Here is a 264,179-nt window from a genome sequence, read left to right on the forward strand (position 1 = left end):
ACAAGAAGCACTGATTTCAGACAGTAGGAAGGCAGTGCTTTTGCGGAAAGTCAAGTTGCCAGTGTAGACAGCTGGCAAGTTTTTCCGGAAAAGCAGATGATTTTCCAGAAAAACTGGCCAGTCTAGACACAGCCATAGACTGCAGGCTTCTTTCAGAAGAAGCTTTTCCAGAAAAGATCTTCCAAAAAAATCTTCTTCCGAAAGAGAGCGTCCACACTGCCAAAGCACATCAAAAAAGCAATCTGCTTTTTCGACAGATAGCGTCCACACTCAATGGATGCTATCTCGCATGCAAGCTGTGATTACTATAGACAGAGTGGCCACCAGGGCACCTGTGTTTTTTCCTCTTTCCTCTTCTTTCGAACGAATGCCCTCTTTCCCGTCCACACATGCCTTTTTCCGAAAGAGATCTTTCGGAAAAGGGCTTCTTCCTCGTAGAAAGGTTTATCAATGTCGAAAAAACCCCTCAGTTCTTTCGATTTTGTTTGAAAGAATGAGATTGCAGTGTGGGCGTAGGTGAAGTTTTTCAGAAAAATGGTTGTTTTTCTGAAAAAACTCTAGTGTAGACATAGCCTGGCAGGGATTGACAATCTCTGGATGAAACTCTCTCTGTGCCATTGTGTAGTGGATGTATATAAACATTTTGCATTTCTCTCTAATACAATGGAACCTGATGATGCAATTGTTGAAAACTCAAAAGTTTCCCTTGACTTCAGAGGCAATTTCGTGGGTGCTCATGGTAACTTAGTCATTGACAGCTAACTTGGTGCATAGATAAGCCTTTCATTTCTTGTTGTCTTATGCAAATCAGAGAGATGCTTCAACAAGCCTTTCACTAAGATAATTTTGGAGGCAAGTTTTCTGAGAATTTTGCATGGAGGACCTGATGTTATCTTTAGTAACTAGACAGAATCTGCATAAAATTAAGTATAGCACATCTCTGGAACAAGGAGCATCCATTTATTCAGAACAGTAGAAGTTTGAAACCAAAGGGATAGCTCTAAAATCAATGAAGCTGTAATGTCATCCATTTAGTCATTATCTTATCCTGGCAGAACATTATTGGACATGTATAGAAGACTGAAGATTTTGGTTACAGTCAGTTTTAGTCAGATCCATCTCCTTGACACCTTTCTTGATTCTGAACCCTGTGGCTGAAAAAAAGAGAAGTGTTGTTTAGAAATGTATTTTATGCTGGGTATTGGGACACTCATTTGTTCCATTATTTAACATACAGTCTTACAGACTCATTCTGAAAGCTCATCAGATCTTAAAAGTTGAGCCTGGTTAGCAGTGTTCCCTTTAGCATTTTCCAGCCTTGAGCAGGTTGAAATTTCTTATGTGCAATATTGAGGTTGTGTGTGCACCACCAGTACAAACAAAAAACCTAGTTGTAAACAGAGGTGAAAGTAAGCGGGTGCACCTGAGTGCACAGCTCTTCAAGAGCTGGCTGAGCTGCAGCAAAAGCCAATAGGGAGCTTTTTAAAGAGCTGGCAGGGCCCCAGGTCACAAAAGAACAGTAGCTGTAAGCAATTTTAAGTTACTTTCATGCTGGGTATATTTTAAATATATATACATTAATTTATAGATATGGAAGAGGAAAAATATTAAACAAGGGATAATTAAGAAGGCGCAATGCTTAAGATGTTGGGTACATGTATTATCATACTGTCGAACTCAAGCTAGTAAACACCAAAATGGGGCATTCTGAAAACAGCTATAAATAAATCTAGGGGATGGCAATTAAGTATAAAAATATACACCAAATAGCCACAACACACAAAAAAATCTGTTTAAATAATTCTCTTCTTTCTTACCTTAAGTCATTAACATCTATGTAAACTTTGTTTGAAATGTAATCATGCAAATGTCATGAGCTAAGCTTTTTGCTTCAGTATTCATTCACTAATGCCTGAATCCTTATCTATTAAAACAGCCAAAATGCTTTACAATAGAAAAAACACCAATATAAGTGAAGTCAGATCCTGCATTAAGTTCTGCTAATGCAGACTCCCTCAGCCCTCCTTATTTCTCTGCTCTGGAACTGTCTCTCTCCAAACAAACTAAATTTTAGCCCAGGTTTTCTAACAACTCAACATGACCAAACTTACACTATTTATCTTTCACGCCTGATAGCAGGTGAAAAATATTTTGGTTTAGAACTGCAGAGGGTTCACTTTTGCATTTGTTCTATAAGTCTAACAGTGAAAAACAGCAGGGTGTTACATTACCCCTACCCCCCAAACCATGGCATATTTTTCCTGTCATATTTCAGATCTTGTAATTATGTCACTGTTATGGCATATGTACACTCGTCCTGTGGGGGGCAGGTATCAAGGGGTGTGAACACCGCCACTTTGGCTGCCTATTGGCCTGAGTCAGTAATGTAGCCCTTTGTCCACAGGGCAGAATGGCCCAATGGCCAGAGTCAGTAACCACAGCCCTCAGGTGCAGGGCAGCACAGCCTAATGGCTAGAGTCTAAGGGGCTTGAGGTAGCAGCCCTGGTAGGAGGGCCAAGGCCCACCCTACTCCATCAGGCCCTTACCCAGGGCCCTGTCAGTGGGCGAGTGATCCACCACTCAGCAGGGAATCTCCCTACAACGTGGTGAGCTCACTTGGGTTGGAGATACCACTCACACACCCTCCTTGGGTCACTTCCTCTCAGATCCAGCATTGGGGTGATCTAGTTCCACAGGTTTCCGGGTTGTCTGGTTCCACAGCACCAGTCTCCCCCTGAGGTTCCACTGACTCAACATGTTCTCCCTGGTCTCCGGCTCCTGTCATCTAGGTCTCTGGGTAGGTTACCTCTGGTGCTCCTGCAGCAGGTCCTTCCTCTCCAGCAGCCAGCCCGGACTGTGCAGAACTGCTCCCTTTGATACTGCTCCAGCACTTGGAGCATGCTCAGTCTTGGTAGAGGGGTAGGACCTCCTCTGCCCACAGCATTTTAAGCTAGAGTAAGCTCCCTCTGAGAGTAACGAGACAATGGAGTTTCCCCAGCATCCCATCTCCCATGTAGCCACCTGCCGCAGCCTGCCAGCGTAACCCACCTGAAATGTTGGCACCTTGGAGAGAGCCCCCCTATGTCTTTGCCTGCACTGGAAACTGTGGGCTGCTATACTGAGAGAGAGCACAGATGGGGGTCAGGACTTCGCAAACAAACTCCCCTCCTCACTAATGGCAGCACTCACTCACCCCTTATTCCCCCCACCTCCCCCAGGAAATCTGCTCCCCAGCCCAGCCCAGCCCAGCCCAGGGCAGGAGGTGAGAGCTGGGTTTCTCACAACAGGCAGCAGCAGTAATCAGAATAGTCTCTCTCCTCTAGCTTCCCATTGCTACAGCCTAGCTGGGAGACAGGAAGCCCCAAACTTTCCTCCCCCCCTGCCTCCCAGCCACTCCCTCCCTCGTTCCTCGTGCCCCGTCCCTATTGGCTGGGCTTAAATTCATGTGGCTTAAGTGATCTTTTTTCCCCAGTCATACTGTTATGCAAACAATGCTATGTAAATGTTCAGGAGTGACTAAAATGAATGTGCAAATGATAGCACAAAACTTAGAATACAGTCCTGTGCGGGGGTGGGGGTAGAGGGGGCGTCTATGTCCCAATCAATGTATTTTGCATGTGCAAAGGGAAAGCTGCCTTTCGGAATGTAAACAAAGCACACCTTTTTCCAAATGTTTTAACTGACAGAATCAATCTTTGTAAGTTTAAAGTAAAGACAAAGACTTCAAAGATGCAATAATTGCAGTAATTACTTATAGTATTTCTAAAAGTCAGAGAAACTATTCAGGAGGATGGGAGTTTTTCCTTTTTGAATGAGCTGATTAGGATGAGGTTATATTAAACTAAGCAAACCCACATGGAAGTGATGAATTCCAGAGAGTTTACCAAACATTTGAGTATTTAATTGTTTAGGGGGGTTACTGCATGTAGTAGATTTACACACAGATTGCAGTGCGTAAGGTTCTCAGCTTAACGTAACTGCCACCCCTGCACTTTTCAACAGCAAGTTCACATGTCAATACAGGTTGAAATGCTCTTAACTAGGACTCTCTGGTCCGGCAACCTCTGTGGTCTGGGTGGACCATGGATGTTCCAGGACCAGAGAGTCTCAGGGAAGAGCTAGCGCCTGGGAGCCCTGCAGGCTGACAGGGCAGTGGGAGCCCCATGTGCAGTAGCAGGGCTGCCCAGTAGAGCAGTGGGAGGCTGGTGCGCAAAGGCAGCGGAGCTGCCAGGCACAGCTGCTGGAGCCTGGTGCCTGCAGAGGTGAGGGGGCTTCCCAGCAGGGCAGCGGGGGCCACTGACGGGGGGAGGCAGCCGGGAGGCCAGCAGTGGGGCCAGGGCTAGAGGGGGCTGGTGGCAGGAGGGTCGGAAATGACTTCCCTGGTCCAGCAAAATCCTTCATCTGGGACTGGTCAGGTCTCGAGGGTGCTGGACCAGGAAGATCCAATTAAATAAAGGTTGCATCTTTAATATGTGTGTGAGCGAGCACATATACATGCACTTGCTTACAGCAATATCTTCTTGCTTCATAAATATTAAAGGCCAAATTCTCTTCAGTTACACTGATGTAAACCTGGAATAATGTCAGTGAGGTGGCATAAGAACCTACATTGAACAGAATGCACTCTTATTCACTACTATTGCACATGATTTATACTGATAGAACTGAGATCAGACTCTGGCCTAAATAATTAAATTTGCATGAATAGAAAAGAAAAGCAGCATGTGGAAGATATAAATGGAAATATCTATGTTATTGGCTCTCACATAATAAACTGGCAGTTCTCACTGAGGTAACTGTATTTTATTTGCAAAGTACACTCGGGAATTTTTTAAAGGTAATTACACATTTTCCTCCATTTCCCCAGATTTCCAGAGAACAGTACAAATAGCAACAGAAACAAGGAGAACCAGGTTTCAATACTCTCTACAATCATGATTTTTTAAAGGCTCAAGAGCTACAAGCTTATTTGAGCCAGTGTCAAAAGAAAGAGGAATACATTTCAGCAAAGGAAGAAGCAGGCAGTCAAAATTAGTTGTATAAGAATAACCAACAAAAGACAGCACTGAGAACAACTAGATAAATAATTGTGAATGATTAGATATGTATTCTTAGAGGCAGTGTATTAAAATGCTGCTGACTCAGAAAAAGAACCATAGCTAGGGAGAATTTTCTGAACCCTTGCCATTTTAAAAGGCTCATTTTCCAGTATGAAAGTCTATCTGTAGCTTTTCCTGAATAGAAAACATCACACCTACTGTTCTTCAGATATGCCACAGAGACTGGCTTATCTTCAAGAAAATATAGTCTACCACTTGCATGGTGCAAAAAGCAATGTGAGGCTGCAATATGATGCAGTATTTCTCCCCACCCAGCTGTCAGATTCAGAGACAGAGATCAGCTGACTCATAAAGGCTACTGGAAAAACAGGTCATTTATCTAGTAAGAAATTTACAGAGGGAAAAGGAGGGTTCTTGCAAATGAGATCTATAGCTGGGGCCAAAAACTCAAACTACTGTACATTTTAAATCTCTTTCTCTCTCCATGATCCCTTGTCAAATTGTGCAAGCCAGTGTAACTATTCTGCTGCTAATCATGTTCCTACCACAAATGGGGGGACAGACAGCTCACCTTTTAAATGCCTTGCTTGCCTTTTTAGGCTCCCTTTTTGCCTGGCCACGAGGAGAGGAGCATTAGAGGACACATCTCTCCTTTCACCCTAGACCAGTGTGAGAATGGACTTGTAAGGCAGGTAAAGGCAATACAATCAGGTGATCATGAATCAAGTGCTAGGACAGTATCTCAAAGGGTCCGACCCTTTTCAGGCAATGGGAGTATTGCCAGGGCTTGAAAGGACACAATGGAAGAAAGAAGGATTAACACTGCCATAGAACAATCCCCATATTATCTTGGCCTTGGAGGCTCTGGATATGTCTACACTACAATGTTATTTCAAACTATCTAATTTTGAAATAGTTATTTCAAAATAATGCATCTACACACAAAATACATTTTGAAATAGCTTTTTGCTAGTTTGAAATAGCACATCCACACTGATTGGACACTGAATCACATTTAAGGCCAGCTGGAACTGGTTCCTGCAGGGCCTCAGGTCAGAAGTGACCTTGTGGCTAGGGCGGCCAGCAGGGCACCCTGGGAAGTGCTGGAGGCCCCCTATTTCGAGATAAGAGTCTACACAATGCTTATTTCGAAATAGTAATTTTGAAATTGGTGCTATTCCTTGTGGAATGAGGTTTACCAATTTCGAAATAAGCCCTCTGCTATTTTGAATTAATTTCGACATAGTAGTTGGCTTGTGTAGACGCTTGGAAAGTTATTTCAAAATAACTTTGCTGTGTAGACATACCCTCTGGGATCTACTACAAGCCATTAGCCCACTAGATAATTTGTTGTTAACTGAGACTTTAAGTAGATCATGAGTTAAAAAGGTAAGCCATGTAGGCTGTCATTGCACTAATGAATCTGGGATGGTGTCGTAGTATGATCCGTGCATTACAGATTAATTAGCAAATGCATTTAACATTGCTATTTCCATTTCTCTATATAACACTGAATTGGAAAAAAGCCAAAAGGAATGTGAATGGGGCAGTCTAAAGTCAAAGGGGCAAAATACATTATAATTTAAGCAACTGAGTCCAAATTCACCTCAGTGCTAAAGATTTTAGAGAGAACAGCTGGATAGCAACAGCACCCTAGCTTTTTACCGTTAAACCTGAATTAAAATCCCAGAGCAAGTTGCAGCCTACACTCCATATGCCAACATCATGGAAACACTGCAATTAAAGAGTGGCACGTTCTCCTGAGAAAGAGACGAAGATTGAAAGACCAGGGGGTGTTGTAGGTTATTTCTGAAGTGCATTGTCCTGCATGGAAAGCACCATGAAAGACTTCCTGCTTGCACTCTGCCTGGGCACATTCTTTGATAACCTAAAGTCCTGATCTAGCCTTAAGCAAATATCATTGTAATATCAGGTCCTAATCATCAGGAGCCATAAATCTTTACAAATATAAACAAAGAGATATTTTGTGGGTTTTTATTTTAAAAATCTTCAAGTATTTTTCCCTTTAAAAAGAATTAAAATCATGTCAGCACAAATTCATGACCCTATAATAATAAGCTAGTGTATGCCTGATTTGAAGGAGGAAATTCTGCAGGGAGTGGGGGTTCTAAATGTTTCATGTATTTGTAACTTCTAAAAATATGGAAGTTGTAAAAGCACTAGCTGTTTGTGTGCAAATACAGGCAGTCCCCGACTTACGTCGGATCCGCACTTGCGAACGGGGCTTTCTCGCCCCGGAGGCCGGGGTGAGAAAGCCCCGTTCGTAAGCTGCTCCGGTGCCCCTGGTCTGCTGGAGACCGTCTCCAGCAGACCAGGGGCACCGGGCGGGTTCCCGCGCTTCTGAGGCTTTGCCAGAGCAAAGCCTCAGAGGCGCGGGGAACCGCCGCTGCTGCCGCTTCAGTCTGGGTGCCTGTGGTCTGCTGGGGACGGTCCCCAGCAGACCACAGGCACCGGGACTGAAGCCGCAGCCGCGGCGGGGTCCCTCGCCTCTGAGGCTTTGCCAGAGCAAAGCCTCAGAGGCGCGGCACCCCGCTGCCGCTGCGGCTCTGCTCCCCGTGTCCCTGGTCTGCTGGGAGGGGGGGGGGGCGCAGCTAGTGTGCTCCCCCCCCAGCAGACCAGGCTTTTGTTTTGGACTCTGGGGCAGAGCAGCTGGGGCGCTGCCGATTGGTCCTGCAGCGCCCGCTCTGGGCACTACTGGACCAACCCGGCAGCACCCCAGCTGCTCTGCCCCAGGTCCTGATTCAGCCACTGCTGGTCAGTTTCAGCAGCGGCTGAATCAGGACGCCTGGGGCAGAGCAGATGGGGTGCTGCTGGGTTGGTCCAGTAGCACCGAGGAGCGGCGCTACTGGAGCAACCCAGCAGCACCCCAGCTGCTCTGCCCCAGGCATCCCCAAGTCAGCTTCAGCTGAAACTGACCAGCGCTGACTACAGGAAGCCCCAGCCAGAGTTGCTCTGCCCCAGGCTTCCTGGAATCAGCTGCTGATCAGTTTCAGCAGCAGCTGACTTGGGGACGCCTGGGGTTCTTAAGTTGATTCTGTATGTAAGTCAGAACTGGCGGTCAGTTTCAGCAGTGTCTGAATCTGGACGCCAGTTCCAACTTACATACAGATTCAACTTAAGAACAAACCTACAGTCCCTATCTTGTACGTAACCCGGGGACTGCCTGTACAGTTGTTTAGCCAGGTTTTTTGAATCTCTGCTCTGATTCTCAAATCACATCACAGCTATGCAAATCAGGAATAAATACAGTGAAGTCAGTGATTACATTGGTATAATATATATTTAGGTGAAAGGTGAGTTAAATGCCATGTTATTCACTACTGAAGTAGTAAAAGCCTCTGTATTGGTAAAAATATTTTTGGGGCTTTTTTTTAAAATTATGCTTAGATACTCAATAAACCAGACAGCCTCTGAATTAGAATTTAGATACTTTATAAAATACAAACTGAGGGTATGTCTACACACAATTTTTATTTTGGGAGAAGGATGCAAATAGAAGATGCTCATCTGGTATGTACCCATGTCTACATGCGGCCGAATTTCAAAATAAACCCCTATTTTGAAAGACCCCTTATTCCTCCTACAATGAGATTTAAAGGGGTCTTTTGAAATAAGGGTTTATTTTGAAATTCGGCCACGTGTAGACGTGGGTAAATACCGGAAGAGCGTCTTCTGAAAACCCCCCCGGAGGAAGTAAGCAAATGCGCAGTGCTATTTGCATCCTTCTCCCAAAATAAAAATTGTGTGTAGCCTGAGAGTCCAAGTCCTTTTTTGTTTTTTGTCTTATACAAAGATTCCCTTGCCTTCAATGAGACTACATGTTTCAGGACAGTCATAAGAATTACAATTTAAAAATAAGATATTTCCTGAATTAGCTCACTTTCAAACACTGTGAAATGGAAAAAAACCCTTCAAAGTATTTTGTGACTTTTTGTCATTGTTTTATCCATCTCTGATTGTGCCAGAAATGAAGAATGTGGCTCACAGCAGAAACATTTTTCACTATAGTGAACTGTAATGTCAAATTAAAATGTTTTAGATTTGGTTCCAGGCGAGCCCCAAAAAATCAGCGATCATTGAGAAAGAACTTTCATGGTCCTTTGTGCTACTCCTTGTCATTGGAGCTTTCACTGAATCAAGTTACTGGTGAGGTAACATAAAATAGTTTTTCTTACGTTCAGGGAAAGGATGATGTTTTAGTATCACAGTGACAGTGTAAACACATGATCTTCATTTGCTTACAGTCCTATGCAATTGCCATAGCTGAAGTAATTCTGGGTTATATTTACCTGTAATTCATCACATTGCTTCCATTGACAGCATGTGAAAACAAAGTTAAAGGCTCCTAAATTCCAGATAACTGTCCTGATATGTCTGCCCTTCTGTATAAATATATTTGAGGATATTCTTTAGCATAATGCCTCCTATGACATTAACCAAGTTCATCAATGCAGTACATACAATTTCAAACCTTGTAGTTCTATAAACTATACCTACTTACGCCCACTGGATACATATAATACGGATGTAGTGGAAACATCCCCCACCCCAATCACTAGGTTCAAAAAGTTCTTATTTCTGTGACATTGTTTCATAGAATATGAAGGTTGGCAGACTTCAAAGTCTTCTCCTGGTTTTTAGATGAAAAATTCATTGTGAGATTGAAGGAAGAAGATTAAGAACCACAAGCATTGTTTGATAATTCAAGGATGCCAAACCCTTCCAAAAGGCCACAGGAAACAGACCATATTGTAGCCAATAAACAGCTGAGTTCACGGATATTCAGATGGGACTGGTGAATTCTCCAGAGGAATAGCAGTACATTCTCTCATATCAGTATCCCAGTCACTGGGTGGGAGCATGGTATCATTAGGCTCACATGGACAGCAGCTGACTCCTCCCATCCGACTGCTTGGCAGATACTGGAGGGAAGCACGGAAGTTTAACAACAGCACAATTAGACGATAAAGTTGTAACATCACAATTAAGATATTCTTAGCTGTGAAAAACACCAGCATCTGATTGATTACTTTAAAATAGCTCATCAGTATCAAGCGTAAAACAAGGAAAGGGCCATCTTGTATGAAAAGGCTGATTCCAATGTTCCACAGGTCTGCGCTGTATCGGCAAAGCAGTAAAGTCGGGACTCTCTTAGATGACACAGACAGTTTGCAGCCAATATGTTGCACTGTAAATAAAAGGCATTGTGTTAACCTAGCCCTCTGATGTCTAGACGTAAAAGGCTAAATGGGCAACTCAGATGCAGAGTGGATTAATAGCGCACTTAACTAAACAAAGTATGCCAGGGCTTAACTCTTAAGAACGTGCTTACAATTTTGCTGAATAGAGCCTGAAAATAGGCAGTATCATTCTGTCTTTGTCCACATCATAGATCCACCATAAAAATTTGGTATGACCACAACCCTCCTTTTAGAGTGGCACATAGCTCACACAGGAAATGTCGCAGGTCAAGATTGGGGTTACTAGAAGGAAAATATGTACAGAGCTTATAAACAGTAATGACTTTATTCACTGCTATCTATTTATTGTTTATGGGTGCTAAGTCACATGGGAATATTCAGACTTGTATGCTAAGTCTCCTTTAACCAGATGAAAACATCCCCCTAGGTAACTTAAAATGCTTGCAGTGATATTGCACTTGCATAGAGTGGTCTGTGTTTTTGACAGAATACATTGTTAGCAGTCTATAGATCTGCAGCTCTTCATGTGACACATCTTAAAAGCTCCTCCATCCATTTGTAGCATCTAGAGGTTACAATGAAACATTAAAAGATGGAAATATTCCCTCAACATTAATATTTTTAAAAGTCTAATGTCCTTTCTGAGACAATGTCTCAAGACAAATTCCCAGAAGAAACAACTAATGAAGTCATATCATGAATTTTATATAAAAACCTTTGAAAATAATTCCCTCTTGACCTGTTCGTACACCCTAGCTGCAGCTGAACTGTAAACTCTCTGGAAAGAGGGGTCAGAATAAATGCAACTGATATAGGGAGATGTTGGTTACACCTCTTTGCCCCAGCAAAGCCCCCTCTGTGAGAGGATAAAAACACTCCAAGGCAGGACTTGTGATGTTTTTTGCTTCCTGCTTTCCTTGTCCACACCGAGAATAAGCAACTTAATATCCTTATGGTCTCCAGAGCAGCTCTATGACCAGCCACTGAGTGGGGGAAAAGAGTGATCATACTTTTTTCTCAGCAAACAGCACCTGCTTTATGGGCTGTGCTGGTCTCATGCTGAGGAAAGGACGCTGCGTCTCAGATGCTTGTTGCCCTGGTCTAGCCCAGTGGGAGCCAGCCTAGGGCCAGGAATGTCTCTAACCCCAGGGTTTATAGTTAAAAATGACACAAGCCCAGCAGGTGCCCCTGCTTGACACATCCATAGTAATTCAAGTTTCCTGCAAATGAGCAGTGTATGCTAAAGAGATTGCAGTTCAGCTTGAGATAAGTCTTCCTTCAAAAGAGAGCATGTTGATTTTCCTATTCTGATGCTGAGCTTCCTTGAAATAATTCAGCATTGTTTCTGGGATTTGACTTGCTGTCCCAAAGCCCTCGGGATTGTCTTGGATGGTGAGATTTATTTTTGTTCACATAGCACTGTCAGTGTGCCCAAGCCTGAGACACGCTCATCTCATTCCTTTCCTCATCTACTTGCTGATACTGACCTGCAAGATCGAGTGGAAACTGCAACATACTCCAGGTCCATACACCAAGAATCGCATACACAAGAATGTGGTTATGCCTAAAAACAAACAAAAGTGAGTGAGTAATGAAATGAGTCCCAGAGTATGGAGAACACTACTACTTTTAAAAGGAGTTGGAGATCAGCATCACAGCTAGTGGGCACATGTGTCATTCCAACAGAATTATCGGATACTTGGGCCAGCTCCTTGTGGGAATCCCTACAGCTGGTTTACATTTCCCTCCTGCATGAGCTAGGTGATTTAGACCAAACCTCAGAGTTAATATTCAAGAGTTATCAGAGTATGGGAATGACTTCTGAGGTTCAACAAGGAAAAGATGCCCTACCCTTGTGGTGATTTCATATCTTCATTGAGCTTGAACCATCTTTGTTATGTAGGGAGACCCTTCCCTGCTGTTAAATATGTTCTGTTACAGATACAGTTTGGTTGAATAATGAAATTGACATTTTCCGGGGGGAAAGTATCACATTCAGTTTCCCATTATTTGTAGGGGGTCACATTCTTTATGATAATTCAGATAACTAAATAGCTCTGAAAACATTTCTAAATCACTCTGGTGATTATTCATCTGAAAAATTCACATTGGAAGTACATTGCTTCCTATTCCCTTGATTTAAAACTTTGTCATCCATGCAGGGAGCAGAAACAATATCAGGTAACTGAACATGCAACGTCGATAATGTATAGCCACAGCAAACTGTTTGCAAACAATTCAGTCTAAAAAGCACCTGACTTACAAGAAAATCAAGAGTAGCTTGTGAACAAATCACTAACCAAAGGAGAGGATCTGTTTGTAATACATAGTTGTACTAGCTCTAATTGTATGTATTGCAAACTCGGTGTGTTAGTTCCTCCATTTTCTTGGTTCTATGAATCCTTTCCTTGTGGTGGATGTAACATGTCCATCATGAATAACTTCCTCTGAAGCTGATGGGAGCTACTTTGACCTTCAGGGAGGGACAGAAGAGGACAGAAAGTCCTATACAGGAGCCATCTCTGATATTTCTGAATGATACAGTTGCAACAGTTCCAAATCCACACACAATTCAAAACATGAAATGGAACAAGACGTTCAGTATAACCTGTGATACAAATGATGTATTTCAGCAAATATTACTTACCTTACATTTTCTACTTCCAAGGTCTCACTAGTGAATTCAAGTATGTCCGCTGCAGTTCCCACGAACATAAGCAGCAGCTGTGACAACTGATCACGAGTGATTTCACCACCAATGGGAAGAAGCCATCTCCCTATTATTAATAGCAGCAGAAAAGTCTGATGGAGTCCCAGTGTCCATATGGTCTCACACACTGTCGAGAGCTGGGAGACAAAAACTCTAGCCTATTGCAAAGACCAGAACAACAACAAAAACAATGTAACTATAGAAAAATGAGATGTTCTAGTTATAATAACTATCTCCACTAAATGCACCTTCAGTTTCTGATCATACTAGTTCTGTCTTGAAGCAGAATTAAAGTCAAATGTTTCATGTTGCTGGTTTGGCAACGTGGATTTATCTATTGATTTCTCTCCTTTTCTCCCTTTCTCTCATTGATCACTTACAGTTGAGCAAATGTAACAGTTAGCTCCAAAATTATTGAACTGAATTTTGTCATTCTTGAGGAGGAAAGAAATTCCCTCAGACTTAGACCAATCCTGGCAACAATATTTAGAGCACATATACCATCTACACTAATGGCTTTTTATAAATGATTATTTGAATCCCACCATTTTGCAACAATATCCTGTGGGAGAGATTCACTATATAGACCCAAATAGTTCTGTCTTATCTCTGTGCTCCTACTTCTTATCAAGTCTATACACTGGTACCCCACCGACTCAATTATATGATGATCTGCTCCCTCATTTTTGTGCGTGCTCTCTTTCAATTGATTGAAGTCTTCTCTGTTGCTGATATTCTTCCATATTTGTTCAGCTTCATTACTGCAATACTACAATAAACAAGAACATACATTGAGAAAACACTGTGGGGCTGGAGGAGAATTCTTGGATTTTCACCCAGCAACTTCATCCTAAACAGACAAACCCTTCCTCCTCTTCCTACATGTTACCCTCCCATTTCCCATTCCTGTTGCCGTAGCTGTACTTGCAGTACACTCTGGCAGCAAACTGCAATGTGGCACTTGCTCCCCTGGTTTCAACTAGTCCACAATAGGTGTCACTCCTGAAGCCCAGCCTTCAGTGATGGTGTGCAGCGAACTCCAAGCTAACCAGCTCTGTGGGTCTACCTATTCATGTAATTAAAATGCTGTGTCATGCTAGCATTTGCAGTGCACTGAGTTTTACTTCTGCAGTTTGTCTGACTTGCTGGATCGGAAAATAGAATATGAGTGTAGGACCCAGCTATTGCAAGAGAGTTCTGGTAGAACAGTACCTACAACCACTGTGACCCCTCCTCCTCCTCCCCCCCGTACCATTGCATACCATAAGACATTTTCATTTTTATGCATCAGAAATCTCCAATATTATTTAGAAAAGGAAGAGGTTTCAGTGCAGCTGCCATTTTACCTTCAGGGTGATGAGTTCTGTGGCTCTATGATTATCAGCAGTGCCATCTCACTAGTTCATTTACTTCATAATTCACCGAAGTTTTCAGGAAGTAGCTAGGAAGTCACTCAGGGTACGTCTAGACTACAGGCTTTTGTCGACAGAAGTTTTGTCGACAGATACTGTCGACAAAGCTTCCGTAGACAAAGAGCGTCTAGACTACATTCAGTTCTGTCGACAAAGCAAGGTGCTTTGTCGACATGGCAGTGTAGACACAAAGGACAGTTTAGATGCAATAACGCCTTCTGTAGACAGAACTCTGTTGACTAAAGGCGTTATTCCTCATAAAATGAGGTTTACCAGCGTCGACAAAACTGCTGAGTTCTGTCGACGTTATGTCAACAGAACTCAGCGGTAGTGTAGACGCAGGTTTAGTTTTGTCGACAAAAGTCCACTTTTGTCGACAAAACCCTGTAGTCTAGACACACCCTAAGGGTATGTCTACAGTACCCTCCTAGTTCGAACTAGGAGGGTAATGTAGGCATACCGCACTTGCAAATGAAGCCCGGGATTTGAATTTCCCGGGCTTCATTTGCATAAGCGGGGAGCCGCCATTTTTAAAACCCCGCTGGTTCGAACCCCGTGCAGCGCGGCTACACGGGACACGAACTAGGTAGTTCGAACTAGGCTTCCTAGTTCGAACTACCGTTACTCCTCCATTTCATGAGGAGTAATGGTAGTTTGAATTAGGAAGCCTAGTTCGAACTACCTAGTTCGTGCCCCGTGTAGCTGCGCTGCACGGGGTTCGAACCAGCGGGGTTTTAAAAATGGCGGCTCCCCGCTTATGCAAATGAAGCCCGGGAAATTCAAATCCCGGGCTTCATTTGCAAGTGCAGTATGCCTACATTACCCCACTCGTTTGAACTAGGAGGGTAGTGTAGACATACCCTAAGTTACTAGGCAGTTTCATAAAACAGAGTACTGTCTATTCTATATTTCTGTATTTGGTATGTAGTGTTGAATTTTCCAGCAATTGTCATTATGTTTTAGTAGGGTCAAATATGTCTGATATAGGATTTGCATATATGTAGTAGGTTTGAATGCCTAAGGTTCAGTTCTGCATATTAGCTCCACTTTATACCTGGAGTAATCAATGCCTGTTCCTTCAGATTTTTACCTGAATAAGTCAGAAGAAGTTGGCCCCATTTTCTGTAGTTTCATTTTGCAATACATCATTGAAATGCCACAAATATGACAATTTACAACCTAGTTTGATACATCATATGGCCATCTTCCATGCAAGGGTTCAAAACCCAGTATTATCTTGGATAGCTGATATCTAGATGTCTGAAATGGGTAAAAAAAAACCCTTTTTTACTGAATTGGGGTTTTTTATTTACCCAAAGTCCATTGAGTATGTAGAAAATTATCTGTTCACGGATGGTGAAATTCTCCCTTTGTTTGGGGGGCTAACATAGCATTCTCCAGTTTGAAGATTTAAGGGGAAGATAGCTCTATTGCTAGGGTGAATTTAATTCTAGAAATGAACTCAACATCAATGGTACCAATGATATGATAGGGAAACATTTGTAACTTTTTGGTTTTACTTCATAAATGCAGAATGTCTGCAGCTCTCTGTAATATACCAATAATGGCTCCAAAAATATCCACTCAAATTCCTTTTGATTAAAAGGTAAACCAGACTAAAGGTTGACAACTGTGTTCAATGTGAAGACAGGTGGCAAGGAGTCCTGTGGCATCTTATAGACTAACCGAAGTGTTGGAGATACCTGACGAAGTGGGTCTTTGCCCACGAAAGCTTATGCTCCAACACTTCAGTTAGTCTATAAGGTGCCACAGGACTCCTCGTCGCTTTTGCAGATTCAGACTAACACGGCTACCCCTCTGATACTGAAGACATGTGTGACCTATGCATATAAGGGGAGCTATTTTTAAGGTCCCTTTTCTTATCTGGGGACCTGTCTGTGTGTCGCATGTAGGACCAGCTTGTGTAGCAGGGCGAAAACATGTGTGCCACCATCCGGGAAGTGATGGCACACCTGGGTCCTGTTCCCACTCCCGCTCTCCCTGCCCCTGTTCCTCCCACTTCTGCTTGGCCCACCCCGGCTCCCCCTGCCACCCCACTGCAGCCCCCCCTTGTGCCCACCTCTCTGTTGTCCCATGCCCCACCCTACCCCAAATTCGTTAAGGTCCCCGGACCCAAGATGGCACTTCCACCTGCACCATGCACCACTCCCAGCCCTGAGCCCCTCTCCTCTTTCCCCCACCCAGGTTCTCAGCCCCCCTCTGCCCCAGTTTCTTTTATTATAAAAAACAAAATACAAAGCTTTTGCTAAAACCAAAACATTAATTTAATTTATTTATTTATTAGTTGCACAAGAAAGGGGGAAAGAGGGGTCGTGGTGGGAAATGTGTATGAGGGGCAAGGCACAAGCCCCCATTGAGGAGGCCCTGGGGAGCGTCTCTGGGCTCCTTCAGAGAACCTCTCCCTCAGGGCCTCCCAGGCGCACACTGCCAACTGATGGGCCTGGCAGATGGCAGCTGTCCGAAGGCCCTTCCCTCGCAGCCAGTCTTGGCTCCCCACCCTAAGAGGAAGGCTTCCCCTTTGCGCTCCACAATGCTGTGGAGAACACAACATGCCATGACCACTTTGAGGATGTTGTGATCACCCACATCAAGGCGAGTCAGGAGGCACCTGAACCTGGCTTTGAGGCACCTGAAGGCACATTCAACCTGCATGCAGGCCCAGTTTAGGTGCATGTTGAATTGTTCCCTGGTGGACCTTTGGTCTGACCCAGTACGGCCGTTCTTATGTTCTTATGTTCTCGAGGTCCCTTCCAGTCCTATTATTCTATGATTCTATGATTGAGTAGATGTGGAGTACGTGGGAGCGCTCTGTGATCCTGATTCAAAGATTTAATCATGTGCTTAAAGTTAAGCATATAGTTAAGTCTTTCTCTTTTCAGCAAAGAATTTAAACACATGCTAATTTGGCTTGTTCAACTGGGATATCAAGCTTTAAAAAGAAAACAGGAATGTCTGACAGCTGTGTTTTTACAAATTATAATTTGTCACTTTTCAACCTAATTAATTAACTGATTTTACTGACTGTAATTCTTTATTTAATACAATTCAATCTTACTTTATACTATAATCCTGTTAAAAACTACATCTCAAAATGCTTTACAATACCAGGCACTCACTCTCAGTTACCCCCCAGATCTTCCTGGGTGTCACTGAGGAGTCCATCCTTGAAATGTAAAGGTGTCGTAACCCTTGTGAATAACAAGAGATATGTCTACACGACAAAGTTAATTCGAACTAACAGCCGTTAGTTCGAATTAACTTTCATAGGTGCTACACATACAAACCGCTAGTTTGAACTTAAATCGAACTAATGGAGCGCTTAATTCGAACTAAGTAAACCTCATTCTACGAGGATTAATGCCTAGTTCGAATTAATTAGTTTGAATTAAGGGCTGTGTAGCCACTTAATTCGAACTAGTGGGAGGCTAGCTCCTCCCAGCTTGCCCTGGTGGCCACTCTGGGCACAACCAGGGAAACTCTTCTGCCCTCTTCCCGGCCCCGGAGCCCTTAAAGGGTCACGGCCTGGCTACGGTGCTTGTGCCAGGTGCAAGCTTGCCAGCACCCAGCCAGCAGACCTTGCACCTGGCACGGCATGAGCCAGCCACCTGCTGCCACCCAGCCCTCCGCCTCTTCCCCTCCTCCTTCTTCCTCTGGCTTCCCCCTTCCCGCTCCATCCTCCCAAGTTTCCCCCTCCCCTCTCCCAACCTTTCTCTTCCCCTCTCCCACCTCCTTTTCCCAGTCTCCCCAGAGGTTAATCCCCCCCCTCAAGTTTTGTTCAATAGAGTTTCTATTTTTGAACACACGTGTCCTTTATTTTTTGCATCAGGAAGGGGGGCTAGGGAGGGGTAAGTGGAAGGAGGTGAGGGAGGAATGGGGTACGAGCCCCTGATGGGGAGAACTGGGGTGGCTCTGCGGGCTCCTCGGGGTGGAAGCTCTCCTGCAGGGCCTCCTGGATCCTGACAGCCCCCCGATTGACACCCCCCCCCCCGGATGGCAGCCTGTGGCAAGTGCAGCCAGGCTGATGGCCGAGTGCTGTGATGTGCCGAGTGTGGGCACTACAAGACAGGATTGCTTTGCTGTCCCTCATCGAGGTAAACAAGCAAGCGGGGAACCCTGAGAACTGTCTGTCCGGGGTGGGGGTCGGGTCCCTTTAAGCACAGCCCTTGGCTAGCCTGAGGCAGCAGCCCCACACACTAAGTCCTAACCTGATGCCCTGCCGGCACTTGTTCCGGCCAGCCTTAACTTTGGTTCAGGGTCCACTCAATGTGGACATGCTAGTTCGAATTAGCAAAACACTAATTCAAATTAGTTTTTAGGTCTAGATGCACTAGTTCGAATTAGCTTAGTTTGAATTAACTAATTCGAATTAAGTTAGTTCGAATTAGTGCTGTAGTGTAGACATACTCAAGAGGACCTAGTCTTAGCAGAGCACCTTTAATCTACAGCCACACAATGTTTCACAAAAAGGAGTAAGTATAAGCATACTTCTTAAAAAGATAAACTGAGGCTTGCCCAAAATCACAGGAAATCAACAGTAGAACTAGAACTAGAATCCAAATGTTGCCAAAAGATGTTGCTAGAATTGGAGCGCCATTGATAGAGTCACCAGTGAATGGAATGAAGAATGGCAATAAGACCTAGCAGAATAATCACAAATGAAAGAATCCGTTTTCAGATATCTCCTTCAAGTATATAAGAAATACCTGAGTTTCAGGATCAGTTTCTAGTAGCCATAAGGATGGTACGGTGCTAATCAGATAAAAAAATATTGCTGGAGAAAACCTGTGAAGAAAAAGAAAAGATAGCTCAGTTTACAACACTGTATGAGCACCACATGTATTCTACAGTTTTCTGAGGGGAACATTCAGAATGTTACTTTCCATTGGAACTGCATTTAACAAGTGTTTTGTCAGTTCTGCCATATGGAATATAAAGGAGAGGGGTAACTGCAACTAACACTTTCACAGCTGCCATTCTCACTGAATTCCTAATGCAATCAATCTATGCAAGTTTGGGTTTACTAGTAAACTTCTCAAAGACCATCTATTTAGCTTTGTTTAAAAACCTTTTTCAAAAACAAAACGTATTTTGCCTGCTCAGTTCTGTGTGGAAGAGGATATATAAAAATATCCTGCGGAAGGCCCTGTTTCTGAACTCACAGTCCTGTAAGTCAGGAGCCGCCCCACAGCTACACAGATGTAAAAGTCATTTAAGATCAGAATCCATGTGTAAATACAAGGGTTGAAGCATCCTGAACCAAAACAAATGTTTCCTCCCCCAGGGATCCTTCAACATGAACTGAAACTGTTTATAGAGATACTAGCCCAATATGCACGTCATTAATACTGGAAGCTTTATAACCTTGTCTGTTGTGGATCTTTCTGCTTTATCTTTCACGTAGGCCGTGTCCAGACTCAGGGGTTCTTTCGAAAAAAGTAGCCTTTTTTCGAAAGAACTTCCCCTGCGTCCAGACTCAAGCCGCGTTCTTTCGAAAGTAAATCGAAAGAATGCGGCTTTTCTTTCGACGGCTGTACACCTAATTTTACGAGGAAGAACACCTTTTTCGAGGGAGATCCGTCGAAAGAACGTGAGTGTGGACGGGGGGAGCCCTTGCTTTCGAAAGAATTGGCCTCCAGGAAGAAGCCCTGGTGGACAATCTGGGCCATGGGTTGCACGTCTGTGGTTCCTGGCTGCAGCCATTCCTTAAAGGGACAGGCACCCTCACAGACACTTGTTGCAGACAAGGAGCCAGAGCACACGGCTACTTTGCTGCAGCATGTCCCAGCCCCAAGACCGTCCTGGCCCTTCCACCGAGCCTTCTGGGGACCCAGCCAAGGGCTCCAAGCGCCGGGCACCATCCTGGTCTGGCGCAGAGATAAAGAGCCTGTTGGAGCTGTGGGGAGAGGAGGAGGCCTTACAGGCCCTCAAAAGCCGGCGGCGAAACGCTGACATTTATGGCCGCATGGCTGAAGCCCTGGCCCAGAAGGGCCACTAACCCCACACCCAGGACCAGGTGCGCTCCAAGGTCAAAGAGCTGCGCCAGGGGTACATTAAGGCCAGGGAGGAGAGCTCCCGTTCTGGGGCAGCCCCCCAGTACTGCCCCTACTATCCCGAGCTGGACCAGATCCTGGGTGGCAGTGCAGAAGCACGCACACCACGGAGGTTCGTGCAGTCCGGACTGGCAGACCCGGTGGTGGACGCTCCAGAGCGGGAGCTACAGCAGTCTGGAGATGGGGACATGGGCCCAGAGGAGGAGGACAGCGAGGAGACGGCGACCCTCACCCTGGAGCCAGTCACCCAGACCTCTGAGGCCTCCCAGGCATCATCTGGCGCAGGAGAGGAAGCAGCAGGTGAGTACAGTGAGGTTGTGTCACACCCGGGAGGGGGAGGTAGGTGGGTGCACAGTGGGGGTGATGCACAAGGGAAACCTGTCATGCTCAGGCTGATGCCCAGATCACACACACACACACACACACACACACACACACACAGTGTGACCTTCAGAATGTCTGATTCCCCTGTCTCAGGGAGAGGGCATGGCCTTTTGGACAGCTGTTGCACACATGACTGATTGTGATAGAAATGTAGCCGTGTTACTCTGATCTGAGGAAGTGGGTCTGGCCCAGGAAAGCTCATCCCCTAATAAACCATCCTGTTAGTATTGTAAGTGCTACAGAGTCCAGTTTATAGGACTGATTGTGTCTTCTTCTTTTCCTCCACAGCCGGACCAGCCGTGGAAGAGGGCCGCAGCACCCCAGCCCCACCTCCATCTCCACCTCGGAGACATGGGAGCCGCAGACACAGGCGTGTCTATGCGCACATCCTGAGGCAGCACATTGAGGCCGTGCAGGAGCTGAACTCCATCCTCAGAGAGAGGGCGGAGGCAGAGGATCGCTGGCGTGACCGGCTCATGGACGAGCTGGTCCTGCAGCGCACGGTCCTGTGCGCCACTCTGAGGGAGGTCAGCGGCTTGCCTGCTCCTGTGCCTGGTCCTGCTCCTCCAGCACCCCATGACCCCACCCCACCAAACCCCCCTTCCACAACAGCATCCCTTTCCCCCCTTGGACCTCCCTCTCCCCCAGCCCCCACAGTTCCCCAGCCCCTCTCTCCCCCTGGATCTCCTCTCCCCCAGGCTTCCACGTCCCAAGAGCACCCCAGCCAGCCAACCGACAGGTGCACCACCCGATCCCGCAGCCGTGGAGCACCCCAAACACGAGGCCCAGGCAGGAGAGGGAAATCTGGCAAGCCCCGTGCAACCTGATCCCCTTCCCCCCTCCAAGTTTCCAGTCCCCTTCCCCCCTCCAAGTTTCCAGTCCCCTTCCCCCCTCCAGGTTTCAAGCACCCCCATCACCCCAGTTAAACAAAGGGTTCAACAAAATGTTTCTTTATTGTAAATAGTTTTGTCAACAACAAAAATGAAAATTTTTTTTGTTATGTTTGCAACATTTATACTATTGTTTGATAATATGTACAAAAAGTAAACAGATCATTTTATTTTGAAACACACCCTGGTGTAACTGATGTGTCCAAACAGGGTCAGGAGATGGGTTGTGGAGGGAAGCTTCTATTGGGCCAGAGCCCAGTCCCCAGGCAGAAGCCCCTCAGTACACTCAGTCTCAGTGGCCTCCACTGGAGAATTGCTCCCGGAGGGCCTCCCGGATGCCAACAACAGACCGGTGAGCCTGGCGGATGGCAGCTGTCCGGGGCTGGGCAAAGAGCCTCTCCTGGCCATCAGCAGCTCTACCCCACCCTGGTAGGAAGGCCTCCCCTTTCCTCTCCATGAGGTTATGGAGGACGCAACACGCGGCCACCACCTCAGGGATGTTGCTCTCCCCCATGTCGAGGTGTGTGAGCAAGCACCGGAATCTGCCTTTTAAACGGCCAAACACACATTCCACCTGGTTGCGAGCCCGGTTAAGGTGAGCATTAAACTGCTCCTTGCTCGCATCCAGGTGGCCGGTGTAGGGCTTCATCAGCCACGGCATCAGGGGATAGGCGGCATCACCCACTATGCACACCGGCATGTGCACATCCCCAACCGCAAACTGGCGATGGGGGAAAAATGTTCCTGCCTGAAGCCTCCGGTAGAGGTACGAGTTTCTGAAGATGCGGGCATTGTGTGCCCGCCCTGACCACCCAACACAAATGTCCGAAAACTGGCCACGATGGTCGACCAGGGCCTGGAGGACCATAGAAAAGTAGCCCTTTCTGTTGATGAATTGGGCTGCTCGATGGGGCGGTGCACGGATTGGAATGTGTGTCCCATTGAGCGCTCCTCCGCAATTCGGGAAGCCGAGGGCAGCAAAGCCGGCCATGACGCTGTCCAGATCTGGTAGACAGATGAGCCTGTTGAGCAGCTCCGAATTGATGGCCCTCACCACCTGCAGAACGAGACAGACAACAAAATGTTAGAAGGGGTGCCTTATCTCTTAGGAGGAGAACCCACCGCCCACCTTCCCTCTCAAACAGCCCGGGAATCCCCTCCTCAGAACCCCCCCCCCCACACACAATTCAGGGTGAGTGGAGGAGCTCCCTCCCACTCCCACTCCACTTGGCCCTTCCTGACAGTCTCCCTTCCCCCCACCCCAAACTGTGACTGTCCCCAGACAATGACTTACCTCCATCAAGACTGCCCCGACAGTAGATCTCCCCACGCCAAATTGGTGTCCCACGGAGCGGTAGCTGTCGGGGGTTGCCAGCTTCCAGAGGGCAATGGCGACCCTCTTTTCCAGGGGGATGGCGGGCCGCAGGTGGGTGTCTTGCCGTTGCAGAGCAGGGGCGAGCCAGGTACACAGCTCCTGGAAAGTGGTCTTTCTCATCCGGAAGTTCCGTAGCCAGTCTTGGTCATCCCAGATCTCCATCACGAGCCGGTCCCACCAGTCAGAGCTGGTGTCAAACCTCCAAGCACGCCTGTCCACAAAAAAGTTTGGAGGCAAGGGCAGTGCGGCTGCTTGACGGAGGAGCCCCTCGTACCTCTGGTCTGGGAGCAGCTCGGGAAGTAGCCTCATGACAGTGTCATGAAGATGCAGCAACAGCTGCAGTATGGTGGTGTGGGGCCATCGCCTGCCCAGGGGCAGCTCTGGCTCCATGCCAAAAAAAAAGGGTCTGAAAGCAGAAAAACCTCAAAAGAAAAAAGCTGCTGGGGTGTCCCAGGAAGCTGAGCACTCCAAACCAGCACTGCAATGCCTTGCTTACTTCCTCGAGGGACAGCAAAGGCAGCTGCAGGAGCAGAGCAACGGGTGTTCAGGGGCGTCCCTTTAACCACGCGTCTCTGCAAAGGGCAGGCAGGCAGCACCCGGAAGGAAATGCTGCCCCCATGCCCTGGCAGAAGCAGTTCCAGGTGGCTTTCAATTTCGAAAGAGCGTCCAGCAGTCTGGACGCTCTTTTTCGAAAAAGCGGATCGATCTTTCGATCCGCGCATTGTAGTCTAGACGCGCTCTTTCGAAAGAGGCTCTAAAAGCCCCTCCCCCAGCCTTGCGGGAGGGACAACTGGACCCGTGGTTCAATTAATTACTTGGGACAAATAATGACAAAAGGGACAAGGAGTGTGGGCTAAAGGTTTATAACTAGGGAACTGGGTGGGGACACCGAGCAGAGAACCCCGGACAGCGCCCACTGCTCCTCAAAGCTGTCGATGGAGCCAGTGGACGCCGCCCAGAGGAACTCTGCCCGGATTCGTGACATAAGGGAGGAACGGAAATAGGCCACACAGTCGCAGAGAATCCCCTCGTCCAACATCTTACTCCTGGTATTATAGATGGCGACCTTTGCTAGAGCCAGGAGTAGGTTGACGAGGAGGTCTTGCGACTTTGTGGGACCACGGATAGGGTGTGCATAAATGAAAAGGTGGGGGGAAAAGTGCTTGGCCCGCCCACTCTCCTGTGTCTTCAAATAGGTGAACTGTTGCTTCTGGCAGTGGAGAGAGAACCGGTGCTGCTAACTGAGCCAAAGACTGGTAAAAAGACTCAGGAGACACCGGTTTTGGGTGAGGTGGAAGGACATGAGAGACTATGTAAAAAGGGGATTAATAAATTGACCAGGACCCGCCTGGTCACAAATGTGAATAGAAAGGTACCAGTGGGTTTTTTCTTATACCATTTTCAGAATAAAGCTAATTCCATCAACCCCAGGGAAAAAACAATCCTACAATGGCCAGTGGTTACACTAGATTAGCTGATTGTTGCTAGTTTATGGTGCAATTATGTTAGCACCAGCTGTTTCTGGGATAGATTCTTTTTATATTCTTAAAAATGTATATACATAAGCAAATATTCTTTTACTCATCTAATTTTTATGCTTCTGTGAAATACAATGAAGGAAAATACCCAGTAAAATGGAATTTATTCACTTATGTAACCCCCCTTTCTTCCCTCCCCCCCGGGTTACTGGGGAGCAGGTCACACTCACAGGTGTGCCTGGGTGCCTGATGTTTTAATCCAAAAGAGATCCCGAGTGCCCCAGTGGTGATGGTGTTTAGTTGGGGAAAGCCCTATCCACCCCCTTGCTGCAGTCCCTTGCTGGCAATGAATGTAAAATGGCGGTGCCTCCACCTGGCTGGCCTTGTACACACTCGCTGGTGTGCCTTGAGAGCCTCCAGGAATATACTCATTCCAGCTATAATAGGGTATGTCTACACTACAAAGTTAAATCGAACTAACAGACGTTAGTTCGAATTAACTTTGATAGGCGCTACACTAGCGCTCTGCTAGTTCGAACTTAATTCGAACTAGCGGAGCGCTTAGTTCGAACTAGGTAAACCTCATTGTACGAGGACTAAGCCTAGTTCGAACTTACTAGTTCGAATTAAGGGGTGTGTAGCCCCTTAACTCGAACTAGTGGGAGGCTAGCCCTCCCCAGCTTTCCCTGGTGGCCACTCTGGCCAACACCAGGGAAACTCGTCTGCCCCCCTCCCAGCCCCGGACCCCTTAAAGGGGCACAGGCTGGCTACGGTGCCCGTGCCAGGTGCAAGCCTGCCAGCACCCAGCCAGCAGACCCTGCACCTGGCACGGATCGAGCCACCCACCCAATGACCCCCAGCCCTCCCCCTCTTCCTGGGACCAGGCTGGCGGCTCCCGGGAGCTTGCCCAGGACCGCAAAAGGCGGGCACCCGCCTGGTCCAGTGCAGACATCATGGACCTCATCCACAACCTCCGCACTAGGCACAGGAAAGTGGCTGTCTAGGGCAGGAGAGCTGCCAGCCTGGCCACCCAGGAGCAGGTTTGCATGAAAATCAAGGTGGTCCACTGAGACCCCCGACCCTGAGCCCTGAGCTTAGAATGGCCGTACTGGCTCAGACCAAAGGTCCATCTAGCCCAGTAGCCTGTCTGCCGACAGCGGGACCCTGGAGGGGATGGACCAAAGACAGTGACCAAGCCATTTGTCTCGTGCCATCCCTCTCCAGCCTTCCACAAACTTTGGGCAGGGACACCACTCCTACTCCCTGGCTAATACCACTCCATGGACCCAACCTCCATGACTTGATCTCACTTCTCTTTAAACTGTTCTAGTTGTAGCCTTCACAGCCTCCTGCAGCAAGGAGTTCCACAGGTTGACTATTTGCTTTGTGAAGAAGAACTTTCTGTTATTAGTTTGAAGCCTGCTACCCATTCCTTTCCTTTGGTGTCCTCTAGCCCTTCTATTATGGGAACTGATGAAGAACTTTTCTGTATGCACCCTCTCTACCCCACTCATGCTTTTATAGACCTCTATCATATCCCCCCTCAGTCTCCTCTTTTGTAAGCTGAAAAGTCCCAGTCTCTTTAACCTCTCTTCATATGGGACCTGTTCCAAACCCCTGATCATTTTAGTTGCCCTCCCCTCTCCCACCCTCTCTCCTCCCCTCTCCCACCTCCTTTTCCCAGTCTCCCCCAGTTTTGTTCAATAAAGAGAGATTCTATTTTTGAACACAATTGTCCTTTATTTTGTACATCAGGAAGAGGGGCTAGGGAGGGGTAAGTGGAAGGAGATGAGGGAGGAATGGGGTACGAGCCCCCGATGGGGAGGACTGGGCTGGCTCTGTGGGCTTCTGGGGGTGGAAGCTCTCCTGCAGTCCCCCAATTGCCCCCTCTCCGCAGATGGCAGCCTGCGGCAAGTGCAGCCGGTCTGATGGCTGAGTGCTGAGATGTGCCCACTGTGGGTACTCTGGGCAATCCAAGCCAGGACTGCTTTCCAAGCGGGGCACCCCTGAGAACTGTCTGTCCGGGCTGGGGGTCGGGTCCCTTTAAGCACAGCCCTCGGCTAGCCTGAGACAGCAGCTCCACGCTCTAAGTCCTCATCTGATGCCCTGCCGGCACTGCTTCCGGCCATCCTTAACCCCGGTTCAGGGTCCACTCTGTGTGGACATGCTAGTTTGAATTAGCAAAACGCTAATTAGAACTAGTTTTTTAGTCTAGATGCGTTAGTTCGAATTAGCTTAGTTCGGATTAACTAATTCGAACTAAGTTAGTTCGAATTAGCGCTGTAGTGTAAACATACCCATATGGATCCAAAACAACAACTACAAATCATATACATCTAATGGAATACTTTAAAATAAACAATCTTTACTTAAATAAACAGGGATTAACAGAATTAGAAATGAATAGCATTAACAAAACACATATCAATAATTGAAGCTTATACAGCTACCATTTGTACTAATTGTGACCGCACCCCAGAGCGTGCACACCCCTAGACTCACAGTCCCAGACTCTTGTTTGCCTTGGCGTGCTGATGTTGCAGCTGTAGTGGAGATTTGGTCCAGGCTAGACAGCAGCTCTGTCCCAGGCAGCACTTTCCAACAAGGCCCAAAACTTACTGCCTCATGCTGTGCCTATTGGAAGCAGCCTGCTAAAACCCAGTTCCAACAGGCATCTAGAAGCTGCATCCAACAGCCCCTGAACTGGATCAATGTCCTTGGCAGCAGCCTGGCTCTCCCTTTGGTTCCAAACTCTAAGCAGAGTGCCAGACTGCTAGGCCTCTTCTTCATGCACATGGAAAGAGAGCACTCCGCTCTCACACCAGAGTCCTTCCTTCCTGTTTTTCCCACAGGTTCATGGGAATTGTAGTCTGGATTGTAGCACACTGGGTCTTTTCAGAATAAAACAGAAGCCCCTTTAGTAAGGGGGCTACACTTAGGAAGTATCAGAAAACAATCATTATGACTCTGAGCTTTTCTTTAAAGACATAAATGATTATAGCCACCAGATCTTTTGGTATGTCCTTTCTCATGGCTGTATTAATTAAACTCATTGACATCCCTGGCCATACATATTTAACAGATCAGGCATGTCTATCAAACGTTATTGGACAAGAATGCCAAGGGTTCTTTTTTCATGAATGCACTTTGTCTATTATTCAAAGTGTGTTAATCTCCAAAGGCAGCCAAATAGCTAATATCCGTTTGGCCTCTGTCTATTTTGCTAGGTATAGAATTAGTGTGTTAAATTTTTTCAATAACAATCACTTCCCATATATTATGGACCATCCCACTATGGTTGGAGTATTTTTCTTTATTTTTCAGTTATTCATTTCCTTTTTTGTGATAATTTATTCTAGGAAATATCACCAAAGGATCATTTGGTAATAAAAGGGTACATCTAGACTACATCCCTTTTTCAGTAAAGGGATGTAATTTAGGCACATCGATATTGCAAATGAAGCTGGGATTTAAATATCTTGCGCTTCATATGCATAATGGCGCCTGCCGCTTTTTTTCGAAATGGGGCTTTTTCGAAAAAAATCCCTGTCAGTTTAGATGGGAATCTTTCGAAAATAAAACCCTTTTTCGAAAGATCCTGTACACCTCATTTTTATTTTCAAAATATGCCCGTCTAAACTGCTGTTTTGGGGATTTTTTCAAAAAAGCCCCATTTTGAAAAAAAGTGGCAGCCACCATTATGCAAATCAGATCTCTTGGCATGTCCTTTCTCAAGGCTGTATTAATTAAATTAATTTGCATAATGAATTTAATTTGCATAATGGAAAATATAAATCCCAACTTCATTTGCAATATCAATGTGACTAATTTACATCCCTTTACCGAAAAAGGAATGTAGTCTAGAGATAGCCAAAGTTACAGCAATCTGTGATCTATGATTATGGACTGCATCCCAATACTCTCTAATGATTGAACATTCCACCATATTTCATAAGAGTTCCTCTTTCACCAAACATTTCTTCAACATTTATCCCCATTTAATATCTCTATTTTGTAACCTGACTGGTGTCAGGAAGCACTGAAACAGTTTCTTAAAGACTGAAACTGCTGGTCCTCTTTTCTAAATCAAACCCTATTTCTCCGGCGTCACTTGGCTTTTCTAGATCCTTTTAGCAGTGTGCCATAGATGGACCAGGTTTCTGTTAGGAAAGAGGTCTGCAAAGATTGATTTAAGTGTTATATAGAGTTTCCTAATTGATCAAACACTGACACTTCTCTTCATGGAGCAGTCTATATAAAAGATTTTTTTTCTAGAAAGTTGAGAAAAATGCTTGCTATAAATTTTTCCAACTGAAAACTCACACCCCAAAAATATTTGGGTACGAGTGGGCAACATTTTAAAAGATATCTGGGAATTCAAATCTCAGAAGAGATCCTGAGGATCCCCTTTTTGAGATCCATGACTTGAGCAAATTAAGAGGTCTGGAGTGGGGAGAGGGGAGGAAGGAATGTCATGTCTTTGTGGGAAAAAGTAGCCATGATCAAAATGAACATTTTGCCAAGGCTTCCTTTCTTGTTTCAAAGTTTTCCCATGCTCATCCCTGATACAACCCTACTGAGAAGACAGACGAGGATGTTAGAATGTGTGTAGAATTTTAAAAAGACTGAGTGCGGATACCTTGCGTATACTCATTGAATATGGTGGACTAGTTGTTACAAATACTCTACAATAGCTGATTTAAAAAATATATGCTGAATTTAGTGCTTTGTGGAACGGTGTAAATGGCTAACAGCCCTGGAGATCAATGTCTCTTTTCTCTTCACTGACCATGTAGGGCATGAAGACGATATATGCAAGCTTTATCCAGGAACCTCCCTACTATGCCTTCACATTGATCTGGTGGGCTGCCCTCTAGCAGTGAGAATAGCTTGGAAATGGCAGCGATGGTATCCGGTTTTGTCAGGTGGGATTTTAATAGCAAACTTGTAAAAATCCATCTCAAGCATTACAAAAATGTTCTTAACCTTCTTGCAGAATCATTAATCTATTAAAGTAGCAGTTCAACTTCCTGTAAATATATTTCAGACTAAGATGTTGGACAACAATTTCAAAAGTGCCTTAGTGATATAGGAGTTTATCCCATTTGGAAGGCACAAACTGAACTTACAGGGAAAAACATCAGTCGGGTTTAGGTTTTGAGCTCAATTAAGTGAACCTACACATTTTACTCATTATCCATAAGTGTGTAAACACCTTATCAGGTCTGATTTTACTCCCAGTCAAGGCAGAGTGCAGAATTGGCCTAGTTAATTTTAAAACATTTCTGCAGGATTGCTCTATCTCCTGAGTAAATTTGTTTTCCCCAAGACTTTTCACACACTTCTGTTGAATGCAAACTGAATTGCACAGCTAACGTTATTCTTTGAATTTTCTGAAAACAGACATGTGAAATTTCCTTTCCATGCATAGCTTCTGGTGTTGACAAAAATGGGATGTTCCTATACTGTTTCTACATAATGAATGTGTATTTTGATATCTGTAATCACTAAACACTGCATTATTTAAAAACTGAAAGACCTGGTAGTGCTATGAGGGTTATTTGAGTTTAGACTGAAAAGTTAGTGGCTTGCCTTACAATAACACCTTGTACTTTTATAGCATGTTTCACACAATGGTGTCAGTGTTTATTATTATAAAATAGCTTTCATTTTTTACCTGTGGATTTACCCTTCAGTGATATGTGCCTTGAGAGTCTACAAAAAGAAGATCCATAATATTGGCAGATACAAAACTCTTGTATCTGCTTACAGAGAGCAGCTGATTTGGCTCTCTGTTTAGTTAATGAATCACATGGGATATGGACAGAAGCAAAGTCATCCCATTTGGGTACTTTTTAGATATGTGTAAAACCTTGCGCTAGGGCAAACTGCTATTTATTTTGTCTCTTATCCACACTTACGTATTGAGAAATATTTTCAGTGTAGTAGCTCCCATATTTAACGTCAGACTTTTCCAAAATTAAAATAGTGAGCCAGATCCACATCTTATCATGCAAGTGGCTTATGCACATCTATATCTGTGGACTAGAAAACTTACCTGATGTTGCCCAGGTTCAGCCTGGGGCAGGGACAGGGCTGCGCACCTTCGCCACTGGCTTCTTCCTAGTGCCAGCCAGGGGGAGACATGCACCCCAGCCACTGGCTTCTTCCCAGTGCCAGCCAGGGGGCACATTCACCCTAGCTGTCAGCTTTTCCCTGGGGCCATCCTTGGGGGAGGAGAAGGTCTGGCCTGGGGGAAGTGGGTAGCACACCTTGGCTACCAGTTTTGCCTCTGGGACAGCCTGGGGGTAGAGGGGCCACACAGGCTGCTCACCAGTGCTCCCCTCGGGCCAGCCCAGGGAAGGGGGGACACACTGGGTGCTCTCTGGGGCAGGCCGGGGTATTGGCTGTTGCCAGCCATGGTTTCCTGCTGAAGCACTTGCTGCCCCATGGTCATTCCACAGTATAACTCCCTTGTACCAGACCCCTCCCTTTCAGTTTTACATGAAACAGTCTCATTCCAGGCACATCCCATTGTCCTGCCACAACCAAACTCTGACCTTGCTATAAGTTAGGAGAAGACGAAGCTGCATCCCAAATTTGGTGGTCCTAGCTCTTACCATTTAGGAGGAGTTCTTGAACAAACAGACTCACAGATGGACAGGCAGACATACATTTCTAAAATATTGTCACATCAGGGTGACCATTGTTGCTGCCAGAACTGATTAGCAGGAGGAAGTCCTGGTACTGTGGCACAGAGCAGCCTGCTTTTTCCAGGATTTCTGCCCCTTGCCCAGCTGCTACCTGACAAGCTGTTACTCAAAAAGAGCACAGATTTCCTGTCTGTACAGACTGTAGCAAAACCTGAAAGGGGTTATTATGTAGCTTTTCTTCCTAGTGATTTCAGCACTGTAGATCCATCAGCAGTAGAACAAAAATGCCTTGCATGAAACTCTGAGTTTTTAATGTGTTTCCTGACAAAAATTTGATTTCCAAATAGCCTGATGCAAAACTACCCATTTTAAAAGTTCTTGTTCAGAACTGTTCTGCCCCACAAAATCTCACCTGTAAACCCATTGCAGTAGTTGATGAAAAATCCTCCAAATCCCAACAAAGACAGTCAGAGCAGCTTATATGGCAGAGCTAAAGTGAGCCTCAGCTCTGAGATAAAATAAAACCTAGCTACATCGAGACAAGAAGTGTCTATGAGAAGTGCCAAAAGACACCCGAAGGAGCCAAAGGGATATGCTCACCATTTGTAGCCTTTGCCTTGCTTAAACTTGAGGGTGAGACCAGCTTCCAGGCACAGGAGGAGGTTGAGCAATGCTAGCAGCCAGTACTTGGGTTCCTTCTTCACTTCAGTCACCCTCCAGACCCCGACCAGAGAGTGTAAAACAAAGAGCAGCCGTGTAACCAAGGCATTGATCAGCACTAGCAGCTCCATTCTGAGCTGGTCCCTCACCCCGGCGCAGTCCCTTTTAGAGACGATGGGAAGTTTCCCTGGGAATAACTGATGTGTCTATGCAAAACGAGCAGACAGATCTTTCCTCTTGTTCCATCTCGACAAAGGGGCCCACTAAAACAAAAAAACTGCATCGCCCCTCCCCCAGACTTCCTGAGAACTCTTAAAAAAAAACCAAAACCAGGCTTTTAAACTATAGTGGTGGCCAATGCAGGACTCTGCACAGCACCGGCTGATCTCATGGGCTTACAGACACATAAAGGATTCCTTCCCCTCCCCTTCATATCCTCCACCTCCACAGTGGTTAGAAAAGTTAGAGATTTGCATCTGATGAGGTTTTTTTCATCCCTTTGCTTTTATCCTTTTTCTCCGTTTGCTGCTGCTGTTTCATTTATATCAAAGGACAAAAGATGTTGGAAATATTACTAAATGAATCAGCTTCTGCAGTTGGAATTGTAAAATCCCTCTTTCCTGATAAATACTGCTTTAGCAAAATAATTTCAGCTGTCATGGTCTGACAAAGTAATGAAAGGAAGAATATATATAACTCAGGCTAAAATCTGGGCTGACTCTCTAGCCTTACCTCATGCCATTAGGGAGAAATAGAAAAATACACAAAAATCCGAATGTTGTGCCAGTAAAGTCTTTGCTTTTGCATATTCCTTGAACTTCCATAGAAATAGTATGTAAAGTGACTTCACTGTGCATCCTAAAATTTCTTGGTTATAGAAAATGGATTTATTTACACTTCATAACATACAAAAAAAATTCCAAATGAAAGCTAAATGTTAGACTGAAACGTTATTGTGTTGTTCCAGTGATATCAACTGAGACACATGGGTGTAAAAGGGCAGCATTAAAGCTGAGACTCGGGTACATTGTGGTTTATTTGGGCTCCTTAATGATTTGACTCTTTAGCTTATATGATGATTTTACATATCCTGTGCTCCTCTAGATGTTAGCAAACATTTTTGCAACAATTTGTGATGTTTACCAGAGCAGTAGTGTGTGTTAATTCAGATCACCAGATTATTTCAGTGTAAAAAAGCAAAGCATGAACTGATACCCCTTCCCCCACATACACCCCCGCCAAAAAACAAAGCAAAGCACACCATTTCCATAAGGATCACAAGGAGACAACATATATTGTTGAATAAATAACATGCCTTGATAACATATTCACTAGTTCATTGAAATGATCCTTGAATCTGTAACTCTGAAGGATACTTTTTTCTCTTAAATTTTACTGTGGCAGCAAAAAAGTCTTTTTGGGGGCTCTCCAGATGATTTGGCTTTGAGAGGTGGAATGCAATGTGATTAGAAACAGCTTTACAGTTTACAAAAGCTACGTGAAGTCTCTTAAATGTTGTTTTAGTTAGTTGTATAGCGTGTGCCCATCCCAGTCCCTAGGTGCCCTTAAAAAAATGTCTGATAGAAAGAATAAATATCTAATATTGGAGGAGGGAAGGGGTGGAAAGACCAGTAATACTAAAATTCTCATTCCTAAACCAAAACAAAGAAGCCACTTCCTCCACTTAAACCACTCACTCAGGAAATGCCTGAGTAAATGGATGGGCTTTGCAATTTGACTTTGAGGTCAACAAAAACTAGTCAGAGAGGAAATTAATTTCAAACAAAAGCCCACAGATAGTGCCAGCCAATAGTATCCTCTCCCACTTCGAATCTAGAAGGGATCAGTTCATGTTCTCAAGTGGATTTCTACAAGAAAAGACCCAACCTCCAGAGTAGCCAAGAGTGAAATTGTGCAAGGACACTGTATGCATGTCCAAGCTGGTAGTATGTGCATGAAATCATTAGCAGGTATTGGTCCTGAAGGAATGATTTAACTGGATTCTGCAAATCCAATGAGGCAGATAGCATGTTACCTCATGTAGATATGGAGGCAGGAAAGGAACTATCATGCAAGCTGAACTGTCGAAATAGGAACTCTGGAAACAGCCAGACCTCAGGAGAAGGTTTTCAGTTTAACCATTGCCAATTTCTTCCTTTGGCTCTCCATAGTGTATGGACTTTGCTTTAGAGTGAGCAGGAAGAGAAGCCTGTTTACAATGGGATTCTAATTTTTAGATGATTTTTCCCCTTTATCAGACAGATTTCAACTCTAGATTGATTTCAGCAGCTTGAATCGAAACCAAAAGTTGAATTCCATGCTTGCGTGCCTGGTCACCAAGATGAGACCATGCAGCCAACCAAAGGTCATGTTATTCAGTGTCTGTAGTAATATTAATAGTTTTGTCCTTCAAGTTTTGCTCAACTGAATAGCTAAGTAGGTAGATCTCAGATAAATGCTTTTTGTTAGCTGCAGTGCACTTTTGTTTTTACAAGGTAAGAATATCACCAGTAATATTGGTTCTCCTCTGTGGCTACGTCTACACTGGCCCCTTTTCCGGAAGGGGCATGTAAATTTCACTAGTCGTCATAGGGAAATCCGCGGGGGATTTAAATATCCCCCGCGGCATTTAAATAAAAATGTCCGCCGCTTTTTTCCGGCTTTTAAAAAAGCCGGAAAAGAGCGTCTAGACTGGCCCCGATCCTCCGGAAAAAGTGCCCTTTTCCGGAGGCTCTTATTCCTACTTCAAAAATACTTTGAAGTAGGAATAAGAGCCTCCGGAAAAGGGCACTTTTTCCGGAGGATCGGGGCCAGTCTAGACGCTCTTTTCCGGCTTTTTTAAAAGCCGGAAAAAAGCGGCGGACATTTTTATTTAAATGCCGCGGGGGATATTTAAATCCCCCGCGGATTTCCCTACGACGACTGCTGAAATTTACATGCCCCTTCCGGAAAAGGGGCCAGTGTAGACGTAGCCACCGTGTTTTCCAAAAGCTCATTGATATTAGCACTTCATGTCTCACTGCACAGAAATGTCCTAAAAGAATATTATTTAAGGCAATACTTCACTAGAGTTTTGGCATTATCCCTAGGGTGCACCTACACTGCACCATTATTTCGAGATAACAAAATAGTGTTATTTTGAAATAACAATGCGAGTGTGTATACAGCCATTATGTTATTTCAAAATAATTTCAAAATAACAGATGACACATTCCGAAATCTGTAAACCTCATTCTAAAAGGAATAATGCCTATTCCGAAATAGGTGTTTTGAAATAAGGGGTGTGTAGATGCTCCACTGCTGCTATTTTGAAGTAGCCCCTCACCATGGTCATTCTAAATTATTCCTCCCCGGTGCCTCCTGGGGCTCTATAGCATGTTTACATTAGGGAAGCCTGCCTCTGACTAATTTTGAGGTTTCCCTGCAGTGTAGATGTGCTATTTCGAAATAAGCTATTTTGGAATAACTATTCCAGGATAGCTTATTTTGAAATAAACTTGCAGTGTAGCTGTACCCCATTCATGCTAAGGGATTTTGATCAACTGCTACCCCAAAATCTCTTCCACACAACAGTAACACACACTTCTCCACCATGGCATAATCTCTCTCTCAACCAGTACTTTCAGATGGATAGATAATATAAATTGGTCTTTCCCCTTTTTAGACACCTTTTTACCAAGGAACCCCTTCAATATTTTCATAATGAGGTAAATGGCGGACAACTTCTTATCTGGCCCCATATTGCCTAGTAAATTTGGGGATTGTGTAAATATCAGCAACTGACACTTGTTATACCATAGCATAGACCATTATAAAAATATATTGATCTTTCTGATCTAGAATAAAGAGTGCTGGAGAAACCGATGGGCTTCCAGAAATTCTAATGACCCTCCTGCTACATCATTGAATTAATTGCTGTTTATGATATATACTAGCATATTAAGCGAGTCAGGAAAATGGCTAAAGGAGTAGGGAAAAAATTAGCTCTCAACTACAGAGCCAATGTGATTCCAGAAGCATTAAAATCCCTGCAGATTTACTGAAGACTCTGCCCTGGATTAGAATTTGATATAAAATAACTTAGCTGAAGTCATACGATTTCTATGCCATTTGTAACTGAGTTAATAGCATATGTTCCTAGAGGATTATACTCAATGAGTAAGGAAATTAGGGTTTGTTTGAATTTAATTTAGTTATATAAAGCTGCTACAATAATTTACAGCTTTGATATTTAATATTTAATAACCCAGATCTTAAAGGAATCCTAGATATAACAGTGTCATTATACATTCAACTATTATCCTCATAAGTCATTTATATTTGCTACTTGATACGAATGTTTATCAACCAAATGGGCTCAACAGGAGCTTTCTGATACAACCAATGCAGTTTGACAGACTAGTGTGGGGGGTGAGAGCTTTCCATGCCTGTTACCCATAATTCACTTGAGAAGATTTCTTCAGTCTCAGCTGCAATAAACAGTTACCGCAATGAGGCACTTCTTATATATTGTTTTCCTTCCTTTAATTTTTCAGCAAGTAGTGGTTTCCTTCACCAGCATTAGAAATTCATTTTCTTATAGACCTTCCTCTCTCGTTTTTTTCTCTCCAATTCATCATCCTTACCTATTCATCTTCCTTCCACTCACCTCCCTCTATTTTTGCCTTCACCTTTCCTGTATCTCTTCTCCCCAACTTCTCTCCCCTATCTATGTCTTTTGCTTCTATAATAGAATCATAGAATCATAGAACTGGAAGAGACCTCAGAAGGTCATCAAGTCCAGCCCCCTGCTCTAGGCAGGACCAATTCCATCTAAATCAACCCAGCCAGGGCTTTGTCAAGCCGAGACTTAAACACCTCTAGGGATGGAGACTCTACTACTTCCCTAGGTAACCCATTCCAGTGCTTCACCACCCTCGTAGTGAAATAGTTTTTCCTAATAGCCAACCTGGACCTCTACCACCACAACTTGAGACCATTGCTCCTTGTTCTGCCATCTGTCACTACTGAGAACAGCCTCTCTCCATCCTCTTTGGAACCTCCCTTCAGGAAGTTGAAGGCTGCTATCAAATCCTCCCTCACTCTTCGCTTCTGCAGACTAAACAGACCCAAGTCCCTCAGCTTCTCCTCATAAGTCATATGCTCCAGCCCCCTAATCATTTTGGTTGCCCTCCGCTGGACTCTCTCCAATGCGTCCACATCCTTTTTGTAGTGGGGGGCCCAGAACTGGACACAATACTCCAGATGTGGCCTCACCAAAGCCGAATAAAGGGGAATGATGACATCGCTGGATCTGTTGGCAATGCTCCTCTTAATGTAACCTAATATGCCATTAGCCTTCTTGGCTACAAGGGCACACTGTTGACTCATATCCAGCTTCTCATCCACTGTAACCCCCAGATCCTTTTCTGCAGAACTACTACTTAACCAGTTGGTCCCCAGCTTGTAACTATGCTTGGGATTCTTCCGTCCCAAGTGCAGGACTCTACACTTGTCCTTGTTGAACCTCATCAGATTTCTTGTGGCCCAATCCTCCAATTTGTCTAAGTCATTCTGTACCCTATCTCTTCCCTTAAGCGTATCTACCTCTCCCCCCAGCTTAGTGTCATCCGCAAACTTGCTGAGGGTGCAATCCATCCCCTCATCCAGATCATTAATAAAGATATTGAACAAAACCGATCCTAGAACAGAACCTTAGGGGCACTCCGCTAGAAACCGACCGCCATCCTGACATCAAACCGTTGATCACTACCCGCTGGGCCCGGCCTTCTAGCCATCTTTCTATCCATCTTACCGTCCATTTATCCAATCCACATTCCCTTAACTTGCTGGCAAGAATATTGTGGGAGACCATATCAAAAGCCTTGCTAAAGTCAAGGTATATAACATCCACTGACTTCCCCATGTCTACCGAGCCAGTTATCTCATCATAGAAGCTAGTCAGATTGGTCAGGCATGACTTGCCCTTTGTGAATCCATGCTGACTATTCCTAATCACTTTCCTCTCATCCAAGTGCCTCAATATGGATGCCTTAAGGATCCCTTCCATGATTTTTCCAGGAACCGAGGTAAGACTGACTGGCCTATAGTTCCCTGGATCATCCTTCTTCCCTTTTTTGAAGATGGGCACTACATTTGCCTTTTTCCAGTCATCCGGGATTTCTCCCGATCTCCACGACTTTTCAAAGATAATAGCCAAAGGCTCCACAATGACATTTGCCAACTCCCTCAGTACCCTCGGATGCACTAAGTCCGGACCCATGGATTTATGTACATTTAGCTTTTCTAAATAGTTCCTAACCTGTTCTTTACCCAGCACAGGCTGTCCATCTTCATCCCATCTTGTGTCACTTGGCGCAGAAGTCCAGGAGCCAACCTTGTCCGTGAATACAGAGGCAAAGAAAGCATTGAGTACTTCAGCTTTCCCCACATCATCTGTCACTAGGTTACCTCCTTCATCCATTAGGGGCCGCACACCCTCTCTGATCACCTTCTTCTTGTTAACATGCCTGTAGAAACCTTTCTTGTTATCCTTCACATCCTTAGCCAGTCACAATTCCATTTGCGCTTTCACCTTCCTGATAACCCCCCGGCATTCTCGAGCTATACCTTTAAACTCCTCCCTGGTCATTTGTCCAAGTTTCCACTCTTTGTAAGCTTCCTTTTTGTGCTTAAGTTCACCAAGGATTTTCCCTGTAAGCCAGTTCGGTCTCCTACCATGTTTGCCTCTCTTGCTACACGTCGGGATGGTTTCTTTCTGTGCCTTCAAGAAGGCTTCTTTAAAATACTGCCAGCTGTCCTGGACTCATTTCCCCTTCATGTTAACATCCCAGGGGATTCTGCCCATCAGATCTCGGAGGGAGTCAAAATCTGCTTTTTTGAAGTCCAAGGTGTGTATTTTACTACTCTCTTTTCTTCCTTTGGTCAGGATCCTGAAATCTACCATCTCATGATCACTGCTTCCCAGGTTGTCAACCACCTCCACTTCCCCTATTAGTTCCTCCCTGTTTGTGAGCAGAAGGTCAAGCTGTGCACGGCCCCTGGTCGGATCCTTCAGCACTTGTGTCAAGAAGTTATCCCCAACATTCTCCAAAAACTTCCTGGATTGCCTGTGTACTGCCGTATAGGTTTCCCAGCAGATGTCAGGGCGATTAAAGTCCCCCACGAGAACCAGAGCCTGTGATCTGGAAGCTTCGCTCAGTTGTCCGAAAAAAGCCTCATCTACCTCATCCACCTGATTCAGTGGCCTATAGCAAACACCAACCACAACATCAATGCTGTTGTTTGCTCCTTTAAACTTAACCCATAGACTCTCAACAGGTTTTTCTCCCTCTTTATACTGGAGTTCAGAGCAATCGTAGTGCTCTCTTACATATAGTGCAACTCCTCCTCCTTTTCTCCCCTGCCTGTTGTTCCTGAACAGTCTATACCCTTCCATGACAGCGCTCCAGTCATGCGAGTCATCCCACGAAGTCTCTGTTACCCCAATTAAATCATATTTCTTAGTCTGGGCCAGGGCCTCCAGTTCTTCCTGTTTGTTGCCCAGGCTTCTTGCATTAGTGTACAAACACTTCAGGTAACCAGTTGATCGTCCTATGTTTCACTTCCTCTTTTGCTGTCAACACCATGCCTTTTTCTTCCTCCTGTCTGTAACTATCCCCTGAAGTTTCTAGAGCTGTTCTCAAAATGGTGGGAGACTTTAGGAAGTCATTATCTTTCAATGGTAAGAGCTTCTCAGAATTCAGACTGAGGTGAAAGGAGTGGGGTTATCCTGGCCTTGCCTCTAATACATTTTGTAATACATTGTTTGCAGCTTCAGAGGACAAAACTGCTTATCAGAGCATTTTCACTCTATCATAGTGTCCATGGGTCTGGTGCCAGCTGCAGGCACACAGAGACATCCTCAGGTGTCACTAATAGCTCCATAAGCTTCAGAGTCTATGCAGGCAGCCCTCAAACATTGCATGAAAAGAAACATTTAAGATAATGTAGGGTGCTTCTACACTGCACCATTATTTGGAGACAACAATACGAGTGTCTACACACTTATTCCATCATTTCAAAATAACAGACAACTTATTCTGAAATCTGTAAATCTCACTCTATGAGGAATAATGCCTATTCTGAAATAGCTATTTCAAAATAAGGCATGTGTAGACACTCCACTGCTGCTATTTGGAAATAGCCCCTCACCACGCCCATTCTAAATTCTTCCTCCCCAGTGCCTCCTGGGGCTCTAAATCAAGATAGCTCATCCACATTAGGGAAGCCTACCTCAAACTACTTTTGAGGCTTCCCTGCAGTTTAAACGTGCAATTAGGAAATAAGCTATTTTGGAATAACTACCCTGGAATAGCTTGTTTTCATAAAGTCATAGAACACTAGAACTACAAGGGACCGTGAGAGGTCACCAAGTCCAGCCCTCTGACCTCATGGGATATGCAATAACCCATGAGCACAGCTCCCTCTCCAGGGAAGCCCTTCACTATTGTGCTCATTATGAGAAGCTGGACAGGATCCTGGGTGGTGCCCCGTCTCCATGGCTACGTCTACATTGGCCCCTTTTCTGAAAGGGGCATGCTAATTTCACAGGTCGTAATAGGGAAATCCGCGGGGGACTTAAATATCCCCCGCGGCATTTAAATAAAAATGTCCGCCGCTTTTTTCCGGCTTTTAGAAAAGTCCTTTTCCGGAGATCTCTTATTCCTACTTTGAGTTTTTTCGACATTATGTTGACATAACTCAAAGGCAGTGTGGACACAGGTATAGTTTTGTCGACAAAAGTCCACTTTTGTCGACAAAACCCTGTAGTCTAGACACCCCCCCAGTGTTGCCACATGCAGGTGTACGGGGGGAAGGCCTACTCCAGGCCCCTCTCAGATACCTGGGAACCCACTGTGGCTGGACACTTCCCAGGGATGCTTGGCCATGGTGGGGGGGAGGCAGGATGTTGCCCTGGGCACCTCAGGGCCCCGTGAGGCTGGGCTTGCTGTCAGAACAATGGTGTCCCCAGTTCCAAGGACAGGTACTCACTGCTCACAGGCAGAGACAGTGTGTGCATGCATGACTGACCACTTCTCCCTCTTGTCCTCCACAGCCGGACCAGCCGGCCCTGACGGTCGAGCGACACCTGCCCCACCACCCAGCCAGGTCCATGGAATCCACAGGCACTGGTGCATCTACCATAACCTCGTGTCAGCACATTAGGATCCTCCAAGAACTTAAAGACACCATAGCCAAGAGGATGCGGACAGAATCTGTGTGGCATGACCTCTTGCTGGAGGAGCTTGTCCAGCAGCACACAACAATCTGTGCCACAATGAGGGAGGTTGTGGCCTTCCCAGGTCCTGTCACTGTTGCTGTTCCTCCTGCCCCCCAGCTCCCTCTTCCCCTCCATTGCCCCCTTCCCTCCTGCTCCCCCTCACCCTCTGTCCTCCCTCATTCCCTGCCATCCCTACTGTCCCAGGCCCCACCCAATCCCTATTCTGTCAAGGTTCCCAGACCCGAGGCAGCAAGACCTTGTGGTCAAGGCAACGCCCTCAGCCCTAAGCCTTCCTCCTCTCTCCCCCTACAGGTTTACAGCCCCCCTCCCCACTCCAGATTTAGAGCCCCCCCTCCACCCTAGTAAAATAAACATTTGTAAATTTAAGACAACACTGTTTGAAAACAATACTGTCCTTTTGTTATTGCTTGTCATTCAATACAGTTTGCTTGTTATTTCATACACAGTTTATATTTCAAAGAAAACCTGGTGTCTTTGTTTACTGTCCAGAAATTGGGGCAAGGATGGGTTGTGGGGGGGGGGGGAGAGGAATATATTGGGGTGCCAGGTCCAAGCCCCTATTGGGGAGGCCCTGAGAAGAGACATTGGGCTCCTTCTGCGAATCTCTCCCTCAGGGCTTCCCAGATGCGCATTCCAGCCTGGTGGGCCTGGCGGATGGCAGCTGTCTGGGGCTGCTCGAACTGCCTCCCCTTGCCAACAGCCCATGTATCCCACCTTGGAAGGCCTCCCTTTTCCTCTCCACCATGTTGTGGAGTACGCAACACGTGGCCACCACCTCGGAGATGTTGCGTTCCCCCATGTCGAGGCAAGTGAGCAAGCACCTAAACCTCCCCTTCAGATGCCTGAAGGTGCATTCAGTCTGTAAGCGAGCCCAGTTCAGGTGTGCATTAAATTGTTCCCTGTTCACATCCAGGTGGCTAGTGTAGGGCTTCATGAGCCATGGCATCAGAGGGTAGGCCACATAGGCCACTATGCACATTGGCATCTGCACGTCCCCAAATGCAAAGTTCCGCTGTAGGAAGAATATTCCAGCCTGCAGCCTGCTGTACAGGTAGGAGTTCCTGAAGATGCGGGCATCATGTGCTCGGCCCACCTACCCAACATAAATGTCCGTAAACTGTCTCCGGTGGTCACCCAGAGCCTGCAGCACCATTGAGAAGTAGCCCTTTCTGTTAATGTCCTGGGCTGCTCGATGGGGGCAGCATGTGGACTGGGATGTGAATCCCATCGAGCACTCCTCCACAGTTCAGGAATCTTAGCCCAACAAATCTGGCCACCATGGTGTCCAGGTCCCCGAGGCAGACAGTCCTATGCAGCAGCTCCGAATTGATGGCCATCACCACCTGCAGAAAGAGACAAATAGAAACACACAAAACAGGTGCTCCCTCTCCTTCCTCTCCTCACCCCTCAGGTGGCCAGCCCCCACTCTCTCTGCCCTTTCCCTCACAGTTCCCCTTTTCCAGCTCCCCCACCCTGCAGGGATTGTCCCCCAAGAGTGACTTACATCCATCAAGACGGCCCTGATAATAGACCTCCCCATGCCAAACTGGTGTCCCACCAAGTGGTAGCTGTCAGGGGTGGCCAGCTTCCACAGGGCAATAGCGACCCACTTCTCCAGGGGGATGGCAGGCCACAAGTGGGTGTCCTGGCATTGGAGGGCAGGGGGGAGCCAGGCACATAGCTCCTGGAATCTGGCCTTCCACATACAGACGTTTCGGAGCCAATGCTGGTCATCCCACCATTCCAGGATGAACCGGTCCCACCAGTCAGAAATGATGTCCAGCTTCCAAAATTGCCTATCCAAGAAGAAGTTCAGTGGGAAGGACATTGGTCCTGCACCCTGGGCAAGGGGCTCAAGGCTGGGTTCTGTGTCCAGATGGAGCAGGAGCATCATGACAGTGTCATGAAGATGCAGCAGAATTTGCAGCATGACAGTGTGGGGTCATTGTCTGGCCAGGGGCATCTCCGGCTCCATGGCAAAAAAAGATTAAAAACCAGAAAAACCAACACAAAACCAAACTCCTGTGGTGTCCAAGAAAGCTGGGCAACCAGAGCATGCACTGCAGAAGCTTTGCTGTCCCTCTGAGAGGTAGGCAAGCCAGCAGCAGAAGCAGAGAAATGGCTGTCTGGGGATGGAGAGGGTCCCTTTAAGCACACATCTCTGCAAGGCTCATGCAGCAACACCCGGAAGTAAATGCTGCCCCCATGCCCTGCCAGAAGTGGTTCCAGGTGCCTTTTTTTCGACAGAGCATCCAGGCAGTCTGGATGCTCTCTTTCGAAAAAGTAGATTGCTTTTTTGGTCCACTTTATGTAGTTTGGATGCTCTCTTACAAAAGAAGCTTTTTTGAAAGATTCTTTCAAAAAAGCTTCTTTCAAAAGAAGCATGTAGTCTAGACGTACCCTAAGAGTAGTGATCTCTTTCACTCTCAGACCTTGATTGTTTCTAGAATGATGTTGTTCTAGTACAGAGCCCTGACAGGTTTCATGAGGACACTCCAGCAAATGGAAGCGGAGTCAGTAATGGTTGGCCTCTATGTTTCATGGTGAAAGACTAAGGAGCAAAATCTAGGATCAGGTCCACCCACAAGTCCAATCTCTTTAAATGATGAAACTATCAATAGCAGCTTTTTCCTATTTGGGTTCTGGGTAGTCAGCCGACGGTCAGGGCAGTGTGTGCGTGTGTGTTACACCCAAGTCTTCAACTGCTGAGACACAAAGTCTCGTTGCAGTGGGCAGTCTAGGAGGCTGGAGGGCACCCCAAAAAATAGTTTAACGTCTGTGACTCACTCCTGAACTCTCTGTCTCCTTCTTTCGGCAGTCCTACAACCACTGACAGAGAAGTTAAACTATGGCTACAAAAACATATTATTTAATCACAGAATCATAGACTACTAGGACAGGAAGGGATCTCAAAAGGTCATCAATTCTAGTCCCCTGCCCTTATGACAGGACCAAATACTGTCTAGACCATCCCTGATAGACATTTATCTAACCTACTCTTCAATATCTTCAGAGATGGGGATTCCACAACCTCCCTGGGCAATTTATTCCAGTGTTTGACCACACTGACAGTTAGGAGCCTGTAACTAAATAAACGGCCTTGGTACAGCTCAGTCAGGGGAAATGGCAAGCAGGGAGGGAGCTCGGGTCAGAGCTCCTGAGCAATCCTGGTCTTTGCAACTGCCTTCAGAGCAGCAACTCCGGCAGCAGCTGCCACAGCGGCAGCCCCAGAGACCACCCCGACCAGAGGGGAAGGGGCGGCCCCAAGGGTTGGGTACGCCGAGCCACACTGAGGACTGCACCGCGTCCCTGAGGTGTTAGGAAGCGGCCCAGGGTGGAGGGTTATCCTTCCAGGGAGCTCAACGTGTTTCAGGCAGAGTCCCTGCTGAGTTGGCAGTGCAGTCTCTCATTGCAGGAGGAGTAACAGTAGTTTGAATTAGGAGCTTTAATTCAAACTACCTAGTCCGTGCTGCGTGTAGCCTCGGGCAGGTAGTTCAAACTACGGGGCATTTAAAAATGGCGGCGCCCGGGAACATGCAAATAAAGCCTGGGATATTTAAATCCTGGGCTTCATTTGCAAGTTCGAATGCCTACATTAGCCACCCTAGTTGGAACTAGGGTGGCAGTGTAGACATGCTCTTAGTGAGTAAGCTCATAGGGGCTGTATTTACCCTGAGAGAGGGAACTGATCTTTGTGACAAGGGCCATATTTGCTCCGATATAGGAAGTGGAATTGTGAGACTAATCCCACGGGGACGGTGTGCTCCATTACAGAGGGGCTTACCCTGTGACAGTGCAGCAACTATTCTGATTCAAAGGTTAGCTCTCCTAATATATCAGACATTGGGTTCAACCCAGGTTTCATACTGATAATTAGTCAAGAAAAGTTTGTAAACTAAGTATTAAGATACTCATTTACACTAAGACCCATTGCCGGAGCTTTTGAAAGAAGCCTTAGTCACAAGAGCCTTAAGGAGTATAATTCTCTTTCAATATTGATTAATATTTGCCATTAATGTTACATGTACACACTGGTGTCTGCCCATGGCTGTGCCCAGTACACAGCAGATTAGGGCAGTTGGGATTACTATGCCATCCATAACCAAAAGACAGTTCTAGAGTATCCTCTAGGTTATTCTAAACCTTTGCTCCCAACAAACTGTGTTTCTGTCTGGGCTTTCTAAGCTCAGTGATGCTCTTTCTCTGAGTTATGGCCAGTGTGCATCTGTACACCAGGGATTATAGGAAGGAAAGGTTATAGCAGCTTCCTAGATTGGATCTCTGCCGGGGTGGACAAAATACAGCCCATAGGCCAGATCCAGCCTTCCAAGCCACTGGATCCAGCCTACAGGAGTCTCCATCAGGCTCCCCACCTACCCCACCACTGTTCTGGCTCAGAGCAGCTCTCTGAATGCTGCAAGACCAGGGTGAGGAGAGGAGAGGTTCTGCACGCTGCCCCTGCCTCAGAAACATTTTGCAGCTGCCATGTAGCCATGCAGCCAAAATGTAGCTGTGTGCCATGTAATGTGCCTCAGTGTACCTTGCAGCCATCCTTTCTGACTTGCAAAAGGGAGCAGCCTAATGCTGTTGGTAAAGATGCACTAAGCAGGCTGTTTGTGATTTTTATTAATGTTAAAGCAGGAATAGACCACAAGGGTTTGTTTGTCACTATTGCCATTCTTTTACTGTTAGGTTTGTGGATTTTTTTATTAATTTAAGAGGGTAAAAATGTTTTTCTACTAGATCTATTTTTACAGAAGCAACTGTGTAATTTTTGTTTGTGAGTACAAAATGAGGAATGTGTGTTAGAAGATAAGTGTGAAGGCCATCACCGAACCAGATGTTCTAGGGAGGAGCTGAGGACAGACATAAAGGCTCCAGGAAACTGCTGTCTACTTCTACTGAGATGTGGATGAAGTGCAGATTGATGACTCGAAAAGATAAGGCAGGCACCTATCATTACAGAGAAGACAGCTGTGATAAGAAAAGAACACTTTAAGAAAACAAGCACTCATCAAATGGCAATTGATTACAGCATGATGATGTGAAATTTACTAATCCCAATGAAGGAATATTGCTATAAAAAGGGGGCTGCTCTGCCACAGTTTCTGGGTCCCATCCTGCCAAGACTGGAGCATTGATCTGGACTGATAAAGCCCTGCTTCTCCCTATTCATGATTATCCTGGCTGGCCACCAGAGAGATCTGGGCTGTAGACTGGTAACTATAACATCAATTGGTCGGGCAGTGCAAGTCTATGTAAGCATATGCTAGCTGCTTTACTAATGCATTCTTAATAGTTTCAGGGGGTAGCCATGTTAGTCTGCAACTGGAAAACCTTAAAAAATAACAAATAGTCTTACAGCACCGTAGAGACTAACAAAAAATGTTGATGATATCATGAGCTTTTGTGGGCATAACCCACTTCTTCATAAGAATGGAGTTTAAGGGGTTCAGTTTTCAAATAAATAACACAGAGGGGATGGGGGAAAGAGGAGGAAAAAGAAGGAAAAACTGGGAAATAAATTGTCAACTAGAGTTCCTATCCTAAATGAAGTTGATAAAGGTTTAGAGAACATGACCTATGAAGCCAGGCTTAATGAACTGGGCTTGTTTAGTTTGGAAAAAAGAAGATTAAGGGGGGACATGATAGCGGTTTTCAAATATCTAAAAGGGTGTCACAAGGAGGAAGGAGAAAATTTGTTCCTCTTGGTTTCTGAGGACAGGACAAGGAGTAATGGGCTTAAAGTGCAGCAGGGGAGGTTTAGATTGGACATTAGGAAAAAATTCCTAACTGTCAGGGTGGTCAAATATTGGAATAAATTGCCAAGGGAGGTGGTGGAATCTCCCTCTCTGGAGATATTTAAGAACAGGTTAGATAGACATCTGTCAGGGATGGTGTAGACGGAGCTTGGTCCTGCCTTGAGGGCGGGGGGCTGGACTCGATGACCTCTCGAGGTCCCTTTCAGTCCTATTATTCTATGATTCTATGATAAGAATACTTTATACCCACTCTAAGTACCCATTGTTTGGTTTTTATGTCATTAGGATGTGGAATGCAGCAGTCCATCCAGTCAATGTCTTTGGTTAGACTTCTGTTGTAGGAATCAAATTAAGTTCTGTAGCTTCCCTGTTGAGCCAGCTTTTGAAATTGGTTTGAAATAATACGGTGACTTTGAGATCCATTAATGAGTGGTCAGGCAAGTTAAAGTTAAAGGTGTTGCCTTTTCAGATATCTGATTTGTGTCCATTAATTCTTTCTCGTAGAGACTGTCCAGTTTGGCCAATATGCATGGTAGAGGGGTATTGCTGGCATTTGATGGCATAGATCACATTAGTGGATGTGCAGTTGTATGAGCCTCTGATGTGCTGGTTTATTTGATTAGGTCCTGTGATGATATTGCCTGTATAGATGTGTGGGCAGAGTTGGTATTGGGGTTGATTGCAGGGGTGAGTTCCTGGATGGATATGATGGAGGCGTGCTGTGTGGTTATTGGACAGAAATTGTTTGAGGTTAGGGGGTTGTCTGTAGGTGAGGATTGGTCTGTCCCCAAAAGCTTGTGAGAGTGAGGGGTAGGTTCCCCCCCCCCCCCCCATTATCCTATTTTCCAGGATAGGTTGTAGATTGTTGATAATGCATTGGAAGGGTTTAAGCTGGGGGCTTTAGGTGATGACAAGTGGTGTCCTGTTGTTTTCTTTGTAGGGCCTATCTTGAAGTAGCTGATGTCTGGGGTACTCATTTGGCTCTTTCAATCTGTTTTTTCACTTCTCCAGCTGGGTATTTCAGTTTTAAGAATGCTTAATATAAATCCTGTAGGTGTTTGTCTCTGTCTGTGGGATTGGAGCAAATTCAGTTTTATCTTAGGGCCTGGCTGTAGACATTTGATTGGGAAATGTATCTTGGATGGAAGCTAGAGGCATGAAGGTTAAGCGTAGGGGTCAGTAGGTTTCCAGTATAAGGTGGTGGAAATGTGTCCATCATGTAATTGTACTGTAGTGCCAAGGAAGTGAATCTCTCGCATGGACTGATCCAGACTGAGGTTGATGGGTGGAAGTTGAGGAAACATTGTTCAAGGTCAGCCATAAAGACGTTGGCATATTGTGGGGCCATGCAGGTGTCCATGACTATGCTGCTGACTTGAAGATACAAATTGTCTCCGAATAGGAAGTAGTTGTGGGTCACAGAGTTCTGTAACTAGGCGTGCAGTGGCATCACCTACAAATATTCTTCAGAGTGTGACTTGAAAATGCCACTGTATGTTTCAATGGTCTTTAAACTTCTTGAAATAGGATGTCAAGGATATGTAATTCTGAAGAAAGAGTCACATTAAGGAAAAGCTGGTAAGAAAGGCACTAATTATCCCAATGAATTGGCTACTAATGCTTATGGAATTTGCTCAGTCTGATAAACATTTGAATTAGACAATAAATTCTTATTTGGAAAAGAAAACCTCCAACACCTGAGCAAAAAATGTTATTCCGAATTTGTATAATTACTTGCTGACTTTTGTATTTATAATAGAAATGCCAGTCTCAACACTATGGGTATGTCTACACAGCAAAGTTATTTCGAAATAACAGCCCTTATTTCAAAATAACTTTCCTAGAGTTTACATAGCAAACTGCTATTTCGAAATAAATTCGAAATAAATTCTAAATAGTGGAGCACTTATTTCAAATTTGGTAAACCTCATTCTGTGAGGAATAACACTAAATTCGAAATAGCTATTGTGAAATAAGTGCTGTGTCGACACTTATTTAAAAGTAGGGGGCCTCCAGCCTTCCCAGGGTGCCTTGGTGGCCACTCCAGCCTCAACGAAGAACATTTCTCTCCCTCCTGCCTTCCCTGGAGTCCTTAAAGGGGTAGACTCTGGCCACAGTGCCTGTGCCAACTCCAAACCTGCCAGCCCAGAGCCACCAGTCACTGCCCCTGACCCTGTGGCCCGAAAACATGAGCCTGCAAGCCACTAGCAGCCAGCCCTCCACCGCTTCCCAGGAGCAGCCTGCCAGCTCCCAGGACCCTGCCAGGGCCTGGAGAAGGCGGGCACCTTCCTCCGGGGCGGAGCTCATGGACCTTATTCAGGTTTGGGGGGGATGCCCCCAACGTCTATGATCTCCGCACTAGATGGAGGAACACGGCCGTCTATGGCAGAATAGGAATAAGAGATCCTCCGGAAAAGGGCTTTATTCCGGAGGATCGCGCCAGTCTGGACGCTCTTTTCCGGCTTTTCCCCAAGCCGGGAAAGAAGCGGCGGCCATGTGTGACAGCGGGTTGGGGGTCCCCCGTCTCCTGCACCCCGAAATGGCACAAACAGACTGCACCAGCCGGTGGAATAGAGGAAGTTTATTGCCTCTCCAGGATACAGCACAGCACAGATGTAATCTGGTCACAGAGCTGGGCTAGGATGCCTCAGGCCCCCTTGAGATGGGGGAGACTGGGCCCCTAAACTCCAGCCCCTTTCCCTAGGCTGTCTCCTACATGCTCTCAGACAGCAACTAACTAACTCTCTTCCAGCCCTGCCCCCCAGCCAGGGCAGCATCCCCCTTCCTTTGTTCCTCTCCATGGGGGGTGTCTGGCCATACTGGTTTGCATAGTGACTCATCCTGTTTTGCTGGGTCCTGGTACCCACGGCAGCCAGTGGGGGTTACCCCAGAGCCAGCAGCATAGAAACCAGCCAGGTACCCCCACTACGTCACACCGTGTTTATTTAAATCCCGCGGGGGATATTTAAATCCCCCGCGGATTTCCCTATTCCAAAGTTAGAAATTAGCATGTCTCTTCCGAAGAAGGGGCCAGTCTAGACGTAGCCTGTGTGATATAGGGTATTTGTACCGCAGCAGGAGCAAGACTATTTGTACCTTTGATAGCCATGCATGTGTCCATAGTTTGCATAAAATAAATGAACAGTAACCAGATTTCTTTAGCCTGTAGCCATTAGCTCAAAGGGCTCAATTTTGCACTAATAAGTGCTTTGTTATTTGAATCTACTGTGGGAGGGCAGGTGTGATAGTCATGCTGGTGGCTGCCATTTTGAGATAGAAAAGTGGGTGGGGGAAAACGTGCTCAATATCAAGGCCCTGAAAACAGTTGGTAATCATGGCTTTAGCATACCTAAGAAGCTAACTGCCTGGGCAGAAGCAGGAGCTGGATACTTCAAAAGGTTCCTTGCTCCCACCCATCTACAATAAATATGCAGGAATACATTTTAAAGCTAGGTACTTACTTGAGAAAAGCTTCCTTAAGGGGATCTGTTGCTTCAGTCTTGACCTGGATTTCAGGCTGTATTGCAGGGGAACATGTGGCCTCCAGCTTGCCTAAATCCAGCCCCAAGGCTCAGGGCTCCTCCTCAGCACTGGGGAGCCCATGCTGGTGCTCCAGCCCACACACTGTCCCTCTGTGGGGCTGACTGGCATACACAAAATCTACTAGCCTGTGCCCCCTCCTGTGCAAGGGGAATGTGAGGAGGGGCCAAGTTTTGGGGTTTTTTTTGCTTCTCACTTGTGCACAGCCCCCAACTGATTTTTCTGTGGGTCAGTGACCCAAAAAAAGTTCTGCACCCCTGCAGTATAGCCATAGAGCTGCTATTTGAGAACCCTTCATGGCCAGAGACCACTCTTGCAGTGCCCTATAGCTACTACTTCCCTTTCCCCACCAAGCACGTTTAGTACTCAGTAACCCTGCAATCGATCATTTTAATTAAAAACACCTCACTTCTGGTGTCCAATTCATTTAGTCCTTATGCAATCAGGTCCTCCAGGCTCCACCTCCTGTTCAGTGTGTCTCACTCTTAGCCAGGGAGTCCCTAGCTCTCCTTCTCAGATCTGGGCCTGTTTCAGTCACCACTTCCAGACCGGACCTGACTGGAGCCAGCAGGCTCTCAATACATTTAAAAAGCAGAGTCACAGCATCTGGGACTGGGCGTGAGTTGGGAATCAGCTGATTCCTGGCTCGCACCCAGTCCCTGCTATTCCCCTACCCCCCTGCGGAGACAGTGCTGGGGAAATCGGCTTTTAGATAGAAGCTGCAAAAAGGGGGAAGCAACTAGTCGAGGAACTTATCAGACAGTTGACTAGTCACTTACATCCCTAGTTTAAACTGACTTAGACACACGTCATCCATCAAATGGAAGGTCCTCGAATGGGATCCCCCAGTCTTTGCAGGAGGGTTGAAAGGATTTGATTTGCTAGGGCACAGACTAATGAGTGACCTTTGGTAAACTTTTAGTATGAGAGCTGGTGGTTCTTTTATTTTAGTATGTTGTCTGTGTAATACTTCTACCTTAAGCACACACATTTATTCTGAGAATCATAGAATACTAGAACTGGAAGGGTCCTTGAGAGGGCAACAAGTCCAGTCTCCTGCCCTCACAGCAGGACCAAGCAAGGTCTAGATCATCCCTGATAGATGTCTGTCTAATCTGCTCTTAAGGAATGAGCAGTGATGGAGATTCCTTAAATATCTCCAGTGATTGAGAAGGACCTGTCAGTAACTTATAACTGCGGGCAATACACTAGTCAGAGCCTTTGGAGGAAAGCAAAGTACCACTGCCTGTGTAAGCAGCCTAGCTTACAATATACTCCAGGGAATGAGGGCATTCTTAACCCCTAGTCAGTAGTGGGAGGGATGCAGGTCTCTGCCAAAGACAAGTGTCAGCTGGGAGCTGGAAATCTTTACCTGGGTGTCCTCAGGGGACAACAGAAGGCAGTTATATGTGAAATTACCCTGAAATTGACACCCTGACAGGAGTCTTTCCTTACTCTTTGAAGTCTCTGCCACAACTACCTGCGCTTCTTGGCTTCTCTGCAGCTTTCTCTTGCTCTTATCATGGAAATCACCTGCTTTCTTTTAGTGTGGCTCATTAGTAATCAAGGATGGCTGACTTCAGGACTTCCAGCTCTTAAGGGCAAGCAACGCTACTACAGGCTGCTTGTTCTTTATGCAGTACTGCGTGGTGACCCCCTGAAGAAAGTTGCTTTACAATGTCCATAAGGTCTTTATTCGAATAGCTGGCCACAGATTTCTTGAACTGACACTTCTTACCAGATGGCAATAAGGCGCAGGGTCTCTGCATAGCTCCAAGAGGCCCCACAGGGTATGTTGTGGGGCTTCTAGGGAAGATCTAGATAGTGCTGGGTCCTGCCGTGAGGGCAGGGGACTGGACTCGATGACCTCTCGAGGTCCCTTTCAGTTCTAGTGTTCTATGATTCTGTGATAGCTATTCACAGTTGTCACACAAGAATGATAAAGTGGGATCCAGGAACAAAGTGGCAAAATTTGTCTCAGTATCATCTTTAAAGTGTCAGAGATGTCATTCTAGGAACTGGACTAGGGATGTCACATTTAGATTAAATCAGCTAATCAAATAGTTGATGGAATTTGTCTATTTGATTAGTTGATACGGGTGCCTCCGTCTTTGAAATGTAGCAAGTGCTGTGCTGACTTTTGCTACATTTCAAAGGCGTAGGCACTGCAGGGAGCATGGGACCAGTGGGGGACTGCTTGCAGGGCCGGCTTTAGGCCGATTTGACCGATTCAGCCGAATCGGACCCCGCACCTAAGGGGGCCCTGCGCCCCTGCACCCGGAAGTGCCGACTAGTTACAGAGCTGGGGCCCTGTTCCACCACTATGCAGAGCTAGGTCTCTCCCCCGGCTCTGCCCGGAGTGGGCCCCGCTGCGCCCCCCCATGTATCCCCCCGCCCCGCCCCCAGAGTGTCCCACTAGGCCCCAAAATGTCCCTGCCACGTGTGGCTCTCTTCCCCGCCTGCTGCTGTCCATGTGCGGTGCTGCACGTGGGTGGGGAGGAGGCCCAGGCTGCGACGTGACGTCACGGCCCAGGATTTTGAAACTCCTGGAAAGCGCATTGCGAGGCCTCGCTGGCCCCAGGTTCGGCCTCCGGGGCCCAAGCGCAGACTCTGGCCCCACAATGGGGAAGGCAGAAGGTAGGGAACTCTTGTGCAGCAGTGGCAGTGGGGGGGGAAGGGAAGGGGTTTGGGTGGAGGGGAGGAGGCAAAGGGGGAGGGGTGGAAGGAGAAGGGGCTTGGGCGGGGGGAGGGGAAGGCACCAAGAGACAGGGGTGCAGGAGAGACAAATGCCAGAGGGCCAAGTGCAGACAATGAGGGAAAGGGCAGGAGGGGAGGTGTCAGTGGGAGGGGGGACAGGGTGATACTGGGAGAGGAGGGGGAAGGGCATTGGGCGCTAAAGGGGGAGGTGGTGGGCAAAGGCTTGAAAAGAGGGGTGGGCATGAGAAAGGTGGGGATGGAGCAAGGCATGTGTGAGGGTACAGAGGGGCAGTAGGGGAATGGGGCAGAGAGTGGTGAGGGGGTTGGTATCAGGGAAAAAGGGGGAAGGGGCAGTAAGGGAAGAGGGAGGCACCTGGAGGGTGCAGGGCTAAGGGAAGGTGCAGGTGCCAGGGGATTCTGGGGTGAAGCAAAAGGGCAGACACCTGCAGGGGAGGGACCAGCACCAGAGGAGAGAGGCAGGGCAAGTGTGTAGAGAGAGGTGTTAGAAGAGGGGTAGCTCACATGCTCAGAGTGGGGCTACTGGAGGAGTGGCCACAGGGGGGAGAGAAGGGCTGGTGGAGGGGGGCAGGTCACAGGAGGGCTGAGAGCAATGAGAAGAGCAGGAGTCAGGACAGCAGAGGAGGGTGAGGAGTTGGGAGGCAGCAGGCACCAGGGAAGATGATGGCGCAAAGACAGGAGACATGGCAGCAGAGGAAAAAGGTAAAGGTTTATAAAATATTTATTAATAACTTGGGGTATGTCTACACTACAGCGCTAATTCGAACTAAGCTAATTTGAACTAACGCATCTAGAACTAAAAACTAGTTCGAATTAGCGTTTTGCTAATTCGCACTAGTGCGTCCACATTAAGTGGACCCTGAACCGGGGTTAAGGATGGCCGGAAGCAGTGCCGGCAGGGCATCAGAGGAGGACTTAGAGCGTGGAGATGCTGTCTCAGGCTAGCCGAGGGCTGTGCTTAAAGGGTCCCGACCCCCACCCCGGACAGACAGTTCTCAGGGGTGCCCCGCTTGCAAAGCAGTCCTGGTTTGGAGTGCCTGGAATGCCCACACTGGGCACATCACAGCATTCGGCCATCAGACCGGCTGCACTTGCCGCAGGCTGCCATCTGCGGAGAGGGGGCAATTGGGGGGCTGCAGGAGAGCTTCCACCCCAGAAACCCGCAGAGCCAGCCCAGTCCTCCCCATCGGGGGCCCGTGCCCCATTCCTCCCTCACCTCCTTCCACTTACCCTTCTTGATGTACAAAATAAAGATAACGTGTCTTCCAAAATGGAATCTGTCTTTATTGAACAAAACTGGGGGAGACTGGGAAAAGGAGGTGGGAGAGGGGAAGAGAGAGGATGGGAGAGGGGAGGGCAACTAAAATGATCAGGGGTTGGGAACAGGTCCCATATGAAGAGAGGCTAAAGAGACTGGGACTTTTCAGCTTAGAAAAGAGGAGACAGAGGGGGGACAGGATAGAGGTCTCTAAAAGCAGGAGTTGGGTGGAGACGGTGCATACAGAAAAGTTCTTCATTAGTTCCCATAAAGAAGGACTAGAGGACACCAAAGGAAAGGAATGGGTAGCAGGCTTCAAATTAGTAACAGAAAGTTGTTCTTCACAAAGCAAAGAGTCAACCTGTGGAACTCCTTGCTGCAGGAGGCTGTGAAGGCTACAACTAGAACAGAGTTTAAAGGGAAGTGAGATCAAGTCATGGAGGTTGGGTCCATGGAGTGGTATTAGCCAGGGGGTAGGAGTGGTGTCCCTGCCCAAGGTTTGTGGAAGGCTGGAGAGGGATGGCACGAGACAAATGGCTTGATCACTGTCTTCGGTCCATCCCCTCCAGGGTCCCTAGGGTTGGCCGCTGTTGGCAGACAGGCTACTGGGCTACATGGACCTTTGGTCTGACCCAGGACGGCCATTGTAAGCTCAGGGCTCAGGGTCGGGGGTCTCAGTGGACCCCCTTGATTCTCTTGCAGACCTGCTCCTGGGTGGCCAGGCTGGCAGCTCTCCTGCCCAAGCCGGCCACTTTCCTGTGCCTAGTGCGGAAATCATGGACGAGGTTCACGATGTCCGCACTAGCCCAGGCGGGTGCCCGCCTCTTGTGGTCCTGGGCAAGCTCCCGGGAGCCACCAGCCTGGTCCCGGGAAGAGGGGGAGGGCTGGGGGGGCATCGGGTGGCTGGCTCGATCCGTGCCAGGTGCAGGGTCTGCTGGCTGGGTGCTGGCAGGCTTGCACCTGGCACGGGCACCGTAGCCAGCCCGTGCCCCTTTAAGGGGTCCGGGGCCGGGAGGGGGGCAGACGAGTTTCCCTGGTGTTGGCCAGAGTGGCCACCAGGGAAACCTGGGGAGGGCTAGCCTCCCACTAGTTCGAATTAAGGGGCTACACACCCTTTAATTCGAACTAGCTAGTTCAAACTAGGCTTAATCCTCGTGGAATGAGGATTACCTAGTTCGAACTAAGCGCTCCGTTAGTTCGAATTAAATTCGAACTAACGGAGCGCTAGTGTAGCGCCTATGAAAGTTAGTTCAAACTAACGTCCGTTAGTTTGAACTAACTTTTAGTGTAGACATACCCTTGGTATGCTGCCTACAGCCAGTTTGTTTTTGCCCCGCGGTGCAGTTTGGGTTTACGTGGGGATCAACACATGGCTGGGGAGTGGGACCCGAAACAAAAAAGCAGTCAGTGTAATAATCTTCTGTTGATTTGTGTTTCAGTAGTTAAATTCTTGGACTGTCATTGCTCATGAAAAGTGCTGTCACGTGGGTAGAAATTGGGTAAATATTGCATTTTATTATTATCAGTAGAACTGACTTAAATGGGGCCTGTGTGTTGTGTAGTCTTGGATTAATTTTTGTATTCATGCCTGTCAGTGTGAGAGAAGCTATTTGTATATATTTGCTTGCATATGCAACCACACTTAAGTTGAGGCCCTTAGCATGTTCTGTAAGTATCAGTTTGGCCCTTGGGGCTTTCAAAGATGAGTTGCCTTAGCTCATCCCTGACAGGTGTCTGTCTCACCTGGTCTTAAATATCTCCAGTGATGAAGATTCCGCAGTCTCACTAGGCAATTTATTCCAGTGTTTAACCACCATGACAGGCATTGCTTCTCATCCTAACCTCAGCAGTCAAACAGAACAATTTTTCTTCCTCCTCCTTATGATACTCTTGGGGGGTATGTCTACACTACCCTCCTAGTTCGAACTAGGAGGGTAATGTATGCATACCGCACTTGCTAATGAAGCCCGGGATTTGAATTTCCCGGGCTTCATTAGCATAAGCGGGGAGCCGCCATTTTTAAATCCCCGCTGCTTCGAACCCCGTGTAGCGCGGCTACACGGGGCTCGAACTAGGTAGTTCGGACTAGGGTGCCTATTCCGAACTACCGGTACACCTCGTTTCACGAGGAGTAACGGTAGTTCGGAATAGGACCCTAGTCCGAACTACCTAGTTCGAGCCCCGTGTAGCCACGCTACACGGGGTTCGAAGCAGCGGGGATTTAAAAATGGCGGCTCCCCGCTTATGCTAATGAAGCCCGGGAAATTCAAATCCCGGGCTTCATTAGCAAGTGCGGTATGCATACATTACCCCGCTAGTTCGAACTAGCGGGGTAGTGTAGACATACCCTTAGATACTTGAAAGGTGCTCTCATGTCCCTTTTCGGTCTTCTCTTTTCCAGGGTAAAAAAGGCCAATTCCTTCAGCTTTGTGAATATGCTGACTTGAGAGGGGAAAGATTTCATATTGTGATGTATGATTCCTGGTAACCCATCTCAAATATGAAAAAGTAGGTTGATACCTGTTCATATCAGGAGCTGTTGAATTCAGTTTACCATTTGCAGTATCTCATTAGGATGTTTAGTGGAGAAGACATTGTGGTTTTTTTATTTATACTGTGGGCAAAGCATGGGCTCACAAGAATTCCTCCATTGTTTTGCCATGAGTCTCAAAACATTTGGTGTTTTTCTAAAGGCCTGGAGTCAATTGATTATGTACGAATCTCAGCTTTCATTTAAAAAAAGTTCTCTATACTTCTGGGCCTTACAGCTAAGGGGGAAAGCTTTAAAACATGAACCCTAAATATTCAATAAACAAAAATCCAATAAAAATCCAACATGTTTTATTTTTAAAAAAATCTTGTGATGTATAGACCATTCTCATAACTTTATGTAGGTGTTCCTTGTGATTTTTGGGTTGGCAATACTGCTCTTTGATTGGTGAATTTAGAGAGGTTTCCCTTTCCCTTCAGTTTCCCTTTCCACCCTCCTTTTTTGTCACAGGTCATCAGAGAAACATAGAGACAATGGAGAGTAGGGTGAGTCCATGACTCTGGTTAATGACTGGTCAGGGTGACTAACTATTATCAGCTAGTGGTCTGAATGAGCTATCTACTGCCGTCTGTTAATCAACTGTAGGAAAAGGCTTCACAAGCAGACTTTATTTATATAGACAACCTACTTTGCCACAGAGGTCAGTAGACACACTTGCTGTGTCAAGGTGATCAATTTTGGCTCTTTTGGATTGAAATTCACTTAAGACTTGGAGCTGGGAGAATGAAATGTTGTTATCCATGTTGTATGATTAAAAGGTTAAAGACCTGAACTTAATATGACCTGGCTTAGGGTCTACCATACTTGAACACTAAGCAGAGGATAGTGAGTCACATCTAACTGAAAGTCACAGAAGATGGAAACAGGTTTTATTTCTGGTGGTGTAGAGTCTATTTTGGAGTCCTCAATTATATATGACACTTTACATCCAGTGTTTAAAGTCAGAGCTGACTAGAATCTATCGAGAGTCCTTGTCTTGTCTCAGTGATCGCTTGAGCAAAAATCATTGATAAAATCTAGTGTAGACTGACCTTGGACTCAACATGCAGGCAGTGTGTTGAAGGGCAGTGCAAAGGAGGCAATGGTGGTGAGGTACCATATTACCTAGTGAAATTATTGGTGCTGAAATCACTAAGGATTGGAACTTTCTTAACAAAGACTCCATTTTTGCGATTTAAAAAGTAAATCAATGTAACAGAAAACTGCAACGCTCTCTGGTGACTTTTTAAAAATTAAACTTTATTGAAAAAATTTGGATAGTTTGCAATATTTGACCTACACTTAAGGCAACTGATTTAATTGTGTGTCAAATTTTGCATAATAAAGGATGGCATTTTTTTAAAATGTTCAACCACATTGGTATTCATTTTGATCAGATCTATTTCTATGCGATATTTGTGTGTGGTTGTGGTTTGTGTGGATGGGGTTTTTTTTTTGTTCAACAAAAAGTCCTGGGGAAGGGGAGGAGGTGCCAAAATGGTTCAAATTGGGCCCCACACTTCCTAAAGCCGGCCCTGACTGCTTGACCACTGCTGGCCACTTGCTCCCTATGCACTTTGCTTTTGAAATGTACAAGAGCCCCACTCCTGCTACACTTCAAAGGCAAAAGTGCTGCTAGTTCCCCACTGCTCCTCTGTGTCCCCCCCCGCCCCCATGGAGATGGTACTAGGGAGAACCAGCTTTTACGCTGGCTCCCCAGCACCGACTCCTGCTCCCCCCTTGCTGCCTCTCTCTGATAGAGAAAGCAAGGGGGAGAAGCGACTAGTCGAGTCACTAGTCACTTAGAGTGCGTCTGTACTGCACCGTTATTTTGAGATAATTAGCATTATTCTGAAATAACAATGCGAGTGTCTACACAGCCATTCTTTTATTTCAAAACAATTTCAAAATAATGAACTTTATTCCAAAATCTGTAAAACTCATTCTATGTGGAATAACATCTATTCCAAAATAGCTATTTTGAAATAAGGGGTGTGTAGATGCTCTACTTCTGCTATTTTGAAATAGAATGGTCCTGGTGAGGGGCTAAGTTATTCCCCCCCAGTGCTTCCTAGGGCTCTAAATCAAGATTGCGCATCTGCATTAGGGAAGCCTGCCTTAGACTAATTTTGAGGCTTCCCTGAAGTATAGATGTGTTATCTCAAAATAAGATATTTCAGAATAACTATTCCAGAATAGCTTATTTCAAAACAAACATGCAGTGTAGACGTACCCTTACATACCTCAACTAGACATTAGAGGAGAGGAGGACACACAAATAGGTCAGTAACTATTGATTCACAAAGCACTGTGGGATAGTCCTTGGAAGCATGCAAAAGATGATACACGGAATTGCATACACACAAATAATAGGAAAAATTAATTCATTCAATCTGAAGCCAACCTATTATTTTTCTGTTTCTTACTTATCTAATGTGCCTCTGGTTTCTACCATCCTGAAAACCTCCCCTTGCTCATTACTCCAGCTTGCCACAAAGAAGCATGTCTCCTTACATTAACCAGTATTTCTTAAATATTTTCCTCACTATCACACATGACATTTCCCCTCAACAATTTCTCAGCAGCTACATTGGGCAAACTTTTTCTACATCTGCTTGCACTGCATCCTCTAATTAAAATGTTGATTAGGAGTACGGATGTCCCTGTAAAGCAGATTAAGAGACATTTTATGTAATGTGGATAATATCAGAATTCAAAATAATTATACTTGAAAAATACAACCACTATTGCTATAAATATGGATGTGCTGGAGAGGTTAGAAAAAAAAAGTTTCCATGGGAGTTTAAAGGTATTTAGTATTTGTCACTATTGTGTTTCCATGCATTGGGTCCAGCTACAAAAAGGTCCATGTGCCTATGGAAAAGAACAAAATATGAAATACTTCGTATGTCTATTTTTGCCAACAATAATATCAGAAACGAACATTTCTTAATAAAGGCTATGTTACTGATACACCAAGGACTTCATTGTACGAGGAGTAAGGGAAGTCGAAGGGAGAGTGCTCTTCCTTCGACTTCCTGCTGTGTAGACAGTGCCTAAAGCCGAGTTAAGCTACTTCGATCTCAGCTACACAATTGATGTAGATGAAGTTGCGTAGCTCAATTCAACCCTAGCCCTGCTGTGCAGATGTGCCCTGTGGCTCTAAAGCTGCCTTGAGCCAGCTCTGCAGCATATGCACGCTGCTGTCAGGCTGCGATTCTCTGGCGATGCTTTAGGCCAGCATTCCAGTAGTTCTATTACATTTACACTGCAGTCTGAATTCAGGATTGGGGTGAAATGAGGTCAATATCCTGGGAGCCTCTTCCATCCTATTCCAGAGGGAGTGTGGGCTAGAGTTTGTGGGGGGCGAGGGGGGGGACTAAACATTTTCCTCCTCCACAAATGGGCATAAGAGTAAATGAGCAGAGCTTGGGCAAAAGGAGTGGGGGTCTCGCCTTGTGAATATCAGTAAGGTCTCGACATTTTCCCCAACTCAAATTGGAATGAAAAGCAGAATCTCTTTGTGACTGGCCGCTTGCTGTGTTAATTATTTTTTGTCATTGGCACTGAAACCTTCCATTTCAATGTTGACCTTTTTCCTTTGACCTGTTTTACTGTAATTAGCTCTTTTGAACTGGAAAACCAGGACATTTTAAAATTGTTATTATTGAGAAATTTGGAAATGAAACAACTGGCCAATTTCAAAATTTTCTCAGCACTTTTATTTTTGCATTGGGCAACTGGGCCAACCCACAGCCACGGGGAAGGGAGGGTTCAGTTTTGACCAGGGATGGGCAGTAAGAGGCCCACCAGCTAGACACAGCTCACCAGGTTAGCCCCAGGCCTGGCAGGCCACCAAATACATTATTTACCTATGCTTCCCCAGGCACCGCCACTCGCAGCTCCCACCAGCCACAGACTAGCCAATGGGAGCTGTGGGAAGAGGCACGGGCTAGGCCAACACAGCTACCACTGGCTGTGATCCCTTACATAAACCCATGGTACGCCCACATCTTGAATACTGCGTACAGATGTGGTCTCCTCATCTCAAAAAAGATCTACCGACATTAGAAAAGGTTCAGAGAAGGGCAACTAAAAGAAAAGAGATTTCAAACGTTGTCAGGCTTGTAAAACAAAACCCAGCACATTCAGTAAAATTGATACACAGGCACCCCATATTTAGTATGACATTGTTCACCAGTTCTGAAGCCATCAAGGAAGAAAATTCATGTTTATGCCAAGCACAAATTGACGTACTGACCTGTTAAATGCCACTATGAACAGCTGTAGACCAGGAAATCCTTTTTATCCATCTAACACAGACAGTAAATGTAGCAGGTCCAAAGCGTTAGGACAAAGTGTTTACAGCTTTTATCTCCGCCTGATCCTAATATTGAACCTCCCATTGCTGGCTTAACAAACTCAGAGAGATGCTAACCTGAGGCCATCTAATCCAAACTAATATTTTACAACTGGGCAGAATCCAGATAGTGCTGGGACATGGAACTGAAACTATTTTAGTAGCATGGATGAATGCTCTCCTGCTGTCAATGGATAGAGGGCAGACATCCAATCTCCTCCTCCAGTAATTTTGCTGCATTTGATACTATTCCCCATGAGATCAGACAGTCATACCAGAGAGGCTGTAGGGGCCCCAGGATAACATGCCAAAATTGAGTCCTTTTCTTACCCCATGAGTAATGATGGGAAAGTGGACCTGCACCGCTAAATCCCTCCTTTGTGGAGTCCCACAAAGATCAATTCTCTTAGGTCTTTTCAAAGCAGGGAGGCAGCAGGTGAACTGGTCAGATGACACAGAATTGAAAATACAGATAAAACATACCTCTGCTTCAGCTCATATGTCTACCACTGCCACCAACATGACAACGTGTCAGAACAAGATCACCTGGTGGATGAAGAATGGCTGGTGGAAGCTTGCACCAGAGCAAGACGTTGGTGGGTAGAGAAAAGCTTTTCGGTTTGCAGTCATGATGCAGTCTCTTTTGGCCGAGGCCATCCCCTTCTCCCCCACAATTGACCAGTTCAGGCCACAATTTAGGAGGACTCCTGGGTACCTCTCAGATGGTAAACTTTCACATAGAAGCAACTGTGAGTAATGCTTTCATCACTTCTGTCTGTCTGTCTGACTAAGAAACTCCATCTATCCTAGCAGACAGGGACCCAGTCTCCGGTGCCTCTCAACTAGAGCAACATAATATATGGAGACATTCAGCCTTCAGCACTTAGGAAACTGCAACGACAACAGAATGTTACAGCAACTCTCTGTGGCAACATGGGTTACTGTGAGCACATCAGACTGTCTCCTACTCTAATCTGACTTCACAGAACACTGAATCAAGTGCAAGGTCTTGGTCCCACTCTGCCAAACACTCAATGGCTTGGGCCCAGGACAAGTAAAATACTACATAAAACACTGGAATGAAGAGCATGGGCAGCCGCTTTGCACCCAAGGAACAGTGGAACTTTCTACCATAAGGATACAGATAGGGTATGTCTAGACTACATGGCTCTATCGACAGAACCATGTAAACTAATTTACCTGGCACAGGTAATCCCCGCTTCATTAAAATAAACATGACCGCCGTGCTATGCGGACGATCAGCTGATCCGGCATAGTGCAGCAGTCTAAATGAGGATCTGTCAGCTGGGGAAGCCTTTGCCGACGGATCCCTTATGCCTCATGAAACGAGGTTTACAGGATCGGTCGGCAAAGGCTTCTAGTGTACACAAGACACACAACTGTGAGCTAGGGATGTTAAATTTAGTTTAATCAACTAATCGACTAGTCAGGCAGGCTCTTAATACATTTCAAAGGCTGAAGCACATCGGGGGGGGGGAGGAACCCAAAGTGAGCCAGGCCATCAGATTCCTGGCTCGCGCCAAGTCCCCACCATCTGGCTCTTAATACATTTTAAAAGCACAGACGCAGCATCTGGGACTGGGCAGCTGATTCCCAGCTTTCAACCAGTCCCTGCTATCCTCCTACCACATGCAGAGATGGGACTTGGGGAACTGGCTTCTAGGTAAAGGCAGTGGGAGGAGAGCGGAATTGACTAGTCAAGGGACTAGTCAACTATCTGATAAGCTTTTGCTTATCGGATAGTCGACTAGTTGAAATCATGGTCCAAACGATCGGGAGAGATCCCGGATGATTGGAAAAAGGCAAATGTAGTGCCTGTCTTTGAAAAAGGGAAAAAGGACAATCCAGGGAACTATAGGCCGGTCAGTCTTTCGGTTCCTGGAAAAATCATGGAAGGAATCCTTAAGGAATCCATATTGAGGCACTTGGATGAGAGGAAAGTGATTAGGAATAGTCAGCATGGATTCACAAAGGGCAAGTCATGCCTGACCAATCTGACTAGCTTCTATGATGACGTAACTGGCTCTGTGGACATGGGAAAGTCAGTGGATGTGCTATCCTTTGACTTTAGCAAGGCTTTTGATAAGGTCTCCCACAATATTCTTGCCAGCAAGTTAAGGGAATGTGGATTGGATAAATGGATGATAAAATGGATAGGAAGCTGGCTAGAATGAGGGGCCCAGCGGGTAGTAATCAATGGCTCAGTGTCAGGATGGTGGTCGGTTTCTAGCGGAGTGCCCCAAGGTTCAGTTCTAGGACCAGTTTTGTTCAATATCTTTATTAATGACCTGGATGAGGGGATGGGATGCACCCTCAGCAAGTTTGCGGATGACACTAAGCTAGGAGGAGAGGTAGACATGCTGGAGGGCAGAGATAGAGTTCAGAGTGACTTAGACAAATTGGAGGACTGGGCCACAAGAAATCTGAGGAGGTTCAACAAAGACAAGTGTAGAGTCCTGCACTTGGGACGGAAGAATCCCAAGCATTGTTACAGGCTGGGGACCAACCAGTTAAGTAGTAGTTCTGCAGAAAAGGACCTGGGGGTTACAGTGAATGAGAAGCTAGATATGAGTCAACAATGTGCCCTTGTAGCCAAGAAGGCTAATGGCATATTAGGGAGGAGCGCGGGCCCCAAAGGGCCGCTTGCAGCTGCTTGCTCCTCTGCCGGGGCCCAACAGGAGTGCTGCTCAGCTGGGAGTGGTGCAGCGCACCAGCGAGTGGGGGAGAGGGAGGCGAATGCGGGTGGGGCACCATGCAGGGAGAGGAAGGGGACAGGGCTGGCTGGAAGGGGGGTGGGAAGCAGAGTTGGGGAGGATTGGGGGCTGTAGGGGAGGATGGGGGAACTGGAGGAAGGGGGGAGGGAAGCAGCACTGACGGGGGGGTGTCTGGGGGGCTGTGGGGCTGGCTGGCAGGAAGAGGGGGTGGGATGCAGAACTGGGGGGGGGGGAATCAGGGGCCATGGGGCTGGATGGAAGGAGGGGGATGGGAAGCAGACCTGGTGGGGGAGGTGCAGCCACTGACTGAAGCCAGACCCCAAAGGGCCGCTTGCCGCCGCTTGCTCCCCCGCTGGGGCCCAGCTGAGCGCCGCTCAGGTGGGCCTGGTGGGACAGGAAGGGAGGCGGGGCGGTGATGTACACAGCCAGGGGGAGGGGCCGTGTATATCACCGCCCCCCCTTCCTCCTCCCGCCATGGCGCTGAGTGGTGCGCCCCTCAGCCGGGCCACTGCGGGAGAGGGGAGGGGGGGCGGTGACGTAGACAGACCCGCCCCCTGGCCATGTATGTCACTGCCCCGCCCCTCCTCCCCTCCGGCAGCCCGGCTGAGCGCACAACACTCAGCCAAGCCGCCATGGAGGGAGGGGAAGGAGGCGGGGCAGTGACATACACAGCCAGGGGGCGGGGCTGTCTACGTCACCGCCCCCCTTCCCCTCCCGCGGTGGCACTCAGCTGAGTGCTGTGCCCCTCAGCCGGGCCACTGGGGAAGCCAGCAGCGCAAGGGGCTGTTTGGGCTCCCCCGGAGTGGGAGGGGAAGAGAGGGCAGTGATGTACACGGCCCCAGCCCCACCCGTGTATGTCACCGCCCCGCCCCCCCTTCCTCACGGCAACCCGTCTGAGCAGGCAGCACTCAGCCAAGTGCCACGGCGGGAGGAAAAGGGAAGGGGAAGGGGAAGGGGAAGGGGAGAGACGGAGGGGAGAGAGAGGCCGGAGGAGGAGGAGAAGAGAAAGGGAGAGTGAGAGGCAGGAGGGGGAGAAGAGAAAGAGATGGAGAGAGAGGCAGGAGGCGGAAGAGAGCTGAGGGGGGGGAGGCAGTAGGAAGAGAGAGAGAGAGAGAGACAGAGTGAGAGAGCTCAGGAGAGGAGACCTGAAAATCCCATCTTATGACGGGCTAATTGGCTAGTATACAATAATAGCCAGAGCCAGTGGCCAATTAAAGTAAGAAGAAGACATTTTATTGACTTCACTGAGCTTTAGATCAAATTCTAATTTAGAAATATCCATGGAAACATTTAATACTAATGAAATTGTTGTTTGAGAAAAAGGAATAGACACTAATCAAATGGATTTTGCAGTATATGAAAAGTGTTTTAGTTAACTTTTTAAGAATAGAAGTGTACCCTTGTGAGCCAATTAACAGGATCTTTATAAAAACAGTGATTTTAATTGACAAGTGTGTGTGTTTTTAAGCTTCATCTCTTTAATTTTTTATGTTAATCAGGCTAACAAATTCATAATCACTGGTGTCTTTTATACACATAACTAGTTAAAATTCTTAGATTATGGTGACTATGGGAAAAAAGTAGTTTAAAAGTAAAATCACAGACTGTTATGACTAAGGCTGTACAAATTAGCATAAAATAGTTCAGACAGAATTATCCCTGAGTCTTTGCAATTAGGAGCACCTATTAGTAGGGCATTTGCTAAACTTTTATCAATTAATCATTATTCTCTTGACTAGTAAGAACAAAATTGAATACAGGGAGAGATATTAATTGTAAGTGGCAAATTGATGACTGGCTCCATTATTACCTTTAAAGATTTTTAGAAAAAAAAGTGTCTTATCAATTTTATGAATACATAAATTACACTAATGTGCTCAGTCTCAGATGGATTTTTCATCACACTTATTCAGTAGCAATTGTTGTCAAAATCAAACAAAAGATTTCAAGTGCATGAGCTATTCATTCTGGTCAGGATTCAAAAATGGCATCCGAAAGTTTAGACTCCTGAGACTTTAAACAATTAACTGGCTTAATTTTCGAAAGTGCAGAGCACCAGCAAATCTCTTCTACTCTGTCGCAAAAAGGCCACCAGGAACCACTTCTGGCAGAGCACTAGGGCAGCAATTACTTCCGGGTGCTGCTGCCTGAGGCTAGCTGAGATGCGTCCTTAAAGGGACCCCCATGGACAGCCATTTCTCTGCTGCTGCTGATTGCTTGCCTACCTCTCCGAGGGACAGCAAAGCTTTAGCAGTGCGTTCTCTGGTTGCCAAACTTTATTGGACACCATAGCAGTTCTTTTCTTTTTTGGCCATGGAGCCAGAGCTGCCCCATGGCAGGTGATGGCCCTACACTGCCATGCTGCAGCTTCTGCCGTACTTTCATCAGACCATCTGCACGATCCTGGTCCAGCTTTACTCAGAGCTCGGCCTTGCCCCCAAACTTCCTGTTGGAGAGGCGATTTTGGAGGCTGGACACCATTTCTGACTGGTGAGACTGCCTTGTCTTGAAGTGGTGTGATGACCAGCAGTGGCTCAGCAATTTCTGCATGCGCAAGGCCACCTTCCTGGCTCACCCCTGCCCTCCAACGCTGGGACACTCACCTGCTGCTGGGACCATCCCCCTGGAGAAGAGGGTCGCTATAGTCTTCTGGAAGCTCGCCACCTCCGACAACTACTGCTTGGTGGGATACCAGTTCGGCATGCGGAGGTCCACCGTCGAGGCCATCTTGATGGAGGTAAGGCAGTCTCAGGGGACAGTCTCTGCGGGAGATGGGGGGTCTGGAAAAGGGAAAGGGCAGGTGGAGTGGGATGGGAGTGAGGGCAAGGCCCAGCCCTGAGAAGGGGGTGGCATCCTGTCCTCACCCAGCCCTTCTACTGGGGGGGTGGGGAGGACGCATAGGGAGTGATTCCCTGTGGTCTTTGGGAGGGAGGGAAGGGGGATGGGCATCTCCCAAGGGCTCAGGAACCCTCTCTCATTCTCTGTGTTGCATGTTTCTAGGTGTCCTTCTGTAGGTGGTGAGGGTCATCAGCTCCAAGCTGTTGCACAGGATCATCTGCCTTGGAGACCTGGACTCCACTGTGGCCTGATTTGCTGCCCTGGGGTTCCCAAAGTGTGGAGGAGCGATTGATGGGACACACATCCCGATCCGCACAGCACTCCATGGAGTGGCTCAGTTTATTAACAGGATGGGCTACTTCTCGATGGTGCTGCAGGCCCTGGTCAACCACCAGGGACAACTTACAGACACTTGTGTCGGGTGGTTGGGCTGGGCACATGATGCCCGCATATTTAGGAACTCTTGCCTCTACTGCAGGCCGCAGGCTGGAACATTTTTCCCACAGAGGGACTTTGTGCTTGAGGACCTGCAGATGCCGACTTGCATCATGGGTGATGTGGCCGAGCCCCTGATGCCATGGCTCATGAAGCCCTACACTGGCCACCTGGACCCCATGAGGGAACAATTTAACGAGCATCTGAACTGGGCCCACATGCAGGTGGAATGCACCTTTGGGAACCTCAAAGCCCAGTTCAGGTGCCTCATGAGCCACCTCAACATGGGGGAGTGCAACATCCCGGAGATAGTCTCTGCATGTTGCTTGCTCCACAATCTGCTGGAAAGCAAGGGAGGGGGAGAAAGGCATGCCCAGTCCTGCAGGTAGATTCTTTCAAAGGGTAGAAGATTAACAGGTACTTTGCAGTTCATGAATGGGAACTTCAATGCAAAGAGAGTGCTTGCCACAGCCTAGGCTGAAGCGTGCTGTTCCAAGCACGGACCTGCAGTAAGAAGGAACTGAGAAGGGAGGGGTTGGAGTGTACTATATAGCATGGCATGCCTGTGCCTCTCCAGGGGACGCTGGGGCCCTCGGCTCATTCAGGTACTGCTTAGGGAAAACTTCCAGCACCGGTGCACAGACATGAGCAATCACTTGAAGAAGGTGGTATTTTCTATAATGCTTATTACCAGATTCACACGGGGATAGGACAGCCCCTGAAAAATCTGGAAACTATCAAATGGTGTTTTTAAATGAAATTGCTAGAAATGTTTATCTTGGCTAATCTGAGATGAAGTCATCATTGCACATGGAACAACTCTGAAATATAGCACATGAAAATCCCAATGGAATAGTTAAGATTTTACACAGCCAAAAGAGAAAGGATTAAATCTGTCAGGGATGATACTTGGTCCTGCAGGGGACTGGACTTGATGACCTCTCAAGGTCCCTTCCAGTTCTACGAGATAGGTATATCTCCATAAATAACACAGGGAGAAAACTAAGGAAGGGTGTTTTAACAATCATAGGTGCCTCCTTTGTCTCCCACTGCCAAAATACTACTACTATGATAGAGATCCCTTTCTAGAGAATGACTTTGTTGAAAATTAATGTCCCTGAAGTTCCTTCTCCAAGACAGATTTCAAAAAAAGATCTATCTTTGCCAACAATTTCTAAATGTTCCCTATGTTCAATATCATGATCGTTAACCACAGTTGCTGAGCCTACTATGCTCCTAAGAATACTAGGTCCTTCTTAAAAGGAATTACAACAGCATCTGGGGCACAGCAATGAATGACTTACCCACCTTGTCTCTTTAATTGTAGTTGAAGTAATGCATTTTATTCAACCGTCTTCTATTGGTGAGAAATACCAAAGTCATACCAAAGAGGAAATGCAGAATTGTCCTATAGGGACAGTGATAAGGCTGTGTGCCACTGTAGTGAGTTGGATGTTGATATCCTTAGGATAGGGATTGTGTGCTTGTGAAAAGTGTGTATATATGTGTGTGTGTTTGTATCTATGAAAGAGTGATATATATATATAGTTGTGCGACTTTATTTTGTATTTCCTGTGGTTGGGGCAGAAGGTGGATTGGGAGTTATTTGCTCTTAGCAACCTTAACTGTTTTGTATTAAGTATTTTCAAAGACTGTTAGATTTCTAGTTTCAGGGTTAGTAAATATGAATCTGTAATCTTGGATTAAAAAGGGACACAAATGGAGTGAGTGTAGCTTCCTCTTTCCACAAACTGCAAACAGACTGTGAGTATGTTTTAGCCCATCAATCATTCTTTTTCATAAATGACAACATGCCCATTCTGAGAGGAGCAAAAATCTTTTCAGTTTAGCCAGTGAATATCAGTGAGCAATGTGGAAGTGAATATTATTTGGACTGCTAACAAAATACAAAACTGAAAAATAAACTCGCCTTTTCACATCAGGAAGACTACCCCATATGGACCAGAAAGTAGAAAGGAAATAATTGGGAGGATGGGAAGAGGGGAGAGAATGTGTGTACTGTATAATTAAGAGAAATAAATGTGAAATGCAGAATCTTTACCAGGCGATAGGACAGAAACTAAGACCCCAATCTTGCAAACATTTACATGTGTGCTTAACTTTAAAGAGCTTATTTACATATTTACCTTTAAGCATGTAAGTAAGAGTTTTCAGGATCAGGGATACCTCTCTCCTAAGAGAGATACCAAATATAAAATATTCTCAATAAATAAAGTCCTGAATGTTTATTGGGATGGCACCAGTTTAAAGGTAATACTGGTGTTAAAGTATCAAGAATCAACAATAGCACATTTAAAACACACAGCAGCAGCAAAATCAAGATAATGAATCTCTGTTCTGAACTAGAGATGTTAAATATCATTTAGTTTAATAATTGTGTAACTGCATGACATCTTTGCAGTTACATGATTATTCAATGGTCCCCAGGGGTAGGGCCAATAGCCAAAGTGCTCCTGTAGCCCCACTCCCTGGGAGCCCCCTGCCACCCTGCTGCCTCTGTATCAGAGGCAGCAGTGTTGGGTGGCAGCAGCCTCTGTCTATGGGGGACCGGAGCTCCCTGCGGACAGAGGCTGTGCCGGCATCTCGCTGCCTGATACAAAGGCAGCAGTGTGGGGAGAAGAGGCACTCCATGAAGCCAGTGCCTGGGAGGGAGCTGAGTATCCGCTCCCCTTCCTTCCCACCTTGCTGCTGTGGAAAGCAGCAAGGGGAGGGGGAGCAGGTGGCTCTGTGGGATCCAGTGCTCATGGGAAGCTGGCTTAAAAATTGGCTCCCACCTCCCCCCCTTGCTGCCTCCAACAGAAAGGCAGCAAGGGGGGTAATGATTGTTGTCGTTTGGATTAACCGATAAGCCAATGTTTATTGGTTAATTGTTTACACAACTGTTTGCTAAAATCCCTATCCTGAACTAAAATGTCTAGGTCTTGAAATGGTTTCAAACAACTTATGACAAATAAGCTGCAAATGCTGTCATATAGATGAATCCAATATAGACATATAAGTTTTATTATTTCTCATGAACCATTTCTATTAGTCCATTTAAAAACAACAGTACAAAGGTACCACAGGAAACTCCAGAGCAGGAGATCTGGGAAAAAATACATTTTAAAGAGGCCGGCACTCAAAACAAACTTGCAAAGTTATTACAATTAAAAGGAAATCAAGCTCTTTCTATGAACTTTTGCATCATAAAAATGACACTAAATAAAAGCTGTTTGTAGTAAAGCCAATGGAAAGAATCAGCTTAGCATGAAATGCTTCCAGTATATTAATAAAGATGGACATTTCACTGATGGAGAACAAATCCAGTCCCTGAAGCTTAAGATGGCAGCTTTGCCTAACAAATGTCACCTCTGCTTATGTTGCAGTGGTTTCTGCTTTTGTTGTTTGCCTGAGAAGTCTGATCTCTAATATCCTGTACCAGAAGGGTGAAAAAAAGCTGATATTATATACCAAACAATCAGTGAGTAATGCACCTGGCTGTGATGCTAGTTAAATTGCAGTACTGTACAAGGAAAGATTCCACTTTCAATATTTTACAAAAGTATGAAATATGAAAAAGTGAAGCTGAAATAAAAATGTGGGTGTGGGTGGAGCTGCTTGGTATTTACAGATCTGGCATTTCAAATTTTGTTTCAAATTTCCCTTGGAATTCACAGGTTCCACTGTGTGTGTTTCTGTCTTGATTGTGTGTGTGAGAGGTACTTGCAAACGAGGGTACTCTCTCAAAAGTACAAGTAGCTGCACTCTGCTATGAGAGAGCTGCTACTGTGATTGCTTGTTTTGGAAAAATAAATATTGTCATTGACTGCAGGAGAAACTGTGGACACTGTGCCAGTGCAGTCTAGGAAATGACCAGGGAGCTCAGAGCAATCCAACCAAAAACTGGTTTCCCAACCTTTGTTAGTTCCCTGGCTGCAGTAACGGGCCCTTTTGGGGGTCTCTGATTTGCCATGTGAGATCAGTGGTATTGGAGGAGAGATCTCTGTCTCACGGGCAGAGAAGGCAGGGCTGCGAATCCACAGAGGCTGAGTGCAGAGACGGACTCCGGTGATTGAGGTTGTAAGAAACATTGGGGCTCCTCGAAACCTCTTCCAGGCCATGTCTACCCTGGCCCATGTAAAGCACTGGCAGTAATGGTGCCACTCACAGAGCTCACTAGTGAAAATGCTAGTGGGTGGCCACACTGTCAGTCGCCAATGCATTGGCATGACCACACTCACAGCACTTGAAGTGCATATCGGAGCAGTGCATTCTGGGCAGCTATCCCTCCGACCACCTCTTCCTCTTCTGCCTCAGAGGTTTGCAGGAAATGGATCCCCAGCTGTTGACAAATGCTGCAGGGTCTCACTAAGGGTATGTCTAGACTACATGCCTCTGTTGCTAGAGGCATGTAAATTAGACCACCCGACATAGTCAAGGAAGCCGGGATTTAAATATCCCCGGCTTCATTCAAATAAAAATGGCTGCCGCGCTGTGCCGGCTCAGCTGATCGTAAACACAGCGCGGCAGTCAAGACGCGGATCGGTCGACAGGGAATGCCTTTGTCGACCGCTCCCTTATGCCTCATGAAATGAGGTTTACAGGAGCGGTCAACAAACGTGTTCCCTGTCGACCGTTCTGCATTGACTGCTGATGATCAGTTGAGTCGGCAGAGCACGGCAGCCATTTTTATTTTAATGAAGCTGGCGATATTTAAATCCCCACTTCCTTGACTATGACGGGTGGTCTAATTTACATGCCTCTGGCGACAGAGGCATGTAGTCTAGACATACCCTAACATGCCACGCGTGGCAGTCAAGTAATTTCTGAAGCAAAGGTGATAATAAGGAGTCTGAGCAGTGATCATGTGATGCGAGATTTCTTGTGGCATTCACAAAGGCACTGGCCACAGTGGAATGTCATTTTGGGGCTCGGGAAACAAGCACTGAGTGGTGGGATCACAGCATCAAGCCTAGGATGAGGAGCGGTGGCTGCAGAACTTTTGAATGAGGAAAGCCACTTTCCTGAGACTGTGGGCTGAGCTCGTCCCCACCCTATGATGCAAGGACACGTGAATGAGAGCTTCCCTGCCAGTGGAGAAGCACATGGCAAGCCAGACTGCTTTCGCTCAGTCGCCAGTCATTTCAGAGTGGGCCAGTTGACCACTGGATTCGTGCAGATGGAGGCATGCAGGACCATCAATTGCACCATGCTCTGAAAGGCCGAGAGTCTGGGCAATGTGCACTGAATTGTGGATGGCTTTTCCAAACAGCGGTGGCACGTTCTGGCACCCGATCACCTAGCCTCCGAGCACACTCACTGCAAGGGATGTTTTTCCCTGGTTCTGTGGGCATTTCATGGACATTAATGCAGACTGGTCTGTAAAGGTGCAGGATTCTTGCATCTTTCAGAACACTGACCTGTTCAGGAAGCTGCAAGTGGGGACTTTCCTCCCAGATCAGAAGACCACTGCAAGTGGGAGAAGGGGAAATGCCCACTGTGATTGCTGGAGACGCTGCCCGCTCCTTAAAGCCATGGCTCATGAAACCAAGACAGCATCAAGGGGCAGTTCAATAACAGGATGAGCAGGTGCAGAATGACTGGAGTATGCTTTTGGAGGTTTCTAGGCCTGCTGGTTATGTTTGTACAGGGATTTGGACTTAGAATTCTCATTTAAAAACCAATGAGGGCACAGTGTTGGAGTGAGTGCCACCCCACTGTTAGAACTGAGGGAAAAACAGGTGCACATCTGACCATTAAGCAGACATTCATGAGAGGTGGGTTCTGACCATTCAAAATTGAGAACTGGCAGGCACATGTTGGTCAGAGATGCCTAGGAGACAGGGTACCAAGGCCACTCAAATATATTAACACTATTCAAGAAGATGGTCTCCCTGATCCAGAGGAATATGTTTTATATCTTGTCACAGCATATGCACACCCTGTCCTGTGGGGTGTGGGCACAGAGGCATGTGGATGCCACCTGCTCAGCTGTTGGTCCATAGGTGATGTACGATGATCCGGTGTGGCCTATTGGCCTGGGTCTGCCTAGTAGCTGTTAGGCACAGGGCAGTGCAGCCTAATGAGCAGAGTTAGTGACACAACTCCGGGCTTCAGGGCAACACAGTCTAATGGCTAGAACACTGGTCACCAACCAGTAGATCGAGATCTACTGGTAGATCTTGGAGTCTTTGACAGGTGACCCTGAGAGGTTTGGCTGGGAGGCTATCAAGTGCCAGCACTTCATCTGCCCCTCTCAGCACTGCTGTGCTGCTCCTGCCCTTTGCCTTGGAGCTGCTTCTCACCCCCACCCCCTCCCCCGGGAGCCTCTTGCTTGCTGTGCAAGACATGGGAAGAACAGGTGGGGGTGCTGATATCTGGGTGATCTTCTCCCCCACCCCCCCATACCTCATCTCCACAGAGCAGAGGGGGGACAGGGATGAAGAGAGTTTGCTGGCTGCTTTTGGGAGTGGTGCAGGGCCAGAGTAGGGGTGAGCCTCTCTTAGACCCCTACACCACCACCCAGAAGCCATCTGTGGTAAGCGGACCCCAACTAGAGCCCACACTCCAAACCCTGGCCCCACTACTGCACCCCAAACACCTGAGTCCCCCCTGCACCCAAAGTCCCTCCCAGAGCCTGCACCTTGACCCCTCCTCCCCACACCTCAATTGCTTGTCCAGTCTCAGCTCAGAGTCCCTTCCACACTCCAAATCCTTTAGCCCAAGTTCAGAGCCTCCATCCCCCTCCCTAGCACTCCAAGCCCCTCTTCCTGATAAAAGTGGATGAGGATGAGGATGGGGAGGGAGGGAGGATGGAGTGAGAGGGGCAGGAGGTGGGGGGGAAGGAGGTGGGGCAAGGGTGTTTGGGTTTGAGGTAGATCCTGGATTGCGCTGAAATTCAAAAAGTGATCTTGTGCTTAAAAAGGTGGGAGATCACTGGGCTAGAGTCTCAAGGGTTTGGGGCAGAAGCCCTGGTGGGGGGGGCAGGTCCATACGACTCCACCGGGCCCCAACCCAAGGCCCTGCCAGTGGAGCAGTGATCCACCACTCACTCAGTGGGGAATCTCACCGGAACACACAGAGCTCACTCACGAGGGAGATACCACTCACGCACCCTCCTTGGGTCACTTCCTACCAGTTCTGGTGCTGTTGTGATCCACGTGGCTTCAGGGCTGTCAGGTTCTGCAGCACCAGTCTGCCTCTGAGGCTCCACCGGCTCTGGAGCCTCAACAATGTCTCTCAGGTCTCTAGTGGGGTTTAAGGATTGTCTGTGGTTATCTGGCCAGTCGTGTGGTTGATAAAATTTATATTGACTACCCCAGTGCTGCACAATCTTTTTTAATCCACGACCTCCATATTTTATTGTACTCGTGTCGCAACCCCCAAGGTAATTTGAGCAGCATGACACAGCGCTTAGATCCAGGCAGCCAGGGGTTTATGCCCACTGCTACGACAACCTTCCAGGAAGACATCCGCGACCTCCTTGGGGGTTGCGACCCACAGGTTGTGTACTACTGGACTACACAATCAATAAGGAAGCCCTCCACAGAGCCACAGCGGGAGCCAGCTGGAGCTGGGCCTGTGAAGTCCCAGCTCACGCAAGCTCTGGACCGTGGCAGCTCTGTATTTTAAATGTAGTAAGAGCAGCCAGTGGGGATGATGGCGGGGATGCAGGCCCTTTGCGGTTTTTATGAGGAACCCTAATGAACCTTATTTTCCTCATTCTAGATTTGTAACAATGCCTATGACAGTGTCATAGAGCGGAGATCTAGGATTTATAAGAAGCCCATGTTGATGAGCAGCTTTAGAGTGAAAAGTTTCTTGAGTCATAGAATCATAGAATCATAGGACTGGAAGGGACCTCGAGAGGTCATTGAGTCCAGCCCCCGCCCTCAAGGCAGGACCAAGCTCCGTCTTCACCATCCCTGACAGATGTCTATCCAACCTGTTCTTAAATATCTCCAGAGAGGGAGATTCCACCACCTCCCTTGGCAATTTATTCCAATATTTGACCACCCTGACAGTTAGGCGTCGATTCAGCTCAAACTCACCTCTTTTCTCTGGGGTGAATTACCAGCCTAGAGCTTGGTGATTCCACTCAGTCACAGTCCTTCTCTTTTCTCTCTGGCAGGATGGGAAATGTAACCATCATGTCAGCTACGTTAGCAGACCTAGCTTCTGTTTAAAAATGCTAAGATGTGCCTTTTTTCGTTTAGCCTGTGACGCTGTACAAAGCGGTTGAGACTACAACTGTTAGATTTAGCAGAGCTAGAGCCAATTTATTAAGCATAAATTACTGCCAAGTTTAGCTAGAATAACTTGTGCTCTTTACCCTCCTAGCCAATAGGACCTTTCTGGCTGCATCTTTATTGTCATTGGAGACAAAAATACAAAATCTACCACTCAAGAGCATGGACATCATGTAGACATTGTGACAGTTTCTGGTGATCCGTATGTCTGTAAATTAATAACTGGATTACACTGTTAATCTTCATTTATCATTCAAGCCTAGTAACACAGTATCATAGAAGTTAGTTGGAAAAAAAACCCCTCTGACTGCAGTTTACTTTATCCACCACCACTCTTCCAGTGCAAGATTGTCTCACTACATTAGAAATTAATATCAATTTTAATATAATATGTTGTGTGATATAAATTATACCAGCAGGGAGTAGGATCAGGTCCATATTGTAGATGAAGAGCTACTCTGTGTTCTGCTTATTCTTTCCAGGTATTATGAAGAGCCATGTCCTGCAATTCTTTCTCCCAGTTTCCCCAGTTACTGCAAAGGAAGCCATACATGATAAAAGACTGCAGGCTTTAGACCTGTGAGACAATGGATACAAGAACATGGAAACTGTTTATGCAGAAAATGGAGTAATGTACACATCAGCTTTAGTACGGTATTGGCTGACTTTTTAAATATAACTCACAACAACAGTAATAATAGTAGACTTGGGGATATCATCATATAGTAGGTCCTTATCCTGAAATAGCTGTCTGGACTATGTATGAGAAATTATTTTTTTTAAACTACAAAGCTATCTACCTAAGGTGTGTTTATCACTCTAGCACCTGAGCACCTCACAAATATTACTGATCAGTGTTACCCTCACAATACTACTGTGAGGTAGGAATGGAAGCAACTAGTCGACTAAGCTTATCGGGTAGTCAGTTAGCCCTGTATCAGAAGCAGCAAAGGGGCTGGTTAAAAGCTGGTTCCCCCCTGCACCGTCTCTGCAGGGTGGCAGAAAGGCAGAGGTGCTGCAGGGAAACAACAGGAGTGGGGACTGAAGCAGTACCCACTCGTCCCAAGTTCCCCGCTGAACCTCTGCCTATTAAAAGGCAAAGGTGCAACCGTCATAGAGAGCAACCTTCCCCCCCACCCCCCATCTACTAAATGAGTAGCCGATGGAAATTTCATCGATTACTCGATTAGCTGATTAATCGAAATTTAACATCCCTACTGTGGGGTAGGGAATTATTAAACCTTCCAGATAAATGGGGAAGTGAAGGTAGAGGGCAGCTTATGTGATCTGTCCAAGGCTATAGAGGAAGACTGTGGCCAAACAGGAAATGGAAACCAGCTCTCCGGAGTCACAGCCAGTGCCTTTTAAAGTAGGCCAGTCTTTCTCCCCCTCCAATGTAAAGGTGTTATAGTTTTCACATCCACCATCAAGTCTTTACTGGCATTTGAACCTTGAAGTTCATACACTATAGGTAAGATTCTGTCCTCAAAGCCAGTATCATGGCTGCCTGGCAGTTACACAAAAGAGTCAAATGGACTTTGAGAAATCAATCTGAATGCTGCATTGGCTTTAAAATCCACATTATGATATATCTGGTATTTATTATATTAAACCACATAGTAATGACCCAGATGCCACCCTCAAGAAAAAAATTGTTGTTCAATTGATGTTAGTTGGCCTCAGCATTCCTTGTTTCAAAACATGCAAAATCAAATATGGAATGTATTAAAAATAGAGAAACTATCATATTTTGAAGACTCATTCATATTATACTGCTTGGTCTTTAACAATGACTTGTTTGGGATTCACTTTGATCCAAATTATGCCCTCAAACATACTTAGGAAAATGATATCTGGAATAGAATTCTTCCTATTCCTACTTTCCCCCATGAATAAGATTATTTTTAATCTTACTAACACAATTCTGTGGAGCTGTACTGTGTATCCATAGAATTTGGAAACTTTCTTGTTCTCAAGATTTCATGAAGACTTGCCTGCATTTTATAACATAATATGAAACAAAGACAATCCCCACAGACAGCACAGAATGCATCAACTGTATCTTTCCTCAACAGGAGAATCTGAAAGAAAAGGATCAAGCAATTCTTTAAAGTTCAGCTCTTGAAATCGATAAATTTTCATCTGTTTCCACTCTCCTTCCCCACTCCCACCCTGTGCTTAATTATCTCCAAGTATCACAATACAGAAGAATGTCCTGTTGCCTGGTTTTAGAAAAGGATACTGTATAGAAGAAGCAGAAGACGAACACAAAGGCAAACATTCAGGGTTGATATCAGGCATGCTGTATTTGTGACACTACAGGATGCCAAGGTGAAATAGATTATGGAACCATTAGGAGCCTGCTCAACTAAAAGGAAAGTGACAACGGCTTTTGATCATAAAACACTGAAATCTTATTGAGCGGGGATCAAGGTTGTAAATGAAAACATCTGGCTTTGATTGTTAAGTCCTGATTGCAAAAGAGAAAATTGGATGTTATGTTACACTGGTTAGCATCAGAAACTTGGAAACCTGGCATTTTTTTTTAAATGTCAGACATCGCAAACAAGCGGTTGGAAAGAAATAGGTTAAACACATGTTTGATTTAAATGGTTGCCACTGTGGTAGGATCCCCATCTTGGATTGGCAAAAGGACATCTTGGTGCCCCTTCTTCTCCAGAGGAAAAGGCAGGAACATGGAGTTCCATGTGACAGTAAATCTGCCCAGCAACTGGAAAACATATAGGGGAGTGTCTGTCACTCTGACAGTGCTCTGTGTCTCTGGATGCTGTGCAAGATGGTCATCCCAGTGGGGCACAGAGACCTCCCAGAGAGTGCCAACCTTTCTGAGAGCAAGAGCCAGGAGAAATAACACTTAGCAGGGACTCTTTAACATACATCCACGCACAAAACCATATAGAGCGTGTCCACATACCACACACACAGGGCAGCGTATCAAGAATGGAAGAAAGATGACAGAAAATCGAGGAAGTCCACTTTCCTATTCCAGCGGGTCCTGGAATCTGGTTCCTGATGTTCCTGTGTCCTCTCCTGTGTCATCAGGACATGTTCTAGTCCTTCCGTAATATAAGGGTCTGGGCCCTGGGGTTCATCCCCTATCGTAAGTAACATCTGGATCGGGGTTCCCTGGGAAGAGAGGACCCCAGAGCGTGGGGGCACGGCCATACGGTAGTACGCTGAGGAAAGGCACCACAAGCCGGAACAGACATGGGGATTGAACCAGTGCAGAAGGCAGGCAACTAAAGTCAAAACACCAGCCAGCAGAAGGCATCCTGAGGCTGAAGAGCTAATTCCCAAGGAGCCCAGCAGGATGTGCTGTGGCCATGAGTTCCAGAGTGGGTTTAATTTTGATCTCTTCTTCATGTATATCTGCATTAACTCAGTTCAGTTTTACTTGTATAAAACTACAGGTTGAACCTCTGTGGTCTGGAACTCAGCCTTAGGAAAGCCCATCATCTGACCTCCCCATATAAGGCAAACTCCCTTGTTCAGGACTGCTTAGGCTCCGAGGGCATCAGACCAGGGAGGCCCAACCTATCGTGTCAGTGAGATCAGAATCATGTACTAAATGCTGATCAGTGATGTCTAACTCCATACCATCTATAATCCATAGGATAGCATGGTCAGGTATCATTGAATTTCTAATGTTATTTTATTTAATGTTTAAATTTATACCCTCAAATTTAAGCATTAAAGGTCAAATTCTTAACCAGATTATGTCCCTTTGCACTAGGGATATAAGCGAGTAATCGACTATTCAGTTACTGTAGTTCTCAACTACTTGTTTTCCCCCCACCCCTTGATGTCTCTGTATGAAAGGCAGCAAGTGGAGGCAGGGAGAACAGGAGCCAGTGTTGGGGGGAGCCAGCTTAAAAGCCAGTTCCACCCAGCACCATCTCTGCAGTGCTGCCTGTCCCCTTGCCCCCAGTGCCTCCATCAGTGCTGCCCCACCCCCACCATGAAGACAGGTGCTGCTCCCACCAAGCAACCTCCATTCATGGCAGCCCTTGATGGCCATTAGCAGGGGCTGCTCCAGCAACAGCCTTTAGCCACAGCCAGCTCTGGCCACTGCAAAAAGGGGCTGCTGGACCCAGTGCAAGCTGGGACTGAGCAGTCCTGGCACTTGTGCCTCTGCATTTTAAGTGTAGTAAGAGCCCAGCAGCTCTTACTACATTTAAAGAGATGCAGCAGTCCATAGCCAGTGCTGCGGATGGCCCCCTTATCAACTAATCATGTAGTTGATACAAGTTGTATCGACTATGCAATTAGCCAGATAATCACCATTTAACATCCTTACTTTGTACTATTCCAGATGTGACCAAACGGACTGAAAGCTATTTGGATAGGACAGCTGGGGATTCCCCAGTCATAAAATAAATACCAGGTGTGACTAAAGCCAGCACAGCTCAACTTCTCTTTGCCTTCTCCATAAAATGGAGGCCTTTTGGATGTGGCCAAAGCTGGCTGGTGACAGCAATCATCAGCTGGTGGTATGGCTCCTGGTAGAGTTCCCAACTATCTGACAGTTCATAATGGTGCAAGGTTAATTGAATTCTCGTCATGGACTCAAAATCCAGCAGCACTGTGACCCGGGGAAGTGGTTTGTCTCCCCTGTTCCTCTACCATGGTAACTATGAGCTCAGAGTAGCTGAGGTCAGAGCCCAGAAAACAAAAAACCCACAAACAGTAGTTTTATCTTCACATATACATTTGTAGCTTCATAATGTACTGACATTGATTCAAAAGAAAATGATGCTGGTTACATTTTTAACACAAGGGTGTTTTTTTTTCAGTGAAAATAAACAGTGATTCTCATTACCGCTAGAGATGTTTGTTTGGAGGTTTTCCCCTCCTCTGCACTGTAATCCTATTTGCAACAGAAGACAGTGTTAGAATCCCCTTCCTATGGACCATGAAGGTAAGGATGGTGGTAGTACTTAGGGTACCATATCTCATATCCCAGAAATGGCCAGTTAGCCAGCATATCCTTGAATACTAGCAATCAGATGGATCTAGAAGTCTGTGATTTGGCAGGTTAATTAAGACAATGGGATGGGAGAGGAAATTGATAGAGTTGCTACTGAAATGATGAAAGACAAATTCAGTTTAAAAAAAATCCACTCAATATGCTGCAGCAGTCAAACAGAATGTTGCGAATAATTAAAAAGGGAATTAATAATAAGACAGAATGTCTTACTGCCTCTATGTAAATCCATGATATGCCAACATCTTGAATACTGCGTACAGGTGTGGTTGCCTCATCTCAAAAAAGATATATTGGCATTTGGAAAATGTTCAGAAAAGGGCAACAAAAATGATTGGATGTTTGGAACAGTTCCCATACAAGGATTGATTAACAAGACTGGGACTTTCCATCTTAGAAAAGAAGAGACTAAGGATGTGGGGGGGGGGGGGGGAGGGATATGATCGAGGTCTATAAAATCATGACTAGTGTGAAAAAGTAAATAAGGAAAGGTTACTTATTCCCATGAGAACTAGGAATCACCAAATATAATTAATAGGTAGCGGGTTTAAAACAAACAAAAGGAAGTTTTTCTTCATACTACGCACAGTCAACCTGTGGAACCCTCTGCCAGAGGATGTTGTGAAGATCAGGATTTTAACAGAGTGCAAAAAAAACCCCACTAAATACATACATGGAGGATAGGTCCATCAATGTCTATTACCCAGGATGGGTAGGAATGGTGTTACTAGTCTCTGTTTGTCAGAAGCTAGGAATGGATCACTTGGTGATTACATCATCTGTTCATTCCCTCTAAGGCATCTGGCACTCGCCACTGTCAGCAGACAGGACAATGGGTTAGATGGATCTTTGTTATGATCAAGTATGGCTGTTCTTATGTTCAAAGTGAAAAGGTGTTTCACTGTATATTTCTAAGAAGTTTAAAAAATGAAACTATTTTAAAGTCACAATTCCCTTGTAGAGTATGAAGAGGTGAAACGTATAAGATCAAGCTTCCTTTTCTAAAATCCTTGTATTTGTCCATCACTCAGTGTTTGTAATACAATTCCCCTTTGGAAACTTCCTTAGACTCAGAGTCTGGGAACAAGATTATTTATTCAAGTGGACAGAGGAGTTACTTTGCTCTCCTGCCAGTTTGCAGCTGTATATCAAGAAGAAAAGGAGGAGACTTTAGTGCCCAGCCATTCCCAAAGGGATAGGGAGGAATAGTCAAGACAATTCCATTTAATTTTCCTCTTTCTAAATGCAAGATTAAACTAAACGAGTGCATCTCTTCCATTCTTCGGTTAACATAAAAAGGGGTATAATTTATTATTGCTTTGCTCATTTTTCACATCAGATTGCTGGTTTCCTTTGCCCGATGTATGTGTTTGTATGCTTGCATTAATTCCTTTAAACTGACAACTGTAGAAATAAAATGTCTCATTAATAATACCCCTTTCACATGAGTTTAAGCTTTTCTGGCTTTGATTTATTTCTGAGTCCCCTTCCCCTTCGACTTCCTTCTTACAATGGTATTCTTCTATGTTATATTTTGTGTAATATGTAGCATATAGTAAATAGTTTTACATAGCAACCACTAGGTTTGGAATCATTCTTGGACTTAGTTACTCCCTGCCTTCTGCTCTCTGATGTACAGTATCTTTCAGAAAAATCAACTTCTGTACATGTTAATGCAAGCAGAGAACCTTATTGTTTTCCAAGTCATGTAGTGACACAAAATATATCCAATAGTAGGAGGGAACTTTTAGACTTAGGTAAATTTAAACCTGCAGATGATGGGGGTTCTCAATATCACGAAGAACCTGTCTGAGCTATTTACAGCAAGAGTAAATTTGGTCCAAAAATACCATTTATGAACAGCTCAATTATCAACATCTGATGTTTAAAATAAATTTAACATTAAATATAATAATTTTGCACAAAAATGTCAAAAGGTAACACCAAGAATAATTTGGAGATATATATACATTTAAGAGGGACTATCAAAAATCAGATCTATAGACAGGGAATGAACAACAAAACAGGACCTAAAAGATTGAAACAATTCAGATTTCTCAAATGGAATCCTGTTACACTATTTGCTCTATTATAGCAGTACTAAGAAGCCTCCAACCCTGATCATGCCCTCATGTGTTAAGTGCTGTACAGAAACAGACCCACAAAGAACTGATATCTAGGAAATTAGAAAACTGAATAATATTCATCCTAGTTTTATTTTGTAGGGGCATGTGAATACAATATTCAGCTGTTTCAATAATATTTCTAGACTTTGTCCCCTAGTGCTTTGATCATTTATGCCTTACTAGCCGACTTACCCAGCATTACCTGGGGTCTTTCCGGGCAGGGGCTGTTGGTGTGGGGGGGTGCAGGACTCAGCACAGGACCTTGTGGGGTAGAGGTGCAGGAGTGTGGGGGGGGGGGGGTGTGACAGTGATGGTTGGGGGGTGAGGAGAAGCTCAGGGCAGGAGGTCCCATCTGGCATGGGCCTTTTTTCTCACCTCCCCCTAGCTGTGAGGGGCTTTTAAATTCTCCCCTCTGCAGCACCTCAGCCAAGGTCTGGGAAAGGTGAAGGGTTTTGGGGCAGAAAAGCCACTTGCTCAGGGTATGTCTACACTACAAAGCTAGTTCGAACTAACGTCCGTTAGTTCGAACTAACTTTCATAGGCGCTACACTAGCGCTCCGTTAGTTCGAATTTAAATTGAACTAGCGGAGCGCTTAGTTCGAACTAGGTAATCCTCATTCCACGAGGACTAAGCCTAGTTTGAACTTACTAGTTCGAATTAAGGGGTGTGTAGACCCTTAATTCGAACTAGTGGGAGGCTAGCCCTTCCCAGCTTGCCCTGGTGGCCACTCTGGCCAACACCAGGCAAACTCTACTGCCCCCCTCCCGGCCCCGGAGCCCTTAAAGGGCCACGGGCTGGCTACACAGTTTATGCCAGTTGCAAGGCTGCCAGCACCCGTGCCAGCACACCCAGCAGCTGACACCCATGAGCCAGCCACCTGATGACACCCAGCCCTCCCCCTCTTCCCGGGACCAGCCTGGCGGCTCCCAGGACCCTGCCCGGGGCCACAAGAGGCGGGTGCCCGCGTGGTATAGTGCAGAGATCGTGGACCTCATCGAGGTTTGGGGGGACGCCTCCAATGTCCACGATCTCCGCACTAGCCACAGGAACGGGGCAGTCTACAGCCACATGGCTGCCAGCCTGGCCGCCAGGGGCCACCAGCGCAGCCGGGAACAGGTGCGCTGCAAAATCAAGGACCTGCGGCAGTCCTACTCCCGGGCCTGCCTGCCAGCGGCCGACCCAGAGGCGTGCCCCCACTTCCAGGCTCTGGACCGCCTCCTGGGGGCTCATGCCGTCCCTGCCCCCCGAGACGTGATAGACCCCGGGGCAGAGGGACCGCTCCCAGAGACGGAGGAGAAGGAGGAGGGCTCCGAGAGCCAGGAGCCTCCCGGCAGCCTACCCAGGACATGGGACCCCCGAGGCACCCCCACCCCACAGAGCCGCTCGCCTGTGTCATCCGAGGCCGGGGAGGCGTCCACCTGTGAGTACCATCGTGCTCCCCTTATGTGTACGGGGGGCTGGAGCGAGAGGGAGCCCCAGGACTGTGCGCCTGGGCCTTGCCCACCATGGAGCAGCAGCTGGGGATCCTGCAGGGGCCCTGGCCTTGCAGAGGGGAGCTGGGTTTCACACACCTGGGCCCCTGGGGTAATTGACCGCTGTTCTGGTTTCACCACAGCCGCAGCACCTGGGCCTGCAGGGCGCACCACCCCAGGCCAGCAGGAGAGCCAGGAACCAAGAGGAGTACCAGAGGCGGCACCTCCGGTTCCTGGAGCAACAGATCCGTATCCAGGACCACTGAGTCCAGGAGGACCTGAGGCTGCGCCGGAGGAGTTTGGAGGCACTGGAGGAGCAGGGCTGTGCCCTGCGAGGCCACCTCCAGAGCCTGCTGGACCGCTTCCCAATTCCTCCTGCTCCTGCTACTGCTCCCCCTCCTCCTCCCCCTGCTCCTTCCCCTGCACCCCCTGCTCCCCCTCCTGCTCCCGCTCCTGCTTCCTCCACACCCCCCGTCCCTCCTGCCCCACCCTGCACAACCATTTCCCACCAACGCCCCCGGACCCGCAGTGTGGTGAGACGGGAGAGGCAACCGGACCCTCACCCCTGAGCTTTTCTTTCCCTTCCTCCCTTCCCTCCCCTTCCTGCTCCCTCGTCCCAGGTTTCCCCCTCCCCTCTCCTACCTTTTTCCTCCCTCCCCCCACCCCTGTTATGTAAAATAAAAAGACGTTTTTGTTTGAAAAACAGGTGTCTTTATTTGACAGTAGGTAGGGAGGGGAAAGGGGAAGGGGGGTAGGGTGGAAGAAGGCCCCAGTGGGGCATGCAAGGAAGAGGTCAGTCCTCCTCCTCCACCAGGAAGCTCTCCCGCAGGGCTTCCCGGATCCGGACAGCCCCCCGCTGGGCTTCCCGGACGGCGGCGGTACGGGGCTGACCGTAGTGTCCAGCCATGCAGTCAGCCTCAGCCATCCAGGCTGGCAGGAAAGCCTCCCCCTTTCTCTCACATAAATTGTGGAGCACACAACATGCTGCCACCATGGGAGGGATGTTGTGCTCAGCCAGGTCCAGGTCCCTGATCATTTTAATTGCTCCTCTCCTGCAGCCCCCTGATTGACCCCCCCCCTCGGGATGGCAGCCTGTGGCAAGTGCAGCCGGGCTGATGGCCAAGTGCTATGATGTGTCAAGTGTGGGCATTCAGGGCACTCCAAGACAGGACTGCTTTGCTGTCCCTCATCGAGTTAGTCAAGCGAGCGGGGAACCCCTGAGAACTGTCTGTCTGGGGTGGAGGGCGGGACCCTTTAAGCACAGCCCTCGGCTAGCCTGAGACAGCATCTCCACGCTCTAAGTCCTAACCTGATGCCCTGCCGGCACTGCTTCCGGCCAGCCTTAACCTCAGTTCAGGATCCACTCAATGTGGACATGCTAGTTCGAATTAGCAAAACACTAATTCAAACTAGTTTTTAGGTCTAGATGCACTAGTTCGAATTAGCTTAGTTCGAATTAACTAATTCGAATTAAGTTAGTTTGAATTAGTGCTGTAGTATAGACGTAACCAAGGTTATCACCTGAATAGGGAGTCTAAGTTTTCCATGATACACCACACCTCCTCTCTATGACTCAAAGGCTACGTCTAGACTATGATCCTCTTCTGCAAGAGGAAATGCAAATGGAGGGCTCATTTGCATATGTCACACTCATTTGCATTTCCTCCTTGGATCCCTTTTGCGCAAGAGATTTTTGCGCTAAAAACCACTGTGGAGATGGCTCCTTTTTTCCCCAAAATCCCCTTTTGAGCAAGAGTCGTTCAGGAACATTAGAACAAAATTGGATCACCATCATAAATCTTACACCTGAGACTCTGTCTTCCAATTATGACTATAAAAATACATCTGACTAAAGGACTGTTCTAACTGTTCTGCTATCAGGTATTAAAAAAAAAAGCAGAGGAAAGAAAGGTTTTTGGATATACTCTTTTTAATTCCATATATGATCTCTGATTTCAACATGGGCATAGTGACAGTTTGATCTTTACAGGAAATGCCTTGAATTCAGATATCTGGAAAATGAAGGCATTATATGTTGATCGAGCCTAATTTGCCATGTTAGTGATTTCCTATTCATTTGCTTCTTTACTAGTCAAAAGAATATTGTATTTAAACACAGAATTGCTCCTACGATGTTGTTTGTAATAATACACTAACACCACAAATTACTAAAAGAGAAATACTATAGCTAATTTCCAACTCAGCCAGATACAGAAGAAATGTGTTGCCTGTAAATGAATAAGGTCATTTTTATTTATTTGCAGATGCACCTTCACTTAACTATCAATATATTTGACAGAATGAAAAAGATCTCAATCTAGTGATATTAACTTTCCATATCTAAATACACTAATTACAAGAAATTAAAGTTCTTCATATTAGTCTTGTACAATCTCTGAATTTATATCTTTATACAGTTAATAACTGTTCCTGTCTACTGCCAGGATGTCAAAAGTGCTTGCTGAAAATGTGAGGTAGAGGTGTAAAACTCAATGAAATAGCAATAGCATTTGTTAGCTAGCTATTGCTAACAACTTGAACTGTACACTATTCATTTTTAGATTTGTTTGCACTACCTTCAATTACTTGCTGAAAGCTACACAGAGTGGCTTGTACATGTCATTGTTTGTAGAGCTCAGAAACATGAATAAAATGTCAGCCTTTTGATCTGCATGCCAAGCCAATGTAGTCACTATAATAAGTACTCATGAAAACAAAACAATGCTGTACTATTATATTGGTGAAGACACACACACACAACAATTTTTGTCCCCTTTTGCCTGTTTTTCCTCAACCCGTGTAGTACTCCTTTAAAAGCAGAATTTTCATCATCTGGAAAAATAATCTTGTCAGATGTTAATAACAGATTGAGGTTTGTGAAGCTTACATGGATTTTCATGCCTTGAACAACATAGTTTTTCATGCCTTGGATATATAAGTATGCAATAAAGAAACAGCAAAGAGTAAATAAATGCCTTGCTGTTTAAAAGTTCTCTTATAGTTGAAATTACTTTTAAAAACTCATTCCACTAGTAAATAATCAATGGTAGAGAGACAATCACTTAAACTCAATGTGTTAAATACAAATTAACCTAATATCTATCCAGGGGTGAATATTAAGCTGGCTCTTTCAGTTTCATCTTCTGGGCTTTCTGTAAAAAAAAAAAAAAAGGTTGAAATTGTGTATAAACGAGGGATGTAAGTGAGTAGTCTACTAATTGATAAGCCTAGGTTTATTGGTTAGTCGAGTTGACTACTTGCATTCCAAGGGGGAGCTGGAGCCAATGCACTCCAGTACCCTCTCTGTGGTACTGCCTCCTCCTCCGCCCCATCCTGCTGCCTCTTTCAGCACATAGGGGGTGGGGTGCAGGGATCTGAGTTGTGACCAGGGGTTGGAGATGCAAGGTTTGGGAAGGGTTTGTGACCTGGTGCAAGGGATTGGGGTGAAGAATCTGGCAGGGGGGAGGGATGCATGAGGGGGACATAGGGTTGTAGGGAGGGAGAATCTGGTGTGCCAGAGGCAGGTTCTGGCCCGGAGACACTTACTTGGGGTGTCATGGCTCCTTCCCCACTCTGGCATGATAAATGCAGAAGTGGGGGCCAGCAAGTGTACCCCAAAGCCTTATCTACCAGGCTTTGGTATAAAACTTCCCCCCAAGATCTTAAAAACCTAGATCTTGGGAATAAAACTTCCGCTGCCACCACCCAAATGTTGATAAAGAAATCAGGGGAAAGATCATTTGGGAAATCTTACCCCTAAAACAAAAATCAAGGCACACAATTAACCACTGCCAGGTTAATAAAAAGAAAAGAAAGAACTTTTATTATTACAACAATATTCCTGTTGCAAAAATAATGACTAGATAGGGAGGTAACAAAATATATTCATGGAGAAACTCCATGGGCCTAGAACTTAGTTACAAAGAAAAGCCAAAACATCGTTTAAACAGTGCCAGATCTCAGATCCCATACCCAATCCATAAAACAATAAAACCTAACGAAACTACCTAAACTTTACCCTACTTACAGAAAATGAAGAATGGTGTCTTGGAGAGAGAGAGAGACATGCTTGTCCCTCTCTGTAGCTGCAGAGAACTCTCTCAGAGAGACAAAAGGGAGAAAGGAAAAAAACCCAAATTCCTTTGTCCCAGTTTGAAAAGTCCCACCAACATTCTTATTGGTCACTCCACCTGGCTAGGTGTAGTTAACCCCTTAATCCCCAGGCTGCTGGCTAACCCTCATAATCATGACATGGGGGTCCTCTGGTGATTAGACTAGTAGGTTCCTCAGCCAGAGTCCCTGCCTTCCATGCCCCTGCACTGGCTGAAGGAGCCATGTGGCTATGAAGGCTAAGCTCAGAGTGGGAGGGGTACATTGTGCACTGCCAGACCTGCAGACAGACAGCTCCCATTGGCTGGAACCTGGCCAATAGGAGCTGCAAGATTTTGCTAGGCTGGAGGAGGTAGCATGGGAAGCCTCTCCCTGTCTTCCCCCAAGACTCAGTGTTCAGAAAGCTACTCTCAGCAGCCTATCAGGGCAGGCAGGGAGCCAGATTTTGCCTGCCCCTGGCCTATGCCAACCATGATGGCAATGCTATTATAACCTTGGGTGGGTTAGACTTCACTTCCGTTCTCCAGTGTCTTAAAGAAGAAACCCAACTCCCAGAGAAAGTAGCTAAAGAGCCAGAGTCCAGTCTCTAAGGAATTTCAGCAAGGATTGCAGAGTGCCAGTTTCCCCATATTCATGTCCCAAAAAGAACTAAAATTAATTTTACTAAATGCTATAAAATCTTATGAAGAAACAAATCTAAGTTTTATAACAAAACTATGCTATAACACACAGACATGGTCTTCATAGTTACAACACCCATATAAGGAGAAAAATAAAAGTAAAATGTGAACAGTTCAGACCACACAAAACACAGTAAGGAAAAAAAAACCCCGAGAGATCCCAAAAGCTTAGGGTTAATACACCAAAGACTCAGTACCTCTGCTCATCAAATCCACATAATATGCTGAGTCTGAACCATCTCTCCACTTGCTTGTAGGGATCCTCTGCTGGAGTCCAGACAGATTTCCTCTGCTGTGGATCTCTGCTAGGCAGCCAGCTAACTAATTAGCCAGTCAGCTGAAGAATCGCACTGACTGAGAGGCTACGTCTACACTGGCATGATTTTCCGGAAATGCTTTTGACGGAAAAGTTTTCCATTAAAAGCATTTTCGGAAAAGAGCATCTAGATTGGCACAGACGCTTTTCCGCAAAAGCACTTTTTGCAGAAAAGCGTCCATGCCAATCTAGACGCGCTTTTGCACAAAAAAGCCCCAATCGCCATTTTAGCCATCGGGGCTTTTTTGCACAAAACAGTACTGTGCTGACTACACTGGCCCTCTTGTGCAAATGATTTGTGCAAGAGGGCTTTTGCCCGAACGGGAGCAGCACAGTATTTCCGCAAGACAACTGACGATCTTACATGAGATCGTCTGTGTTCTTGCGGAAATTCAAGCAGCCAGTGTAGACAGCTGGCAAGTTTTTCCGCAAAAGCAGATGATTTTGCGGAAAAACTTGCCAGTCTAGACACAGCCAGAGTGACTAGAACAATTTGGATGAAATCAAAGCAACATTCCAAACAGACAACTAAATCGGAAGAATTTATGTTCCCTTCCCAGTTTCCCCTGGCTACAGTTAACATTGCTCACTAGAGGGTTAATAATAACACTAACCTGCTTCAAGAGGCAGGGCCAGCAGCCTGCTCTCTCCTCCTGGCTCAGCCTCTCCCAGCTCCCCAGGGCAGTAGGCCCTTAGCACAGCAGCTGCCCTGTCTGCTGGCTCATGGAGTCTGCCCCAAGCAAGAGAGAGAACTTGTTGGAGCAGACCCCAAACACCACACCCACCTCCAGAAGCCTCTGGGTGTGGAGAGCTAAATCTACCAGCAACAGTGACCCAGACACAACTCACACCCCCCCCCCCCCCACCTGTTAGGTACGTTGGTTACATTAGCACAATGGTTCCCAACCTGTAGTCTGCGGACCCCTGGGGGTTGGCGAGGGCACTGCAGGGGGGCGTCTGTGGAAAGTTTTTAAAAGTCAGGATCGGGCCCACTGCTGTTTGCCCTGCTCTGTCCAGAGGGCTAGAATCCCAGGCTGGAATCCCAGGCTGCTGTTGTCAGGCCTTGCCAGGAGGGTAAGGGCTGCAGATTGTTTTCTCCGGTCCACCCTTAGTCTTGGAGCCAGAAGTAGTACTACCCAGTGGTCAAGGTTAGCCTGAGGACTCTTTGCCATGAGACCTGACAGCTCTGCAAAAACAGCAGACTTGGAGTATCTGGTACAACATCATGATGCCAGACAGAGGCAGTCAGCACTCTTGTGACACACACATAAAGGAGACTCAAGACTAAAAATGGATTAAGACAAAGATAAAGTTAAATGACCACATTGTTTCAGTTAGTTAACATACAGTGGGCAAATGCAGTGCAACGAGGTAAATCTATGGTACTATCCCAATAAATGAAATGAAGAAGCTCTAGTTTCTACATTCAGTACTATTATTCTTGCACCTTTCATTACAAAGGCCTGATCCTGCACTCAGTAAAGTCAATGGTTATACTCATACAGACTTTAATGAATACCTAATCATCTCTTTAAAATCTATCAGCAATGACTCATATAAGATGCATTTATTTATTACACATCAGATATCAATATAGGGAACAATGTTTAATTTATCTAGTTTCCTACAGAGTGCCCATTACTTTGATACCAAATAGCAGAGAGAGTGAATAATTGTGATGATCACAGCCCAAAACATTAGGATTTTCCTTTTTTTATGAAATGTAGCACAAAATAAATTCTGCTCAACAGTTTGCCTTCAGTCTCTGTCTCTAGGTAGGTTCGATCGCAAGAAAATCTGGGTCCTGCATCCTTCTATAATAATTAAGATCTCTGGCAGTATTCCCTAAGGGTACGTCTTGTAACGTTAGTTCGAACTTGTAATGTTAGTTCGAACCAAGGGGTTTGGTTCGAACTAACGCGTCCAGCGCGCACATTCACTTTCAAAACAGCTGTTCAGAGGAGTAACATGCCGGTGAGATCATGCTAATAAAGCACAGGATATTTAAACCCCCACTTCATTGGCAATTTCGGTCGCCTACATTTGCATCCCTAGTTCAAACTAGGGTGCAAGTGTAGACGTACCCTACCACTGCCAGCTAGCTCACTTTGCTTTCATCCTAGAGGCATTTTGTTCTGGAAAGCTTCTCAGGAGAAAAAAGTTTTGGAAGGTTTTTGTTTGTTTTTTTTGTTTTTGTTTTTTTGTAAACAACAAAAGTGAGGAAGGAAATATACCTTAATAGATTAATTTGTATTCCTGTCAGTGGTTTATGATTCATATTTGTACTCTGGAATACAATACACAGATGAGTCACTCAGAGAAACAGCCTCTGCACAGGAAATTAAGTTGTCATTTTAGTGCAACATTTCTCTTCCAAAAGGTGAAACAAAGATGGGTTATTAATAATCATGGATGAAGCCTCAAATAGTTGGTGAATTTGTTTCAGATAAATACCCCCAACATGCTTTACTGTGTAGGCTTTCAGGGTTTACAAATTGGAGCCTAATTCAGTATCAGTGACTCCTATTGGTTTCAATTTGCAGAAGCAAATATATTTGCCTAGATAAGGTCCTTTTAAACATTTGTCTCTGACTATGAAGGCCATCCATTAGTATGCAGTTAGGAAGTTGAACAGCTAGCTTTCTAGGTTATTCAAGACCCTCTGAAAATTCTGTAAGGGTGGGGAGTGTATGGAACATGAGTTGGCTGGCTGCTGAAAAACCACCACCACACTTGCCAAATAAACCCTCTTAAGATGCATTTGAAGGTCTACTGGAGGAAGAATTGAATACAATCAGGTTGAATATACAGTAATCTCAATATACAATAATCTCAATCTCATCCGGATTTTAACTCCCTACAGTATACATCATATTAGAATCTGTACATTAGCTTTTTGCCCATTCCAAATTACATTTTGAAAATATAAGACTGTACTCTTTTAAAAACAGAATGTGGATTTCACATAATCAGTGTCTTCTGTGTCTGTAAATTTTGATGAAGGAATGCTGATATTAAAATTAGTGTGGGTACATACATAGGTGATATACACACATTAGAGGTCTAAATATTTAAGTCAAAACCTGATCCATCGCCCATTAAAGTTAGTGGTTGTCATTCTAATAAAAGCAAGAAGGAACACAAGAAAATCTGGCCAAAAGCATTTAATCTACTCTCCTTCAGCTGCTGTTCTCTCAGCGGGAGTATTGCCACTAAGAAGTTTATATGGGCATAAAAATTCACTTTAAACTCTAGGAAATTATCTATTTGTTTAAAATTGCATTTCTGATTTCAGAAAGAGAAAAGCAGTGCATTCACAGTTATACTTGCATTTTAACTACTATAAATTTAGAAACAAACAGAAACATGGAAAGCATTTAGGTTTTTTCATGCAGCTTGAAACTCCAAATGATAAGACTCAGTGGTTACAAAACAGATTAGGAACCCATAGTTGGCCACCAGTGTTCTTTCAACCATCCTACAACTCTGGGTTCACTTTCCTCCAGGTTTCTACTGGAATTACAATTGAAAGGAGTCAAGCATTGAAAAGTATTGTACTTCTATTTACTTCTATCCTATTTTTCTTCCAAAGTATTTTTAAATTAAGGTGTCAGAAAATGTGTAGTGGCAGCCATTAGAAAGTGAACATTTGACAAGAGCTACCACACAATTGCCACAACTGTTTCCAATAGCAGATAGCTTTAAGGAGAAAATTGAACAAGATCAATGTTCCTTTGTCCCAGTTTCTTTCTTCCTTGCCTCATATTCGGACTAAAGACTATGAGATCTCTCACTGACTTCCTACTTGCAATCCTTCCATCTGTCCTTCATACTGCTAACCTCCCTTCTCCCAACCACACCACTTCTACTTTTCCTTAGGGCATGTCTATGCTGCGGTGCTATTTCAAGATACTGCTGGTATCCTGAAATAGCTATTGCACGTTGTCACGTTACTGGATTTTAAGGGAATCAGACAGGTCACTGCTGCACTCAAGGGGTGGTTGGGTTGCAAAGGGGGCCATGTGAGATGTTGAATGAAAGCTTATGTTCTACTGATTTAAAATATGTTATTCATGTATTTGTGTGATATCTGTATGTGGAGTTATAAATATGTACTCTGTGTTGATGCTGGAAGATTCTCTGTCTGAGACAGAGCAATGGGCCAGGAATGTTCAGTCCGTGACTATGCTAATTAGCAAGGCTCAAGGGACAAGGCTCTCCGAGAGGCCAATACACACCTGAGGAATGTGTCTGGTACCTGCAAACCAGCCAATATCATGACTGATGACATGGGACACAGGGATAGGTCACTGCGCCACGTGACCTGCTCCAGCTTGGAAGATACCAGGGATGGATATAAAATGCCAAGAGGCAGACTCCATCTGGCCTTCAATTCTGCTACTGATCCCAGATGCAGCCTTGTGAGGAGCAGCGAGCCGGGAAGAATCATTGGCCCATCCTGACATAGGATGTACACCAGAGACTTTTAAGATAGTAGTTTGTAACACCTCTGCTAAGAGCCTGCATTGAGAACTTGGTGATTCGATGCATGTGATGTATTCTCCTTAATAACCTTACTCTCATGCTTTTCTTTCTTTTATTAATAAACCTTTTGATTCTAGATTCTAAAGGATTGGCCCAGTGTGCTCTTGTGGGTGAGATCCAAAGTGTAAATTGACTGAGGATTTCTGCCTGATTCTTTGGGACCAGAAAGACCCATTCGGGGTACGTGAGATTGGGTTTTATAATCTTCACTTGTGTGTTAGGCCCAGGGCTGATTGTGGCAAAGGGAGAGCTGGAGTGCTTGAGGGGGTTTGCTCATGAGGCTTCCGGCTGGTTGAATTGACAGCTGAAGCACTCTGCATGACTGGCTTATGACCTATTTGGGAAGGGTCTCCATTCAGGGGTTGTAAGGAGCCCTGAGTTTGAGCAATTTGCCCGGAGTGGACACCCTCAGCAGTGCCCTGACCCGGCCCTGTCCATCACACATGTCTTTTGAGCATGCCTGTTATTTCAAAATAACAGGCTCACTATTCTGATGTCCCTGTAAACCTCATTCCACAAGGATTAAAAGATGTTCCAGAATAGCAGTTTATTTTGAAATTTGGTGCTGTGTAGACAGTACCAACTTTCAAAATAAGCTTTTTCGAAATTAGATCAAAATAAAATACATAATTTGCATAGCTCAAAGTGCATATCTTGTTCCAAGCTAAGGGTGTAGTGCAGACGAACTCTCATTGTGAACCTGTCCACGTCCTGTGGTTTCTTTCCTGCTTCATACAAACATATCCTTACTTCTCCCATCCTTAAAAGCCTATGGCCTAGTTTTCACTTATACCAAAGTGAAAGTTACATGGACCCACTTTAAGGTCCATGTAACTTACTAGCAAGCCCATGCCAATGAGATTCAGGCCTCTATTCTTAACTCTACTAGTCTGTCTATCTATCAGTCTATCTACAACCTCTTAACTCAGGGTATGACTACACTTGCAGCGTATTTTGGCATAGGGCTGCAAATGTAGGCATTTGGATTTGCAAATCAAGCCTGAGATTTAAATACCCCGCACTTGATTTGCATCTTCCTGGCTGGGTGCCATTTTTTGAAATTTACAAGCCCAGAATAACTACCCGCGTCTACATGTGGCAGTGAAATGGGCGTTTGAAATAAAGCCTTATTTCAAACTACCTGTTAAACCTAATTGCAGGAGGAATAACAGGTAGTTTGAAATAGGGTTTTATTTCGAACGCCCATTTCACTGTCACGTGTGTAGACGCAGGCTGTTATTCTGAGCTTGTAAATTTCAAAAAAAAAAAAAAAAGGCACCCGGCCAGGAAGATGCAAATCAAGCACGGGATATTTAAATCTCAGGCTTGATTTGCAATTCCGAATGCCTACATTTTCAGCCCTATTCCAAAATAGGCTGCAAGTGTAGACATATCATCACTGATTGGGTTGTCCACAATCATTATGTCATCTTCCTCACCTTAAGCTCCCTCTTGGATCCACTTTAGTCCAGTTTTTACACTCTGAAACTACACTCATCAAAACCGCAAACAAATTCCTCTTCACTGTGTCTCAGAGCCAGTAATCCATTCTTATCCTCCTTGCCATTTCTGCTTTGATACTATGAATCCCTCTTGATTCCTTCACATCCTGTTTTTCTTTTGGTTTCTGTGATCTTTTTTTGTGTCAAGCAACACACTTTTGATGCAAAGTTACAACATGTCTCAGGAACACTTAGAAGAACATTGGACGGTAAGATAGATAGATAGAAAGCTGGCTGGAAGATCGGGCCCAGCAGGTAATGATCAATGGCTCGATGTCAGGATGGCGGTCGGTTCCTAGCAGAGTGCCCCAAGGTTTAGTTCTGGGACCTGTTTTGTTCAACATCTTTAGTAATGACCTGGATGAGGGGATGGATTGCACCCTCAGCAAATTTGCAGATGACACTAAGCTAGGGGGAGAGGTAGATATGTTGGAGGGCAGGGATAGAGTTCCGAGTGACTTAGACAAATTAGAGGATTGGGCCACAAGAAATCTCATGAGGCTCAACAAGGACAAGTGTAGAATCCTGCACTTGGGATGGAAGAATCCCAAGCATTGTTACAGGCTGGGGACCAATTTGCTAAGTAGCAGTTCTCCAGAAAAGGACCTGGGGGTTACAGTGGATGAGAAGCTGGATATGAGTCAACAGTGTGCCCTTGTAGCCAAGAAAGCTAATGGCATATTAGGTTGCAATAAGAGGATCATTGCCAGTAGATCCAGATATGTAATTATTCCTCTTTATTTGGCTTTGGTGAGGCCACATCTGGAGTATTGTGTCCAGTTCTGGGCCCACAATTACAGGAAGGATGTGGGTGCATTGAAGAGGGTCCAGCAGAGTGCTACCAAAGTGATTAGGGGGCTGGAGCATATGACCTATGAAGAGAGGCTGAGGGAGTTGGGTCTATTTAGTCTGCAGAAGAGAAGAGTGAGGGGGGATTTGATAGCAGCCTTCAACTTCCTGAAGGGAGGTTCTAAACAGGCTGGAGAAAGACTGTTCACAGTAGTGATGGATGGCAGAACAAGGAACAATGGTCTCAAGTTGCAGTGAGAGAGGTCAGGTTGGATATTAGGATAAACTGTTTCACTAGGAGAGTGGTGAAGCACTGGAATGGGTTACCTAGGGAAGTAGTGGAGTCTCCATCCTTAGAGGTGTTTAAGACTCGGCTTGACAAAGCCCTGACTGAGTTGATTTAATTGGGATTGGTCCTGCCTGGGGCAGGGGGCTGGACTTGATGGCCTTCTGAGGTCTCCTCCAGCTCTATGGTTCTATGATTTTATGATTACCAAGACTTTTGATTAATCTGGTTTTTAGGTGGCAGGTAAGTTTGGAGTTTTGTATTTCATAGCAAACCTTTCTCTGAGATTTAAGTGGCTAGAGGCCTCCAAGTATCCCTTAGAGAATAAACCCCTCTGTACAATGTTTCTAACATACAATTATTATTTTTAAAACCTTGCTGTGATCAGTGCAGAAGCTGCTGGATTATTTCATAGTTGATATTTGAATCATATTAATGGGTAGTGAAGGTTGTAAGTTTCCCACTGTTTCCTCAAGGTTCTGGATAGATTTTATGTGTTTCAGTGCAAAATCATTTAATTCAACATATTATATATCTGGTCCTAAAGCTGAGTGTACAATATATTTAGTTTATGAAAGACTGAAATGTAATGCAGTGAATTAAAATCATGAAGAGAAAATGAGATAAAGACATTTGTCCTGGATATATTATAATATTTTCTATGACTGCACATAATTTTCCATTTAAATTTCGGATAAACAATTCACTACAGATATTAAATATAAACATGACTCAGAAAATAAAAGAGGTTCCCTCCATATATATTTGATAGAGTTTTTTTATTACCTATCATATCAAAAGTATCTGTATTATACTGCTTAATGGCCTGGAAACAAATTACAACTGCACAGCAGCTTATTTATGACTACTATTGAATTGTTTTTAATAAGATAGTTGCATATAATTATTGCAATCACACTGAAACTGAACAGCTATGTCAGCATATTTTTAAAATTGAATGTAGAACTCAAAGAAATGCCTTTGGTGGAAAAACTACAATTTCTCTGATCCATTTCTGCAGCATGTGTCACCAATGTCACAAAAAAGAGAGGGTTTGTGAGGTACCAAATTGAACTGTGAACAGTAATTTCCAAGAGAAGTTAAATGCACTGAAGACTAAATATGAATTGCTGCTGTTTTCATGGATATTAAAAAAAAATCTGTTTTCTATTTCAATTAAAATTTTGCTTATATCAGATCAATTAGATCTACAAAATAAGCAATATCAAACTGAAAATAAAAAGTCATTGTTTCAACAAGCCAATGTAACTGTAATTATGCCACATGTTTAGTAAAATGCTGAAAAAAGTGGAAAAAATATTTTTTTGGTTATTAAACCAATTGTAATTAACCCTATTCTGCCCAGTCATACACCTCTACAAGTTAATCATACAACAGTAGAAATTAGGAACAAGTCCAGTGATTTTCTGTATAAATATGTATAATATAGTATTTAACAATAACATATATAACTATAAAGGCGGCGAGGAGTCCTGCGGCACCTTATAGACTAACTGAAGTGTAGGAACATAAGCTTTCGTGGGCAAAGACCCACTTCATCAGATGCATCTAATGAAGTGGGTCTTTGCCCACAAAAGTTTATGCTCCTACACTTCAGTTAGTCTTTAAGGTGCCACAGGACTCCTCACCGCTTTTGCAGATTCAGACTAACACGGCTACCCCTCTGATATATATCTATGAATCAATTACATACACACACTCTCAATCTGTGTTACACACTTTATCAGTGCTACACATACTCAATCTGGTTACGTCTACACTGGCATGATTTTCCGGAAATGCTTTTAACGGAAAAGTTTTCCGTTAAAAGCATTTTCGGAAAGTGCGTCTAGATTGGCAGGATGCTTTTCCGCAAAAGCACTTTTTGCGGAAAAGCGTCCGTGGCCAATCTAGACGCGCTTCTCCGCAAAAAAGCCCTGATCGCCATTTTCGCAATTGGGGCTTTTTTGTAGAAAACAAATCTCTGCTGTCTACACTGGCCCTTTTGCACAAAAGTTTTTCGGAAAAAGACTTTTGCCCAAACGGGAGCAACATAGTATTTCTGCAAAGGCACTGACAATCTTACATGAGATCGTCAGTGCTTTTGCGGAAATTCAAGCGACCAGTGTTGACAGCTGGCAAGTTTTTCCGCAAAAGCAGATGATTTTGCGGAAAAAACTTGCCAGTCTAGACACAGCCTCTGTGTTCTAAAGTTTGTCTCTCCCATAGTCTCTCTCTCTCTCTCGCCCCCACCCTGCCCCTTCCACCTGAGGCCCTTCCCCTTCTGGGGGGGCCAGAGCTGGCCCACAACTATGTACCAAAATGTATGAAGTGCTTCCCCCAAATTATTTGCCATTCCTGCTCTAAAGGTATTCTTCTCCTCCCTCAAAGAAAGAGTTCACGTGGGTAGTGACACCATCAGTTTGTTTTCCTGTGAAAAGAAGCTATAAGTATGGATACAAGGAAGAATTATTTCTCTTTGTAGTGTTTGGATTCTCACAGGGTGGAATAACTTAATGAGAAGATGGAGATCTCCAGAGTTGTTAGGAGTAGTCCTGAGAGACTTTTGGGAAACTGACAGGTTACTACATTTCTGCTACCATTTGGAATGATTCTGTGTCTCACCTATACGTATATTTTATATGCATTAATTTCTTAATAACTCTCCTTTTTTCTTAGTTAGTAAACCTTTAGTTAGTATTGATTATCAGCGTTGTCTTTAGTCTGAGATTTGGGATGCATAACAACCTGGGTGAGTCACTGGTAATTTGGGAGCGGGTGTAGCCTGGAGTATTTGTGATTTTTGTTATAAGTGACTGTTTATCAGTAAGTACAGCTTTCCTAGATGACTAGATAAACTGGAGTGTCTAAGTTGACTGTTTGTGATTACATTATAAGACTCCTGTATTATATCAGGAGTTCACCTTTGCTAATGGGTGAAATCTAATTATAGAACATACCACCAGTTTGGGATGTCTGCTGGTTTTTTTATTGTTGTTGTTGTTGTTTTGACAGTCTGCCCTGAAGTAGTGAGCTACCTGAGGCAAAGTTACAAGGGTGAAATCCTATTCCTGTTGAGGTCAGTGGTAATATTCCCATTGATTTCTATGGAACCAGGATTTCAGGTGCAGAACTTGGGGGAACTTTAAGCCTTCCTAAAACAAAACAGCTCTGTGAGATTCCAGGGCCACTTTATACATATAAAAAATCTTAAAAAACAACAAATAGTCTAGTAGCACCTTAAAGACTAACAAAACATGTAGGTACACATACTAAGGCAGAATGATTTGAACAGAAGTATGAGAGAAGGAGAGCAAGATGTTGACTTCACTAGGATTTATTGCATGTTGAAATCTAGAAGAAAAACCAGCAGTAATGATCTAGATGATGAAAATAAGCTTCTTTGCATTACTAGTGGACAATTTACATTACAAAACTGCTATACCACATTACACAATACGCATATATTATATGGTGTTCTCTCTATTGCAAGTGAATAAATAACATTAACATGAAGTTGAAGAGATTTATGGCAGGAATGAATCTGTACATATTGCTATTTTCTGACAAAGTTTCTCTAGGTATTTCAGTCACATACAAACATTGCATCACTAGTCAAATTAATTCCTGGTGTAACTCCATTGATTCCAAAGGAGTTACTCCACAGTTGACTTGGCCCTGTGGCAGTACACTAGATCAGGACATAGGCCAGATAGATTGCTGTGATAAAACAAAGTACTCACGTTAATTGGTAGTGACATCATCCCAGTACAGAACAAGCTGATGGCTTCTAGACTCATTTGCAGTTATTTTCTTTTTTGAAACATTTTCTTTTTTCATTGTTTAGATCCCCAGAACCTTTGAAAATGACAGCTCTCTTTCAGTTTCTCAAACAATTCCATTCCCTTTTATATTTTAATAGTGCTAAAATAAGCATAGTTTTATTAATAATGATATAATACTAATATCCCATTGCATTTTCATCAGATAGCACCTTTCATTTGTAGATTTCAAAACACATTACAAACCTTAACTAACTATACCTTGTAAGGCCAGTGTAAGGTTATGGCAATACTACAGTTGGAACGATACACCCAGTGATTGATGCACTGAAAGTCAATTTATATTATCAAAATTATTAGTAAAATATTTTACATTTTATTAACAATGAAATGGAAGTTAGAACTTGCTTGGAACAGGGTTACAAACTTTCATGCTATAAATAAGCAACCCCAACTTTCAAAATATGTGGAAAGGCAAGCAAATCCAATTTCAAAACAAGGCTGACAACAAGCAAAGGCCTTAAAAAAGTCTTTGTGATGCATTCTGTGGGCCCAATGCACCCCCTGAAGTATCCTGACCTCTTGTAATTCCCTTTGCCTCCTTGTACCACTCCATGCCTTTCACCCTATGTGCCTCCCCATGCCTCTAAGGCTTCCTATGCCCTTGTGCTTCCCATGTCTCCAGTACTTCCCTTCACCCGTTATCCACTTTGAGCCTCCACTTGTCCCACACGTTACACATGTCTGCCTCCTGGCCCTTAGTCCCTCCCCTTACTCTCTGCCCCTCCTCATACACCTTGTGCCACCCTTGCCTGTAACGCTGCAGGCCCCTGCATGCCCCCACCCCCATTCTGTGGGGTGCCCGGGAGCTGCTCTTCTGCAGTGCATGCACAGGCAGCTCACACAGGCAAGAAGGAACTGGTAGGCAGCCTGGATCAGAACTTGCAAGTTTAAAGTCCATGTGTGCAGTTACACGTGCTGCTGCTGCTAGAAATGCGCAATGGGGCTCCCCTGCCCCTGGCACAGAATTTGGGCTCGGCTTCATACACAGTGTCTCCTATGAGGATGGCCCTTTTAACTTTTTCTTCACAGCTGGGACAGCTGCAAGCTTGACACATCCCCCACCTTCCACACCATATACCTGACTCTGCAGGATCCACAAATGCAAACGCACCCAGGAGGACCTCATGAGGGAGCAGATGGCCTGCCTGAAGTCACTCATCCTGGGGCCTGAGGATGAACACCAAGAGTGAGCCACTGATCAACAGGAGTGCCATGCCGAGTGCAAGCAGAGGAAGGCTGCTTAGGACCAGTTGGCACATCAGTATGATGCCATGTTCTCCTCCCTCATCTTGGTGATGGAGCGCATGGTGTCATGCATGGAGTGGGCCACCAGCCAACTTCCAACCCCTCCCCCCTCCATGGTTTCCCTCTGTAGCCTCCCTAGTGACCGCCAAGGCCCCAGAACATGAGGAGGTGGGACCTCTCAGGCAGCTGAAGCCTCCTGACCATCCTGAGGCAGGTACCACTCCCCACCCCTATCCCCCATTCCAGGTTCTTTCCCCAGTTCCTCCCCTGTTCTATGTCCCCCCAATAAACAGTCCTGTTTTGTCAACAAAAATGGCTTTATTATTTCCTCTGCCGGGAATAGGGAGAAAGCAGGGGAGAAAGCTAGAAATGGGGGGATGGGGGAGGAAAGACACACAGAGCGAATGCAGGGGCCCCTAGTGGAGAGGCACATGGGAGAGTCTCACAACTGGCCTTGCACAAAATTCTCCCTCAAGGCCTCTCTGATGAGCACAGCCCCTCGCTGTGTTCTCCATATGACATTGATGTCTGGCTGCCCAAATTCCCTGGCCAAACAGTCAGCCTCAGATGCCCACCCTGGCAGGAAGGTCTCCCCCTTGCTCTTGCAAAGGCTGAGGAGCAAGCAGCAGGCCCCACTATGAAAGGGATGTTGGACTCACTGAGGTTCCCGTGGGTGAGGAGACTACTGAACATCTCTTTTAAATGGCTGAATGTACATTCAACAACCATGCAGCACAGCCTAGTGTTGAAATGCTCCTTGCTGAGGTCCAGGCTGCCTGTGTAGGGCTTCATGAACCGGGGAGTGAGGGCAAGGCTGCGTGCCCAGGATCACTATGGACATGTCCACCTCCCTAACTCTGATGGAGTGGTTAAGGAAAAATGCCAGTGTGCATCTTCTAGACCAGGCAGGAGTTCTGGGCATCCTGCACCTTCCCTGACCAGCTTTTGTTGATGTAAGTGAAGCAACTTGTGATCCACTAGGGTGAGAAGCACCATGGAGAAGTACTCCTTCCTGTTGATATAGTCCAAGGCCTGGTAGTCAGGAGCCAGGATGGTGATGTGAGTGCCTTCTATGTCCCCCACCCCAGAGTTGGGGAAGCCCATGGCAGCAAAGCCATCCGTGATGCTGTCCATGTTCTCCAGAGCAACAACTCTCTGTAGCAGCACCTGCTTTGGCTACTTGTATGAGCATGGCCCCGACTGTGGATTTCCCCATGCCAAACAGGCTTCCAACTGAGCTCTCCAAGTGTGGCAAACTTCCATAGGGCAATGGCCTTGTGCTTCTGCCCAGGAATGGCAGGTCACATGTTGGTGTCCTGTCACCTGAGGGCAGGGGTGAGCTACTCGCAGACCATGCAGAAAGTGGCCTTCCACATGCAGAAGTTCTGCAGCCTCTGCTGGTCAGGCCATACCTGAAGAGCGACTTGGTCCCACCACTCTGAGCTGATCTCCCACCAGCAGAAGCAAAGTTCATGGTGTCCAGGGGATTGAGGGGCATGTGCAGCAGCAGGAGCACCAGGACATGGGTGAGCAGTACCTGCGGTCCATGCTGAGGTTTGTCCTCCTCATCTTCATCCTGCTGGAGCAACATGCAGGCAGTTGAACCATGATACACAGCATGAGGCCTCTGATCATGATACTGAATTGCAGCAGCTCAGGCTCCATGGTGTCAGTTCTGTGGCATCTGCACGGGCAACCAGAGCATGAGAAGTCACACGCCCTTTTGTGTCCTGCGAGGGGCAAGACAGTGGAAGAGTGGCTTGTGAGGCATGGCTGTCGAGAGGAGATCCTGATAGCACACATCACAGCTTGCCTGACTAAGCAGTCACAGAAAGTATCCGCCCTCCTGGTGCTCTCCCCAGAGTGCTTCTTGGGGCTCTAAGTCTGAGACAGGCTCCAATCAGTGTGGACATGCTATTTTGGACTAATTCTAACTAATTTTGATGCTTCCCAATAGTGGAAACATGCTATTTTTGCTGCAACAGGAATACAAGGATTTCTTACTCCAACTCCTGTAACCCTCATTGTATGAGGAGTAAGGGAAGTCGGAGGAAGAGTGCTCTAGACAGCACCAAAACTCAAAATAAGCTATTTTGAAATAAGCTACGCAATTGATGTAGCTCAGTTTGTGTAGCTTATTTCGAGTTAAGCCCTGCTGTGTAGATACACCCCAAGAATGGGTCCAAAATCAACGTATTATCTACTAAATTATCATAAGGAATATGGAGAATGTGATATGGTGTGCAAAAGTCACATTTAACGCCACATATTTTCTTTACACTTTTGTCCATGTTGGAAATTCTAAATAATGTCCTTATGTGGCTGGATAAACATACAGAGTAAAAGAGGAAGCAATTGAAGCTGTATTACTGTCAGACACCGGGTGTTGCAAAAACTGTAGGAATTCACAGTGTGCACTCTATACAGAGCCTAACCAATTCTGTAAAATACTGTGAATAATTCTACCAAACCCCAGGGAACCATGTCACTGAACCCCATTCAAACAGATTTTTTATTTTTGTTTGGACATGGTGTGGTTACGTATGTCAAGGAAGGTCAGAGTTTCTGAGCAGCAAGAAGCAGTTATGCATATGTTGATTCTTGAACTATAAATCACAAGCTTAGTGAGTAATGGGCAGTTTCCAGTCTCTTGTAACCCAACTAAGACCCATGTTTTTTGACTGAGCATTTTTGCACATTATAGAGGTTATAATGACAACCTTCAAAAAGTGGCAAATTGCTCAGACACAGTGGCAAGCCCTGAAACGGCTGAAAGAATCCCAGGGAGTCTAACCAACGTGGAGGGAATGACAAAGAAATAATTTGGTTACACAAGAACTCTGAACACATCAGTAAACTTTGCAAAATAAGTTAGCTATTCTCCTTTCTCCCATTATTGTACTGTAAGTTGTTCTGCCATAAAACACTTGTAATAGTAGTGGACTCTACAGGTAATGTGATGCAGGCCTGATGGAATATGCAGTACAGACTTGACAGAAAAAGTACTTTAGTTCATTTTTTAGTTTATTAGTTTTGAGGTAAATAAGATTTGGACTAGGGACTGGAGAAAGGAGGAACATACATAGATTCAAAACTTTCTGTACACTACTGTACATTGGAATGCAAAAAAGCTTAGGCTATATTTTCTCTCCCATTTGTTACAATTTGTAAATTGTCACCAAATCCCAGCTCAGACAAATACCTGTGACTAGACCCTCATCTGGTGTAAATTGAATACACTGATTTGCACTAGCTGAGACTGCACCATAGTTCTCTCTCCATATTTCAGTTACTTATTTTTAATATGCTGTCTTAAAATTTGCAAATGTTGAGAAATCTGAATGCTTGTTACAGTAATTGCTGAAATAATGGATTCATTTTACAATTCATATTCACATGAGTAATCCTTACTTACACAGGAAATCCACTGAAGTTCTTGGTACAATGAGGATGACGGTTTGTTTAAATATGTAAACATAAAAGGTCATTCGGTGATCCCAGGGCAATGTGATCAGAATTATGACAAGACTGTCTCACCCTTCCCCTTTTCTTCCATCATTCATTTGAGGTTAAGGACTGATCTAGGCAGAGTGCATTTAAGTAAAAGGGTTTCTAACTCAGTAATCAGTCTTGGGAGCACTTTCTTTCTGGGATTCTGAGTTTGAAATATAGTCTGTGCAAGCAGATGTTTATACAGACCTGCAAGGAGGAGTTAACGTTCATATTCACTCCAAAAAGATTATGTGCTTGCATGTAAAAATGAATTTGCAGTGCTCCAGAGAGTTTATGTATATCACTTCTAGTAAAAAATAAAACTAACTGAGCAGAGGACCTGAGACCACCACGTATATTTATGTAGAGAATATAAGCACTCCTTTTTAACTGTGTAAACGTTCTGTTGTGACGTTATAAGGAACATTCATAGACTTATTCTAAAAATATATTTTTTCTTTAGATTTTCATGGTGTTTAACCAAGGTGGAGGTTGACATTAACCTCTTTGAGGGAGCTACAGTCCAACCAAATTCTACTTTTCTTCACAACATATATGTCTCGATACAATAGTATATATAGAGAGAGCCATATGCAAATTCATAGAATCATAGGTTTGGAACAGATCTCAGGAGGTCATTGAATCCAACCCCCTACCCAAAGCAGGACCAACCCCAACAAAATCAACCCATCCACGGCTTTGTCAAGCTGAGACTTAAAATCCTCTAGCAATAGAGACTCCACCATCTCCCTAGGGAACTCATTCCAGAGCATCACCACCCTCCTAGGGAAATAGTATTTTCTAATATCCCACCTAGAACTCCCCTGCTATAACTTGAGACCATTGCTCCAAATTCTGCCATCTGTCACCACTGTGAACAGCCTCTCTCCTTCCTCTTTGGAACCTCCCTTCAGGAAGTTGAAGGCCGCTGTCAAATCCCCCCTCACTCTTCTCTTCTGCAGACTAAACAAACCCAAATCCCTCAGTCGCAAGCCCCTCAGTTTATCTTCATAAGTTATGTGCTCCAGACCCTTAATCATTTTGTTGCCCTCTGCTGGACTCTCTGCAATGTGTCTACACACTTTCTTATAAAGCAGTGGGAGGCCCAGAATTGGATGCAATACTCCAGATATGGCCTCACCAGTCCTGAGTAAAGGGGAATAATAATTATCAAATTAATTTTTGTAAATGCAGGATTTGCAGGTTCCACAAAGATGGAAACAAACTTTACATATCCATCTTGAACACTCCACAATTTCTTCATCTGGCAGTAAAACGTTGAGGGGCTGTTTTTCACAAGTTTTATTATAAAATGTAAGGCTGTGTCTAGACTGCATCCCTTTTCTGTAAAAGGGATGCAAATTAGACACATCGCAATTACAAATGCCGCAGGGGATTTAAATATCCCCCGCGGCATTTGCATGAACATGGCTGCTGCTTTTTTTCGGCTCGGGGTTTTGCCGGAAAAAAGCGCCAGCCTAGACGGGATCTTGCGGAAAATAAACCCTTTTCCGGAAGATCCCTTATTCCTACTTTTATTTTCCACAAGACCCCGTCAAGACTGGCGCTTTTCTCTGGCAAAACCCCGAGCCGGAAAAAAGTGGCAGCCATATTCATGCAAATGCCGCGGGGATATTTAAATCCCCCGCGGCATTTGCAATTCCGAAGTGTCTCATTAGCATCCCTTTTCCGGAAAAGGGTGCCAATGTAGACACAGCCTAAATGTATTTGTCATTGCAAGTATGTCCACACACAATCTACTTTTGATAGTTCTTAAGTAGATTTTTACTTAAAAAAGCTTTTCCATTCACTTTTGGTTAAGCATCATAAATCAGAGGGATCAGTGGCATAGCCAGAATGGGACAGGTGGGTGGGCCCTGACTTTGGGTGCATGGACAGTGACTGGAGGGGTAGAGGCATTGTGGCCACCTTTTCCCCGTCCCCAGCTAGCCTTGGAAAATGGGAAGAGAGCAATGCTCTAGCCACGGGTCCCCATAAAAATAGGAGTCTGTGTAAAAAAAGGTGTCCTGCACCTCCCCTTCCCCCTCACCCCCGACCCCGACAGGAAAGTACCTTTACTAGCTCCCCTGCGCTTTTCCACTCCACCCATAGCCCTCCTGCAGTTCCATTGCTGGGACATTACCATCTCCAGGGGCATTGTGGCTTTTAATAGCAGATCTTGGAATAAGATTATTGATACAGCAATTAATCATCCTCCCCTGACTCCTTCCTTTTAGTGGACATTACAGTACCCAATTATCCAGAGACAATTATTTCTCCTCAGTAAAATGGTCCAGTTTTTTATTTCCAATCTCTTCTATAAACTTCAGAGAACCAGTTCATGGTTATTTTAAAGAAAAAACCACACAAACTCCAGGTTGTCATTGTTTTTACAAATTGAACAAAGCCAGGTCGGCCTTTTTTCTAGAGAGCACCAATTCAAATCACACACAATTTCAAGCATATTACCATCCCAATGTACTATGCAAATTGGCCAAAATCTCTCCTCTGCTCCAGATCTGTACACCTTGGCTCGATTGTCTATGCTGTGTATTCAAAAAGCACTACCCAAAGTATTCCCCTTAATTTTCACTCACTACTTACTCACTACCTACATTAATATAAATAGGTATTTTTTGTGAGCAGGAACTTCAGGATTTGAAGCAAGCAAGCAAGCAAGCAAGCAAGAAACAGAAGACCTGTATCATTTCCCCCATTTTACAGATTGGGAAACTGAGGCACAGAGCGGTGGCATGAGTTTCCCAATGACACTCAGCAAGCTAGTGGCAGAGGTAGGGGTAGACTGAAGCCCTAGTCTAGGGCTCTGTCTATGGCGTGTGTTGATTTTAGTGAATCACAAACTGACGAGTATAGACGTGAAAGAAGGAAAACATGAGTTGTATTAGTGATTCCATCATCTTGTCTTTGCAAGGTGTTGTCCCCCAAGAAGATAGAAGCAAATAATAACTTAATACTATTCTTGATCTCAGCCAAAAGAATTCAAGAGTCAGTGCCAAGGACTGAATTCAGATTAATAGAATTCCTAGAAATTAGATGAAGAAGACTGACAAGAACATGTCATCCCTCTCCTCGGATCTGTGCTTTTTCCAACGAACACTAAATTAATTAACATCAACAGTTCATATTAGTCCCTGACTATGTAATATATTTTCAGAGTAATGTAAATATGCATGTAACACTGTAGCGTACCATGGACATGAACTAAGAGCTCTTAGGGCTCTTTCATTGCTAAGTTAAGTATTAAAAGTCTAAACCTGGAGACCTGACTTGCAAAATAAAGACGTGTGGATAACTTGGCAGACAGTTGTCTTTAAAGATCCACATACTAGATCAGGGCTGGGCAAGATGCTCTCAGCAGGCCAATTCTGGCCTGCATAGCACTTTCATCTGGCCCACTGCAGCTCCCGGTCCTGCTGCTAGCACGTTCATAGAATCATAGAGCTGGAAGAGACCTCAGGAGGTCTCTGGCAGGACCAATCCCAACTAAATCAACCCAGCCAGGGCTTTGTCAAGCTGAGACATAAAACCTTCTAGGGATGGAGATTCCACCACCTCCCTAGGTAACCCATTTCAGTGTTTCACCACCCTTCTAGGGAAACAGTTTTTCCTAATATCCAACCTAGACCTCCCCCATTGTAAGGTGTTACCATTGCTCCTTGTTCTGCCATCCGTCACTACTGTGAACAGCCTTTCTCCATCCTCTTTAGAACCTCCCTTCAGGAAGTTGAAGGCTGCTATCAAATCCCCTCTCACTCTTCTCTTCTATAGACTAAATAGACCCAACTCCCTCAGCCTCTCCTCATAGGTCATGCATTCCAACCCCCTAATCATTTTGGTCGCCCTCTGCTGGACCCTCTCCAATGTGTCCACATCTTTTCTATAGTGGGGGGCCAGTAGTGGACACAATACTCCAGGTGTGGCCTCATGAGAGCCAAATAAAGGGGAATAATCACTTCCCTAGATCTGCTGGCAATGCTCCTCCTACTGCACCCTAATATGCCATTAGCCTTCTTGGCTACAAGGCCACACTGTTGACTCATATCCAGCTTCTCATCCACTCTAATCTAATCCATAGGTCCTTTTCTCATCTTCTCTAAGTTTATCTTTTCAATTCTAAACTCTTTAGGGAAGGACTGTCATTATTTTTGACAACCTTGAATAGGCTACAGTAATATATTTCATGCAGAAGGTTAAATATTTCTGCGTTGAAAAACTATATTAAAGATATATTTAAATAGTCAAAATGAGGCTTTTTATTTTTACATTATTGTTTTATTTTGTCTGCAGACCAAAGAAGATAGCAATGCAGTGCTATACAAAGCAAAGATAAAAAACTATTATTATATCTTAAGAGCATGTAAAGTCTGTGCGGAAAATATACAAATTCACTGATTCCATTTCTGCCCTTTTGCCCTTGAATAGGTACACCACTTCTAGAAGAGGCTTTATATTTTACCTCGTTCATGTTTTTGTAAAGCTATGAATTTTTGCCACCTTCTCTGTATTATCTTAACCAGCTTTTAGAACTACATAAAACAATTTAAGAGAGATATTAATATCCAGTTGAAATTACATGGCGCTCTTCGGTAGGAAAAATAATTACTTGACATGGAAGATGGCTTTGGGTGTGGTGCTTTCCAATCCATTTCTTGAAAAAGTACAGTAGAAGCTCAGAGTTACGAACATCTCTGGAATGGAGGCTTTTAACTTTAAAATATTTGCATCTCTGACCAAAATATTTTGTTTGTTCTTTCACTGACTTAATAAAGCTTTAAAACTATACTATGCAGAAGAAAAAAGCTGCTTTTAACCATCTTAATTTAAATAAAAAAAGCCAAAAAGAGTTTCCTTAGCTTGTCAATTACAAAAAAAATCTTATTTTTTCAGTAGTTTACGCTTAACACAGCAATGTACTGGTGTCTTTGCTGCTTTTTCTTTTCCTTTGCTGCTTCCTGATTTTCAATTCCAAATGAGGTGTGTAGTTAACTGGTCATTTTGTAACTTTGGTGTTTGTATCTGCTGTACCTAAACGACCCCAATCAAGCAAAATAGTGATAGAAATGTAGCCGTGTTAGTCTGGTGTAGCTGAAACAAAATACAGGACTATGTAGCACTTTAAAGACTAACAGGATGGTTTATTAGATGATGAGCTTTTGTGGGCCAGACCCACTTCCTCAGATCAAATAGTGGAAGAAAATAGTCACAGCCATATATACCAAAGGATACAATTTAAAAAAAAGTGAACACATATGAAAAGGACAAATCACATTTCAGAACAAAAGGGGGATGCGGGGGGGAAAGGGGGGAAGGAAGGTGAATGCCAGTGAGTTAATGATATTAGAGGTGGGGAAGGGTAGATGTCTGTGAATTAATAGTATTAGAGATGATAATTGGGGAAGCTATCTTTGTAATGGGTAAGATAGTTGGAGTCTTTGTTAAGTCCCCTGCGGAGAGTGTCGAATTTTAGCATGAATGCCAGTTCAGAGGATTCGCTTTCAAGTGCAGATTTGAATGTCTTCTGAAGTAGGATGCAGGTTAGCAGGTCATTGAGACAGTGTCCTTTCTGGTTGAAATGGCAAGCAACTGTTTTTTCTTTGTGATCCTGTCTAATGTCTGTTTTGTGGGCATTGAATCAAGCAAAGCACTGGTCCATTGAAGTCAATGACACTGCTCATGTACCTAAGGTTATACATGTTAAAATTTATTTTGCTTGTATAAATTTGTAAGTAGGTTGCGCTGAGACTGTGCCAATTTCTTCCAGAGCTATTTGATATTTATTTTTTATTGTGCTACAGCAGTGGTCTCCAACCTTTTTAAGCACAAGCTCACGTTTTGAATTTAAGTGCAAGCCAGAATCTACCTCAAAGCCAAATATCCTTGCCCTTCCTCCTTCGTGCTCCTTCTCCGAGGCTCCATCCCTGCTCACTCCATCCTTTCTCCCTCCCCCAGCTGCCTTCCCTTTCACCAGGCTGGGGCAGAGGGTTGGGACGCAGGTTCTGGTCTTGGGCTAAGGGATTTGGAGTGTAAGGGGGCTCTGAGCTGAGCTTGGGGCAGGGAGTTGGGGTACAGAGAGTGGTTCAGGGTACAGGCTCTGGGAGGGAGTTTGGGTCCAGGGGGCTCAGGGCTAGGGCAGCGGCTTGGAGAGTAGGAGGGGGTTCATGGCTGGGGCAGGGGTTTGGAGCTGGCTCAAGCTGGAGACTGCTTACCTCAGATGGCTCCTGTGTGGTGGTGCAGTGGTGCTAAGGCAGGCTCACCCCTGCCCTGGCCCTGCACCACTCCCAAAAGCAGCCAGCAAACTCTATCCCAAGTCCTGTTGTGCTGCCCCCACCATTCTGTGGAGATAGAATACAGAGTAGGAGGGGGCACCCTGACATTAGCACCCCCTCCTCTCCCTTCCCTGCTCTGCACAGCCAGCAGGAGGCTCTGGGGAAAAGCAGGACAGCTCCAACGCAAAGGGCAGGAGATGAGCAACAGTGGAGGAACAGCCGAAGTACCTGCACTTGATAGCCTCTTGGCCAAACCAGTCAGGATCACCTGTTAGAGGCTCCAAAATCTACCAGCAGTGGCAGCCTGTCAATACAGGCAAACTAGGCTGTCGCCTAGGGCGCCAAGATAAACAGCCATTGAGGGCTTTGGAGGCGGGGGCTCTGATTGCGCGCTGATCGTGCGTTTCGCCTAGAGCGCCACTTGCTGGCAGCTTGTCTAGGGCCGCTCCTGTCTACCAATAGATCCCGATTTACTGGTTGGTGACCACTGTGCTACAGAATAGTTATGCTGGGTCAACGAGGTAATTGTACATAAATGCTGCAGGGGGTAGCTGAGTTAGTCTGTACAGGATAAACTTAAAAAACAACTAATGGTCTGGTAGCACGTTATAGACTAACAAAACATATAGATGGTATCATGAGCTTTCGTGGGCACAGCCCACTTCTTCAGATGACCAGAGTTTTGTGTTAAGGATGTGCAGACCCAAAATAAATAGTGTAGAAGGGAGAGGGAAGAAGGAAAAAAAAGGGGGGGGGTGAGAAACAAGGAGCCAGAGGGTATGGAAATATCAAAAGGAAAAACAAGTAGGCAGAACTGGCAATCAATAAACACCCGAAGATTGGATAGTTGAAAAGAAACAGATCAAAGGATAGTAATAGATAGGAAGGGTGCTAACGCTAGAATGGTTTGCTGAATTCAGACCACAACCATTGCACTTCAGGATCACACAAAATATTAATGAATGTATCCTTATACTCTCTCTGATTTGGGGAAGCAGTAATATCCTCATTTTATAGAGGGGAATGAAGTAATAGGAAATATGTCTGTGTTGCAACCTTCTTTCAGTGGTGTATAGGACCTTTTCCCCACTAGCATAGGTATATTTAGCAAAGTAGACAGTAAGGCTATGTCTTCACTGTGAATTCTTCTGGCAGAAAATATGCTAATGAGGGACTCATTAGCAGGGCTCGACAAATAGTGTAATCTACTCACCTGTTGCGAGTAGATTACACCCTGGAAGAGCCAGCGTGGAGCAATCTGCACATGCGCAGAGTGCAGAACCACGCGGCTGGCAAGCAGGGCTCACTGCCGCTCGGCAAGCCCACCTCATTAGCATAAGCTGCAACCTCATTAGCATATTTTCCGCTGTTTCTTTTTGTGCAAGAGGTTTTTGCGCAAAAAGAAGTGTGGACTTTTTTTGGCGCAAAAACCCCATTTTGCGCAAAATCCTTATGCCTCTCTGGGACAGGCATAAGGATCTTGCACAAAATGGGGTTGGATTCTATGGGATGGGGATGAAATACAGGATGGGTGCTGGAAGATCACACAAGGGCTGGGTGCTATGGGTTTGGGGGGAGTCACACATGGGATGGGGGTTGGGAGGTCACACAGGGCCTGGGGGCTATGGGGTGGGGTCACACAGGGGCTGGGGGCTATGGGGTGGGGTCACACAGGGCCGGGGGCTATGGGGTGGCGGCCACACAGGGGCGGGGGCTATGGGGTGGGGTCACACAGGGGCTGGGGGCTATGGGGTGGGGGGGGGGGTCACACAGGGCCGGGGGCTATGGGGTGGGGGGGTCACACAGGGGCCGGGGGCTATGGGGTGGGGGGGTCACACAGGGCCGGGGGCTATGGGGTGGGGGGTCACACAGGGGCCGGGGGCTATGGGGTGGGGGGTCACACAGCGGCTGGGGGCTATGGGGTGGGGTCACACAGGGCCGGGGGCTATGGGGTGGGGTCACACAGGGGCCGGGGGCTATGGGGTGGGGGGTCACACAGGGGCCGGGCGGGGCACACTGCAGGTTGGCGCCCAAGTGTGACGCCCGGGACCTGGTCAGGGGCCGCTCTCGTTCCGGCAGCGCCCCCAGCCCGGCTGCTGCCCCTGCGCTAACCCCGCCCCGCCGCCTCCCAGGGCAACGCGGGACGCGCCCGCCATGGCGGCCAAGGCGAAGGGGAAGGAGAACCGGCAGGTACCGACTCGCGCCCGCCCACTCCAGCGCCCATGGGCCGGGCGAGGCAGAGGCGCGCGGCTCCTGCGCGGGAGGCCTGGGGCCACAACTGGGCGGCGGCCGAGCTGGGACTCAGCCCCGCATCCAGGGCGAAGGGGAGGGCGCGGGCGGGGAGGGCCGCCTCTCGAGTGTGCGGAGCTCCCGGCAGCCTCGCGCCTTTTGTCAGCCTGTTGCGGGGGCGCGTCCTGTGTGTGTGAACCCCGAACTGCTGCTGGCAGCGCCCAGGGGCTCGTGTTACAACGAAAGTACCGTCCCGCGTGCGGCTTTGTAACGAGCTGCGCCGGCGAGAGCTTGTGCATCGGTCCCGCTGTGAGTGCGCTCAGGCTGCCAGTGTGGCGCACGGCTTCCTGCTCACACCGGAGCCCGGTCCAGCGTGGCTTGTGCCGGGCAGTGGGATGTGCCTAGAATGGGGTTGATTCTTTCTCATAAATACGAAGGGAGGGGTCAGCTAGCAGGCAGCGTTCTGCTCCCCAATGACCACAGAGTGGCCAACCGAGGGTGGGGCTCTGGACAGGGCCGGTGCAGCGACCGAGACAGGAGGTAGCAAATTGAGAGATTTTTCTACCAAAAAACACAGTTTCTCTGAATTTGCAACCAGCCAGCAAAGGTAGCAATTCCTGAGCAGTTGTACCAAATGTCATGTTTGTTTGACAGAAACTGTGACCGTCACAAAAACGGAGAGGTTTCACTTTTTTCCTATACACCGGCTTTAGGAAGTGCGGGGCCCAATTCGAACAATTTCGATGGGGCCCTACAGCAATTTTGGTTGAGCAAAAAAACCAAATAAAGAAACAGCACACAAACCCCCCCAGCTACCTCCCCTGCCAAACCCGGGAGGTAGATAACACCCCCCCCATGCGGCGCAGGAAAACGCTGCGTTCAGCTCACACCTCCTGTGGCGCAGACAGCCACCGCATTCCTCCTCTGGGGCCGATGCCTCCTGCATGCCCGGCACACTTCCGGCTTCAGGGCGTGGGGCTCCTTTAGGTGCAGGGCCCGATTCAGGGGAATTGGCCGAATCCGCCTAAGGCCAGATCTGGCTCTGAATGTTGCTTTCTACCCAACACAGGGAAGAAGCTGGGACCCAGGCAGCACGGTCCCTGGTGAGTGCCCAGGATTCAGCAGCTGGGCAGGATGGCCCCCGCTGCCATGGTCAACCCCAAAGATTGGCCAACCTCCTGCATCCCCCACTCCTTGCCTTACTCCCCCAAATACCTCCCAACTCTCTGCCCTGAATCCTGAGCTCCCCACTCCTTGCCCTGATCCCTTTCTCATCTCTCAGTCCTGACTCCTGCACCCCCATACCTCCTGCTGTGAGTCCCTCCTTAATGATGGAAACATAAATGTGCTAATAGTTTCAGTAGAGTTAAGAAGAGAACACGCACAAAAATTCCCATATCAAATACCAGTGGAAGTTAACTGACATCTTTGATATTGCCTCATTAAAAGCAAAGAAATGACTAGGCAAGATTAAGGGTGTTGTGCTGTGATGAAGTAACTTTAGTTCATACTTAAGAATAATTCATATTATGTGGACTGTAAAATGTATAATGTTCTTAACTATACTCGCATTAAGTGCTTGTGAATTGGTAAACTGTGTGCTAAGTCTTCTATTGTTACTCAGCACCTTTTATTTGTTTTTAGACAATTTTTGATATATGTTTGATATTCTCAAAGTATTTCTGTATACAGATTTTTCTTGGTTTATTCATTCTGAGTAATGTGTCTTAATTTTTAAAATGTCATTGTTGGTCTGAAGGAAATGCATACATGTTTACTTTAAGTGACAAGAAGAGCATGGGAACAAGGTTAAATGTATCACAGGTGATAATATGTTTTTGCCTCCATGTAATTCCTTCATTGCTTTATGTACCCAAAACCTTCTAGGGAGTTTCATTCACAAATCCTCACAGTGATCCTGAATGTTCTCTTATTTCTGTGCTAGGATCTCTGATTTGGCTGATAGATGTGTGATTTGACAGGGGGCCACAGAACTCTCTATGGGTATGTCTACACTAGTCCCCTAGTTCGAACTAGGGAGGCTAATATAGGCATTTGAAATTGCAAATGAAGCCCGGGATTTAAATATCTCGGGCTTTATTTGCATCTTCCCGTCTGGGCGCCATTTTTGAATCCCTTTAGTCCAAACTAACTGCCCGTGGCTACGCACGGTATTCAAACATTAACTCGAACTAAGTCCATTCAAACAGTTAACTTGAACTAAGATCTTAGTTCGAGTTAACGTTTGACTGCCGCGTGTAGCCACTGGTAGTTAGTTCGGACTAAGGGGATTTAAAAATGGCGCCTGGATGGGAAGATGCAAATAAAGCCCAGGATATTTAAATCCCGGGCTTCATTTGTAACTTCGAATGCCTACATTAGCCTCCCTAGTTTGAACTAGGGGGCTAGTGTAGACATACTCTATGGGCTGCATTTCAGAGGGAGCTGAAAAGTGCAAGATACTCTTCTTTAAGTCAATGTTAGTTTGAGCTCCAAGTCCATGTATTTTATGACATAGTGTCATTTTGCTAATACTGACCACTCTGAGTGCTTAATTCACCACAACTATGACTAAATGTGCAGATTCAATGCCTTCCTTTAGTTTAGAGCATTAGAAAATATAACCTGATCTTAATTTCAGTCAGAGGTGCTGGTTTTAGATATTTGAATGCACAAATGAGGTTAAATTCCTCCCATTTTCTAAGTGGAGGAGACAGAAGTTCTGGCCTATAGAAAGATAAGTGCTGACAATACGTTAAGCATGTTAGCTTGACCTATTTCACTGAGGCCAGGTCTACACTAGACCTGGAAGCTCCACTTAAGGAACACAACTCCAGCTATGTAGAATATATAGCTGGAGTCGGCTTACTGGAAGACAAGTTTGGTGGCATCCTCACAATGGGAGGCCAATGGGAGCAAATGGTCCCGTAGGCTTCCCCTACTCCTTGTTACTGCGAACAGTACAGGTGCCAGCTGAAGCTATTCTCAGCATCCAACATATAGGTCTATACTAGACTTGCTATATCGAATGCCAGAACGTAGAACTCCAGCTTGGCAGGTGAAGATGTTCCCTAAGTGGCTGCTTCACTAATCTGCACTTTGAGTATTGGTGATGTATGGGTTATTATATCAACATCTCTAGGCACAACAAAAACTCGTAGATTCTTTATCTCTTTGATGATAGGAATTAAAACGCCCTTGTTGAAGGAAAATCTCTTCTGTAAAATATATTACTAAATATTTTAGTGTTGTGTAAGCAGTTTACATACTTTCCAAAATACTTTATATTAGCATCTTTAAACAGCTTGGTTGTTAAGTAGTTCAATCAAAATTATGGTTTTAAAAAAGTATACCATACAGAAGAAGGCAAGTTGTAGAAAATATATTGCATTTGAAATGTGCCACGGAAGTATTTTCTTTTTGTACAACTGTAAACAGTTTTTATAAAGAGTTTGGAATAAGTTTATTCCCATGGTCTATTTTTGTTAGGTTTCTATAATCTTTTACTCAAATTCCTTAGTTTATGTATTTTAGTTTGTTATAGTGTACTATTATCTCGAGATTTCATCTGATTCCAAACTTGGTGAAGTCCTGCATCCTGCATTAAATTACATAAGTCTCAGATTCTGGCTGACTGTATTTGGTTATGTCTACACTACCACCCTAGTTCGAACTAGGGTGGTAATGTAGGTAACCAGAGTTGCAAATGAAGCCTGGGATTTGAATTTCCCGGGCTTCATTTGCATCTCGCCGGGCGCCACCATTTTTAAATGTCCGCTAGTGCGGACTCCGTGCCGTGTGTAGCCGCGCGGCACGGAGTCCGCACTAGCGGACATTTAAAAATGGTGGTGCCCGGCGAGATGCAAATGAAGCCCGGGAAATTCAAATCCCAGGCTTCATTTGCAACTCCGGTTGCCTACATTACCACCCTAGTTCGAACTAGGATGGTAGTGTATACATACCCTTCGTTATTCACGTACACTACATAAAATAGGATACACTGCGATTGTTTTTCTCTTTTATCTGCAGGATCTCAAGAAACAGTTTCGTTTTACATTGAGTTAATTGTCTTAATTGTTTTGCCTTTTAAGAAACATGCATTTATATATTACTCTTAGGAGAAAACACATCTGAATCATAAACATCACAACACGAAGGCTACGTCTACACTGGCCCCTTTTCCGGAAGGGGCATGTAAATTTCACTAGTCGTCGTAGGGAAATCCGCGGGGGATTTAAATATCCCCCGCGGCATTTAAATAAAAATGTCCGCCGCTTTTTTCCTGCTTTTAAAAAAGCCGGAAAAGAGCGTCTAGACTGGCCCCGATCCTCCGGAAAAAGTGCCCTTTTCCGGAGGCTCTTATTCTTACTTTGAAGTAAGAATAAGAGCCTCCGGAAAAGGGCACTTTTTCCGGAGGATCGGGGCCAGTCTAGACGCTCTTTTCCGGCTTTTTTAAAAGCTGGAAAAAAGCGGCGGACATTTTTATTTAAATGCCGCGGGGGATATTTAAATCCCCCGCGGATTTCCCTACGACGACTAGTGAAATTTACATGCCCCTTCCGGAAAAGGGGCCAGTGTAGACGTAGCCATATAGTATAAGTAGTTGGCTTATTTTTTCATTTGATATTTTTTTTATTGAGATATTCATTTTTTTAGAGCCGCAGATTATCTAGTAATAGTAAACGTTTAATTTCAGTATAAATATATGCTGAGCCAGAATCTTCTTGAAATTTGAATTGTTGCCTCTCAGAAAAATAACAGAATTTTGTTATTAAAAGGGTACAAGTACTTCTGATATTTTCTGTTTTATTTTTATGTTTTATTCCTTTTGGTACACACCAAACATATGAGAAGTTCCATTTCTTAGTGTATAAGCTTTGTGCTTTGGCTGTTACATGGTTTTTTTCCCCCCCTTTGAATGCAATTTAAATCAACATAGCTATACAGTATGTGTTTTCTTCCTTATTGATGTGAGAGCAACAGAAATGCAGTGGTTAAAAATAGTGGTTGATTTTAATTTTCCAGTGATGAAGTGGACATCTGAGGCTTTCTTAAATAAATTATTATTTTGGAATTTTTGCATAATTGTTTTATGTAGACAGGTTTTGGATATAAAACACTTGATAGTTAATTTAATAATTAAATGCCTTGTAAGGTAATAATAAGTGGGCTGCAATATTTTATATGACAGATGTTTGGACCCCATATTGTCCACAGTCATACCTGCCAGCCCTTTTGAAGAAGATCTCAGGTTTCTACACACTTGAGTTACACTGAGATAATTGACGAGTCTTTTCATTTGTAGTGTATTTTTAAAAAATTTTCATAGGTGTCCAAAGCATAAAATGAGTACTTTTTATTGTAGTTTCATACAGATGTGAATAAATAAATATCTTTGAGATACAGAGATTTACATTCACTTTTCTCTGCCTCCTCTTACGGACATACTTCAGTTTTGTTACATGCTAATCATTTCAGCAGGCTCATAAGGTAACCGTGTACACATTTACACTTTCACATCCCCAAGCAGCAGTAATTGTCAAAGATGTGCCTCAAGGATCCACTAGTTTGGAAAGAGAGTCCATCTCTGGTATGATAGTGTACTTTTTAACATGCTATTAGCTTAGGAACTGGAGGTTTTCAATATTTGTTGTTTAACCTTATGACTGTCCTAAAGACTTTGAGTGCTATGGAAGCTTTGCTTTGGGTTTTACAGAGATAGAATTCCTCCATCTTCTGTGCAGTCTGGTTGGTGTTTCTACCTTATGCTGTCATAACAAAAGACACTAAGTATTTCAGAATATGGTATTTCAATAGGCAGAAGCATGTAATATATATTCAACAAAGCTAAATAATTTCTGTCAAGGAAGACAAAACATTACATTACAAATTATATTATAACATTTTAAATTATGCAAATGTTTCTTTTTAAAATTTCGTATTCTAAATAATTTACTCTATTCTCCCTCTCAATAATTAAACCCTCTCAGTCAGTTGTAGTCTCTCATTAATTATTCACCATTGCCCTTCATTTGTAATGGGCAGTAGCTGGTGCTGTTTGTCGCGTATCTTGATTAGTGTCAAGCTGCAAACTTGTATTGCTGTTGGAATTATAGCTAAAACACAAGTGATTGTGTGAAATCTTTTACAAATGTAGATTGTGCACTTTACGTAGGCACTTGTAAAATTTGAGGTGCCATTTTCAAATTTGAAACCTAATTGCCATGTTTAGTTAATTTATTTTAGGTTCCTATTTAGGTTTAGGCCACAGATATAATTTATAGTATATTAAATGTTTTAAATATTAAAGATGTAAAATCACATTTAAACGTTTACTGTATAAAAATTGTGTGAACTGACATATTATAGTACCTTAAATACAGGTTTGTTTCTCTGAGAGAGGGAGGTGGTCTAATATTAAACAGCATTTCACAAATGCAGATAGCACTGCACAGCCATTCTTTCAGACTTGCAGTCATTGTTGCAAATGAACTGAAGGGTTTTGCTGGTCTCTGACACTATAGTATTGTTTTTAATTAAGCACAAGTTTATTTTCAGTAATTGTGAAATGTTAGCATATTGAGCTACTTGTTTATTTTCCTAACAATCATGCAGCCTCAAACTCATAATCTATTATACTCTAAATAATAACATTATTTTTAGGGCAAAGTAGTTTTTTCAAAATAAATGCTTTTTTTACTTTTAAAAATAAAAGCTATTGCACCTTACTTTTGCCAGAAGGAACTGTTTATTTTCTTCACCGCTTTAATGCTGTTGAGCTGTGTTGAAACACTATGTCTTTTAAGTGAGTATCATCACAGTTGGAGACAGTATAAAATGAAAAGCTAAGATGGTTGAGTATAGACTACAGTACATATGAAAATAGACTAGTACATAACCAACAAGTATTAGTGTGTCCAATAGATCTTTGGTACTGATTTCTTCTTGCAGCCCTGTTTTCTACAGCCATAATCAGCTGCTCAGTTACACCATCTCCAAGGTTGTGGAAATCACACAACAACTCTGCTGCAATCCTTTTACATGTTTTTACTTGTTTACTTTTTTATGGGCACTATGCATCTCTTTCTGGCTACAAACACAATTAGCAAGTTACCAGTCAAAAATTGTACTCACGCCGTCTTGAAGTATGAATGTCAGTGATACTGAAGCTGAACCACCTTTGGAGGCCATCTTCCGTTTCTTTTTGTGTGTAACTGAGCACAAACCTTATTTTAGGAGCTTAATCCCACTACATTCAAATCAATGATAGCCTTCAGTGGTACACAGTTGAATTCTAGGAGAATTAAAATGTACACAATTCAGGATGTCCTAGAGCTACTTGCACTTTAGTGTCAATATAGAAATATCCATAAATCATTAACTGATAAATATTAAACTTTCTAAAGATATAGCTTCTATTTTATAGTTCTTTGAATCTTCACAGCAAGGTTGAATCACAGTTACTATAATGGTGCTGAACGCAGTTTGAGCTTGTCTAAGCTTGCATCTGAACTATGTTCATCACAAATTTATTTGCACCAATTAGTGGACCTCATTGTCAGCAATAGGACATTTTAGTAGTATAGAATTGTCAGTAATTAAGTGTCAGTCACTGACCATGATTTCATAACTTTTCTTGACACCTTGTTTCATTACATAGCTATTCTAATAACAAATTTTTATTTTCCCTACTGCTTGACTTTCTAAATTTTCTTACTGAAGTCAATTGTATAGTCCAATCAAGTATTTACCTTGAATTTTAGAAGCCTATTGCATTGTTAATTCATGTTCACTTTATTGTCCATTACATATCCCAGTTTGTGGTATTATTCTAAATTAATATTTCTTATATGCACCACAGGGGAACAATTACTCTCAGTGTTATAAGTAGACCGTTCGTTGGGAAAAGTAATTACATAATTTAGATTACGGTACACATATTTTAGTTTTGTATTGTTGGGCTACAGGTTGAACCTCTCTGATCCGGTACTCTCTGGTTTGGCAACATCCATTGTCTGGCATGATGTTAAGTAGCTGACAGTTCTCTTATCATAGGTGTGGCCAAGTTTCCTGCAACCTCATAAAGTTCTGTCTCTAAGTGTTTCGTGCTGTTGTTTAGCTCTAATTTACCCCTAAATGTCTTCTAAGAGCCCAATAAGTGAAAATTTGGTAATACTACTGGACAGTATTGACCTCCCATGGTCTGACACATTTTCTGGTTTGCATTGGTCAGGTCCCGGGTGCCGGACTGGAGAGGTTCAATCTGTATTAGAAAATCATGTATTTATTTTTAATTGCACAGAATAAAATTGTCAAAAATGGGTATAGTGGTTAACACTCACCTGAGGTGATTAGGGAGAAGTCAACTGCTTGTTTCTCTGGGTACAAAGCAAATAGAATGGTAGAGCATTGTGTGTGCGCGACTGCACACGAATATGTATGTAAAAGTTCCTGTTAGTTCATATGTCCTCCTGACTTCACCTCCATTCCTAACCTCTGTTCCTGGCTTTGTTGCTGCAGAAAATTACTGCTGCATTTCTGTTTTGATATTAGATGAATTATCTTTGTACATACATTCTTTAAAGTTCTTTAAGATCAAAAGTGTTTTATAAATTAGATTATTTTAAAAAAAAACACAATCTACTGTTTTTCATAGGAAGAAGGCCAAGATCAAGATACTGTAGCTGAAGAAAATTTGGCGTGGAGGTTTCTTTCTTTTTCCCAGATTAGTGTTTTGTTGGAACAAAATATAGAAGGAGTTCAAAAGTAAGTAACTAATATATAAAAAATGTACCTAATGCTGGTGCTTATGATTTGGTGGAAGAAAACTTGTGTGGTTTATCAGCTGAGGGTTTTTGCTGAAGATATCAAACTTGATAACTGTGATATTGATCATTTGGCGTGGTCTTAATTTCATAAAAACCTGCTAAATCCAATTCTGTAGCTGATAGAAAATAGTGAACTGACCACTATCTAAATAGATTGTGCATTGTGATATTAATTCATGATTTAATTGAAATTAAAAATATCATTTTCAAAAGAAATGAACAGTACTAATACTCTGTGCAAGACAATTATTTTTATATAGTTGGTTAGATTAATTCCACCAGCATTGTAGTACAGTATTGATTTACGTATGACATTTTTTGAAGACTTCTGTGCTAAATGAATGTTGATCTAACCCAATTTTTGGGACACTTGTGAACAGTGGCAATAATGGTGTAAAGAATAAAAGGTGTTGGTCTCAGAATGTACTCTTCTCCTATAATCTCTCCATGTTTTCATTTTTCTCTTTTGCTCATTTTCTTCAAAGGGATATTTTTGGTTGATACATTTTTGAATACTTGATATATTTATATTTTATAGCAGGTGTGATTTGTTTCAAAGGGATCAGTGTGTTGTCTTAACTGCTCCCCTTGTAGGTAATAGTGTCTAAAGTTGAAAAAATAGATAAATTTGGATATAATAAAAACTGACCCTTAGGAAAGTGGCAAAAAACTTCATATAAAATATCTAAGTTCTTAAGGATTTAAGATGAAAGTTTAGGCATTCACAGTTTGAAGTATTGTCATTCAGTTTCAAGTGTGAAATTTTCAAAAGTTCCTACGTGATTTAGGAGCACATATCCCATTGAAAAGTCACCTTGTAGTAACTTCTTACCAAGCTAAATTTAATGGAACTTATGCTCTAAAGTTACTTAGATGCTTTGGAAAATGCTGCTGTTAGTGGATAAATACAAATGTTTTTAGGTAAAATAAAAAAGATATGGATCATTTCCTTGAAATAGATATATTTTTTTGGTTAGGAAAAATATTGATGTAGTGGAATTTCATAGAGAAACTGGAAAGATTTTTTTTCCATCTAATATTAAAATGATGTTTTTATTTACTCTTTTATACTGCACTGTAGCTCTCCAACTTAAGGCATTAGAAACTAAAACATACACATCAATTGAGATGAAATTTCATTATCACCCTGTAACACAATTTCTTGCAGAATCTCTCATCTAAGATTAGAAAGGAAAATAGAGAGAGACCTTTGTTTTTCTCTTATCTCAGCTGATATATATATTTTCACAGATAGATCTTAAATTATATGTGCTGCATTTGACTGAAAAGAGGATGCTTCAAGGGCATTTTAGGTATCACAAACAATTTAGTACCAGTATTGAAACATCTGTAGCTCACCATAGGACATAATATTTATGTACTGTAAAGTTTCCTTGCCACTGCTGGAGAAACAATACAGTGCTAGATGGATCGTGCTTTTGATGTGTTGAAGTAATTTCTTAGTTCAGTCTATTGATCTACAGATTTTATACTGCTTCCCATCACTATAGTACTTGAGCTCCTTCCATGAAAAAATAGCAGTAGTAATAATAGAAGATATATGAAGAATTTATTGTTTTTCCAATCATTCTTGTGTGTAATTGTCAGTCACATAAATTCAAAACATTTAAAAAATGAATCAGAAAAGCCTAATTCCCTTTGATACAGTGATTGAGAAACCATGAAGTTGGCAGAAGCTTGGAAGACAGAGGTTTCAAACTTTGAAAAGTTCATAGTTGGCCGCACTCCATCTCCATTTCAGTCCATGACTAAGACCATGTCTACACTACGAGATAAGGTCAAATTTAATATGGTCAGTTTCTGGCCACCCAATTTTGCAAAGTCAAAGGCCCATGTCCTTACTATGGCTAAGAACCCAATATAGTCCAAAGTTGCATGTCCCCATTAGAGAGCCTACCATTGGCTCAGAGAGCAAAGCACCATGGGTAGCTTTGCATTCTGGGCTATGCTCCCAATGCCCATTAGGACCAAAACTCTGCAGTGTGTGTTTATGGGTTCATGTTGTCAGCATCCCATAATGCACTTGTTTAGTCTCTTCCCCGCCCCCCCCCCCCACTCTTTTGCTTGAGATCAATGGGAATTAGTCTTTTTACGCCTAAAAGGTTTGCCCTGGTTTCCCGCGCAGATGCCATAGCAGCATGAGCGTGGTTTCTGTTTTGCAGCAACCCATTGTGATACTGATGGTTGCTTTGGTGTGCCTAATTGCCACAATACTTTGAGAGCAGGGTGAGGAGGAGGATGAATCTCAGCTTAGCATGGAGTCACTGCTCATGCAAGCCCTGGCACTAATGCAAACACAGCTGCCAGTCAATCCTGTAGAAAAGATGGTATCCCAGTTCTGGCACCGTGAGACAAGCACAGACTGATGGGACCGCATTATGATGCAGAGATGGGACGATCAGAAGTGGCTGCAAAACTTCTGAATGCGCAAGGCCACTTTCTTGGAACTTTGCAAATGGCTTTCCTCTGCCTTGAAGTGCCAGAATACTTGAATGAGATCTGCTCTAACTGTGGAGAAGCACGTGGCAATAACCCTCTGGAAGCTTGCAATCCTAGACAGCTACCGTTCAGTAGGAAATCAGTTCAGAGTAGGGAAATCTGAAGTGGGGGCTGTTGATATACAAGAAGCCAAGGCGATCAATAACATTTTGTGACTCTGGGAAATGTGGATACCAAGTGTGTGGCTTTGCAGCATTGGGGTTCCCTAAAGAGACTGTTGTTCAGAGAACAGGTGTTTTTATTGAGGGGAAAACATCAGGAAAATGAAAGAAGTGGGAACCCAAAGGAGGGAGGGGGGCTCAGCCTTTTAAGGTCCGGGAGGGAAAAGGCTGCCCTTGAATCCCCCCCCTCCCTCACAACCTCTGTGTCCAGGGGCCTAGACGGACCCCAGGGGATGGAAGCAATGGAGCTGGGGGATGAGGGACAGGTATTCTGATTGGGGCAGACAGGCTCTGGGAAATGTTCTGTGAGGATGCCCTCTCCAGGCATGAAGCCAGGTGCTCCGTCACTGTCATGAGTGAGGCAAAGATGCTCTGTTGGAGTATGTCTACACTACAAAGTTAATTCGAACTAACAGACGTTAGTTCGAATTAACTTTGATAGGTGCTACACAGGCAAACCGCTAGTTCGAACTTAATTCGAACTAGCGGAGCACTTAATTCGAACTAGGTAAACCTCATTCTACGAGGACTAACGCCTAGTTCAAATTAAGTAGTTCAAATTAAGGGCTGTGTAGCCACTTAATTCGAATTAGTGGGAGGCTAGCCCTCCCCAGCTTTCCCTGGTGGCCACTCTGGGCACCACCAGGGAAACTCATCTGCCCCCCTCCTGGCCCCGGAGCCCTTAAAGTGGCACAGTCTGGCTACGGTACCTGTGCCAGGTGCAAGTCTGCCAGCACCCAGCCAGCAGACCCTGCACCTGGCACGGCACGAACCAGCCACCCGCTGCCACCCAGCCCTCCGCCTCTTCCCGGGACCAGGCTGGCGGCCTGGTCTAGTGCGGAGATCGTGGACCTCATCCACGACCTCCGCACTAGGCACAGGAAAGTGGCCGTCTAGGGCAGGATAGCTGCCAGCCTGGCCACCCAGGAGCAGGTTTGCATGAAAATCAGGGTGGTCCAGTGAGATACCCGACCCTGAGCCCTGAGCTTAGAACGGCTGTACTGGGTCAGACCAAAGGTCCATCTAGCCCAGTAGCCTGTCTGCCGACAGCGGCCAACAGTAGGGACCCTGGAGGGTGTGGACTGAAACAATGACCAAGCCATTTGTCTCGTGCCATCCATCACCAGCCTTCCACAAACAGAGGTCAGGGACACCATTTCTACCCCCTGGCTATAGCACTCCATGGACCCAACCTCCATGACTTTATCTTACTTCTCTTTAAACTCTGTTCTAGTTCTAGCCTTCACAGCCTCCTGCAGCAAGGAGTTCCACAGGTTGATTATTTGCTTTGTAAAGAAGAACTTTCTGTTATTAGTTTGAAGCCTGCTACCCATTCATTTCATTTGGTGTCCTCTAGTCCTTCTATTATGGGAACTAATGAAGAACTTTTCTTTATGCACCCTCTCCACACCATTCATGCTTTTATAGACTTCTATCATATCCCCCCTCTGTCTCCTCTTTTCTAAGCTGAAAAGTCCCAGTCTCTTTAGCCTCTCTTCATATGGGACCTGTTCCAAACCCCTGATCATTTTAGTTGCCCTCCCCTCTCCCACCTCCTTTTCCCAGTCTCCCCGAGTTTTGTTCAATAAAGAGAGTTTCTGTTTTTGAACACACGTGTCCTTTATTTTGTACATCAGGAAGGGGGGCTAGGCAGGGGTAAATGGAAGGAGGTGAGGGAGGAATGGAGTACGAGCCCCCGATGGGGAGGACTGGGGTGGCTCTGCGGGCTCCTCGGGGTGGAAGCCCTCTTGCAGCCCCCGAATTGCCCCCCCCGGATGGCAGCCTGCGGCAAGTGCAGCCGGGCTGATGGCCGAGTCCTGTGATATGCCGAGTGTGCACATTCAGGGCACTCCAAGCCAGGACTGCTTTGCTGTCCCTCATCAAGTTAGACAAGCGAGCGGGGAACCCCTGAGAACTGTCTGTCCGGGGTGGGGGTCGGGTCCCTTTAAGCACAGCCCTCGGCTAGCCTGAGACAGCAGCTCCACGCTTTAAGTCCTAATCTCATGCCCTGCCGGCATTGCTTCCAGCCATCCTTAACCTCGGTTCAGGGTCCATTCAATGTGGACATGCTAGTTCGAATTAGAAAAATGCTAATTCGAACTAGGTTTTAGGTCTAGATGCACTAGTTCGAATTAGCTTAGTTCGAATTAACTAATTCGAATTAAGTTAGTTCGAATTAGTGCTGTAGTGTAAACATACCCTTGCTGCCTTGCCTGCAGCTTCTATATGCTTTCCTCTCTTGATGTTCCATGATCCAGTCCTGGTGCTCTACCCGCATCTCCTCCACAGGTGTGTTCATGCACTCTATCTGCTCCCTGAATGTTTCCTCCCTTGTCCGTTTTCGCCTGCTACTCTGTACCAGGTGGGCAAATGCTGGAGCCGGGGAATGCACAGGGAGCTGGCTGCTGTTCCAGATGCAACGAAATGTTACAAGGGCACTGTGACGGGCCGAGCAGGCCCCGCGCTGCAGGGCTGGGAGTAGCCCAAGCCCAGCTGGCTGAAAGAGCCCCGTCCCTCCACCTCTGCTGGGCATGCTCCCAGCAGAGCCAGCATATAAAGGCAGAGGGAGCCCGGCAGGAGAGGAGGCAACTGGAGGGTAGAAGGGCCCAGGCCGCAACCCCAGTGTTCCTGCAGCAGCTGAAGCCAGAGCGAGGGCCAGCATCGGACTCCGGGAGTGAAGCCGGCAGCCAACCCCGCCGGAGGGACCGGACCACCTACACTGCCAGCTCTGGCCCCGGTAAGGACCGCCACTGAGTCAGACAGACTGTAGGGGTGCCAGGCTGGTAGGAAGCAGCCCAGGGAAAGGGATTGCTATCACAGCTTGGTGTGTATCGCTGGATTCCCCACCGAGCAGGTAGGAGCAAGAGTCCCTGCCTACAGGGCCCTCGGCTGGGACCCGGTGGAGAGGGAGGGCCCGGGTCCCCCTACCGCTCCCTGGGCAGCCAACCCCGGCTGTTAGAGGGACCGGGACACGGGACCTTAGAGGGGGGATGCACCCCACGTCAGGGGCGTGCCCCCCGACAGGCACAAACTGCAGTAAATACATTGTGTTAAGGCTAACTCTAAACTGTTAGCATATTGCGAAGGTCTCTGTACAGACAATGGAGATGTGGTCTGTGCAAGACCAAATTTTTGCTTTTAAAGTGGCCGCTTTACAGCAGGTGCCTAGAGCTCTCGGGAACATCTGCACTCACGTGGTTCAGAGGCAAGCAGGCATGATAAGGAGCTGGCCAGGGCAGGAGTCTGCAGGCAAGTTGGGGGGCGTGGCAGGGTAGCTTCCCTCTGTATCCAGTACATGTGGCTTTCTCGGACAGTGCTACTTTCCCAGCCCACGAGAAGCTGCAGGTGGGGTTGGTAGATAAGGGCACATGTGGCTTCCAGGAAAAATGCTACTTCCCCAACCCATGGGGTGGGATGAGGAATTTATATCTGGCACTTGCAGCTTCCCAGGGAGAGTGTTAATAGTGTCCAGGTTGCTATAGGGGATATCATTCTTCTCCAAATCACACAGAATGATCGGGAGCAGATGCTTCACTGAATGTGGCTATAAACCTGGGCTTTACGCTGCAATGCCTTGTGGTTCAATAATTCCAGACCACTTATGGGTGGGTTGGTGTGGGAAGGTATCCTACCATGGAGGATGAAATAACGCTGACCTCCCCAAGAACCTTGGGAGAAGAATCAAAGAGTTCCTACCTGAGAGCTTCATAGAGATCTACAGAGAAGATTCCTGCTCCATCTGCAGACATATTAATGAGCTGTTCTGTGCTCTCTGCGCTGTGTAGGCACAGAGTGCACCACACATTACACCCAATTATCTTAACCCGCTTGCTTTGTGAACTCACCAGAAGTGCCCTTCCTGGGTTCGGTGCTCGACTGGGAGACACTCTGGGAGAAGGGGACAGGCTCCAGCATGATGAAACCAGCTCGCTGAACACCAGCTGGCAATTCTTCTCCGCTTCCTCATCCCCCTCCGCCACGTGCCATCTTCCACGCTGACACCTGGAGTGTCTTGGCTGGACTTCACGGTCAGGCTTGGGAAGCTGGTCCAGTCCCCCCACCTACAAAATCGCATCCAATTGCTCATAGAAGCAGCAACTGTGCAGTGCTGCATCAGACTGTTCATTTACCTCCTTTGCCTTGTGGTAGAACTGCCTCAGCTCCTTGATTTTTGACTCGGCACTGCTGCTCATCCCTGGAATATCCTTTGGCTACCAGGCAGCTTGTGATCTTAGTGTAAATGTCCACGTTCTGCTTGCTGGTTTGGAACTCGGAGAGAATGGATTTCTCTCCCCACACCTTGTTGAGGACCAAGATAGTCCCGGACACTCTATACTGGTGCTCTTCTATGCCCCTGGGAACTAGAGTCCATGGGAGTAGAAGTTTTGGAAATCATTGTAGAATTTGAACTGCTAGAAGTCATGGCCATGTTTACTACAGTGTGCTGCTTGCTCTGAGATGTGCTCACAGTGCTGGCCACACGGGAAATGAAATTCAAATTTTTCTGGGGGTTTTCCTGTTGAACTTGAGACCAATAGAAGCTCAAGTTCTGGCTGAAGTGGTCAGAGCGGGGCAGTATGGGATGCCTCCTGAAGGCCAAGAACTTCAACTTTCTCTACACTGGGTCTACACTACCATAAATTTGACTATGACAGGCTGGGAATAGTGTTACTCCTTGTGAAATCAGGAGTAACCAACAACTTCAGCGGCCCATAAGGTGAATCTGATGCTTCCTTCCTAAGTGAAGTACTTTTCATTTATCCTTATTAAACTTCTTCCTATTTACCTCAGACCATTTCTCCAGTTGTTCCAGATCATTTTGAATTATGAACCTATTCTCCAAAGTACTTGCAACCCCTCTCCGCTTGGTACCATCTGCAAACTTAGTAAGTGTGTGCTCTATGCCAGTACCTAAATCATTGAAGATATTGAACAGAACCGGTACCAAAACATCCCTGAGGAATGTCATTTGTCATGCCCTTCCAGCATGACTGTGAACCATTAATAACTACACTCTGTGAATGGTTATTGAGCCAGTTGTACGCCTACCTTGTTATAGCCCAATCTAGATTGTATTTCCCTAGTTTATTGATAACATCATGAAATACCATATCAGATGCTTTACTAAATTCTAGGTATACCATGTCTTCCACGTCCTATTTATCAACAAGACTTGTTACCCTATCACAGAAAACTAGCAGATTGGTTTGCCATGATTTGTTCTTTCCAAATCCATGCTGGCTTTTACCTATCACATCATTATCTTCCAGATGTTTGCAGATGAATTCCTTAATTATTTGCTCCATTATGTTTACTGGAACAGAAGTTAAGCTGACTGATCTATACTTTCCTGGGTTGTTCCTATTTCCGTTTTTATAGATGGACACTATATTTGCCCTTTTCCAGTCTTCTGGAATTTCTCCCGACTTCCATTACTTCTCAAAGATGATACCTAATGGCTCAGATACCTCTTCTATCAACTCCTTGAATAGACTAGGGTACATTCCATTAGGCGCAGGTGACTTGAAGACATCTTACTTCTTTAACTAATCTGTAACTTGTTCTTTTCTTATTTTAACTTCAGAACTTACCCCATTTCCACTAGCATTCACTATGTTAGGGTATGTCTGCACTACCACCCTAGTTCGAACTAGGGTGGTAATGTAGTCAACCGGAGTTGCAAATGAAGCCCGGGATTTGAATTTCCCGGGCTTCATTTGCATCTTGCCAGGCGCCGCCATTTTTAAATGTCCTCTAGTTCAGACTCCGTGCCGCGCGGCTACACGCGGCATGAACTAGGTAGTTCGGACTAGGTTTTCTATTCCTATTGGCAGGACCAATCCCCACTAAATCAACACAGTAAAGGCTATGTCAAACTGAGACTTAAAAACCTCTAAAGATGGAGATTCTACCACCTCCCTAGGTAACCCATTCCAGTGCTTCACCACCCATCTAGTTAAATAGTTTTTCCTAATAGCCTGCAGGAGCTCCTTCCCCTCTGGGGGTGCACCCCAACTAAGCAGCTCTGGCTGCCTTTATACCAGGGCTACACTGGTAGCATGCCCAGTAGTGGTGTGGGGACAGAGCTTGCTCCACCTAATAAGCCTGGTGTCCCCTCACCTGGCTAGTGTGGGATTGATTCGCCCTATCACACACCCTCCCCCTTAAGAGGGGCTCCCTGGGAAGCTCCTCCTCCCTTCCATCTGGGCCTCAGCGGGAGAAGAAGTTCATATTCATGTGCACCTTCTCTGGCCAATGTGCCACCTGAAAGGAATAAGTCTGTAGGGACAAGTACCAACGCATTATTTGGGCATTGGTGTCCTTCATAGTTTGCAGCCACTTAAGCGGGGCATGATCAGTGACTACAGTAAAGGAATTGCCCAGCAGGTAATACCTAAGGGCCTCAATGGCCCATTTTGCTGCCAGTGCCACCCATTGTATTGTCGAGTATTTGGTTTCCCGGGAATATAGCTTATGGCTGAGGTTAAAGAATCATGTGTTCCTCTCTGTTCATCTCATGGGATAACATGGCTTCCACTCCTACCTTGGAGGCTGAACGGCTTTGTAAAGTCAGGTTGGGCCAATACTGGCTCTTGGAGTAGCAGGTCTCGCAGGATCCGAAAGGTTCCTTCACACTCCTTCGACCACTCCCCCTTTCTGGACCCTTGGCTCTTAGTCAGGTCTGTCAGTGAGGCAGCTAGGGTGGAAAAGTTAGGAACAAATCTGCGGTAATACCCTGCCAGCCCTAAAAACTGCCTCATCTGCTGCTTTGTGGTAGGGGTGGGATAGTCTTGGAGGACCTGCAACTTGTTGACCAATGGCCGCACCCTCCCTTTTCCTACCATGTATCCTAGATACGTCACCTATCTTTTGCCTAGGTGACATTTGGTGGGGTTTACTGCCAATTTAGCCCCCTCCAGGGCCCTTAGCACCTTTTCTAGATGTTGAAGGTGCCTCTCCCAGCTCTCACTGTATACGATGATGTCGTCGATGTATGCAGCCGTGTACCCATCATGTAGGTCTAGGACTTGATTGATAAGGTGCTGAAACGTGGCGGCAGCCCTGTGCAGTCTGAACGGCATCATTGTGAATTGGTACAGCCCAAAGGGGGTTGGGAACGCCATTTTCTCCTTTGCTGCGGGGGTCAGAGAGATTTGCCAGTATCCCTTTATAAAGTCTAGCGTGGAGATGTACTCGGCCTTTCCTAGCCATTCAACTCGTCCACTCTCGGTATGGGGTAAGCATCGAACCGTGATATGGCATTCACTTTATGAAAATCGACACAGAACCTCACCGACCTATCTGGCTTGGGCACCAATACGATGGGGCTTCTCCACTCACTCCTTGGATGACCCCAAGAGCCAGCATTTCCTTTAGCTCTTGGCACACGGTGTCCCACATGGGGGTAGGGGGCAGGGGTTATCTCTCACTTTCTGGCCGGAGAAGTTGACAATGTGATGATTCGCCAACGGGGTTCTTCCTGGCTTATTTGACAATACATGCGGGAATCAGGTGATCAGGCTTTGTACCTGTTGACGTTGCCCCTCGTCTAGGTCTGGCCAGAGGTCTACTGGCTGGTGCTCCCCTGAGAAGCTGGCTTGTGGCCCAAATTCCGACTCTGGGATACAAGGGGCGATCGGCATGGGCTCCTGCTCTTTCCGGGCCTTTAAGAGGTTTATACATACAAGATGGGAAGCGACTGTCTAGGAAGGAGCATGGCAGAAAGGGATCTAGGGGTCATAGTGGACCACAAGTTGAATATGAGTCAACAGTGTGATGCTGTTGCAAAAAAAGCAAATATGATTCTAGGTTGTATTAACAGGTGTGTTGTAAGCAAAACTCGTGAAGTCATTCTGCCGCTCTACTCTGCACTAGTTAGGCCTCAGCTGGAGTACTGTGTCCAGTTCTGGGCGCCACATTTCAAGAAAGATGTGGAGAAATTGGAAAGGGTACAGAGAAGAGCGACAAGAATGATTAAAGGTTTAGAGAACATGACCTATGAAGCCAGGCTTCATGAACTGGGCTTGTTTAGTTTGGAAAAAAGAAGATTAAGGGGGGACATGATAGCGGCTTTCAAATATCTAAAAGGGTGTCACAAGGAGGAAGGAGAAAATTTGTTCCTCTTGGTTTCTGAGGACAGGACAAGGAGTAATGGGCTTAAAGTGCAGCAGGGGAGGTTTAGATTGGACATTAGGAAAAAATTCCTAACTGTCAGGGTGGTCAAATATTGGAATAAATTGCCAAGGGAGGTGGTGGAATCTCCCTCTCTGGAGATATTTAAGAACAGGTTAGATAGACATCTGTCAGGGATGGTGTAGACGGAGCTTGATCCTGCCTTGAGGGCAGGGGGCTGGACTCGATGACCTCTCGAGGTCCCTTCCAGTCCTATGATTCTATGATTTATATGGTATATGTGGGTCTCTTTGCGCCTCCCGGGGAGTCACATCTCATAATCCATGGGGCCCACTCTCTGGATCACTTCAAATGGACCCTGTCATTTTGCTAATAGCTTGGACTCAGTGGAGGGGTAAGGAGCAATACTCAATCCCCCGGTTGGAAGATCCTTACCTTTGTTCCCTTGTTGTATTGCTGTGCCTGGTCCTCCTGGGCCTTCTGCAGGTTCTTTTGGGCTAGTCATCCAAGTTCTTCCAGCCTCTCCCTCAGGTGGACCACATAGTGGATGGACCCCTGGGCGGGCGTCTCTTGCTCTTCCCAAGTCTCCCTCACCAGGTCCAGGATTCCTTTTGTCTGGTGGCCGTACATCAGCTCGAAGGGGGAAAATCATGTGGAGGACTGGGGTATCTCTCTCACTTCAAAAAGAAGAGCTGGCAGCTACTTATCCCACAGATGGGGGTCTTCATCCACGAATTTGCATAGCATGGTCTTCAGGGTTATATTAAAACGCTCCACTAGCCCATCAGTATGGGGGTGGTACACGGCGGTTTTGAGGGTGCAGTTATTCAACAGCCGACATGATTCTGCCATGAGCTTTGATGTTATGTTTGTCCCCTGACCGGTTAGGATCTCCTTCAGGAGCCTGACCCTTGTGAACACCTTCAGCAGTTCATCTGCGATGGCCCGGACAGTCGTAACCCACAAAGGGACTCCCTCTGGGTTATAGATGGTAGTCCATGATTACTAGAATATATTTATTTCCTCTTGCACTTCTTTCCAGCAGGCCCACTAGATCCAAACCTATACATTCAAATGGTGTCCCTACCACCGGTAGTGGTACTAACAGTGCCAGTGGGACCCTGCCCGGGCCCGTTTTGGCATTCTGGGCATAAGGCAAAATAATCCCACCCCTTGCGATGTATCCCCGGTCAAAAGAATCACTGGGCCACCCTATGTAGTGTCTTTTCCCGGTCTTGTCCTGCCCACGGTATGGCGTGGGCCAACTGGAGCAACGTCCGCCAGAACTGTCGGGGCACCAACAGCTGACAGCTGTCGACATGAGTTTGTGGGTCTGGGGCCAGCCGATACAGGAGGTCATTTCAGATCCCAAACCAGGGCCCCTGGGTTCTACCTGACGACCGCATCTCCCCTGACAAGGGGTTTCCGCCTGGTCCCAAGCCCGGCTGAGGGTTGGATCGTTCCTCTGTTCCTTGCGAAAGTCCCCTCCTAGGTCTATGCCTGCCTGCTGGTGATCTATACTTGGAGTGACCATAAGGGGCCTGCTCCCCCCGGGTCCCTTGAGCTTCCTTTCTCTGGGTCTTCCTCTGGCTTTTGACCTGCCAAGGCTGCCTGGGAATAGGTCAGGTCTTTTCCCCCAGCACATTCCTGGATTTCGCCTCATAAGAGGCCTGTGAAATAGGGCCAGTCCTGGCCCAACACCACTGGATATGCCAATTTTGGGGCCAACACCACTGTACAGTGATCCTCATGGGGACCTATTGCTAGCTTCACCCATGTCGTGGGGTACGCCCTCACGTCTGCATGGATACACTGTAGCTATATAGGTGCTCCCCACCAGTCTGGCCTGGGGATTAGCCCCTCCTGAATTAGGGTCTGCACACAACCGGAGTCCACTAGGGCTATTGTCTATAGGCTATTCACCCTAATGGGAATTACTATTTTTGCTCGGTCTCTCTTGTGAGCTCTCGCCCCCATCACCAGTACCTGTCCGTAGCTGCAGTCCATGAATGGGCAATCATGCTTGAAATGGCCCTTCTGGCCGTGCTCATAACAAATAATCTAGCTCGAATCTGCTGAGGCTGCCTCCTGGGTGGGTGTCCGCCTTTCCCAGGGTGGGTCAGTCTCTCTTTGTCCTGTGATTCCCCAGCCTGGCCCTCTGGTTGGGCTGCCTTTGCCGAGTCAGGATGCTCCCTTTGGAATAGGTGGTCCCCCCACCTTGCTTACTCTTCCTCCTTTCCCGGGGTCTCTGTGTTACTCAGCCTCAGCTCGGCCTTCGGAGCTTCCTCTGCTGCCATATAATCCTCCATGAGGGAAACAACTTGGGCCAGAGTCTCGGGGCGGTGATGTTGGATCCGCTCCTTTCCTCTTCGGGAGGAGGAACTGCTCCAGGACCACCAACTCAGCAACCTGGGTTGCCGACCTCTTCTCTGGCTCTAACCACCACCAACACTGTGTCCGAATTCTCTGGGCCACCGCCTAGGGCTGTGCTCCCGAAGGGTTCCGTTCTCGTCGCAACCATTGGTGGTAGGTCTCGGCGCTGATCCCCGCTTGGTCTAGTATGGCCATCTTCATCCGGGGATATTTCGTTGCCTCCCCGGGAACCATGTTTCAATAGGCTAACTGAGCCAGTCCCATTAGGTAGGGGGGCCAGCATACTAGCCCAATGTTCTGGGGGCCATCTGGCAGCCGTTGCAACCCGTTCAAATGTCACTAAGTATGCCTCAGGCTCATCATCGGAACCCATCTTGGTAAGTCTCAGAGGGTATGTCTACACTACCCTCCTAGTTCGAACTAGGAGGATAATGTAGGCATACCGCACTTGCAAGTGAAGCCCGGGATTTGAATTTCCCGGGCTTCATTTGCATAAGCGGGGAGCCGCCATTTTTAAAACCCCGCTGGTTCGAACCCCGTGCAGCGCGGCTACACGGGGCACGAACTAGGTAGTTCGAACTAGGATTCCTATTCCAAACTACCGGTACACCTTGTTCCACGCTTATGCAAATGAAGCCTGGGAAATTCAAATCCCGGGCTTCATTTGCAAGTGCGGTATGCCTACATTGCCCCGTTCCACGAGGTGTACCGGTAGTTCGGAATAGGAATCCTAGTTCGAACTGCCTAGTTCGAGCCCCGTGTAGCCGCGCTGCATGGGGTTCGAACCAGCGGGGTTTTAAAAATGGCGGCTCCCCGCTTATGCAAATGAAGCCCGGGAAATTCAAATCCCGGGCTTCATTTGCAAGTGCGGTATGCCTACATTACCCCGCTGGTTCGAACTAGCGGGGTAGTGTAGACATACCCAGAGATAGTCCACCCAGGCTCAGCGTCCCACCTCCCTCCACTTCATCGGAGAAAGAAGGGGGAGTAGCCTTCCACAGGGTAGCCATCTGTTGTGCCCAGCATTCCTGTTGGGCTTGCTGCTGGCTGGCTAGCTCTCTCAGAAGCTGCTGCTGTTGTTCCTGCCTCCTTGAGGCTTGCAGCTGCTGCTGGTTCGCCAACTGTTGCAATTGGTTTTGTGGCTGCTGCTGTTGGGCCGCCTGCTTTTATTGGTGGTCCATCATCCAGTCAAAGAGCTTGCCAGGGTCCATGGTGTCGACCCTCTGGTTACCAGCCCTCCCCCTTCTAGGGGGATCGGCCCAAAAAAAAGGGAACCAAAGAGAGATTTGTTTTCCTCACTTTTTTTTCTTTCTTCTGGTTTGTAACCCCAAACCTTCCCCCTTTTACCAGGGTGGGGGGGAACCATTTAAATACTACCCATGCTCTCCACCAGTTGTGGCGGGGTGTCTTGCCTCGCATCTCTCCCAAAGGATGTTTTTCCAAGTCAGGCCCAGCGCCCTAGTCTCTCAAAGTCAGGTCCAGCAGCCTAGTTTATAATGCTCCTTGTCTGGGGTTCAAGGATAGGCGGGCCTGGGCCCTCCCTCTCCACCGGGTCCCAGCCCAAGGCCCTATCAGTGGCTGGTGATTTCCACCACTGATTCGGCGGGGAGTTCCCCCCAAAACGTACTGAGTCCGCTGGGGCTCCTTTGGTTTCCCGCCCTGAGCTGTTTCCTACCCTGCTCCCCTGGCTGGTGCAGACCCCAACTGTGTGGTTGGTACTGTCGGCGATAGTGGCGGCGGGTACGGCAAGGGCTGGTGAGGCAACAGACTGCAGTCGGCGTGGCTGCTGATGCCAGCGCGGCAGTTGAGGCTGCAGCTCCACTGGTGCAGTGGCAGGAACTCCGACAGCAAGGGTGGGTGCCCCTGTGCTCCTGCAGGAACTCCTTCCCCTCTGGATGTCCGCCCTAACGGAGCAGCTCCGGCTGCCTTTATACCAGGGCTACACTGGGAGCATGCCCAGTAGTGGTGTGGGGTCGGGGCTTGCTCCATCCAATAAACCTGGCCTCCCCCTCCCTGGCTAATGCGGGGTTGGTTCATGCCATTGCAAGGTGTTACAAGGAGGAGGGAGAAAAATTGTTCTTGGCCTCTAAGGATAGGACAAGAAGCAATGGATTTAAACTACAGCAATGGAGGTTTAGGTTGGATGTTAGGAAAAACTTCCTATCTGTCAGGGTGGGTGAATACTTGAATAAATTGCCTAGGGAGGTTGTGGCGTCTCCATCTCTGGAGATATTTAAGATCATGTTAGATAGACATCTATTAGGGATGGTCTAGACCAGTGGTTCCCAAACTTTTTGGCATCACACCCCCTGTTTAATTTTTGAGGAACTCTTAAACCCCCCCCTTCCCCCAGCAGCAAAACTTGTTGCAAAAAAAAAAGGAACTGACCGGGGCCAAAAAACAAAAATGCCAGCAAAACTTGGGGGGGGGGGGGGGGGGGAGGGGTTGGGTTGCCTCACGCCCCCGCCCTGGAATTTCTTCACATATCCCAGTTTGGGAACCCATGGTCTAGATAGTATTGGATCCTGCCGTGAGGGCAGAGGACTGGACTCGATGACCTCTCGAGGTCCCTTCCAGTTCTAGTATTCTATAATAGTTGATATTTCCCATCACCACCAAGTCCTGTGCTTTGGAGGATTCTGTTAGTTAAGAAAAGCTTCATCCTCCTTTTCTCCTTTCTTAGGTGGTCTGTAGTAGCCTCCCAGCATGACATCACCCTTTTTCTTGTTGTTGCCCTTTTTAACCTAACTCAGAGACCTCAACCTCAGTCCAAGTATATACACTTGTAATATATAAGGCAACACCTCTTCCCTTTTTTCCCTGTCTATCTTTCCTGAGCAAGCTGTACCATATACCAATATTCCAGTCGTGAATTATCCCATCAAGTCTGTGATACTTGTGGGACCTCTCATTTGAATTTATACTTCATCTTTCTACCACAGGAAACTGGAGGAGTTTCTGAATTTCAGACAAGTTAAAACATCTTTGAAGGAAGCTGTTTTACTAGATTATTATGGATCGGGATTTTGGTGGGCTAAAGAAAGGGACTTCACTCATCTACAGCTCTCAGGATTCATGGCTGTCTTGAACTTTGTATTGGAGAACATCAGCAGTAAGTATAATTCTTAACATATTTACTTGAACAGAAACTTAGCATGTTCTCTCAATTAATTGTTTTTAATGTAAGTGGCTAATATTTTTAATTAGAAATATTTATTAAATTATTCATCCCCTCCAAGTATAAGCATTCTGTGTGTGCTGTATTTTGAAGATAACTTTTAGCTGCAGATAAACTTTGATATCTTCTGAACAGAATAGACTATTTTTTAAAAATTAACTGCAATTCCCCCCCTCACTTTTTACCATATTATTACCTTGCAAAAAGTTCTTGAATAGAATTAACTAGGAATTGTGCCAGAATATACACGTGGTTTGTGGTTAGGAAAAGAATATTTAGGAATTCCAGGGGTCTTGCTGCCTCCACTATACAAATATCTTAGTATGAATTAACTGTACTACTGAAACTATGGAGAAAAATGAAAGCCCATAAGAAACTAGGAAAGCCCATAAGAAACCTGGCATTGCTTGGGTCCTTAACACAATTTATTTTTGTAAATAAAAGGAAAATGTACACCCTGTATTGAAATGATCGTATTTTTCAAAAATGCAGTTATTTCAATTTTTACTTTTTATTTTGGATTTCTTAAAAAGGCATTATTAAAATGTTTACATTGAAAAAAATTTACTAAAAATATTAAATGGAAATGCCATCCAGTATATTTTTTCTTCATCCATATAAACTCTTATCATTCACTATGTTTTAACAAAAAAGGGCTATCGTCGATTTGTTTCCGGTAACATTTACTTCTAGTTTTCAAACCCTAAGCATTGATTTAGCTGCACCAAAACAGAGCACTACTCCAAATTTCTCTGCTTTATCTCTTTTCTGTAAGGTTTATTGAGAAGCAATTCTATTCCAAGTTCATGCTATTATTCTGGTTCATCTTAGTTCAGTCTCTTTCAACATTTGAGGACTGTACTTGATTTGGTCATTCTATCTCTCTTCTGTTTGGTTTTATGAGAAGCAATCCTATTCCAGACACATCCTGTTTTCTTGGCACAATCAAACCTTTCTGTTCTTTAAGTTATGATAAGAGGAATTTGGTAGTCCTAGCTCTTACCATTTAGCAATGGTAAGATGAAACAGACAAATTCTCTGCAATATACAGTATATCTGTTTTTGCATGTGTATCTATAATACGGGTTGGACCTCCCTGGTCCAGCACCCGCAGGTCCTGACCAGTCCTAAATAAGGGAATTTGCTGAACCAAAGAAGGTCCCCTCCCACCAGCCCACCACCCTCCCCACTTCCAGTCTGCTGCGGCCCCAGCAAATTGGGCTGCCTGGCAACCAGGCTCACTTGCTGGCCTGCCAGGGCATTACTTGCTTGCCTGCCTCACACCTGTTGTTGCCAGCCCCACCACAGATGTTGGGAGGTCCAGCCTGTACTATGTACTATTCACAGAACTGGTAGTGTTGCTTGTTATTAGGGGTGCCTGACACTCCTCATTATAAAACCCTGTTTTTAGTTGCTGAAAACTTAGCCAAAGTTTAACCATTTGGGCTGAAATTTTCTATGCCAATTGTTTTCAATAGGCTGATTTTATTTTATCTTTTTGAAATTTCAGCTAAAATACATTTCAGATTTTTCAGTGATGTTGTAGAAGAATTGTTGTTTGCCCATGTTAAAATATCCTGGTGACCTTTTCCTCTCTTTTAAGAGCTGTAGCACCCTCATGCTTTGAAACAGGGACTTGAAATTTAGGGAGAGAATGGCCTGTGAATCAGGGATGTGTCTTTCTCTGTCACTGTGAAAATGTGCCCATATTTGGCCTAGTGATAAGCTTTTGGAAAATAAATCCAAATCTCTCTCTCTCTCTTTGTGAGTGTGAGTGTGGCAGGCAGGCTTTTGGAAAATCAATCCAAATCTGTGTGTGAGATAAGCTTTTGGAAAATAAATCCAAATCTCTGTGTGTGTTAAAATTTTAACAACTAACTCACTAAAGATTTTGTTTTTAGTAGGCATGTTGCTTCCTGGGGCTGAAGAGGACTTGCCCTGCTCTTGCCATTCTGTTGCAAACTGTGCTGTGTTCAGACACTGTTTCTGAGAACAAGGGTTTATGTCTCCTCTGATCTGCAGTGAGCCCCCAAATCTGCCTGATTCAATTGCAATGGGGAGAGGAGATTAGGAATAGGAGACTAGAACTGGAAACTGGTTGGAGGGGTAGGGAAAAAGGCAATGGAAGCTGGCATGGAGGATAAGCCTAAAACAGGTTAGTAAGAAGTTGGGGTTGGAAGCTAGGGAGAAGACAAGGACTCGCTGTATCAGGAGATTGAGTCCGAGAACCAGTGTGGAGAGGTGGGAGGAGAGAACAATGACTGGTGGGCAAAGAGCTTGCTGGGGAATGGAGGTGAGTATGGAGGTGAACTCTGACACTGGAGGAGAGAGATTATCATCTGGGTTTAAGCTGTAAGTGTGTGCTGACTGTCAGTTGAGCACTTTGTCTTTAATGCTCATCTTGTGCAAAAATAGTTTGCTGTATATGATTGGACTTAAGAAAGTGCTTAAAGGTAATGCTGAGAACAGGGTCTGACACAGCATATGTAATGCTACTTAGGACTGGTGTTCTTTTAGTCGTGCCTTAGTTAGGAGAGTGCTCATTCAATATGCAGCAATACAATTTGACCAATTTTAAAAAAATATGTTCTACCTGGTTTCAAATGCATCTTTTCAAACTTTTAATTATAGCCAAACATATGACACTAGAGGACAACATAAAAGAGCTTGGGAGAGCAATGGCTGGAATAGGGGAGTCACATTCAGAAAAAAGTGGTGGTCTGGATTTCTTCAGTGTTGATCAAGCCAAGGCTATAATCAGTTACTTGAAGAGCAGGTATTCTTCTTTTCAATATCACTTATGTTTTATTCTAGAAGTTTAGTGTTTTAAATGATCTGCCAATAAAAAGAGTTGTTTAATTTAACATAATCAAACTTTGCCAAAAAATTCTGCACATACTAAACTAACCCTTCTGTCCTTCTTCTCCCTCCCCAAAATTACTTAAATAACAAGAGTTTGGCTTCAGACAATACAAGCCAATGACTTCAGAGTTCAGACTAAGACTCTGTCTTGTTTCATGAGCTTGATGCTGAAGATTCTGTATTCTTCAAGTGGGCAACAGGAAGTTTTTTTCCTTTTGGTGAGGTATGGAGAGGGGAGGAAAGGGTAGAGTGTTACCTTAATGATTAAATTATAAATGAAATAGTTTTAGGCCTTAGTCCAGCACAGAATTAGATCCATATATGTAACTTCAAACCAGTGAGTAGTCCAATTCATTTCAGTGGAATTACTTACATGGTTAAAGTTATGTACTTACTTAAGTTCTGTTCTGGCTGAAGGCCATAATGAATAAACACAAGTCATGAACATTTGAGATGCAAGATGGGTATTGTAACATCTTTTATTGGACCAGCTTCTGCTGGTGAAAGACAAGCTTTGAGCTGCAAAGCCCTTCCTCATCTGTGTGGCCCTTAAGAAGTTGTCTTAAAAACTTGTTTCTTTCACTAGCAGAAGTTTGTTCAATAAAAGATGTTCCCTCACCCATCTTGTGCCTCAGTATCATCAGACAGGCATGAATATAACACTTCAAACATGAAAACTATTTGAATTTTTAATATAGATTACATTCAAAGACAAATTGGGAGATCTAATGGGTGGATTAGAGAATCCAGTAGCATTTTATGTACAATGGTGTTCTGAAAATCATTTCCATGTTGTTTTTTTCAGGCTACCTATACAACAGTATAAAAGGGATTCATTACTAGTTTGCAAATTACTACCATTTTAAGCACAAAAAGAGATGTGGGTGTAAACAGTCATACACACATGCGCAAATATACACACTAGCAGATGTACTTGGCATTGCTTGGGTCTTAAACTTAAGGCTTGTGGGTTTTTTTGGGGGAAAATAAATGAAAAATGTACATGCTTTATTTCAATGGTTATATTTTTAAAAACGAAGGAAAATCAAGGCTGGAATGAGGGTTCAGTCAAAGAGAGGCAGGGGGTGGGTGGCTTAGGGAAAACGGTATGAAGGTAAGGGGGGGAGGCTCTGGGGGCTGGCCTGCCCTCCAGTGGCACCGCTGTGGCCTGCAGGCTGTCTGGGGAGGGACCAAGCTCTGGGGGCTGTCTCCCACAGCTGCATCCATGCAGTAACCCCCTACGGCCTGTATGCTGTCTGGGGAGGTGCTAGGAACTGGGGGCTGCCCTCTGCAGTAGCCCCACCCTCAGCCTTCAGGCTCTCCACAGGGATTTAGCACTTACAGTTTAGAAGAAATTCTTGAGCAAACAGACCCCCAGACAGATGTTCTCTTAGGTAGATAGGTAAATAACTAGATAGATAGATAAAATGTAACAAATGAAAGGCCTGAAATGTAACAAATGAAAAGGGCCCGTCCAGCATATGAATGCAAGAGCGTAATCCTAGCATTTGCTTCCAGTGCTTGGTGAGTGGCATGCCCCATAGAGCTTGTAGCTTTTGCTGGTGGACAAGAAGGGATAAGAAGTAGTGGAAAGTAATGCCTCCAGCACACTGAGGTATACACTGACCTAGATATACACTTGTGCAGCACACTCCCTAGTTTGAGTGGTAGGGAGACTTGATAGGGAATTGTGACAATATCCCTCCTCGTGTTCTCCAAGCACAGTGCAAAAATGAACTACCCCTTGCTTTGGGCTAGATCAAAATGTCATGATCTAACCCTAAAGTAAAAGTATTTATGAATGTTTTTACTTTTTTTCTTTCTAAAGCTTTCATATGTTTTTTATGGAACAAGGGTTTTTTCCATGAAAGAATACAAAGACTCTTGGGTAACTATGCTTTTAGACTATGCAGGTCCCTGTAGTTTGTAGTGTTTTGACCTAAGAGACTATAGACCTAGTTTTCTATTCAAATCTTAACTTCCATGGGTGTAGGATCAAGTCCTATAACTTTATCAGTGGAATGTTAATCTGGCTAACATCTAATCTTGATGTTAATCAAGTATGTTCATGAATATAAACAATTCTTCCCAAATTGCTGAAAAAATATATAAAAGCCTTTATTTCAGACATTTACATATTTTAAAGAAAAAATTTGGTACATGTAACTTTGAAGTAATTTTAAAATTATACAGACAAAAAAATAACTAAATTTTGTTACGTTTTAATGTGTTTTCCCATCTTTCTTTTACTTGTTTAATTTTTAAATTATAGGTCTGTAGCTATTTTCTAGGAAAATATATCCTTATTAATCTTCTTCACTTGCGTAAATGGCATCATAACAAAATCTTATCCTTTAAGTATTTACATGAGTAAAATTAATTATACCTGCAGTTGTTATAAGCATTGTGCCCAAAAAATTACTATTGGTAACAATAGAAACAAAGAACAAGTACATTAAATTGTATCTCTTAGAAGACACAGAATTTTTGTCCTCAACATAGGATTATTGGTGCTAGGTTAAAAGTAGTTTTATTAAAGAGTGAATTCAGAACTTCCAAAATCGTCATCATAATGTGTATCATAAAATGTCATTTACATAAGACATAATCTTTTACAGTATACCCTAAAGTAGTTTGTGGGTATAAAGAGGATTTGATGGCTCTTCTACAGACCTTTCCAATAAATACATTAAATAAAAAGATCTAAAACTAATTGTTAGTAAGATAAACAAAATATTTGACTTATTATTGTCTACAGCGCTAAATAAACTTTCATCATTTACAAATGATCTGCACTGTAATGTTACCGAAAATGGCAGAAGAGGTGGGAAGAGTAAGAGTCATCTGAAGGTCAAAATTATTATAATTCGTTCTAGATAAATTATGAGGTCTATATAAGCACAGACTTATATCTCACTAGTAGGACATGGCAGGAATCAGAGCTGAAGTACCACAGACAAAATGTACTGTAAATGAAATGGCAGATACTGTAGATCAAATTAGTTGTCTGTGTAATCTGTGTCCGGTGAAGAAAATTTGTAGTTTGATGCAAATGACCTTGTTTGTTTTTGTTTTTAAATCTGTTTTGTAAACAAATTAAACTGGGTGGTTAAAATTTTAAGTTCTATTCTACAGTTACATTTTGGAGGGCCTGCTCAAAGGATAATATGGAAGTGGCCAAACTTTCAAAGGAGCTACCATAAAGTTGCCCACAGAATTTGAGAATTCATTTACCTGCATTCATTGAACAGCAAAACACGTACATATACATATGGAAGTTTGCAAATGAATTTGTGCAAGTCTGTTGGAAAACTATTATTATTATTATTATTATTATTATTAAAAAGACACAGGCAAAGCCATCTTTGATTCTGAGCTGCTCACAGGTCTGAAAAGCTTCAGAGGGGTAGTTGTGTTAGTCTATAACTGGAACAAGTAAAAAAACAACAAATAGTCCCTGCAGCACCTTAGAAACTAACAAAAAATGGAGAGGGTATCATGAGCTTTCGTGAGCACTTTCTGAAAGAGTGGGTTGTGTCCATGAAAGGTCATGATACCACCTACATGTTTTGTTAGTCTCTAAGGTGCTGCAGGAGTATTCGTTGTTTTTTTTACTTTTTCTGGGTCTGAAAAAGCACCAGTATAATGTGAACTGCCCTGAGGTCCCATCTAATTATAGCCTCCCTGGGCTTCTCTGTCTGCAGTGTTGCTTGGAATTTTACAACCACCAATTCTATAGATCCATACTGACATTCCCATGTGCCTGGGCTCATGAGTGGGTCCTGGGGAGGCAGCTTTATGGCTGCCTTGCTCAGTTCTGGCAGTGGTGAAATATTGCAGGTTAAATGCTTACTGTTCATCTGTCATTTCCAATGCCTACAATTGCATGCATATGGAGAGGAACAAGAATTTGCTGCTCTGTAGAGAATTTAAGTGAGATTAAACATTTTTCCTTCTAAACTAGTTACTCTAAATTCTTCTGTATTGTTAAAAAGTATTTAATTTTTTTCTTTTATTAACATTAGGGATTTTTGCCACCTGCTTGCTACACTTGCCAACCCCCCTTCTTTCTGGTGCGGAGGTCAGCAGCCTTTTCAAACCAAAGAGCCAAACTACATCAACATTCAGAACAAGTGGTCAACAAAGAGCCGCATAAGAATGCCCATTTGCATGACTGAAAATATACAGCTAAATATGATTGATAATTGACATAATGATTAATCTCTCGCTATATATAAAAGGTTTTCTTGCCGGACAACAGAATGGCTTACATATTGTATCTAGAATTAAAGCTGAACATGTGTCTCTTCTTATTAGTATTGAAGTATCTGTCATCTGACCTAAAGAATAATGTGTTTAAAATTCTTCCTTTCCAATGATTTGTGGCTGTGTTTTCTTTTGTTTTTCAGCTTATTTCAACACTACAAACTATATGAATATCTTTTCCACAGTCCCAGGGAAGAACTTGTAATAGGCATTGATGTAAGTAATTTATATGAATAGAACTGATTGAGCAGAATTATTTAATGCATGTCCTATGACATCTGCTTTATAAAGCTCAAAGCAACTTAGTCAAAATTGCTCAAGTGTTAACAGTACAGAACAGAATATTAAAAGTTAGGTACAGTGATATATGTCTTCGCAATGAGTTAGGATTTAGAAAAAATGTGATTTTCTTAGCTGTAATGTTAAATCTGTTGAATTAAAAATATCATTCTGTACAGTATTTGTAATAATGATTTTCAAGAGTTTAATTGAATAATGCATGGCTCTACTTTGAGATCAGTAATCAAAATCAGAAAAGATTACATACAATAACTCTGTGAGTACCACAATTCTAGGATACGTAGACCCATTCTTTTTAATGGTAACTATAAACAAGACTAATATTGTTTGTATTGGAACATTTTAATTAGAAATGTAATATTTTTAAGGCCACGTTTACACTGTGTGTAGACGTGGCCTTAAAAGTGTTATATGTCTAATTAAAATGTTAACTGTATTATGGTTGATTTCTTATCACCGGCTAAATAAAAGAAATTAAAATTTTGTTTCATTTTAGAGACTACTGCATTTTATCTGTAACAGTATAGCAGGGCATGTTATCATTCACTGACTGAGGTGAATCCTGGTTCCTTGATGAAACTAGCAAAAACTCCCACTAATTGAAGTAGATTCAGGGTTTCACCCTTAGTCTTCTTTTTTTTTTTCTAGTATTAGCTAATCATGTAAATGATTGGTTCACGCTTGCATATTGGCAACATTATTTTTAAAAAGTGAAGCTTCAGTTAAGAGTGTATTATAAATTAATTGAAAATCTTTTAAAATTGTTTTTACGTAAAGCTCATTTCTGAATGGCTAAAATCAATTATCTGAGTCAGTATGCAGCTATTCAGTGATGGAACAGTGAATAAATGTCAGCTATACCCAATGTCTACCTCTCAAAATGACACACCATCTTCTTTATTAATCATTTGGTGCAGTAGGGATAAAAACACTGGAAAAGAATACTGTCATGAATGAATATCTCTGTTTGTCTTGGCATTTATCTACCATCAGACACAGTTATCCTGTGACATTCAGATTTCCCCTAAAAACAAACTTATGGTTTGAAACATATCAGTGATGAAATTTAATGTGGATAAATATAAAGTAATGCATGTTGGAAAAAATAACCGCAACTATACATACCATATAATGGGGATTAATTTAGCTACAGCTAATCAGGAAAGAGATTTGGAGTCATCGTGGATAGTTCTCTGAAGACGTCCACGCAGTGTGCAGCAGCAGTCAAAAAAGCAAACAGGATGTTAGGAATAATTTAGGGATAGAGAATAAGACGGAGAATATCTTATTGCCCTTATATAAATCCATGGTACGTCCACATCTTGAATACTGCATACAGATGTTGTCTCCTCATCTCAAAAAAGATATACTGGCATTAGAAAAGGTTCAGAGAAGAGCAACTAAAATGATTAGGGGCTTGTAACGGGTCCCATATGAGGAGAGATTAAAGAGATTAGGACTTTTCAGCTTGGAAAAAAGGAGACTAAGGGGGGTTATGATAGACGTCTATAAAATCTTGAGTCGTGTGGAGAAAGTGAATAAGGAAAAGTTATTTACTTGTTCCCATAATATAAGAACTAGAGGCCACCAAATGAAATTAATGAGCAGCAGGTTTAAAATAAATAAAAAGAAATTCTTCTTCACACAGCGCACAGTCAACCCGTGGAACTCCTTGCCTGAGGAGGTTGTGAATGCTAGGACTATAACAGGGTTTAAAAGAGAACTAGATAAATTCGTGGAGGTTAAGTCCATTAATGGCTATTAGCCAGGATGGGTAAGGAATGGTTTCTCTAGCCTCTGTTTGTCAGAGGGTGGAGAAGGATGGCAGGAGAGAGATCGCTTGATCACATAATTGCAGCCATCTGTTTGTTCACTCCCTCTGGGGCACCTGGCATTGGCCACTGTTGGCAGACAGGATACTGGGCAGGATGGACCTTTGGTCTGACCTAGTATGGCCGTTCTTATGTTCTTATGATCTTTCATAGCAACAATTCTAATCTACAAAAATTCCACCATAACAAAAATTCACACCAGTTTTGAACTTGGACCTTCTTCTGGCCGTCTGGTATATTATGCACCTGCCTCTTTTAGACTCTCAGGCCCTGTGGCTGCATTTATGTGATCTCTGTATTGTGCAGCTCTGATGATATTTTAGTGCTTAATAAATATTCAGTTATATATTGTTTTCTTTGCTTTCTTACATTCTCTCTAATAAACTAAAATATAACGTGTTCCCACTATTCAGTCAAGTTATTTTCTCTAAAAGCATGTATCTAAATATTTGTGCATACATGCTCTGTGATAGGAATCAGGCCCAGTGTAGTTCTCTGCTTTCGACATGCAGTCCCTTGAACAACCAACTAATCTGTCTGCTATTAAAATTGTCTTTAGGCATGAGTGGTGGGTATAAGAATCAAGGGAAGGCATTGCCTCCCCTGGGTCTTAGTGCCCAACATGTTGGCTATTGCTGTCCCTGCATGCTCCTATAGTAGGTTGTTGCGGCCTGCTGAGCCTTCCTTAGGAGGAGATCTGGTAACTTAAAATGAAAAGCTGATCAGCTTGCCAAACCTATAAGCATAACATTGAACCAGTGAAAGAGCCATTAATTGGCAGTGAAACCATTTACCAGGCATATGCCAACTTGGAGGTATATACTGTCAGTTTCTGAATTTACTGACAAAAACAGTTCTGCAGGTGTAATACAGTTACAAGACCTTTGTTTGAAATTTGCTTTAAATATTGAATTAATTGCTGAAGATTGTGAAATCACATCTCTAAAAAATCCTTTCATAAATCCTTAGATATACCGTGTGAGTATTCATCTTTAGCCTTAAATGTGAAATTCAGACATATAGATTGTTGAATAAATTCTTCAAAAGACCACTCTTATCTAAAATACACATTTAATTTTAATTACTATAGTACAAAAATTGCTTCCAAAGTCTTCCTGTCTTTTCTGTCCATCCCTGTTGTAATTGTTCTCCTTTCACCCGTCTTTTGAAGAGCGCCCCTAAATGGACAGTGCCCCTTTTCTTCCAGATATCTGGACAAATTAGTTTCCCTTGCTTTACTTCTGACTATTTGATGAAGTAGTTTTAAGAGAATCCCCTACCAAAATCCGTTCCTTAGTAATCTATAAAATCTGTCATGCCTAAAATTTGTAGAAACGTTTTTTAGCAAATTTATGGTGAAATTTCATAAACATGTCTGTTGTTATAGAGATCACACAAAAGCAGTGAACTTTATTACGAACACACTAATTTGCTCTGACTGATTAGTTTAAAATAATGGCTTTTTTCACTGTGTTAAATATACAGTAATCTGGATTACTTTATGAAGTCTCAGAAATACTATTAAGTAAATGTAAAACAGAGAAGAGCTGCATCATCATTTTTATTCCCAAATGTAGTGCTTTTAATTGGGTGCCTTCTGCATATCCAGTTTTCACAATCTGGCATGCAGTTGAAAATATGCTTCATTAAAAAAAAAAAAAAAAAAAAAAAAAAGGAGGTAGATGAGTGTTTTTTTTTCAAATGCCATTTGCTTCATTTGAGTTCTGGGGTTTGACTGGAAGCATGTGAGCAGAGAGGGGAAGGGAAGAGAAGAGGGAGATGGTGAAGAGAGGTGGGGCTTGGGCAGAGGTGGGTTGAGCTCTAGAGCAGAACAGGGGTGGAATGTGGATGGAGCCACTGGCTTAGGGAACTTACAGTTTCACCTACCGCCCTGTCTACACACAGCACCCTAAACTCGAAATAAAATATGCAATTTGTGCTATTCAAATTGTGTATTTTATTTTGATTGAATTTCAAATAGCATATTTTGAAATTTAGTGCTATAAATCAAATTGAAAGCAGAAAAAACTTTTACTGCTGAGTTAAAAAATAAAACAAACAAACAAAAATTCTGCACTGAAAGCCAGCATGGCCAAAAGTGTCTTTAACACTAGTTTTAAAATTGAAATCAACATGTTATTTCCTTCCCCTACGTATGCAGTTTTGTGGATCTTGATGTGAGTGAAAAGAGGTTAATGCCAACGAGGAAGAAAGTCAGACTTGTTTTTCATTTACTCATACCATGGTATAACGTGTGCATCATTGTGTAGGAGGAAGAAAACAAGAGTTCAGCTTCTTGCTGTTATTTGATCTTGAACTAAATCCTATTCAGTTGATCATTCCTTAACTGTCATGGAATGAGGGCTACAGAGATGCTAAAATAGCACATCCACTATTTTGAGACCTATCTCTACATAATGGTTGCATTCAGAAGACAAGGGGTAGCTATTTTGGGATACTTCTAGTATCCCAAAATAGCCCTGCTGTGTAGACATACCCACATAGTCATGCCTCAAATCTGTTGAACTGTAGTACCACTAACTTACAAGAGCTCCCTCTAAGCTCATACCTGATAGAAGGTGTATAACCCCTCCTTGTAGGGGTGCCCCATAGCTGTGGTGAGCTCTGTCTATAGCAGTGCTGTCAGTGATATCTACCTTAGATCTCAGTACAGGTAGGACTTCCCTTTTACAGCACCCTTGGGATCTGACTGGTCCCGAATGAGGGAATTTGCTTGATAAGGAGAGTTCCCCTGCCACTGTTCCCTTAGCCTGCCATCCCTTCCCAATGCTAGCTCTGCTTCAGCCTCATCTGGCCTCCCTGTTCCAGTCCAGGCCTGCCCCTCTACTGCTTGCCTCAATGGGTTTCCACTCAGCTCTGCTGCCATCTTTGGCCCCAGCTCTCCTGTGACCAGGCTCCTGGTCCAAGAACATCCATGTTCTCCCCAAATGGGAGAATCACTAAAACATATGCACCACAGTCCTGAACTGGATAGAATTAAGTGGTTTCAGTTTTGTTTTATAAGTCCTCTGCTTCTAACAGTTGATGGAAATCCCCTTTTAACTCAGTGGGAAGGTCCTGTTCTGGAGCTATAGGATTTAGGTTCTAGCCCTAGAGCAGTTGCGAATTGTGATGGTGTGCTCAATGGTGAAAACCATGACAGGGCTATGGATTAGTTATTACTATCTACATTGTACAGATGCAGAAGCTGAGATAAGTGACGTGCTTCAGGTCACAGCATGTCAGAGCTGGGAACAGTACCCATATCTCCTGACTAAAAGTCTAGCGTTTTATCCACAACACATGCTTCCTTAAAGCAGACATCGTTACAACAAATCAGAAGAGAGAGTTACTCGCCCTGTGCAGTAACGTCTATTCTTCGAGATGTGTGTCCCCGTGGGTACTCCACTCGAGGTGCTAGGCTCATTCCTGCGCCGCAAACGGAGACTCTTTCTTAGCAGTAGCCCTGCCGGCCCGCACATACACTCCTGCTGTCTCGCGCGGTTCGCGCTGTTCCAGCTGAGCACGGGCTGGCTTGTCAGTTTCCTCCCAACCGGAAGCGTCTGGAAGATAAAACAGAAACTCCGAAGCAGGGAGGAGGGTGGGTGGTGGAGCACCCACGGGGAAACACATCTCGAAGAACAGACATTACTGCACAGGGTGAGTAACTCTCTCTTCTTCATCGAATAGTGTCCCCGAGGGTGCTCCACTCGAGGTAAGTATACAGCAGTGGTCCAATGGTATCGGTGTGCTTCGGTCTTATGGCCTCTGCGCTGTGGCCAAAACAGCTAGCGCCACCGCTAAATCGTTCTTCAATATTTTCACGAGGGCATAGTGTCTGGCAAATGTAAGAGCAGATGACCAAGTTGCTGCACAGCATATGTCCTGCAAGAGCACACCTCTAAGGTAAGCAGTGGATGCGGCCATGCCTCTGGTGGAGTGAGCACGTAGCCGTCCCAGTAAAGGTTTATGCCGTAGGGCATAACAACATGTGATGCAAGAAGTGATTAAATTGGAAATACGTTGTGTGGAGAGCTGTTGGCCTTTCGAACGCTTGGCCATAGCTATAAAAAGACGCAGAGATTTCCTGAAAGCACGTGTTCTCTCCAGGTAGAACTCCAGCACTCGTCTGACATCGAGCGTATGTAGACGTGAATCTTCTGGTGAAGAGTGAGGTTTTGGATAGAATGTTGGCAGACTTATGGGCTTGTTTATATGGAAAGGAGAGTTCACCTTCAGGAGGAATGGAGGATGGACACGAAAGTAGTACCCCCTGCTCAGAAAATAATGTGCACGGTGGGTCGGCAGATAGAGCTGCCAATTCACTAACTCGACGTGCTGAAGTGATTGCCAGCAGGAATGACACCTTCATCATGAGCATTTGCAAGTTGCTAACGGCTCAAAGGGGGGATGAGTTAATGTGTCCAGTACTAAGGCCAAGTCCCACGGCTCTGGTTGAATTGTGTAAGTCGGGTACAGGTTCCCAAGCTCCTTTAGAAATCTTTTAGTGAGCGGATGAGTGAACAGCGAATGACCGTCGATCGGAAGACGGAAGGCTGAGATTGCTGCCAGGTGAACTTTCAGTGAAGCAATTGCCAACACCCCTGTCTTTAGGTGAAGGATGTAGTCCAGGACTTGCTGAACCGGCAAAGAGAGAAGATCAAAATTCCTTTCCACACACCACGATTAGAACCGATACCACTTGTTAGAGGTAGGTTTTGCGAGTGGTCCGGCGTCTGCTGTTTATCAGCTCATGTCTCACTGCCTGAGAGCAGGTCATTTCTGGTGGTTGAAGCCAGTTAGGAGCCACGCCATGAGGTGCATGCGATCGATGCTCGGATGCACCATCGTACCATGCTGTTGAGACAGCAAATTGGACAGCAGTGGTAGTTGTTGTGGCTGAGCGACTGACATTCTCGACAATTGCGTCAGCCAAGTCTGTTGGGGCCAAAAGGGTGCTATGAAAATCACTGTCGCACTCTCCATTGCTATCTTTTCCAGTGCCCTTGGAATAAGGGGAAGAGGAGGAAAAGCGTAGAGTAATTGGTGACGACTCTAGTTGAGTAGGAAAGCATCTCCCAAGGAGTTCATGCCGACACCTGCCCGCGAACAGTAACAATGGCACTTTTTGTTATGGCGAGAGGCAAAGAAGTTTATACTTGGGAACCCCCAGAGATGGAAAAGATCACGAACAACTTTGTTGTGTAACTCCCACTTGTGTTGGGGAAGGAAGTGCCTGCTGAGGGCATCGGCAATGACATTGTCCTTGCCCGGAAGGTATGATGCGGTAAGGGTTATACCGTGCCAAATTGCCCAGTTCCACAGTCGTATAGCCTCTGCATAAAGGGGGTGTGAGCGTGCACCACCTTGCCTGTTGATATAGTACACCGTGCATATATTGTTGGTGAGAATGCGAACCGTAAGACCTCGGATCATGTGGAGGAAGTGCCTGCAGGCGTTAAATACAGCTCGCAACTCGAGGAAATTTATGTGCTGTAGGGATTCCTGGGGCGTCGGGAGCCCTTGAACTCGATATTCTTGCAGATGGGCACCCCAGACAATCAAGGAAGCATCCGTTGTGATCTGTATTGAGGACTTTTGCCCGTGGAAGAGGACCCCTGCTAGAAGATTTTTGGAGCTGTCCCACCATGTTAGCGAAGTCCTGACGTGCTTGGGAATAGACACTGTTTTGTTCGTGCTGTGTACGCCTGGTGTGTAAACAGTGAAAAGCCAGTGCTGGAGACTGCGCAGGTGGAGTCTTGCATGTGACACCACATATGTGGCGGCGGCCATATGCCCGAGCAGCTGCAGGCAAGTAAGTATGCAGGATCTGGGAGCAATTGATACAGTTTAAAGCAAATCCCAAATCAACTTGAATATTGCTGTGGGTAAGTATACCCTTGCGCTCCGTGCATCAAGCCTCGCGCCGATAAATTCCAGGTCGTGACTTGGCATCAAGGATGACTTGTTGAAGTTGATTATGAGACCCAAAGCGTTGAATACCGTTGTGGTAGTGGCAACTGCTCGGGCAGCTTCGTCGAAGGTAGGGGCCTTTAACAGTCAGTCGTCGAGATACGGGAAAATCATGATATTGAGATGTTGAAGGAAAGCAGCCATCACTGCTAGGGTCTTGGAGAACACCCGCGGAGCTTCTGAGAGGCTGAAGGGTAACACGTGATACTGGTAATGTTCTGTGCCCACTACAAAACGAAGAAAGCATCTGTGGGCCGGATGGATCGTTATATGGAAATAAGCGTCCTTCAGGTCGAAGGACACGAACCAATCCCCTTTGTCAAGAGCAGGGGTGATAGAGGCCAACGTAACCATCTTGAATTTCTGTTTTTGCAAGTGACGGATGAGTCGACGCAGGTCCAGGATAGGTCTCCAACCCCTTGGCTTCTTCTGGGTGAGGAAGTACCGAGAGTAAAACCCTCTCCCCCAGAACTGAGCAGGTACCCTCTCCACTGCTCCTGTTGTCAGTAGACGAGAAACCTCTTGCTGTAGAAGAGTCTCGTGAGAGGGGTCCCTGAAAAGGGACGGGAGGGTGTGGAAGGGTGGGGATTGATATGAAAGGAATGGCATATCCTGCAGCGACTGTGTCATTGACCCAACGGTCGGTGGAAATCAAAGACCAACGGTGTTGATAAGGTCTCAACCGATGATGGAGTAAAGCTTGCGGATTGTGTGGAGCCTCTGTCAAGGGGTAATGCGCAGTCCCTTGACCGACACGTCAAACTTGCTGCCGTCCCTGCTGGTGGCCGGGCGCCTTGTTAGGTTGTTGTCTCCATTTCTGTTGGTGCTGTCTTGGCCTTTGCTGCTCGTATGGTCTGGCACGAAATGACGCATAAGAGAAAGGTCTTTGCTTGTTATAGGGCATAAATCTCTTACACTGATATGGAGGTGTATAGATCCCCAGCGTTCTCAACGTCGTACGGGAGTCTTTGCCTGAGTGGAACACCTGATCCGTGGATTGAACGAAGAGCGACTGACAATCAAAGCGCAAGACCTCTACCTTATTCAGCAAATATTACGGGGCAGCAGCTTGATGCAACCAGGATGCACGATGAATGACTACAGCAGTTGCTGTGGCTTGAGCTGCTGCATCGGCAGTGTCCAGAGTGATCTGCAATGCTGTTCGGGTTGTTGTATAGCCCTCCTGTATTACCGCCTTCAGAATTTGACGTTTTGAGTCCGGCAGATGTTCTAAAAGGGGAATTAATTTTGAGTAATTATCGAAATCATGATTTGCCAGGGGAGCCGCATAATTGCACATTCTCAAAGCTGAAGTGGCAGAGGAATTCACCTTTCTGCCTAAAATATCTAGGCGTTTGGCCTCCTTGTCATTTACGATATTTTTAGTTTGTGCTATCTTGGACCGTTGTTGTGTGGCGTCCATGACAAGGGAATTAGGCATCATGTGCTGTGTGTTAGTCGCTAGATATCACCCAGTACAGTTAAAGTTCCAGAACAAAATCCATTATAATGTCCTATTTCTGTGTGTGCGTCTAGCTTGAAGAAACATTTAAGTTTTTGAGGCTGAATTTGTGTAAGGTTGCTTTCTAGCCAAATATTTTTTTAAAAGTTTGAACAGTATATTTTCCGTGTTTGAGGTTGTTGGGGAGGGAGGAAGGGAAAGGGGAATGTGCTTTTAATTTTGTAAAAACTTCTACTAAAACTTTATTAGACTACTCTAAGAACTGAAATGTAAAACTTGATATTGACATAATCATCATAGAAATAGTTCCTTTTAGTGTGAAAAGATGGTTTTGATTAATGAATTCTGTCATTTTTTTAACTGAACATATTACACCCTACCCATGTGTACTAAAAAACTTCCTTAAGAATATAGGACATGTCTACACTGCCCCACAGTTTAGAGTACTGGGATTTGATAGCAGCGCACACCGAAGTGCTGCACTGTAACTTCACTTCATGAGTGCTGTGGGCGTGAATGAAACGGTTCCCCTAATTTGTGTTAACATAGTCCACTTCAAACAGGACTACATCATCAGTACACAACTACCTTTATGTTTTTGCATCCAGAGGAGTTACATTACAGTAGAAGCACACTGTTATTCACACACCCAAAGTCTGTCCTTCCAGACAGTGTTGACCTGCCCTTAAGCTCACACTTAGAGGCACACTGACTAACTAGTTAAATGCACACTTTTCAAAGCTTGCTATCTTTAAATGTACTTGGCTTTGTTTTGTAGGTATCATTTCAGCCAAAATATCAAAGCCAAATTCAAGAAAGCACATTAGTAGTTTTATTGCTTCAGAGGGGTAGCCGAGTTAGTCTGTAACTGGAAAAACTTCAAAAACAATTAATAGTCTAGCAGCACCTTAAATACTAACAAAACATGTCAATGGTGTCATGAGATTTTGTGAGTACAACCCACTTCTTCAGATGAATGGAGCAGTAAAAGTCCATTCATTAAGGAGCGAGGGAGAGGGAAGGGAGGGGAAAAAACATGAATTAGAGTGTTCAAGTTAAGAACAATTTGCACATTCTCTAAGTACCCATTGTTTAATTGGTTAAGTCCTTAGGATGTGGAAGGTAGTGTGCTAGCCAGCCAATATCTTTATTCATACCTCTACGATAGGAATCAAACTTGTAAATTAAGTTAAGTTTCAACCCTTTCCTGTATATTTGGCTTGTGGAATTGGCATGAAATAACATGGTGACTTTGAGATCTATTAATTGAGTGCCTGCTCAGGTTAAAGTGTTCTCCAGCGAGTTTCTGTGTGTTGCATTTTTGGGTATCTGATTTGTGTCCATTGATTCTTTCCCGTAGAGACTGTCTAGTTAGGCTAATATACATGGAAGAGGGGCATTGCTGGCATTTGATGGCATAGATCACATTAGTGGATGTGCTGTATATGAGTCTCTCATGTAGTGTCTGATGTGGTTGGGTCCTGTGTGCGTCTGGGCTGTTCCGCTGCCCCCGTGCTCCGTGGCTTTGCTCCGGACGCCTGTGGTACAGCAGCTGGGGCGCTGCTGGTTGGTCCCGTAGCGCCGCTCTAAACGCCACTGGACCAACCCGGCAGCACCCCAGCTGCTCTGCGCCACTGCGCCAGTGGCTGAATCAGGACGCCTGGGGCAGTTTCAGCAGCGGCTGAATCTGGACGCCAGTTCCGACTTACATACAGATTCAACTTAAGAACAAACCTACAGTCCCTATCTTGTACGTAACCCGGGGACTGCCTGTAGTTGGTATCACAGAGACCTAGTAGGATAATACACATGATTGAAATATTAATATAGAAGGGTACAGCTTGCTCAGCAGGGATAGGCAGGGGGAAAAGGAAGGAGGTGTTGCCTTATATATTAAAAATGTATACTTTCTGCATTTGTATACAGGCATCTGTGGGTATGTCTACACTACAGAGTTAGTTCGAACTAGTTAATTCGAACTAAGCTAATTCGAACTAACGCATCTAGAACTAAAAACTAGTTCGAATTAGCGTTTTGCTAATTCAAACTAGCATGTCCACATTAAGTGGACCCTGAACAGGGCTTAAGGATGGCCGGAAGCAGTGCCTGCAGGGCATCAGAGGAGGACTTAGAGCGTGGAGATGCTGTCTCAGGCTAGCCGAGGGCGGTGCTTAAAGGGTCCCGACCCCCACCCCGGACAGACAGTTCTCAGGGGTGCCCCGCTTGAAAACCAGTCCTGGCTTGGAGTGCCCGGAGTGCCCACACTGGGCACATCACACCACTCGGCCATCAGCCCGGCTGCACTTGCTGCAGGCTGCCATCTGGGGAGAGGGGGCAATTGGGGGGGCTGCAGGAGAGCTTCCACCCCCAGAAGCCCACAGAGCCAGCCCAGTCCTCCCCATCGGGGGCTCGTGCCCCATTCCTCCTTCACCTCCTTCCACTTACCCTTCCCTAGCCCCTTTTCTTGATGTACAAAATAAAGGACAATTGTGTTCAAAAATGGAATCTGTCTTTATTGAACAAAACTGGGGGAGACTGGGAAAAGGAGGTGGGAGAGGGGAAGAGAGAGGTTGGGAGAGGGGAGGGCAACTAAAATGATCAGGGGTTGGGAACAGGTCCCATATGAAGAGAGGCTAAAGAGACTTGGACTTCTCAGCTTAGAAAAGAGGAGACGGAGGGGGGACAGGATAGAGGTCTCTAAAAGCAGGAGTTGGGTGGAGAGGGTACATACAGAAAAGTTCTTCATTAGTTCCCATAAAGAAGGACTAGAGGACACCAAAGGAAAGGAATGGGTAGCAGGCTTCAAACTAGTAACAGAAAGTTGTTCTTCACAAAGCAAAGAGTCAACCTGTGGAACTCCTTGCTGCAGGAGGCTGTGAAGGCTACAACTAGAACAGAGTTGAAAGGGAAGTGAGATCAAGTCATGGAGGTTGGGTCCATGGAGTGGTATTAGCCAGGGGGTAGGAGTGGTGTCCCTGCCCAAGGTTTGTGGAAGGCTGGAGAGGGATGGCACGAGACAAATGGCTTGGTCACTGTCTTCGGTCCACCCCCTCCAGGGTCCGTAGGGTTGGCCGCTGTCGGCAGACAGGCTACTGGGCTAGATGGACCTTTGGTCTGACCCAGGATGGCCATTGTAAGCTCAGGGCTCAGGGTCGGGGGTCTCAGTGGACCCCCTTGATTTTCATGCACACCTGCTCCTGGGTGGCCAGGCTGGCAGCTCTCCTGCCCAAGCCAGCCACTTTCCTGTGCCTAGTGCGGAGATCGTGGACAAGGTCCACGATGTCCGCACTAGCCCAGGCGGGTGCCCGTCTCTTGCGGTCCCGGGCAAGCTCCCGGGAGCCGCCAGCCTGGTCCCGGGAAGAGGCGGAGGACTGGGGGGCATCAGGTGGCTGGCTCGATCCGTGCCAGGTGCAGGGTCTGCTGGCTGGGTGCTGGCAGGCTTGCACCTGGCACGGGCACCGTAGCCAGCCCGTGCCCCTTTAAGGGGTCCGGGGCCGGGAGGGGGGCAGACGAGTTTCCCTGGTGTTGGCCAGAGTGGCCACCAGGGAAACCTGGGGAGGGCTAGCCTCCCACTAGTTCGAATTAAGGGTCTACACAGCCCTTAATTCAAACTAGCTAGTTCGAACTAGGCTTAATCCTCGTAAAATGAGGTTTACCTAGTTCGAACTAAGCGCTCTGCTAGTTCGAATTAAATTCTTACTAGCGGAGCGCTACTGTAGCGCCTATTAAAGTTAGTTCGAACTAACATCCGTTACTTCGAACTAACTTTGCAGTGTAGACATACCCTTAGATACTGATTTGATTTTGCCCCCCCCAGTTCTATCTTGTCCCTCCTTTATCTATACCATTATAGCCCATGCTCTCTGTCTTTGGTCTTCTTCTTGCTTCTAATATATTTGTAGAATGCTTTCTTGTTACCCTTCATGTCTCTAGCTAGATTGAGCTCGTTTTGTGCTTTTGCCTTTCAGTTTTTGCCACAACAAACTTGTGATGTTTGCTTGTATTCATCCTTTGTAATTTGCCCTAGTTTCCACTTTTTGTACAACTCTGTGACGGAGCGACACAGCCCCGCACTTTAGAAGCCCCCACGCCGGCCCTGTATGGAGGGCAGCAAGCGGGGGTGAGCGCATGCGCGGTGTTGTCAGACGCCACCAAACAGCTGGGAGGGAGGTGAAGCACCATGCCGGCCCTGGAGGGGATGCGGCGACCAAGTGAGCGCAGGCATGGCGTGCCCCGCGGCTGACAATCAGCGGAAGGGGAGGACATCCAGGGTGACGTAGGCTCTGCCTCACACTGTCAGAGGGTGGACGGTAGCTAAAAGGAAGGGGGGGGGTGGTAGGGAGAGGGGAAGCCACCCGACCTGAGCGCGGGAGCTTTAAACAAGGAGACGGGCGAATTGGTGCACATGGGGGAAAGGTGCGGCCCGAGAGGCCTGGAACGTAGGTAATCGGGGAGAGGAAGCAGCCCAGGGCAGGGAATAGGTAGAGCCCGCTGGCTGGTGCGGGACAGGACTGAGTCCTTAGGGCCGTGGGCTGGGGTACATGAGTGAGGGCCTGCGGGGAACACACTGACCCACTGAGTGAAACTGTGGAAGGAGACTCGGACTGTAAAGTTTAGGGTGTGGGGGCGCTGGGTGCAAGTAAAGCCACAGGGTGATGAACCAAACGTTACAGGCTCCTTTTTGATGTTTAGATCATGTAAGATCTCCTGTGTAACAGGCGAGTCCAGTCTTTCTCCCTGTTGTCTCGGGTTCTCTGGTCAGCCCCTTGGTGATAGCACCCCGAGGCGGGGTAGGGGGGTCCGGGCCCACCCTCTCTCCCGGACTCCAACCCAGGGCCCTAAGGACAGGTAAGCGGAGACCTGTCTCGCTGGTGGGGCGCTTGCTCGAAGCACACCAGCTCGCCGGGTTCACCTGCCCTGGGCTTCTTCCTACCCCCTAACTACTACCCCCGTGGCCCCCATGGGTTCGCGCTACCTTCACCCACCCTTTCTGTGCTGTACCAAACTCTCCCCACCCTCCTCCGCTCGTTCCTGCTTCCTCTACCTCTCCCTTTCACTCTCACTCTCCGCTCCTCTCCGCTTTCCTCTGCCCTCTCCCCTGCTCTGGCTCCACGGGGCTTTTCAAAAGGACTGCGCCGGCGTCTGGCCCTGATGACGTCAGGCGCCGGGACCATTGGCTCCTCCCCCTCTGCGCATCCCCGCTCTTCTGCCAGCCACACCCTCGCCGCGCCGCTCGTCAGCTGGGCCGCGGCGGCGAAGCAGGCACCGCAGTTCGTCCCCGCTCCCCGTGTGGTTCCCAGGAGAGTCAGGGCGACCACGGGTTTGGTGCGGGGCGGGCCGGCGTCGGTGGGTGGGAGGCGGCGCGCCCCGTCACACACCTCCCCCTTCAAGTCCCGCTGCTCCCCCCCTTGCGCCTCCTGTGTTCCATTGGGGATCCTGGAAAAAAAAGTCCGCGTGCCCGTGGTCTCTCCCTGCTCGGTGGCTCACTTTAAAAGGATAGGGCTGCAGTGCCAGGTACCACCTCTGGATGCGGGGGTTGGCGTCCTTCACGGCCAGGAGCCACCGGAGAGGGGCGTGGTCGGTCACCACCGTGAAAGTGTTGCCTAGGAGATAATAGCGTAACATATCAACGGCCCACTTAACTGCTAAGGCCTCTTTTTCTATTGTTGAATACCTCTGTTCCCGTGGGAGCAGCTTGCGGCTCACATACACAATTGGATGCTCCTCCTCTCCTTTCCCCTGGGACAACATGGCACCGAGCCCGCGCTCGGAGGCATCTGTTTGTAAAACAAAGGGGCGAGAAAAATCGGGCTGTGCCAGCACGGGGGCCTGAGTCAGCCACTGCTTTAGGGTTTCAAAGGCCTGGGCACACTCGGGGTCCCATCGTACCTTTTTGGGGGCTGCGTTTCTGGTTAAGTCCGTCAGCAGGGCCGCCAAGGTTGCAAAGTCTGGCACAAAACGCCTGTAATAACTGGCAAGCCCCAGAAACTGCCGGACCTGGCGCTTCGTGGTTGGGGCTGGATAGTCCCGTAAGGCCTCAATTTTCCCAATTTGGGGCTGTATTCGTCCTCCCCCCACCGTGTACCCTAAGTATGAGACTTCCCGTTGGCCAAAATGACACTTCGCGGGGTTAGCGGTGAGTCCGGCCTCTCGTAACGAGGATAACACCGCTTCTATCTGCTGCAGGTGCTCGGCCCACGTTATGCTAAAGATAATTATGTCATCTATATATGCTGCCGCGTACGTCCCGTGGGGTCGGAGTACTTGGTCCATCAGTCTCTGGAATGTGGCGGTGGCCCCATGTAGACCGAAGGGCATCCGTTTAAACTGGTACAGGCCAAACGGCGTGGAGAATGCTGTCTTCTCGTGGGCCTCTTTCATCAGTGGGATTTGCCAGTATCCCTTCGACAGGTCAATGGTAGACAAGTATTGGGCGGCTCCCAGCCTTTCCAGTAATTCGTCTATCCTCGGCATCGGGTAAGCATCAAACACGGACACCGCGTTGACCTTCCTGAAATCGATGCAGAACCGGACGGTGCCATCGCTCTTGGGGACCAGCACGATGGGGCTCCTCCATGCGCTGTGGGATTCTTCTATCACTCCCCATTGCAGCATTTTGTCCAACTCGTCATGCACCATCCCCCATAGCTTCCGGGGTAGCGGCCTGACTGGCTCTCTTACAGGGCGGCCGGGTTCGGTCACGATCGGGTGTTGGATCAGGTTGGTCCGACCCGGTGTCTCCGTCAGGACTCGTGAAAACCTCTGTAGGGTTTCCTGCAGTTCCCTATTCTGCCCTGGTGTGAGATCCAGGCCTAAGTGGGGCCCGGTGACCACCCCTTCCTCCCTAGGTTCCGTGGCCCACCCTACCAGGGCCTCCCGGGATCGCCACGCCTTTAGTAAATTAACATGGTAAATGTTGGTTGTCTTCCTTTTCCCGGGCATCCTAATCTCATAATTCACCTCTCCAACCCTCTTGATCACCTCGAAGGGGCACTGCCAACTGGCTAACAGTTTAGAGGACTGTTCCGGCAACAGTAGGAGAACCCTATCCCCTGGCTGAAAGGTGCGTAACCGGGTGTTTTGATTATAGTGACGGGCCTGCCTCTCCTGTGCCTCCTCTAGATTGCGCTTGGCGAATTCCCCTACCTGTCGTAGCCTTTCCCTGAGCCTCAGAATGTACTGCACTGTCCCTTGTACCCGGGTCTCCTGCTCCTCCCAGGCCTCCCTCACTATGTCTAAAATCCCTCGGGGTTGCCTACCGTACAGGAGTTCAAATGGTGAGACTCCCGTAGAGGTTTGGGGCACTTCTCTTACTGCGAACAGTAGCGCCGGCAGGGCTCGGACCCACTCTTTGGGCTCCTCCTCCACGAATTTCCTAAGCATCCCCTTGAGCGTTCGATTAAACCTTTCCACGAGACCGTCGGTCTGGGGGTGGTAAACCGATGTCCTCAAAGTCCTTACCCGCAGCAGGCGGCACAGTTCCTTCATAAGTCATAGAATCATAGAATAATAGGACTGGAAGGGACCTCAAGAGGTCATCGAGTCCAGCCCCCCGCCCTCAAGGCAGGACCAAGCTCCGTCTACACCATCCCTGACAGATGTCTATCCAACCTGTTCTTAAATATCTCCAGAGAGGGAGATTCCACCACCTCCCTTGGCAATTTATTCCAATATTTGACCACCCTGACAGTTAGGAATTTTTTCCTAATGTCCAATCTAAACCTCCCCTGCTGCACTTTAAGCCCATTACTCCTTGTCCTGTCCTCAGAAATCAAGAGGAACAAATTTTCTCCTTCCTCCTTGTGACACCCTTTTAGATATTTGAAAACTGCTATCATGTCCCCCCTTAATCTTCTTTTTTCCAAACTAAACAAGCCCAGTTCATGAAGCCTGGCTTCATAGGTCATGTTCTCTAAACCTTTAATCATTCTTGTTGCTCTTCTCTGTACCCTTTCCAATTTCTCCACATCTTTCTTGAAATGTGGCGCCCAGAACTGGACACAGTACTCCAGCTGAGGCCTAACTAGTGCAGAGTAGAGCGGCAGAATGACTTCACGAGTTTTGCTTACAACACACCTGTTGATACAACCTAGAATCATATTTGCTTTTTTTGCAACAGCATCACACTGTTGACTCATATTCAACTTGTGGTCCACTATGACCCCTAGATCCCTTTCCGCCATGCTCCTTCCTAGACAGTCGCTTCCCATCTTGTATGTATGGAACTAATTGTTCCTTCCTAAGTGGAGGACTTTGCATTTCTCTTTATTAAACCTCATCCTGTTTACCTCTGACCATTTCTCTAACTTGCTAAGGTCATTTTGAATTATGTCCCTATCCTCCAAAGAAGTTGCAACCCCACCCAGTTTGGTATCATCTGCAAACTTAATAAGCGTACTCTCTATCCCAATATCTACATCATTGATGAAGATATTGAACAGTACGGGTCCCAAAACAGACCCTTGAGGAACTCCACTTGTTATCCCTTTCCAGCAGGATTTAGAACCATTAACAACAACTCTCTGACTACGGTTATCCAGCCAATTATGCACCCACCTTATCGTGGCCCTATCTAAGTTATATTTGCCTAGTTTATCAATAAGAATATCATGCGAGACCGTATCAAATGCCTTACTAAAGTCTAGGTATATGACATCCACCGCTTCTCCCTTATCCACAAGGCTCGTTATCTTATCAAATAAAGCTATCAGATTAGTTTGGCATGACTTGTTCTTCACAAACCCCATGCTGGCTATTCCCTATCACTTTATTACCTTCCAAGTGTTTGCATATGATTTCCTTAATTACCTGCTCCATTATCTTCCCTGGGACAGACGTTAAACTGACCGGTCTGTAGTTTCCTGGTTTGTTCTTATTCCCCTTTTTATAGATGGGCACAATATTTGTCCTTTTCCAGTCTTCTGGAATCTCCTGTCTGCCATGATTTTTCAAAGATCATAGCTAAAGGCTCAGATACCTCCTCTATCAGCTCCTTGAGTATCCTGGGATGCATTTCATCAGGACCTGGTGACTTGCTGACATCTAACTTTCCTAAGTGATTTTTAACTTGTTCTTTGTGTATCCTATCTTCTAAACTTACCCTCTCTCTGCTTGTATTCACTACGTTAGGCACACCTCCAGACTTCTCGGTGAAGACTGAAACAAAGAAGTCATTGAGCATCTCCGCCATTTCCAAGTTCCCTGTTACTGCTTCTCCCTCCTCACTAAGCAGTGGGCCTACCCTGTCCTTGGTCTTCCTCTTCCTTTTAATGTATTTATAAAAGGTCTTCTTGTTTCCCTTTATGCCTGTAGCTAGTTTGATCTCATTTTGTGCCTTTGCCTTTCTAATCGAGGTGAAGTTTGTCCCTTGGTCTGTGAGGATTTCCTTGGGTATGCCTACTCATGAAAAGATTTTAATCAATTCGTTCACGAGCGTGGGGGAGGTTGCGTTCCGGAGTGGTACCGCCTCGGGGTAGCGAGTCGCATAGTCTACTACCACGAGTATATATTAGTACCGGTTCTTTGTCCGTTCTAATGGACCTACTAGGTCCATAGCTATCCTTTGAAATGGGACATCTATTACTGGCATCGGGACCAGCGGTGCCTTGGCCACCCACCCCGGTCCCATCCTCTGGCATTCCGGGCATGATTCACAAAAGTTCTTGGTCGCCCGATAGATGCCAGGCCAGTAAAACCACTGTAACAGGCGTTGCACCGTTTTCTCGTATCCCAGGTGCCCGGCCCAGGGGTTACTGTGAGCTAGTTCCATCAGCCGTCTATGATATACCCTCGGCACGACCAGCTGCGTGACTACCTCCCCGTTCTCCCATCCTTCAGTGATTCTATAGAGGCGATCATCCTGAATCTCGAAGTGGGGATAAGCCCTTTCTACCTCTGTCCCCCGACCGCGTTTTCCCAAGCCCGTTGTAAGAGGGGGTCCTCCCTCTGTTCATGTATAAAGTCGGGGGACCATTCCCCTTCTGTCTCGGCTGGGTCCTCCCCTGGTCTGTCTTCTACTTCCCCCATCGGGTGTTCTGCATCTTCCGTGGCCAAGGCTGCCTTGTCCCCCTGCCACTCACGGAGGGCCTGTCCGAACCCGCTCCAGTCCCTTCCGAGGAGCACGGGGTATACCAACCCCGGGACAAGGGCTACGTAGGCCCACCCTTCCGAGTCTCTGTCTCTTAGGTGTACCCACGCCGTGGGGTATGGTTCTACTCGCCCATGTACGCATTGGACGAATACGGGGGGTCCCCGGGGTCCCCCTGGGGCGATTAGGTCGGCCCGTACCAAGGTCTGGCCGCATCCTGAGTCCACAAGGGCGGTGTCTACCTGGCCCTCCACCTCTCGCAGTGTCCTCCCCGCTGGCTGTGGCCTTGACCCGCTCTGCCCCGTCATTACCTGCGTAAAGGAGCAGTCCATAAATGGACAGTCGCGTTTAAAATGTCCCTCTTGGCCGCATTGATAGCACGCTCCACCAGGGTTCCGCGATGGGGGAGGGTTAGTCTTCCGTTCTTCCAGGGTCGCTGGACGGGGCGTAGGGTCTTCCCTCGTGGGCCTGCTCCATACCGGTGCTAAGCATCTGGCCCCGGTTCGGTTGGGACTGGGAGGGGCGGCCGGGTTCCGGGCCTCCCCCTGTCGGGGTGGGGGTCGGGCCTCCCTTGCCACTCCCCCAGGGTGTTCCCTCCGGGACCCGGTCCCTTCCCCGCTTACTTCGGCTGTCATGTAGTCTTCCATTAAGGTTACCGCGTCGGGTAGCGATGTGGGGCGATGCCGCCTCACCCACCGCTGCCCTTCCCCTGGTAAGATGTGAATGAATTGTTCCAGGACCACCTCCTCTGCCACCTGGGGTCCCGATTGCTGTTCTGGCTCTAGCCAGCACCAACCTGCCTCTCTCAGCCGCTGGGCCACGGCTCGCGGGCGAGCCCCCGGGGTGTATTTTTCCTGCCGGAACCGCTGTCTATACGCCTCTGGCGTGACCCCTAGCTGATCCAGGATCGCTTCCTTTACTTTAAAATAATGTAGGGCGTCCCGCGGGTCTATACTCCGGTAAGCCAGCTGAGCTGGGCCCGTGAGGTATGGAGCTAGCAGCGTGGCCCAATGCTGTTCTGGCCACCGGGCGGTTGGGCTACCCTCTCGAAAGTTACGAAAAAGGCCTCTGGGTCATCGGCGGGGCCCATTTTGGTCAGCCTCACGGGGAGTTGGGCCAGGGCCCCGCCTTCCGCCCCTTCCCCCCCCGGCCGTCGGGGCCAGTCCCCGCCTCGTATTCTCCCATTGTCTTACCCAGTGGTCCTGTTGCACCCGGAACTGTTCGGTTACATCGCGTAGCAGTTGGGCCTGCTGTTCTCGGTGCTGGGCGGCCAATTGCTGAAGGAGGGCAGTCTGCTGTTGTTGCTGCTGGTGTTGGTTGTCCGACAGCCACTTGAATACATCGGCAGCGTCCATCGCTCCGGGGTTGTGTCCGATCGAAGCTCCACTGGGCCGCCCGCCTTGAATCACCGTCACCCTTTCACCCGTGCCGTTGTGTTGTTGTATTTTTCCCCTTTTTTTTCTCCTTTTTTTTGGGGGGGGGTGTCTGTACCGCTAGGTAGGGTTCAAAAGGTACCCACATTCTCCACCACGTGTAACAGGCGAGTCCAGTCTTTCTCCCTGTTGTCTTGGGTTCTCCAGTCAGCCCCTTGGTGATAGCACCCTGAGGCGGGGTAGGGGGGTCCGGGCCCACCCTCTCTCCCGGACCCCAACCCAGGGCAGGTAAGCGGAGACCTGTCTCGCTGGTGGGGCGCTTGCTCGAAGCACACCAGCTCGCCGGGTTCACCTGCCCTGGGCTATTTCCTACCCCCTATCTACTACCCCCATGGCCCCCACGGGTCCGCGCTATCTTCACCCACCCTTTCCGTGCTGTACCAAACTCTCCCCACCCTCCTCCGCTTGTTCCTGCTTCCTCTACCTCTCCCTTTCACTCTCGCTCTCCGCTCCTCTCTGCTTTCCTCTGCCCTCTCCCCTGCTCTGGCTCCACAGGGCTTTTCAAAAGGACCGCGCCGGCATCTGGCCCTGATGACGTCAGGCGCCGGGTCCATTGGCTCCTCCCCCTCTGCGCGTCCCCGCTCTTCTGCCAGCCACACCCCCGCCGCGCTGCTCGTCAGCTGGGCCGCGGCGGAGCAGGCACCGCAGTTCGTCCCCGCTCCCCGGGTGGTTCCCAGGAGAGACAGGGCGACTGCGGGTTTGGTGCGGGGCGGGCCGGCGTTGGTGGGGCGGAGGCAGCGCGCCCCGTCACATCCTGGTTAAGCCAAGGTGTTCTCTTGCCAGTATTTTTATCTTCCCTAAGCAGTTAATAATGTCCCTTTGTAAAACTGCCAGTAGAGACAATGGATTTCAGGAAGGCAGTTTTTAGTAAACTTAGACTATATTTACACTGCAGAGCTTTCCAGTATCCCGGAAAAGTTCTGCTGCATCCAAGGAATGTATCTTGCTTTTCTGAAAAAAATTCAGAAAAGCAGATGCATTTTTTCTGCATCCTTGTAAATCTCATTCTACAAGGAAGAAGTGATGTTCCGAAAGAGGAGTTTTTTCCAACATTTAACCATGTGTAGAGGGGCCAAGTAAAGCCATAGGGTGATGAACCAAATGTAACAGATGGTGGAGAATGTGGGTGTGTCAGTCTTAGCCCCCCGGGCAGAAGGAGGATGGCATAGATAGAGCCCTAAGGTGAAGAAGAAGGAAAAAAAGGGAAGAGGTGGGGGGTTTGTTAGTGTCCTTTGTCATTTTTTTTTAACCTGATTGCCATTAGTTGGTGCCACTAGCATGGAACCAGCCAAGATGCTAGACTGGATGGCGGAAGCCCAAAGGCAACATCAACAACAGCAGACACAACTAATACAACAATTAGCCGCGCAACATCAGGAGCATCAGAGGCAGCTCGTGAGAGAATTAGCGGAACAACACCAAGCACAACAGGACCGATTGCTGCAACAGTATGGACCGCCTTGCCAGGGGAGCCCCAGGACATTTGCGAGTACTGAGGATGACACGGGCTGTATCTCTCAGCTACTGATTAGATTAACCAAGATGGGCCCTACAGATGACCCTGAAGCCTTTTTAACAACCTTTGAACGGGTGGTTCCGTGTCCTGGTGGCCCAAAGACCATTGGGCCATGCTACTGGCCCCCTACCTAACAGGGCAGGCTCAGTTAGCATACTGTAACCTCAGTAACCAAGAAGCTGTGCAATATTACAGGAGGCTGGTCTCACGGCTAACCGCAGTAAATGCCAGTTTGGGGAACATGAGGTCACCTATCTGAGGTATACCATAGGCAGGGGACAGCTGAGGCCCTTAGCCGATAAGGTGGGGGCTCTAAGAAATTACTCCCCACCTACGACCAAGAAACAGGTACGCCAGTTCTTAGGGCTCACCAGCTACTACAGACTATTTGTGCCCAATTTCACAACGGTGGCGGCACCATTTACGGACCTAACTAAGAGCTTAATGTGGAAAAGAAGGTAGTCTTGAGTGCAGACTGTGACCGGTCCTTTCTAGCATTAAGGATTGTTAAACCCATGCCCCTGTCCTGGCGCAACCAGACTTCACAAGACCGTTTATCCTCCAAACAGACGCCTCGGAAGTCGGGTTGGGGGCTGTGCTGTCACAGGAAAAGGAGGAGAAGAAACATCCGATAGTATAGATTAGTCGCGAATTATTTCCCAGGAAACTCAAATATTCCATAATAGAAAAGGAAGCCATAGCCATAAAATGGGCTATTGATATACTCCGGTATTATCTTCTAGGGAACCCGTTCCAGGTGGTTACCGATCACACTCCGTTGTGGTGGATACAAACCATGAAGGATGCGAACAGTTGCATTATGCGCTGGTACTTGACCTTACAGCCGTATTCCTTTGTGGTGGCCCATTGCTCTGGTAGGAATCATGGGAACGCCAATTTTTTTCAAGAGTGGAACATGCTGAAGAGGAAAGAGACCCTAGGGGAAGGGAAGACCTAAGGAGGGAGGTGTGTGACAGGGCGCCACAGACCCGCACTTTAAAAGCTCCCACGCCAGCCCTGTATGGAGGGTGGCAAGTGGGGTTGAGCGCATGCGTGGTGTGCTCAGACGCCACCAAACAGCTGGGAGGGAGGTGAAGCACCATGCCGGCTCTAGAGGAGACGCGACAAGCGAGTGAGTGCAGGCACGGCGTGCCCCACGGCTGACAATCAGCAGAGAGGGAGGACGTCCAGGGTGACATAGGCTCCGCCCCACGCTGTAAGAGGGCGGATGGTAGCTAAAAGGAAGGGGGAGAGGTAGGGAGAAGGGAAGCCACCCGACCCCAGCGCGGGAGGTTTAAACAAGGAGACGGGCGAATTGGTGCGCGTAGGGGAAAGGGTGCGGCCTGAGAGGCCCGGAACGTAGGTAAGGGGGTAGAGGAAGCAGCCCCGGGCAGGGCATATGCAGAGCCCGCGGGCTGGCGCATTTTGTTGGCAGGAAGCCCCGCCAGCCGGACCAGACCAGGACAGGTCTCAGTCCTTAGGTCCCTGAGCTGGGGTACGTGAGTGAGGGCGGGCCCGGACCCTCCTCTCCCCACCGTTGTAGATGGCTTTGTCAATTGGGTCCCTGCGGGAAGCACACTTACTCACTGAGTGAAACTGTGGAAGGAGACTCGGACTGTAAAGTTTAGGGTGTGGGGTAAAACACAGGATTGTGGGGGCGCTGGATGCAAGTAAAGCCACAGGGTGATGAACCAAACGTTACAGACTCCTTTTTGATTTTTAGATCATGTAAGATCTCCTGGTTAAGCCAAGGTGTTCTCTTGCCAGTATTTTTATTTTCCCTAAGCAGTTAATAATAATGGATCATGTGGTGTGTCCAGGATGGAAGCTGGAGGCATGCAGGTAAGCATAGTGGTCAGTAGGCTTTCGGTACCTATACTCAGGATTAAACAAAGACTGTGAATGGCTCGCTAACTACAAAAGCAGCTTCTCCTCTCTTGGAATTCACACCTCCAGATCAGCTACTAGAAGTGGGCCTCATCCTCCCTGATTGGATCCACCTCGTCATCTCCAGCCTGATTCTGGCCTGCATATTTATATCTGCCTCTGGAAATTTCCACTACATGCATCCATTGTTTACAGCCAAGCACTGAGGTACAACTGCATATGCTCCAACCCCTCAGACAGAGACCTACACCTACAAGATCTTCAACAAGCATTCTGTAAACTACGATACCCACACGAGGAAGTGAGGAGACAGATTGACAGAGCCAGATGTGTACCCAGAAGCCTCCTGCTACGGGACAAGCCCAAGAAAGAAACCAACAGAACACCATTGGCCATCACCTACAGTCCTCAGCTAAAACCTCTCCAACACATCATTAGTGATCTACAACCCATCCTGGACAATGATCCCTCGTTTTCACAGGCCTTGGGAGGCAGGCCAGTCCTTGCCCACAGACAACCCGCCAACCTGAAGCATATTCTCACCAGCTACTACACACCGCACCATAATAACTCGAACTCAGGAACCAATCCTTGCAACAAACCTCGGTGCCAACTCTGCCCACATATATACACCAGTAACACCATCACAGGACCTAACCAGATCAGCCATACTGTCACTGGTTCATTCTCCTGCACATCTACTAACGTAATATATGCCATCATGTGCCAACAATGCCCCACTGCTATATACATCAGCCAAACTGGACAGTCCCTACGTAAAAGAATCAATGGACACAAATCAGATATTAGGAATGGCAACATACAAAAGCCTGTAGGGGAACACTTCAATATCCCTGGACACACAATTGCAGATCTAAAGGTAGCCATCCTGCAGCAAAAAAACTTCAGGACCAGACTTCAAAGAGAAACTGCTGAGCTACAGTTCATCTTCAAGTTTGACACAATCAACTCTGGATTAAACAAAGACTGTGAATGGCTCACTGACTACAAAAGCAGCTTCTCCTCTCTTGGAATTCACACCTCCAGATCAGCACTAGAAGTGGGCCTCATCCTCCCTGATTGGATCCACCTTGTCATCTCCAGCCTGATTCTGGCCTGCATATTTATACCCGCCTCTGGAAATTTCCACTGCATGCATCTGACGAAGTGGGTCTTTGCCCACGAAAGCTTATGCTCCTACACTTCAGTTAGTCTATAAGGTGCCAAAGGACTCCTCGCTGCTTTTACCTGGCATAGGAAAATGAAGTGGCGATTTAAATAATCGCCGCTTCATTTAAATTTAAATGGCTGCCGCGCTGAGCCCTTCAGCTGTTTGTCGGCTCAGCGCGGTAGTCTGGACGCTCTGCGGTCAACATCAAAGGCATTTGTCGACCTCCCAGGTATGCCTCCTGGGATGAGACATACCCTCACAGACGTACCCTCACAGTTTATAGCAAAAAATCTTGTTAGTCCCGAAGTGCATAACTTGGCACTTTGAATAATTAAATTTCATTCAATTTTTATTAGTTCAGATTACTAGGTAATCCAGATAATTTTGTATGATATTCTAGTCCTCCTTTGTATTGGCAATACCTCCCAACTTTGTGTGATCTGTAAATTTTATTAGCACAGTCACTGTTTTTGTGCCAAGATTAGTAATAAAAATTTTAAAGATTGGTCCTAAGAGTGATTCCTGGAGAACTCCACTAGTAACCTCCCTCCAGCATGACAGTTCACTTTTCAGTATGAGTTGTTGTGGTCTCTCCTGTAACCAGTTCTTTATCCCCCTTTAATAGGCATATTAATCCCCATCTTCTCCTAATTTCCAGTGTGGAACTATATCCAGTGTCTTACTGAAATCCAAGCAGATTAGATCTACTGCATTTCCTTTGCCAAAAAATCAGTGTTCTTCTCAAAGGAGCTCATATTGGTCTGGCATAATCTGCCTGTTGTAAAGACATATTGTGTTTTATCCCACTTACCATTCACTTCTGTGTCCTTAACTACTTGTTCTTTCAAAATTTTTGCTCCTTGTATACAATTGAGGGCAAACTAACATGCCTGCAGTTTCCTGGATTACTTCCCCCTTTCTGAAAATAGGAATCTAGGTTTGTTAAAAATCCCTGCTGTTGGGCTTGCTATTTCATGTGCAGCATGAGGAGCCTGGAGCTCATGTGAGGCAGAGTGGCTTGGAGCCTCATGGGTGGAACCTACGTCATGCCCCGTTGGGCAGAACCAATAAGCCCCACCTCCAGAAGCAGATGGGCTGGAAAGGAAGCATAAGAGTCAAGCCCTCCAGCTCATTTGGATACAACGAAGGAAGCAGATGTCACTGCAGAACTCCAGACTAGGGACCAAGCAGGGCAGCGCCATGCCCCGGGAGGAGACTGATTGTAGGGAGGAGTTGCTGGGACTTTCATCCACAGTTTCTCCTGAGGAATCTTAGGGCACATGGGCTATGGAGACCTGCCAAGGAAAGGTGGTAAGAAGTAGACAAGAGGAACCAGACATTAGTTCGGTTGTGTTGCTGAGAAATAACTTCACTTTTCTGACTCAGTGGTGGGATACTCTCCCAGGTGCTGTTAGGGCCTGGACTGGGATCTTGTGAAATAGGGTGGGTCTATGTCTCCCTACTGTCCTCGTTGACCCTAAGGAAGCGGTCTACTCACTCTAGGCTGGCAGGATTGTGCTCTGTTTGTGGTATGCCCCAGCCAGGAGGCTGTGGGTCTCTAGTCTGTGATTTCTGAAGCTAAACACTGCTTTCTATTCTGTGCCACCCAGAGGCTCAGAGCCCCAAGTTATGTTAATTGCTGTCTGCCACAGCCAAAGGGCTTGACCTAAAGATTAGGATTGCCAGGTGTCCGGTATTGACCCGGACAGTCCGGTATTTTTGCCTCCTGTCCGGTAAAAAAAATCAGAAAATAACGGACATCTAAAATGTCTGGTATTTTCTGGGGGGGTTTTCCCTGCCAGGAAGCAAAAATACTGGACACCTGGCAACCCTACGACAGCCCCCAGCAGCTCCTCCAGACCCTTTCCTGGGCCCCCTGCTTACCTGGTTCCAAAGGGAAGCTACGTTCTGGCTTGACCAAGAAAACAAGATGGCCACCGGCAAAAAGCCTAAAGGCCTGAAATAAGGGGAAGCAATGCCTTCCCTGGGTCTTAGTGCTCAATGTCTCCCATCTTCCTATCCCTATTCTGACTCTGCACGCACTTAAAGGGGCCATGCTGTTTTAATGATGTTTTGGTTTGTTTGTTTGTTTATTTATTTATTTGCTTAATAACTCTTGGGGTCCTTTTTTTCTCTCTCTTTCTCAACAGTTTTGGTCTCCCCATTTTTTCTTCTGTTAACAGAATTTTTTCCCCAGTGGTTTTTTTTTTGGAGGGGGTGGTGTTCGTATTTTTTGGTTAAACTATCTGGCAATGCTACCAAAGACCTGTGCTGGTCAGCGCAGACGAGAGGGCAAGAGCCCTAGCTTGCTACTTGATTGCTTTGCTGTTTGATGTTGTGAGGAAGAGTGATTTATCTCTCTGAGCCTGATGAGAAGGGATGGCCACAGAGCTACAATGTGACAGTACCTTTAATATTCTTGGATGGAGATGATCTGAGCCCTCAGTTGAGTCCAATTAAGTTGTTTGAGTTTGCCTTCCACCTCAGATGTGGTAAATTCTACTTCTTGTTTTTCAGGAACTTCATCTAATATATTCAACGTACTGTTAGATAGTAATAGCACTAGATGCTTATGTTTCTGTGGTGTAAAGTTGCTAGACTGCTGCAACTGTCTTAAGATTCACTGAGTTTTGGGAGTAGAATTTGCAAAAGCACTAATCATTAGTCTAACACTGCTCCCTTTGAAGTAAATAGCAGTCCAGTGACTTCAGTATAATTGCAGAATTAACACTGAGCATCTTTGGAAATTACAACTTCAGAGGATGATTGAAGAGAACTGTTTAAATGTATTTATTTATGGAGTTAGCAATCATCTAGTTGACTTTTGGGGCCCCGAGGATGTTTCAGTTAGAAGGAGATACTGGTGATAGTCAAGAATCTCCTTCTACAATCTTATTTATTTACAAGGAGCATACAAGGTCGTGTGTCTCTGAAAACAGATGGAATCAAATATCAGAAATCAGCTTCTTTTGCTTACAACACCAAGAACTCTTTTCTCATCCTGCTCCCTGACCTATAAACTTCTCCCTAAGTGTCTTCCAGTGTTGGACTATGCATTCAGTTGCTCCATCGGGCTGTCTTTGTTTCTCTTTGTATCTCCTATTGATATTTAGCATTCTGTATTCCTGCACACACACACACACACACACACACACACACCCATATCTGATTATAAAACCAATTTCAACTCTCCTCACATGATGCTAATTTCCGGGAATCTTTGTTTTGAGTGTGGTCCCCTAAGTGGTTCTTAAAACTGACTTAAGTGAAGGGTACATTCACACATCAGTTTTAATGGTTTTAACTCAACCCATAACAAGGTTTCATCATATAACCATCATCCACCATATAACAATATTTTTCATGTCAGGCAGTGCTGTGTGTAACAATCTACAAAAGAGAAGATTGAAGCAGGAGAGACACTAATTTGCTAAAAGTTTGCTAATTTATTTACAAGTTGCCGAGCACTCTAATCCTAATCCAGCCAAGGCCTCAGTGGTATGCTTGGTTTTAAATATGGGAGGGGTTACAGTTCAACGCAATTATTTCATAAGTTTAAAGTTAAGCACATGTTTACAAGCTGATCTGGATTGGAACTAGAGTGCTCAGCACTTTGCAAATTCAAGCCCTAAGAACAAATGGTTTTATTTTTTAAACTTAAATTTTGAAACCATGACAATGGTCTGTACCAAATATGTAACTAAATCCACAAGAGAGATAAGTGACCAAAAATGTAGGTGGTAAACCATTTCTATTACTGTTCAAGAATTAGTATATACTAGCAGGTTTACCCGGCATCACCCGGGTCCTTCAGGGCTTTAGGGATGTGTGTATGGTGGGAGGAAAGTACAGGAGGCTGGGGGCCAGGGACCTGTTCACTCCCCTGCAATACCCCGCCTGCCGGGGTGCTTGTTCTCTTCCCCCAGCCCTCTGCCCCAGCCCGCTGGGGGCCTGTTCTCTTCCCCCTAGGTGCCTCCAACCTCCAGGGGCCTGTTCTCTCCCCCATGATCCCTCCCATCCACCAGGAGCCTGTTTTCTCCCTACCCAGACACTAAGGGCCTTTTTCTCCCCCTCCCCCCACTTCAGTATAAGATTAGTAGTACATGATTGATCAAGAGACCTTTTCAATGATCAGGCTAAGTGATTGGTATGAATTTTGGTTGCTTCTGTAGTTTTTCTGAATGAGTTACTTGTGTGCTTTGGCATTCCTAATGGCTTATTTGACTAGTTCTATAACTACATAGTGTTGAGTAGGGGTGGTAATTACCTTTTGCAGAGGTGCTCCACTCACCTCTAAGTATTTTCCAGATACTAGTAAAGTAAAACAACAAAAACTCCCCAAAAATTGGTGTGACCCTTTGAGGAGGAGCTAGGAGCTGGGGCTTCCAGGTTCTGGGCTCCCCATTATCCTGCCAGGCAGGCTGCTGAAAAGTCAAGTAGATGAGCTATCAGGAAACCAGGCAGGCTTCAAATTCTGCCCAGTTTCTAGTAGCACGTCATGAAAATCTAACCCTTTTAATGAAACATTTCACTTTGGACAAATCAGCAAATTCAGACAAAAATGTTTTCTCAAATTTTTCCAAACAGCTCTTAAAACAGAAAAAAGAAAATAGCAAGCAATCTGCAAGAAGAACAAAAACATGTTATTTGAATCATTCAGTATCCTTAATGTAGAGTAACACATTTATTCAGTTACAATGCTTCCACAAGGACAGCATGGATGAAAAAGGGGATATCGTTTTTAACATCAGGTTACCAATTCAAATTCAGCTCAGATTGTTTAGTGTTGACAGTTGATACCATCTGCTGGCTATTTTGCATCCAGTGTGATATCACTTGGTGGTGATGGTTCATTCGGGAAGGTCAAGTGCACACATTGCAAAAACCACTACCACAGTTGTTGCTAATTGGCAATTAGACACAGGCAATCATTGCACACAAAGATTCACAAATATTTGCTGTAACGGAAACTGTTAGTTTGTGATTTGTAATTTTTGTGACTCCTGTTTCCTGACTTTTCATGTGAATTTGTGCAACAAACATTGTGTTCACAAAAATGTTTCTGAAATGGGAAAGAAGTTGTGGTTACTCATGCAAATACATCTGCACACGTGGATAGTCATGTTTACATAGTCATCTTGAAACCTTATTGTGAGTTTGTTGTGAATAGAGAGCTTGACTTTATTTACTAAGACAGTATTGTTTTTTAAACTAAAAATCAGGGGTGGAGAACCTCAGACCCAGGGGCCGGATGCAGCCCCCAGCTTGCCTGGATCTGGCTCTTGAGACTCAGAGCTCCACCCCAGCATTGGGGAGCCTGCTGCCCCGCCATGGGCTGGAGCACACAAAATCTACTAGCCTGCTCCTCCTCGCCCTTTCCCTCCCCTCCCCCCCCCCAGGCTCTGGTGTGCAAGGCAAATGTGGAGAATGTCTTTCTCCTTCAGTTAAGGACCAAGTCAGTGAGGGGGTTTGGATTTTTTTTTCCTTTTTTGGTATGTGGCACCTGACCCAAAAAAAGTTCCCCACTCCTCCTATAAATGGTTTTCAGTGTGAGGATGTATTTTTTGTTTCTAACACGCTTTGTCCTTTTAGCTATTGTTAATAAAAGTCAACAGAGTCTGCATATTTAAAGTAAGGATGTCAGAGTTTAACCAGTTACCTGGTAAGCAGTATGCGTATTGGCCTGTTTACCCGGTAACTGGTTAACCAGCCCAGCTGGACCAGCAGCAGGCCCAGCCATCTAGACTCTGTGGCAGGCTGGAGCAGCATCAAGCCATGGCACACCCACCCAGCTGTACCCTGCCCTCAGCATAGCTGACTGGAGAAGCGTCCCCTACCTGTGGCATAGCAAACTGTAGCATCCCTCCTCCCCCATGGCAGGCCCAGAAGGCTGGACGCCGCCCTCCCCCGTGGCCACAGCATTGCCTAAACAGTCCCCTGTCCACAGCATTGTTGCCTGACCAGCAGGGCCTCACCCGTGGCAGGCTGGAGCAGCACCTGGTCTGTGGCATGATTTTAATTTTAATCATTTAACCAGTTAACTATTTTAATGGGTTTTTACATGCCTAAATAGAAGTAGGAACAAGGTCTTGGTAATAAAAAATAACTTTTTATCTAATAATGAACTTTTCATATTATTTCCTTCTATTTTTTGGGGGGGGGAGAGGGAGTTCATACTTTCTTTCAACTTTTATTTTGATGTTATATTTTACATATACTTTTAAGACTTCATGAAGTAATCATTACAGATTAGTACATACTGAACACATTGAAACAACGCCATTATTTTAAATTAATGTCAGAGCAATTTAGTGCGTTGATAACAAAGTTAATTGCTTTTAGAAAAATTTATTTTGTGTGATCTCCATAACAATAGACATGTTTATGAAATTTCACCATATATTTGTTAAAACTGTTTCCAAAGACTGTAGGCATAACAGCGAATTTTATATTTTACTAAGGAACAGATTTTTGTAGAGGGTTCTCTTAAAACGAGTTCATCGGATAGTCAGAAGTAAAGCAAGGGAAACACATTTGTCCAGATATCTGGAAGAGAAGGGATGTTGTCTTCAACAGAGGGGTGAAAGAACAATTACAGCAGGGATAGACAGGAAGACTTTGGAAGCAATTTTTTTTGTACTCTAGTAATTAAAATGAAATGTGTACTTTAGATAAGGCTGTTTTTTGAAGAATTTATTTTAAAAACTATATATCTGAAGTTCCAGGCATGAAGGCTAAAAAATTGTGAATTAAATTGTCTGTGCTAAATGAGGCTAATAGAGTAGGCTGTAAATGCCTGATATGCTGTGTGATGTCGTTTGAGTATTGAGTATAATGGTCCATGTCCATGTCTTTGTTCAGGCCGTATGAGATAGGATCAGATCTGCATATGAAGGCTAGTTCTACAGATTCATTCTCTAGTTGATTCCTTAAATTGTTTTGTAAGAGAATGGCCACCTTTAAATCCATTAATGAGTGTCCAGGCATTTAGCACGGATACTTTAATTGACAGGCATTTTTCCTTTCTTTCTTCTCCTTCCTCTTCCTCCCCTTCCATCTTTTTCTGCTTTATAAATCAATGTCTGTGCCTCTTTCTCCACATTTGTCATCTAAAGAAGGTTGTGGCCATGAAAGCTCATGATATTATATATATAGATATAGATATAGATATAGATATATACACATTTCGTTTCTAAGGTGCTACAGGACCATTGTTTAAGTTTAAGTTTTTTCCCCTGTAATAAATGTTTTGCCTGCTGGTACTGCTAACCTTTTTGTGGTAGATTTTGCACTAAACCTCCATGTAATGTTAAGAGACCAGGGGGATGGGGAGAAAAGCAGAGCAAAGCCCCGGAGCACGCGGGCAGCGGACAGCCCAGACGCGTCTGGGCTGCCCGCTGCCCGCGTGTTCCGCCCTGCAGACCAGGGGGATGGGGAGCAGAGCAAAGCCGTGGAGCCCGAGGGCAGCAGGACAGCCACGGTGCGTCTGGGCTGTCCCGCTGCCCCCGTGCTCCGCGGCTTTGCTCCGGGCGCCTGTGGTACAGCAGCTGGGGCACTGCCGGTTGGTCCCGTAGCGCCGCTCTGGGCGCTATGGGACCAACCCGGCAGCACCCCAGCTGCTCTGCCCCAGGCGTCCTGATTCAGCCACTGCTGGTCAGTTTCAGCAGCGGCTGAATCAGGATGCCTGGGGCAGAACAGCTTGGGTGCTGCTGAGTTGCTCCAGCGGCGGCGCTACTGGACCAACCCAGCAGCACCCCAGCTGCTCTGCCCCAGGAGTCCCCAAGTCAGCCGCTGCTGAAACTGACCAGTGGCTGACTACAGGAAGCCCCTGCCCCGGGCTTCCTGGAATCAGCTGCTGATCAGTTTCAGCAGCGGCTGACTTGGGGATGCCTGGGGTTCTTAAGTTGAATCTGTATGTAAGTCAGAACTGGCGTCCAGATTCAGCCACTGTTGAAACTAATCAGTTTCAGCAGCGGCTGAATCTGGATGCCAGTTCTGACTTACATACAGATTCAACTTAAGAACAAACCTATAGTCCCTAACTTGTACGTAACCCGGGGACTGCCTGTACACAGAAGAAGGTAATAGCATAATTCTTAAACAATAGGGCTGTGTCTAGACTGGCAAGTTTTTCCGCAAAATCATCTGCTTTTGCGGAAAAACTTGCCAGCAGTCTACACTGGCCGCTTGAATTTCCGGAAAAGCACTGACAATCTCATGTAAGATCATCAGTGCTTTTCCGGAAATACTGTGCTGCTCCCGTTCGGGCAAAAGTCTTTTTCCGAAAGACTTTTGCGCAAAAGGGCCAGTGTAGACAGCACAGTAGTGTTTTCCGCAAAAAAGCCCCGATCACGAAAATGGCGATCGGGGCTTTTTTGCGGAAAACCGCATTTAGGTTGGCCACGGACACTTTTCCACAAAAAGTGCTTTTGCGGAAAAGCGTCCTGCCAATCTAGATGTGCTTTGCCGAAAATGCTTTTAACGGAAAAATTTTCCGTTAAAAGTATTTTCAGAAAATCATGCCAGTGTAGACGTAGCCTAGATGTATGGATTACACATTTTCTACTTCCAGTGAGGTGAGACAATCCAAGTGTGGTTTTAGGCTTTTAAAAGCAATTTATGCTGAGTTTTGGATTGGCAAAAGCTTCCAGCAGAGTTTTGCACACTGGGCAGTTGGAACCAATGATTGTCTCTCATAGACTCATCAACTTTAAGCCATTTAATGGATTTTTTACAAGTTTGGGAGATGTTGACATGTGCAACTTGAAAATGTACCTAGATTCTGTATTATTAGGCTTTGCCTCTTATTTAATAAAAAAGGGAGGAGTTGGAGTGAAAGTGTCACTTAATTCTTATTAAAGTTCTTTGAATGTCTCAGGCCTGCACAACATATGGCCCGAGGGCCGCATGCAGCCCACAGGGGCTCACTGTGTGGCCTGTGCCAACTATGGGCAGTACGGCCCTCTCCAATCTGCCGGCCGGGCAGAGGAGTGGAGCGCTGCCAGGGAAGGGGAAGTGCGGCGATTTTCACCGCTGGGCTGCCTGCATGCAGCTGCGGCGCGAGGAGGCGGGGCGCGAACCAGAGGGCGGGATGCCGGCAGATGCCAGAATGCTGGCGTGACATGGCGTTGTGTCGTCACGGCTGGCGACCGCCAGATTAAAAAAGGCTCTGGCAGCCCCACAAACTGGAAGGCAGAAGCCAGGTAGGGGAGGGGAAGGGGCTTGTGCTGAGGGGAGGAGGGCAGGTCAGGAGAAAGGGGAAGGCACCAAGGGGTAGGGTTCTGGAGAGACACACGTGTGTGTTTTTGTTTTTTTGCTTGACAAAAATTTTTAGCCTGCGTGTTTGGTATTTTTTGGGATAGTATTCCTACTTGCGGCCCGCAGCTATTTTCTTTGGAGTAATATGGCTCTCGCCGCTTTCCAAGTTGTGCAGGCTTGGAATATCTGTTTAATACTGTCGTATAGCTTTTCTTAGAATTCATGATGCCCATTTGCAATTTAAACTTTATCTGTTATACATGCAGGTCCTTTAATGATCCTCCTTTGTTCTAACAAAGACATTTTGCTAGCTTTTGTATTCTCTACAAGTTAGGAATTGGTTGAAAAAATTGCTAAATTACCTTTAATTATGTACCTCCAAAAGAAGTAATGTATATAAAATGTGCATTACTATTGTCCCTGATCCTTGCTTGCCCAGGTTAAAAGGAGATGATGATTGGAGGCTAGGATTGCTTTTTTGAAACTCTTACCAGAGGTGCACTGTAGTGCCCTCATGTGGGAGTCCTAAAAATGTAATTACAATCCAGTCTTTTTGAGAAGAGGAATTATGTGGCAAACCTGTTCACACTACTCATGAGAATAGTTCCCAAAAGGATTATACCTTTTCTCCTTTTCTGCTGAATTTACAAACAAACTCCGTGAATTACTTATGCATGTAAAATAATCCCCTCTTTATTGAAGGATAAAATCAAATGAGAGGATAAAATCATCACTTTTTTCTATCCTGAGCAAAAAGCTGTATTAGCACTTTGTGAGACTATAAACTAGGGTTTTTGTATCCTTGTGAGATCATCCTTGTGGTTAAATAATCTGTAAGGATTCTAATGTGCTACCTTTATTCACAATGTTAGTACAGTTACTTAGTCTGCAAATAGCCCACTGATGTTGTTGGGACTACTCATGGGGTAAGGTACTAATCAACGTGAATGAGGGTAGCAGAGCTGTATACTTGTTGAATACTCAACAGTTTTCCACAAATAGCAGCAAGAGTGACTGGACTTCATCCCTCCCCATAAAATCCTGTGTGATTTGGGCTTCATGCAGGAAGCTAAACCAGATAGAGGAAGATAGAATTCACTCACCCCACAGACAAACTGTGAGGCTACAATCCAAACCCTGCCCAGCCACTTTTCCTTCCATTTTGTAGGGAAGAGCATGCCTCCTAAGTCCTGTTTCTGCCACCCTCCAACTGTGCGTTTCTCATTGGAGCTGGCAATCTGATGTAACATTAATAATTCACACTAACCCTTCTGTGCTCCCACCCAAAACATGTGGGGAGAGCACAGAAGGAATTAGGAGAAAAAATTATTGGCACCTTTCATGATCAAGCAATTCCAGTGTTTCCAAATTTCATAGTTTATTAGCAAATGAACGACAGGAGTTTTTAAAATGACCTTTGCTTATTAGAAAGTGGGTGGAAACCAGCTCCTTTCACATAGTCTGCTGAACAATTATTTTGTATTCAAAATGATGACCGACCACAGAGAGATCCTATAATATAATAAATTCCTGGAGCAATCCAGTTTGATATGGTAGGTCTTCGGAGCGGTTTTTCTCGTACAGTCCTTCTGACATCTTTTCTCTAAATGAGTTGCATCACTCCAGACTTTTACATTTTATTTGCGCATGTATGATTCCTACGTATCAGTTTATTTAATGTTCTTTCTATTACAAAGGACAAAAATAATCTATGAAAAGACAAGTTCTCATTTTCCCTACCACTATTCAAACACCAAGACTCTTAGTCTGTCAGATTTCTAAGCTTGTCTAATGTCTGTTGCTTGTGTCTGAAATTAATGAAGTCTATCCAGGATGTATGGATGGCTCTGATATTAAACACATACTATAATTCATCATTCAAATTCACAGAAAAATGTGCTAAAGTAGTTATTTGTTTTCATTGTCAGGATTAAAGGCTATGAACTTTATAGAACCCTAGGGTTGGAAGAGACCTCAGGAGGTCATTGAGTCCAACCCCTGTCCAAAGCAGGACCAACCCCAATTAAATCATCCCAGCCAGGGCTTTGTTAAGATGTGACTTAAAAACCTCTCGGGATGGAGATTCCACCACCTCCCTAGGTAATCCATTCCAGTGCTTCCCCACTCTCCTACAGAAATAGTTTTTCTTAATATTCAACCTAGACCTCCCTCATTGCAACTTGAGACCATTGCTCCTTGTTTTGCCATCTGTCACACTGAGAACAGCCTCTCTCCATCCTATTTGGAACCCCTTCAGGTAGTTAAAGGCTGCTATCAAATCCCCCCCCCCCCCCCACCCTCACTCTTCTGCAAACCAAATAAGCCCAAATCCCTCAGCCTCTCCTTCTAAGTTGTGCTCCAGCCGCCTAATCATTTTTGTTGCCCTCCTCTGGACTTTGTCTTTATGGTTTTCTCTTTGTTTTGTCCCCCATCTCATAAAATAGCTTTGGCAATCCTTGGGTGACCAATTACTTCTAGTAATTTAATTGTGTGCCCCTTTTCCTTTATTACTTGCCTATTTAACATAGTTTTGATCAGAACAAGGACAGCCTATTAAGTATATGGCAATAAAAATACCATTATCAACCGTAGGAATTTGAGTTGCACCAGCAGAAGCTAGGAAATTCAGACATAAGACTAGAATTCTGGTTTTATCCTCTCATTACATTTTGCTATTTCATGCTATCCTAATGAGAGGATAAAACCATTAATAGGTCAGTCCTGAAGAAGACCTCATATTCCAAACATTTTTACTAATTTTGTTTGTTTTCAGCTGAAACAGACTGGCTTGCCCCTTAAGTGTTGGCCTGGGGCCAGCCAGTCCTGATTATTCAGGAGGTACAACGGGTGGAGAGAAAACAATATCCCCACAAATATCAGCAGGAAACTGCCTGGAGAGATCCTGTGAGGCCTGTGAGAGGTTCATGCAGGAAAACCCTGATACTAGTGAGCAGGAGGCTGCTGTGGAAACCCTGACTGGGGTAGGCCAGAGGGTTAATCTCCAGTTAGGAAGATCTGGTATGGTGAGTTGGGATAACACATTGGCACAAAAGAAAACACCAGAATGATGTACTGACATTTTGGTGGTTATGGATTTTCATGTGGGACCCTGAAGATTAAATTCTATTTTTGTTATTAAGCGATCCACTGACAGTGTGTTGTAGTAACCCAGACAAGTCTTTGCAGTTCTTAAGGAAACCTGAAGAGGGCGAGAGAGAGGCAGGATGCCAATGAGTGACCACTAGCTACAAGGGGGTGCTCAATAAACAGCAACCCCATTACTTCAGCATTAAATTAAGGGTAACTGTGATGTTTAGTTTTCAACATTAAAAAGGTTGCAGTAGCATTTGCTGTAGAAATAATAATATGTCATAGAAATAATATTTGTTAGTATACATATGTAGCCTTTACATTCTTTTTTGATAGATTAAAGTAAATTTTAAATAATGGCAGGTAAATTAAAATAATGGAACTGTAATTAAAGACGTTCATGCTTTTGAAAATATTTTAGCTTCTCTTTCCTCCCGCCTTCTTATTTTTACTGGAGGGAGCAAGAGTATAATGCTATTGCAATATTTTCTAAAATGAAACTGTGCTAGAATGAAATATATGTATATAGGTACATTGGCCAACATGATTTCATTCTTGTCTCTCCCCACCACTGCTTGTATCCTGGGCGGGACTGTTGATTGGTGCACTGGATGAAGGACAGTGCAAAATTAGTACTGCAGGAAACTTTAAGATGTGCAAAGAAGAACTTTTTAACTAGTTTCAGAGTGAAGATACTAGATTTCCAGGCTGTTATAAAACTGAGACAGGAGAGCTGGATGCCACTGTTAACAAAAATAGAATTCACCAAATTCTTTATGGCTGTGTTTAACCTCTGTTCCTTTAATCATATGCACAGTGGGGGAAAGGGATGTGCTAGAACAATTTGTTATGTATAAAACAGCAGACATTTTTAGCTATAAATCACACTGCCAGTTGAAAGTAAACAATAAGGCCAAATGTATTTAATTTTTCAATGAATTTTAAGCTAAGTGGTCTTTTTAATTACATTAATCAGGCAGGTTTCCACATTGCAAACCTTAGAGCTAGAAGTGCAATTTAAATCCTTTGTACTAAATATGTCAGAACTTTTGAAATAGATGAAATGGTTTAACATTTGCTTGATTTATATTTCACTAACACACAATTTTTATAATTCAGCTTTTAACAGTGCAGTGTGTTGCCATGACAAAATAAAAAGACCAATGGTTTTGCAAAAGTGTTTATATAATACAGGAGATGCATATAAAACCGAATCAATAAAGTGAACTGTATTATTTGATATTGATCTAGAGACTTTCTCCTAAAGTCACTGGTTTAAGCCCATCTCAGCAATGACTGAAAGTTATTGAAATTTAAAACTGTTTGGTAGCATATGCACAATGAATGATTTGGAAAAAAATATAACCAGTCTAGTAGCAGAAAGGAAGGGGTGTGCTGCAAGGGACCGAGACGAGATGGAAGCTTTGCATCTTTATCTCTCTTTTCTTACTGTGGAATCTTAAGCAGCTATTTTAGGTATGGTCCCATCAGATTTCATTGCTAGGTAAGACTGAGTTAGGTTGATATTTGGCTGGAAATTTTTCAAGAAAAACTCAGGTGGAGTAGAAAACGATTGGTGACAAAATAGAAAACCAATATCATGGTTTGGTGGTGGAAGGCATTGTATGATAGGATCTGTTCAAGAAGATATAAAACTGATGTCCTTACAGCTTATCATTAACCCAAGGACACAAATCACAATAGTATTAGCCACAGTATCATCCTGCTATATTCCAAATGAGCTTTCCTACAGTAATTCATTTGCAGATTTAACTGGTTGATGCAGGTATTTGCTCTCGGGATCTCTCTTGATAAAATTAACATACAGAATTGGGAAGTCTGTCCTTGGAAGCAGTGGTTCTGAAAAATGGTTTGGGTGTCTGGTGGTGTCTGGGTATGGGTGCCTGGTGGATAATTAGCTGAATATGAACTCTTGTTATGATGCAATTCTGGGGTGCATAAACAGGAAGTTGAAAAGTTATTTAGCATTGATGCAACTGCTGCTGGAATTGTGTCCAGTTCTAGGGTCTTTGATTCAAGAATGATGCTTATAGATTGGAGAGGTTTCAGAGAAGAGCCATGAGAATGATTAAAGAATTAGAAAGTATGCCTGATAGCAGTGTTTCTCAAAGTGATCCGCGAAAGCACTTTGGGAAACCTGTTAACTGGCTGTGCCAGTTTGTTTACCTACTGGTGCCGCAGCCACAGAGCCTCACAACTCCTATTGGCTCCGTTTCACTGTTTGCTGCTAAGGGGAGCTGCGGGAAGCAGCTGCCCAGCCCATGCCACTTCCCGTGGCTCCCCTTGGCTGCGAATGGCAAAACAGAGCCAATAGGAGTTGTGAGGCTCCATGGCTGTGGCGCCAGTAAGTATACAAACCGGTGTGGCTAGGTTTCTCAAAGTGCTTTTGCGGACTCCTTTGAGAAACACTGCCTTAGAGTGATAGATGCAAGAAGCTCTAGCTATTTAGCATAACAAAGAGAAGGTTAAGGGATGATTTGATTACAGTTTATAAGTATTTTTATATGGCGATATACCTATCTCATAGAACTGGAAGGAACCTTGAGAGGTCATCAAGTCCAGTCCCCTGCCCTCATGGCAGGACCAAGTACCATCCATGACAGATTTGCCCCAGTTCCCTTAATGGCCCCTTCAAGGATTGAACTTACAAGCCTGGGTTTAGCAGGCCAATGCTCAAGTACCTATATGGGATAAAAGTATTTGGTAATGGGCTCTTCAGTCTAGCTTCAAGAGATGTGACACAATTCAGTAAACTTGTTCAAGATGATAAGGGACAGACCCATGATCTGAGTGTTCCCAAACTCCCAACTCCCAGAAGCCGGACTGAAAAACAGGATACAGATCACTCAAAATTACCCTGTTTTGGTTATTCCTTCCAACAAATTAGTCTGATACAGTATGGCAGGTCTTATGTTTTTAAATTGAAACTAGACAAATTCAGGACTGGAAATCAAGTGTAATTTTTTAAACAGGCTAATTAATCATTGGAGAAAATTACCAAAGGTCATGGTGGATTCTCCATCACATCACATTACAGTGATATGATTTCTTTACGTAAAGCTTGTGAAAGATTTGGGGTCTCTGGATGAAAGGCACTGTGACTTATTATTTTTAGTCACTTTGGATATAGTTAACCAAAATAATTTGTTTCTGTACAATTTATTAACAATGTCTTGGTTTTGCCCTTCTAACTATAAATGATTTAAATGATCATAGCTCTTACTCCAAAGGCTGTATGCCTTCCTTAAAACTGAGTTGAGCATGGGACCCAGGACTCCTTGGGTGAAATCTTGGCCCTAGTGATGTCAACGGTAAAACTTTTGTTGATGTTGATAGAATCTGGATTTTACCCTGCATAAAGATCCTCTAGCTCCATGGTTACCAAACGATCAATTGCGATCGACCAGTTGATTGTGAGGCCTCAACCAGTCTACCGCGAGGCATTCGGGCCCCCCCATTTTTCCCCACCCCCAAGAAGCCCCACTATCTACCTCCAGAGACAGTGGAGGTAGTGCCAGCTTCCCGTGGGGTGGACAGAAGTCCTGCAGCTTCGCGCTACTTCCGGGGCTCCGGAAGTGCGCTGGCTGCTTCTCTCCCTCAGGTCTGTGGTGTGCTGGGCACGCTGTGGGAGGGAGTGTCGGCCCCGGAGGAGGAGCGCAGGGGTTTCCCTGTGCCATGTGAGGGGGTGGGTCGGCCCCGGGAGAGGTGTGCGCATGGGGGCTTCCCTGCACCATGGGAGAGGGGTTGGCCCTGGGGGTAGCGTGCATGGGGTTTCCCTGCGCTGCGGGAGGGGGGAGTCGGTCCCAGGGGAGGTACATGCGGGGGGTTCCTGTGCCAAGGGGGGAGTTGGCACCGGAGGAGACATGCAACAGGGGTTCCCTGCTCCACGGGAGGGGGGAGTCGGGCCCAGAGGAGGCACGCGCCAGCTTCCCTTGGAGGCAGGCGGGGGGAATCCTTGGAGGAGGTGGGTGCAGGGGACTCTCTGCCCCCACTGGCATCCTGTTCCCTCTCCCCACACCCCAGCCGCAGAACTCTGTTCCCACTGGCACCCTGTCCTCTGCCGAAGTATCCACTAGCACCCTTCCCAAGTACTATGTCCCCTGCTCCCACCAACACAGTTGGGGCCACATTAGTGAAGCTTGGGCGGGGGGGTTAGAGGAGGTTTTTTTGCATCTCACTTGTGTGGCCCCAACTGATTTTTCTGTGGGTCAGTGACCCCTGACTCAAAACAGGTTCCCCGCCCTTCTCAGAAATAAAGACAATGCAGAAACTTTTTGTGTTTTTTATTTAAAAATGAAGCCTGGCCAACAAACTGCCAGTTAGGGCCAAGCGCCATCTGGCCTCAGCATCATAACACTCCTATGCTCCCTTTTCCCCCAGACCCTACATCTGATCCTATCATACACTGGAACCCCCACCCTGAGCCCCAATCCAAATTCCTGAACCCTCACATCCAGAAGTCTATGACTTGCTTAGTACCCTAACCCTACATCTGACCCCAACACTGCCCGGCCTCGAGCCAGCGTCCCCTTTTCCACCTCCTCCTGCATTCAGATTTCCTGCTAGAGCTTGCACCTCTCACCCCTTCCCACACCCAAATCCCTCATTCCCACCCCAGAGCCTACACATCCTGTCTCAACCCAGAGAGAGTACGGCTAGACTGCAGGAGTTTTTCAGGATTCTGGAAATATCCCAGAAAAACTCTTCTGCATCCAGGGATGCATTTGTTCTTCTGCTTCTTTTAGCGGAAGAGCAAGTATGCTCTTTTGGTCACCCCTTTCATAGAATCATAGAATAATAGGACTGGAAGGGACCTCGAGAGGTCATCGAGTCCAGCCCCCCGCCCTCAAGGCAGGACCAAGCTCCATCTACACCATCCCTGACAGATGTCTATCTAACCTGTTCTTAAATATCTCCAGAGAGGGAGATTCCACCACCTCCCTTGGCAATTTATTCCAATATTTGACCACCCTGACAGTTAGAAATTTTTCCTAATGTCCAATCTAAACCTTCCCTGCTGCACTTTAAGCCCATTACTCCTTGTCCTGTCCTCAGAAACCAAGAGGAACAAATTTTCTCCTTCCTCCTTGTGACACCCTTTTAGATATTTGAAAACCGCTATCATGTCTCCCCTTAATCTTCTTTTTTCCAAACTAAACAAGCCCAGTTCATGAAGCCTGGCTTCATAGGTCATGTTCTCTAGACCTTTAATCATTCTTGTTGCTCTTCTCTGTACCCTTTCCAATTTCTCCACATCTTTCTTGAAATGTGGCGCCCAGAACTGGACACAGTACTCCAGCTGAGGCCTAACTAGTGCAGAGTAGAGCGGCAGAATGACTTCACGAGTTTTGCTTACAACACACCTGTTGATACAACCTAGAATCATATTTGCTTTTTTTGCAACAGCATCACACTGTTGACTCATATTCAACTTGTGGTCCACTATGACTCCTAGATCCCTTTCCGCCATGCTCCTTCCTAGACTGTCGCTTCCCATCTTGTATGTATGGAACTGATTGTTCCTTCCTAAGTGGAGCACTTTGCATTTCTCTTTATTAAACCTCATCCTGTTTACCTCTGACCATTTCTCTAACTTGCTAAGGTCATTTTGAATTATGTCCCTATCCTCCAAAGAAGTTGCAACCCCACCCAGTTTGGTATCATCTGCAAACTTAATAAGCGTACTCTCTATCCCAATATCTACATCATTGATGAAGATATTGAACAGTACGGGTCCCAAAACAGACCCTTGTGGAACTCCACTTGTTATCCCTTTCCAGCAGGATTTAGCACCGTTAACAACAACTCTCTGACTACGGTTATCCAGCCAATTATGCACCCACCTTATCGTGGCCCTATCTAAGTTATATTTGCCTAGTTTATCAATAAGAATATCATGCGAGACCGTATCAAATGCCTTTCCACAAGGAATAAGGGGGCTTCCAAAAGAAGGGGTTTTTCTGATATTTGGTCCAGTCTAGACAGGCCAAATGTTGGAAAAACTCTTCCTATAGAAGAATTGGGAAAAAAGCAGCTGTATAAGGGTTGGGGATACCAAGTGATGGAGAGGAGGAGAATAGAAAAGGCGGGGCTTCAAGGAAGAGGCTGGGCAGTAGATCTTGGCTTGTTCTGTCATTTAAAAAGTGATCTTGGGTGTTAAAAGGTTGGAGACCACTGTTCTAGCTCAGTTAACTGACTACAATGTGGCCTCTTTCCACGTGACCTCACGTGGGAACAGCTAGTAAGATAAATATGAATGCAAAAGAAAATTAGCAGAATTATACTGGTTAGAGAGCTAACAACAATTTTTTTTAAAAAAATGTGGGAAATGGGGTTAGGTGAGGAGAAAATGGATTTGGAAATAGCAATGTGATGGGGGGCAGTGAAAGGGAATGTGTGGAAAAATACAGAAATGAAGGGGAGTTTTGTCTAGGGCCCTGTAACTCCTGCCTGCAACTCTTGTGGCCAGATGAAATACTTCTGCAAAATGATGTTTATTAGAAGACAAATAATTACATTTTATTGTACCCACAAACTGAAAATATTTGGCCATATATTTATATTTCAAGTGGAGTTTTCCTTTGGCTTTTGGTAGTTATTGAGGGAAGAACAAACTTTGTGAAAAATAGCTGTCTGGAGCTATTGACTTACTCTGAAGCTTCGTATCCCTTGGATAAAGAATTGCATTGATTTGTAATGACAGATCTTGCTGTCAAATGCTGATGTGTAGGTAAGTACACTAAGGAATCTTTGTAATTTTCTGAATTTTGGTGTAATGGCCCTATCCATACTTGCTTTCGTTAAGAAGGTATTGTTCAAACCCCCTATTTGGAGGGGACTAGATGGCATAATGGGTTAATATATTAACCTATTACCACTTGAGAGCAGAGTTTCAGTTCTAACTATTGTCTGTCAGAAAAAGAAAAGGAGTTTGGTCTATAATAGACCCCCAACTCTATTTAATGAACATGTCAGTACCACTCAAATGCTTTCTTCATGGCAATCTCTGCTTAAGAACATCTAGGGCTGAAGCTGTAGTAGTTAGTGGTAGGGATCAAAATTAACATCTTGTGTACTCAGTGACTCTTCTGGAGGTTTGATTGAGGAGCCCAATGTATTGTGCAATAATTTCTCTGTATAGACTCTGTGGTGCATATTAAAAGTTGCTTCTTGCTTTAATAAAGAACTGTTTCAAACAGCCCTATACTAAAACACATTAAGGAGCTTTTAATGCACATCACTGGCATGGTCTGCGCAGCCCATTAGCACAATATTTATGTGCACTTCAGAAATCACTTTTCTGTGCAGTGCTGTTTGTTGGAGACAAGCTTTAAGCTGTATTGTCAGTAGTGAAAGGGAAGCTTGCACAGCACCATTCCACATTATGCCTGGCTCAGATCACTATATTTAGTCCTTCACTTTGCATCATGAATTTTTCACCTCCAAATTTTAATACAAAAATTACTGTTGACATAACAGATATGTGTTGAAAATCGATTATATTTTAGTGTTATAGAGAACAATGGCTGGCCAGCTGTCATTTACAAAACTTCAGTGCAACTCACAGTAGCTTATAGTATTTGTATTTTCAGGGTTTTAAAAATAATTTATGGGTCCAACAAAATTTTTACTTTTCAAAATTTGAATGCATCAGGTATATTGGAAAAAGCTGAAATTGTTAAAATGAGCTAAATAAAACAATTTGGACTACAATTACCAGAAAGTTCATAAAACCGATATGCCTACATATTCTTAGTCATAGTTCATTATTCTCATTTCATATCAATGGGTTATAAATCATTATTTGTTCAGCATGTAGTCAGCAGTTTCTGTTTCCTAACATTCTAAAACATACTTATTGTTACGTTCCCAAATGCTGCACACTGAGAAATCAAAAATGCTAAGTCTAACCTAATAGAGAAATAAAACTTCTTTCACGACAAATGGTTTAGAGCAGTGGTCTCCAACCTTTTTAACCACAAGATCACTTTTTCAATTTAAGTGCAATGTAAGATCTACCTCAAACCCAAATACCATTGCCCCACTTGCTTCCCAACCCTTCTTTGAGATCCTGCCCCTGCTCCATCCTCTTCCTTGAGGCCTCACCCTGCTCACTCCACTGCCCCTTCCTTCCTCATCCTCACTCACTTTCACCAGGCTGGGGTAAGGGATTGTGGTGCAGGCCCTGGTCTTAGGACAAGGGGTATGGAAAGATCTCTGCACGTAGCCCAGGGCTGTAGATTGAGGTCTGGAGGGGTTCAGGGTGCAAACTCTCAGAAGGAGTTTGGATACAGGGGGACTCACATCTGAGGCAGGAGGTTGAGTGCAGAAGGTTCAGGACTGGGACAGGGGTTCAGGATGGAAGTTCTGGCTGTTCAGCATTTAACTGAGATGGTTTCCAGGCGGTGGAGCAGTGGGGTTAAGGCAGGCTTACTCCTGCCCTGGCCCTGCACCACTCCTGAAAGCAGCTAGCCTATACAGCAATGGCTCCTTGGCTCCATGTGCTCCTTGGCTCCTCTACAGGTGCCGAGCTCACAGCTTCTACTGGCCACGGAATGGTGTCTGCAGGCAAGGACAGCATGTGGAGACCTCCCTGCTCCGCCTTTCTCAGGGGCTGCAGGGACATGCCAGGAACAGCAATTACCACTGGATAATTACTCCAGCCATGACAGGTTAGGCATTTGAGAACTCACTACTCAAATAATTAAATTTAAGCATAAGAAAGAAATGAACATTATGAAATGCACAGACCAGTCAAAAACCTAAAATAACCCACTTGCAAGGAGTACAAGTAGTAACAACAGCACCCCCCTATGTGTGTGTTTGGGTTGGGAGATGAGAATGAAGGACAGTGTGTTTGTGAGAATGGCAGAAACACACACACTGTGTGAGAGTGACAGAGATTTGCATTGCCACGCTCCCTCCATCCCCTTCTCTCAGTGTGGAGATCCAGTACAGGAGTGAGGGGAGGAGGGACACATTGACATCAGCCACCCTCCCCCTTCTCCCTCCCTGAACAGCAAGCAGGAGGCTCCCAAGGGGCAGCTCCAAGGCAGACGGCATGACAGTGGGTGGAGGGGAAACTGAAGTGCCAGCACTTGATTGCTTCCCATCCAAACCAATCAGGATCACCTGTCAGAGGCGCCAAGATCTACTGGTAGACAGGGCCTGACTTAAGCTGATTCAGCCAAATCGGGCCCCGCGCCCCTGCACCTGGAAGTGCCGGCGAGTTACAGAGCCGGGGCCCTGCTCCGCCAATATGTGGAGCTGGGTCTCTCCCCAGCTCTGCCTGGAACGGGCCCCGGACCCTCCTGCCGGCCCCCCCACACGTCCTCCCACCCCACTCCCAGAGCGCCCCCCTCAACCCTGGACCATCCCTGCCATGCGCGGCTCAGCACTGCTCCTGTCGCCGGCTGCTGCTGCCTTGCGCAGTGTTGCTGGTGGGTGGCGAGGATGCATGGACATGACGTGACGTCACGGCCCGGGTTTTTGAAACTCGTGGGAGGCACGTTGTGGGGCCTGGCTGGCTCTGGGCTCGGCCTCTGGGCCCTGAGCGCGGCCTCCAGCCCCGCAACGTGGAAGGCACAAGGTAGGGAACCGGCTTGTGCGGCAGCGGCAGGGGAGGAGAAGGGAAGGAGTGGAGGTGGGGGCGAAAGGGGCTTGGGCGGAGGTGGGGGGCAGGGGAGGGGAAAGGGGCTGGAGCGGAGGCGGAGGGGGAGGGGTGGAAGGAGAAGGGGCTTGGGCGGAAGGGGAGGTGAAGGCACCAAGTGACAGGGTGGAGGAGAGACAAATGGCAGGGGGCCAATTGCAGACAATGAGGGAAGAGGAGAGGAGAGGAGGAGGACATTGGGGGCTAAAGTGGGAGGTGCTGGAAGAAGGCTTGAAAGAAGGGCTGGGCATGAAAAAGGTGGGGATAGAGCAAGTCATGGGTGAGGGAACAGAGGGGCATGAGGGAAACGGGCAGAGAGTGGTGAGGGGGTGGGTATCAGGGAAAAAAAGGCAAAGGGGGCAGGGGCAGTAAGGGAAGGGGGAGGCACCTGGAGGGTGCAGGGCTAAGGGAAATTGCAGATGCCAGGGGATTCTGGGGTGAAGCAGAAAGGCAGACACCTGCAGGGGAGGGACCAGCACCAGAGGAGAGAGGCAGGGCAAGTGTGTAGAGAGAGGTGTTAGAAGAGGGGATGAGGAGGGGTAGTTAACATGATCGGAGTGGGGCTACTGGAGGAGTGGGCACGGGGGAGAGAAGGACTGGTGGAGGGGTGCAGGTCGCAGGAGGGCAATGAGAAGGGCAGGAGTCAGGACAGCAGAGGAGGGTGAGGAGTTGGGGGGTAGCAGGCACCAGGGGAGATGATGGCGCAAGGAGAGGAGACATGACAGCAGAGAGAAAAGGTAAAGGTTTATAAAATATTTATTAATAACTTGGTATGCTGCCCATGGCCAGTTTGTTTGCACCCTGTGGTGCAGTTTGGGTTTATGTGGGGATCAACACGTGGCCAGCGAGTGGGACCTGAAACAAAAAAGTAGTCAGTGTAATGATCTTCTGTTGATATGTGTTTTAGTAGCTAAATTCTTGACCTGTCATTGCTCATGAAAAGTGCTGTCACATGAAGAGTGCTGTCGGGTAAATATTGCATTTTATTAATATCAGGAGAACTGACTTAAATGGGGCCTGTGTGTTGTGTAGTCTTGCCTTAATCTTTGTATTCATGTCTGTCAGTGTGAGAGAAGCTATTTGTATATATTTGCTTGCCTATGCAACCACACTTAAGTTGAGGCCCTCAGCATGTTCTGTAAGTATCAGTATGGCCCCTGCGGCTTCCAAAGTTGAGTTGCCTTAGCTCATCCCTGACAGGTGTCTGTCTAACCTGGTCTTAAATATCTCCAGTGATGGAGATTCCACAGTCTCACTGGGCAATTTATTCCAGTGTTTAACCACCCTGACAGGCAGGAAATTTTTCCTAATGTCCAACCTAAACCTCCCTTGCTGCAATTTAAGCCCATTGCTTCTCATCCTAACCTCAGAGGCCAAGCAGTTTTTCTTCTTCCTCCTTATGATACTCTTTTAGGGTATGTCTACACTACAGCACTAATTCGAACTAATTTAATTTGAATTAGTTAATTCGAACTAAGCTAATTCGAACTAGTGCATCTAGACCTAAAAACTAATTTGAATTAGCGTTTTGCTAATTCGAAATAGCATGTCCACGTTGAGTGGACCCTGAACCAAAGTTAAGGCTGGCCAGAAGCAGTACCGGCAGGGCATCAGGTTAGGACTTAGAGTGTGGAGCTGCTGCCTCAGGCTAGCTGAGGGCTGTGCTTAAAGGGACCCAATCCCCACCCTGCACAGACAGTTCTCAGGGTTCCCCGCTTGCTTGTCTACCTCGATGAAGGACAGCAAAGCAGTCCTGTCTTGGAGTGCCCTGAGTGCCCACACTCGGCACATCACAGCACTCAGCCATCAGCCCGGCTGCACTTGCCGCAGGCTGCCATCTGGGGGGAGTCAATCAGGGGGCTGTCAGGATCCAGGAGGCCCTGCAGGAGAGCTTCCAACCTGAAGAGCCCGCAGAGCCACCCCAGTCCTCCCCATCGGGGCCTTGTGCCCCATTCCTCCCTCACTTCCTTCCTCTTACCCCTCCCTAGCCCCCCTTCCTGATGTAAAAAATAAAGAACACGTGTGTTCAAAAATAGAAACACTCTTTATTTAACAAAACTGGGGGGGGATTAACCTCTGGAGAGACTGGGAAAAGGAGATGGGAGAGGGCAAGAGAGAGGGTGGGAGAGGGGAGAGAGAAACCTGGGAGGAGGGTGCTGGAAGGGGGAAATCAGGGGAAGAAGGAGGAGGGGAAGTACAAAACTATAGTATGCCATATCTTCAGTACTCTGTACGGATGTGGTCTCCTCACCTCAAAAAAGATGTTTTGGCCTTCGAAAGGATTCAGAAAAGGGTAACTACAATGATTAGGGGTTTGGAACAGGTCCCATATGAAGAGAGGCTAAAGAGACTGCAACTTTTCAGCTTAGAAAAAAGGAGACTGAGGTGGGATATGATAGAGGTCTATAAAATCATGAGTGGTATGGAGAGGGTGCATAAAGAAAAGTTCTTCATTAGTTCCCATAAGGAACTAATTGGTGTTTATAGAGGACACCAAATGAAATGAATGGGTAGCAGGCTTCAAACTAATAAAAGAAAGTTCTTCTTCACAAACTAGTAACAGAAAGTTGTTCTTCACAAAGCAAAGAGTCAACCTGTGGAACTCCTTGCTGCAGGAGGCTGTGAAGGCTAGAACTAGAACAGAGTTTAAAGAGACGTGAGATCAAGTCATGGAGGTTGGGTCCATGGAGTGTTATTAGCCAGGGGGTAGGAATGGTGTCCCTTGACTCTGTTTGTGGAAGGCTGGAGATGGATGGCACGAGACAAATTGCTTGGTCATTGTCTTCGGTCCATCTCCTCTGGGGTAGCTGGTGTTGGCCGCTGTCGGCAGACAGGCTACTGGGCTAGATGGACCTTTGGTCTGACCCAGTACGGCCGGTCTTATGTTCTAAGCTCAGGGTCGGGGGTCTCAGTGGACCACCTTGATTTTCATGCAAACCTGCTCCTGGGTTCACCTGTGGCCTTTGGTGGCCAGGCTGGCAGCTATCCTGCCATAGACGGCCACTTTCCTGTGTCTAGTGCAGAGGTCGAGGACGTTGGAGGCCTTCCCCCAAACCTCGATGAGGTCCACGATCTCCGCACTAGACCAGGCTCCTGAGAGCCGCCAGCCTGGTCCCGGAAAGAGGCAGAGGGCTGGGTGGCAGCGGGTGGCTGGCTCATGCCATTCCAGGTGCAGGGTCTGCTGGCTAGGTGCTGGCAGGCTTGCACCTGGTACAAGCACCGTAGCCAAACTGTGCCCCTTTAAGGGCTCCGGAGCCAGGAGGGGGACAGAAGAGTTTCCCTGGTTTGGCCCAGAGTGGCCACCAGGGCAAGCTGGGAAGGGCTAGCCTCCTACTAGTTTGAATTAAGAGGCTACACAGCCCTTAATTCGAACTACTTAATTCGAACTAGGCGTTAGTCTTCGTAGAATGAGGTTTACCTAGTTCGAATTAAGCGCTCCGCTAGTTCGAATTAAGTTCGAACTAGCGGTTTGTATGTGTAGCGCCTATGAAAGTTAATTCAAACTAAAGGCTGTTAGTTCAAATTAACCTTGTAGTGTAGACATACCCTTAGATACTTGAAAGCTGCTCTCATGTCCCTTCTCGGTCTTCTCTTTTCCAAGGTTAATAAGGCCAATTTCTTCAGCCTTGCCTCATATCTCATGTTCTCTAGACCTTTCATAATTTATGTTGATTTTCTCTGAGCTTTCTCCAGTTTCTCCACATTTCCTGAAATGTGGCGCCCAGAACTGGACATGATACTCCAGTTGGGGCCTAATGCAGATGGCTCATTCCCTGCCTAGGGAATGTGAGACTGGGTGGGTTAATTTCCAGTCCTCCTGTTTATTCTTTTACTAAGCCAGGAGGGCATGGTAGTTCTGATGGGGGCTCTACAGGAAGGCAGCCCGCACTGCCCCCTTCCTGAAACCTTGTACAGGTGTTAAACAGCTGTCCAGCCCACCCTAGAGGTGACTGCATTTCAGCGTGCCTGAAGCAACACTGCACCAGCAATGGACAGGAGAATGGCTCCCGGGCATGGCTTGCTCATGACTGCTTCAGTCCCGTTGATGGGCCTCAGCCTCTTTTCTTCCCCTCCCCCGCTTTGCAATGGGGCTGTAGACTCTGGGGGAGAGGTGTGGAGGCAGGCAGAGGTGTCTCCCTGCAGCAGATGTAGACACGTCTCTGTATTAATCATTCTCTCATTGAAGTTTTTAGCTTTGTATTGAGTCCTTTTACATGGAAACTTTGTATTACATCTTGGTAGAATAGTCCCTAGGACACGTGAGGCAGAGACTGTCCCTGTGTGGTGAATGAGGTGGGAATGGATAAGGCGGAAGGTGAGCACCTCTGGGCAGTTGCAAAGATTGGAGAGGGGATGGAAGCCAGATCCAAGATCAATGAGCCTGGGAAGTAGGCCCATTGAAAGGAGACTGGATCTGTGGATGCCTTGGGGGTCAGAAGCAAGGGCCTGCTTTGGGAAGCCCCCTCTTTGGAGGTGAATGTGGCAGCATTGAGACACCACCCAGAAGCAGGTGCCACAGACACTAACTGCAGATTCAGGGGACGGCTCTCACAGATCTTCACATGCATAAGATTATAGATCTGCAGGAGGGGGGGCCGTGGCGTAGTGAGGGGGCCGGAGGGGTCAGTTTCCCCTGGGAGAAAAATAATATAAAATTTAGTTAAAAATAGATGTCACAGTTTTAAAAGGAATACCATATCTCCTGTCTTTTGTCTATTTTTGTCTCTTTAGGCCCCAGTTAAAATTTTCAAATGCACTTGAGTGACTAAAGTCATGTTTGATAATTGGACTTGGAAATCTAAGCTCAGATTTTCAAAGGTAATTAAGCTCCTAACAGTTGCCAATTCGGATCTTCAAAGATCTGTACACACCTTTGAAAATCTGGTCATAAGTGTCTTAGTCATTTCTGAACGTGATATATAGGAGCCCAGTCCTAATTTCTTCAAGCTTTATTTTTTTTTTAATTTGAACATTTATCTACACTAATTGCCCTCCTTTCTCTTTCACTGTCCAATAAATGCATGGATCAAAATTATAGGTGCTTTGTGAATATGCTGACTTGAGAGGGGAAAGATTTCATATTGTCATGTATGATTCCTGGTAACCCATCTCAAATATGAAAAAGTAGGTTGATACCTGTTCATATCAGGAGCTGTTGAATTCAGTTTACCATTTGCAGTATCTCATTAGGATGTTTAGTGGAGAAGACATTGTGGTTTTTTTATTTATACTGTGGGCAAAGCATGGGCTCACAAGAATTCCTCCATTGTTTTGCCATGAGTCTCAAAACATTTGGTGTTTTTCTAAAGGCCTGGAGTCAATTGATTATGTACGAATCTCAGCTTTCATTTAAAAAAAGTTCTCTATACTTCTGGGCCTTACAGCTAAGGGGGAAAGCTTTAAAACATGAACCCTAAATATTCAATAAACAAAAAGCCAATAAAAATCCAACATGTTTTATTTTAAAAAAAATTTTGTGATGTATAGACCATTCTCATAACTTTATGTAGGTGTTCCTTGTGATTTTTGGGTTGGCAATACTGCTCTTTGATTGGTGAATTTAGAGAGGTTTCCCTTTCCCTTCAGTTTCCCTTTCCACCCTCCTTTTTTGTCACAGGTCATCAGAGAAACATAGAGACAATGGAGAGTAGGGTGAGTCCATGACTCTGGTTAATGACTGGTCAGGGTGACTAACTATTATCAGCTAGTGGTCTGAATGAGCTATCTACTGCCGTCTGTTAATCAACTGTAGGAAAAGGCTTCACAAGCAGACTTTATTTATATAGACAACCTACTTTGCCACAGAGATCAGTAGACACACTTGCTGTGTCAAGGTGATCAATTTTGGCTCTTTTGGATTGAAATTCACTTAAGACTTGGAGCTGGGAGAATGAAATGTTGTTATCCATGTTGTATGATTAAAAGGTTAAAGACCTGAACTTAATATGACCTGGCTTAGGGTCTACCATACTTGAACACTAAGCAGAGGATAGTGAGTCACATCTAACTGAAAGTCACAGAAGATGGAAACAGGTTTTATTTCTGGTGGTGTAGAGTCTATTTTGGAGTCCTCAATTATATATGACACTTTACATCCAGTGTTTAAAGTCAGAGCTGACTAGAATCTATCGAGAGTCCTTGTCTTGTCTCAGTGATCGCTTGAGCAAAAATCATTGATAAAATCTTGTGTAGACTGACCTTGGACTCAACATGCAGGCAGTGTGTTGAAGGGCAGTGCAAAGGAGGCAATGGTGGTGAGGTACCATATTACCTAGTGAAAACATTGGTGCTGAAATCACTAAGGCCTGGAATTTGACCACAGAACTGACACTTTCTTAACATAGACTCAATGTTTGCTATTTAAAAAGTAAATAAATGTAACAGAAAACTGCAACGCTCTCTGGTGACTTTTTAAAAATCAAACTTGAAACTTTATTGAAAAAATTGGATAGTTTGCAATTGAAAATATTTGATCTACACTTAAGGCAACTGATTTAATTTTGTTGGTAAACTTTTGCATAATAAAGGATGGCATTTTTTTAAAATGTTCAACCATATTGATATACATTTTGATCAGATCTACTTCTGATGTGATAGTTGTGGGGGTTTTTTTTTGTTTTTTTGCTCAACAAAAAATCCTGGGGGGAGGGGGGGCGCCAAAATGGTTTGAATTGGGCCCCGCACTTCCTGAAGCTGGCCCTGCTGGTAGATCCCCATCTACTGGTTGGTGACCACTGGTTTAGGGAATATCCAGGGTTTTTACTACTTATTGAAATAGAGGACATTAAATTTAGGTTGAAATAACTCTTATCTCCTACTTGCACAAATCAAAACAGTAATCAATGAGCACAATAGTTGTGGTAGAGATCAGATTTATTTTACAGAACTAAGCTTCGTGACAAATGACATTTTTTTCTGATAGGTGATCTTTCTAAGTTAGATCTGCTTCTGATTAAATTTAGAGGTACAGGGTAGATGAGGTAAATCTATTGTTGGACCAGCTTCTGTTGGTGAAAGAGAAAAGGTCTATTGCACCCTCGAGAGCTGAAGGAGAGTTCTGTGTGAGTTCGAATGCTTATCTCTTTTACCAACAGATGCTGGTCCAATAAAAGATATTACCTCATCCACTTTCTCTAATATCCTGGGACCAATGTAGGTACAACAGCATTGCAAACAACAATGGAAGGTATCTGATTACATTTGACATTTGGTAGTGTGCTGGTTTAAGTCATACTGTGGATATATTGGTTACTATATACTAGTGGAGTCCCTTTAAATTCATTTCTTATAGCATAATAAACTTATTTTGAGTGCATGAAATGGAGAATATGCTACAAAAACTGATCTCATAGAAGTATTCATCAGTTACATTAGTATATTTTATAGGTAACAAATCAAAACACTGGCCTTGGCGCACACACTTTATTAAAAAGAATATGTAGCAAAAGGAAAGATTATCTGCTTCCACAGCAGTAAATGCAGCCATACCCTGTTCAGCTGTGACCAGTGTTCGCTATATGCTGCGCACTTGTGCAGCCACTCAGGAGAGATTCAAATGCCTCCCAGTTGATTACACTGATCTACAATTTTTTAGAAGTTGTCTGCTTCAGAGATAAAATGTGCTATTTATTATGTATTTTGATGTGCTGATTTCAAATATGGCAATTAAAACAACTGATTGGCTACTGTTTCCAAGATATTTAAGTTTTTACATTTTACGTCTATGTATATTGTGCAGATAGTAGAGTTTTAATAATAAATTGTAAACCTAGGTCTTTTCATGTGTTTATGGTTGCTTTACATGATAATATTTCACCTGTCCTGTTTATGTAACACTTTAAAAATCAGCGAAAGGGTTATATAAATAAAATTTATTATGAAACAAAAGGCAAAAAACTATTATGTACATAGTTTAGTCCTATTCAGTGTCTACTCGGTGCTTCTTGGCTTGTCTCTTGTATTCATTAAATGGAGCATCTCTTGTCACTCTCCAGCAATAGTCTGCAAGCATTGATGGGCTCCATTTGCCCTGATAGTGTTTTTCCATTGTTGCAATGTCCTGGTGAAATCGCTCGCCATGCTCGTCGCTCACTGCTCCGCAGTTCGGTGGAAAAAAATCTAGCTAAGAGTGCAAAAAATGTATCTTTAGTGACATGTTGCAACCAAGGCTTTTGTAGCCTTGAGGAGGTTTTCCACCAACAACCTGTAGTTGTCTGCCTTGTTTCCGAGAAAATTTATTGCCACTAACTGGAAGGCTTTCCATGCCGTCTTTTCTTTGCCACGCAATGATGGTCCAATGCATCATCTCGAAGAAGTTCACGAATCTGAGGACCAACAAAGACATCTTCCTTTATCTTAGCTTCACTTAACCTTGGAAATTTTCCACAGAGGTACTTGAAAGCTGCTTGTGTTTTGTCCATGGCCTTGACAAAGTTCTTCATCAGACCCAGCTTGATGTGGAAGGGTGGTAACAAAATCTTCCTTGATTCAACAAGTGGTGGATGCTGAACACTTTTCCTCCCAGGCTCCAATGACTGTCAGAGTGACCAATCTATCTTGATGAAGTGGGAATCTCTTGCACGGCTATCCCATTCGCAGAGAAAACAGCAGTACTTTGTGTATCCGGTCTGCAGACCAAGCAAGAGAGCAACAACCTTCAAATCACCACAAAGCTGCCACTGATGTTGGTCATAGTTTATGCACCTCAAAAGTTGTTTCATGTTGTCATAGGTTTCCTTCATATGGACTGCATGACCAACTGGAATTGATGGCAAAACATTGCCATTATACAGCAAAACAGCTTTAAGACTCGTCTTCGATGAATCAAGGAACAGTCTCCACTCATCTGGATCGTGAACGATGTTGAGGGCTGCCATCACACCATCGATGTTGTTGCAGGCTACAAGATCACCTTCCATGAAGAAGAATGGGACAAGATCCTTTTGATGGTCACGGAACATGGAAACCCTAACATCACCTGCCAGGAGATTCCACTGCTGTAGTCTGGAGCCCAACAGCTCTGCCTTACTCTGGGGTAGTTCCAAATCCCTGACAAGGTCATTCAGTTCACCTTGTGTTATGAAGTGTGGTTCAGAGGAGGAGGATGGGAGAAAATTGGGGTCCTGTGACATTGATGGTTCAGGACCAGAAGTTTCATCCTCTTCCTCTTCCTCTTCCTCGTCTGACTCAAGTGAGAATGATTCTGGTGCATCAGGAACCGGCAGTCTTCTCCGTGGGGTACTGGGCGTATAGCTGATGGAATGTTTGAATAATGCACAGTCCACTTTTTCTTCTTTGACACACCTTTTCCAACTGGAGGCACCATGCAGAAGTAACAATTGCTGGTATGATCTGTTGGCTTTCTCCAAATCATTGGCACTGCAAAAGGCATAGATTTCCTTTTCCTGTTCAACCACTGGCGAAGATTTGTTGCACAAGTGTTGCAGCATATGTGTGGGGCCCACCTCTTGTCCTGATCTCCAATTTTGCAGCCAAAATAAAGGTGATAGGCTTTCTTAACCATAGTGGTTATACTGCGCTTTTGTGATGCAAAAGTCACTTCACCACAAACATAGCAGAAGTTATCTGCACTGTTCACACAAGAACGAGGCATCTCTGCTCACTTTGGCTAAACAGAAATGTGTCCCTTTGCAAAATCAAACACTGACAAATAAGAGAGCACGACACTGTATGATTTCTAGAGCTGATATAGGGCAATTTGTTCGCAGAGTGATGTAAGCTTTGTTATGATTGCATCATCCATGACTTCTAGGAATAACATGATGCAATTCATATAATGTTTTATGCAATACTAGCTTCAGATTTTATCATTCATTGTTTTGCCTAAAAAGCAAGTACTGTCCAAACCCAGTCATAGATGTATTCATAGATCCAGTCAAAGATGTATTTTAGTCATTTTTGGTTTAAATTGAGATCCCTTCCCTTTATAACTCACTTATCCTCCACCATTCGCAAGTCAAGGGTCGTATATACTGACCCAATAGCATATCTTGAAAACTAGAGCCAATCAACAATTTTAAGCATCATTTTCATTCTCAGTGACCCAGAATTAGTAAAGTTTAACTACATTTATTTCAGAAGCATTTTGGCTGTAGAGCAGTGTTAGCAGAGTGCCCACAACTAGGTTTTGTTTCTACTGGTGGTGCACATTCAGACATGCCTCAATGCACATAAAATTATTCTGCACCTGGATGGAAAAAATTACTTTCCTCTGAATTGCTATCATCAACACATGTCCAAATGTTATGCTAGTGGCCACTGCACTGCTGTTGGAGGAGACTAAAATCTAGAGAATCAAAGTGGTTTGATGAATATGGAACTTGCGACCTGGATTCTGGTTCAGCCTCCATCGCTGACTTGCAATGCTTTTTCTCCAGAGGCTACACTATAGATGCAATTGTAAATTACCAAAACACACTTTCTAAGCAAGCACATTTATTATTAAGGTGAAAGCATCGGAGAAAAGACATTTAAAAACAATAAAGAAATGTACACATATGCTAAAAAGCTTCCCAGAGGCCAAATCTAGCCTTGGGCTTTGGTAGGTGTCAATCCTTCAAAACACACAAATGAGGTTTCTTCATAGTTACAAATTCATAATTGTTTCAGATTCAAAATCAAACCAACCAGGAATAGCTTTTGATCTTGGTCTCAGGTAACAGATGATCAACCAGAGAAAGGCTAGTTTATCAGGGCATCGTTTCAAAAGGTTGGGGTTTTAAATAACCAGAGCTTTGGAATTTATACTCATCTTTCCCCCCTCCCCCTCCTAATACATCCTCTTCCCAACGTACGAACCAGTTATGGACCAAGCAGTTGGTCGTAACTCGGTTCGTTCTTAAGTCAGACCCCATAGAGTTACACATGACCGCGCTGTTCGTAAGCGCGGATTGCGTTTATAACTCGTGGTCTGCCATTTATGATAGCTTCAGTCGTAACTGTGAATGGTCGTAAGTCGACCTTTCACAACTCAGGGTCCGGCTGTATTTCCCAGGAAATCTACTTCACACAACAAGTGCATACTTGTATGGCAAATTGTTCAGTGTAGATCTTTGATCATCTAAGCCTTTCACCACATTTCCCATCTACAGAGGTTATATATACTTCTGGATCACAGTAGTACATAAACTTTGCATATAGTTGAGTGACCTAGATGTTTAAACTTAATGCAATAAGATTTTTCAAGGATACTGCAGGAGACTGCACTATCCGTGTCACACATGCATGCATAAATCATCCGCATAGCATGCAGAGGTATATACTACAATTGACCAGTAACTGCCTCTGTCAACTCATTTATGTTGCATCTGGGTAACTGGTGAGGATGTACAAGCCATTTAAAACATATGTTGATTTTCATCTCTCAAGCTGACCTTGTCTTTGGGGGCTCAGAGATTGGCAGGAACTTATGACTTGTCAATGGAGTAAATTTGAGCTGGAAATCATTGAGATAATACATGTAACACTCTGCAATGCCACATTTCATAAAAGAACTACACTTTAAATGTGGTGTGGCCCATTACACACACGCTCGCGCGTGTGCTCACTAACAGGTGTTGGAAACATTTTAGCTAGAACTCTTTAAACAATCTATAAAATGGTTACTTCACACAAATATGTATAGTAGATGAAGCCTAAGTATCTCTCGCTGCCTTTCTTTTTATCTACAAATTTCCCAAATGGTGAAATTTGTTGTGTCAAATCGAGCACATGGGAAGTCACTGGCAAAAATCTCCTTGATTTCAAATTTCCCGGGAAATGCATTCAACCACTAGAAGGAGACATAACAGGGTATCATGTACATTAGGGAGTTCATCAATGACAACCTTCACAGCTGCTGCCTGCTCTTTGGAAGTATGCTTCTGTCCACTTCCCCATCTGCAACTTCTAATTTATAAAAAATCAGATTGTCTGGAAAGTAATCAGCCAAAGGATTGTGATTTATCTTATTCTACTCTCTGCCAGGCAATGCTGCAAGTTAGAAGATTAAAATCAGGCAGTGGGGAGGGGCTGTGTATGATGTTGTTGTCTTCTAGACTCATAGACTTTAAGGTCAGAAGGGACCATTATGATCATCTAGTCTGACCCCCTGCACAGTACAGGCCACAGAATCTCACCTACCCCTCCTAGAATAATCCTCTCACCAATATCTCAGATATTGAAGCCTTCATATTCTTTGAAGACCCCAAGATGCAGAGAATCCTCCAGCTGTGATCTGTTACAGAGGAAGGCAAAAAACCTCCAGGGCCTCTGCCAACCTACCCTGGAGGAAAATTCCTTCCCGACCTCAAATATGGCGATCAGCTAAACCCTGAGCATGTGGGCAAGACTCATCAGCCAGACATCCAGAAAGTTCTCTATAGTAACTCCTATCATCCCTCCATTGACCTAGTTCCCACTAATAATGAATGGTCAATTAGTTACCAAGATCATGTTATCTAATCAAACCATCCCCTTCATAAATCCATCTAGTTTAATCTTGAAACCAGATAGATCTTTTGCCCCAACTACTTCCCTTGGAAGGCCATTCCAGAACCTCACTTCTCTAATGGTTTTGTCTAATCTTTGTCTAATCTCAAGTCTAAACTTCCTACTAGCCAGCTTATATCCATTTGTTCTTGTGTCCACATTGGTATTAAGCTTAAATAATTCCTCTCCCTCCCTGGTATTTATCGCTCTAATATATTTAAAGAGTGCAATCATGTCCCCCCTCAGCCTTCTTTTGGTTAAGGTAAACAAGCCAAGCTCCTTGAGTCTCCTTTCTTAAGACAGGTTTTCCATTCCTCGGATCATCCTAGCGGCCCTTCTTTGTACCTGTTCCAGTTTGAATTCATCCTTCTTAAACATGGGAGACCAGAACTGCACACAGTATTCCAATTGGGGTCTCACCAATGCCTTGTATAATGGCACTACCACCTCCTTATCCCTACTGGAAATACCTCGCCTAATACATCCCAGACCGTATTAGCCTTTTTCACGGCCATGTCACAATGGCGGCTCATAGTCATCCTATAATCAACTAGAACTCCGAGGTCCTTCTCCTCCTCCGTTACTTCCAACTGATGTGTCCCCAGCTTACACTTCTCACTGTTAAATTTCATCCTATTGCTATCACTCCAATTTACAAGATCATCCAGATCTTCCTGTGTGATATCCCGATCCTTTTCTGAATTGGCAATAGCTCCCAACTTTGTGTCATCCGCAGATTTTATCAGGACACTTCCACTTTTGGTGCCAAGGTCAGCGATAAAAAGATTAAATAAAATTGGCCCCAAAACTGATCCCTGAGGAACTCTGCTAGTAACCTTCCTCCAACCTGACAGTTCACCTTTCAATATGACCCGCTGTAGTCTCCCCTTAAACCAGTTGCTTATCAACCTCTCAACTTTCATATTAATCCCTATCTTTTCCAATTTAACCAATAATTCCCCAAGCGGTACTGTATCAAATGCCTTAATAAAGTCGAGGTAGATTAGATCCACTGCATTTCCTTTATCTAAAAAATCTGTTACTTTCTCAAAAAAGGAGATCAATTGGTTTGGCACGATCTACCTTTTGTAAAATCATGTTGTAATTTGTCCCAATTGCCGCTAGCCTCAATGTCTCTAACTACTTTCTCCTTCAAAATTTTTTCCAAGATCTTACATACTACAGAAGTCAAACTAACAGGCCTATAGTTACCCGGGTCGCTTTTTTTCCCTTTCTTAAAAATAGGAACTATATTAGCAATTCTCCAGTCAAATGGTACAACCCCTGAGTTTAGAGATTTATTAAAAATTTTTGCTAATGGACTTGCAAGTTCATGTGCCAGTTCCTTTAATATTCTTGGATGAAGATTATCTGGGCCCCCCGATTTACTCCCATTAAGCTGTTCAAGTTTGGCTTTTACCTCGGATACGGTAATATCTACCTCCATATCCTTAGTCCCATTTGTTATGTTACCATTATCCCTAAGCTCTTCATTAGCCTCATTAAAGACTGAAGCAAAGTACTTGTTTAGATATTGGGCCATTCCTAGATTATCTGTAACCTCCACTCCATCCTTAGTAATTAGCGGTCCTACTTCTTCTGATACATGTAACCTCCGTCTCTAGAAAGAGCTCTTACTAGGGTGGAGTCTTGAGACTAATGTTTTGTAGGTGAACAAAAACATGCACCTTGGATATTTCACATAATCACCAACTAATTCATGTATGGTTTTGGAGCCATATTTCTTAAATGAGGCCTCCTGTCAATATGAAGATTTTCCATATGGAGTTCTGCATGCGGTATAATTTATTGGCATGTATAAATGATATAATGAGTATCCTGGAAGCAGTATTTGCTCATGTAATTGTACAAATGATATTATGTGTAAAATTAGAAGCCATGACCTGAAAAACTGGCCTTTATAGTTACAATAGTTGTTTTGTAGCTTGTGTTATTTCGCAAAGTATAAAAATGTCTTAGTCTAATGTGATAAATAGTCACTGCATAGGTGCATGGATACATTCTGTGAGCTGGAAAACAAATATGCTGTTCATGCAAGAATGATTATTGTGTATGTCCACATTGCCCTTAAAAACTCACACCTGGGTATGCTAGCTGATTTGTGTTCCTGGAGGTCAGGCTAAGAGGCTGTTGAATTGTGGTGTAGACATTCAGGCTTCAGCTGGAGCCCGGGCTCTTGTACTCTGTGAGATGGGAAGGTCCTTGAGCTCAGGCTGCAACCCAAACCAATACGTTTATACCACAGTTAACCAGCCTTTTAGGGTTTGTGTACACTTACAGTTCTGCAGCACTTAATGTAAATGCTAGCAATGCCAACAGGAGAGTTTCTTGTATTGTGCATAACTACATCTCTCTGAGAAGGCAGTAGTTATGCTGACTGGAGAAGCCCTCCCATCAGCATAACACTGTCTACAGTGGGAGTTTCCACCCCTTTGGGTGATGTTGTCACATTGATATGTTTGTAGTATAAGCAAAGCCTTCTTAGCCCAAGCTGCATGAGCCTGAGGCACAGACCAGCCATAGGTGTCTGATTGCCATGTGGCAGCATCTGTAGCACTACATTGATACACATATACACATAATTTCATACTTCTGCCAACACTAGATGGAGAAGAGCTAGAGCAGGAAAAGAGGCATAGATAAAATGCTACATAAAAATGTTAATTTTATATAAATATAATAAAACGCATGCTGTTCCATCTAGGCTGATAGAGGACTATGTTAAAGGGTGGCTAGGTATCTCAGAGGAATATGATGCTTCTCAAAACAGGTTTTTTTGTGAATGTTAGTGGTTTCATTCAAGACACTTATCCATCTCATACAGTTTGGCACTTTTGGCAGTTACTGCTTAAGACAAATGTAGGACTCCAATGGAAGGGTGTTTCAGCTCAATATTAAACTATATTGGCAGAGCTGTAAAGAGGAATATATTCACTTTCATCCCTCTGCCCAAACACCCCAGTAGCTACCCCATCTCTTCTCATTAGCTGCTTCCCATTTGTCCCTCGTTCCCCAACACAGGGACCTACTCATCTCACTGGACGAGCCCTCTTCCCTCTACAAGACTGATTTACTAGTGTGCCTTTCCTCCTTTTCCTTTATTGCCAGCCCCCATTCCCACTTTTCCCAGCCTCGAGTGCCATATCTGTTCCCTCCTCAACTTCTCTGGTCTTGATGTGACTGGTGGTCCTGATACAGTTCCCATTTTGATGGTCACGTTAAAACCCAACAGCTGTGGTACGGGGCTTTGCCAGGGGTACAGAGCTCTGTTAAAGGGAGGATTTATCATTATAAGAAGTGGCTCTAAGACCTGCATTTGAACACATCCTGTGGCAGGACATTCTCAGTTGAGAGACCTCATTTTAGCATTCAATCCCCTGCCTGTCCATCATAGCCAGAGTCTAGAATGATATAGGTAATGAGACAGGGTACATTTCTTTCGATTTACATCTGATTAACTGTTTTTGTTTTACATTTTATTTATCTGGAACTGCTACAGTAGTAGGTTTTCTCAGAGGCTATGTCTACACTGCCGGTTTGTATGGATTAGCATATCCCCATGCCTCATTTGACATTGTTACCATGTTTTCCTCCAAAACTGACCATGATGGATATACTGCCCTAAAAGTAGACTTCCAACTGTCTTCACATCCTCATTTTCTCTACCAGTCTATGTATCCCCAAGGATACTGCCATGCGTTTGATTGTGGGGGGTGAGGAGAAACATCAAGATTCAGATTTAACCTTCTAACCTTACATGATAATATGAAAATGTTTCTCACCTTTTGTACGGTTAGTGTGTATATCTAACTATATATCTGAGAGAGTTTGTGCATTTGTCTGAGTCCATTGGTTTAAGAACTCCTCCTAAATAAGAGCTAGGACTATCACATTTGATATCCAGCTTCCTTTTATCATCACTTAAAGCAAGGTCAGGGTTTAGTTGTGCCTGGACAATGGGATGTGCCTGGAATTCGATTTTCTCATAAAATGGAAAGGGATCTGGTTGGATGGGCAGTTATACTGCAGAATGACCACAGGGGACAGCAAGGGGCAAGATATGGGGAGTGGTACAGCTATAACCCCATTGGGCCAGCAGGGGGATGAGGACAGCTATCTACTGTATATTTCAGAGAGTTTCTGTTTGTGTGTTTCTGGCTTTCCCCTGGCCAAGGGACATTCTGCCCTATCCCCACTGTGTCCACTGCAGCAGCTGTGGACAGGTGCTTCTCACCTGGCCCCAACCTTCTGTTGTGAGAGAGGACTGGGGATGTCCTCTCTCCCCAGGGCAGCCTGCATATGGAGCCCTACATCCCCAGGCACACCACAGAGCTATTGATTAAATGAACGAAAACAAAACATATTTGAGTTAAGGACCTGCGCAATGTCAGGTAAATCTTCTAGTTAATTTAATTTAATTTAATTCTCTTTTTAGATAAATGTGTACAATATTTGCTTTATCCAGTCACAAACCTCAAAAGTCAAGGTATCTGCCTCAGTGATGCTTATTTGAGCCTTAAATCTTCATAGTTTTTTACATAGAACTGAAACGGAACTATTAATGCTTGAGATTACATGTACAGGCCTGCAGTGATAAATCATTTGACTATTCAGTTACAAACAAGAATGTCAATAAATCTCTGAGTGATAGTAACTTACAAATCAAAAGAGGCCAACAATCTGAAAATATCTACAAACACAGCCATTTTAAAGATTACAGTTAGCATAATTTTAAAGCTAAATCTTTGCCATGAATCTCAGCTTGAGATAATATTCCACATGATTATGGAGATCTTCTATAAATTCTTTTTTTTTTTAAAGATTGGTATGGGATACAGACTTAAGTGACTTATATTTGAACTCCGTTCAGGGGGAAATTGTTCTGCTGAAAATGGTTTCTTCACATTTTTAAGCATATATATATATATATATATATATATATATATATATATATATATAACATAATTTTAGGGTTGCATGACTAGATAGAACAGAATGATGGTTATCTGCTCTTCCATCAGAAACCATTACAACCCATCAGACCTGGGAAATGTCTTCTCAGAAACTTTTCAGCCCCTCGTTGAAGGGAGGAAAAGCTTCTGTAAGATTATACCCCCTTCAAAAACAACATCCAAGGTGCGGCTGGCTTTGGCAGCTAACCTAGAGGAAGTTTATTTCCAGTCATCCGCTAGGGCAGACTTAACCAAATTTTAATTAGTTTTTATGTTGGTTCAGTGATCATACTAGAAAAAGATAACCCTATGCACAACCACAGTTCTATGTAACATAAATTGCAGGAGCATACAATACAGTTTAATAAACCCTCACTCAACTTACTTTCTGACCTAACTTCAATAAATTGATGAACATATGCTGTAAAAGGAAAGAGAGCCAGTCAGTATTGGCTTGTTTATAGTGGGATGTAAAGTAGGTCAGCTTTTTATGTGATATACGAAAGCAGTGGTCTCTTTTGTATCAAAAAAGGTATGCCTGGAATTCTTGAGCTGGTCTTTATACAGCAACACAATTGTCATGCAAAACGGATACCTTGACAATCATTTTAAGATTTGTATTTTAAGCTAAGTGTTTTATTTTGTTAAATTGATGGGTGCTGAGCAGATATTTTTCTATGAAAATGGAAACTGGAAATACTTCAAATTAGTGTCACATGCAAAGATGCAACTTAAAATCTATAAATTTAAAATTATAGCGGAAAACTACTTCAGTATATACATTCCTGAATCCAGAAATTCATGTTAATTAAATTGTAATGATAAAAACATGAAAATAAGTCACTAAAACAGTCTCTAGTCAATTTTCTGATCAAATAAACTTGTTTTCCATTTGTGATTAAAATGACCTACAGTAATATTTTGTTTGAACTAGGTGTTAATTAAAAATATGGAAATGGATGTAAAATACATTACAGTTCACAGAGGAAACATAATAGCAACTGATTTGTTCAAACAACCATGACTGTTCTGAGGTTTAAAAAAAAATATTTAAGTTGCTGGTTGTTTTTCTGCATGCTTGTTTCCAAAGCAAAATGTGATTCCAGTAAAAACAGTAACTGAATTTATAGTTCACAGGACAAATTGTTTTAACAGAAACTTACACGTTCAGAGGCAAAGACTTTAGCCAATGATCTTTGTATTTTATGTTTGATAGCACAGAATACAACATTACTATCTTTATATCATCCTGTGTTGGAGCATTTTTATAGTGCAACATCCTAAAAAGAAACACTATATTACACTTTTTAAATTGCATGAACAATTTGTATATCGTGCTGGTTTAGAATCAATGTTATGTTTAGGGTTTTTTATTAATGCCAACCTTTTAAAACTTAAACTATTTTACCTATACATTAGCTGAGAATTAATTAAGCAGGATAGCCTAATGATATTGGATCCACCCATGGGCTGAGAAGAATTTAGACAACTTTTTCCCTGGACATTTGACAGTGGGAGGCTGCACACAATACATTGTTTTTGTTTGGGGACCTAGGGAGGCAGGGGTTGTGAATGAAGAGCACTCTCTGCACTCTCTGCCAAGGGCTCTAATCGGAGGATAAGATAAGAAGAGAAGGTTGTACAAGAAATGTGTACAGCAGGCAAGCCCTTGACATTTCACACACTAGGTGAGCTGGTGGAATTTCTGTGCAGCTCCAGGCAATAGCTGCACACTAATCAAAAAGTCCCCTTTTTACTGTTTTTTTTTTTTTTATTAGCAGACAGGCAATTCCAAAATAACACTACATGAATTTCAGCCTATGACTTTCAGGGCACTTCCCTCAAACTTATAGCACATTAATCTGGGAGAGGGTCACTATCATTTCCCTTATATTCAAGTGAAGTCAGACAAGGCAACACTGCCCCTTGAAACCAAGAGTAATTAGCATGAAGCTTCCTGGAGGGTTCTAACACCTGCTACTATGGGCTACATCTACACAGCAGAGCTATTTTGAGATGCTGGAAATATCCTGAAATAGCTATTCCACGTTTTTAAATCAGGCCGTTATTTCAAAATTGATTTCAAAATAACGGGTGTGCTATTCCAGCGTCCTTGTAAGGCTTGTTCCATGAGGTTTAAGGGACGTTTCAGAATAGCGCTTTATTTCAAAACTTCAGAATAAGCTATTTAGAAATTATCTCAAAGTAAGCTACGCAAATTGCATAATGCAAATTGCGTAGCTTATTTCAGGGTAAGGGTACAGTGTGGATGCACCCATGGTGGGCCAATAGGACATAAACGTAATGCAACCACATTTTTACATTTATTCAAAACATTGTAGGTGGCCTACAATGCTAAAAGCAGCTAAACTCAGCAAGTACTCATACAAATCTGTTGACTATCTTTCATTGCAAGAAGATTGACATGAAAAGAATCTTCACTAAAAGTGTAAATCCCTCCTTCTACATTATTGACTAACTTGTAAGATGCACTCTAAGTTAATTGGCTAGTTATAGCTTAACATTTTTATGTTTGTTATCCCTTTCTGGCTTAACAATTCTGAGAACAGGGCATGGCGGGAGGGCAGAATGTAAAGCTACAGCTCAGTTACCATAAAATCTCGAGTATAATGCGCACCTATGTATAATGCGTGTCTGCCTTTTAAAGGTCAAAATTCTTGAATAAACTAAACTCTTATCTATAACACGCATTCCCATTATACTCAAGATTTTACGGTATGCATAGGAAGGAAGGGGCTCACGCCTGCTGCGGGGCCCCCTGCCCAGCTGAGCTCACACCTGCTGCGGGATCCCCCAGCCCAGCTGAACCCGCGCATGCGCTGAGCTCACGCCTGCTGTGGGGGGCCCCTGCCCAGCTGAGCTCATGCCTGCCGTGGGGTTCCCCTGCCCAGCTGAGTTCGCGCCTGCCAAGGGAGCCTCCCCCGCCCAGCTGTCTGCGCGCCAAGCTCGCGCCTGCCGGCGGGTGGGTCTCCCCTGCCCAGCTGCCAGTGCGCCGAGCTCGCACCTGCGGGGGGAGCTTCCCCCGCCCAGCTGCCAGCCTGCTGGGGGAGCCTCCCCTGCCCAGCTGTCGGTGCGCTGAGCTTGTGCCTGCCGGGGGAGCGCTCCCCACTCAGCTGCCAATGCGCCGAGCTCGCGCCTGCCGGCCCCCCCTCCACCTCTCCCCCGCCCAGCCCATGACTGCCCCTCCTGCCCTCCATCCAGCTCGTGCCTGCCAAGGGTGAGTTTAAAACTTTTTAAAAAAAAACTATAGATAATGCGCATCCGACTTTGATGCTAAAAAAAACGGGGGGAAAGTGCACATTATACTCGAGATTTTACGGTAGAATATGCCACAAGTTATTAAGATGAAGCTACACATTCTTCTTTTTATTCCCCTTTTTCCTAGCTAGCTAGAGTCAGCTCATTGGATCAGTCTTTGCCAGGCTTCCTACCCCAGTGCTCATTCTATCTCCACTCTTTTCTACTGGCCACTGTCTGTCCACCATTTTCTTGGCTCTTGTTCTCCAACTCTTGTTTGCAAATGCCTCCCGAACAGAATTTCCTTCGTCCATCCTTTATAGACTCCTATCCATTCTCAGCTTCTTCTCTAGTAACTTCACTCTAATCCTGCAGATTTTGGTTTCACTCCTGCTGGCATCATTTTGCCTGGGGTCCAGCATGTCACTCTTCTCACTGCCCTTACACTTCTCATTTTCATGTCTTTTGAAATTACTCTCTTTGGTCATCCCTATCTCTGATACATAGAGAAGAGCTGATCTTACCATGGTTTTTTATAGTTGTTCATTAAGTAGTCTGAGCTTCCATATATCATAAACACTCCACTTATCTTGCACCAGATTTCCCGCATGCTCAGGCACCGTGCTCGCAGTTCTGAGGTTTTCTCCATTTGCTATTAACCATTCCCTAAGGTACTGAAACTCAGAAACCTGAGTTAAGATCAGGCCCTCGATGATATTCATCCATTTGGTTCTGTGAGAGTCAGGCAAAATGTGTTAGTTCTCTGTTCCAGGCATCAATCACCTTGACGAAATCTTCCTCACTATTAGCCATTTGTTCAATACTGTTTGTGTGATGGGGTGCGGTGACAGAAAACCCCTTGGAGGCTGCTTCCCAGTGTGCTGACAAAACCACTGACACTCACCTTCTGGCTCTCTGGGGCTTCTCACCATTCTGTACTACTGGACCAGGCTCTTCTCCAGCCAAGGCACAGAGCTGAGATCCCTGCTCTCCACCTCCCCTCCCCCCCAAGAAGCAGTACAGATACTGAAACTCTTCAGGTCCAAGGAAAATGCAGTTTGGGGCCCAGCTTCCTGGGATTCCACTCCGCAAATGAGATCAGAACCCCAAATGAATCATTCAGGTAAACCACTTTTAACAATGAAAGGGAAATGTACATACTGATTGCTCCCCCAGGTAACAGTTGGTTACACTGGAGTTGCTAGCAAATAAAAGTGATTTTATTAAGTACAAACAGTAGCTTTTAAGTGGTTATAAGTGAAAACAGACAGAGCAAAGTAGGTTACAAATTCCATGTATCTAATTTTACACAGAAAAATGATACATGCACCAAAATAAGATACATAGACCCAGCAGATTATGACATTGATTGATAGGTTACATGAGGCCATTTGTCCCAAGCATCTTAAGAGTTATGTATATTATGTCCATAAATCCATTTCATAACGCATGGGAGGAGGAGGGTGGAATCCATCATAGTTTGCATAGATCAACTTTGTGCCCCTTTCTCCTGGAGATTGCTTCCTTATGAAATCCATGACAGTAATGCACTAAATGCTGGTCCCTGGTGGGTGGAATCCAGCCTTCATCTTGAAATACTTTTGTGATAGAACTAAACAAGATCCAGTATCTCAGAATCTTTGTAGAGGCACCAGCAGTCAACTTGGTAGTTTTTTAGATGCTTTCTCCAATTCAAGGAAAGCCCAATCATGCCTCAGTGTTTCCTTTCCAGCTTCTTTTTTTACCAACTGTCTAACAATGAACATAACATTTGTCTTCCTTTTTCCTTTTCTACAACCAAACTGTTCCTGTCTTCATGGGCTTCACTCTTCTGCAGATATGACAGTCAGTGATTCTCCCTACAAGTTACATGCACTTGGACCAACCTCTCTCAAGGCTTTGATTATTTCTACCATGATTTTTGTCTGGACCTGCTGCTATTCCAGGTGCCATCTTCAGCAGTGTATCTTTGACCTCTGCTTCTGACAGGTCCTCAATACCTTTTCAAGTGGCCACTTTGCTTATCACCTGAAAGCTTTAGAGGCAACAATAACTTATTCCAAAAAGGCCTCAGAGCGGCAGCTGTGTTAATCTGTATCTTCAAAAACAATGAGGAGTTCTGGGCCATATCTACACAAGGCAGTTATTTTGAATTTACTAAGTTTGACTTCTGGGCACCTGATTTTACCAATTCAAAGTTCTGTGTCTTCATTATGGAGACAAATCAATGTAGTCCGAGATAGCCCATCCACATTAACGGAGCCTGCTTCAGACTCAGAGCCCCAGGAAGCCCTCTGGGGGAGCTGGGGGAGGCCTCCTGGAGGCTAAGTAGTTTGAATTAATGTTATTTTGGACTTACAAGTTCAGGAATAGCATTAATCCTTGGGAAAAGTGGGACTACAGAGTTCAAATTCCACAGCCCTTGATTCCAGAATAACGGGTTTGGTACTGTGCATGCATCACTTAGAAAATTGACCTTGGGAGGATAATTACAAAGGTCCTAGTGTAGACCAGGCCATAGAGACTAACAGATTTATTAGGGCATAAGATTTCCTGGGTAAAACCCACTTCATCAGATGATACCCCTGTCTCTATAATTTCCACTCTTGTTCATCTAATGAAATGGATTTTATGCAGGAAAGCTTATGTCCTAATAAATCTCTTTGTCTCTAAGGTGCCACAGGACTCCTCAATGTTTTTTATTCTGAGAGGTGATACATCTATCACTTAGATGTAGCTACACATGCTAGATACAAATTCAATGTCTTCAAAATTGTATCATAAAGCTGGTAAAATGTCTAAGTTCTGCAGTATTAGGATTACTGAGAGGGACACTTGGTGTCCAAATGTCCCTGAATTTTTATTTCAGATTTCCATATCTCTCTGTATAACAAACAACTCTGATTTCAAACCAAGAATGTTAGAGCTGATCTGCTGGTTTGTAAAAGTTGTGCCAACCACACATGCTTTATGAGTCTTCATCCTAAAAGAACATGTGTCTGTATTGAAAAAATCCTGCAACCTACATTGGAGCCAGCTTCTGGGCTTTGTTTGCTAGCAGAACTTCCACCAGAGAAAAGAGTGGGGTGACGGTAAGTAATTTGCAGGATTGAACACACAAAAGCAATGCCCTGTGGTATTTTTAAAAAACCTCTCAACTCCTACAATATTGTTCATGAATTAGAGAGGTTTATGACAGTGCTGCCTGCTCCAAGCATTCAAAAATCATGAGTCAGGCCACAAGAAATCATGGTATTAACTTAAAAATAATAAATTTAAGGTTTCTTTTATTTGCCCTCTGGTTTTTGAGCCTAGAGAATTTATATTTGCAATATTTTCTCAGCAACCACCAGGGCTAGTCACTAACTTTATTCTTGTGTAATCCGTGAATAACGTTACATGATACTGTGAACACGGTGTCAATTTACAGCTACTATTCCAATGCCAGTCATGCATTCAAATGAAAACAGACTGGTAATATTTTCATTGTCCCATCCATAATGAAATCGGTTTAACTGGTAATTCGAAGTAAGGGGTTTATTTTGGAATCGCCCTTCTCTGTCGCGTGTAGATGCAGGCAGATATTCCAGGCTTTCCCCCTGGGCGTTTCCCCCCGGGACTCCTCCCTCCCTCCCCAGCGTACGCTTCCCCCCCGGGACGCCTACCTCTTCCCCCGCAGAGGAGGGGAGCCCTGGTAAGCGCCTCCCTTCCCTTCTCTCCTTTCCCCTCCCCCAGGAGGGAAGTCCTAATGCACGCTTCCCCCCGGGACTCTTCCGCCCTTCCCGGCACGTGCTTCCCCCGGGACTCCTCCCTTCTCCCCAGCACACACTTCCCCTCTGGACTCCTACCTCCTCCCCTGCAGAGGAGGGGAGCCCCGATGCTCACCTCCCCTCCCCAGGATGGAAGCCCTAGAGCGCGCTTCCCCCCGGGACTCCTCCCTCCTCCCCCGCAGAGGAGGGGAGCCCCGGCGCACACTTCCCCCCAGGACTCTTCCCCCCTCCCCAGCACACGCTTCCCCCCGGGACTCCTACCTCCCCCGCAGAGGAGGGGAGCCCGGGTGTGCGCCTCTCCTCCCTTCTCTCCCCCCCCTCCCCCACCCCCTGAAGCCTCAGCACGTGCCTTACTCCAGGAAACCCCGGAAGTGGCACGCAGCTGCCGGACTTCCCTCCATCCCGCAGGAAGCCGGTACTACCTCCATTTTCAGAGGTAGGTAGTGAGGCTTCTTGGGGGTGGGGAGAATTTGGGGGGCCCCGAAGTCCTCGCGATGGACTGGTCGAGCCCTCGCAATCAACCACTCGATCACAATCGACAGGTTGGTGACCACGGGTCTAGACCATCCCTGATAGACATTTACCTAACCTACTCTTAAGTATCTTCACAGATGTAGATTCCAAAACCTCCCTGGGCAATTTATTCCAGTGTTTAACCACCTTGACAGTTAGGGACTTTTTCCTCATGTCTAACCTAAACCTCCTTTGCTGCAGTTTAAGCCCATTGCTGCTTGTTCTGTCCTCAGAGACCAAGATGAACTACTCCTTATGACACCCTTTTAGATACCTGAAAACAGCTATCATGTCCCCCCTCAATCTTCTCTTTTCCAAACTAAACAAATCCAGTTCTTTCAGCCTTCCCTCATAGGTCATGTTCTCGAGACCTTTAATCATTCTTGTTGCTCTTCTCTGGACCCTCTCCAATTTCTCCACATTTTTCTTGAAATGCGGTGCCCAGAACTGAACACAATACTCCAACTGAGGCCTAACAAGCGCAGAGTAGAGCAGAAGAATGACTTCTCGTGTCTTGCTCACAACACACCTGTTAATGCATCCCAGAATCATGTTTGCTTTTTTTGCAACAGCATCACACTGCTGACTCATACTTAGCTTGTGGTCCACTATAACCTCTAGATCCCTTTCTGCCGTACTCCTTCGGTTCTAGGACCGGTTTTGTTCAATATCTTTATTAATGATCTGGATGAGGGGATGGATTGCACCCTCAGCAAGTTTGCAGATGACACTAAGCTGGGGGAGAGGTAGATACACTTAAGGGCAGAGATAGGGTACAGAATGACTTAGACAAATTGGAGGATTGGGCCACAAGAAATCTGATGAGGTTCAACAAGGACAAGTGTAGAGTCCTGCACTTGGGACGGCAGAATCCCAAGCATAGTTACAAGCTGGGGACCAACCGGTTAAGTAGTAGTTCTGCAGAAAAGGACCTGGGGGTTACAGTGGATGAGAAGCTAGATATGAGTCAGCAGTGTACCCTTGTAGCCAAGAAGGCTAATGGCATATTAGGTTGCATTAAGAGGAGCATTGCCAGCAGATCCAGAGATGTCATCATTCCCCTTTATTCGGCTTTGGTGAGGCCGCATCTAGAGTATTGTGTCCAGTTCTGGGCCCCCCCACTACAAAAAGGATGTGGACGCATTGGAGAGGGTCCAGCGGAGGGCAACCAAAATGATTAGGGGGCTGGAGCACATGACTTATGAGGAGAGGCTGAGGGACTTGGGTCTGTTTAGTCTGCAGAAGGAAAGAGTGAGGGGGATTTGATAGCAGCCTTCAACTTCCTGAAGGGAGGTTCCAAAGAGGATGGAGAGAGGCTGTTCTCAGTAGTGACAGATGGCAGAACAAGGAGCAATGGTCTCAAGTTGTGGTGGTAGAGGTCCAGGTTGGATATTAGGAAAAACTATTTCACTAGGATGGTGGTGAAGCACTGGAATGGGTTACCTAGGGAAGTAGTAGAGTCTCCATCCCTAGAGGTGTTTAAGTCTCGGCTTGACAAAGCCCTGGCCGGGTTGATTTAGTTGGAATTGGTCCTGCCTAGAGTGGGGGGCTGGACTTGATGACCTTCTGAGGTCTCTTCTAGTTCTATGATTCTATGAAATGGGGTCTCACCAATGCCTTGTATAATGGCACTAACACCTCCTTATCCTTACTGGAAATACCTCGCCTAATACATCCCAAGACCGTATTAGCCTTTTTCACGGCCACGTCAGAATGGCGGCTCATAGTCATCCTATAATCAACCAGGACTCCGACGTCCTTCTCCTCCTCTGTTACTTCCAACTGATGTGATCTTTTCCAATTTAACCAATAATTCCCCATGTGGTACTGTGCCTTACTAAAGTCGAGTTAGATTGGATCCACTGCATTTCCTTTATCTAAAAAATCTATTACTTTCTCAAAAAAGGAGATCAGGTTGGTTTGGCATGATCTACCTTTTGTAAAACCATGTTGTAATTTGTCCCAATTGCCATTAGCCTGAATGTCTCTAACTACTTTCTCCTTCAAAATTTTTCCAAGATCTGCATACTACAGATGTCAAATTAACAGGCCTATAGTTACCCAGGTCGCTTTTTTTCCCTTTCTTAAAAATAGGAACTATATTAGCAATTCTCCAGTCAAATGGTACAACCCCTGGCTGTGTCTACATTGGCATCTCTTTCCGGATAAGGGATGCTAATGAGACACTTCGGAATTGCAAATCCGCGGGGGATTTAAATATCCCCCACGGCATTTGCATTTACATGGCTGCCGCTTTTTTCCGGCTCGGGGTTTTTGCCAGAGAAAAGTGCCAGTGTAGATGCGATTTTCCAGAAAATAAGCCCTTTTCCGGAAGATCCCTTATTCCTACTTGAAAAGGGCTTATTTTCCAGAAAATTGCGTCTACACTGGCGTTTTTCTCTGGCAGAAACCCCGAGCCGGAAAAAAGCGGCAGCCATGTAAATGCAAATGCCGTGGGGGATATTTAAATCCCCCTCGGATTTGCAATTCCGAAGTGTCTCATTAGAATCCCTTTTCCGGAAAGGGATGCCAATGTAGACACAGCCCTGTGTTTAGAGATTTATTTAAAAATGTTGCTAATACACTTACAATTTCATGTGCCAGTTCCTTTAATATTCCTGGATGAAGATTATCTGCCCCCCTCTCCCCCCAATTTACTCCCATTAAGCTGTTCAAGTGTGGGTTTTACCTTGGATACGGTAATATCTACCTCCATATCCTTGGTCCCATTTGTTATGTTACCATTATCCCTAAGCTCTTCATTAGCCTCATTAAAGACTGAAGCGAAGTATTTGTTTAGATATTTGGCCCTTACTAGATTATCCTTAACCTCCACTCCATCCTTAGTAATTAGTGGTCCTACTTCTTCTTTTTTTGTTTTTTTCTTATTTATATGACTCTAAAACCTTTTACTATTGGTTTTAATTCCCTTTGCAAGGTCCAACTCTACCTGACTTTTAGCCTCTCTCACTTTGTCCCTACATGCTCTAACCTCAATAAGGTAGCTTTCTTTACTGATCCCTCCCATCTTCCACTCCTTATATGCTTTCTGCTTTTTCTTAATCACCTCTCTGAGATGCTTGCTCATCCAGCTTGGTCTAACACACCTGCCTATAAATTTTTTCCCTTTTCTTAGGATACAGGCTTCTGACAGCTTCTGCAACTTTAATTTAAAATAATCTCAGGCCTCCTCCACTTCAAGATCCATAATTTCTTTAGTCCAATCAACTTCCCTAACTAATTTCCTTAATTTATTAAAGTTAGCCCTTTTGAAATCAAGGACCCTAGTCTCAGATTTATTTTTGTTTATCCTTCCATTTAATTTGAACTGATCACTCGAGCCAAGGTTGTCCCCTACAACCATTTCATCTATGAGGTCCTCGCTACTCACCAAAACCAAATCTAAAATAGCATCTCCCCTTGTTGGTTCAGCAACTACTTGATGAAGGAATTCATCAGCTATCACATCTAGGAAAATCTAAGCCCTATTATTATTACTAGCACTTGTTCTCCAGTCTATATCTGAAAAGTTGAAATCTCTCATGATTATGTAATTTCCATGAGTATTTACTTTATTAAAAACATTAAAGAGGTCTCAATCCATATCCAAATTGGATCCTGGTGGTCTGTAACACACCCCAAGCACTATTCCAGGGGAGGATCTGATAGTTTTCTTCCCCAATGTGATTTTTGCCCAAACAGACCCTGTCTTCTCCATTCCATCACTTTTTATTTCTTTACAATCTACCTAATCTTTGATATACAATGTGACTCCACCGCCTTTACCCTTATTTCTGTTTTTCCTAAACAGCACATACCCTTCAATACCTGTACTCCAGTCATTCCTAGTATTCCACCATGTTTCTGTTATTCCTATAATATCTGGTTTCACTTCCTGGACCAATAGCTCTAGTTCCTCCATTTTGTTACCTAGGCTCCTTGCATTGGTGTACAAACATCTTAATTTTTGCTGTTTCGCCTCACTCACATTCTTTACCCAATTTGGCACGGACATTGTACCTCCAATATGACCTATTAGACTAGTATCCACCATACCCTTCCTCATGTTCATTCTCCTACCCCCAGCTATATCCTTTCTTACTTCGTTTTCCTCCCTCTCAGTGTTAAAATCCGGCATAGAGATTACCTGGACATCTCCCAACCGTCTCCCCCAAATTCCTAGTTTAAAGCTCTCTTAATCAGTTGAGCCAGCCTCCATCCTAGAAGTCTATTTCCCCCCCTATGTAGGTGAAATCCATCCCGAGAGAATAGTCCTCTGTCCATAAATGCTTCCCAGTGACCATACATCCCAAAACCCTCTTTATAGCACCACTGCCTAAGCCATCTATTGATCATCATAATCCTGTCACATCTTAGTTGCCCTTCTCTAGGAACAGGCAGAATCCCACTAAAGATCACCTGAGCCTCAATTTCCATGAGCATCTTCCCCAGCCTAGCATAGTCTCCCTTAATTCGTTCCAGCGAGAATCTAGCCGTATCATTTGTTCCTACATGAAGGATGATCAATGGATTCCTTCCTGCTCCCTTAATAATCCTCTTCCACCTCAGTTCCACATCCCGTATCTTAGCACCTGGCAGACAGTACACCCTTCTATTCTCTGGATCAGCTCTGGTTACAGGCCTATCTATTCTTCTCCGTAAGGAGTCCCCAATCATGTAGACCTGCCTTTTCCTAGTGACAGTGCGATTCTCTGGTCTATCTCTTGCTTCCTCTGGCTGCAAGTCCTTGCCATTCCTTCGTCAGACTTCTCGGTGAAGACCAAAACAAAGAAGTCATTAACATCGCTTCCATTTCCAAGTTTCCTCTTACAGTTTCTCCTTCCTCACTGAGCAGTGGGCCTACCCTGTCCTTGGTCTTCCTCTTGCTTCTAATGTATTTATAAAAAGTCTTCTTGTTTCCCTTTATTCCTGTAGCTAGTGTGAGCTCATTTTGTGCCTTTGCCTTTTTAATCTTGCCCCTGCATTTCTGTGTTGTTTGCCTATATTCATCCTTTGTAATTTGTCCTACTTTCCATTTTTTGTTGGACTCCTTTTTTATTTTTAGATCATGCAAGATCTCATGGTTAAGCCAAGGTGGTCTTTTGCCATATTTTCTATCTTTCCGATGCAGCGGAATAGCTTGCTTTTGGGCCCTTAACAATGTCCCTTTGAAAAACTGCCAACTCTCCTCAGTCTTGATTCCCATGGGACCTTACCTATCAGCTCTCTGAGCTTACCAAAATCTGCCTCCCTAAAATCCATTGTCTCTATTTTGCTGTTCTCCCTGCTACCCTTCTTTAGAATTGTGAACTCTATGATTTCATGATCACTTTTACCCAAGCTGCCTTCCACTTTCAGATTCTCAACAGTTCCTCCCTATTTATTAAAATTAAATCTAGAACAGCTTCCCCTCTGGTAGCTTTTTCAACCTTCTGAAATAAAAAGTCACCAATGCAGTCCAAGAACTTATTGAATAGTCTGTGCCCCGCTGTGTTATTTTCCCAACTTATATCTGGATAGTTGAAGTCCCCCATCACCACCAAATCTTGGGCTTTGGATGATTTTGTTAGTTGTTTAAAAAAAGCCTCATCCACCTCTTCCACCTGGGTAGGTGGCCTGTAGTAGACTCCTAGCATGACATCACCCTTGTTTTTTACCCCTTTTAGCCTAACCCAGAGACTCTGAACACTTCTGCTTCCTACATCCATCTCCACCTCAGTCCAAGTGTGTACATTTTTAATATATAAGGCAACACCTCTTCCCTTTTTTCCCTGTCTATTCTTCCTGAGCAAGCTGTACCCTTCCATACCAACATTCCAATCATGTATATTATCCCACCAAGTTTCTGTGATGCCAACAATGTCATAGTTGTATTTATTTATTAGCACTTCCAGTTCTTCCTGCTTATTACCCATACGTCTCGCATTTGTATATAGGCATCTAAGATACTGATTTGATCTTGCCTCCCAGTTTTGCCCTGACCCTCCTCTCTCTCTGCCATTATAGCCCACACTCCCTCCCATTTCTGACCCATCTCCCAAGTCTCCATGTTCTTCACTTACCTGTGGGCTTTGCTCACCGTCGAACCTAGTTTAAAGCCCTCCTCACTAGGTTAGCCAGTCTGTGTCCAAATAGGGTCTTCCCCCTCCTCGAAAGGTGAATGCCATCTCTGCCTAGCAGTCCTTCCTGGAATAGCATCTCGTGGTCGAGGAAGCCCTCCTGGCGACACCATCTTCACAGCCAGGCATTTACCTTCAGGATGCACCTGTCTCTGCCCAGGCTTCTACCTTCGACAGGAAGGATCGAAGAGAATACCACCTGCACTCCAAACTCCTTCACCTGTACTCCCAGAGCCCTGTAGTCACTCTTGATCCACTCAGTGTCACACCTCCCAGTATCATTTGTGCCCACATGGATAAGTAGCATGGGGTAGTAGTCAGAGGGCTGGATAATCCTTGACAATGCCTCCGTAACATCTCGGATATGGGCCCCCAGCAGACAGCATACCTCCCGAGATGAAATGTCAGGGCGACAGATGGGCGCCTCCGTCCCCCTCAGAAGAGAGTCTCCGACCACCACTACCCTACGTTTCCTATTCGCAGTGGTGGCAGCAGACCTCCCAGTCTTGGGGGTACGAGGCTTCTTCTTCTCTGTTTTAGGGGGTGATTCCTTATCTCCTGTATCAAGAAGAGCATAACGGTTTCCTAGTACCACGGCAGGAGAGCTCGGAGTTGGGGTGGAGCACTGCCTGCTGCCAGAAGTAACCAGCTGCTAGTGTCCATCCTGTGCTGTCTCCTCCAACAGCGGTGTGCCAGCAGTCCTGTGTTCTGGCACAGTTACCTCAGCTGCCTCCACATGAGCACTGTCCAGGAATTGCTCGTGGATTCGGATGCTTCTCAACCTGGCCACCTCCTCCTGTAGCTCTCCCACCTGCTGCCTGAGAGATTCTACCAGCAGGCACCTTTCACATTGGATGGTCCCCCCAGCCTGGATATCAATAAGTGGGAATTGCAAGCCACAGTCCCTTCAAAACCACACCAGGATCTGGGTAGAGGCATCCATGCTCAGGCACTCTATCTGGCTACAGGTGCAGGTAGAGGAGACAGAAGCAGTGCTGGCACAGGTGTTGCACATCTTCCTAACTATCATAGGCCTCCCTCTGTTAAACTCCCCTGTCTGCAGCCCCCTGTCTGTCTTGCTCCCCTGGTCGCTCTGCCTCTGGCTTTTAAAGCATGTTGCAGTCCAGTAAAGTAGAGGCATTATTCCTTTGCTTTGGTCCCTGAAATTATGGCAGCCCCTGAATATGACATTAAGAGGTGTTTTCCAATGAGGGGGCCTCTAAAAAGGAAGGGTGTGGATGCTCCCTGTATGAGCATCCTTTTAAAATTGTCCAAGCATTTCAACTGGCAGCAGTTGCTGGAATAACAAGAAAATCCTGCCTGTTGGCTAACAGGGAAGTGCCTCGTGTAACTACTGAAACGGTCAGAGGCTATTTAGAAGATTAATCATAGAGGGAAAATATTTATAACTACGACTCTTTGTTTCCTTATAATATTTATGGGCAACATATAGGAAAGGAGGAACACGACGGATAAATAATATCCCATATGTAAACACGATGGCTTCAGCAAGTATTTTTTTTATTTAACAATTAATATTGATGTTCATTAATATAAATTACCACATTTCAGACGATATTGATGTCCTTGAGGCCAGATGTCACTGGCTGATTTTCAGCTTCGTGGGGGGAAATATCCTGTTTTGTGAATTTAATTATTGTGCCACGTTATTTAAAATACAGTAGCTACTTTGGGCCAGATTAATTTCTGGTGAAGTTAAGTTTCATAGTTCAAGCATTTGCTTATTGTTCAGTTCCTATAGTTGAGAAACCCATTTCTAAGATGGATTAATATACATTCTCAGATAGAGAAAAGGAACAAAAAGGAGAAATGTGATTTATTGCACTTTCTTTTATGTAATTGTAGTTGACTTCATATGGTCCAAATTCTGCCCTTGAATGCTCATACACAACTTCCATGTAAGTAAAGTCTATAGATCTTATATTTAGAATGGTTGTTTGGTGGATAACATCCTTCACTCTTTGGATTGGCTTATGTCCTCAAATATGGACATCATATTACAGTGAAGTAGTATAAACAATTATTTGGGGAGACAGCAGCAGCAGCCTCTCCATAAAATTGTTGCTCTTTTGGAATTTTGTTGTTCCACTTACTGCCTATTATGCCAGCTACAGTAGGCAAATTGTATGCACATGTGCTTGAAGATGGAGCTAAACTGTTGGTTGGCTCTAGTCATCAGTTGATTCATTCCAAGTATTCTACCATATAAACCACAGGCCTTCATCCTAGGCTGTGTCCAGACTCTGGGGTTTTTTCGAAAAAAGTAGCCTTTTTTCGAAAAAAACTTCACCTGCATCTAGACTGCAGCCGCGTTCTTTCGAAATTAAATCGAAAGAATGCGGCTTTTCTTTCGACGGTGGTAAACCTAATTCCACAAGGAAGAACGCCTTCTTTCGAAAGTGCTCTTTCGAAAGAAGGCGTTCTTGACAGCAAACAGGCTTTTTAGAAAGAGAGCATCCAGACTCACTGGGTGCTTTCTTTCGAAAAAGCGGCTTGCTTTTTCGAAATTCCGCGTGCAGTCTAGACGCGCTTTTTCGAAAGAGGGTCTTTCGAAAGTATCTTTCGAAAGAGGCTTGCAGTCTAGACATAGCCCTAGTGACTGAAGCTCAAAAAATATGCAGATCTGGAGTACAGCATGTTTAGAGTAGCTAGTAAAATCCTATAGTTCCTGCATTAAGGTTTTGACTCACAAAAAATCTCCCTTAAGTAACTTTTTTCAAGAGCTAAGCCTCTGTGACTCTGTAGGTATCATATGGCCCTACGGCATACCATTTAAAAATCTGCATTCGTCTTTATACAGATGAATGAATAAGGAATAGTTTCTAATTTGGCTATTATTTATTTATATACTAGCCAATTAGCCTCTCATAAGACGGGATTTTCAGGTCTCTCCTCCACGTCAGTTTTCTCTCCTGAGCTTCCGGTCTCTCTCTCTCTCTCTCTCTCTCTCTCCTCACCCTCCTCCTCCTATTGCCTCCCCCCCCTCAGCTCTCCTCCACCTCCTGCCTATCTCTCCGTCTCTCTCTGTCTCTTCTCCTCCCCCTCCTGCCTCTCACTCGGGGGACCACGGAGCCCAAACAGTCGCTTGCGCCACTTGCTCCCATGCGGCAGCCTGGCTGAGCGGTGCAGAATTCAGCCGTGCGCCACAGCGGGAGGCGAAGGGGGGCAGTGACGTTCACGGCCGGGGGCGGGGCCTTGAGCTGCTGTCACGCTGCACGTCACCGCCCCACCCCCCTTCGCCTCCTGCCGTGGTGCTCTGCTGACTTCTGCATTGCTCAGCCGGGCCGCTGCGGGGGAGCAAGCGACCGATTGGGCTTCCCCGTGGCAGCCTGCCTGAGTGGCGCAGAAGTCAGCTGAGCGCCACAGCAGGAGGCGAAGGGGGGCAGTAGCATTCACAGCTGGGGGCGGGGCCTGGAGCCGCTGTCATGCTGCACGTCACCGCCCTACCCCCCTTTGCCTCCCGCCGTGACACTTGGCTGATTTCTGCGCCACTCAGCCGGGCTGCTGAGGGGGAGCAAGCGGCCATTTGGGCCCCGCACTCCCCATGCAGAACGAACTGCCCAGAGGGAGCAGCCAGTATTTCGAGCAACAGCACCGCTCAGAGGGAACAGCCAGCATTTCAGCGTTACGGACTCACAGACACTGGGCTACTATATATATAATGGCCAGATTCAAAACACATTGAACTAAGTGGAAAGATACCCACATATATCATTAGGTTTTAATCAGAAATTTGGAAATACTTTCCATCCTTTATAAAATATACAGTTTTCCCTTTTTGGTAACTTTTATACAAAGAAATAAAGTTTGAAGCATGAGGGGAGAGTACAGTACTGTAGATGGGGGAAATAATGGAAAGTTTCTTCAGGCTATGAAAACCTTGATTCAAATACAGCTTTGGGCCAAAGTATTACATTTTCTCATCATATATATAGTAGCCCAGTGTCTGTGAGTCTGTAACGCTGACGTACACGGCCACACACCCCGGATGTGTGCGTCAGCGCCCCGCCACCCTTCCCCTCCCTGCGCTGCTCAGCTGGTCCCCATGAATGGGGAGCACGGACCCCAAACGGCCGCTTGCCACTCGGGGCCCAGCTGAGTGGGACGCAGCACTGGTGCCGCTCATCTGGGCCCCGGCTAGGGTTGCCAGGTAGACCCCGCTAAAAAAACGGACATGCTTGTCTGGGAGGCAGACTGGCCGGGAGGGGGGCAGGGCTGGCTGGAAGGGGGGCAGGAAGCAGAACTGGCGGGGGTGGGGGGAGTGCAGCCACTGGCCACAGCCAGATTCCTTCCGGCCGTGCCCCCAGCAGGCGCTCCCTTTACTTGCCAGCAGAAGCCGGGCGGGGGCGGGGGCAGGGGCAGGGGCTGGGAGCCACTGCCCCCGCCTGGCTTCTGCTCGCAACCAGAGGCTCCCAGCTGGGAGACGGTCCACGATTGGCACTGGGAGCCTCTGGTCTCTGTAAAAGCCGGGCGAGGGGCGTAGCTGGGAGTCTCGGGCCCCCGCCCCACCCGGCTTTTGTGCACAACCACAGGGCTCCCAACGCCAGTCGCCCCCGACGGGCTTCCCTCCGGCGCCCAGCCGGAAATTCACAAAATACCAGACATTGCACATGTCCGGTATTTTCTGAATTTTTCTACCAGACAGAGGGCGCAAATACTGTCCAGTAGAAAACCAGACACCTGGAACCCTAGCCCCAACGGAAGCGCCGCTCAGCTGGGCCCCGGGCAGCAAGCAGCTATTTGGGGTCTGTGCTCCCCATGCATGTCACCGTGTACATCACCCCCTCCCCCCCTTGCGGCAGCCCAGCTGAGCAGGCAACACTCAGCCAAGCGCCATGGCAGGAGGGAAGAGGGGCGGGGAGAGACGGAGGAGAGAGAGAGGCAGGAGGAGAAGAGAAGAGAAAGGGATAGTGAGAGGCAGGAGGGGGAGAAGAGAAAGAGACGGAGAGAGAGGCAGGAGGTGGAGGAGAGCTGAGAGGGAGAGGAGAGAGAGAGAGAGACGGAGCGAGAGAGCTCAGGAGAGAAGACCTGAAAATCCTGTCTTATGACGGGCTAATTGGCTAGTTCAAGAAGAAATGAACAAGCATTAAATGTAGATTCTGATTTTCTGCAAGCATATTAGTAAATCCAAACCTTAATCTTAGCTTTTTCAGATTTTCAGACTTTGACATTTATTCTGTGAATAGATTGGTTCACTTCAGACTACATATGTAAATATGGCAGTTTTCCAATGACTTGAATTACTGCATAAGTAAATAGCTTGTTTTAATCTCCATAATATTTTTAGAGTGGACATTCTGTGCTATGACTATTAAGATATAACAGTCATAGAATGTTAAAATCTCTTTACATACACTATGAAAAGTTATTCCATGAGCCAGTGCTTGTTTTATGCAACAGAATCTTAAATAATATAATATAGTGAGCATAAAAAGTATTATAATGGTAATGTAAGCAACATTAATTTAAGTAACAGATGACATCTGGGGGAGAGGTAATTCTATATTCATAACTTATGCAAAATTAATTTTATAGCAGCCACCACATCTGTAGAACTCATTTATTAGATCTTCTTACCAATCCTGCTGTTCTATTTAGAAATATTTCTTTATGCTATGTTATTGTCTGTGCTATACCTACATTTTTAAAAAGGCAGTCTGGTAGTTCTCAACAAAAAATAAAAATGGTATACACATTGAGCAGTGTGGCTCCTTTCTATGACTTATCAATTTTTATGCACACCTCCACTAAAAAAGAATTAAATGAAAGGTAACTGTATACATCTATAGATTTAGAATAACCCTACCAAAGCTGACTCTAAACCAGCTTCACTTGTTCAAGTTAGAGCAGCCAATGGTCAGCTATAAATTTTCAGGGTTAGCGTGGTCCCCCAGAAAGTACTGCACAGCCTAGAGACCAGTAAAAATATACTGTAATTTAGTTCCACTTCCTCTGTCTCTGTCACATATCCTCTTGCCCCCCACTAACCATGACAAACCCTCTGCACTACTGGGCCAGCCCAAGAATCCTAATAAGGAGGAATCCTTATCAGCCACTTCAAAGGTGGTGTAAGGTTTATCAGGCAGCGTAAGTGATTTGTCTTAAATCTAGTCACAGGCTGCAGAAAGTTAGAACTTTCTTTTAGGGACATTGTAACTGTTTATAAACAGTAGCATAATACTGACTTGTATTTCCTTCTGTGTTTTAAAAGAGATTTTACTACAGAGCCACTGCTGGTGTTAAACATGAGGCTTTGTTCTAAGTACAGAGTCTTAATTGCAGTTTTTAAAGGAAAGTGCTGCCTTAAAAGGATTCATTTAAGTGCAGTTGTTGACTCTGAGCTTTCACCACTATTCATTCATTCTAATTTTCCCCTGGACTTACAAAGAAAGCACCCTATAGGAAGGGACCTTAACGACCCTTTTACTGCTCATTACCTCTTATTACTAAACAAAATACTTCATAGTTCACTGTGCAATGTCATGTGCTTTAAAAAATCTTTTGGTTTAATTTTGTGACTGTTTTGGTTTATGGAAGAAACTAGTTCTGTGGTAACTTAGTTATAATCTGACAATTTAAGGGTGGTTATAAGTCTCCTAACAGAAAAGGAAGGAAGAATCTGTGGGGTCAGGAAGAAATTTTCCCCCAGATCAGATTGGCAGTGGCCTTCAGGAGTTTTCACCTTTCTCCACAATGTGTGGGTGAGGGGTCATTTGCCAGGCTTTGCTAGAATCTTGCTTTATCATTTCACTGCTAATGCTGGGGTCGCAAGCACTGGTACACTTCGGTCTTTCCTCTTCTCTGCCTATACCACACAATAATATAGTCTCCATTGGGTCTCCATCAGGCCCGCTAACCAAGAGGAGAAGGGGGGAGAAAGTGAGGCAGTTGGCCTGAGACCAGAAGTTTCAAAGGGGTCTGGAGCTTCTAGATGCTGCCTCTGCTACAGCCGCTGCCGTGTGGGCTGGAGCGCCAGTCCCCTTTGAATTGCCTCTGGAGCGCCATTCCATGTGGCTCTGAGAGCTGGGGGGATGTGCCGTCATCTGGGTGGTGCTAAAGGCTGACTGCCCTCAGCCCTACCTCTTCTACCTGAGGCATCCCCCCTTCCAAAGTCATGGAGCCACCCTCCGCCCTCCCCCCCACCAATCTTGCCTTAGGGCCCACCATGACTATCAGCCCCGCTGGTCTCATTTGCTTAGATTTCATTTTGGGTGTTGGGTTTAAACAAGCATATACTGGATGGTGTTGGTGGCCTGTGATATATAATATGATATGATCTTGTGGTGTCTCCTTGCCTTTATATGACTCTATTTAAAGGGAAACAGTAAGTTAAAAAGATTATCTTTAAAAACAACCAAATGAGCACCAAGAAAAGCTGAAAACCTCATTTATCCTTTAAAAAATTCATTTGATTAAATCTGAATTTATTTTAAAAAGCTAATTTAGTTGTTATTGTTTATATTGGTTTCTCTTATTCTTTGATTTAGGAGGTATAGTTAGATGACTACTTACGGACAGCATTAAATCATAGTAAAATGCTTGAATAGAATTACATCATATACTATTGGGGCCTGATTTGGCACTCTGTAACCCCAGTTTTACTCCAGTATAAGTCCTTTGGAATTAATAAAATAATGCAGTGATGAACTAGGACTTTTGACTCTAAGGGTAAGTCTACACATCATCACTTTTGACTCTAAGGGTTTGTCTACACATCATCACTTTTGACTCTAAGGGTATGTCTACCTCTGGTATCCTGAAATAGCTACTCCACGTCTTTACAAGCTACCCGTTATTTCAAAATATTTTTGAAATAACGGGCGTGCTGTTTTGGCATCCTGGTAACCCTCATTCCATGAGGGTTAAGGGATGTCTCAAAATAGCACTTTATTTAAAAATGTGGTGCTGCGTAGCACAAATTGTGTATCTTATTTTGAGTTTAGAGTGGATAGCCTAAGATATAGGCATGGCCATTTTTATTTCATAATAACCAGAACTCGCCAAGCCATAGCAAGCCCCGCTCGCCAGCTGCACAATTCAGCACGCTGCGCATGCACAGATCGCGCTGTGGCACCATGATGGGCTATAATCTACCCGCCCGTGGCCCGTGGCGAGTAGATTACCTAAATTGTCGAGCCCTGATAATAACCATTAATGTACACCCAACACTTCATTTCCAAACTTCATTATCCATGTAAGCATGGAAATGTACTGCTACGAACCTAAGGAAATAATCAGCTCCTCCCAGGTAAATTGTTCAGTTTTAAAGAGGGCCTCCCTACAAGTACATGTCAGAAATTAATAAATGGTGATTTGTAATAGCTGTTACTTGGCTTTCCAATTTCAAGCTCTTGGATGGTAACAAAAAGGTGCTATGAGTTTTGTCAGCCAAGCACTTTGTTTCCTTTCGGTGTTCGTAAAGTTGTGAGCTAGAATTAATCCTATATTATAAAGAGGGTTGTTGTTTTTAATCCAACTAGAATGTGATTGAACTTGTCAAACCAATGGACACCCTTTTCCCTGCTCCACTGGAAGAAGCTATATCTTATGATATTTATTCATCGTTTATTGCAGTACCTCCAGAATCAGAGGTAGAAATTGAGGTAAGGATTTCTCATCTGTTCTAGTTTGAGTGCGCACACACACACGCACACACACACTTTCCCATAAGATCACAGTGAAAGTAATCAGTTTGAGTTCTCTGTTCATCTTATTCTACTAGAGTATAATGTGCGTTCAGTTTTAAGACTGAATGAAGTTGTTGCATTAATTTGTCAGCAAGGGAGCTTGTATGCAGTTAATTCAATTGGCCTCTCCCACAGTACCTCTGCAATGGCCAATATAAAAATCTCAGATCTCTCCCAAATTAGAGCATTTCCTATGCCAGCATACCACATTGCTCTTGTGTCTTTGGGCTGGTAATACTTTGATGTTGATAGTGGAATACTCCAACTAGACCGTTTCTTATGGCATTTATTTTTCATTTATTAGGAAATTGAGCAAGAGTGTCATCCAGAAGGGCTCCAACCAGAAACAGAATCTTTGGATGTAGATCCTATGGCTGGGTTCACCATTGCAGATGTTAAGTCAGTATTGGGTCAAATCACTAATGAAATTATTGGCAGCCTTCAGGTACTATTTTAGAAATATTTTCACTAATTCTAACTGTAGTTAATAAGTTAATTACTATAAACTGGAAAAAATATATTCATCTGCTGTAGGAATGTGGTTTCACAGGTATACATAAATTGCAGATTAGACATTTCACATGTCAAAAGAGCCAAAAATAGTAACATAATGCATCTTTACAATTGCTGTGTTATTTAGAAAGCCTGGGCTAAATCCTGCTGTCTTGGATATCAGTGGGAAAATTCCTTTCCCGTGTTGTAGAATCTGATGATGTGAGACACCGCATGCCATACTGAATATGCTCAAAATGAATTTTCAGAAACATACATCATTTGAAACTTACACACACACACACACACCCACACACACACACACACACACAATCTCTCAATTATTATGCATCACAAACATATCCATTAAAAACATATGTAAGCCTATTCTATCGTTTAGTTACTATATATGTAGTAATTACATTTATAGAAGAGTTGGACTATAGAGCATTGGACCATCTCATTTGACAGCCTGCTCCATCAAATAACTAAACATGCTGAAGAGAAACAGTTAACACTTCGTTCAATATCCATTATTGTCTTTATTGCAACTATCACTTTATATTAGCTGTTGAAGACTGAATTTGCCATTAAAATCTTATATGGTGCACATTTGCTCACAGTGATATACGTGCTTGTATGAGAAACAGTTCATTACTAATATCTGCAAATGGTTTGATATTGAGAAATTGTAGTTTTATGGATTATGCATGAATGGGAGATATCAGCTGGAAAATTTACACCTAGAATAGTGCCTGCAGGTTTGACTCTGTATTCTCATTCAGCTTGTTTAGAAATAGGGAGAAAACTTTGGGCCTGAACTGTGGCTTTCTTATGTATTTCTTTTAAGAACTTAAATATACATTTTTCTCTTGAACTCACAGATCCTAACCTTGGCAAAACTCCCAGTGAAGTCATTGAGAGTTTTGTATGAAAAAAAGATTGCAAAATCAAGTGAAAAATGCATTTTTACATCTACATTAATAAAAAAAAAAGCTAACAGAATTTGATTCTAAAATTGTGGTCATTTTGTGCAGATGCAGTAAAGTATATTTTGCCCTCTTCAAACTCTCACAGAAAACTTAAAACAGTTGGAAGGACCATATCTTATTTTCTTTCCATTTCTGGTCTATTTTTGTTATGACACACCATATGTTTCCATGGACATACATAGCTAAGCATACTGAAAAGGTTATATGCATTCTAAGGCCAATAATATTCATGGAATTTGATCCAATGTGCCCAGATTTCTACAGGAAACAGCACTGCAGACTGCTACATGTTATTGCTGCCAAAGACTTTGCTAAAATATGTCATATCCCATGTACCTTCATTGCAAATACAGGCAGTCCCCAAGTTACGCGGATCCGACTTATGTCGGATCCGCAGTTACGAACGGGGCTTTTCTTGCCCCGGAGGACGGGAGCGGCGGGACACCCAGATGAGCCGCGGTACCGCCGCCCGCGTTCTCCGGGGCGAGAAAAGCTGTTCCCTGTCTCCTTGGTTTGCTGGAAAGACCAGGGAGACGTGGAGCAAAGCCGTGGAGGACGCCCGCAGCGGGACAGCCGTGGCGTGCCTGGGCTGTCCCGCTGCGGGCGTCCTCCAAGGCTTTGCTCCCCGTCTACCTGGTCTGCTGGTCAGACCAGGGAGACGGAGAGCAAAGCCTCGGAGGCCGCCCGCAGGGGGACAGCCGCGGCGCGCCTGGGCTGTCCCGCTGTGGGCATCCTCCGCGGCTTTGCGCCTCATCTCCCTGGTCTGCTGGGGGGGGGCATAGCTAGTGCCCCCTCGCCCCCAGCAGACCAGGCTTTTCTGCCCACGACGCCTGGGGTAGAGCAGCTGGGGCGCTGCTGGGTTGGTCCCGCAGCGCCGCTCCTTGGCGCTACTGGAGCAACCCGGCAGCACCCCAGCTGCTTTGCCCCAGGCGTCCTGATTCAGCCGCTGCTGGTCAGTTTCAGCAGCGGCTGAATCAGGACGCCTGGGGCAGAGCAGCTGGGGTGCTGCTGGGTTGCTCCAGTAGCGCCAAGGAGCGGCGCTACTGGACCAATCCAGCAGCACCCCAGCTGCTCTGCCCCAGGCGTCCCCAAGTCAGCCGCTGCTGAAACTGACCAGCGGCTGACTACAGTAAGCCCGAGGCAGAGTTGCTCTGCCCCCGGCTTCCTGGAATCAGCCGCTGATCAGTTTCAGCAGCAGCTGACTTGGGGTCGCCTGGGGTTCTTAAGTTGAATCTGTATGTAAGTCAAAACTGGCATCCAGATTCAGCCGCTGTTGAAACTGATCAATTTCAGCAGCGGCTGAATCTGGATGCCAGTTCCGACTTACATACAGATTCAACTTAAGAACAAACCTACAGTCCCTATCTTGTACGTAACCCAGGGACTGCCTGTATTACATTGGAAATGTAAGCACTGAAATGCTTCAGAATTCTGGAGTGTCTGTGTATAATAATGAATATATATTATGTATGTAAGTCAGATGAGAAACATTTCATAAACCTTGTTTTTTATTATTTATTTCCAATATGCTTTCTAAGTTCCAGTAGTGGATCAGAAAAATGTATTACAGAAGAGACCTAATATCTGTAGTAAAAGAAAATACAGGCAGTCCCCAGGTTACATGGATCCGACTTACATCGGATCCCTACTTACAAACGGGGTGAGGCAACCCTGCACTAGCTGCTTCCTCCCAGCAGACCAGGAAGACACGAAGCTAGCGCCCCCCCAGCAGACCAGGGAGACGCGGAGCGGCTTTTCTCAGCAGACGCCTCAGCTTGAGAATAAAGGACTGAGGGAAGTGAGGTGTGGGAAAATAAAACTGAGCTCTGGAGAAATGTTTGGCTAGAGTTTCCCCTACAATATGTACCAGTTCTGACTTACATACAAATTCAACTTAAGAACAAACCTACAGTCCCTATCTTGTACATAACCCGGGGACTGCTTGTACTACATTAACCAAATCCTAGACCAATTTTTCTGAATTGGTATTCAGTGGAGAAATCTGAGAATAGAAACAAATTAGCATATTTCCCAATTTAAGATTACATGAAAAATGGCTGGCCCAATATAACTTCCCAGTCATGCAGACATATAACATTGGGATTGTACCTAGTAATATGGTAAAGTGTTATCACATAAGTACAGACTAGAACACCATAATATCTGCAAAACAGGAAGGCATGTTCAGGATAATGTCTGTTTTAAGGCACATAATATGTCAAACCCATAAGGAAAATGTGCATCACAAAATAGCTCCATCATAACCACTTTTTTTTCTGATTGTCTTCACAGACTGAGATAAACGAAAAACTGGAAATGCAAGAAGAGGCTTATACCATGAGAATAGAAAAATTAAAAAAAAGACTTGAGTAGCTAGACGAGAAGGATGGTGCTGGGCTTTAAAGAAATCTATGAAAACAAAAGAAGACAGTTATTATTAAATTTTTTTACAAAGGAAACTGTTGAGCTAAATATTCAGCCAAATTTCACAACTTTTCTGTCCCCTAATAGCACTTATATTTACTCTGTACTTAGAAAGATAAAAGAATTAGAATGATATATAATTCAAAAATATAAAAGTAAAGTCCACTTCTAAATAGAAATTTCTGATATAAATGTTTAAAATGTTAAAATTCTCAATAATTCCACTGCTTTGTTTCTCCTTTTGTAAAGAACTATGAAATATGGTTCTGGAATTTCACCCATCCACCCCAAATCTACAATGTATTTAATACCATTTAACATTTTTATGTACACCATTTTTAAATTACACAAATATAGGACTGGATCCTACATTTCTTTTTCAGACATAGCTTCTTCTGACTTCAGTAGGAGTTTTTTCTGAAAATTGTAACATTTTAATTCTGACTGCATTTGTTACTTGAATATACATTAGCATTGTTCATATTTTGTCGCATATAGTATAAATGTTGGGTAGCCCAAAATGAAACTTAACAAATAAAAGATAGGAGGCAAACTAACTGTGCAATATATTCAAGAATTGTAAAACCCATTCATTTTTACATTAAAGTTCTGACCCTTTGAAAGCACTTGGTTAAATATGAATCATGCTTCTAAGTTTACACTAAATATTAAATGGAATATTTGAAAACAGAACATTTTTAAGCAGTAAATGTACATGTTTGGTTAGCATAACATGTTTAAGAAATGATTTCCATTCCATATACGTTTTTGCTAGTGGAACATAAACATTAATGTCTCAACCTAATTGGGAAAGAGAATGAGTTATTTAAAGGGTCGTCTTTGTCACTCTTCCACTTGCAGGGGAAATATCACCTGGTGTGTATGGAACTGGGAATACAACCAGAAGGGGGCAGTGGCTGCTTATTATTCATGAAAAGTATTTTTAAAAATAAATCACATCCAATAGCACCATCAGATTGGGAACGGGCTGTGAATGTATTCTTGAGAACATATTTCAAATGTGGACACCATGAACTTGTAAAGTAACCTTAGAATTTTACATGGACAGAATATTTTTGATGAAGAAAAGGTTAGCTTCCTAAAGCACATTCTGGTTGGTTTATGCTTTTGATTTTGTCACTATTGGTCTCTGTTCATATAGCATTGGTCAACAAACTCATGAGGCTCCATGTCCAGCTATAAAGGCCAACAGTTCCTAGTCTGTGCACACAAATAGCTCATAAGGAATAGTGTATGAAAGTCAACCCAAAATTACTCCCTAAAATATCTTCCGCTGGCCCAGATTAGCTGACTTGGGTTCACAGGGCTCTAAAATGATGTTGTAGACATTCAGGCTCAAGCTGAAGCCTGACCTCTGGAACCTAGTGAGGAGGGAGTGTCCTTGAGATCAGGCATTAGTCCATAACCCTGTGCGCTCATGTCAGCTGACACAGCCACAAGTGGTTACATGTTGGGTAGACATACTCTGGGAGATGTATACAGCACTTTGCACTCATATAGTTTTCTTCATCTGCAAAGTATTGTTATGCTGCTTTGACAGGAAGACTTAGTATACATGTAGAACTGCTGAGGAGTCTACTAAAATTCCTACACAAGATTCAGATCCCACAGGCCAAACTTGTACAAACAGTTCAATTGAAGTAAATTAACATGGTCAGTGGCAAAATTCCCACTGAATTAAGTGAGGGCCAGGTTTTCACTCAGAGGTTCTATAAGGAGACACCATGATGAGAGATCTAGCCATATGATTCTCAAAACGTAAGCCCTGATTTTTAAAATGGAACTTCATTTTTTGTTTTAAAATGCTAATGTGAAATGCAACAGGTCATGCTCTCTGTGTAGTGGTACTAAAATAATATATAGCTACAATATATTGAATTAAGGATTCCTGACTTTTCTCAGTTAAAAATCAGACTTACTATTTTTGAGAGCCCTTGCAATCCTATATTGATATTCCTTGAAGAGTAGCTTATCTTGTCATTCCTTGTTCAAACAAGTGAGACTATTTCCAACTTACAGTATACTTAGCAAAAAGTAATACACACTAAAGATTAATACTATTACCCAGCACTTTCCAATGGACATAATTTAACCCGTTTAACCAGGTCCTTACTCTGAAGAATAGTAGAGAGGTAGCTGTGTTAGTCTGATCTTGCTAAAACAAAAGGAAAAACTATGTAGCACTTTAAAGACTAACAAGATGGCTTAATAGGTGATGAGCTTTCATGGGCCAGACCCACTTCCTTAGATCATATTCTGAAAGAGAAATGGCATGACCATATATACCAAAGGAATACAAAAAAAAAGTGAACACATTATTAAACTGACAAATCGGATTTAGAACAGAAGGTGGGGTGAGGGAGAGGGAATAGCTAATCAGGAGTGATAAGTCAATGAATGGCTAGTCAGAGGTGATAAGTGGGGAAGCTGTCTTTAAAATGTGTAAGGTAATTAGCATCTTTGTTAAGGCCCATTGGTAAAGTATCAAATTTAAGCATGAATGAAAGTTCTGAAGTTTCTCTCTGTAATCTGGTGTTAAAGTCTCTTTGAAGTAAGATTCATGTAGTAAGGTCGTTAAGACTATGTCCAGGTAGGTTGAAATGTAAACTGACAGGTTTTTCCTTATGAAGATGTCTAATGTCTGATTTGTAGGCATTAATTCTTTGGCGAAGTATCTGAGAAGTCTGTCCAATATACATAACAGAAGAACACTGTTGGCACATGATGGCATAAATTATATTTCTGGATGAACAGGAATATGTGTCCTTGATCGTATAATTGACATGGTTAGGTCCAGCGATGGTGTCACCAGAGTAAATATGTGGACAAAGTTGGCAACGGGGTTTTGATAGCAGTTGAGCAGACTCAATATAAAGGAAAAGGTGGTTGACTTGTCCTCACTGCCAAAAAAGGGTGTATTTTTACTGCAGGATAACTAATGTGCCTTAGCTACACTGCTGTAAATCCTAGTGGCAAAAAGAAGGCACCTGGACTTTTACCCCAAGTTAACTAGGTGATGTCAACCACAGGCAGAGGTTTAAAATAAAATCTGTTTTGCTGTGATGACATCACCTTAGTGTGAGAACCTGCAGAGGGTTCGGCATGGAAGGCTAAGCAAGGAGCAATCTGAAGGAGAAGGAGATTGAATTTAGAAATGGTAGAGTGGAAGAAGAGACCAATGGTTTCTTTGATATATTAATATCTTGGGTGACATCTAGACTACGAGCCTCTTTCGAAAGAGGGTTTTTCGAAAGAATTTTTCAGAAAAGCCTCTTTTGAAAGTCTAGACTGCAACCACTTCTTTTGAAAAAGCAAGCCACTTTTTCGAAAGAGAACACCCAGGCAGGTGTTCCTCCTTGTAAAATGAGGTTTATCGTGGTCAAAAAACCATCGTGTTCTTTCAATTTAATTTCGAAAGAACTCGGTGACAGTCTAGATGCAGGTGAAGTTTTTTTGAAAAAAGGCCATTTTTTCAGGGAAAAAATTCCCTGTAGTCTAGACACACCCTTAATGAGATTCTCTCATTGACTCATACTATCCCACTGCACTTGAATTTGAAGCTCTTTTCCTTTTTAAAATTGTTGGCTACATCTTCAATGGCTTGTTTATTAGCCATTTTTCACTAATGCGAAATTCAGATTTTTCCAAATGGATGTAAGCGTACCTGCAAAAAATCCATACATCTTTTATGTCCACAGAATCAGCATGTACAGGTACTGTGCTGTGCAGTTGGCTGCTGCCACTAGGGGATGCTAGATCTGGTAAAGCCCAGCTTGCCTGTAGAAGGCACGGCTGGTAGGGAGAGGGAGGGAGTTAAGAAGGCTCCTGTCACTTGCTGTTTCCAGCATGTCCTGAGGGAAGGAGAGAGTGGTGTGCAAGAAACTCAATACAAGCCTGGGTCTGAAGATTGATCTGTTGCTCCATCTGGATCTCTGGGGGGGCATGGATTGGCTGTACGAGAGAAGGGGGCAGGTGTCTGGGCTCTGGGGGGAAGGTACGATTATCTGGGCAAAAGGGCTTTGGGAGCAAGGTGGTGCAGTTATCTAGGCTGGGGGGTGCAGGTATCTGGCTCAGGAGGAACCGTATGGCTGGGTTCGACGGGGAAGCTATTTGGGCATATTGGCTCAGGGGTCATGACTGGGTTCTGGGGAGGGAGGAGTTGTGGCTATTTGGCCTCCCAGGTGAGCTCTGGTGGGGTAAGAGAGCAGAGAAACAGGAACTGAGTTGTCATAGGAGTTTCTTTACTCCTGGGGAGGGGATATATCTGTACTCTTACAGGCATACTTGCTGACGGCAATTTTGAAATAAATTATTTAAATTGTGTAGTGTTATTTTGAAAAAATCTGCAGAATTTGCACAAATTTTAAATTTTGGTGTATAATTTTAATGGTTTGGCTTCGCCCCCAGGAGTAACAGTTGAACCCCAAGTTGTGTGCTATGGCAGGTTTGTCAAAATGCACCCACACTGCCCGCTTTTACCCTAAATATAATGTGGTTTTTTTTCATTGCAAAGGTATTTTTGGTCACAGGCAATACTAATGGTGTAATGGGATTGCCTACAAACACTCCTACGTAAATTAGACATTTGTGCTGCGGTTTTCAAAAATTATTTATGTTTATTTAACTGTCAAGTCACACATTCTCCATCTGGAATCAGTAGGGTACAGAAAACTGAGTCTCTATTTCTGCCCATTTATCAGCGTTACTTGGAATTATACCCAAGAATATCCTGTGTAATCCCTCCCTTCCATTCCTGTGAGATGTGCATCAACCATTACTTCTGAACTCCAGGTCTCCTGATGCCCCTATGGCTGTTATACTCATTGGTCCTTAGCTGTAGCTCCAAAACACAGAGCCCCTCTCAGGGGCAAGGTGCAAAGATGAGTCTGACTCACTTTTGCACTACTTTTGTTCTGCCCTGTCTAGTGGCATAAATTAGAGCTACTATAATGTTCTCATGTCAGTTAAGTGATCAACAACATCAGAAGGTGTCCACAATTAAACCAGAAAGGACAGTGTGAGCTGCACAGTGCATGGGGCAGCTCAGGGAGAAAATATTCTCTTTGAGGTAAAATCCCTGTCGGAAACATCCCTTGGGGCAGGGCAGCTCTGCCCTATTCCTAGCTTTGGCTAAATGCCACATTTACCCAGTTTTTAAGGAACGAGAGGAGTATGAAATAATACTCGTAAATGAGCAAAGTCAAAGTTACTTAGCTTCTGGTTACTTGGTGGTGTCTCTTCGGGCATTCATAGTATATATGGTAAAGCTTCAGAATATAGCAACAGGGTAACCGGGCAAACTATATTCACATTTAATTCTCCCAATAAATGAATATCATCCCATTCAGGTGCAGAACATTAAACAAAATATTGAATTTATAATATTCACAATATGAACAGAATGTGAAATATTTCCAGCAGACAAACAACTCTAAGGGCAGTTTGCGCTTCACACTCTAGAGCAGTGGCCTATTGTTTGAAAGTTTGCACAATGATTCTATTAAGAATATTTTTGTATTGATGTGAAGCTTTACACCAGCAGTGTTGGCTTTCTCAGCTGATAATGGTATTTATCTTACATAGGTGCACAGCTGATATGAAAAAAAGTCAGTTGTAACAAACATCCTTTCAAGGAGGGGTAAATGGAGTGCTGAATAGTAAACTCCTTGTTGGCGACTGCAAGGTACAGTCTTTCCTTCCTGAAAGTTATTTGTATAAAATTTTGTGCATGTAATACTGGCATGAGTTTGGCAATGTCTTGTTTATTGTGGAATTTAATGTAATCAGGAACAAATCTAATACTCATGCTTACGTGGTTTCCGTGCAAGAGTTATAAACATTTTCTTTTGAGACAGTTCTTGTGTAATGTACAGTCTGGGAAGACTTAAAAACACATTAAGGGGAAAATCCTCAACACAGGTAGCAAAGCAGATTGGAGGAACAGGGGTTGAAAGGAGAACTCCCAGAGCAATTAGAGTTTCTCCATAAAAGGGCATGTCTACAATAGGAAAATATTTTGAAATTAATAACTCCTGAAATAACTATTTTGAAATAGCATGCCTGCACTATAGGGAAGCCTTGAAATTAGTCCGAGGCAGGCTCCCTTAATGTGGACCCGTTACCTCGACTTACAGCCCCAGGAAGCACCGGGGAGTAATTACTCTGAATGACTCTGGGAAGGAGATATTTTAAAATAACAGCAGTGGAGCATCCATACTACCAAAATAACCACTGTGAAATAAGCATTATTCCTTGTGGAAAGCAGGATTTATTATTTCGAAATAAACGGACTTGGTAGTGTGGACGCTCTGCTTGCTATTTCAAAATAACTCCCTAGTGTAGACCAGGACAAAGTTACTAGCTGGCTTACCCAGTATTGCCTGGGTCCTTCATGGCAGGAAGCTGATGGTGTGAGGGTACAGGAGTCAGGGCAGGGCCTTGGGGATGTGGAGGCAGGAGTACAGGAGGTTGGAGATGGAGGAGGGGGTGCAAAAGTGAGCATTGGAGAGCCAGGAGGGGCTTAGCGTAAAAGGTCCAATCTGATATAGGCCTTTTCTCTCCCCCCAGGCCCTCCCTGGCTGCCAGGGGCCTTTTTTTCACTCTGCTCCCTCTAGTGCTATGGCTAAGGGCCTGGAGGAAGTGGGAAAGGGCTTAGGCAAGGGGGCTATTTACTCATTGTGCTGGCAGGCAAGATGGCAGAGCCCCAGCCCTGCTGGCCACTCCTTTGGTGGTATGGCTACCCCTGGGGATACTCTGCAGGATAGTTCTCCACTGTGGGCTTGCTGACCATAGTGGCCACTCTCATATTGCATCCCTCTGAATAGCAGCCCCTTCCTTCACATGTTATGGAAAACAGTCCTCTTCCCAAGGCTTCCGGTTGTCCTGGCACAACCAACCCCTGACCTTGCTGTAAGTTAGAAGAAAAGGAAGCTGCATACCATTTTAAAAAATGGAAGTAAAATCCTAGTAAGGAAAATAGAAAGGAGTATAAACATTGTCAAATTAAGTGTAAAAATAGAGAAAAACCAAAAAGGAGTTTAAAGAACAGCTAGCCAAAACCTCAGTAAGTAATAGCAAAATGTTTTAAAGCACATCAGAAGTAGGAAGCTGGCTAAACAACCAGTGGGGCCCTTGGATGATCGGGATACTAAAGGAGCACTCAAAGATGATAAAGTCATTGCAGAGAAGCTAAATGAATTTTTTACATCAGTCTTCACAGCTGAGGATATTGGGGAGATTCCCAAACCTAAGCCGTTCTTTTTAGGTGACAAATCTGAGGAATTTTCCCAGACTGAGGAGTCATCGGAGGAGGTTTTGGAACAAATTGATAAACTTAACAGTAACAAGTCACTGGAACCAGATGGCATTCACCCAAGAGTTCTGAAAGAACTCAAACGTAAAATTGCAGAACTATTAACTGTGGTTTGTAACCTATCCTTTAAATCCGCTTCCATACCTAATGACTGGAAGATAGCTAATGTCATGCCAATATTTAAAAAGGGCTTTAGAGGTGATCCTGGCAATTACAGACCTGGCAGTTACTAAGTCTAACTTAGTACCGGGCAAATTAGTTAAAATTATAGTAAAGAATAAAATTGTCAGACACATAGATTAACATAATTTGTTGAGGGAAAGCCAACATGGTTTCTGTAAAGGGAAATCATGCCTTACTAATCTTCTAGAGTTCTTTGAAGGGGTCAACAAACGTGGACAAGGAGGATACAGTGGATACAGTGTACTTAGATTTCCAGAAAGCCTTTGACAAGGTCTCTCACCAAAGGCTCTTAAGTAAAAAAAGTTGTCAAAGGATAAGAGGACAGTTGGATTAATTTAGCTACAACTACTCAATAGAGAGAACTTGGAGTCACTGTGAATAGTTCTCTGAAAACATCCACTCAGTGTACAGCAGCAGTGAAAAAAGCAAATAGAATGTTAGGAATCATTTAAAAAGGGATAGGGAATAAGACAGACAATAACATCATGACTGGTGTGGAAAGGTGAATAAGGAAAAGTTATTTACATATTTCCACAATATAAGAACTAGGAGTCACCAAATGAAATTAATAGGCAGCAGATTTAAAACAAACAATAGGAAGCTTTTCTTCACTCAGTGCACAGTCAACCTGTGGAACTCCTTGCCAGAGGATGTTGTGAAGACTAGGAATTTAACAAGGTTCAAAAAAGAGCTAGATAGATTCATGGAGGATAGGCCCATCAATGGCTGTTATCCAGGATGGGTAGGAATGGTGTCCCTAACCTCCATTTGTCTGGAAATGGATGATAGGAGCGTGATCGCGTGATGATTAACTGTTATGTTCCCTTCCTCTGGGGCATCTGACATTGGCAACTGTAAGCAGACAGGATGCTAAGCGAGATGGACCTTTGGTCTGACCCAGTATGGCCGTTCTTGTGCTAAAATTTGGTGGCCCTAACTCTTAATGCTTAGGAGGAGTTCAACAAATGGACTCGCAGGCAGCCAGACATACTCTAAAATATATACAGGCAGTCCCTGGGTTACATGGATCCGACTTACATTGGATCCCTACTTACAAACGGGGTGAGGCAACCCCGCACTAGCTGCTTCCCCTCAGCAGACCAGGGAGATGCAAAGCTAGCGGCGCGCCCCCCAGCAGACCAGGGAGACGCAAAGCTAGCGCCCCCCACAGCAGACTAGGGAGACGCGGGGCGGCTTTTCTCAGCAGACACCTCAGCTTGAGAATAAAGGACTGAGGGAAGTGAGGTGTGGGAGAATAAGACTGAGCTCTGGAGAAATGTTTGGCTAGAGTTTCCCCTACAATATGTACCAGTTCCGACTTACATACAAATTCAACTTAAGAACAAACCTACAGTCCCTAACTTGTACGTAACCTGGGGACTGCCTGTACTCAGACTATAATTCATTGGTTATATTAGTCTACGTGGCTCCTTTTATTCCCTTGTCTTGTAAGGTCTCCTAGAATTCTGCTAGTCCTAAGATGCTTACACTCTTTACGCAGTAGAACCATGCCAGTCCCATTGCCATAGGAGCCTTGGGGCTTGAGGAGTTCTGTGTTTCTTTTCCCAGCAAGACACAACTTACAAGTTTTAAGTTCTTCGGTGGGGAAGGTTAATCTTTTAGCTCAAGCTTTCATTTGTGTCAATCAGGAGTAGATTTTCTATATTCCTGAGTAATGTCTTTACACCAATATAGGTCTGTAGCATAGACCAGCCCCCAGAGTATGCAGTTGAATCCCTGACCATCTTGCCTAATGGCCATTGATGGACCCTATTCTCTATGAACTCACCTAATTCTTTTTTGAACCCAGCTATATTTTTAGCCTTCACAACATCCCCTGGCAATGAGTTCCATAGGTTTGACCGCATTGTGTGAAGAAATGCTTTCTTTTGGTTGTTTCATTGGGTCATTTTTGTCTCTTGTGTTATGAGGCGGAGGAAATAATACTTTTTCTCCACACCATTCATGACTTTATAGACCTCCATCATGCCCCTCTTTTCCAAGCTGAGTAGTCCCAGTCATTTTAATTTCCTCTCCTGTGGAAGCTGTTCCTTTCCCCTAATCATTTTTGTTTCCCTTCTCTATACCTTTTTCAATTCTGATATATCTTTGTTTTATGGGGTGACCAGAACTGCACACTGCATTCAAGATGTGGGTATACGCTGGATTAATATACTGGCATGACATTTTCTGTCTTATCCTCTATCCCTTTTTTAATGGCTTTGAATATTCTGTGAGCTTTTCTGACTGCTGCTGCACATTGAGCAGACATTAACAGGAAACTACCCACAACAACTCCAAAATCTCTTTCGTAAGTGATAATAGTTCATTTAGACCACATCATTTTGTATGTATATTTGGGGTTATGCTTTCCAATGTGCATTTCTTTGCATTTATCACCATTGAATTTCTTCTGCCATTTTGTGGCCCATTCACCTTGTTTTGTGAGATCTCTTTGTAACTTCGCAGTCTGCTTCGGACTTAACCATTGTTCACAATCATTCGAGCCATGTGTGATAGTCTTCTCCTAGATTGAAAGTGTCTAGTTGTTGACTATGGCATTTGCAGTTGAAATGGTAACAGAATAGTTAAGCTTGCCTAGGTTAGAGCCCCAAAATTCTGCAGTTCCATTGATCACTTGTTCAAATATGACAAAGGAAAAAAATCATCGAGATACAGACTGACCGTTTGCATGAGATACATACCAGCATGCAGATAAGACAAATCCTTTCTTAGGTGTATCTGATTAATTTAATCTGTGTTTTTACCAGAATTATTACCACCACCACCCCATCCCTATCCTTGTTCTACTGTATCTAATTTAAATTATAATCTTTGGGGCAAAGGCTGTAATTTATCAATCATCTCTAAACTGACATGCATACCTGCACTAGTGAATAAACAATAACACATTTCTACCCTCGAAGGGTATGTCTACACTACACTCAGTATTGATGTACTAAGCTAGTTCGAACTAACGCATCTAGAACTAAAAACTAGTTCGAACTAGCGTTTTGCTAGTTCGAACTAGCAAGTCCACATTGAGTGGACTCTGAACAGGGCTTAAGGATGGCCGGAAGCAGTGCCGGCAGGGCATAAAAGGAGGACTTAGAGCATGGAGATGCTGTCTCAGGCTAGCCGAGGGCTGCGCTTAAAGGGTCCCGACCCCCACCCCGGACACACAGTTCTAAGGGGTGCCCCGCTTGCAAAGACGTTCTGGCTTGGAGTGCCCTGAGTGCCCACACTGGGCACATCACACCACTCGGCCATCAGCCCGGCTGCACTTGCCGCAGGCTGCCATCTGGGGAGAGGGAGTAATTGGGGGGCTGCAGGAGAGCTTCCACCCCCAGAAGCCCGCAGAGCCAGCCCAGTCCTCCCCATCGGGGGCTTGTACCCCATTCCTCCCTCACCTCCTTCCACTTACCCTTCCTTAGCCCCCCTTCTTATTGATGTACAAAATAAAGATAACGTTTCTTCCAACATTGACTCTGTCTTTATTGAAAAAAAACTGGGGGAGACTGGGAAAAGGAGGTGGGAGAGGGGAAGAGAAAGGCTGGGAGAGGGGAGGGCAACTAACATGATCAGGGGTTGGGAACAGGTCCCATATGAAGAGAGGCTACAGAGACTGGGACTTCTCAGCTTAGAAAAGAGGAGACGGAGGGGGGACAGGATAGAGGGCTCTAAAAGCAGGAGTTGGGTGGAGAGGGTGCATACAGAAAAGCTCTTCATTAGTTCCCATAAAGAAGGACTAGAGGACACCAAAGGAAAGGAATGGGTAGCAGGCTTGAAACTAGTAAGAGAAAGTTGTTCTTCTTTCCAAAGCAAATAGTTAACCTGTGGAACTCCTTGCTGCAGGAGGCTGTGAAGGCTACAACTAGAACAGAGTTGAAAGGGAAGTGAGATCAAGTCATGGAGGTTGGGTCCATGGAGTCCTATTAGCCAGAGGGTAGGAGTGGTGTCCCTGCCCAAAGTTTGTGGAAGGCTGGAGAGGGATGGCACGAGACAAATGGCTTGGTCATTGTCTTCGGTCCATCCCCTCCAGGGTCCCTAGGGTTGGCCGCTGTTGGCAGACAGGCTACTGGGCTAGATGGACCTTTGGTCTGACCCAGGACGGCCATTGTAAGCTCAGGGCTCAGGGTCGGGGGTCTCAGTGGACCCCTTTGATTTTCATGCACACCTGCTCCTGGGTGGCCAGGCTGGCAGCTCTCCTGCTCTAGACGGCCACTTTCCTGTGCCTAGTGCGGAGATCGTGGACGAGGTCCACGATGTCCGCACTAGCCCAGGAAGGTGCCCGCCTCTTGCGGTCCAGGGCAAGCTCCCGGGAGCCGCCAGCCTGGTCCTGGCAAGAGGGGGTGGGCTGGGGGGCATCGGGTGGGTGGCTCTGTGCCGTGCCAGGTGCAGGGTCTGCTAGCTGGGTGCTGGCAGGCTTGCACCTGGCACGGGCACCGTAGCCAGCCTGTGCCCCTTTAAGGGGTCCGGGGCCGGGAGGGGGGCATAGAGTTTCCCTGGTGTTGGCCAGAGTGGCCACCAGGGAAACCTGGGGAGGGCTAGCCTCCCACTAGTTCGAACTAAAGGGCTACACAGCCCTTAGTTCGAACTAGCTAGTTCGAACTAGGCGTTAGTCCTCGTAAAATGAGGTTTACCTAGTTCGAACTAAGCGCTCCGCTAGTTCGATTCAAATTCGAACTAGCGGAGCGCTAGTGTAGCGCCTATTAAAGTTAGTTCGAACTAACGTCCGTTAGTTCGAACTAACTTTGTAGTGTAGACATACCCAAAGAGGGAAAATCCTCCTATCTGAACTGTTAGGCAGACCTTAGCTCAGCTGTTCTGCTCTCCCTACTGTTCAAGGTTGCAATCTTCTCCAGAGCACAGCATTAAATCAAGAATCACCAGGCAGTTCTAAGAGGAGATGTTTGCCCTTTGATTGCTTTCCAAAGAAAAGTCCAAAGTTCCTTTCTCTGGCACATACACATTGTGGATCGTTCCACCAAATTTTCCCAAACCTTCTTGACCCCTCCTCCAGTAGCAGGTGAATTTATACTAATGATTGGGGGGACCCATTGAGAATAACATTTTCCCTATTTAGCAATTTAGTGAACAAAATCAAAATAACCTCTGCACTGCATTACAAGGAGCATTGTGTTCATTTAGTCAGAAATATGGAACTTGGGATGTTTGTACTATGCCACGGAATGTTAGCTGATTGCACGTTGGTTTAGAGCAGTAATGCAACCTAGCAGCATTGCTTTGCTACCTCACCTGAGGCCCAATATTGATTTCAGTGGGAGTCAAGGTCCAAGGTATGAGGCTTCTTGTAAGAGTCTCTGCTGCTAAACCAGGGTTGATAGTGGAGTGAGCCTGCCTTAGCATTTGTCACAACCAATGAGTCTTTGAATTAGCAAAGTGCGAAACAGTGTATCTACTCCAATTCTGTTACTACTTGCAGTTACACAAATGTATGCCAGTTCCTTTGTTCTGTAACATCAGCTACAGCTATTTGGAAAAACAAAAAACATTCACACAAACATAAAGATCATTTCATCAACGTTTTGTGATTTAGTACTAAGGCATTTGCAACAGGCATGGTGACTGTTTACCTGGTTTTGTTGATGATTTAGCTGGGATTGGTCCTGTTTTGAGTAGGACAAGATGGCCTCCTGAGTTTCTTCCAACCCTAATTTTCTATGATTCTATGACTAGGTACAAAAAAAAAAATCCCCACTTGATTTTGATCGGGAGGGGCCCAAACTTCATCCTGGCATTTTAATTAAGATTTCAACAAAATGTATTGCCAGAAATCTGTGTTCTGAAACATTTCTAGCAGCTCCAATGGCAAGAGGTTGTTTCAATTAGCAGCAAAACATTAAAAAAAACCCAAAGTGTAGTAAAATAAATCTTCTGAGGCCAAAAGCCGTAGTTGGTATAAAGGGCTGTAGTTCTACCATATTCAATGGATATTTGCCATTTTACCTCAACAGAGGGCCTGGCCCTAAGCACTTCCTCTCTTCCTAACCGACTGCAGTTCTCCATGTATAATACAGATACAGGGTCTGATTTCCCACTGAAGTCAATGGTTACCGCTGATATTTACCCAGAGCTTTAGATAGGGTTATATGAAGACATGGTCATGAACTAATTCTGAGGAGGGTTTTTTGTTTTGTTTTTTTATGTTTTTAATCTCTGCTCAGGCAAAATCTCCATTGAATTCAGTGAGTTTTGGTTGAATAAAAGAACTTCAGGATTTAATCAATCAGAATATTCTACATTTAGGATTGAAAAAGTACATGTTTTGCATCAGTGAAAAACATTTTGATATGAAAGACCTTATGTTATTCCTCTGCTTTGTGTTAACTATCAGGAATGAACCTTTGGATTTATTAATTCCTAATTTTTCATCTATTTTACGTTATTACGATATAATCTGTCTGTATGGTGCATTGTCAATAAAATCGAATATTGGAAAGAGTACTGATCATCTAGTGCAAATGGAAAGCATAGTAAATGATTTAGAGAATGTGTCAAATATTAAAGCTATCTAATATCTTCTAAAGTAGATTGATACCCATAAATCTAAGATAAATGACCTGTAGAATTACTTAAGAAGAAATAATACTCATTTAATCAGGCTTCCAAAAAAAGAGGGGCAAGGTTGGAGAGAAACTCATAAAGAATTATTAAATACCTTCGAATTTGATACTTTGCTAGTCACAGAGAGAGCAAAAGTCTCTCCAAGCCCAGACCCTGATAAGCAGTTTTAAGGCAGCCCACCTGAACCCATTATTGTGAAAGGACTAAATTACAAACACTGGAGAAAATCTCTGATTGCCCAGCTCTACTGATTTTACAGCTCTTTTCCAGATTATACATGGTATTAGGTGCATTTATTTGGTTGAGTCCAGGGGTGGGATGTCAGCTTGATTTTTGGCTTTTTGACTGTAAATATTTTGCTCATTGTTGGAGTGGTAGCATACTTTAGTGTCCTCCATTGATCATTCATGAAAGGAAGAGGGGCTAATTTTATATTGAAAGGAATACCTGTATGAAAATTAGTTGAAAATTGTAAGGGTGTTCTCTGCACTTTTAGACCCACAACCCTTGTGCTTTGCTTGTCAAATCCATTTTAGAGTTTGAGTAATGTAGATGACAGGAAAATCTGGCCATTTTTTTCACTGCTAAGTAAAGACCTGACTAGTTAATTGCTTCCCACTCAAAATTTCCACTGATTTCAAAAACAATGAGTGCAGTGGCACCTTAAAGACAAACAGATGTATTAGGGCATTAGGGCATATGCTTTCGGGAGATGCAGCTCACTTCCTCAGATGCTGATGGGCTTGTTGTTTGTAAGACTGAGACAGTAAATATTTATAAATATCAAAATTGCTGTTTTAAGAGATCCAGGTTGGACCTCCCTAGTCCAGCAACCACAGGACCTGATCAGCCCTGGACAAAGAAGTTTGCTGGACCAGGGGAAGTTGGGAGGGAACTGGTCACCCCTGCGGGTCTGCTGGCCTGCAAACTCCACTGGCTGGCTCCACTTCCAGCTACTGAGGCTCTCTGGTCCAACAACATCTGTGATTCTTTCTGTAATAAGTGCAGGTCAAACTCCACTCTGAATCATGTGGATTTGTAGTAACTATTGACCTTTGTATATTCAGTCATCATTTATATAGTGGTACTTCTCATCTGACCCTGTGTGTGTAACATTTAAATACTTTTGTGTTTAATAATATATATTTGAGTTCTTCCCTCTTTCTGTGAAAATTTGGAAATGTTATGGAATAGAAAAATAAAACTCCAGTATTAAGCACGGCTGATCCAATCAGAACCTTTTGACAGTACAAAAAGAACCAAATGATAACATGGTTGTGGCCAGCCCATGTTATAACAGTTTACTTTAGTGTTAACAAGAAAAAAAACCATGATTCTGGTCACATCATGTTTGTATAACATGGTTCTTCGTGTAGTGTAGATGGGGCACCAGTGTTACAAATTGACAGACTGTAATTTTTTTTTAATGAAATGATATAATGTTAGTCAACAAAGGTCTACTGGCTAAATTCTGCTCTCAGTTAAACAGGCGTAAATCCACAGACTCTCCACTGAAAACCCAATGTGACTTTAAATGTGGCCATTTATGTTACAGGTTAAAGTGTTACTTCATGTTTTTCTGAGCCCCCTCGCTCCTGATAAGCAATTCTTTCTCACCCGCTCCTCCTGCTTGTTGTTACTCTCAGATGCTATGATTTGTAGAGTGGCCCATATTCTTGCCTCCCTCAACTCAATTAGATAGCTGACTACTCATTTTTCCTGTATGTTGTTTGCCTTAAGCACTTTACCAGTTGCCCATGAACTGTCATGCAGAAAAAATGTCACATATACTTCAAATTTCCTGGAGCTCAGGACAGCAGCCCTCTCCCGATACAATGAGGTTTGAGAGACAGATCCTGGTTGGAAAATTCGGAGCTGCTGAATTTTCATTTCAATGTATATAGTTTTAAAAAAGTAGTATTAACAGAAATGATTAAATTAGACTGGAAGAGAAAGATGCCTGGAAACCTCCGGCAGGTATTGCTGGAGGAGAGGGGAGAGGAAGTGATGCTCTTGCTAACTGGAGGTCCAATTCTGTGAGCTTCTGTTTGCTCTAACTCAGCAGAAGTGAAAATCACTTAGCATCCTCCATGGGGTGCTCAACAGTTTGCCTGATTGAGTCACTGACAGCCAGTTGAACAATATATATAGTGCAAGTTATCAACTGTGGTAAATTGCCATCGCTCCACAAATGGTACATGACAATTTCTGTACCAACTGGGAATCTGCCCCCATGCCAATGCTTCTCCCCATGTTTGTCAATCCCTGAAACTAAGTGTGAGTGTGAGCCCACTCCACTCCCCCATTCTTCCTTTACACACACATTCCCCCAGGTAGAATTACATTTATATCCTGCTAATCCAAGAGCATGCATGTCAGATTCTCGTCTAGGAATAAGCTATACTTTCTTATTCATGCCCTTCTGCTTGAATCCCAAGCTATCAATGCCCTTAAAAGAAAAAAGAAGTTTGACTTTAGGGGAAAAAAGGCTATTCAAATGATTTATGATTTATAGCAAGAAGGGACCTTTCCTTCTTTCAACTAGCAAAAAAGAGAAGTTTGATCTTTCTCAAAATCATTTATTTGAGATCCTTCTAAATTTCTTTCTAGTGGGATAACTTTCTTACAAAGCATCACTATTCAGCAGAATAATGACTATTATATAACTGAAGCACAGTACAATAACCATCGGGCTAATAAATGGTCTTCTGGCTCTATAGAAAATTCAACAAATCATAAAAGCATGTATTGGAGTGAGGCAAGGCACAAATGACAAAGCAAGTTCAATGCTACTTTTGGAAATGAGTTGTGGTCAGAAATACTGTCTGACCAAACCCATCTCTTTGAATATAAGGGGTAAATTTATTCACCTTAATTTTCAGCCTGGATTTTATGTTGATTCTGCAGCACGGAATAAAGTCAACTCCAGCAGAGCTGCTGCTGCAGCTGTTCCAGATGTAAATGCAAAAAGGGACATTCAAAAGGATCGGTTCACTTGAATGCATTATTTTGAAATGATGCAGATTATATTCAGCTATGATGTGGTACTTCTTTATTATGTGTTTGTAAGGGAATAGAAAGATGCTATGCTATTAAGTGGCTTATTAACATTTCTAATCACAGCTCTTTGACTTAGAAAATAATTGTTCTATTGCGAGCTGAGAAGGTGCCTATAAACAACTGGCAAAGAGATACACTGCTTCATGTTCCCCATGGAGAAAAGATCAAATTCAATTGATTAATCAAAGATGACATTATTTGATGGAAAGGAACCTTTTCGAACTTTATTAAAAACACTGAATAAACCATGAGCAATCAAAGTTCATAATCTGAAGTTCTGGTATGTTCACAAAAATACTTCAGCGTAAACCTTCAACATAACACAATGCCAGAGATGAACTGTATGTGATCATTTTTTTTCAGTATTTCACATAATCTTGATCTGAAACATTCAATCTTGATTGGGACCGTAGACCAGTGACTTTATTGGTGTTGCTCTGGATTGCCTTGGAATGAGTGATGTTAAAATCAAACCCATGGATTTTTTGGTTGGTTATGTTTTTATCAATAATTTAATAACTGTGCTTTCTGGCTTTTGTAGTCTTTTCTATGCCCTTTTTGAATCTGGGTAATCTAGCCATGTCCTGTTTACAAACATACTCAATCCACTCTTAACCAGAACAGAGAAGAGAGGGGCTGAGAAACGGAACAGTTAAAGATGGAAGGAAATGAGGAAAGGATGTTAGTAGGGAGGAAAGGAGAGCTAGTGAGGTAAGGTGACACCCTCTTCTCAGCAATGAGGGTCAAAAGAGCTAGAGAAGAACTTTATTTAATGAGAACTTCAAAGACCCAATTTCCAGAACATAGTTTTCACATCCACAGTAAGTGCCCATGCAGATGACCATGTAAGTGCAGTGGGTGTAATTCGTGAATGTAAGTGCAGTGGGTGTAATTCGTGAATACATGTCTAAATGCAGCTGCTGAGATTGTGATAAACAGGATTGGCAGAATTTGATTTTTAAAATAATGTTGTTGACAAATATTCATATTTATGTTCAAGAATTTTTAAACTATCAATTTAACTTTTCACAGGGGCAAAAATTCCAGAAATGATTTAATGAGGTATATAGTGCAGTTCAAAATGTTAGTTTTATAAACACCAAAACATAGAATTGTCTCCATCACATGTTAAAAGAGACAAAATTAATGTCCTTAATACAAATTCTCAGCTCTCAAGCAGACTCTTCTTTCTTGGCTTATCTGTACATTTTGATTACTGTTCATGGAAATATTTTGTGTTGGTTAGTGTGTGTGCAGTGGAATCAAGATTAACCTATAAAAATCAAATACTCCCAAGCCTAGAAGTGTAACAATTGTCTGCAATGCTTGTCTGAAAATCAGGACCTCAATTAAATCTTTTGCAGCAAAGAATATTCTTGCTGTTTGTTGGTTGCAGAAGCAGATCTGGAGGGCAGGGGTGGAGGTGATGCGTTGCTAAAGCAGCACCTTTCCATCTCTTATGGTTAGAGCAGGAAGAAAGAAGAAACAGTTGAAGATTGGCTCTCCCATCCACTCCACAAAGGAGAAGGTGGAGGCTTACTGCGGTTTCCTTGCTTCACAGAGGGAGACAGGAAAAAGGAAAGAGCTCCTGTAGGACTTTTCACTCCCTACCCAAGTGGGGAGAAGAGAAGAAAAACCAGCTACTGTTGGCTTCTTTGTCCTCTAGTTACTCCATCAGTGTGGTATCCAACCATTCCCGGCAACATTGGGCACATGGGGATGTGTGAAGCGAGAGAACAGTCACTTTTCTCTGCTGCTTTGTTCTCTGACTGATTCTCATCCACGGTTGGTAGCAGCTTTATCCCTGATACATCATCCACTCTGTGTGGTCCCAAAGAAGGTGTTTCCTCCTTAGTACTGCGCATTGGAGAGGAAGAGACATGAAGAGTAGCTGTAGACAGGAGGAGCCGTGGGAACAAACAGATCTGCTGCTGCCAGCCCCCTTCCTCCCCCCATTGCTCAGCTGGGAAGCGGGGAGCAGAGGATATACTCTCTATGATCCCTGGAGACAATTACTTTTGGGGGGTCACTAACCCTGAGGTAAATGAGGGGTTGGGAGTGGGAGAAATCAGAAGTAGCTTATGGATGAGGGTGAAGTAGGAGCTAAAGCCTCTCTTTACAATGTCAGGTCAGCTCTGTCCTTGGGGATGGGTGCTCTGCTGTCCTGTCTACCTATAGCGTATGGAGAAAAGAGGACAGATTTTGAGACAGCGCTTTGGCTCACCTCAGGGAAAACAGGGCAACCTGGCTACTGGAAACAAATTCTTGAGAGCTTGAAATCTTTCATCTGTATTTGGGATAAAGTGAATGAAAAGGATCAAATGTAAAAAGGGAGAGGGTCAAAATAAAAGCAAGTCTCTTAAAGTTTGCATTTTGCTTTAAACACTTACATTCTTAGTCCCCCAGAAGCCAAGAGAAGTCTCTGCTTAAGTTCTTTGCTGAATCAAGGCCACAGAGAGCAGCATGGTGCCTGGGCCCCACAGAGGTATATGGATGAAGTAATGATGTCAACAACTCTCTTAATATCCTGTGGGCCTAGAAATCATCTTAGCAGATAAGTGAGAGACCCCCGACTAAGCTCTGGGATTGTACAAGGTATTACCATGTTCCAGCAGCACCAACAATATTCTAAGCGCTGTCTACACACACAAAGCCACAGGCCCGGTCCTGGAGAGCTCACATGGTGAATATAGACATTCATGTGTGCCGATGCCCTGGGGTAAATGTCACACTCTGGGAATATGCACAAAGCTTTCTCTGCCCTCCCAATAGAAAAGCCCCAGTTTTAGTTTCTCTTCATCCTTGCAGTGCACATAGCAAAAGAATGGCTTAGCACTTCCCAGATTTCCATTAATATTTTAAACGCTCTTTTGATACTTTTAGCTCCTCAGTTTAACTGCTGGGGTACCCAGGAGAGACTATTTCATATGTCACTGCTTTGTGTGAGGTGATGAGACTAGCCCTTGTGTGGGTTGGGGCTCTACTATTATCTACCCTTAAATAAAAGATGAGAGAAGCTGCTCTAGTTCATGTTTTTGTAACACTGTAGAATTCCATGATGCCTATCATTTAGGATTTAGCAAACTCTATCCCCTCAGTCTCATTTTCCCCCTCAGTCTCTCATTCCTCCTTTTTCTCCACCTTCTTTCTTCTGCTTAATCCCTTTCCTCCTTCCCCATACCCAAGTTCAATGGCTTTTTCTCATTTTCTTTCCTAGGTATAGTGTTTGGGAGGACAGAGAAGGCCGGCCTGGTGGGTATTTCTGGAGCTTGATGTTTGCTCCAGAGCACTGGGCTCACATGAGGGTCTATGTGCCATGCAGCCCCCATATAAACCGCTAAAGGCAAAAGAAGACTATCCTGCCTGCAGTTAATCCAGTAAGTGAATGTTTCCTCATTAAGGCCAAATTTTGGTATTAGCTTACTCACAGTGAGTGGCTCATAGTTCCATGGACATTAATGAGAGTACTTCAGGGCTGAGGTATGACCTAATATCCATATGGATATCAGACTCTGACCTTAAGAAACGATGTAGAGGCTATGTATAGCCTTTAAAATGTAACTTAACACCATATAATTCCAATCTGTGTTTCAAACAATTAATGTTAAGATGCATACAGTAAAAATAAACTCTAAATATTGAAGGGGCAGTGTGTATAGGCATGGTGGGTGCAATGTTACATTCCCTTATCCGTGTTCTTGAGTTCTTCTGTGAAAAGAAGCATACTAAAATATCACACATCTCTATGTTACTAGATTCATGAAAGTTGCAGCTGGAACAAATTAGGAAAGGAAATGATAGCAATAGTAGAAGCAATGTCATGTTTTCTTGTCAGATGGATGTTGTCCTTTTCACTAGAGTCAGCCATTCAGAACTTTAATTTTAATAGGGCATCCATGATACGATTTTTCATGTTTTCAGAATCTTTTTAGATTTTATTCTTTAAAACTTCTTCCTTGAGTGGTTGAATCAGACACTAGTGCTCATGTTTATATTAAACATGCAACCTGTGTGCAAAGGTTGCTAACAAATTTTCTATTACTAAAGTTAGCTATAAACAAGTGTTGAGGTGGGGGGGACAACAGACTTTGTCAGCAGAGAGTGAATCAGATAAAGTCTTTTTTTTCCATAGGAAAGGTAAATGGATTAAGTGAAGCATAAGAAAGGTAATAACATTATTTAGCCCTTGTAGCAACTTTCATCTCTAGATCAGGTATGAAAATTTATATGGGAATGTGGCTATACCTGGAGAGAGAGAGAGATCCACCAGTACTTGTGGGCAGCTCCTTAGCAGTGTAAATTCTCATAGTTCCACAGAAGTAAATGAATCTGTGAAGGTGTGTACTACCTCTTTAAAGGACAGCCTGGAGTGGAATCGAGGAGGCCCTACCTAGCTCTGTGACTGGGCTATACAAAGAGGAAAGGGAAATGTGGAAACTGAGGTAGGGAGAAGAGGAGTAGAAATCATACAGACTACTGCAGACAGTGATTTTCCTTTCAGGTTCCAGCTGACTCGCCTTCAGAAACTTGTAGTAGTCAAGTTTGGGAGCTCTGCATGAGGCTCCTGAGATGAAGACTTTGTGTGACAGAAATTGCAACTACAGTTGGGTCATATGGCTGTGGTCACCAATCAGTTGATCAGGATCTACCAGTAGATCTTGGAACCTCTGACAGGTGATCCTGACTGGTTTGTCCAGAAAGCTATCGTGCACTGGCCCTGCAGTTGCCCTTCCACCCACTGTCATGCTGCTCCTTCCCTCTGCCTTGGAGCTGCCCCCCTGGGAGCCTCCTGCTTGCTGTGAAGGGTCTGGAAGGGAAAAGGGGGGATGCTGATGTCAGGGTGTCCCTACTCCCCCAACTCCTGTACCCTATCCCTGCCCAGAGAGAAGGGGATGGAGGAAGCTTAGCAATGCAAATCTCTGTTACTTTCACACATACGGCCGCAGTCCCAAGAGCCGACTCGGCACCTGTGCAGAGAAAGCAAAGGTCAACGGCACCGGCCATGTCGGCACCGATGACACACCAGGCGCTGGCACCGGTTATGGCACCGACACCAACACCGGCAATAAGACCAACACTGAGTCCATCAGCACCGAGCACTCAGGCACCGTCCACGGCACCTTCATGAGCCCTTCAGAGACCTCGAGCTTGGCACCAAGTCCGTCGGCGCCGAGTTTCTCGGCACCGGGCTGAACGGCACCGACTCAGGCAGCATCGAGCTCATGCGATGCACCAGCACCGCAGACACCAGTGTCCCCTTCATATATGGTTCTGGCATCGGGGCAAGACGTATCTCGTAGTTGTAGATGATCCTCCTCGGTATCACGGAAAGCTATGCATAAATCCGGAAGGATAATGAAGCCTTCACCTAGCCCGCAACCAGCTGTCTTCTCACCTCAGCCTTCATCCCCAGCTTTGGTGTTCTCGGTACTGTCACAACATGATAGTCGCACTGCCACTACAACAGGCGCTCACTGCAATACTAACCCTTGCCACAATGTCACCACAGACGTTCACATTCTCCATCATATTCCAGAGGAAGATCTCATTCACCTAGATCACCTACACGATCCTCATAATCTAAATATTACCATGTAACTGAGAGAAGATACTCACCTGACTACTCCGCAACTCGACACCACTACGATCGATATCATCACTATGGCTATCACTGATACTGTCATGCCTACGATTACTCTCGTTCCACGTCTCCGCAGTACCATCGACGACATTCACATAGCAGTGTCAGATTACTAATACCACCTCAACCATCCACAAGACCACCAACTCCCTCAGGAGATGTATCTGCTCCAGTACGCCAACCGGAGGCACCACAGACGTATACTTCAGAACACACCCAATTCCAGGCAGAGTCTCCGACTGACCAGTCTTCCTCCTCCCTGGACGATGTAGTCTTTCTCAGGGATTCTTGCCCGATAGATGATATTAGACAATTTCACAACCTCTTCAAAAGGGTAGCAGAGTCACAAAGAGGTACAACTGGGTGAAGTACAACAGAAGCTTCTGAAGAATCTTTAATGATCACAAAAGAATAGAATGGCGTGGCTGTTAGATTACGCAATTCTGGAAATTGCAAATGATATTTGGCAGACACCAGCTTCCTCCCAAGCAGCACGTAAGAGGGCAGACAAAAAGTATTTTGTTCCCTCTAAAGGAATGGAATTTTAATTCACACACCCGCAACCAAACTCATTGGTTGTCGACGCTGCCCAACAAAGAGCCAAAACCCCTCAGTACAAAAATGCCTCCTCCAATAACGATGCTGAATGTTTAGACCTCTTCTGAAGGGAGGTTTACTCGTCCACCACGCTAACTTTGCGATAGCGAATTATGCTGCCCTCCTCTCCAATCACAACTTTGATAATTATACAAAGTTGGTGATGCTTCTGGAACACCTGCCTGAGGGCAAACGTCAAATATTAAAATCGATGGTTCAGTAGGGATATACTGCCTCAAGGGCAGCTCTACAAATCTCCTTAGACATCGCTGACACAGCAGCTCTCACCACAGCAACATCAGTGATAATGTGAAGATCCTCCTGGCTCCAGATGGCGTCAGTGATTAAAGAACTACAGGCAAAAGCAGAAGACTTGCCATTTGACAGGCAGAGTCTGTTTGCTGAAAATACCGACCAAGTCCTCCACTCAGGCAAGGACTCGAGGATGACTCTGAGGACTCTCGGCATGTACACACCACCATACCACCTTAAACACTACGTGCTCTATTATAGGCAATGACCATTTTCATATGCCACTGCTAGATAAAGGCAATATGAACCACAACAATGGGAGAAACCTTGCCAGCAGAAACGGCGTCCACAGACGACTAGGGCACCTAACCCTCACAATAACAGGCAGCCAGTTTGACGGTCTGGTCAAGGGACTGCGGACCATTCCCCTGAAATCTCAACCAGAATTGCAGAAGCTTTTTCACCTTCGTTTACGACCGTTTCAACAAAGGTGGTTCGCCATCACCACCGTTGTTGGGTCCGAGAGCTGATAACATCATGCTATGCTATACTGCTTCTTTCTCCTCGCCCTACCTTTCCCCCACCCCTGTCCCTCTTCAGGGATCCATCTCACAAGGCTCTCCTAATGCAGGAGGTGCTGCGTCTCATAAATATTGGGGCAGTGGAGAGAGTGCCCAAACAATTTCAGGGCAAAGGTTTTTATTCTCACTATTTTCTCACCGAGAAAAAATCAGGGGGATGGAGACCTATCCTGGACCTTCGACGACTCAATCTATATCTACGGAAACACAGGTTCAAGATGGTGACATTAGCTTCTATCATTCCAGTCCTGAATACAGGATATTGGTTTACGTCCCTCGATTTACAGGACGCTTATTTCCATGTGACGATACATCCTGCGCACAGACACTTGCTCAGATTTGTCATAGGCACACAACACTTCCAATACAGAGTCCTTCCGTTCAGCCTATTGTCTGCACCCAAGGTCTTCTCCAAGATACTATCGGTAGTCGCCACGTATATCCATCGTCAAGGCATCATGATATTTCCGTATTTGGAGGATTGTCTAATCAAGGCACCCACTTACGACCAGGTACTAAGGGCCACCCACATCACAAGAGAGTTATTTGCAGCCCTGGGCCTCATAGTCAATACCCAGAAGTCCTCTTTCATGCCCCAAAGGTCCCTCGAGTTCATTGGGGGCACGATTAGGCTCTACAACAGCTAAGGCCTATCTTCCTATGGCCAGATTTCACAAGATACAAGATCTCATTCGTACGATCTCTATCAGCCCCCGAGTCTCCATACTCACCTGCTTACAACTCATGGGGCATATGGCGGCCACAACTTATGTGGTACAACACACGAGGCTCCATCTCAGATTCCTACAGCACTGGGTAGCTTCAGTATACTGCCCGAGCAACCAGGATGTTCACAGGCTAGTGATGGTGCCCCCAATAGTATGACGCTCCCTGGCATGGTGGACTTCCTCCACCAACATGCTTACAGGCATTCCCTTCCACCACCCACAACCGACCATACAAATTACAACAGACACATCTCTTTTGGGGTGGAGAGCTCATTGCGCAGGAGAACATGTACGAGGATGATGAACCCCGACAGAAGCACTTCAACATATCAATCTTCTAGAGCTCAGGGCAGTATTCAATGCCTGCAAAGCATTCTTACCTACAATTTGTGACCATACGATTCAAGTCCTTACCGACAAAACCACCACAGTTTACTATATCAACTGTCAAGGTGGAGCCAGGTCGAAATCCTTTTGTGCAGAAGCCACACCACTATGGAGCTGGTGCATTCGCCAAGGCATCAACATCATTGGTACATACCTACCTGACAAGGACAATACCATTGCCGACACCCTCAGCAGGCACTTCTTTCCCCAGCATGAGTGGGAACTCAATCGCCACGTAACTCACTTTCTCTTCCCCACTATAAACTTTTTCACAACACACCTCAATATGAAGTGCCCGAAATACTGCTCCAGAGCAGGACTGGGACTGAAGTCCCTCGGGAATGCATTCCTGCTGGATTGGAGTTGCCATCTACTCTACACCTTTCCACCAACTCTACTTCTTCTGAAAGTACTGGAGAAGATAGATATGGACAGGGTCACAGTCATACTTATAGCCCCGTTTTGGCCCAGGCAGATGTGGCTTCCCCTTCTTCTACAAATGTCCCTACGACCACCATACCATTTGCCAGAATGACCCGATCTGCTGACGCAGCGAGGACGGTCCATGATACATCCCCAAATTGATTGGCTACACCTATAAGCATGGCTCCTAGCTGGTTCCACCGAGCAGAACTCATCTGTTCTCAAGAGGTGAAACATGTTAATGCACAGTAGATGCGACTCCACATGAACGACTTACCTTTATAAGTGGTGTCGCTTCTATGCTTGGTGCACTGCCAACAGCTTCGATGCACTATCCATCTCTGTCCATCGTATCCTGGACTATATACTGCACCTCCAGCATTCAGGACGGGTGTTGCTGTCCATCAGGGTTCATCTCTCAGCAATCTCTTCCTTCAGACAACTGATAGAAGGTTACTCAGTATTTGCTCGTCCCAAGACCAAACGATGTTTAAAAGGTCTTGCGAATCTATACCCTCCGTGCAGAAAACCCCCAGTGCTGTGGGACTTGCAGCTGGTTTTGGACACTCTGATGTACCCACCGTTTGAGCCACCTGTGACATGACCACACTCACAATGAAAGTTGTATTCCTTCTAGCTATTCCATCGGCATGGCGAGTGGGTGAGCTGGCCGCTCTCTCGGCCACCCCGCCTTACACTCTGTTTACCAATCAGGGAGTAATACTACAATCCCACCCTAACTTCTTACCAAAAGTGAACTCAGAATTGCATGTCAATGAGCCCATAATACTTCCAACCTTCTATCCCAAACCACATGCTTCTGGCCATGAAGTCAAATTACATACTTTAGATGTGCATAGAGCGTTGGCTTTTTACATTGAGAGAGCATGCCCCTTCTGACAGTCACAACATCTGCTACTATGCACAGACGAACGGACCAAGGGCCAGCCCTTGACGTCGCAACGTATTTCTAAACTAATTGTCAATTGTGTCACAATATGTTATTCAATATGCAATAAACCAACACCTTCCTTGATAAACGCTCACTCCATTAGGGTGATAGCTACGTCGACGGCCTTCCTCAAAGGCGTCCCACTGCAAGATATCCACCACACGGC

The 264,179-nt window shown here is 45.0% G+C and overlaps 2 protein-coding genes across 3 annotated transcripts; one reads left to right on the forward strand and one right to left on the reverse strand.

The window, feature by feature from the left end:
• Positions 1 to 8,252: 8,252 nt before the first annotated feature.
• LOC102449255 (transmembrane protein 26) lies at positions 8,253 to 27,202 on the reverse strand. The gene is made up of 6 exons (XM_089780108.1): positions 27,105 to 27,202; positions 19,129 to 19,207; positions 13,645 to 13,761; positions 12,930 to 13,150; positions 11,770 to 11,846; positions 8,253 to 10,269 (listed from the first exon to the last, which is right to left on the reverse strand). The coding sequence occupies exons 4-6, from the start codon at positions 12,995 to 12,997 to the stop codon at positions 9,854 to 9,856; spliced, it is 561 nt and encodes a 186-aa protein (XP_089636234.1). The 5' UTR covers positions 12,998 to 13,150; positions 13,645 to 13,761; positions 19,129 to 19,207; positions 27,105 to 27,202; the 3' UTR covers positions 8,253 to 9,853.
• An 86,154-nt stretch (positions 27,203 to 113,356) lies between these two features.
• On the forward strand, positions 113,357 to 243,008 carry CABCOCO1 (ciliary associated calcium binding coiled-coil 1). Of its 2 annotated transcripts, none has more exons than XM_089780109.1 (8): positions 113,357 to 113,511; positions 122,207 to 122,316; positions 138,508 to 138,677; positions 141,375 to 141,519; positions 146,015 to 146,087; positions 233,174 to 233,296; positions 233,685 to 233,825; positions 242,893 to 243,008. In XM_089780109.1, the coding sequence occupies exons 1-8, from the start codon at positions 113,476 to 113,478 to the stop codon at positions 242,902 to 242,904; spliced, it is 810 nt and encodes a 269-aa protein (XP_089636235.1). In that variant the 5' UTR covers positions 113,357 to 113,475; the 3' UTR covers positions 242,905 to 243,008. The 2 variants fall into 2 exon arrangements, with proteins under 2 accessions (XP_089636235.1, XP_075790995.1); XM_075934880.2 differs by lacking the exon at positions 242,893 to 243,008 and adding an exon at positions 237,157 to 237,914 and having other exon boundaries at positions 113,358 to 113,511.
• Positions 243,009 to 264,179: the final 21,171 nt, after the last annotated feature.

This window comes from Pelodiscus sinensis, chromosome 8, assembly GCF_052426305.1.
Source record: "Pelodiscus sinensis isolate ZL-2025 chromosome 8, ASM5242630v1, whole genome shotgun sequence".
In the NCBI taxonomy this organism is placed as follows: domain Eukaryota; kingdom Metazoa; phylum Chordata; order Testudines; family Trionychidae; genus Pelodiscus; species Pelodiscus sinensis.

Excerpts from the sequence above, each read along its gene's own strand:
- LOC102449255 (XM_089780108.1), bottom strand. The coding sequence starts at position 12,997 with ATGTTCGTGGGAACTGCAGCGGACATACTTGAATTCACTAGTGAGACC. Across the intron at positions 11,847-12,929 it reads TTGGAAGTAGAAAATGTAAG|GCATAACCACATTCTTGTGT; the intron begins GTAAGTAATATT and ends GTTTGTTTTTAG. Across the intron at positions 10,270-11,769 it reads GTTTCCACTCGATCTTGCAG|TGCAACATATTGGCTGCAAA; the intron begins GTCAGTATCAGC and ends TTTTATTTACAG.
- CABCOCO1 (XM_075934880.2), top strand. The coding sequence starts at position 113,476 with ATGGCGGCCAAGGCGAAGGGGAAGGAGAACCGGCAG. Across the intron at positions 122,317-138,507 it reads AATATAGAAGGAGTTCAAAA|GAAACTGGAGGAGTTTCTGA; the intron begins GTAAGTAACTAA and ends TTTCTACCACAG. Across the intron at positions 146,088-233,173 it reads AACTTGTAATAGGCATTGAT|AATGTGATTGAACTTGTCAA; the intron begins GTAAGTAATTTA and ends TAATCCAACTAG.